The 238,501-nt window shown below is 32.7% G+C and overlaps 6 protein-coding genes across 10 annotated transcripts; 2 read left to right on the top strand and 4 right to left on the bottom strand.

Moving 5' to 3' along the window:
- Positions 1-10,584: 10,584 nt before the first annotated feature.
- On the bottom strand, positions 10,585-25,938 carry LOC144849604 (vesicular inhibitory amino acid transporter-like). Its single transcript, XM_078706568.1, has 4 exons — positions 25,851-25,938; positions 13,962-14,254; positions 13,331-13,482; positions 10,585-13,010 (listed from the first exon to the last, which is right to left on the bottom strand). Exons 2-4 carry the CDS (start codon positions 14,206-14,208, stop codon positions 11,940-11,942), a joined length of 1,470 nt encoding a protein of 489 aa, XP_078562694.1. The 5' UTR covers positions 14,209-14,254; positions 25,851-25,938; the 3' UTR covers positions 10,585-11,939.
- A 691-nt stretch (positions 25,939-26,629) lies between these two features.
- On the bottom strand, positions 26,630-132,279 carry LOC144850797 (uncharacterized). 5 transcript variants are annotated; one of them, XM_078708237.1, is made up of 40 exons: positions 132,076-132,279; positions 125,851-125,951; positions 125,415-125,479; positions 104,515-104,582; positions 103,263-103,368; positions 97,918-98,012; positions 96,388-96,499; positions 95,401-95,492; positions 90,527-90,670; positions 89,556-89,815; positions 88,884-89,053; positions 80,978-81,094; positions 74,495-80,491; positions 74,069-74,113; positions 73,376-73,408; positions 71,571-71,684; positions 69,919-69,996; positions 69,424-69,477; positions 68,926-69,048; positions 67,947-68,042; positions 67,704-67,766; positions 66,937-66,996; positions 63,373-63,432; positions 61,591-61,689; positions 61,061-61,111; positions 59,362-59,430; positions 58,592-58,648; positions 57,603-57,647; positions 56,059-56,256; positions 54,838-55,874; positions 52,816-52,971; positions 50,594-50,776; positions 50,201-50,320; positions 49,796-49,957; positions 49,146-49,261; positions 45,930-46,004; positions 45,612-45,804; positions 43,089-43,203; positions 35,199-35,336; positions 26,630-28,884 (listed from the first exon to the last, which is right to left on the bottom strand). In XM_078708237.1, the coding sequence occupies exons 1-40, from the start codon at positions 132,244-132,246 to the stop codon at positions 28,799-28,801; spliced, it is 11,124 nt and encodes a 3,707-aa protein (XP_078564363.1). In that variant the 5' UTR covers positions 132,247-132,279; the 3' UTR covers positions 26,630-28,798. The 5 variants fall into 5 exon arrangements, with proteins under 5 accessions (XP_078564363.1, XP_078564364.1, XP_078564365.1 ...); XM_078708238.1 differs by lacking the exon at positions 58,592-58,648; XM_078708239.1 differs by lacking the exons at positions 57,603-57,647; positions 58,592-58,648.
- A 5,561-nt stretch (positions 132,280-137,840) lies between these two features.
- LOC144851175 (diacylglycerol O-acyltransferase 1-like) lies at positions 137,841-163,889 on the bottom strand. The gene is made up of 17 exons (XM_078708744.1): positions 163,836-163,889; positions 152,520-152,671; positions 152,208-152,295; positions 151,359-151,399; positions 150,123-150,208; positions 149,850-149,902; positions 148,951-149,053; positions 146,915-147,103; positions 146,518-146,580; positions 146,123-146,226; positions 145,505-145,585; positions 143,695-143,739; positions 143,041-143,153; positions 141,754-141,819; positions 141,270-141,357; positions 140,694-140,756; positions 137,841-140,389 (listed from the first exon to the last, which is right to left on the bottom strand). The coding sequence occupies exons 2-17, from the start codon at positions 152,669-152,671 to the stop codon at positions 140,222-140,224; spliced, it is 1,503 nt and encodes a 500-aa protein (XP_078564870.1). The 5' UTR covers positions 163,836-163,889; the 3' UTR covers positions 137,841-140,221.
- A 17,268-nt stretch (positions 163,890-181,157) lies between these two features.
- Positions 181,158-193,067, top strand: LOC144850872 (programmed cell death protein 5-like). Its single transcript, XM_078708366.1, has 6 exons — positions 181,158-181,308; positions 184,081-184,112; positions 184,377-184,444; positions 190,645-190,736; positions 190,996-191,067; positions 191,332-193,067. The coding sequence occupies exons 1-6, from the start codon at positions 181,240-181,242 to the stop codon at positions 191,380-191,382; spliced, it is 384 nt and encodes a 127-aa protein (XP_078564492.1). The 5' UTR covers positions 181,158-181,239; the 3' UTR covers positions 191,383-193,067.
- A 131-nt stretch (positions 193,068-193,198) lies between these two features.
- Positions 193,199-211,813, bottom strand: LOC144850829 (lipid scramblase CLPTM1L-like). The gene is made up of 15 exons (XM_078708301.1): positions 211,687-211,813; positions 207,242-207,616; positions 206,904-207,001; positions 205,727-205,913; positions 205,388-205,509; positions 202,818-202,890; positions 201,932-202,049; positions 199,713-199,807; positions 199,010-199,094; positions 195,949-196,052; positions 195,342-195,541; positions 194,701-194,791; positions 194,520-194,564; positions 194,188-194,303; positions 193,199-193,583 (listed from the first exon to the last, which is right to left on the bottom strand). The coding sequence occupies exons 2-15, from the start codon at positions 207,398-207,400 to the stop codon at positions 193,484-193,486; spliced, it is 1,593 nt and encodes a 530-aa protein (XP_078564427.1). The 5' UTR covers positions 207,401-207,616; positions 211,687-211,813; the 3' UTR covers positions 193,199-193,483.
- A 14,567-nt stretch (positions 211,814-226,380) lies between these two features.
- Positions 226,381-231,561, top strand: LOC144849551 (uncharacterized). The gene is made up of 2 exons (XM_078706492.1): positions 226,381-227,015; positions 229,008-231,561. Exons 1-2 carry the CDS (start codon positions 226,892-226,894, stop codon positions 229,760-229,762), a joined length of 879 nt encoding a protein of 292 aa, XP_078562618.1. The 5' UTR covers positions 226,381-226,891; the 3' UTR covers positions 229,763-231,561.
- Positions 231,562-238,501: the final 6,940 nt, after the last annotated feature.

Here is a 238,501-nt window from a genome sequence, read left to right as displayed (position 1 = left end):
ATTGTAAAAAGTAAAAAAAAAATTGCCTCATATTTGGCAAAAGTCAAAATGTTTTCAGCTCATGCATGCAGCATGACTTACTGTATTTTGTTTTATTATACTTTAATAGTAAGACAAATAATTGTAATAACAACTTAAAAAACAAAAATGGCCAATATGTTTTTATAGGCCCTACTTTACAAACCTGATTTAATTTACAGATAGATTCTCTATTCTTAGTTAATAATGTTAATTGCTCCCTCTATATTTTACATTAAATGTTATTTTTAGCAACACAAACACAAAACGTGTGCTTTCTTCTAGTTGTACACTTAAAAAAAAGAATGTGTTTAATTTTACGTTAGATGGAAAAAACGCCAACATATTATTAAATTGGAGTGTATCGAAAGCAAAGACCTAAGATATGGAACACACAAAATGATATATATGATACAATTCTATGGCAAGCCTCAGCTGTCTGAAGTATTCAAAATATTATATTATTATATCATTTTTTTATTATATTATATATTGTATTGTAATGAATTATACGTTTTGCATTATATTACTTGGTTTTAGCATTATATTATATCTATTTCTAATATATTATGTGAAAAATGTAACAAATTATTGACTTTTTGTATTATATTATTCGGTTTTGGCATTATATTATGAACATTTACTATTATATTATTAATAAAATACATTATATTATAATATAATTGTATTATATTAAACCCATTTACCTTACTTTATAACATACAACATTATTATATTATACGGATTCGTTAGTTATATTATTATTTTGTATGATGTTTATTATACGTCACGGCTCATTTCAGTTCTTCTAACTCTTTCTCTCCCTCCCCCTGTTCACTAGCAATCAGCGGCAGAATCTGAATTGTGTGACTGTTGAAGAATAACTATACTACGAACTAGGCCTAGCTTAGGCCTACTAGGGGATCTAGCCTAGACGTAGCTAGTTAGACAAGTGACCAAGGACCACCGGACAGCTACAACTAATACTACAATACAATAATACTACTAATGCAATAACTACTACTGCTAATACTTAGGCCTAGCTAGTAGAGTACTAGGTAGGTTAGCTACTACTAGGCTCTAGGGGGGTTAGGGCGTATGTATGATGTTAACTACTAGGCCTAGGCCTACTAGTACTAGCCTAGGCTAGGCCTAGACTTAAGTTGTAGTAGGCTAGGGCCGGGCCTGCTGCCTTAGGCTAGGCTAGGCTACTACTACTACTACTACTACTAGGCAGCCAGCCCATGATGGTTACGAGTAAGCCAAAATTTTGGATATAAGTAAACCAAAATTTGGGTACGAGCGAGTTGGCATGGGTACGGGTTGACCTGTATCCTTCTTTCTAGCTAATCGTACTAGGCCTCAAGTAAGTCTACGCTACCCAGTCCGGCTACAATATGGTCTATTTTGTTTTATAGCTTTATTGATAGCTGGGTTCAAATCTGGGTTGGGACGGCTTTTTCTCATTCTAAAACAGAGTTCCTTATCATAATAAAATAATATATGAATTTATTTGTAATAGTACCTAGGCCCTAATTGCCATTGCATTTATTATTATTAATTATATATTATACGGTTACCCCTTAATTATACTATAGTATAATTTCCTTGTTATATTTTACAATATTTTCTTTATAATTCTACAATTTTGTCTTTCACAGCACAAATTTATCATACTGTATTTGTCCAAGCTACTCCAGCTACATGGTATTGCCTTGAGGCTAAACTACACGGTATACTGGCACCACCATCATTCCTGGCTCGTCAACCTGGACCACATAAGCACAGTTTCAGTTTCAGTTTATTAACCATTTCAATTTCTGAACATAAGAGATGAACAACTTATATGGATGGATAACCATAAGAGCGAAGCTCGTTTACCGGTCACCCGTTAGTGCAGTGACATTACGGACAACATAAATACAGGACAAAGGTGCAATACATAACAAGACATGTGAACACTTGTGTTTGCAACCCCTTGGATAAAATAATATATTTATATAAAGGAGAAAGATAGATATTATAATATTTCTTTTTTATCATACAATACATAGTACCTATTGGTATTATATCTAAAAATACAAAGGCGGCTAACACAGATAGTTCCATATATACAGTACTCTCTTATAAATAGATGTATCTCTCCAATCTACCTAATCTAATAATAGTACTATTAGCATACTACTATACACTTTGTAGACAAGAAGTAAGTTGTATACACCTAGAGGACTTATGGTAGTACAGTCGAACGCCCTCTCACTGGCCCGGTCAACATAATCTATACCTAGATTATTACAGTAATTAAAGTACATTATTACAGAGATTTTTTTTTTTTTTTTGCAGAAATCAAAGTTATGTGTATAGAAAGCAGTACTCGTATTAAAAACTAAGCAGGTTGTACTCTTGAACGCAAACTGGCAGGATATTTTGAATATTTTTTATTGTTGAAATGAATGGAATCCTAACTTCTTTGCAACAACTGGAGACGAAGACATATTATGACCCTTTTATTTAAATTTATTTGAATAGACCTTCATGTAAATTCATTAAAGGCTATATGTTTGTTTTATATTTTAATATGTGATAGTAGAAAATCATTGTGTATAATGAGGACTAAGAATCTGATATTCACTTGCATTCTCATCTTTTAAAAAATTTTATTTATAATGCTGGTAATGAGTTTAAAATTTAATTATATTGACTAGTTTTGATAATCATTATTTCTTTTGTGTAATATAGTTCATATATTATGTATTGAATAAATTGGTAAGGCCCTATACTGTTATTATTTAAGGAAAGTTTATATACACTTATTTTATGCCTACTTAGTATTAATTGTTTATATAAATATTTTGTCTAATTGCCTTGATTTTTTGTATAGGCCAATGGCATCAATGTTTTTCTCAACGCAAATTAGCCTAATAATGCCACATTTAAACACATGATTCATTGATTTCTGATATTCTGTACTTGAGTATGCATTACTAAAATAACCAAGTAGTTAATATATTTCATTTGTAATGTATGTATAAACATTAAGTTTTTTTTCACATTTTTAAATTTAAAAATTATTACAATACCTACCTTTCTGATATTGTTACTATTTTATAATATATTTTGAGGCAGCAATAAAAAAAAATTAAAACAATTAATTTGACTTATACTGTACTATGTTAGTTCAGGATATGAAATGTGTGTTGGAGGTTGGTGGTGTGAGGTGTATATTTGTCACTTTAAGACCTAAATTAGATGTTTTCTGAAGAAAAGAAGTAAGAGGATACGCTTTCAAACAATTCCAAGAAGATTCACACAAAAATAATTACTTTCCAATAAAATAGTATAACAGTGTATATTACAGTACATTGAATAAACTCGAGCGGAAAAATAACGCACATAAAAAAACACTCATATTCTTGTCGAAAAGTGCCCTCTATAGTTTTCTATTAATTTATTAATAATTATTATTAATTAATGAGTAATATGAACATATTTTTAACATTCAATGCTGGAAACTGGTTCTACTCCTAACAAAGTTTCATACCTCCAAATTTCATCAACGTATTCAAAGCACTTCAATATTAAATATCACATTTAACATAAAAAATTCGGGTTTTGGATAGAATTTTGCTTAAAAACATATACAAAAAACATCGATAAAAAATACTTTTCGTATTCAAAAACAGATGATACTTGGTATAAATGTTCACTATAGGTTGCTCTATTCACAGAAACAAAATTGCATTCATGAACGTTTTTTGTTGGTTGTTTTTTCAAAATAGTTATTAGCTTGAAAAAAATGAGTTGGAATTGTATAGTCTTTCATAAGTGTACATTTTGTAAAAACGTAAATTTAAAAAATCAGTGATATGGCTTGATAGTTATTTTTTTTTTGCAATATGGATGGAGCAACCTATATTGAACATTTATACCAAGTATCAAATGTTTTTGAATACGAAAAGTATTTTTTATCGATGTTTTTTGTATATGTTTTTAAGCAAAATTCTATCAAAACCTGGATTTGTAATGTTAAATGATATTTATTTAAGTGCTTTGAATACGTTGATGAAATTTGGAGGTATGAAACTTTGTTAGGAGTAGAACCAGTTTCCAGCATTGAATGTTAAAAATATGTTCATATTACTCATTAATTAATAATAATTATTAATAAATTAATAGAAAACTAGAGAGGGCACCTTTCGACAAGAAAATGAATGTTTTTTTATGTGCGTTATTTTTCCGCTCGAGTTTATTCAATGTACTGTATACACTGTTATACTATTTTATTGGAAAGTAATTATTTTTGTGTGAATCTTCTTGGAGTTATTTGAAAGCATATCCTTTTACTTCTTTTCTTCAGAAAACATCTAATTTAGGTCTTAAAGTGACAAATATACACCTCACACCAGATTCTGCCCACACACACTTCATCTCCTGAACTAACATAGTACAGTATAAGTCAAAATAATTGTTTGTTAAAATTTTTTTTTATTGAAAACAATCTGCCTCAAAAAATATCATACAATAGTAACAATATCAGAAAGGTAGGTATTGTAATAATGTTTAAATTTAAAAATGTGAAAAAAAAATGAATGTTTATACATACATTACAAATGAAATATATTAACTACTAGGTTATTTTAGTAATGCATACACAAGTACAGAATATCAGAAATCAATGAATCATGTGTCTAAATGTGGCATTATTAGGCTAATTTGCTTTGAGAAAAACATTGATGCCATTGGCCTATACAAAAAATCAAGGCAATTAGACAAAATATTTATATAAACGATTATACTAATATTGGTAGGCATAAAATAAGTGTATATAAACTTTCCTTAAATAATAACAGTACAGGGCCTTACCAATTTATTTAATACATATAATATATGAACTATATTACACAAAAGAAATGTAAATGAATTTATAAGGACATAATTATTATCAAAACTAGTCAATATAAAATTAAATTTTAAACTCATTACCAGCATTATAAATAAAATTTTAAAAAGATGAGAATGCAAGTGAATATCAGATTCTTAGTCCTCATTATACACAATAATGTTCTACTATTAGTATCACATATTAAAATATAAAACAATCATGTAGCCTTTAATGAATTTACATGGAGGTCTATTCAAATAAATTTAAATAAAAGGGTCATAATATGTCTTCGTCTCCAGTTCGTAGAAAATGAAGTTAGGATTCCATTCATTTCAACAATAAAAAATATTCAAAATATCCTGCCAGTTTGCGTTCAAGAGTACAACCTGCTTAGTTTTTAATACGAGTACTGCTTTCTATACACATAACTTTGATTTCTGCAAAAAAAAAAAAATCTCTGTAATAATGTACTTTAATTACTGCAATAATCTAGGTATAGATTATGTTGACCGGGCCAGTGAGAGGGCGTTCGACTGTACTACCATAAGTCCTCTAGGTGTATACAACTTACTTCTTGTCTACAAAGTGTATAGTAGTATGCTAATAGTACTATTATTAGATTAGGTAGTTGGGAGTAGATTGGAGAGATACATCTATTTATAAGAGAGTACTGTATATATGGAACTATCTGTGTTAGTTGCCTTTGTATTTTTAGTTATACTGTAATACCAATAGGTACTGTGTATTGGGATGCAATTCAACAGTTATGAATAAAAACAGTCCTATGTACTCTGTATGTTGGAGGAAATAAGCATAAGAGCAAGTCTTGACCACAGGGTGTAAGTCAGTCACTATTTTGAATCAGTAGTATGACTTCTTAGGATTTAATTAATTTTAAAATTATTATTGTATGATCGAAAAGAAATATTATAATATCTAACTTTCTCCTTTATATAAATATATTATTTTATCCAAGGGGTTGCAAACACAAGTGTTCACATGTATTGCACCTTTGTCCTGTCTTTATGTTGTCCGTAATGTTACTGCACTAACGGGTGACCGGTAAACGAGCTTCGCTCTTACGGTTATCCATCCATATAAGTTGTTCATCTCTTATGTTCAGAAATTGAAATGGTAAATAAACTGAAACTGAAACTGTGCTTATGTGGTCCAGGTTGACGAGCCAGGAATAATGGTAGTGCCAGTTTACCGTGTAGTTTAGCCTCAAGGCAATACCATGTAGCTGGAGTAGCTTGGACAAATACAGTAGAAATTTATGAGACTTGGTGTGTGATGATTCAGTATGATAAATTTGTGCTGTGAAAGACAAAATTGTAGAATTATGAAGAAAATATTGTAAAATATAACAAGGAAATTATACTATAGTATAATTAAGGGGTAACCGTATAATATATAATAAATAATAATAAATGCAATGGCAATTACTTATATTATGTATACATTACAATATTACAAATAAATTCATATATTATTTTATTATGATAAGGAAATTTATTTTTGAATGAGAAAAAGCCATCCCAACCCAGATTTGAACCCAGCTATCAATAAAGCTATAAAACAAAATAAACCATATTGTAGCCGGACTGGGTAGCGTAGACTTACTTGAGGCCTAGGCCTAGTACAATTAGCTAGAAGGATACAGGTCAACCCGTACCCATGCCAACTCGCTCGTACCCAAATTTTGGTTTACTTATCCAAAATTTTGGCTTACTCGTACCCATCATGGGCTGACTGCCTAGTAGTAGTAGTAGCCTAGCCTAAGGCAGCAGGCCCGGCCCTAGCCTACTACAACTTAAGTCTAGGCCTAGCCTAGTACTAGTAGGCCTAGGCCTAGGCCTAGTAGTTAACATCATACATACGCCCTAGAGCCTAGTAGTAGCTACCTAGTACTCTACTAGCTAGGCCTAGGTAGTAGCAGTATTAGTTATTGTAGTAGTATTATTGTATTGTAGTATTAGTTGTAGCTGTCCGGTGGTCCTTGGTCACTTGTCTAACTAGCTACGTCTAGGCTAGATCCCCTAGTAGGCCTAGGCCTAGTACGTAGTAAAGATAATTAGTTATTCTTCAACAGTCACACAATTCAATTCAGATTCTGCCGCTGATTGTTAGTGAGCAGGGGGAGGGAGAGAAAGAGTTAGAAGAACTGAAATAAGTCGTGACGTATAATAAACATCATACAAAATAATAATATAACTAACGAATCCGTATAATATAATAATGTTGTATGTTATAAAGTAAGGTAAATGCGTTTAATATAATACAATTATATTATAATATAATGTATTTTATTAATAATATAATAGTAAATGTTCATAATATAATGCCAAAACCGAATAATATAATACAAAAAGTCAATAATTTGTTACATATTTTTCACATAATATATTAGAAATAGATATAATATAATGCTAAAACCAAGTAATATAATGCAAAACGTATAATTCATTACAATACAATATATAATATAATAAAAAAATGATATAATAATATAATATTTTGAATACTTCAGACAGCTGAGGCTTGCCATACAATTCCTTCTCAAACTTAATCTTGTTCATTCCTAATTAGTTTTTATTCTTTCTCAGCTGTTTACTTCAATATTTTATGTTTTTGTTTTTTTCGAAGTTTTATATTTGATTTTTGAAGATCTCAACAAGAACAATGTATTACAATGGAATATCACTTAATGTAGAACACACCCTATTACTAATAATAAAAACCAAGATTCGATAGTAGGTAAATGAGATATAAATATTCGGCAATACCGTACGTAAATTATAATTGCAATACTGTATAAAGATTCGATAGTAGGTAAACGAGATATACATATTCGGCAATACCGTACGTAAATTATAATTGCAATACTGTATAAAGATTCGATAGTAGGTAAACGAGATATACATATTCGGCAATACCGTACGTAAATTATTAATGCAATACTGTATAACGATTCAATAGTATGTAAATGAGATATAAAGATTCGACAATACCGTACGTAAATTATTATTGCAATACTGTATAAAGATTCGATAGTATGTAAATGAGATATAAAGATTCGGCAATACCGTACGTAAATTATTAATGCAATACTGTATAAAGATTCGATAGTATGTAAATGAGATATAAAGATTCGGCAATACCGTACGTAAATTATTAATGGAATACTGTATAAAGATTCGATAGTATGTAAATGAGATATAAAGATTCGGCAATACCGTACGTAAATTGTTAATGCAATACTGTATAACGATTCAATAGTATATAAATGATATATAAAGATTCGACAATACCGTACGTAAATTATTAATGTATAGATTCGATAGGAGAGGGTCGAGAAACGTCGTTATATTTTTCCTTCACTACCAATATAAAGTACGTAAATGAGATATAAAATGTATGTAATATGATGTAAACGTAAATTATTAAATGATTCGATAGTATGTAAATATTAAAAATAGAATATAAGATTCGATAGCATGTAAGTTAATATTAAAATACATATAAAATATACATTGATTTATCGGCCGGCAAACTTAATTATCATATAAATATAAAGAAGAGCTGTAACTCAACTCGCTATAGGCCATGTCGTTGACTACAACAATCCAAGATTAAAGCGCACACGGCGTTCCATACAAATGACGATATTAAACTGGCGGCCGCTTTGGTTGGCGGCCGCTTCGACCATACTCCCTTTAACACGCCATCTGACACTACAACAAGTTTCTATTCATGGTGTGTATATTATGGCACGCCAGGACGGACATAACTATGTCAAGTTGACCTCGCTCGTGTTATGTTAACATCGCTCGTGTCGAGTTTTTACACATCGCTCGTGTCGAGTTTTTACACATCGCATACGTCGAGTTTACACATCTAAATAAAATATAATTTAAATCTGTTCTAAATGTAGACATAACGTCAAGGAGACATCACATCACCCTTTATAGGGATAGGGAACACCTACCAAAAACTGGAATTGTCCCATTTAATAATTAAAACTGGACTTATTAAATTGATAATGGAAACTTTTTCAGCGGCCTACGTTAAAGATTTTGCAGTTGACAAGTACTACAATTCAACAGAAAGGACAACAATATAATATATTTAGTGGTCAAAATAAAGATATTGTTGGAATAGGTAGACAAGGGGGTGGGGTGAATACACTACAAAAGATCATTAGGTTAAGTTCAGCACATCATTTAATAATTTGGATCCACCACTGATTGGTAAATATCCACAGTAATTGGCTTTAGTGTGCAAATGTTTTGGAGGTGGTACACAAACAATAGAAATATGGTGATATTAGGGAAGATATTAGGATGTTGGTTTTGGAGTTATAGACATCTGTTATTTTTGTGACGAGAAAAAGTATCGTCCCCTCAATTAGGGTTAAATCAACCGTTTGGCGCACTCATAAGTATCCCCTTAATTATTAGGACTGTTCACTTTGTAGGGGTTGGCTGGAGTGTTAAACATATTACCCTTCGTTTTACATATTTCTTTAATAGGGGTGTCCCGAAAGAGGGGTTTTACTGTATGCAAAACAGTATATAATTTAAAGTTAACTCCAATAAAGACTTTCTCCAATTAAAGATGACTGTATCACAGCCCTGGATGATCGTCTATCTTTACAATTAGTTGCTGTGTTTCCTATTTTAAAGACCAAAGACCATGGTTTAGGAGGACTGAACTAAACATTTTTCTAAATTATTCTCTCCAACTAAAGACGACATTTTTTTTTTACTTTTAATGCATTGTTTAGGGTAGAACAGCCTCTGAAAATTTGACAATAATACAATATACACACACAAAACGGACAGGACCGACAAATAAAACCAACCTGATTACATTTTATCCTCACCCTTTAGGGAGCAAGATAACCATTCTGATATCTAATTTCCTATGGGGTAATTTAATTGACCACTTGTAGTGCCGGTCTTTAGTTGGAGGAATCTAATTAGAGACAACATCTTTATTTGCTTATTTTCGAGCGTTAATCTTAAGTTACATTTACATTAAGCAATTACAGATAATTATATTGTCCCTCTGAAAAATAATTGTAAAACAATTTTTTGTTGAATAGTTATTCCATTTTAATGTCACATCATATCCACTTTGATCAAAAGTTTGATGAGAAACTGTGATTTAGAAAAAATCGTCAATCCGAAGTTCTTTGTCTTTGGTTAAATTTAACTGTTTATTATTTAGGCCTAAGTGGAATAATTATGTTTGGGAGTTTTTTGTTCTGCGGAAGTGAATAATTTCACTTTCACTACAAAATGTCCTCTTTATACTTTCATAATGTGAACTTTAACATCGTCTAGTTCTGAAGTCATGTCCTTTGTATCATTTTCACATTCAGTCATACATTTATAAAAAAAAAGAAATATACAGTAAATAGTTCAGAAATACATTTACTAGGACAAATAGAATATGCATGTTATTGTTATTTGTTTTTTCTAGGCATAGTAAACATTTATCAAAGCAAAAAGCTGAGTTTTGTGTAGAGACCCTGAGTGGCCTTTGCTTTTTGTGGTTTTTAAGCATTTACAAAATATTGTATTCATTATATGAATAGTTTCGAGATGTTTACTGCAGAATGTTCCATTAGGACAAATAAAATATGAAGTGTATACAGTTAGCGGTTGCCAAGATATTCATTCCAGGCAATGCTGCCTGCCTTTATTTTATCTTTAGGCCATGGGCCCAGATTCACAATATATAACAGTAACGTTGACTCTCTCTTATTTAACTATACAAATAAACGTAAGCATTTACATTTGTTATTAACTTAGATAACTTTGAATAAGAGGAATTACGTTAATAATAAGAACTCAGTAGCCTAAGGTTCCCTTATAAGCCGGACATACAAAACAAACGTGATACTCGTCTTCTATTTGTTGCCGATCGCACATATGACATAGATTCAAGGAATTATCATTTCCTCTAATATTAACATTTAAGTTGTGTGATGAAGTTCTTATCAACGAAATGCATCTTCTGTGCCGAAATACTGTTACCCGTTCTATGTATTTTTCTAACTTGATTGAATGTTTAATATTGAGATTAAAAAAAATCGGCTGGAGGGTCAAAACATATCTTGTCATTTTTCAAAGGGTGAAAAATGTGTTAAAAATGTGGACACCAAGTTGAAAAATGCTATGTGATGGTATCGTTAAACACACGAAAACAAAAATTCAAACTTAAAAAAATGTGACAAATGCTTCCTGACTAGCATGGTTTAGGCTAAGATTAAACTTATTTGTTTACGTTCTATTGCATATTGCAGATTACCAGGCATTCAATATAAAACCTATATAGGCCTAGGTTTTACTCATTTACCGAGAATAAAATATAATTTTTTTTATTTTGAAGTTGTTGAATCTAATTACCGAACTAATGTAGTATACTGCACCATACATTATAATTATTATATAGGTTGATTCAGATTTTTAAAGGTAGGCACCTTTATTATAGGCCTACTCAAGAAAGAATTTTGAGTATTCAAATTAGTTTAAGTGGGTCACCCAATCAGTAATTAGGTTGATACCCAAATAACTCTTCTTAGCGCACATCCGGCCCTACCAAATATTATTGTCCTGAGCGAGTAATGTTCAATTAAACCAAATGATTGATATCTATCTCATTATTAGGTCTACATTGTTGTTGCCCAATTCATTTTAAATTATACCGTTCCTAACTTATTCTATATCTTTATTTCTTGTAGTTTGTATATTTAGGTGTCAGTGGGTTTCATGCTGCTGTAGTGATAATTATCAATGGTATGGTAGTTACTGTAGTCGAATTGTTTTGACATGTTGACCTACATCGACTTTTTTATTGTAATTTTTGTTTACTATATCATTTTTTTTGTTTTGGATGCACCTTCCATTTGGTCGAGTGCCACTGTTGTAAAAGTGTAAACTCCAAATAAATTATTATTAATATTATTGTTATTATTATTATTGTTGTTATTATTATACCTCAAGTACAGTGTCGCCAACTCTGAGCAGGGTTATGTAAAATCTTTAATATATGCTTGAATGAGTGCTTTAGATGAAAATAAAAGCCCAACCATTCCACCAAATAACGCAACAAATATAACGACAATATTCATACAAACCTGCGTTCCCGTTAATCTATTCCATTTTAATTTTAAATGAAAAAGACACGGAAAAATAAAATCCAACCAAGGTGCCGTTAAGCTACCCGTTACACCCATAAGTAACGTATAATGTGGAATGACAATTGCTAAAAATAAGGTAAATAGGACTAAAACAATTCGGAAAATCATTGCCCAGAGAGAAGGACGTTTATCCGGATTTGAAGAGTAACACGGAGGTAGAATACTAAGGTGCATTGCGTCCAACGAACTAACAACAATGAAGATCATTAGTGGATAGGAGAGTAATGATTTGATAACAAATAGCATACTAACAAGTGCTTGCAGAACTCCAAGCGGCATATTGTACGTTATGAATTCCTTAGTGTCGTCACCAAACGTAATATAGGCAAAGAACGCGTAGCTTGTGTTTAGAACGCCCGTGATGAAGTATGTGATATCGACCATTATGTTAAATTTTGATTTATTAGACATACTTTCCTCCACACCCGGCATAATAAATTGCGTTCCAAAGTTGAATAAAATTATCGAAGAACTCACAGCAAATCCTTGTATCTCAAACGGCGGAATTTCTGAAACATCCCACATTAAACTCTTACCAAAGCTATACCAGACTACACTAAAATACATAACAATAAGAGATAGCACAGCAATGAGACTTAACCATGCTATACGAGTCAAGTTCCGAAAAAATATAGTTGGTATTAAAATAACAGTTGATATAACAATCCAGCTAAGCTTAGAGATACCAGCGTATGGAAATGTATCAACTAGTAGTGAACCCGATAATTCCAAGTAAAGTGTGGCAACTGCAGTCACATCGATAATTTGCATAATATTCAAAAGCGTTCCGCCATATTTATGCATTTCATCGGCAAGATCCGAATATGTATTGCGCACTCGGGTTCGTCGAATCTTTCCATTCCCAATATCTTCTTCTTCATACAGACATTGTACTAATATCTATTTATAATAAAAAGAACCTTAATTTTAATACGAAATGTTTATTAAATGCCTGTACATTAAGTGTAGCGACTACAGTAACAGACATACTTTGTCATTTTTGTTTTTTATTATAAAATGCAATTATTTGAATGAAGTTCAATTAAAATATATAAAAACGACTGATTAATTGGTATATTATTTCATTTTAGCGGTGTAAATAACTCCCAGGTTAATACCTTTTGTATATGCATTAACCATCTTTTTAAATAAAACAATAAATGGATAGTTTGTAATTTTATTTATTGTTTTGGAATCAATTTTTTTTCAATTAAACATACCTTGCTTGTATAATTTCCAATAAACAAAACAGCGGCAATGCTAATTAGGGCAGCCAAACCTCCTTGTTTGATGGTGTACGGTAGACTCAGTATACCAATTCCTTGCATACAGTTAGCTACGTTCCACCCAGCCTGCCATGTTGATGAGTTGCCTAAAATATAAAATTTCTTGCTCCAAATAAGATTGTCAATCCCACACATTTATATCCAAATATATTTATTAATGCTTATTTACATAATCGTATAAATTTAAAGATTTGTCAAGGGCCAGTTAACTAAAGTAATAATAATATTGTAAAGCGAATGAAAGAAGACTATTATTGCCAAGCCCACTATTTATAATATAGAGTAACTGTAGTCAGACAAATTGGTTAATCAAACTTGATATGAAAAACGAGTCTCTATTCTGTCCATCTGCATGATCACTTTACTAAAAAAGACTCGCAAACTGCTTTATCAAGAAGGTGCATGCATGAAGGAACTAAACTGGTGGTAAACCGAACTTCTCCAAACACAGAAAAGTTTGGTAAATTCATCTTCATAATATGGCACTGTAGATTGGTAGCCCTACAAATAATTTATGATATACGGCATTTTCCAAGGAACGGAGAATAGATCTAATTTTCCTTACCAGTGCTTTCTGGTGTATGTGATAGCGGTAGTTCATTGGCAGAGCATGTTCCATCCTGATTGTTTGGTATCGGGCCTACGTGACCATTTTTCTCACTGCTTTGGAATTTATGGTGATTTGAGTTTGTGTAACTGACATTCGACTCATCCTTCGGACATAGTTCAATATCTTCTCTATATTCAGAGTTCGATGCTACACTTTGAAAGTTACTCCTGACATGGAGTCCAATAGATCGCAGATGATCCATGATGAGTACGTCACTCGAAGGCGATACTATATCAACTAAGGTCAACCTATAACGTAAGATATCCACTATTTAATTCAGTAGGCCTAGGCCTAATAATTCTTCTTAAAAAATATCGATAATAATAAATATTGTGTAATCGCTATCTACAGTACTGTATATATAAATGTACGTACAAAGGGACAATTTCCAGGATTCTTTAATAGCCATTTTAATGTCACATAATATTTTGTCTTTTTAAAAGTGGAACTATTATGTTTTAACTTTTTTAAATAGTTTGTTTTACCTCTATATTATTGTTACCGCATTTTAAAACATTATACAATGTGTGTGTAGGCTACTCTGCATTTGATTTTTGTTTTATATTTTAATTTCTGTTGTTATTACCTCCGCCAAGGAGGTTATATTTTCACCCATGTGTGTTTGTGCGTTTGTGTTTGTGTGTGTGTGTCCGTGAACAGCCTGGAGGCCACAGTTTTTAGCCGATTCTCACCAAATTTGGTCACAATGATCTAAGCCCAAAAAGCTCGGACGAGTTCGAATTTGAGGGGAAAGGTCATAGGTCAAGGTCACAACTAACAAAAAAATATTTTACTGCCTAGAGACCACAGTTTTTATCCGATTCTCACCAAACTTAGCCACAATGATCAATGACTCATCATATAATTGTGGTTAAATTTTGAAGGGTCAGGGTCAAAGATCAAGGTCCACAAAAAAAAATAAAATAAAAAAATAATTAAAAAAAAACCTCAGCGGGACTTGAACCAGTGATCTCAACTGTGAGAGGCTGGATACATAACCATTACACCAAACGCTCATCCACAACTTTGTAGTGTGCAGTTAGCCTATTTACACTTAAAACTAATATAAAAAAATTGTTTAGATATATAAATTTTCCGGGGACATTTTATGTAGGGGAATGTTACAGTAGGCGGAGGTTTGTACTCTCGGAGTACCCTCTAGTTTTATTATGATATGGATGAATAAAGCTGTTCGGTATTCAGCAATACATAATGTTTTGATTGCTAATCTATGTTTTGTTTTCATTCTTTCAGAGAGTGTATCTGTTTTTCCGACTGTTTACCACAAATATTACAGTTTGAGATGTTAGTTAAAGATGCATTGTTCCCAAAAACATGAAAAATGAAGATTAATTTGAATATGTTATTTTATAGTTATAATAAAGTTAATCACTTCCCTAGAAAAAAATACAAAAAAAATAATGTTTTCACTTATAAAATGAAAAAAATAAATGGTTAAAATCAACCAAAAACCCATTGGCTGGCAGCCAATTTGACAATTTTTTGCTTTAAATTACAGTTTTTTCAGATAAATACATTTTTTTTATAACTAGTATGTTGCACTAAAATGGCATATTCAACAAAAATGTTGTTAAGAATTATTTTTTCAGGGGGACAATACATCTTAAACTATTTATTTATTAATTGTCTTTTCTGAAAAACGCGACCAATTTGTTTACTAAATAGTTGCCGCAAAGCTGACTGTCCATATTTTGGTCTAGTACGAAATGCAATAATGGGCGGTTCCGCGAAAACAATCTGAAGACGTAATTGAGGCGACAGAAGTTGGTAAGTCGTGACCGTAGGGCCGATCAGGTAAGAAAATGTTACTAAATTCAGATTTAATATTTCATAAAATCAATAAAACCTCTTTGCATGGGCAGGCGATTCTGCGAGCCTTGAAATATTTCGAATATAGTGTGGTTATTCATAAAGTAAAAGTTCTATTACCGGTACTCGCTATATTGCATATTTTTCATGTTATAGGCAGACCGAGGACTAAAAAAGTTGACCTTTCAGTAGGGGTGTGGCTAACCCCAGTCATGCCCCTGGCTTCCTTGGTTTCGAGTTATGAACGCCAGACAAGTGATCTGTAGGTCTCCGACCCGATAATTACAAGTATTCTCAAAATATATGGCAGTGTATGGCAAAAATAATATAACAGTTATGCAATGCCACAACTATACAATTTTTCTTACCGTGTTTAACATTAAGTTATTTCGACCAGTTCCTCCGGTACAATTAGCACCAAAACTACCTCCACGTCGAAACGGTATGTTATAATCGTAGGTGACCCGTCAAAATAAACCATGTCTATCACTTAAATAGAAGTTATGTCTATAGCGCAACCATCGATAGCTTAGTCTGATAAATATTCGATTTTAAATTAACGATTTGCGCCCTTACACAGTTAACGAAGATAAACAATAATATAAATAATCGACATGCATTACTTCCTTGTCAATAGTTTTAATGGAATATTCAGTTTTCATGAGCCTAGATAAAAGAAATCCAAATTATTATTTTGCTTTTTAAATATTAATCATCGTTAGTTTCATCCTCAACAAAAAAGGTGAAAATGTTACAACCAGAGTGGATGGATGGGTTCATCGTTGGACCATTGTTACTGGTCATCGAGTTATTAGGTCTATATAGCAGCATCCTGCTTAGAAACGAAAGAATGTATGACACACAATTTTATGAAGAAAATGCTAACGGTTTGTTCCTCCTTAGCGGTCTCTGCTCAGATATACGGTGACATAGCCATAATTGGACTTTCCGAGATGGTATCATTTTCAATTTTGTCTTTTCATAAATTATTTTATACTGTAAATTTAAATTCTTTTCTTGTTGATAATGCACTGCTTTAAGCTTTGTTTATGCTCGACCACTCTGGATAATTGGAGTATAATCCTGTAACATAATCCTAAAGAAATGCATAGTTGTACGGTAATTGATATTAAATATTGTTAAATTAAGAACAGTATTTATTAATTACACTATTTTATATTCTATTGATATTGAAATGTCATTCGATTGATCGAATGGTCCATTAGACGTGAATACACTTCTTTTGTGTCTGTCCCGCCTTGACGACCTTGTAAAATCAATCAAGCTCCTATTTTCATCTACCAAATTATCTGTGATATATAGTGCACATATATCAATATTTGCCCAGTACCATATAGAAAGGATCATCGTGTAATACCGTAATTTCACTTTATTAGAATACAAGAATACCAAAAATATTAATTCAATTTTCACGACACCCGTAACCATGGTAACAGCCAAATGGCCCTATCTCTGTAACCATTTGGTCTATTAACAAAGTGTTTGTGTCAATTTTAAGTCGATGATGTGATCCAACTTGTTTTTTATATTTCAACCAATTTTCTACTTTATTAAAATTGCGTAGATCACGTAAATTACTTTTGTCCGGTAATCAAATTAGTTTAATTACATCAATAACATGCAAAGTAATCATGGTATCAGCATCCTCGCAGGCCATTAAGACAGGAGTGACTGGTGGTTGACTCTTCAATTAAAAATTGTTTTGCGCTTTGCTATAACATTATGAATAGCAAATTCCATTTTATTTCATACGGCTTTTCATAAGTTCTTTAATTTTGTTATGCATGAATCCTTAAATATGTAAAACATTTTCATATAAAAGTTTCTCATACATTGGACTAACTGTCATATATGGTTACAACCGTTAATTTAGAAAACGCCAGCTATTGTCGAAACAACCGTTAATGTAGAACAATCCACCGCTCATCATGTAGAAACACCAACAGCTTATGTAATAAAATAAAAAGCCAGCTAATGTAGAAACGGTCAACAGCTTATGTAGTAACAAAAATTGCCTCCCAGCTTATGTAGTTACTATCGCCAGCTAATGTAGAAAATGTTATATATTTTACAAAAATGTCTAAATCATGTGCAAATGCATCGACCTTTACTTAGCTATCAGTCTTTAACCTCTCGTAAGCAACCAACTTTCTAAAACGACCACACATCTTAAGCAACCATCTCTGTTTAAGGGACCGCTTCTTATAATCGACCGCCTATCGTAAGGGATCACCTCCTCTCATAAAGGACCCCTTCTCATAATCGACCACCTCTCATAGCGACCACCTCCCTTAACGACCACACCTCTCGTAAGTGACCACCTCTTTTTAGGAACCACGACCTCTTTCTCTCTATTAAAGCTTCTCATAATCGATCATCTTCTAACCACTCGATAATGACCACCTCTATTTAACGACCACGTCTCTGTTAAGGGACCACTTCTAATAATCGATTGCCTCTCGGAAATGATCACCTACTCTCTTAAGGGACCACTTTTCATAATCGACCACCTCTCGTAAGCGACCACCTCTTTTAAGGGACCACCGTCAGTACGACCAACTCTTGTAAATGACCCCCTCTATTGAACGACCACCATCTCTTTTAAGGGACCGCTTCTTATAATCGACCACCTCTCGGAAGTGATCACACCTCCTCTCTTTTCATTCATTTTTTATTTCATGTCATAGGACTATAAGAGAGGTGATCGGTTATGAGAAGCGGTCCTTTAATAGAGGTTGTTGTCGTTAAGAGAGGCGGTCGCTTACGAGAGGTGGTCAATGATAAAAGCGGTCCCTTAACAGAGACGGTGTGGTCGTTCAATTGAGGTGATCACTTTCAAGAGGTCGTTCTACATTAGCTGGTGTTGATTTATATTTACTACATAAGATGTTAGTGTTTCTACATTAGTTGGAGGTTTTACTACATGGTGGATTGTTCTACATTAACGGTTGTTTCGACATTAGCTGGCGTTTTCTACATTAGCGCAGAGCCATATATATAAAGAGTTACGACATTGGATTAAAGGCACATGATATGCAGATCAAATTGTGTCAAACTTGTCTCCATTAATGCATGTAAAGTATAGGAGCAACAAAATACTTTCTACGTTTTCTTATATTAGCGTTTGTAACACTGCCCTCTCCAGAGCGCACATGCAATATTGCACATCGGCCACCTATAGTTTTCAGTGAGAAACATGCACATTTTCTGATAATCTAGGGGGACTTTGCACAGTAATTTTCTCCGCGAGACCGTCACTGTGAGAAGTGCACATACTGAATTACATATAATTAATACTCTTTCTGTAAAATATCGTTTTTCTGAGTGTTTTTTTAAATCTCCAATTAACATTCATATCTCTACTGATTTTCTTCCTTGTTTTTCATAAAAAAAGTTTGAGAAAATTGAGTAATTAGTTTATGTCGCATTCACCAACATCGTCCTTAAAACATTTATTATTAATTTGAAAAACATAATGTTTATATTTTTCGTATGCTAAATAACGGTTTCCGTGGCGATTTTTATGTGTGTAGGCCTACTTCCAAAAATGCGTTATTTTACATAATACTGTACATCGTTTTTGTAACCTACAGAAACCAAATGGTTTGCGGTTCAACACACATTGAGATTATCGCGTCATTCCACCAGCATGACGCTATATTGGCAATTAGGGTTAGCATAATTTCGCTATCGTAAACAGATATACTTTGTCTTTTATTTAAATTTGGCTGTTACAATTATTCTTTGAAAGGTTCATACATTTCTCAGTCTTCCTATTATGAAAACATAGCTAACTGTGCCAATTGAGGAAATCATTTTCATTGTCCTAGAAGTTTTTTTTAAAATAAATTTCGCTACAGTTATTACCAAATAGACTACACATCTTAGGTACATACGTCTGTATAAGACCGGTAGAATTTAATAATATCACGTCAAATATTGTAAAATGTATAGTGTGGTACACCGCCCATGTAGTCCACTCCTCACGCACAATTTAATTTACAATACAATACCGAAAGAAGCAGCTTGTTAATTTGGTTATCAAAGTAGTTGTCCTAAGGGGTAGTTTTAGGCCTACATGGGGCAGTTGTCCGAGGGGGTAGTTGTCCTAGTGGGTAGCTACGGGGTAGTTGTCCTAGGGTCTAGTTGTCATATCCGGGGGTAATTGTCCTAGAAGGGTGATTGTCCGGGGGGTAATTGTCCGGGTGGTAGTTGTGCGGGTAGCGTTATTTTTTCCCTATGCACGTCGTCGTACGTATATTCAATATTAAATGTAAATGAATTTGACACTAGTGTTCTAACTCTTGTGAAACAATTACATACATGTTTTTGTCTGTTATTAATTAAAGGGACAGTCACAAATATTTTTAAAAACAGATTTTAATAATCAATTGTTATTGCATCAAGGTGTTAGCCTTGACCTCCTCTACTTCTTCCCGTCAAAGTTCAGTAACATTGTATGCATTTACGGCGAATAAGTAACTAGCTTGACCTACCTAATATTTTCAAAATATTTTGGTATGAATCGATGACCCTTGACCTTCATTTGCCTCCCTAGTTCCGCGAACTTTTTGCATCTACGTCCTCTACGGCGAATAAGTAACTTGCTTTTACGAACGTTATAACACTTGACCTACTTAATTTTTTCAAAATATTTTGGTATGGATTGATGACCCTTGACCTACTTTTATTAAATGCTAATTTAATTGTTCGTTTTATGCAATTTATTTAGTAAAAAACTGCCAAATAGACAGTTCAACTACCGGGCGCTGCCGGTTTTCACGAAGGATAGTATATTAATATTTCTATATTTAACTTGTTTCTGGTAAAAAAAATAAATATTAATTAAATTTAATATTGTATTCTATTAATAACATGTATTTTATTCTAATTGGTATCATAAAAACATTACTTAACTTACCGGGCGTAGAAGTGAATGTAAACTAGTTAAACTAGTTTGTTATTAAATATGTTAAATATGTTCAACAATGTATTACATAAATATATTATCATAATGCTAGTAACATGTATAATATCTATTAAATCATGTCTTCTTTAGTATGTATACACCCGCCCTTATGAGAGACAGAGATTGATTTTCAAATCGTCTAATCAATTGGTGTAGGCTTTTTTAAAATCTAAAGAAAAATTAGGAGGTTCTTTGCTGTAGAATGCGAAGGGTTAGGGAATAAAATAAGTACAAATGTTAGACATAAACACATCATGGGTATAATTATTCTTCAGGTTCTAAAAACATTTATTGTCCTATTTTCTCAGGAGTGGGAAGAAATTTTTTTCTATGAAGTAGTAACAGCCAAAACAATATTCCATATTACTGGACTTGCAGTAAACGTATAATGTCATTAAACAGCATGACATAAGCTCTTACGGTAAAACATTTGTTTTGGAAAAAGATATAAAGGGGCTGATAAAAAATAACTTTTAGAAAAAAAGGCAAAATAAATTAAATTAAATGAAAAGCCTAAGGTGTCATGATATTAACTAGGTGTGGTTGTTCAGAGGGTGTTGTTCTAGAGGGGTAGTTGTCCTAGGGGCATAGCGGTTGTATTAGAGGATAGTTGTCCTAGGGGGTAGTTGTCCTAGAGGGTAGTTGTCCTAGTGGGTAATTGTCCGGGTGGTAGTTGTCCTAGTGGGTGGGGGTGGTAGTTGTCCGGGTGGTAATTGTCCGGGTGGTAATTGTCCAGGGAGTAGTTGTCCGGATACGGGCCCAGAGGCATAATAAGAAGTTAGGTAGGCTTCGAGTCTAGGTAGGCCTGGCTTATTATAGGTATTTACAAATTTATTTCCAATACACTTGTATTTTGTAATTCGCCTCCGCCGAAGACATTTTCTCTGATTGGGTGATTTATTCAAGTGCACCTTTTTTCATAAAAAGACAAGAATACTCGAAATTTACGTTGAATGTTGAACAAATGTTTTCAATCTTCATCTGACTTTACAATCCTTGTTATTTGATTGGTCAAATTGAAGCGAATTTTCAAGCGAAAAAGTTTCCATGGGGAGCAACTCTAGCGAATTCAAGGGGGAGCCTTCGCTAGTTCCGAATTCAACGCGTTGAAGTTGAGAGTCGAACGACGCCTACAAGTTCGATTTGATGTTCATTTTGGAATCTTCCATCGCGACAAAAAAATAAGGATCAGTAGTACAGGTAAATAGCATTTCCGGTTACATTTAATCAAAATGTTCTATTAGGGCCTACAGCGAATATAAATGTAGGCCTATAATATATTCTGAGTATTTTGATACCAATATCTTGTCAATAGACCAAAAGGTTACGGAAATAGGGCCATTTGGGCACCATTTTGAAGTGGCTGTTACGGGCATCGAGAAAATTTGTTACCTGGCATTTTTGCTATCCTAGCACCATAATAAAGTGAAATCTAGTGAAATTTCACTTCGTGCATTAAAATCCCACGGAACACCTATTTCATACATGAGGAACCGGACAAATAGGAATATTTGGTATACTTAGTGGCCTTTATTGAAGCTATTTATGGGTGTTATCTATGTTCCACCTTGTCTATTAGTCGCTGTAAAAACGGGTATTACCAACCATGTTTGTACTTCCATTGATCTTATTCTATCAAAATACCCAGAAGCCAAATGTGTTATAGCTGGGGACGATTTGAAGGCTTATTGTATCCTACGTAAACGTCATGGGTTTGAAGCAGGTAGTAAAGAAAAAACTATGAATTTTACCTTATGTAAGGTTGTATCAAATTTATATATTAGCATTTATAATTGTTAATTGCAAACGGTTTCTAAATTAAAATAATCTTCAGTGGACCTCGCATGTAAATGATATGGTCTCTAAAAAGATAGCTTGCAACGGCGTCTTCACGAAACGTTCCAGGAAAGCATTCACAACACAGTCAAATTGGAGTTATGATTTAATTATGGAAACAAAATCGAAGTAAAATTAAACTTGTTAGTTTTTGGCCTCTTGAGAAATGAAAATTTATTTTCTGCGACATCATGTATAACAATTATATGCCTAATAAAGATTATAACTTCCAAATAATGGAAGCGTATTGTTGGAGTGATGTAGTAAAAATACTATAGCTCCTTCTAAACTTTTCACACTATATACTAGATAAGTACAACACAAAAATAACGTTTCAGTATTATCAAAACGTTAGATTGTTAGCTGGTAGCATGGTAGGCTACGTATGTATGTTTTCAAAACCATGGCATGCATCCAGTGCCGTCTACACATTTTTGCTAACGACATTCATATGACACAACACTCATTTGAAACTGTAATGCCCCTTATTAACAGTACCACAGAAAGGACAACATCGTATATACTGTAGCATTGCCATTTTAATCAAAAACGTAAATTTTCTTGTAAAGATTTATTATATAAATATTATTTATTTATGGTCTCTTTTAATCTGAGTCCCTTTAAAGTGCGTATAACACATCAAATGTTGTTTACCATTTGCTAACGTGCGTTTACAGCATCAGGTATTTTTGCAAATGTGTATTTTTTGACTGTGCATACTACTATTTTCAAATAACTCTGAATATGTCAGATGAAATTGTTTATAATTATAACAATGCATTATTATTGGGTTGGTTACAATACAATAGTAATTTTATTTGTTGTTTTTTTAATAAGGGACAATTTTTGTAGGTCTAAATAGAAGTAAAGCAGTCTTAAAAAGCGACAATTGGCAGAATTGCGTGAAATTGAATCGCAAACAAACATTGAATTTATGTGCTTCGAAGGGCAAGATATTAACACATTAAAAGGATGGTAAGAATAAAATCATTAACAATTAGAATGAATTATTCATCCTAACACAATCCATACAACTAAGTTCTATTTTTGCAATTCAAATATGGATTTAGCTCACTGTTACTACAATTAACGTGTTCTAACCGTGAACGACCCAAGTGTAATAGTTTTCTTTCGTTTTAAGCGCAGTCATACGGATTCATTAGCGTGGAATCTCACACAAAATGCGCACTTCTACGAGAAATCGAAGCAATTAGGCTTGGTGACGGGATACATGCCAATCGGTTCACTTCACGCTTATGCAGTCACCTGACGTCATCAATACGATCCTGGATTTCAAATTACCCGATGCACGACCCTTAACTTGCCAGCGAACTGTACAGCAATTGCTAATAATTAATAAATTAATTTTTATATTTATTGTCATTTTTTAAAAACCAGTTCCAACAAATAAACTTCGGTCAGAGAAAAATAACCAATACACAAAATAAATAATCTAATATTGTAATGTTAAATCAAATCTTGTCTCTAAAAATAATAAACATTTCTCATATGTGTGCATTTTTTTGTGAGACTCTATTTCTGTTCTTTATACCGAGTCGTGTTCAATTCTATTCATTTTAATAAACTTCAAATGCAAAACATACGTGCATGTCAAACTTTTTAAAAATCCTGTGCTTGAAAATGGTACACGTAATGCAAATTTGTGTAAAAATAGGCCTATCCCCATTTTTTCCAGAGATGGAACGATACTAATCAAAAGGGACCAGATAATTACTAGATGGAAAGAATATATTGGTGAAATCTTCAACGAAATATAATTTTGTGGGACATCTGCTCAGAAAGAAAAAACTGGAATATTTAATTTTAACAGGGAAGATTAAAGGGAGGAAAGCAAGAGGAAATCAAAGAGCTATGTTTTTAGAAAGGATTGCAAAAGAACTCAAACTGAATGTTGAAGAAGTTGTCAGAGTCGCTGAGAACCGGACTATGGAAAGCCATAATCGCAAACGTTGTTGAAGGACAAGAAGATCCCTATTTTAAATCTATTATAGCTCCTCGAGATCAATGGTAAATCCCCATTTTAAACTTATTACGAAGCGGGTGAGTTGTATGAATTCATGCTAAATTAAACCGAAAAAAATCTGTTGTTTTTTCCCCCGTTTCCACTTTTTAGTCGTGTGCAAACGCGACTCTATAGCTCACTGTGTCGGTCCGTCGGTCGGTAAATACTAAACACATTCAACACAAGATCTTGCATATCCGTGCCCTCTTTTCCGCATTTAATTTAAAATGTTTGTGGCTGAAAACGTCATCATTGCTAAAACTTCAACAATGTAAGCTGAACAAAAAGCGTATCAACATTATAAAAAAATAATTAATTGCATGATTTTAACAGTTAAAAATATAATATATCACGTACATTACATACTTTTTTAGGGGTATAGATTTAATAAAGCAGTAGAAGTCACTTATTATAAGAATACTCTGGGCCTATTATACTACTAGGTATAATGTAACTTTATTTCTGAAATAAAGTTACATAAAAATTTGACAAAGGAATTTTTGTTTTAAACGGACAAAGTAACACGCAATAATAACTGAATATAATGGAAGGTCACGTGATACTGCGTTGTTGAAGCGTTGTCAACAACAATAGTTATATCGTATCAACTTGTTTCTGGTTTTAAAAAAAATCAAAGCTCAATAAAAATTTAAAAATCTGAAATTTCAGAATATTTTCGATGATTTCTAAAATTAAAATTACAAGTTCAAACATAAGTGCCAAATATTTTGATTAACAATAACCATGTAATTTTTTTTAAAATCACAAATACAGTTTAATTTGACAATTTGATGATCACGTTGGTCGACACGCTGCTATTGATTTATTGACCCAAATACGAAGAAGTAATCGAGCGAGAGTAGACTTGTGATTATGTTATTGGCGAGACGTGCAACAAAAAAACAAAAACAAAACAAAAAAATCCGTACAAAAGCTACAAACAGCTAAATGGAAATACTACTCGAACGAGCTAAACGAAAACAATCCAAAATGTCCAAAGGGGTTAGTTAGGAAACTATTTAAACAGTTTTATTTTCCTTGTCTTATATCACATATATTTGTTACTTATACATTATATAATTGTCGATAAAATAAATAAAATAAAAATTAAACATTTAACCAAATATATCTGGTCTACCTACAATCTTAGATCTAGTCTACTTACCGTTTTAATTCTCAGTGTAAATTTGTCAATGTGTTAGTACAAAGTACTGTACTAAGACACTAATTGTATTTGTTGCCTAAACGCCCTCACCCAGAGCAGTTTACAAAGTGATCGTATTAACTAACCCTCACGAACAGTTAAAGCACAGCTGAAGGAAAGATAATCATTCCAGGCTTTTAATAGGTTAAAATTACATAGACCTTGATAAATTGAGGATAATTCGCGTTTGCGCATGGCATATTAAGTTCAGACGAAGCTCCTCCTGCTGGTATCAAGACGCTTTCATTGTTTTCAATCGTTTCGCGAATCATCCGACAACGAAATATGGCAATTCTTTTGAATATTATCACAGTTGGACTAAACATTCTACGCATGTAATAATACATGTGTATATGACTCCACATAAAATATTTAATGTATGCTGCTGTGTTGTCTGAACAAGAAACGTATCAACATTAAAAAAAATAATAATGAATTTTAACAATTCAAAATATAATATAACGCAAGGGGAAACATTTTTGATATGTTTTTCATATTTTCTAGAGGTATAGATTGTAATAAGGCGCCCGTTGTAGTCGTACGTACACGCGGCAACAACTGTATCGCGCAAATCGGAAAATTTTTGATACGTTTTTCATATTTTCTAGAGGTACCGTATATACAGTATTGTAAAGTCGCCAGTTGTAGTCGTACTTATACGCGGCAACAACTAGCATATAGCCTACACTGTTATTAACATAAAAATGTGACAAAGCTATGGACAAAGGAATACACAAAAATAATTCTTGCACTATTTATTTTGTTCGAACGGCATACATGAAAAAAATAAAGCGAGATCAGAGCTGAGATAAATCGGGTCATAAGCTTATTCGTCCCTTTTAAATGTTGCACTCTTACTTATGCCATCCAGCTTTATATGTTATCTACTCTTTTTTAAATACTTTAAAAATAGTTTAAAATGCGGCATTTTTTGTACAAAGAACACTTTTTATTTATACACAGAATATAAAACTAGTCAACACATAGGTTTATGTGCTATCGGTAATATCGTTTCACTTACTTCATTGATTTTAAAATATATATATTTCACCTGAAATTTAAAATAGACCTAACTAAATTTACGGTTTTCAATATTTTCTATAATTTTTCAATTATACTAAACAATATTTAATAAATTGTTTAATTCGTTCAAGTCGTAATATTCAGCTATACAAAATAATAATAATAATAATAATAACAAATTATACAATTACATTTATTATGCTACTGGATTTTTGTGAATGTAAAAGAATATGTAGTGTAGAATATTTTCATGAGTCGAAAGATGAATCAATTATATCCATTTCACAGCTACTAATCAATGTGAAATACAACGCCCTTAAAAAACGGTGTTCAAAATATTAACGGAGTAGTTATTGGTATTATATAACACATAAATAAATTCCTGTCATTTAATTGGACGACTGTGGATCACATGGCGTGCAATAGTACGTACTCCTAACTATCGTTCGTGTACGAAAAAAATTTCTTCTCGCATACGAAATTAAAAATTGCAAGAGTATACTGTGCTTCTGAATCCAACAACGTCCCGGTTTATATACAACAAAAAACATGAACACTTTTTTGGAGAGATATACGTACTAATTTCGACCAAAATATCATTTAAATTAGCTTTAAAACGTTTGTATGATTTTGATTAATTAATGGAAACAACTATACAAGACGTTAAATCGTTTGAAAAAAAACCAGCCTAAATCACTTTCAGTTGCCTGGCGAAGTTTCGCAAGGTTTTTTTTAGCCTAGGCTGTAGGTAGGCGCTTTGTTTGGTTGTTGACATAATTATTAGGTCTATTATAAATTGTTTTTATAAAATTCAAATAAATGTAATATGTTTAATATACAGTATTATAAAAATATATATATTGTAATTGTTTTGCAATTTAAATATGTTACAAAAACATGTTTAAATGTCAATGTATAAGCCTACATACGTTACCATAGAGATATTAAATATCTCTATATTAAATACCTCTATGCTTTTATTCAATCTGATTCAAATGACAGCAATCTATTTAGATGTTATATTAAACAAATAATGAATGTTTTATATTCATGGAATGGTATAAATAATGTCATTCGGTGAATGATGAAAGGTTATATTTCACCTTATGGCATTATTTGTACCATTCCACTCATAAACCTTCATTATTTGTTTAATAAAACAGGATGGTGCAATGTACTACCATCCATCCAACTGATGCAGGGCACTAATCAAATGGCAAACACCTAGATGTGTCAACTGTTATTAACATATATGGTTATGAATACAATTTACAGTTCAATTTGATTACAACTATATTCTATACATTTATCACAATATTAATATACCGTAGCCAAAATGATATGGGCACAAAATCATTTTGTGTATTCTTTATGCTACAATAAAGTCAATATAATAAATGACAATATAAACATTTGATAACATCACAATTGTATCGGGTATACTCTTGTGTTATAGTGAGAGAGCAAATTTTATTTATATTACCTTTAATCATGGTTGTAGGAAGCCTATAACATTCAATAATTAAAACACACTTTTCTATACCTATTATCCTCTGCACGTTTTAATTTTGTTTAATGAATGCCAATAAAAGATACAAGTGAATTAATATAATAAGACAAATAATTTTGCAATAAAAAGAACCAATGAATCAATAATTAACACTAGTAATAATTTTTATATGCAAGTTATGACAAACAAAGTCATGTACAACGTGAAGATACAACAAATAATGGAGTTTTTAGATAAGCAAATATCAATACTTTGGTATTTGTGCTTTATAATCAATTTTACAAAAAGCTGTTTGTTTCTGAAATTTACAAAGAGCCAACAAAAATTGCCATAATAAGGTATAACCAATATATTTATTAGCACCATCAACACTTTTCTACACTTTTAAAGTTTCCGGTTTAGCCACAAATCCGAGTGCTTTAGCCTCTTCTTCTGATAATCCACCTTTTAGTGTTCTACGTACTATAGAAGAAAACAAAAATGGTGGAAACATGTTACTAAAATATAAATATAAGATAAAACTTTTTTTTCAAGATTGTCTTCTAGAAAATGAGGTTCTTTTTTTGAGACAAGAAAATGAGGTTCTTTTGTGAGACAAGGAAATGGTGTTCTTTTGTGAGAAAAGAGGAGCTTCTTTTGTGAGACAAGAAAATGAGGTTCTTTTGTGAGACAAGACAATGAGGTTCTCTTGTGAGACAAGAAGGTTCTTTTGTGAGACAGAAGAGGAGCTCCTTTTGTGAGACAAGAAGAGGAGCTTCTTTTGTGAGACAGAAGGGGAGCTTCTTTTGTGAGACAGAAGGGGAGTTTCTTTTGTGAGAAAGAAAATTAGGTTCTTTTGTGAGACAAGAAGGTGAGGTACTTTTATGAGATAAGAAAATGACTGAGGTTCTTTTGTGAGTCAAGAATGTGAGGTCCTTTTATGAAATAAGAAAATGAGGTTATTTTGTGAGACTGAAGAGGAGGTTCTTTTGTGAGACAAGGAGATAAGGCTCTTTTGTGAGACAAGAATATGAGGTTGGGGCTTAATCTGCTAATTTATTTCTGTAAATTCAACTTTTTGTAGAAGTAATTAATTCATCAATTGCTTGCTAGTTGGGTTGCTCATTTTGCAACTATAGCAACCTCTGTATAAATTGGTATTACTAAGGAAAAAGAATGTTTTTTTATTCTTTCAAAACAAGAATTCTTCTTGTCTCACAAAAGAACCTCATATTCTTGTCTCACAAAAGAAAACTCACATTCTTGTCTCACAAAAGGACCTCACATTCTTGTCTCACAAAAGGACCTCACATTCTTGTCTCATCTCACAAAAGGACCTTACATTCTTGTTTGACCAAAGGACCTCATATTCTTGTCTCACAAAATAAAAAATAAACAAACCATGAACCATGCAAAATATTGGAAAATGCCATCCATGTATGAATACCATAATGTATGAATAATGTGCATTTGGAGGACTGTTTTGTTAAAATCAATATGTAATCAACATATTCTTACGTCTTTGAAAATTAACAATAGGGTGTTTGTCATTTTAATTATGGAATAGTATAAGCAGTTGATAGCTGATAAGTAATTTATCTTTGGTTATTACAAAACTTATTCTCTATACTTGTCATATGACCTAGATATTAATGAACATTTAATATGTATTAAGTAAAGAAGATGTGGGCAAACATAAAAAACAACTAGTATATACCACCAAATGTAACTGTATTAAAATTTTAAACATTTTGAAAATGGAGAACATTTTCAAAAATACAAATTTAATATAGTTTTTAGCAATTAATTTAATTGCATAAAACATTATTAGAAAATACATTGAAAAACTGTTATGATGGGGTAGTTATACTATTTATTGTCAAAGCTTTAGAGAATGATAAGCATAAACATTTATTTACCATAAGATTAAAACAATTATATTACATAAATGTAAATGATGTAATTATAAATATTTCATGCAAATGTTACTTACTATATAAAAACAAAAATTAGGTTCCAACCAAATAAACAAATTAATTTACGTTAAACTATTATGCCTTTTCTTTTCTTTTCAAAAATAAATGCACACCTACGTGTTTACTAACATATTTATTTTAATAAATTGAAGTTTAATTGAGTTGTCTCTTGGTACACTAAAAATAATGATATTGTCATTACTATTATGAACTTGCAAGGATCATATATTAGGCATCGACTATTGAAATTTAATGATTTTCTTTCAGCAAAGATGTGCCCGCAAGGCTTCTTAGGTTTAATTTCAAATTAGATATTGAGTTGATCTAAATGTGGTTCAGTTTTGGGCAAGACCTATATGCCTGCCAACCAACCACACTTTGAAAATGTTAAGTTGGCCAATCAGGAAGCAAGGACGAGTTGTGTAGGTTTTGATGATGAATTTCTTATTTTGATTATGCTATCATTCAACCAATTCTGTCAATATTTCAAATGAGGTTTCTAGAAATCCCCCTCTGGTTATTAAAGTGTTGCCATAGGGGATATGTAAATTGGATTTCTACTCGCATTGATTCTTGCTCTCTGTGCTCTGCACTCATATGAGTTTTAGTAATTGCTTCATATTGTTGGTCATTTTAATTTTGATATGTAAATGAGTAAAATAAAGTGATAAATGACATTTGAATATACACATTTCACAAACTTTTAACTTGACTTTAACTTAACTTGTAATGCCCTATCTTTTGCATTGTCAATTTGTTGATCTGCCTATTATTGGAAAGGTAATGATTTGAATTGGAGGCTAACCTAAACACACATAACAAGAAGTCTATAATTTTTTTGAGGTAACATTTGCTTATACATAAACAATTATCAGCTAAATCTGCGATGTGACCCATACCAATTTTCAGTATATTGGTTGATTTGACATGAAATAATCCTAGTGTACAGTGTCAAAGGTCAGAAATGGCATTCATGAAAATTATACTGCAAATTTTTTTCAAATCATTAAAGTTGAAAATAAATAATGATAACGATGATCGAGCCAGACTGCTATTATTTACACATTTTTACGCGATCGTTATTTTTACACTTGTTATTTTGAAATATCAGGCCAAAAAATGTGTAAATAATAGCAGTCCGGCTCGATCATTGTTATTTATTTTCAAGCAGCGAGTTCAAAAACTACTATCACTTGGGGTAAAACCAGTGTCGTGTGGATTTCAGATTTCCTCCAAAACAGAATGTCCGCTATAACTCAACTATATCTGATTGGAAGGAACAGTTTGTCGGAGTCCCTCAAAGGGCCAAAATTAGGACAAGTTATGTTTCTAGTCGATACTTTAGAAATACTCCTTAGTTCCCATTCCTAATACTGTACTTTTTTTGATTTCATATTTCATTTTTAGGCATATCAATATCTAACCAATTTCAGTGTAACTAAGTAGCATAGACTATCTAGGCCTACTAGTACTAGAGGCTAGTTAATTTTGCCTAGCGAAATTCTTTTTACTATAAAATATAAGTAATACCAATACTATATCTAACCAGCTTCAGCTTGTACAAAACAAATTTTTTTATTATTAGGACCCAATAGGCCTAATATGTTCAACTTACCAAAGCTAACGTTCTTGCGCTGACGGGCCGGGGTTACGGTAAATTTAATACAAATCAAGGTAAAATCAGAATTTATGGAGTCTGTATGTAGTTTAGTCGTTTTATTTACATCTTCAAATCTTTGCAATACCATCTAGTGTCATCTACAACACTTTATTTAGCACCTGTAATGTTTATGGAGGTTTATAAACACTGATTTCACGGTTGAAAACAATATTTTATTGGACCCTCAGAGAGAGAAATGTGTGTTCCGTAATCGACGCCATGTTGTTATTGTGTACAGGCTTTTCATCAAATCGTAAATATATGTCGCACTAAACTTAGGATAAAACTATTTAAATCAATATTTTGCTTTTTATTAATTAATTTATTTTTTATATTAATTATTTGAAGATTTTATGTAAGTATTTTATTCAACTGAGTAATAATTTGATGAATCAATAACATTTTGAAAAGAAATTTAAACTACGGATGTTTAAATGTAATTTTCTCCTTATATGATACATTTTTTGTCAAACTTTGTGTTATTACTTTTAAAATATTATTAAAATAATTACAATATTAAAGATGTTTGCAAATTTCCAAAAAGGACTTCCTAGTTCTACATAGATTGGCTTTTAATGGCCATAGTCTAATAATGCAAGATCTATTAAAATTGTAACAGTAATGTAACAGATGGGTGGGTCTCTCATAATATTATCAACTTTTCTTAAGATTCACTTCTCGTAAATCTGCTTTACAGGGTTTCTCTCTTTTTTTTATTAAATCTAGTACAACTTGTCTTTCCGTATTTAAACACATTTTGTTTCTAAACTTTATAAACTAAACTATAAAAATGGACATACTTTACTTACACAATGATCTATCATGAGTCATTCAATCACTGCTATCACAAAGTATAATGCCCAAACTCATCTGCTCAAATGTAAATAAAATACTTAATAATTGTTGTGATTTAATTTCAATAAATTATCTACAAACTCATGCTGCTACTGTGAAATTAAAAGTAATTGCCTGTGTATAGTTAAAAAATGCATGCACTATTACAAAGTACATACATACATTATGAATGCATTTATTATTGCCTATTGTTCAAGTGCGATATTAAAAATTTGTAGCCAAAAGTAAATGGTTATAAACAACAGGTCTATTTAAATATTGGGGTATGCCATTAGACATTTACATAGTCCTATAATAATGACATACCTTGTGATACAATTAATAACTACAATAATTGAAAAAACATCTATTTTTCTATATCTGATTGGTGCTCCTATTATACATTATAAAAAATGACAATGCCAATAATCACTCTCTAAAATGGTTTATTAAAATTCTTGACTAATCAATACGGCTTATTAATAAAGAGTCCACACAATATGTATGTTGACATAAGAAACCCAATATAGTGATGGCAGCACTTAACACTTGAGTCTCTTAAAAAATCCAATGGTAATTTAACTACTCAACAAACAAGATTAGAAAATCACAGCAAACAAGAATCAACTTGATTCAACTACTAGTTAAATAAAACTGCAAATACACCTATATCTTGCAATAAAATAAATACTAAACTATATAATTTGTTTTTTAAATAACAGACACTAGCAAAGTCAATACGATTTAATATTAAGTCCATTCAAGCATCATCAAATCAGTTAAAAGTCATTTAACATGAGCATGACAACATATATACCGCTATCTACAGAATAGTTTCTCTATAGCCCTGTTTCTGCTGCCAAGTAAATACCGTATTTAATACGGTATTTTTTTAATACCGTATATATACTACGGTATGTATGCGGAAACAGTGCTCATTTTGTATACTATATTTTCCCCACAAAATTTGTGGATAAAATACGGTATTTATAAATTTAAACCGTACTCGTTTCTGCTGCCAATAAAAAATACTGTATATTTTGATTTCTGTAAGCTTTTTACACAAGGATGGATAATCTATAGTCAAAGAAAGTAAGGAACAACATTTGCAAATAATCTGTTGGTGAAACAAATATTGCGGGAAATTAAAAAGCAAAAAAACAGGACAGCCAGATTTATAAAGATAACTTACCAAAAATTAAAACAAGTATGGGGTGTGCGGACTGTCATTGAAACAAGTCAATAACAAAAGAAACAGTGACTGTGAAAGCAGAGGCTACACCATCGCCAAGATAACAAATTCTAATTCCGGCAAGGAAGGAATAACTTGTCCCCATTTTAGGGGATCGAATGGCATGGTGGGTAAAAAAGATGAATTTTAGCACAACTAACCAAGTTAGTACTTCTAGCAGAAATGGGGTACTAAAAAATATGGTATCAAATATACCATGTTTTATTTTGTATTTTAAGGATATGCAGCAGACACAAAGTGATGTTAAATTCGTATTATGTAAACAAAAGTATCTTTTCGGAGATCCTACCTTGGGAATTAATATACAGTACTGTATTACAACATGATCAATTTGATTTCTGTTGTGGAAGCAAACACTTGGGAACTAGTGTATTTTCAAACAAATGTTACACCAAACCATGAAAGGCACAGTGTTCTAATGGTAGGTATTGTCTGCATATGAAGCATAAGATTCTGGGTTGAATCTTGGTTGTTTATATATGGTAAAGTTATAAAAGAGATTAAGAATAAACCATCACATAGATTTGAGATTCAAACCTGGAATATATGCAGACATTTTTATCATTAGACCACTAATAGCATGTTGGAATCTGATTAGCAACACTCAGCAAACTCGCAAGTCCTTAATTTCACACACACTACAGATATTAAATAGATATATGAATAGAATAAAAATGGAAATCGCATTCTTTCAAACAACATTACTCAAAAGAAATGAGAATGTTTGTAATGTTGACAAAAATGGCACAAATATTTAAAATGACATTGCTTTATAACAGTTCATTGGCTAGTCATCAATTTTCACTTGCGTCATCAAAAGTACATTTCATTTGCCACCAGCAGTTATCAGATTTGTTCATGCTTAAACAGTCAAGCTGCCCAGTCACCCAAGGTTAAGCTTAGACAAATCACTAAATATTAACTATAATTTAATACAGATGTAATTTTGATTTCATGTACAAACTCATGGTTTTAACCAACTTGAATAAAGTGCTAACGATAGAGAACAATTGGTAAGGGTGCAAAATTACCAGAATGTTCTGTTTCCTGATATAGAAAAAAATGTGTAACTTACATGACTTTCGGTTGCCATGCCTGGTTCGTTTGCGGGGAGCACGGTTGCTAGGTGCAGTCGCAGATTTAACTAATATGTCCATCATTTCATCCCCTTGTTCTTCTGTTGATTCCTCATTTCCTGGCATGCTATTTCGACCTGTGTAAATACAATCAACAGTTTTTTCCACTGTCTGTAACTGTTTATATAAAATAATTTGGTAGCAGGAGAGGGGAATAACCACCAGAAAGTGGAAATTGCCATTCAACTTTTCTAGACCATAATTATCCTTATAGTCCAGACAAAATAATATATGGTCTTCACCCATCAAAATAATTTATTTTACCACAGTCCATTTTAGTATAGTCCTCCATTAATCAAACATGTTTTCTTGGTCATTGAAAATCAAATTAATTTGCATATTATGCAAATTAAGAACATGTCTACATTTAAGATATATTCGTCCAATATTTAAAATTGGAAATTTGCTTTTCTTTGGGATTGTCACATTAAAAACACTTAAAATACAGAGATTATAAAAACAGTTACATACATAATACAGTAAAAATAAATATACAATGAGTTATGTAATAAAATTACTGCCGAGACTGTGATATGATGTCGCTGCGACGTACTATGAATGAATCAACTCAATAAGACTTTGTTTATGTAGAGCATCTTGGGTATATGTTTGTCTTGTGAACCTCTGAGGGTCCCTAATGATCAGCAATTGCTGGATGGATCACCCTCATTAAATATGGTTTAAAAAAAATAGATTACAAAACCTAATCCACTCACCTACCAAAAATGCATATAATCTATATTTATGGTTTGAAGGGTTGCATGGCGAAATCAAATGTTGATAAAAAGTTTGAAGTACACCACATTTATTAGTTCTGAAAAGAACTGATGAGTTTCTCGACGTTTCGATCGATATGCTTTAAGTCAATAAATAATTATCGAACTCAACTTAATTAGTAGGCCTAATAGTTTTCAATTGCTAGTACAATTTAGTATTGAAAGTATGAACCCATGTTCAAACCATTGAGAAAAAAGTTACGCGCGATTTACTAATTTGCCTATTATGCAGATTAGACCAATTTCCCATGCTTTTTAGTATGGCGATAAGTGGGTCATACTGAGATGTACTGCAGTGAAATAAATTTGTTTTCAATTAGTAGTGGGTCACCCACTCAAATATTAGATAGTTTGACTGGACTATTAGACTACGAATAATCTAAACATGTACGTTATCTGCGGAGAAAGTACTATATTACAAACATTTGTTACTGGAGACAGGCTGGTATTTTGATGTTATGCGTTAAGTGATGGACAAGTTTTGTTTTGGATTCTGATTTTTTTTACCTGTACGTAACTAAGGACAACATTTTTTAAAATAATCAAATATGGGGCTTTCATAAATATAAATAATTGATTACATTTACACTTTTACTTTTTCCAAAGTTTATTTATAATAATTTAATAATCACAGAAAAAAGTCCTGAAAATCTGATCTTGAGAACATTCATCAAAGCAGGACAGGAAGTATGGAAAAGCTGAATGAAACTGTGCTACAACAATTTTCAATTTTTGACAAAAAAACTCGAAAACTTATTAGGTACATTGCTTTATCATGAGAAGGAAGGGGGGTTGAAGTGAAAGTCCATGTTAATTGATCAATGACACAAAACAGCTTGCAGTGATCACACACTCAACAATTTCATTTTATAATAAAATGGCCTAAAATCATATCTTCTTCACTGGTCTAGATATAGTTGCTTGTCCATGAAAAATCTGCAATATAATATTCACATACATACTGTGTGAATCAATTTGTGTTTTAATGATGTAGTGAATTAGCAGGCAAATTTTCCTTTATCAATAGATTTCTACTGCATTATCACCTTTAGATACAGCCTTGAAGGGCATTTAGTAAATTAACAAGCTGTTAAGTGGTCAGCTCTCACTCATAGCCCCACACCTATGTCCTAAATGGATTGTTCATAATACGAGTTCTATTGATCAGGTTTTGCTCTCTTTACATTTAACAGTCATTCCGCACAACTTCAATTACTACCGCATAATTTGTTTGCTTCTCAGATTGATGCCGCTTCACTTTTTTTTGTTCTGAATTTAGTTCATGGTATTTAGTTTCTGTTTAGCTAAAAATAAACAACACATAGTATTGCCTGGATCATATTACAGGACAAACCAGAGCTTTGTCAATGGGAACAGAAAAGTTGTCATGGTGATAACTTTCATAAATGCATACTTTGATTAAGATGTGAACGGTTCAATTCATTACTTATAAAGCTAATTTCAAATCATAAGTGCAATAACTTTTAATAAGGCCTTCAAATTCACCAATATAATGATGTAAGAGATATTTCATTTCATATGGTAAGTTTCAGGAAATTATTTCACCTAAAATGATATTCCATTAAAATTTATCAAAAAATTTTATAGTACAGTATAGATTTATCATCATCAAACCTACAGTATCTAAAACTGTAATACATTCTAACAATCATAGCTAGTGACTTTCAAGGAGATGTAGATGATAAAACATTTATCATTATCTAAACAAAATTTTCAGTTTCATGTGGATTTAAAACATTAATTCGCTAGTTAAAGCCACTAGACCTACGTTTTTTCCGACCTAATTTAAGGTTTTTTTTAATGTAAAAATAAATACTATATGGACATATTGCGTTAAAAATAAGTTGATTCTTATAATTTCAACGGCCCACTACAAATACCAGAATGCATCGCAAGCGGATTGATATTTTCATATTGTGATGTGATACACCCATTCGATCGATCGCATCAAACGGTAAACAAATTAAATAACCGTAACTTTTCAGCGAAAATACCAGGTAACAGATTTTGCTGAAAAAGGAAAGATAATTCAGCAATGAAAGTATTTCAAACTAATAGTATAAAAAAAACCTGTACATTAAATAAAATTATGTTTTGAATTACAATCACTCTTGCCTCTCTTTTTGGACAAGTATTCTTGAGAAAATGCAATTTCAGTTTACTTTATGTTTAAAGACTGCTCAGTACTAGATTGCTGGCTTTTGATTATATCCTATCTTATAATACTTATAATACTATTTACATGAACTCTAAATGCAAAATAATGACATCAGTAGAAAATTACTTCCATTTATTGTCATTTGCATAAGAGTAGATATACATAGAAATTATGCTCTGAGATCAGATAAATACTCTCGTATGGTATACTGACAAGCATTCAGTGCCTGAATGGCAGCTGGATAAAAGCTGTTACAAAACCTATCTGTACGAGAGATGATGGACCGGTAACGTCTACCGCTTGCGGCTACGTAACACCTAAAATACATTATGCATGGGATGAGTAGAATCTTGCAATATACGGATTCAATAGAACTCTGCTCAATTCCAATGATATCATGATAAAAGGCTCCCCACAATTTTGTAAAATTTATTAGGGAAGCTGATGAGTTAAAAAACAGGATACTTTCTCTTTTATAGATGATCAAACTTGACTATATACTTAATAATTTGAATGATGGTAAGGCTATAGCAGTAATATTATATCCTGGATCTTAAGAAAGCTTTTGATACAGTTGATCATGAACTCTTAAATTAAAATGTTATGGAGTCAATAATAATGACATAGATTGGTTTATATCATATTTAAGAAACAGATCATAAGTTGTAAATTGATTTTATCTGCCGTCTTCGATCCAAAGTTGGCAATCATGACCCTCCAATCGTCCATGTCCTCTGTCATTCGTTTGACGTCAGCGTAGTTTCCCAGTATCAAATAATTAATACACCACAAAAAACACTCATTTTATAGTTTCGTTATATATTAGTGTTTGCGCTCAGCATAGGCCTAATTCACACGGCACAATTTTTCAAGTCTGAACAGTCAAAAGTAAAGTCTAAAGTTCCATATCCAGTATATTGCTTTAATTTTTTAGCTTACATATATTTCAAAGTGAAGGGATAGTGTATAACCAAATCAATGGCTGTAAATACAGTAGTTCCGAATTTTATTCTTGATACAATTTGTTTTTATTTTATAAGTGCGCTTTTATTATACTCGCCCATGCAAAGTACAACCACATATTAATGCAGAAAAAGACCATGCGGAGCACGGGTTACTGCTAGTTTTTGTTAAATGGAGGTCACTATAAAAAATTCGAAATTATTTTGACAATATTTTTTAATTTTGACAACTTTTTCAATTAAAGCGCGTGCAAATCATCATGTAAATGTCATATGTTGACCAAGCTAAGAAATACGCGAGCCACAAAAATGTCAGAAAGAAAGAATAATAATACAGAAAATGATGATTTCATACAATAACAACAGAGTTATCTGCTATATTGTGGATAACTACAATAATACATTTGTCAATAGATGATTTTATATCATTCTGTAGATTTGTAGGTAGGAATTTTGATCTATCTACATTTAGGGTTCTGTTTAAATGTACAGCAAGCAATGAACATAGCGATTATTTTTGGCATTTATAACCTTTTTTAATCAATTGCAAAGTAATCTAAACGTAGCCCAATGTGTGTCTAGAGTTCGTTCTTTCGTTTAATATTATAACTTTTAAAGTTTAAAAGATCCTGGATAATCACCATGGCACCAAAAAAGATTGAAGATTTTTAGTATTACAAAGAAGTAACTAAATGAAATAAAATATACTTGGGTTGCGTATCTTCATTTTAGTCATAGTTATATAAGATGCTGATGTTTTTCAATCAACAGTTATCGTTCAAATGCCTAAATCACTATCTCTAACATTTATTTAACAGCAGCACAGAGAACATTTTGATTGATGTCTGTCATTATGGTGTTGTGATGACATTGATCAAATAATATAACATATTACATTATAGACATATTTACAATTTATTGATCATCATGCTTCATAATAAAGGTATTGTAATTTGAAAAAAGTATTACCAGAAAGAAGGAGTTGCTGTCAACAGCCAAGGGCAAGGGTCAATGTTTTTAATATATATGCAAAAGACATTATTATTATCAAAGCTTCTGCAGCCACCGTTATATCCAAATTCAGACAGTCACTCCACATTGATTAGAATTAATACTGCCGTTTTTGGTTATCCGCACTTGGCGGATAACCCCTTGTTATTGTCTGGATCTTTTTTTAAACTTAGCAAAGTGTAAATTTATGTCATGCGCTAACTATCTATGGAAACAAAATTATCGCATTTAAAATTTTAAAATGCGAAAAATAAATTTCTACGCGTTTCATGTCATTTTGGGCATGTCAAAAATTCTACGAAAGTAGCGTTAAACATATTTTTTTCGCGTGATTTGTTTTTCCAGCCTTTTCTAGTAATTTTACCAACTTTTAAACAATTTCGACTTAAAATTATGACATACGATGACCTCTAATTGGACAATTTGCGCGCATTTTTAGATTCTAAACTATGTGGTGAACTTTTTTTTAATTACATATTCTGGAAGTTGATGAGATGTAGATATCGGATCATGAATCAATATGGCTAACCGGACATTGTGACGTCATCGTATGGCCACTCAAATATAAAATATAGGATTTTTATATCTTTCGTCATAGCTCATTACATTAAATAGAGCTTATCCGTATTCCAGATTCAGATTCAGATTCAGATTCGATTTATTTAGTCATTCATACATAGTATAATGATAATTGTTTTCTCGGCAGAAAAACACAAGCAAAACAATACATACATAATATTTAAATTTGTGATCAACTTGGAACTAACAACAACAACAACAACAACAAATGATCAGCAATATAAAATACAACAGACCTAATGACCTATCTTTGAAAGTCACTGTTGTATAGTCTAATAGCGCTAGGTAAGAATGAAAATTTATGTCTATTTGTTTTTACATTCCATTTTCCCCCATATTTTTTTTATATTGTCTAGGTCAATCAATTATCTTTCGCATGATTTACCATTTTTAAAATTTTTATGACGTCATCAGGTGCAAAAGCATGAATAACTATGGTCACTTATTTTCATCATTCTAATAAATTTAAATATGTTATAGCTCCTCAGAATAAAAAGTGATAATCATGATTAAAACGTTTTCAGGAAGCTGTTGAATTGTAGATACGAATTAATGTACAAATTATGCGCATCGGATGGTGTGACGTCATCATATGGCCAGTTCAATTATAATTAAAAGTTGTATTTGGCACGTGGCGTTTGCGCGGCGGATAACCTAACTCGTCCACAGTGCAAGTTCAAATCTAGTTTAATTTTATAATTACTTTTTTAAAAAAATAAATAAATAATAAATAAATATAAATTAAAAGTGAAAGTTTAAGTTTGGTGGACAGTTTGGGCTGTCTGAATGTAGAGAATGTACCCTACCTTCTCCATTAATAATATTGTTTAAGTCGAGAATACAATCTTGGTAGTTTTCACATAGGCAGCTAAAAAGGAAGTGTAGCTAGGTAATATTTGTGAAAAAAAAAAAAAAAAAAATCCAGATATTCTCAAAATTGTCTTGCTTCAACCAAAACTACAGTAAGGTGGCTCACCACCAAATCTTGCATCTGCTCTGTCCAATTAATTCCAGTAGGCTGGAATTTGATTATCTTTTTACTGTTTTATAAAATTGATTCTAAGTTGGAAATTTCACAAAAAGTTAACTTATGTCTTAATTTTTATCTCTGCCAAACCATGGTGGGGCTAAGGTCGTAGAGACTCTCATTGTCACCACTGATTAATCTTTTAATCTTCAAATATAATTAATTGTGGTTGGTCCCTAAAAGGCTTCATTTTCTCACAAATTTGAATCCCTCCATAAAAATCTTGGCAACATTACTGGTTTATATATAAACACATTTTAGAATCATGTTTTGTTTAAAACAATGGAAAGATCTATCTGTTTTACTTGCAATCAAATTTGCTTAAAAATCAATGTAATCTATATATATTTGTGATCGTTCTTCATCCTTACTATTTTAGAAAATGTTGAAGAGAGGGCACACATCCAAACAGATTTTTGAATTTGTGTAGGACATTGATAAGGGTCGAATATTAAGGTTCACAGAAAAGGCTTGATTGATAATACATACACAAATAAAACCATGTCAAATCACAATGAATGATGATGAATGATGATCAACCAGTGATTATTGCTAATATTCCATAAAGATATTATATTGCTTGCCTAAGTCTATAGTGATCAATTGTACTAACTCACGGTTATTCTTAAATCAATAAACAATAAATGTAAATCATCACTTGCTTATCTTTCTACTATGTACTCTCTCCAAAATATAAAAATATGCATTAAATTGAAAAAGTAGTTTTATTACTTACAATATCTATTTTGCCCGTTCTTTCTATTAATTTTAAAGAAAGACTTGTATAATAATTGTATTACAAATCATTAAAAGCAAAAATGCTTTTTTATTTTATTTATTTCTGTCTTTATTGTGAAGACACCTTTAGTATCGTAGTACTGATATCACTGGTGGATCATATAAATAAAATCAAATGTACAAAAGTAAAAAAAATATAAACTAGAAAGCCACTCCGAGAGTGTATACCTCCACCTACTTTGTGATTTGTAATTTTAAAACATAATTTGATTTAATGTACAGGTTTTTTGATACGAGTAGTTTAAAAAACCTATTTTAGGCCTTATACTATAATGCTGAAAATGAAAGAGTTCCACGAAAAATAACCTGACATTTGGTGAAAAATTTATTTATTTATGAAAACCAGATTAAGAATTACTTAAAAAGTGATTAATATGAAGATAATTACATACCTGTTCATAAAGAGCCCGTTCAATAATTTTACTAATTAGAGGCAATACAGAAATAGGCCTATAATTATGTGTGTGTGTGAGGTCTAACAATGTAGTTTCACTTACTTTGGGGTTTCTTTGCTCTTGCTTTACGTGTTGCATCATCACCAGGAGTTGTTCCAGAACCTTTCAAAAGCTTTTGAAGCTTTGCATCCTCTTCTTTGTCTTTCCCAGTAAATTTCTAATTGAAATATAATGTATAAACTGTAATGTGTAATTGTTGTGTATTGTTCGATTATTGTATGAATCTATATATAAATTTACATAAGGGCAAAATTCGGTAAATCATGCATTACTTCTAGAATTTTTACTCGATGGTACTGATTTTAACCACCTGATGTAACCCTGTTTACTAATTAAATTGAGTTAGATAATTAGTTATTGGCAATTGAAATGAATTTAGGTTCAACGATTTGCTCCAATCGTGGTATACACTGTCTAATGGATGTCCATCTTGAATAATACGAGGATGCTTTGCATTTACCTATCTCCTTCTATAATCGATTTAGCTGAAAACTGGTCAAACAGCTCGAGTACAGCATCATAATAATAAGACAATAATTTCTTAAAAGACACTATTTTAATAAGGAGGTATGTTTTATTTATGGCAAATTTCGTCCTTTTGTCCTAATTTTGTAGGGCTCAGATCTAGGTCTATATACAATGGAAACAATGATGAAAACATGTGGGTAAGAGCACATGAATATGCTCATTTTTGTCTCTGCAGTTGGTAATGTGACCTTGCTAAACGGTCTAACACCATGGGTCTGAACTTATTTGGTATAACACAAGTAGGTAAATGTTCTAGAAAACGTTTTAATCATGAGTATTACTTTTCATTTTGAGGAGCTATAACATATTGACATTTATTGGAATGATGAAAATAAGTGACCCAAGTTTTTCACGCTTTTGCACATGATGACGTCATCAATATTTTAAAAATGGTAAATCATGTGAAAGATAATTGATTGACCTAGACAATATCAAAATATTGGGGGAAATGGAAAACAGGTAAGTGGAGATGCGCTCTATTAAATGTGATGAGCTATCACGAAAGAGACAAAAATCCTATATTTTATATTTGAGTGGCCATACAATGACGTCGCCATGTCTACAGGCGCTAGCTGTTCGCCGAGTCCGACTGCAGTGCGGATAACCAAAAATAACGAAAAATAAAGATGTTGACAGTATGCTTTTTAGTTCTTACATACATGCATCATCTAACCTAATTGTAAATATTAAATGGTATGCTCGTGCCCACAAATGGTTCTCACATACAGTCATTTCAGCGTAAAAAAACCTGGCGATTTCAAATGTACGTACCGCAGGACTATAATACATGTCATTTGCAGGAACGAATAAATAGACACGGTTTATGTAGTCAACTAAAATTAGCGCCCTTGAGTCAAATTTAAACCAATGCAATTTGTGTTTTTTATGTAACATTAGGGTTGAGGTATGGTGAAGAGGATGGGTGCTAAGAGGAATCATTTTTAAATATATTCTTTATCAGTAAAGACATTTGTTTTTATGTTTTATAAATAATATACCACTAAACACAGTAAAACATTTGCGATTTAATACTTTGTTGAAACTATCACTGTCAAAATCGATTGAAATAGTAAAGTAATGATACACCACTACGACATTTATATTTTTTGTAATTATTAATTAATACAATTAACATTGACAAGAAACTGTCAGTAATAAAGTTTATTTGTATAATTGTTTGCTTAAACAGTACCCACACTCACAGTAAGAAATTGTTTATGTATTTATGTATTTATTGTCAAAGGTTTTATTAAAGTTATTACAGTAAATTTCAATATGTTATAGCTCCTCAGAATAAAAAGTGATACTCATGATTAAAACGTTTTCTGGAAGCTGTTGAATTGCAGATACAAATTCATGCACAAATTTTTGTGCATCGGATGTTGTGACGTCATCATATGGCCAGTTGAATTATAAAAGTTGTAGTTTCATATTTTGCATCATAGTTCATGGCATTTAAAAGAGCGCGCATCCATATTCTACGTATCCAAATTTCTTCAACACGTTAATATGTTGTTGCTCAGATAATTTCCTTCCAAAATTGCTATCTACGTGTTTCATTTTGATGACATCATCATGTTAAAATTTGGAATAAAAGGAAGGTCCTGTTATTTTCACCCATTCTGCACTGTATTGTGTATTGTATGTACAGTAGTGTACTGTATATATATATATATATTTAGGCACAAAATAGAGAGGGCACACTAAAATTTTATTTTCTTCAGGTCACAATGGCATAATCGTTTTTCTGTGCACAATATTCTAACGTATAACGTGCCTAGGCGTTTCGCGGCGGATAACATAACTCGATAGTGACGAGTTCAAATCTAGTTATATTTACAATAATGTTGATCATGATTTTAGACACTTACTGAAGAATGACCCATGAACCAACTTTATAAACCATCAAGTAAAAATTCCAGAAGTAACGCGCAATTTATCGAATTTCGCCATTACGTAAATAGATTCCAGTACAATGCTTACAATCTCAAGAAACTTCTATATTAAATTACATTATTTGTACAACATGCAGCATACCTCAACTATCATTTTTCCTCTAGTTTTATTCCTCTTTCTGTGATTCTCTTTTTTCTTTTCTTGTTCTTGGACACGTTCCCTAGCGGTCCGATACTCTAAAGCAAATTCACTTAGCACCTTACAAAACTCATTGACCTTAATGTCACTTGCAGAATTTGGGTTAAACCCACAATAAAGTAATAATTTATTAAACCTGTGGAAAAGAAAACAAATAATTGAATTCCTTTATATAAATGTCATAGATGTTTTAAAGTCTCCTACAATTTGGTAACCAGTGTGAAATTATTGGATAAGCTTGTAGGTTTTTCTATTCCTCACCTATTAAGAACTCTTCTATGTACAATCTTTAGAACAATAATTCTCTGTGCAGAGTCTGCTAAAAACTCTTGTAATCTGAAAATATAAATAGTATATATAACAATTTCAATTAGAATTGTTTGATTGGTCATACCAAAATATTCAATATTTAAGAAAGTTTCTTTTAAGGTACTTAATTTTTTAGTACAATCACAAATAACATAATGATGCTAGAGGGCAGTATTTAAATTAAATTTCAGAGCTATGTATAGTTGCAACATATACTGTACCACTTTTACACTGCCAAGCTATAAACAAACAAGATAAATTTGTATGTGAATTAAATACTCAAAGTAATGCTTACCAAGATTATTTATATCATATATTGCATTATATTGCATATTGCATCTTATTATAGACTCTTTTGATATTTTCTTTAAAGCTCATGTACAGGCATGAATTTAAATTTAATATCTGGTTAATTGTACATAAATCAAATATTTGTGATGAAAAAAATCATGAATTTCCCTTAAAATGGTCAAATACAAAATTTGGCAAAATTCTGCTATAGAAACCAGGAAGATTTTGTTTCAGTAGTTAGGTAGTTTAACCTAATGTAATAACATGTCTGGTGACTCCCTAGAAGGTGAAAAAAGATGGTGGATATACGGTAGATAATTTTTGCTATAGCATGAAAATAAAACTCTGAATAAAAATACCAGAAATGTAAAATTCAAGTTATATTACCTATATTTAGTCATCTGATAACATTTTTTACCACACCGTTTATTTTTCATAGTTTCCAAAAATGCCTCTCTATTTAAAACATTTTGTGTACAAAAGAATAGAAATTTTACTGTGTAATTTGAACTATCACCCCACTGATAATAAAGTGCTTATTTTCAACAAGCTTGTGTAACACAAATAAAAATCCAAAAATGATGAAACATAGGGGAAACTATAGATCGATAATTATTGGAATGTATGATCAATAGAAATGTTTTGCCCACACCTGGCCTTTAATGGTTTTATTTAAATCCAAAATCAAAATATGTTTGTAGTAGATTTAAGTGTGCTTTGTTTTGTCGATGTTGTCTCGTATTTTTAATATATAACTTTATTCACAATCTCAGATTAAAAGTATACATAAATAATAACTATATTTTGAATATTTTTAAATACAAAGTAAATACAAAATTAATTGAAGTTGTGAATGGAGTTAGGCTGTAAGCAAAAGCTTTAGACGCAAATCCCCTTTAAATGAATAAATTTGTAATAAATAAGTAAATAAATAAATATAATCAGTAAAATGTACCATAATAATTGTAATGATAATAATAACAATACTAACAATAGAAATAATGCAGTGATGATAACAAATCAAATGCTGAAAAAAAAACCAGTGCGTTTAAGTTTACGCCTTAACAAAAGGGTATTTTAATTGTTTTATTTCAATGAAACTTCACACCTTCGTTAATTAACTATTGTTCTATTATTATGCAAAATTGTTATTAAAAACAAGCCACTGAAACACTTTCAATTTAAGCATAAAACATGATAGGTTTTATGAAAATCATACATAATTTACACCATCTTTTTAACCAACATACACACAAAATGTTAAAATGTATTTATTTGTCACAAAATAGAAAAACACCAAGGTAATGTAAATAAATACTGCTTCGGCTATCATTTTCTGTAAAAATAAGTATTATTCTGGACAATTATGTAGTCCTTTTTTTTTTTAAAGAAATTGTTATTGTTCAGAAATAATGATTTATTATCAATTATTTTTTACATTTTGTGAAACATAAATATAGTCTGGCCTACTATACAGAACAAAAATATAATCATAAACTAAACTATAGTACTGTACATATTCCATGGTAGGGGCTTTATTTCCTATTTTTGTAGTGACCCAGCTCACATACTAGGTATAACGATGCAAAATTAAAGTTAATATTTTTCAAACAATTTATACATTGCCTGTTAGTATTTTGAATCAATATTATAATAACAAAATTATGAAAATCCAACTTTTCGAATTATAGGGTCTAAAACATCGCCGAAAAAAAAAACAAATTGCGCCCTCAGTCGGCAATTGTACTATGGTCCATTTTTCGCTAAAATAATTACATAAAATTACGGTCTTTAGTAATATATTTTGTATATCAACATTGTAAAATTCAATAAAATATGATATTACATGTTTATTAAATAAAAAAGTGTTTATTTAAGCTCATTCAACGAATTTCAATACATTATTTTCTCATGTAATTGGACAGTCCTTAGAGACAACGTGACACTTCACGACATACGCAAGAATAATTTTAGAGGAAGGAATCGTTTGATCAGCTAGCCTACAGACTACTTTGTGTCATCGAGCATGGACCTATAAATTAGTCGAGTTTACTATTTCCCAGTAAAAATACTGTAGTACTATCTTCACATGTCCTCTGGGAATATAACTGCCTAAAGGCGCGGCGCCAAAGTTTACGGATAAACTCTGCAATTTTGCTGGCAGAGAAATGGGGTATTAGTTTTAAACAAAAATATTCATATCCAACCTATTTCAATATCCCATGGTATTGTATAATCCTAATATAATAATAGTCATAATAAAAGTCATTTTTCTTATACTTTAATTCGGTTTCACTGAAATTAAATCAATACCATGCGCACATGTGACAACAATCATTAGAGGTTATATGTGCTGTGAGAAACGGATCTTAAACATTTTGGGCTGGTTAGTGGTGTAAGCTGAGTGATCACTGGCTAAACACAGGGTCCTGAGCTCAAAAGAGCTCCTGAGGAGGGACACCAAAATTTAAAAAAATTTCTGAATACAGTAAAGTAAAAAATAAAACAATAGTACACGTTAAATATCACAATTTCAGCAATGTTATGGAAACGGGACATATTAATATATGCCCGGTATTCAAAGCCCCCAGCATTGGAGGATCACTTAGCTGTATTGTGCCTCTGGAACTTTGTGCACAATACATATTTTTTAATCCTTTGCTGGAGGTACATCAACAATTTACTCATTATCATTGTCCTTTGCGATTAAAGTTTGAGATTTATAGGAACATTCTATAATATACATGATGAAAATTAAACAACATGCCTACTACCACATGCCTTTGTGATTCATGGAAAGGAATGTTATAACTTTTTATGTGGCTCTGTGATATTGTGCTAGTTTAATTTTTAACACTGCTAATCTAAGTTACTTACTTGTTTTTTAGTTGGGAATGGCTGTCATGTTTGGAGATGACTCTCAAATGTTCCCAGGACTGCTTACATTGAATCTCCATTCTCTCTAGTGTAACAGCAAGCACCTCAAAATCAACCTAAAATGAATAGATTACTTTACTAAAGAAAATTTGTTGAAATTCTCTGATATTCGTGGAATTCAACATTTTGTTTTATGATTTCATGGCTTTCAATCATAAAGCATCAACTAACTGAGAATAATTGAGACAAGGTGATGAAAAAAAGATACCAAAATTTAAAAATTTTTTATTTCAATAAATTTGTCCACTATTCACAAATATAAGGAAATCATCTATTTGTTATTATTATTAAATTATGTTTACTTTAAGCATTAATAAAATAGAATATATTTTGCATCAGAATTCTATGAAGTTTTTTCATTCATCTATGTACAGGACCATGTAGGACACAGTTTTAGATGAAGATGACATTCTCGAGAGAAAGTGATATGTGTGGTTAGTTCTAAAACCATAAGCCAAACCATTAAGACATATTTATTCTTTTGGTTCATACTATTAATGAAGTAATAAAATACCAATTTATTCTTTTGGTTTTTCTTTAACAATATCACATGGAATTATGTTTATCAAAATTATAACTAAACTGCTTACTTTTGAGCAACGACTTATAGATGCTAATTCACTGTACAGATCTGAACTATCTGGAAACTTCTCTATTACCATGCTACAAAGATGATGGAGGAGGGATTGTTTATGCACTGTATCTTTAACTTCTGGTACTCTGGCAAGATATTCTAGATTAAAACCTTTGGCCTAAGAAAAATAAAAGTACAATCTCAATGTTTACTGGTAATAAGTGTCAATTAATTTTGTATAAATAAACGATGAAGCAAAGTAAATTATATTTGCCAAAATGAATTATATTAATTCCTTCTCTCCTAGTATTTCTGTCCTCCACATAGGTCCATATAGTTTGTGCCTTTATTAAAAAAAGATATTGTGGATACTGTGGTCTAATGGTTAGGACTGAGTGTAACTGAGTGATTTATATTTTACCTGTACTCCATTAAGGAAGTTACCAATGGCAAGTAATGTTGCAAGAATGTATTTCAATGTCTTTGACGATTTCAAATCTTCAATGCCTTGTTTCAAATCAGCAAGTGGTTCAGCTACCTCCTGATGTATAAATTAAAATAAAATAGCAGTACAGAATTTGTTTAAAGTGTTTGATCAAATATAAATTAATTTGAAGGATCTAAAGTTATTTATTGAACCGTTATTGGTAGTCATGTTCAAGTGAAAGACAGTCAAATCACCAACCAGTCAAATTAACAATTGATTCATGATTGGTGACAAATTAAAGTCTGAATACTTTTTATGATGTCTTCATCTGCGATACAAAGCCAAAACTCTGTAGGTAAATTGTAGTATAATAATTTGTTGATTTACCTGTTCCAAGGTTTCATAATCCATCTTAAACAACCATAGATTCAGCCTAGCTTTTAATCCACTGATGGAAGACATCGTCATCAGAAACTGCTCAGCTGATCCAAGTGGTACATCAGGATGATTAGCCATAGAATCTTGGATTAGCTTAATCTCTTCATCAGAAGGCACTAATGTCAGTAATTTCTTGAAAAAATGGTAAATATTCAGTTTATCATATAGGGTTGAGGGATGGGGAAGAGGATAGGTACAAAGAGGAACAATTTTAAAATAATTATATTCTTTATTTATTCAGTAACGAAATATTAATTGTTTTCATGTTTTACAAATAATATACCACTAAACATAGTAAAACATTGCAATTTAATTGAAACCTTCCCTGTCATATTGATTGAAATAGTAAGTACACGTAACAATACACCACTACAAAGTTTATATAAGTAAATTAATACAAACATTGAGAATAAATTTTATTTGTATATGTGTTTATATAATTTGAAACAGTTTGTGAAAAACACCTCTTAGAGCAAGTTCATACGGTACGTTACTTACACGGGTAAGTTGGTTCCTACCCACCAAAGTTTCCGATAACTGTGCTCATGAAAGCAACTAACTCGGGTTAATACTATTATTAGAAAGTTATTATGTGGTATACCGCTGTTTTGGTAAAAGCAATGTAGTAGAACAGTTTGTGAAAAACACCAGGGCCAGATCGTTTAACCTAAATTGTAATCGTCAATAAATAATTATCTAACTCAACTTAATTAGTATGCCTAATGGTTTTCAATTGCTGGTACAATTTGGTGCGGAAAGTATAAACCCACTTTCTGAAATTTCCTTAATACGAATACCTAATATGTCCTATAAAAACCTACGAGCGCTTAGTAAATGTGCGCGCTTGTAATTGCCCAGATGGCTCTCGAATACAGGAACTTTGGCGTTAATAACCGGAAATGGTAAAAATGAACACAGAGCGAATGAATAGTCAAACACGATGTAATCTGTAGCCAAATATAATTGCCATCATGAGAATTTTAAAATGAAAAATAAATTTTATATTGAACTGTCTGTATTGCATGGTATCAGCCTGCCACATTCCTGTCTCATAATTTTATGATGGAGTGGTATCATTCATATTTATAAAATTAGTATCAAACATGGATTGTTTTCTTACAACAACGTCTTGCAATATTATATACAATATACATCTACTGGTATTAGCATTTTCAGTGTTACATATAATTATATATTTTAACTGTCTGATCAATTGAAATATTAGAAGTACTGGCTTTACAATGCTACTCATGACATTGAAGGGGAGGGTGGTGGTGTGGCTGGTGGTTGAACTGCAATAATAAAGTTGATTGTACAGATATTCCACCTCTGCAGTCACAGATTGACAAAAATGGATCGAATTTCTGTTATGAGTGTGCTTGCCTTTGTGTTATTAAGACGCCTGAAGGAATAGACACTTGTGGAAGAGAGATTGGAATATTATTATCGCCAAAATCAAAATATTATTTTTTTTAAAGAAAATCGGCTTGTCTTCAACATTATGATGCTGTACTTGAGCTGTTTAACCAATTTTCAGCTATTAAAAACAATTATCGTAGAGGGAGATAAGTAAATGCGAAGCATCCTCGTATCATTGTGTGCGGGTATTTTTCAGCATCGACATCCATTAGACAGTGTATACCCCAATCTATTTGGGGCAATTCGTTTTAATTGTCGCTAACTAATTATCTAACTCAACTTAATTAGTAAACAGGGTTACATTAGGTGGTTGAAATCAGTGCCGAATGTATGAACCAACTTTATATATACCATCGAGTAAAAATTCTAGAAGTAACGCGCAATTTACTACATTTTGCCCTTACGTAAATTTATATATAGATAATGACCAGAAATTACTTTATTAACCAGTATGCAGTTGCCATGTTTACCTCTTAGAAAACAGTAAACTCTACCAGATTTTTCTTGAGGTCCATATCCTGTTTTTAACCATTAAAAAATATTTGAACTTATATTTGAACAAATATTAGGCCAACCTGAGGGTGTCAAAGTTTATTACTTTACTTTTACTTTATTTGCATCTATTTTAGGTTATGCAACGGATATTGCCTTTTATATTGGTTCAATATAACATTTGAGATCCTCCTTGGGAATTTTTCTTCCAGGACTATATTCAACAAAGTATAGTATGCTAATAAAGTATTATATCTTACCTCTACTCCTTCTTTATTAATTGAGATGCTATCCATGTTTAGAATAGCCTGTTTGATTGTACGAGGTTGAGGTAAAACTGTCAATCCAATGTTGATACCATTTGAACGCTTGTGATCAAGTACTGTTAAAACATTTTTCTTCACAGAATCTGATTTCTAAAAAAGTACATTAAAAAGAGTAGTTTATGATTTGTAATTTTACAATGAAAAAACAAATTAAAAATATTTTCAAACTAGGTCAGTCGATTTAGGTATATTATATGAGCTATAAAGGATGAACAAATTTGAAATATAAATATTGAGTAAATCAAAGTGAATAGCAGCTACACATGGGTAAATACTGTAATGTTAATACTCTTCTGTAAAGTATAAACAATATAAGGGATTGAATATAACAACCATTTAATTTAGGAACACTTAGTATTAGTTATATTATTTATTACCACAAAAATGATCAGCAAATGATTTAATAAATATAAAATAAACTATACTGAGATCATTCAGCAGATAATGCTGAAAGCTATGCAATGTTTGTGTTATGGTCTACAGGCATCCACTAATTCATTTTAAGTGAACAAAAATTGTATGTGCTCAGTTTTAAATCTAGCATAGAGAAAGCGCACAATAGTATTTCAAAACAATCAGAGAGGTAGTATTGTTATAACTGTATTAAAAAGGGCATTCAAGCATAGCAAGATGTTTAGATCACAACAATTGCATCATAGCAACAGGAACATAACTAGGATTTTTATGGAAGGATTCAAATTTGTTTAAAGTGGAGCCTTTTATAGACCAACCAATCACTATTAATTGTATTAAAATATAAAGAGGTTGTGTGTGAGACGGTCTCCACCACAGCAGCCCCAACCATGATGGGGCTGGTGTAAAAAAAAGAGAATATGTACATTTAGTTAGTGGGAAATTGACCGCAATTCAGATGGTTCAAAATAGCTTATGTAAATAAAATCATGGGGCTTATGTAAATAAAAATTATGGGGCTTATGAATTGGCAGTCATGCCTAAATGGTTGGTGAAATTGTCAAAGATTGTATACAATCTTTGTAATCATGTAAGAGGACAAGTTGCAGTTCCAACAAATTTTACAAATATTACTGTACAATAACATAAACCATTCTTTTAAACTGATAATGTTTTTCTAAGGAAACTTTATGTTATGGTTAAATACTGTTGATTTGTACTGCATAATTTAAATGATCGTTACAAATTGGCTTCTTAAACATTGGACAGTCAGTAAAAAAGCTAAATGTGTACTAACCTGGTCCTGTATACATGCAAATCAAGCATCAGCCAGTGAGGTATTTGAGCAAAAATTTAAAACAAATCAGAAAAAAATATATAAAAGCAAGTTAGAAAAAGGATTGAAGCTTACTTCATACACTAAAACTAGTGCCAAACTTGAAAACAAAATATGAAATAAAATTATCATTTAGGAATTGAAGAATTGTTTAGGGACTCTTCCTTTTTTTTTTAAATGAAAGTTTTAGTATATAAATTGGCACTTAATGAAGGGACAGGTAAACGAACATTATTATTACTATTATTTTGTTTTCAATTTGAGCATACTACTCTATACAAGGCATATGTGGTTCAGGTCTATAATATAAACATTTCTAAAAATATACATGAATATAGTACAGTATTTAAAAATATTAATATAAGCTACATAGGACTACAGAAAAAACCAGATATAACTGTCTGACTTTTTTCCAGATGGATGGTATTCAACTGGCTTGTAAACTTTTGAAGCAACAATAACATAATCATTGCTCGATAGATCATATATTAAAAGCTGGTCTTGTCTGTATGTAGTGGTGGTTGTTCTTGTAGGCTCATGACCAACTCAAAATGTGAAAATGGTAAAAATGTAATCTAGATGAATATTGCATCCATGCATCAATTGATTATATTCAGAGTGATCTTTTTATGTCTTTGTAGATTAATTATTCGGTTACATAATAATAATAATAATTACATAATAATAATTACATAATAATAATTTACCTTGATCGATAATTCTTTAGTGCGATTCTCAAACAAATGTTCAAGTTTGTCACAATCTAATTTTACTGATGATAGCGTTTCCCAGATTGTACCTGTCTGAGAACCCTCTTTTATGGAAGAGAACACCGGATGCTCCAAGTTAGCTTCCTTCCAATGTAGTCTTACCGTTTTCTTTTTCTTATTTATTTCATCAGGTGTCCTTTTCAATGTACTATTGTGTGAGTTGACAATAGGTGGCGGTGGTGGCATAAACATTGGTGCCCCACTAACTGGAGGTGGTGGTGGTACACCATTCAGAAAGTACATTGGTGTTAAATAATCTAAAATATCATCATCATCTTCTGTATTTAGGTCAGTGAAGTCCCAATTCATAATACGTAGCTCACGTTTGTTCATATGCAAGATCTTTTCCCATTCTTTTTTGCGTTCTTCGTGTGGATTTGGGATTGATTCTTCCTCTGATATTGATCCTGGTGGGTTTGTACGACTTAAATCTTGAATTGCTTGGCTAATAGCACCACTAACATCACCACGACGGCTAGATTCTTCTGCTACTGTTCCTTCAAGTGAAGACTGTAATTGCAGCTTGTCATGAACAGATTGGACTTTTCCAAAATTATTTAAAATGTCTTTCTGTGGTAATAAGAGGGTAGATGGAGAATTCAAACTTTCCATTCTTGTAATAATAGAAGGTGAATTGTGAAGGCAAGTTGATATTTTTCGTGAATGGGATGATGGTGATGCTGTTGGTAAGTCATCTGGTTTATATGTCATATCTAGAATATAACGTTTTGTATCTGACAGGCCAGCGCTACTAGGAGTATGTGGTTTCATATCCGACAGGCCAGCGCTACTAGGAATATGTGGTCCATTAATTGCTTTTAGTGGATCTGATGTGGGATTTGTCTGGATCTGCTCTTGCATAGCATCTTGTGTTTGACTTGTTTTTAATGATTGCACTAGAGGATGAAAAGCAGTCTCTGTAGGACTGCTGGCTACTTTTTGGACCATAGGTAAATGAACTTTTTCATTTGATCCTGAAAATAAGAATAAAAGTTAAATGATTTCAATTTTTAAAATGATCAAATATAAAGTAGGATTAAAATTATCTTTTATATGCATGCACATTCATTCATGCAAATCTGTAAAACATTAATAAAATTTAATTGATGTTTGAATTGTCTTAAAATTGAGAGACAAATAATGTATATGAAAACATACCTGTACTTTCTATTGAAATACTAGAAGCACAGGATGACCGATCTCCAGCCTCTTTGTTGAGACTTGACAGAGAAGAACAGTTTGAAAGGGAACATTCTTCTTTTTCATTGTAATTTTCAGTACGCCTCTCTTTTTCGGATGCTTCATCAATTTCTTGCTTGCTACGTCTTCTACGAGAAGCAATTCCATTTGGTAGTGCTATATATAGAAATTAATAATTATAGGATCGCTATACATTCTGCACAAATTAAAAATAAATAATAAAAAACAATGTTGTTATTATTTCTTAAATCTAGCTGTAATAAAACTAGTATGATTATTACATTCTAAACAAAAAATTATTTATCTCATTTAATGTGATTCTGATAGAAATGGAATGCATTTATTATCAGTGCAGTGCAGGGCTCGATTTACTAGTGCATGCACAGTAGATTTCATTGGCCCATAAACTATTACTAGCTAGCTTGGCCACTTGAGTCAAGTACAACAGCAACACTATTGCCAAAGTATCAAGCCACTACTCAGCCATAGTTGAACTCTCTGTATCTTTCGGAAAGATTAGAGGGTTCCACTGTGTTCTGGTCCATTACCTCAGTCATTCATCACCGCAGTTGAATCAAATTTTTACAGAAACGACATTAGTGGCCTAATGTCCTAATGGGACGAAAAGGAACTAAAATATCATTCATCATCATTGCATATCGCACCGAAATACCAGGGTATCCTAATAAGAATAAAATCATTTGTATACAATAGAGGGTACACTAATTTGCTTACCAATATTGCCATCTCTTAAAAAAAGCATGGTCATTGTTCATATAAAAACTAAATTAACTTTTTAAAATGTTATTAAACTTGGCCAAAGCTGACATGCAAGATAGGCCTAGCCTATGTCAATAAATTATCTTTGTTTTTAATGGAAAATACCAAACTATTCTATTGCAGTTTGGTATTTATGTTCCTCACCTCACCTTCCTGTGATGACAGATTAATAGGTTCTTTAATAATGAAGCTCCGCCTAATTAACAGAATTTAGTGATTTTTTTGCCAATGTAATGCCAAGGCATGTTTATAGGTAAGTTCGTCCCAATATCAAATCCCCAAAACCTACTGTACTAGCCACCCGGGCTTAAATGGAGAATAATTTGGGGTACTAAATCGAGCCCTTGCCAGATATTTAATAGTTTACATGCACTAAATCATAAATTTCATGCAGAAAATCAAGAAAACAGAAAAAAAGATTTCATTAAATAACCACAAGAGTTGAATATTAACAAATCCTGAGCTAATAACACTAGTTCTTTTTCCAATTAAGGTTTGATTTCTTTATAAAATGTCACAGTATTAAGCTCATTATACTAATAGTTAGAATATCAATGATGTAGCAGTCTGGTAGTAACAGCAGTTTGATTTAATTGTAGTACTATACACTGCTTTAAGATTAATAAATTAATCAATTGATTTTTTTAATTAAAAAAATAATGTGACTGAGAATGTGCAACTGTAAAAATATGCAATGATAGATGATATACTGGTGTACTTACTATCAGGTGCAAGAAGTTTACGAGAAGCCAAAAAAGCCTCAACAGCTGGATATATGCAATGACAGAAAGAATATTGGAAAATACAATAACAATAGAAGTACAAACAAAATCATTACACAAATTAAAGTATAGGAATACAGTCAACTATTCTCAAAATCACACAAGCTTGGTCTAGCTAAAAATGTCACAATTTTTTTTTAAATTCTGACATTTTTCATAGTACAAAGAATTTTGAACTTATTAGCATTACAAATAAATTCTAGTTTTATGAGACTCAATGGTAACAAAAATATCAACAAACATTAACTAAAAGCAGCTACCTAGTTTCCCACTGCCAATCAATAGAGATATTAAAAGAAGAACAATGCATGTTAGGATAACTAGAAACAGTGTAATGAAAAGAAGTTGATATTGAACAACTATTTGGTTAGCATACTAATTTTTAAAAGTTGCTATTTTGTGAATTGAGAAAAAAAATTCAAACAGTTAAACTTTTCCCAAATGAAAATCTTCAGGTTTAAAAAAAGTACTAGATTATAGTCCCCATTCAATCAATATTTGTGTTAAAGATATAAAAAATAAATCATATAAAACTATAGAATTAAGAACAACTCGATTATTAACTACAAAAAACCAAATTATGAAAATGAGCAAGAAAAATGTGAATGTGTTTGAGAGGATTGAAATACAAGATGACAGTACAGCTCCAAATTATTGCATTCTGCACGTTTTAGCTTTGTGATCCTTCCCACGCATAGGCTATGAAGGGTTATGGAAACGTAGCATTAATTTATAGCTGTACTGTTACTAGTTGCTAGTAGAGATTATCACAAAGAAAGTTTTCCCAAGAATTCAAATGGAATTGCAAGCCAAATTGTTAACAGCAGAGGATACAAAAGGCGTAATAATAGGGGATTCCAATGAATAAAGAAACATACAATGAAACTGAAATTTATTGTGAAGAAGTTGTTTATAAAAAAAAAACTCACTTTGTGATTGTAAAAGGTGATAACTATGGGATCCACGATAACATGCACGAAATTTAGCTTTGTAAGTAAATATTAAAATATTAATATACAGATTCTAATGTTATTATTAGTGTTTAATTGTTAATAAACTGTGCAATTAATAGTATTGATCAATAATTTATTCTTTATATTATACAACAAAAAGGATTTTTAATTTATTTTTTTGTATTGGAAATGCTGATGACTTATACTAAGAACTTCTTTACACATCATATGTGCATAAAAGTGCAGTGTATTGCTTTCTATAAAGGAAAATGGTGAACAGATGTCTACAATTGATTTGGGTATACAATCATACCAAAGTATTTTGAACACTAATTCACCAAGATGTTTATACACAGTGCCTTGTTAATATAGCTAATAAGAACATTAAAAAATGAGTGTAACATTGCAGTTTACAATGTTGAGGTATAGGAGTACTAAGTACCAGTATGTGAGAAATATTAGCACCTAAAAACAAATCTAGTTAATACAAATTTTAATAAAATACATTCAGATTTATAGGATTGTACGAGGAAGGTAAACATTTCTTACTGCTATTTTGTATATGACTTGTATACATTTTTAAACATACAGTTAATTACTCATCAAGCTTATTGTTTACAATCTATCCTGTTTCCATGTTTTCAGTCCACCATTTCCACCTTGCAATCACTAAACCTACAGAATATTCTTTTCTAAGCATTATTTTAACTACAGTAAAATTTGTTAAATAATGACTCAATACTAACTTTGAACTTCCGGATCTGGTAGTTGCTGAACCACTGGGTCAGGTTGTGATTCTGATCTTGTTGATATATCTGTATTCAATCAACCACAAAATACAATATTAAAAAGTAAAATATATATGAAAGGTTATATTGTAATTATTGCTTAGAGAACAGTCAATTTTAAGCCTTTTTTCCATTGTTTTCAATTGTTTTTCAATTGTAATACTACTATTGTATATAATAAGATAATAATAATAATATATAAGATAATAATATATATATATATATATACAGAATATGATGCTTTTAAAATTAAATACCACCAAGATAAGCAATCACAGAGCAGTAATGCTTATTGATATTTTTCTCTCTTTCAAAAACTTTTTGCTAGACAAAAGCTAATCTAAAACTAATTTTGAAATTTAAATATATATTGCACATACAATTTTATTTTATAATTACATGTAGAAAATAATAATAATGGTGATTTTAAATGCTAAACTGAAATGAAGATACTATAACTCAGTTACATACAAGAAATGAATATCCTAAACCTCTGCTACATGCATGAAATGAAGATCCTAAAATTCAGTTACATACAAGAAATGAAGATCCTAAAACTCTGCTACATACAAGAAATAAAGATCCTAAAACTCTGCTACATGCATGAAATAAATATCTTTAAACTCTGCTACATGCATGAAATGAATATCCTAAAACTCTGCTACATACAAGAAATAAAGATCCTAAAACTCTGCTACATGCATGAAATGAAGATCCTAAAACTCTGCTACATGCAAGAAATAAAGATACTAAAACTCTGCTACATACAAGAAATGAAGATACTAAAACTCAGTTACATACAAGAAATGAATATCCTAAACCTCTGCTACATGCATGAAATGAAGATCCTAAAATTCAGTTACATACAAGAAATGAAGATCCTAAAACTCTGCTACATACAAGAAATAAAGATCCTAAAACTCTGCTACATGCATGAAATGAAGATCCTAAAACACTGCTACATAAAAGAAATAAATATCTTTAAACTCTGCTACATGCATGAAATGAATATCCTAAAACTCTGCTACATACAAGAAATAAAGATCCTAAAACTCTGCTACATGCATGAAATGAAGATCCTAAAACTCTGCTACATGCAAGAAATGAAGATACTAAAACTCTGCTACATACAAGAAATGAAGATACTAAAACTCTGCTACATGCATGAAATGAAGATACTAAAACTCTGCTACATGCAAGAAATGAAGATCCTAAAACTCTCCTACATGCAAGAAATGAAGATACTAAAACTCTGCTACATACAAGAAATGAAGATACTAAAACTCTGCTACATGCATGAAATGAAGATCCTAAAACTCTGCTACATGCAAGAAATGAAGATACTAAAACTCTGCTACATGCATGAAATGAAGATCCTAAAACTCTGCTACATGCAAGAAATGAAGATACTAAAACTCTGCTACATGCATGAAATGAAGATCCTAAAACTCTGCTACATGCATGAAATGAAGATCCTAAAACTCTGCTACATGAATGAAATGAAGATCCTAAAACACTGCTACATGCAAAAAACGAAGATAATAAAACTCGCCTGCTTCATGCAAGAAATGAATATCCTAAAACACTGCTACATGCAAGAAAATAATATCCTAAAACTCTCCTACATGCAAGAAATGAAGATTCTAGAATTCGCTACCTGTTGAATCACCTCCCTCCTGTCGACGTCTACGTCTTCTAACTGGTTTTGCTTTAAGCAACAAAGCATATGAAAAAGGTAATGAAATTTGCATTTCATAGAATATTGTAAAAGTGAACCAAAAGTGTGAGTGAAAAGCTGCATTAGAAAATATGAATTCTAGCATACTTTGAATTAATACTAAACTTAATATTGAACAGGGAATTGTTGAATACTTGCATCCAATCACATGGAAGTTTTGTGAAAACTTGAGAATATTCCTATTCATTAAAAGAGAACATTCTTACAAGTGTTCATGGATGACAAATTTAAAGTCAAATTTCCATTTTTGGATATGTTTAATGATATATTGTCGACTAGGAAAAATCATTTCAAAAGTTGAAATGGTAGTTTAAAAAATTGGACCAAAATTTGGTGGGGGAATTATTCAAAACAGGTGATTTATTTAAATCACAGAGGTTCCTCCATGTTCAAATTAAACAAAGCACTATGAGAGAACAGTAAAAAGTAAATTCAACCCCTTTTTTTACCTTCAGTTGTTGATGTTTCTATTTCTTCCATTCTTCTTGATCGTCTAGGTGATATTGCTGTTAAAGATGTTGTAGATATTGATGATGGCACAGCTAACCCTAGTAATTAAAATAAATATAATTGGAGATTATTGAACTATTAAGTACACGGGACCAATGGATTTACATCCCATTCGAAGGACGAGGCAATGAGAGTAAAGCATCTTGCCTAAGGATATTATCATTACACCATCACTTTCGTAGTTAGAATACAAATAGTATAATTTTCTAAAAATTAAATAAGTAGAACCATGAAAATAGTTAACTTATCAAAAACTATCATTATCAAAAAAATAGCATAATAGCGCAAATGATAAATCACACTTATATAAAAATGAAAACAATCTTAAAATTAAACATTTATTCTAATTTCTTCACTTTAGACAAAGTATTCAAACCGGTATATCTATATTATAAGTGAGAGAGTTGGTACGTTTGTTTGTGTGTTTGTTTGTTTGTTCGTTATACAAATTTTTTTACTGCACATAACCTTACATATTGTAAAAACAAAGTTTTGTTTTCTGTTTTAAAAACTGGAGTTATATGCGATATCTTCTAGGACGATAGTATCTTTCAAGCCTTTAATTTCAATTTGAATATACTATAAAGAGCTTTGCTTATCAGCTGCCATTTTAAGTTAATACAGGTGTACGGTATCAGGACCAGGGAATTAATTAACATCAAGCTTATTTAAGCTGGAGACGGTGATCACTTGCGTTCCCGAACAAAACATGCAAATTCTTTCTGTGTCTTAACACTCGTGAACAAATGGTTCACATACTCAAAATAAGATTTTTGACATGATTATTTTTCATTTAGTCTTATATAGTTAGTTATATAACATTAATTTTGTATTATAATAACACAACTAAAATTGGTTGATTTTGTATCGCATGCCATGCATTATTTTTCCAATTTCAATAATTGAAGCTACTATTACATGGTCAGATTTTAAAAACAAAAGATGACAGACATTGTGACAAGCCGAGTATGAAAAAACAATGCGTTTTTAGGACACCATATTTATATCATTTTAATGTGAAATGGTCTTAAGAGAATATACATTTCATACATGTCAAGTTTTAGACTACTGATTGCTTGGGATTTACCAATTGCTGCCTGCCCCTCAAACCAAAACTTTACTGGTCAGAAAAATTTGTCATTTTTGAAGATGGCTTTTACAAATCGAAAAAGTTCTCAAAGATTAGATTATACCAAAAAATGATTTAGACAAGATACATTTATTATATCTGATTTGTATAAAAGTGTGAAATCTTTTTAAAATTGTCAAAATGGATATGAAAGGGTTCCTATCAATATCATTTTATTGGCTCAACATGTAGATCAATCAGTTTTAAGCTTACTATAGTCATACTAAATGTTTTGCACAACAACCCCACTCAAAACGTCCACGGAGAACGTGTACAAATCTTTTTGTGACGTCACAAAAAGAAACTTTTGTATTACAGAGATACGAATTTTGAAGTTATTTTGCGCATGACTGGGAATCACATCATCATCATCGATGGTAATCAGCCTCTTGCACACAATTTTTTTTTTGCTATTTATTATTGAAAATTTAATAGTTACAAACAGTACTTTATGAGCTTAGCTGTGTATTGAAAGTATGTTACATGTGATTCCAAGAAAGGCAAAATGTTAAAGAAGCAGAAAAATGGCATAGTAAGTGGGTGGAGGGTGGGGGTGTGATGTGGGGAGAGAAACGGTTAAACTACAACTTACTATTTGGTTCAGGTGTAGATATCTCGCCATTAGTTTGCTTAGGTAGGGTATCATAGCCTTCTGCAAAAAAGATGTTAGTTCTAGTCAGCACCAACTACAATAACACCAATTGAAATCAAACTGAGACTTGCCTTTAACAATCAAGTTTGCAAAACAATTACTACAATTTTGTATAATTTATTTTAAAATAAGTATCTAAATTGTCCAGTTTTGATTGTAGATCTAAAAATCAAATTAACGCAAATTTATAAATTTTTACATTTTGTTATGAAAGGTCTCAAATACATTTGAGATGTTGAAAAGCTAAGCATGCTAATCAATTAATAATTAAGAAATTCGTATATTTCAAGATCAAGAACAGTTAGGTCAATGTTACATTATTGTGCAATATGGGTGTCTGTAGAGTAGAGGACTAATGACTACCACCACATACTAGTGGGAATAATGTAATAATATACATATGTATATACATTGATGCAAAACAAAATATGAGTGATTTAGAATGTTGGCTACCAAGCATGCATATTCTGTGTCCTTTATTTAAGTACCAACAAAATATAGGGCACTACAGCTCTAATTCATTCTTAATCATCTATAATAGTAGCCAGCAGGCAACTCATGTTGCCAAGATGTTAAGAAAAATAAAATTATTGTTAGAAATGATAAAATAATAAAATGAAAAGAATGTTTTAAAAATTCATAAATATATATTCATCTCTTCTGATGTGGCTCTATCATTCTTGATGTTAAGACAAGGAATGTAAATGAGTATAATGGGTGAAAACACAAAACCCTTTTGTCTTAGGAATAGACAGGGAATACTGTATGCTATACTTTTAAGTACTAGATGGTACGCTCGCTTCACTCGACGTACCATCTAGGTCGTGCCCACAGATGATTCTCGAATACACAGTAATTTCAGCGTAAAAAAACAAGCGATTTTAAATTACGTATAGGGAGCACTATAATGTTGTTTACAGAAATTAATAGACACAGTGATTTATGTAGTCAACTAAAATTAGCACACTGGGAATTACTTCCGAAAGAGAAACTTCACAAAATGAGTCCAAATTTGTTGAGTCAAATTTTGTCTGGTAAATATGGTTCAAATAAACATCATATCCAAAGTTTACCAAATTCGGACATCAGGGCGTGGCCGCCATTGTTGAGCATTGCTAGTAGATATAAATGTGATATTTAAAAAACCATACAACGTACCTATGATGTCATAAGATTGTTATGACGTCATATTATATGTCACAATAATGCTCAATTGGCATTCTAAGGGAAAAATATAGAAACAGTAGGAAAAGATGTTTTAAATCTCATGAAAATAGTAGAACATTTAACACATCCAGGTTCAAGATCATGGGAATCAGAAGCTATTCGACCACCCTTCACAACATGAACTAGAACATTTCAGTTAATTTTCTGCAACTGCATCTTTTTATAACTGCAATCTCATATATATTTAAAAGAGATTCTTAAGTCTGCAATGGGTCTGGGCTTTAATAATTCGACGGCATCAAATATGGAGTTGGATAACAGTTTCTCATAAATACATGTGTAATGTAATAGTTGGCGCTGTCAAAATACTTCACCATGCATGTAGGCACAGCATGTTAATTTTGGACTGAACAGTTCTTGCTTCGAATACAATTCATCCCTCTGTTTCTTTTCCAAGTTCAGAGCATTACAAAGATGTTGAAAATTTGCTCCTTAAGATGTTTTATCTTTTAATACCGTTTATTCCACTATTGTTTGCTTCTGTCTTAAAACGCAATCATTTTTTTAATGATGGCAAAGTAATAGATTTAATAGATCCCCCATCGGCATTCAAATTTTCTAATCCATTTTCTGTCAAGGAAGTTGATTCCTGCTTGTTGTCGAAATACTGTAATTAGTAGTGGCAAGTTTGAAAATTACTTTATAACCGTAACAACCCCTTTGGAATTCTGTTGATGTGTTAAGCAGTATCTTTAACTGATGGTTCTTTCGTTAGCTCATAAATGATCAACACCAGTCCCAATTTATCGCAATGTTAAATAAGCGAAATTCATAAAATCGTGCGTAACTTATGCTGCGTGACTCTAAAGTCATATAACAAAATTCCTTGCACATCTACAGATAGAGTTCAATCTTGTGACAATCGTATGTATTAATAAAAATACAATGATGATGTAAAAAAAGTTAATTAAAATAGAATAAAATACACCACATTTATTGCTAAAATGGATTCATCAGGAATAGGGTAATTAGGACACATACAAGAATACAAACAAGAATTAGAGATACGCTGCGATCAAAATTTGTGGAAAGAAAGAAGAATAAGATAAGGGAAAAAAAAATCCTAACAATAACAAGGGGTTATCCGCTAAGTTTTTACATTTTCCCTATAGGTCATTTAAGCAGTATTGACATTTTCAAATTTACCATATGATGTCTTGGTACATCATATGATCATTTAAATGCTAATTGAAACTTTTAATATCACATTTATATCTACTCGTAATGCACATAGGTGGTCTAAAACCAAGCGTTAAGGGAATACGGGGCTTCAAAATGGTATAGTAAATAGAAAATGTTTTGTTTTCCTGCAGTTTCTACATTTTTTTGAATAGGTCATTTAAGCAGTTATAACATAATATATGACATCACAACTACTTTATGACGTCATAGTTACGTCATATGGTTAAATGTGCAAATTGGGAAGTTTAATATCACATTTATATCTACTCGCAATGCACTTAGGTGTCCTAAAACCAACTGTTAAGGAGATACGGAACTTCAAAATGGTATAGTAAATAGTGGTCATTTTGAATTTATGCTAATTAACCCAATTCCCGACGTCCGATTTTGGTAAACTTTGCAAATGATGTTCATTTCAACAAGGAGAATGTTTAGAAACTTGTTTGCTTGCAGTTTCTAAATTGTTCGCATAATAATGTAATTATAATAAAAAAATTCCAGAAGTAACGCGCAATTTACCGAATTTTGCCCTTACTTAAATTTATATATAGATAACTAAAAATAGTTCCTGTGATGCAAGACAAGAATACTGAGAGAACAAAATCCTTTATATTATCTTATGCAATCAAGTTTATCAATGTCTTTAATCGCAAATTTTCAAACTACAATAAAATTATGGTTAATCAATGTGCAATGTACTATATTATTGTATAAAGGGTGTCTAAAAAAAATAAAATGTTGTCGTGCATTATTTATTAGCTGGATATACATTGACCCTTCTCACTAAAGTCGGTATATACAGGATTTCCTGCACAATATACCAGCTTACATGTAACGAATGAAAGAACCACTTCATCAACGAATCTTAACCAGAATAATTTGTATAACATGCTGTTGTTTTTGTAAGTTTCAAAAAAAGAAAATAGTTGGATTAGTTGTAACATACACAGTTAAATCACCGTTAATAAACACAATATAGATATTACATTATATATTTTTAGTACAAAATGTAAATATTATCTAACATGCATTGTATATAATGTGCATGTAGGAAGTAAGGTTAATACATTTTGCGTGCAAAGAAAGCACGCTTACCATCCACTTGCTTGCCCTCATCTTTTGGTGTTTCTTCACCATTACCAATTTCAGTATCACCTTAAAAATAAATCATCACCAATATTATTTAAAGAGTAAAAAATTGAAAACAATTTATGATTGACACTGCAACAACACAGCATGACCTAGATATTGAGTGTTATTAATAGCACAAATTAAAAGGTTTGCTGCAAGATAATGTTTCAGTTTCTTTGTAATTAATTGTTCATCATGATCTTTGAATTGGCTGTGCAATGGTTTCTGCCACCTTCTGTGGTATCACAGTAGTAGTAAATCTAAATCTAAACAGCTAGTCTTTTTCAAACTAAGCTAAAAGGAAAACCATGACTTTTTCTTTATTAATATATTAGTTAAAATCTTGAAGTAAGAAAACAAACAAATCAATAATGTTGTGTGTGTGTGTCTCTCTCTGCCCCTATATCAATAGTTAGTAGGCCATGCAATCAATAAATATAATAATACAACACAAATTTATCAAAAACAATTATGAATAAGTAATGAATGATATAAAAGCAAACGCAACAATATTTTAAATATGTATGAAAAACGTCGAATAGTTCTGAATATTGCTGTGGATTCAAAAATAAAGTTTAAAAATAAAAACACCACACACAAACTTATTAAGTAAATGTTATGTATCATTATTGTAAAATTAGAAATGAATATGTGGCAATCAGTTAGAAGAATTATGAGGAATCCTGAGAAAGACAACATGCTAATGCTGCAATCATATAAATTGCACTCACTGACAAGCTGAGTAGATGTTGCAAATCGTGGCTTCCATTTTCGAGAAAAATAAGGAACTAGTTCTTGAAGAAAAACAAATAAATCAACATATATTATTTCACTAAAAAAATTAACGTTTCTTTCTATTAATAAGCATGAACATTAATTCAATTTATGCTAAACAATATATAAAATCTAGAAAGATAAAATTATATTCAATTGATTAGAAAATTGATGCAACAAAACTGTAGTAGATGGCATACCCTCAGTATGAGTAGATATCATAGTCTTGGGAGATGAGTCACCTTTCGTGAGCAATTTCAATATATCTTCTTCATCATCAGTTGTAGTTTTTTTCTCTATTATGGGTAAAGTATCATAAAAATGTATTTAGTTTTTAAATGTAATGAATAAAATTAGTACTACTATAGGTAATAAACTGTTTTACAATTTTTACAATCACAAAATAATCACAATAAAGCTTTGCGTAAAACTCTACTGTACTATCAATTACTTGTATATAGTGGTTAATTAACAAAATAAATAATACCTACTGAATAACATACTTAACAACACATAAGTTATGAGTAAAGATCAAAACTTTTTCTTTAACATTATTATTATTTGTATCATAGATGTAAAAACCAGTTAACTTAATATTTTAAAATAATATTTGTTTAACTTTATACTTTATACTGTTAGAATGAGAAAAGGTCCCCCAAACCGAGATTCGAACCTGGAACCCAAATCCCAAAATTAGACCACTGTGGCTTTCGTGGTATTATTCAAAATTGAATTGGATAAGGACTCATTAACACTTTTGGTGTGGTACAGTTAAACAGCACTATACGCATGTGCACCAGAGACAGAATTGATATGCTTTCAGTATATTAATTCACGAAGCTGGACCTCCGAAAAAATACTTTTATAAAACAGGCATAGAATATAAAACCAGGTCATTCATTGTCCTAAATGTTTTTAATTTAATTATTATTTTATTTTATTATTTATGATTACATGAATACCTATAAAACTATATTTTAGCTTAGAGAATGGATTTATTTGGACAGTCACAAACCACCAAAAAAGTGTCCAACCAGATGAACAAATAGTAATAATATAATTGCATAGTAGAAATGGAAAAATATGTGCATTGATCGTCATATAACATAAGACAGCTAATGTTAGAAACTCTAAAACAAAATTGAATGAAAACACATTTCTACTTGTTCTAACACTTACTGCCCACTACAGATGATCGTGTAGTAGATTTATCCACTGGTCTTGATGGATATTCTGCGAGAGATTTCTTGATGGTATTATCATCTTTTGACATGTCATTGCATGATGTTAAATCTGTATTACCTAATGATTAAATATTGTATAATGAAATGATGTTAATCTAATATTTCTTCCCTTAATTAACTTTTAACTTAATGATGAATACATGCAAGAATGATCAAGAATTCCAAGAGCAATGATTTTTAAATGTATTAATATTCAATTGTATTATATTTAATTGAATATTAATACATTATACACTTTACCTCTTAAACATGATGACCATTTTTCTCCTTTGTATTGCTATCTTACTTTGATTGAAATCTTACTTGAAGTAATGTTATGTTGTGTAAAAAGTAAAAAGTGACAAACATAGTTTATAGATTTAGTAATTTAGTTGTGTGTGAAAAATGGTGATATATTGAAAAAGTAAACTATAAGGGAGGGACATGTACTCACTACAATCTAAAGTTGAATCACCTTCCATTAATAATTTCATAATATCATCAGCATCTATAAAAAGTTGGTTTATATAAAATATGATTACGGTACTAAAACTAAAAAACACTACACAATATTTATTTACATCAATAAATGTTTGTAAATACTGTAATAATAATTGTATGTAGGAAGCACAATTGAAATTGTAGAAATTGTCCTTCACTATTATTGATTGTATGTTATCGCTATGGGTGTATTATGAAATTGTTAAGTAACATTTTTTTTAAATTGTTAGAGTATCGATAATAATTTTTAACATCAAATCATTGGCCACTGTGTAAATGTTTTAAACTAAACCAAAAAGTGTTTTGTTCAGTATGAAACATCAGTGTATGAGACTATATTATTTGATTAGAATGTTAATGTACATTAATACAAAATGTTTACAAAATCTTAAGTATTTCTACAATCGAATTTTCCTTTATCAGTGAACAAATCTAATGAACAACTCACTGTCTTGAATTCTCTGCCTAGACCTGTATCGAGGGACTACAGCTTTAGCCTTTTCAGAAGTAACAGCAATATAAGAGGCTGTATTGGAATATAATTATAAATCCAAGAAAACAAATGAACACATATAAAAAAACAAATAAAAATCAATCATCATTGATACAGAATCTTGCAGAAAATACACGTGCACATCCTATCATGCAAGTTATTGAAATCTGCATATAAAACCAGAAATCATATATTCAACAAAAAGAATAACTTCTACTCAGAATCTTACAGAAAATACACATGCACATCCTCTGTCATGCAAGTCGACATTGATATGCATATAAAACCAGAAATCATATATTTCAACAAAAAGAATAACTTCTTCTCAGAATCTTACAGAAAATATACATGCACATCCTCTGTCATGCAAGTTGACATTGATATGCATATAAAACCAGAAATCATATATTTCAACAAAAAGAATAACTTCTACTCAGAATCTTACAGAAAATATACATGCACATCCTCTGTCATGCAAGTCGACATTGATATGCATATAAAACCAGGAATCATGTATTTCAACAAAAATAACTTCTACTCAGAATCTTACAGAAAATATACATGCAAATACTATGTCATGCAAGTCATCATTGATATGCATATAAAACCAGGAATCATGTATTTCAACAAAACGAATAACTTCTAGTCTAATATTTTGAAACCTAACAATTATTTGCCCAATAAATTAAATCTATGTTTAATGATGTATTGTCCCCCAAAATCATGAAAAATAAAGATTTTTAAAATTGGACTTTGAATAGGCCAATTTGCAGTTTTGATGAAGTTGTTCACTTCCATAAGAAAAAAATCGGGGGAAAAAAATTATTTCACCTATAAAAAGACAAAATAAACAGTTAAATTACCCAAAAACTCATTGTCTTCCAGACAATTTGACCATTTTTTGCTTTAAATTTTTTTTTTTCAGACCCAATTTTTTGTGAAAGTGAATAATTATTATGACATTAAAATAACATATTCAACAAAAAAATTTAAAAAAATATTTTTTTAGGGGGACAATATATCTTTAATGAAAATCTATGACAAAGCCAAAAGCAATGGAAATCCACAAACAATTACTGTGTTGTGTACATTACAGAAAATAGTGTTTAATTATAGACATGAATATTGTTAAAAACAATAATGAAATTATAATACATAGAAAACCTAGAATTGCATTTCAAACCACTGTATTGGGCTGCAAGAAAACTGATAACAAGAAATATTTCTTACAAAAAATGCTGCTTATCTTTTTGACGTAACATTTCTAATTATTGTCCTTTCTTCAGAAATAATGATTTATTATCAATCATTTTGTTTAATGTAAATATAGTCTGGCCTACTGTACAGAACAAAATATAATCATAAACTAAACTATAGTACTGTACTGTAATTTCATGGTTTAAGCGTTTATTTCCAAAGGTCGTATAAAGGCCCAGATACTAGGATAACGATGCAAAATTAAAAATTAATATTTTTCAAACAAATTATACATTGCCTATTAGTATTATAACCTAGAATTCCATTCCAATATTTGGGCTGCAAGAAAACTGTTAAAAATATATGTTAGTGTGTATTGCAATACCAACTAGCATGTTTGATATTCTTACGTGTAGTAGCTTCAGATGCTACATTGATTGCTGTTTTTGTCTCTTTTGAACTCAATTCTGGTTCTTCCTGTATTGTTGCATGTGATTTTGTAGTATGGTGCATACTCCACCAATCTATCAATCAATCAATCAATCACCAAATATAAATATATCATAACAATGATAACTAAATATTATATAGGTTGAAATCATTTGTAAGTCTGCAAACCGTTCACTATCTCATTCTTCTGGCTCTGATTTGAATTGAACCAAAGTACCATAATATAACACAGGGCAACTGGTTACACATATTCTACTATTTCATCTGCATTGTTTCATAGGTTGCTCTAATATTAAATAGTACAAATAATGAATGTTTATGAGTGGAATGGTACAAATAATGGCATGAAGTGAATGATGAAAGGTTATATTTTAACGAGGCAAAGGAAATAACTTTTCATCATTCACCGAATGACATTATTTGTACCATTCCATGAATAAAAACATTCATTATCTGTTTTATATAACATCTAAATAGATTCCTGTCATTTGAATCAGATTGGATAAAAGCATAGAGATATTATAATACACATATAAATATATAATACACATTGACATTGTTTTTGTGTAACAATATTTATATTAGAAAAAAATTATATATATTTTTATAATGGTATTGCTGCCTTTCTAGCCTAAAGCTATTATATAATATATTTTTATAATATAGTATATATTAGCTTAGGATAGAAAGGCAGCAATCATTTCGAAACTTTGCCAGGCAACTGAAATTGATTTAGGCTAATTTTGTATTTTGTTTCTATGATTCCATGTCTTGTAGAGTTGTTGCCATTAATTAATCAAAATCATCAACGATCTAAAGCTAATTTAAATGCTAATTTGGTCTAAATTAGTACGTATATCTCTCAAAAAATTTCCATGGCGATATAATCAAGTGTTCATGTTTGTTATTGTATATAAAAATATGCGACGCTGTTGGATTTCACGTTCAGAATCACAGTATGGTCTCGCAAACATTTTTTCGTATACAAACATAAATTTTTTTCGGACACAAAAAAAGAAGTACTATTTAACGATCACTATGTGACCCACAATAATCCAATCAAATGATAGGAATTTATTTAGGTGTTATATAATACCGGTAATCATTTGTAATTAGTTATATGAGTTAAAGTGGCACACAATATCAAATTGTTTACAATTTTAAAATACTTTTACAAACTTTAATTTAAGGCGATATAAAAAGAAAAATACAAATAATAGAAGAAAAATAAATTAGGCCTAAGCCTACTGATGGGCAAATTTAGAATTACCATCATAACAGGTTTCTCAGTTTAAGAGTGTTGCCATGAAAAGTTAGCATCATTTAGAATTTATATCCATAATCATAATTCCAAAGTAAAAAATAACAAAAATAATGTAATCAAAATGAATTCTTATATTCATTGTTTCTTTCATGTTATTTAACAGCTAAACTCAAGTCAAATTAGAAGAATAGTATTAAATTTATTACTTTTAGTAACCAGTTAAATTGCAGCCTGAAAATAACAGTTAAAAACACCCAATCGATTCGGTGCCATTTAACCGGTTGTTTGACAGCCGCTGACCGTCAGTCAACTATACTGCAGAACGTTTGAATAAACCGCCAGGACCCATTGCATTTTGAGTAATGTTAATGATTTAAACTGTTATTTAGGGGCAAAAATTGAGAAGAAATACAGTCAATATACAAATTATATTTTAAATCTATAAACGGTTTATTCGGCACTATGCGTCTGATTTCTTAAAAAGTGAAAACTAAAACTTACTATTATACAGTTTGTCAGATGGAGGAAAAGTCTCTAAAGAAATCAAAGAAGCATTTAAAAGATAACAATTTAGAATTCAAGAACAGTACAATAATTTTTTTTTATTCTAAATATGAGAAATGAATATTATATTTGAGGATGGCAAAACTAAGTGGGAACCAATATGCTTCATTGAACCATATTATTTTAAAACAAGAATGCTAATATGGTACCAATGTATTATGGTTAGAAATAACAAGTCAATGTCAAATTAAAAGTTAATATTTCTTCCACAAACGATATTTGCACAATCATTATTGGAACAAGAATCTAGGGAAATAAAATTGTTTTCACTACAATCACAACAGTTAATATAGTCTATGGCATTAAGTCACATAAATGACAACAAACAAATAAAAGAAATAATACTCTAATGTTCATAAAGCAGAGGTTATATATAACAAGCTTCTACAGATAACTGTATTTTAAAAAGATATCTAGTTAAAAATAAAGTAAATACCAAACAACTTCATTTAATTTCGTTTTATCAAATTACACTTATCATATTGTATTTGTGATGGAATCATTATGCTATAATATATATAATATATATATAGTACAGTGTGTCATGACAGGTTTTGAAGTGTAAACTAAGCTTTAATGTAACTAAACATTGTTGTTTTATGAGATGTGCTGGTGATGTGTTGTACTCACTGTAAGGACTACACTGAGGACTTTCTGCGCTATCAGGCCACCAGGCTTAAAGGAAGAAAACAAGTATCATAAGCTTTAAATATATTGTGCTTGATGATGTCAATATAAAGATAATAGTACTTGATGATGGCATATAAGGTTATAACATAATATGCTTTTTTTAATATTTTATTTAATACGAATATAAATTATAAGTGCAATAAAATTCATATTAAATATTTATAAACTTGAAAAGGACAATCAATTTAATAATTAAATGGTCTCCCATCTATTTAATCAGCTAATATTAAATTGTTAAAACTTGTGGATAAAAATTACACATGCTAAAGCAATTACACCTAATATTAAATAAACTACTATATACTTTGCCATGCACAAGTTTAAGAACACTGAACTCCAAGCACCCAATGCCATGCAGATACTCACTGTTCTCTGAAGTTATGGAGGAGCCAGTAACCTTTGGTATATCTTGTTTAATCTCATCAATATTTCTCAACATACAATCCTGATCCTGGTGTTCAGTATTTGTTACTGTTGAATGCGCTATTTTCATATTTTCAACTGGTGAGTTATCTGCATGTGTAACACCTGATGAAGCCATTATATTTTTAGTGGGTTCATCACCAGATTTCAAAAGTGAAAACAGTGCTTCAGCATCTTTGTCACTAATTGTTTTGTATGTTTCCACGGGAAAGGAGCTTGATGCTTGTTCACATAGTTTATCTTCACTTTTGGCTTCATCTTCCTTAACCATAGTAGAAGTGCTTAGGATTTTATCTTTACCAATGGTATCTGAATTACTTTGTACCGATTTTTCAATTGGTATCATTCTCAGCTGAGTTGATTTCTTGTTTATTTGGGTGTCTAATTCCAGACTATCTGAATGTAACTGAGTGTTACAATTTGTCTTGGACATTATCACTGTACATGTTTCTTCTATAGGATTCAACATTTCAACATTTGCCTTATTACCTTCATTTGAACAAGTTTCTTTTAATTCTGATGTTGAAACTGTTTTTTGTTGAACAACTGGTGATTGGTTAGAAACTCCTTTTTTATCACTTTCAAATACAAGTTTATTACTACATTTTAATAATGCAAGAATCTCATCTTCATCACTAACTATACTAATGCTTTTTGGAGATGCACCAACATGATTTTCACTTTCATGTGAAATATTATGGTCTGTGACATAAACTACTTCTGAATTTGAATTTTCAGAATCATTATCATTGTATTTGTCACTGGCAATATGTTCTTGCTTTTCGTGGAATGTAGACATATCTAATTCTAAATCTTGTGTTCCATGACTCAAAAGCAAAAGCAAATCATTCTGCTCCTCTTTTTCTCTTTTTTTTGCATAGGCTACTTTTTGTGCTAATTGTTCCTGTTCACTGATTGCACCAGTTGATAACATTAACAAAAGGGATTCCTCATCTGCCAGTAAATGTTTAGATTCTTCATCTGATAGTTCTTCATCAATACTATCTGCATCACTTTCACCCTCTTTTACATCTGTATGTTCCTCTAGGCCTTTATAATAGGACAATTCAGAAACATCACCATGAGTGTCTTGGAAATCGTCAAATAGATCTACATCCTCGATTCCTTCACTTAAAAGCAATAGCAAATTATCATCATCTGTCTTCTTTGTCTTGTCAGAATTAGAACGTACTGATAACATGGCCAACATTTTCTCCTCTTCTGTTTTAGACATTCCTTTAAATACAGTATCAATTGATATTTCTGGAGTGTCTTCATTAATTAAGTGTTCTTTCTTTAGAGCTTTTTTCATATTTGCATCTACAATTATCTCTGAGCATTCTGTGTTATCATTGGATGACTTTTCCTCTTCGATTACAAAGTCTGCAATTCCACCTTTTAATAAATTGAGTGCATCTTCTTCCTCTTTCTGTTCTTTGATTCGTCTTTCCTTTCGTTTTTTACTTTGTTTCTCAGCCAATCTCATCTGGTCAGTTATAGCGCCACCTTTTAACATTTTGAGCAAATCATCATCTGTCCTTTCACACTTTTGTTTGGCTTTCTTTATTTTAATCGCTTTAACAGTAAGCACTTCTTCTTCTATTTGCTCTTTCCAACGTTTTGGTTTTGGCATAACTTTCTTTACTTTAGGCTTTGAGCTAACATCAGGTAGAGAATCATAGGTAATTATTTCATCTACTGATTTTTCACATTCCTTTTTACTTTTTTCCAATTCCTTTTTGTTTTCTTCAATTTTATGATTCCACCTTCTATTCAATGACATACAAGACATTTCCTTTTCAGTATGTTCAGGTTGAGAAATGCCAGAAGTTAATAGTTTAAGTATTTCATCATCTTCATCCCATCTTTTACCTTTTAAATTATCTCTTCTTCTTTTATAATAAATATTTGGATCAGTACAGTCATTACCAAGATAATTTGAAGATGATATATTAGTTTTATCGACAGGAGGAATGATCTTGTTTTCCCCACAATTAGATAGTGCTGTATTTTGTAATTGGTTCATCAATGCGTTATCATTACCTTGTTTTTCTGTAAAACTGACGCATTTTGGTGTACACTCTGGTAAACAAATTTTATTTTCAATAGAGTCCACTAACTTCTTGCATACATTAACCTCTGTAAAATTTACATCCGTATCACTGAAACAAATAGAATCTTCTTCCTCATTTGACTTATCAGATCTGATGTTCTCTTTGTGTTGGTTAGTTTTTAATGTTACAGGCTCATCTATACAAATACTTATATTTGAAATTGTATGAATTGATTCATCAAAATGTACACTACCTGTAGCACTTGTTGACGAATCAGTTACAATAGATGTTTTATTTTCCAATGGGTTTTCATCTACGTAAATTTCACCTGTGTTATCTTCCTTTCTGTCAATATCTATTTCATCTTCTATGTCTGTATCAAACTGATCATACCCAACATCCATTTCTGTACGTTCATCATCATTATCATCATCTTGACTGTTCTCCTTGATAATAGTATCATCAGATGAGTTGATGTATGTTTCTTCATCTTTTTCTTCTGTACTACCAAAGCTAGAATCACCCATACTAAGAAGCAGAAGAATGTCTTGAACATCATCCATGATTGCATTTCTCTGGTCATGGCTAACTTTCTCTGCCACTTGAAACAAAGATGGCTCTGGTGATTTCTTATGAGTTCTCTTTTTAATTTGTCTTTCATGTAATAACAAATTATTGCATTTATCAGATTTACTTTCATCATTTAAAGATGTGCTCACATTTTGCTCAGTTTCCGTTACATAGAAATTATTTAAGTCATGAGTGTCTTCATGCTCAACGACTTTTTCCTTATTGACTTGAACTGGTGTTCCTGGTACATCATATTCTAGCCCTATTCTCTGTTTTTCACTGATTGGCTCTTCTCTTAGATTAGAATCTTGAAGAACTATAGTTTCATCTTCAATTGAAGATGCATAGATGTTGGAAAGCATTTGATCATTATGATAATTACATTCTGATTCTTTCATCTTAATTGCTACTTCTTTAGTTAAACATTGTAAAATGTCATTTTCGATCAACTCAGATTCAGTAGAGATTTGAGAAATTTCTACTGGTTGACCTTCCATACTGCATTCCATTTGAGAGCTTGTACTTGAGAAACAATCATTATGTGCAGCAATTACCACATTTTCAGAATCCAAAGGACCATCATTCTTGTCTTTTAATTCCTGATTAAATGGATGTAAATTATTAGTGTTTTCATCTGTATTAGTATCTATACTTTCATTGACATTGTTCTTAGGCTGTACTTCTATATTACATAATTGTTCACAAACATATTCTCTATCAACATTTTCAGAACTGTCAATCTCATCATCTAAATGCACTTCAATATCCTCTTCTTTGGTGCTGTTGTCTATAGTGTTGTTACATTGTTTCTCATCAATATTACTTCCTCTTTCTAAAGACAAATGAGTAGGAACATCTTTTAAATTAGTGGATTCATTATCTTGTCTGCCTTGTAAATCAAGGTTCTCAGTGTCATTTTCATCGATTTTATTAGGAACTTTAATTTCCAAAATAGAATTATGATTATCAAATGTTTCATCAATTGGTATCAATCTCATATTAATATCATCAGAGTACATTATCTGGTTTTCATCTTTCTTGTTAACAACCTCATCATTTGTCATTAAGGTATGAGGCATACACAATGAAGTACATGTTGGCTTTAATGCATCTTCCACATTAATATGTTTAGCATCTGTTGATAGACATACTAATCCATGTTCAACATTTGTATTTGTTGTCTCATTGCAGGAATTGGTGCCATTTGTCTGAGGTAGAATTCTCTCACTTTTATCTAAAAATGTATTATCCAATACAGAATTCCCAATTAGATTACTGTTTTCAACATGAGGCAAGGCAGGTGACTTACCTTGAAATAACCCTACATAACAACTGCTACCAAGTTCTTGGCAGGGTACCTGTAATTGTTGGCTATTTTCTTTTTGTATCTGATGACTTTTGCCCTTGGATGGTGGTTTCACAACTGTAGTTTTCCCTCCAGTAATACAAGATCCACAGAAATTGTCTACCCCTATTTTATCATTAGTTTTACTTTCACTGTAAGATATATCTTCATCTTTTATAATTTGCATGTATCCATTTGGCCCAGAGCTATATCTGTTTGGATAAGAATCACCTGTATCTACAGACACGTTTCCAACATGATTGTTAATATTCTTTTTATCCACATCAAATGAATGCATAGACTTGTGTATTGCCTCAGGCTTTTCAAGCTCAGACTGGGTTTCAAAAGCCAGCTTGTTTTTATCCATAGAGATATTGTTAACCTCTTGACCCAGCACTTCAACGTTCCTGTTTTCTAGAATGTTACCAGCCCTCCTGCTGTAAACACCATCATAGACACATTCAGAAATATCTTTGTGCACAACAATTAAACCTTGATTATTTTCACTTTCATTTACAGGAACCCCAGAATCCTCATCACCTACACCGGAATCAGAATCACACAAAATCAATTTATCATTCAAATAATTCCTTTTTTCAATACAGCCTTTAATATTTTTACCTTCATTTTGAACATATTTATCTTCAACTAAAACTGTTTTCTTCTGATCATTAAAATCATCTGTGATTCTTATCACATCATTTTCCACTTCATCATGATCTAATGATTTTTTATGTTTAAAAGATGAATTATTATTTAAAATTTGTGATAATTCTTCTTCACTTTCATTATCAGATTGTAAATTGACATCCGGTACAAGGTCTCTTTCTAATGTATTGGCTTCATCATCCTCACATGATAAATACTCATCAGATGTATCACCTACAGAAGGACAATATTCTACATTGGGGATAAGTGTACTGTTAGGCGGTTCTGTTAAGGAAAACACAGGGTATGACAAGCTATCTTCAAAAGAATCCAAGCTAAAATCACCACTACTTCGATTTGATTTCCTTTCGTTACTTTTTCCATTCCAGTCATCCCCATAGCATTTTTCAATACAAATAGCCTGAAGTTGTTGTTCTGTCACTACTTTATCAATATCACTTTTGCTTTCTTGGCTGCTTTGTTTGTCATCTTCAATACATGCTTCAGGACAATTTATACATTTTGCTTCTGTGCTATTTAAACAAGCATTGCTTGTTATTTCATCCTTTACCTTTGATTTCTCAGCTGTGTTGATATCAACATTTGTATTTCTCACAGGTCCAAACTTTACCTTTTCAAAATCTTCTATCTTCACAAAGTTTTTACGATCATCTTCTTTAAGCTGTGCTGACTCATTATCCATGATTTTAATAGTTCCATTACAACACAGTTGTGAATTATTGTTTTCCTTATGCAAGTTAAACTGTGCTCTATCTGCTTCAAACTGAGTAGCTAAACTAGGCTTAGGTTTAATAGTCTCATTCACAGCCACCTCAGTGCGGTTCAATTCAATTATCTCGTCAGCCAATCTAAGCGCAGTGTCATCCTCAATCATATCAGCTTGGAGTCTCTGATCTACATTTGTTATTTTACTTGTTGTTTTTTCCTTATCCTCAATAGAACGACGTTTTTCATTACATTGATCATTTTCCAGGGTATCATCTCTACACTCATTATCTAGCCTCAAATGAGAGGACAGACGGTTTTCATTTGCTTCATTGTGTACTACTAATTCACTTTTTATATTTATATGACCTGTGTTACTGCAATTTCCTTTAACATCGTTTAGATCAGTTTTGCATGTATCTTCATCATTTTCAATGTCACTTTTGTTACATTCCTTAATTTCATTTTCTGGATTATTTATTTGAATTTCTGAACTGTTTTCTGAAGTTAAGTACTGAGACATCTTTTTTGATTGGTCATGATGTTTGTTGTTTACATGCTTGTTGCACGATACATGCAAAGCAGTATTGGTGCAAGCTTTTTTAAAGAGAAAATGAAGAAAAGTGGATGATATAGTGTAGTTATAGCAGTGCAAAAAAGGAAAAATTCCCAATAATGCATTAAATACAAATATTGTTTTTAATCTCTATTCTTTGTTGATGACTAAGATTAAAATTGACCTGGCATTGAGACTTTTTCTTCATTATGTGCAGAGGAAACAAAACTAAATAAATATTTATTCCGTACATTAGAACTTTAATTGTATTGTTAGTTCATTCCATGAAGAAGCATGTGCAACTTCTAAAACTTGAATCATGCATAAGTTTTACAGTATTTTTGTAGTAAAAAAGTAAGCATTGATTCATCTGCATGAAAATTCATTTATAACTCGCTGGCATTTTTGCTTATTTTATTTTTGAATTTCCATTGACATCCACACACTGTTATTACATCCTAAATTTATTCATGTCTTATCAATTAGAAAAACACAACATTAGTTGATGAGAAATGTGAGACACTCACTATTTAGTGCTATAGGACTTGATTTGTCTGAACTTGATGACCACTTGCATTGGTCATGTTTAGATTCAGGAGACATGTCTCCAAGACTCAGAAATTCAAACACATCAATAGAAGAGGCTAATAATAGAAATAGAATATAGATAGAAAGAAATATGTAGGATATTAAGATAGGAAAAGAATAGAAAAAATAGTGATAGAAAAGAGTAACAAACTTCAGGCCCATAGCCAGGATTTTTATGGAGGGGTGCAAATTTGGGAAGAGTGGAGCCTTTGATAGAATGACGATAAATTGTATTAAAAAATTTGAGAGATAAGAAATTTGTAAAAATATATCCAAGTTCCAGCTTGGAATAAATTATATAAAACATCAAAAAGATAATTGAATCCAAAATGTACACTAGGTAGAGCTAATTTTAGTGGTAGGGATGGTGAGTGAGAGTTTCACCCCCTCAGCCTCTATCATGGTCGGAACTGTGGCTAGAAAATTGGAGAATATTGACTATGCGTTTGCCAAAAACCTGAGCAGTATATTCAAATAGATTAAGTAATAAATAAATTTGGCAGTACAGTAGGCCTAATGAGGTTGAGAATGATGTTCACCACCACCTCAGCTTCACCATGGTTGACGGAACAGGATAAGTTAAATAATTATTAATTATTTATTTGTTTTTACACAGGCAGGGTTCGTTTGAACTCCTTAACCTCCCCTGGATATGAGCCTGAACTTTATCAGTGAAGTTTCCTATTGTTTAATGTAAAATATATAGACAGGTTCCATTTCTCAAAAAACGGCCTAGAAAACGAATCAAGAAGCATTTTTGGGTAGAAGCTGGGATCCACTTGATTTAGGATATTTCGACCTCGCTGATTACGAATATGGCGGATCCCAAGCGAAATTCGGCCATCTAAGCCCTTAATTTGCATAATTAAAAATGGCGGCCATTTTTTATAATTACCCTATATCTCGAGAACCACTAGTCACAGATAATTAATTTTGGTGTCAAAATGTTTTAAATATATGTTTTTATATTCACTTTAATGACACATTTTCTCAAAAAATGGATGCAAGTCTTATTTCTGACATTTTGACCTTTGACCTTGATTTATCGTATCTCACTAACCAATAATCGGAGAGACATGAAATAGGGCTCAAATTGTTCAGAAACTATACATTCATATTTATTATAATGAAATGTTTTTACAAAAAATGGCCGATTCTACAACTATTGACTTTTGAACTATTAGTCAAATATAATAATATAACTCTGAAAATTTTGGTCTTATGACATTTTTTTTCGTTTTAAATTGTTTCAAACATGTGTGTTTCTATCCAGTCTAATGGCACATTTTGTACAAGAATGGCCGATAGTATGGTTATTGACCTTTAAACTACAGCATAGGCCTACTGTATACTAAATATAATATAATTGCATAACTATGAAATTATTTATACACAATAATAATTAGTAAAATTATAAAATTCACTGCCATCAAATATGATGTATTATGATTTATATAGATTTAAAAATAAAATTGAACACGCAAGTTACATTTGTTGAAATTTGAAATTTGAAATTATCTGCCATCAATATGATGGAGTATGATTATAGATTTTTAAAAATGTGAACATGTCAGCTACATTTGGAAATTACCTGCCATCAATATGATGGATTATGATTATAGATTTAAAAAAGAATTTGAACACGTCAGCTACATTTGGAAATTACCTGCCATCAATATGATGGATTATGATTGTATAGATTTAAAAGAAAATGTGAACACGTAAGCTACATTTGAAAATTACCTGCCATCAATATGATGGATTATGATTATAGATTTAAAAAAGAATTTGAACACGTCAGCTACATTTGGAAATTTGGAAATTACCTGCCATCAATATGATGGATTATGATAGTATAGGTTTGAAAGAAAATGTGAACACGTAAGCTACATTTGGAATGAACATGTTAAGGGCATCAGTTTTGATCATTCATGCAAAGGTTTCCGTCATCTTTAACGTTGTTACAGCGGCATAAACCTGTACATGGTAGTTTTGACTTCTTGCACCTACATCTATATGGTTATGCATCGTGTCTTGCGTCCACAATAAATCATCTCTAACGAAGGAGTAGGAATAGCTTCATTTTTCAGAAGCACTGGTTGAAGTTTACCATTAGATAGCTCCCAACCAAAATCTGTTAGTGATGGCAAATGCTGGATTGGCGATACAGCTTTTTTCCATACTAGTGCTTGGAAGTGTGCTCTTTTTATATGTTGGTGCACTGCATCGCTTGTTGGAGGTAATGCCTCTGGTTTTGTTTTTTTTTTTAAACATGGCATGCCTAACTTCATTGGTACTTTTAACTTGACCAACACCGTAAACGTAGCAAATGAATCTTTCCGATTTCATAATAACTTGGTCACTGATAGGTTTTCTCCCAGGTCTTTAATTAGTTCATCATTTTTTTTTAATACTTCCCATGCCGATGCCTTTGAGTGACCACTTAGATATGAGCAGGGAAGAATTAAATTACTGTATGTATGTATTAATGTAATTTAACTCTTCCCTGGATATGAGGTAGTATCGCATCCACTAATAGTGTGGAATGGAATCAGTGCTTTTGCAGAACCATCCGGCAAGGCTTGAAAAATGTCTTTTATAGATACTTTCTTTCCCTGTCATCATCCATTTGGATACCATGCTTTGGTAGTGAGACACTAGAATCACTACTGTGTCGTATCGGACATTGGCAGCATGACAATTCGCGTGTCCACTTCTTCATGATCTGCTACCAGAGACAACGTATTCGTGTAGACTTTTGATGATTTAACAACTGATTCTTCCATATATCCACCAGTTATGACAATTTCTTTGTCTATAGGAGCTTGACGAATCAACTCCTCTGATAGAAATCGTGCCAGATCTGCTTTATTTTCTTGTAATGCCAAAAAGTTCGACCAGCAATTTGGCTGGCTGTGTTTTGGTTCATCTTTGTCTGGTGGTGTCCTTTATGAACAGTTTTAAGTTAGGCATGCCATGTTTAAAAAAAAAACAAAACCAGAGGCATACCTCCAACAAGCGATGCAGTGCACCAGCATATAAAAAGAGCACACTTCCAATCACTCATATGGAAAAAAGCTGTATCGCCAATCCAGCATTTGCCATTACCAACAGATTTTGGTTGGGAGCTATCTAATGGTAAACTTCAACCAGTGCTTCTGAAAAATGAAGCTATTCCTACTCCTTCGTTAGAGATGATTTATTGTGGACGCAAGACACGATGCATAACCATATAGATGTAGGTGCAAGAAGTCAAAACTACCATGTACAGGTTTATGCCGCTGTAACAACGTTAAAGATGACGGAAACCTTTGCATGAATGATCAAAACTGATGCCCTTAACATGTTCATTCCAAATGTAGCTTACGTGTTCACATTTTCTTTCAAACCTATACAATCATAATCCATCATATTGATGGCAGGTAATTTTCAAATTTCTAAATGTAGCTGACGTGTTCAAATTCTTTTTTAAATCTATAATCATAATCCATCATATTGATGGCAGGTAATTTCCAAATGTAGCTGACGTGTTCACATTTTTAAAAATCTATAATCATAATCCATCATATTGATGGCAGGTAATTTCCAAATGTAGCTGACATGTTCACATCTTTAAAAATCTATAATCATACTCCATCATATTGGTGGCAGGTAATTTCCAAATGTAACTTGCATGTTCATTTTTTTTAATCTATATAAATCATAATACATCATATCTGATGGCAGTGAATTTTATAATTTTACTAATTATTATTGTGTATAAATAATTTCATAGTTATGCAATTATATTATATTTAGTATACAGTAGGCCTATGCTGTAGTTTAAAGGTCAATAACCATACTATCGGCCATTCTTGTACAAAATGTGCCATTAGACTGGATAGAAACACACATGTTTGAAACAATTTAAAACGAAAAAAAATGTCATAAGACCAAAATTTTCAGAGTTATATTATTATATTTGACTAATAGTTCAAAAGTCAATAGTTGTAGAATCGGCCATTTTTTGTAAAAACATTTCATTATAATAAATATGAATGTATAGTTTCTGAACAATTTGAGCCCTATTTCATGTCTCTCCGATTATTGGTTACTGAGATACGATAAATCAAGGTCAAAGGTCAAAATGTCAGAAATAAGACTTGCATCCATTTTTTGAGAAAATGTGTCATTAAAGTGAATATAAAAACATATATTTAAAACATTTTGACACCAAAATTAATTATCTGTGACTAGTGGTTCTCGAGATATAGGGTAATTATAAAAAATGGCCGCCATTTTTAATTATGCAAATTAAGGGCTTAGATGGCCGAATTTCGCTTGGGATCCGCCATATTCGTAATCAGCGAGGTCGAAATATCCTAAATCAAGTGGATCCCAGCTTCTACCCAAAAATGCTTCTTACACCATATTTCAGAGGAAATAGAACTTGTCTAATATATAATAAGAATATATTTTAAAAATATAATCTGAACATTTGTAAGAACAAAAACATATATTAATGCTACTAAATTTTTCGCGTAATTTTATGTATCTCCTCTGAAACCACTGAACGGTACATGCTCATATTTGGCACACTGATGTTTATTGAGGGACCGCACACGATAGGCTATGTCACTTTCCTGAATTGCAAGGATAAACAATAATAAAAAGGCAAAAAAATAACAGTAATTTGACGTCTCATCGACAAAGTACACAACCTCCTCTGTACCGCTATGGCCGGATCTACAAATACCATACCAGGCTGCCAAATTAAAACAGTGTTTAGTCTCGGCAGCGTTCTGATGCGCACCCTAGATTAATATTCACACAGCACAAAGTCCCATATCCAGTATTGCTTTCATTTGTAGCTTACAGATATTTCAAAATAAAGGAATACTTTGTGTACAAAAAAAATCAATGGCCGTAAATAGTAATTTTATTCTTGACAATTTGTTGTTTTTTTATAAATAATTTGTCAGGGGCGTGCGCTTTTATTATACTTAGTCACCCATGCAAATTATTATTAAGGCTGACAAGAATTCTTTATTTGTATACTTTTATCAGAGTGCGCTTTTATTATACTTTCCCATGCAAAGTATATAACCACATATTAAGGCAGAAAAATACTGTGCAGAGCACAGGTTACTGCTAATTTATTATATTTTGAAATATGTCGAGTTCATAGAGTTAATCATATTCAAAAGAGCGCACATCTTGATGCAATTTATCCAAATTTTTCAGGTCATAATGGCGTAATCTTGTTCTTTGCATATTTTCTAGCATACGTGCAGGTGGCGTTTATTGTGCGGATAACTAACTCGTCAAAGCGACGAGTTCAAATCTAGTTATATTATCTACACACTGCGATGTTTTTATCAACTTTATACTTGGATGGATTTATGCATTATAGCATTCCCCTAATTTTTGGCCAATTCAGTAAATTAGAAACACCAACAACTTATGTAGTAAATAAAAATCAACACCAGCTAATGTAAAACGGTCAACAGCTACGAAAGTTGCCTTCTAGCTAATGTAGTTACTATCACCAGCTAATGTAGAAAATATTATATATTTTATAAACTTATGTCTAAATCATTAGTTATCTCGTAAACGAACGACTTTCAAAACACGTCCATCTCGTAAGCGACCATACATCGTAAGCAACCACCCTCGTTAGCAACCACCTCTATTGAACGACCACCATCTCTGTTAAGGGACCGCTTCTCATAATCGCCCACCTCTCGTAAGCTATCACCTCTCTTAACGACCACACCTCTCTTAAAGACCACCTCTTTTAAAGAACAACCAACTCTCGTAAGGGGCCGCTTTTCTCTCTTAAGGGATCACTTCTCATAATCGACCACCTCTCATAAGTGATCACCTCCTCTCATAAGGGATACAGCTCATAGTCCATACAGCACTACAATAGTCAAACAATGGCATTAGAAGAGAATTTGCCAGATAGTTGTATGAGATGGCAAGTAGTATTTCACACGCCGTATTACCCCTTTTCGTTCAGAAACTTTTGATGATACACTATTATTTGATCCTTCCATGTCAATTTAGGATCAAATATAACACCTAAATACTTAAATGATTCCACTCTTTCAATGTTAGTTCCATTATCTTCAGGTGAAATATCTTGATTGATTGATAAGTAAAGAGAGAGGTGGTGGTCCTTTAAAAGAGGTGGTCACTTACGAGAGGTGTGGTCTTAAAATGGATCTGAAATAGATTTTCAATTTTTTACTACATAATAGCTGTTGACCGTTCTACATTAGCTGGTGTTGATTTTGTATTTATTACATAAGCTGTTGGTGTTTCTATATTAGCTAGAGGTTTTACTACATTAGCGGTTGTAACACAGCCCTCAGGCTAGATACTTTGTTAAACCTTAAGAAGAAAATAGATAAAAGCTAATACACATGCTAGTGTCATTAAAAAATACTATTTAGATGATTCCCTTTTTAACAAGACAAACAGTGATTGAAATAATGAAGACACGATGACAACATTAAACATTTGTAATTAAAACAGAAGCAGATGACAAAAAAGGTACGCTGTAGGCCTAAAGTACAACTTAAAATTGTAATACTTTATATATGTTATGTAAAATGACAACTAGTAGAAATCACATTTCAAATTTGAGCTCAACTGTAGCATTGGCAAAGGAAGGAAAGCATTAAATTAAACTATAATTTATAGTCATATAGAACTTTCAAATATTTATAGCCAGTGATAACTGCCGGAAATTGATTCAGGAAAGGATGACATAGTATGTAAAATTATTTATAAGTGCTTCTGAATGAACTAATGAAGGAATCAGTACCTAAAGAAAATGTAACAATTATTAATATCATTATCTGTTGAATATCAGACATGTTGAATAAAGTAATTTACTTTAAAGATGTATACATCAGTAAGTCTGTATCTAGACACAAAATGTCCTGCCCTTTAATTAGTTCACTGTTGAAGATCTGAAATTTAAAAATGAAATCTAATTTTCTTACTCTATTCTAGAAAATAATAGTTGAATTAATTTAATGTTGCATTTTTTATAAGACCTGGATATTTGAAATACCTTCCTATGTAAATAAATAAATAAATGCATGTTATTTAGATTTTTTTAGAGACGCAAATTGTAAAATAAGCAATGGTGGTACAATTTTGAGTTGATTTTATAATTTGCGGCTTTACAAATATTTTGAAGCATATTTCCTTTAAAATATTTTATGAATTTTAAGGTTTTTTGTATATTGTTATCAATTGCATAGATTTGTAAGGTTTTTTGTCGATTTCTATGTATTGCATTGATTTTACAATTTGCGGCTCTACACTGGTATAAAGGTTTAAAGTTTTCCTGTATGTCAAGTATATTTTTGGAAGTACAGTATTGTTATTCAAAATATAGTTTACATCAAAAGACAAACTCTGACGAAAATGATACATTTATATGATGCTATTTCGTAAAGATTCAACGACAAGAACAATAGTGAGTCGGCTATGAACCTATGTGAATTGGTTTCCTACAAAATATGTTTTAACTGCATCTTTGTGCGGTTTTAGAAGGGTGAAATAACAGGGGACCACTGTGATATCTCTGAAGAAAGACACAACAACTGTTATTTTTGTTGTTACCCTGATGTTTAACTGACCAATCACTGTACATTTGTTTAGATTTACAGTTCCTCTCAGAAGTTTCAAATTGTAATAACTTGTAAACAATGTAACATATCTATGTAGTGTCAAAGGGCTAATGCAACAATTCTTAAATAAAGAACTGATGTCAAAGATAAAAATTCGGAAAAAATGCCTGCCCCCCAAAAAAAAAGGAGGGGAGGAAGAAAATGTGAATAAACTTACTGCTTCTTGCTTCCAACTCCTCCTGCTTCTGTTGTGCTCGCCGTCGTATTCGTTGCCGTCTTTCTGATAAAGACTCTTCATTTGGGCTACAAGTTGATGATGTTCCTATCGGTGATGTTGATGATGTTGCACCAGACTCATTTACAGGAGGTTCTTCTGACCCTTTTCTCCTAGTAAATAATAAAAATAAATACTAAATTTAAAAAAATTCAAAATAACTTGCTGTAAAATGTAGTCAACCTTGGTAATTCAGAAAAAGTACTTTGGTATGTCTACAAATTAGCTATCATATCTGTATAGACCTTTTACTATCCAATGTTTGAGGTTTTGCCATAGAAGTATTTAACTCAATTATTTAGTATTCATTTATTCATGGTCAAACACAGTTAAATATAGTACATGGTTTAAAATTATTTTTCGTTCAGTCAGTTTTGACTGTTCAGTTTTCAGATGGTGATTTTAGAGGTACTGATTGTTAGGAGAGATTCAGTATTCTGGATGTGTTTTATTAAAGAAAGAATAGGGAGAATTTGGATTATCATCCAATTCGGTTTTCTGGGCGGTTAGTATTGAGGATTTCCACTGTAATTTTGTGAGTGAACCTTTCAAATTAGGTTCTTGTAACTTCTGCGGTCCGTGTAATTTCTAATAAGTTTGCAAGCCAGTTTTTACCTTCTTTCCCTTCTTCTACGGTAAGGTGTCATCTTAGTACTATTTTCAGTAGTTTCAGTTTGGATGGTTGGAGACTGCTCAGTGGCTTCGTTTAGGCTGGTGTCAAGACTATACTGTGTTGTAGGCTGTAGCGAACTACGTTTACTTTTGCGTGGCATCTTTCCATTCATCTGTGGATCGGCACTTCTGCGATTTTTACGCATGTTTCGGTGTTGTTCAATCGGAATATCGGAATCACCATCTTCTTGTTTGAGAGACATCTAAAATAAGCAATTAATAAATTCATACTCCATTAAAGTGAATATTAATACAGTAATACTCTTTATGATACCACTTTGAGTGTTCCAAATGTTTGAAAATATACCCTTACTTGTACTACAAGGCCCTGAAAACATACCCTAACTTGTGCTACAAGGCCGGGAAAATATACCATAACTTATGCGATAAGGTCCTGTAAATATACTAATAATATACTATTAAAAAAAAATATATACTATAATAAATAAAACGATTCTATAAACACATATCAAATTGTTGTTGATAAAAAAAATAGTATAAAGTGTGCATATTTTTCAATTATTTAAGCCGTATCCATTGACAATATATTAGGATATTGTATTTTTGTTTACTTTACGGCACTTTTTGTAAACAAACCCTCTAACCCGAATCATGATAGTTTGGTGCCTATCTGTTCGAAAATATATCAACTCTCATAATCTCTAGGGGATTTTTTTAAATCTGGCAAGTGGTTTTATTAAAATGTTAAACTTTCTACAAAAGAGTTTGTGAATCCTTGACATGATTGGCTATAAAGAGAAAATACATTCTCGGATTGGCTGAAAATATATCCTAACTTGTGCTACAAGGCCCTGAAAATATACCCTAACTTGTGCTACAAGGCTCTGAAAATATACCTTAACTTGTGCTACAAGGCCCTGAAAATATATGGTAATACCCTAACAAAAACAAACCTCATATATTCTGAACTGTTCTAATAAATCCAAATCTGCACCTCTTCTCTTCATAAACTTTTGACTAACTGCTTCAATGTTCTGTTCTTCTAAAGCATCAGTTATGTCATAAAATGTATCTTGATTAGGAATTCCATTTAATGTCTGTTGAAATAAATAGTTAGTAGTAAAGTAGTAGTTATATAGCAAACATTTTTTTTTGATTTGCAAAAACAGTGCAATTCCTGACAAAAGACCCATTCCCTACAATTGTTGATTGTAAAAATAATGCATATATAAATAATTTTCATTCCTTGAAACAACACACTACCTAAGTAGCTCGCGGTGAATGTCCTCTTGTGGACGGTGTTTGGGCCTAGCCTAGCTGGGCTTAGTTTTGTAGGCCTAGCTGGTAAAGAGTGGTGAACGTACGAACTTCATACGCTAGCTATAGGACTGGCCTGACGATGCTGCATTAATTGTCTTTTCTGAAAAAGTAGGTGAATTACAGAAGAAAAACGAAAATATTAATCCACGTGCAATGCATGTTGGGATTTATAGCGGGGTGTTTAAATGATTAGAATCGACAAATTTTTAACATCGTTTAAAGACAAAAAAAAAGTTATTGCAATAAAGTTTGTGACTTTAAATTCAGGCCCGTAGCCAGGGGGTGTTTTTATGGTTTGGACGAACCCCCTTTTACAGCGAACCCCTCCCCCCACCATATAAGGTATTAATAATATAGTTATTATTAGCCTCTTTTTTTTTTTACGCAAGAGGCAGAATATTGTATTTTATCATAGAAAAAAAGCATTTTATATATTTAAACACATTATAATAGCCTCTATCTAATATATCATGATGGATTATTTATACTTTATAGTGCATTATATCGGACGCGTAATGATCTCCTAGTTATCTGGTTTTATTCTGGACATTCTTTTTTCCCCACAGGATTACTTGCGTGGATATCACAATGAATTGCATTCGCGATTATAATCTTAATTAGAGTAAGAACTAATCATTTAATGATAATCCATTTCGCGCATATGAAAGATGATACCTGTTATATACCCTCTCCAAAAATTAAGAGCGTATCAAAGGGGCTGGTTTGGGATTCGTCTGAATCTTATCAACATTTTTCATTTCCCCTTTCATCCGCCTCCACCCACCGCTTCTCCCAGTGCCAATCGGGAGGAGCCGGTTTGATCCTCTCTGAATCCGTCTGGCCTCCACATCGTACCAACGTGTGAAGTTTATGAGCCAATAAACGTCATCAGTGACGATTCTTTAAGTTCGAAGCCGTCTTCAAGAATTCAGAGTATTCTAAAGTTATTTTCCCGTTTTTGGTCGGATGGTCGGTCGGTTGGTAAACATAAACTCAAATTTGAGCACGCGACTGCAGCCATTTATGGCTTTGTTCCAATCACATTTCATTAAATAAAACAGTGAGTGAGACGTTGGAGTGTGATTTTTTTAAAGACGTGATGTATTAAATAATTCTAATATAAAGTTTGTTGGTGAAGAGTAGTCCTACAATGATAATTATTTTTGAACATTTTATACACAAAAGCATCTCATAAACGATCGGTTCACCTCCATTGGCCTAAAAGTTCTCATTTGGGACGAGAAAGTAAAGCCCAGAACAAAAGTTTTATAAGCATTTTCAAAAGTTGTATTGTCCCAAAAAGTGAAGATGAATTAAAACAGAATTCGAAAAGGTTATTTTGTAGTTTTAATAAAGTTAATCACTTAAAAAAACGAAAAAAAAGTAATGTTCTCACTTATAAAATGACAACATAAATGGTTAAATTCAACCAAAAACCGATTGACTTGCAGCCAATTTTACTATTTTTTGCTTTAAATTACTTTAAAATGACATATTGTGTAATATGTGATCTAACTGATATTGTGATTTCACAAAATGGTGTATAAATTACTTCACGGATGAGTCACAGATGAGTGATTAAAAACAATAAAGTTACTTTGAACATAGATAAAAATACTGACTGGGAACCTTTCAGGAAAGAAATTAAAAACAAATTTGAAAACTGGGACACCTCAAATTTAAATGCAAATGAAGCATGGAGTATATGGAAAAATAATTAAATTACGGTAGCAGAAACCACATTGGTTGGTATGATGAAGAAATTGACAGTTGTATCAAAAAAAGGAAAGATGCTTGTAGATCTAGAATCTACCAAAAAACTAAAAAATACTAATACATTTAAAAAAGAGGTATGTGATTCTCTATGGGAAGAATCCCAAGAAATAAGAAAGCAATGCAAATCACTGACAAAACAAAAAATATTACAAAAGAAAATACATAGATGTTCCGAAATTATGAATAAAGGGTGGTATCAATGCAGAGTTTTTTGGAGCTGAAAGATAAAACACCCGTATTCACGCCTAATTCTATCTTTATTCCAGGTACAAAAAATGTTACTACTGATAGAAATTGTATTAAAGAAGACTCATTAAAAACTTACTTTAGTAGTATTAATAAACATAAATTAAGTACTAACAATAATTACCTTTATCATGAACCTCTATTACGATATCCCATTGGTGATAACTCACCATTATTAGAATAATTTATTTTCTCTCATGAAGATATTGAATATGCTATATCAAAATGTAAAAATAATAAGAGTCCTGGTGATGACTCAATAACCAATGAGCTATTGAAAAATGGAGGTTCAGAAATTGTAGAAGCATTATATAAGAATTATCTACACTTGAAACTATAGCTGAGGAATGGAACATTGGTAAGATTATACCAATACATAAAAAGGGTGATCGCAAAGATTTAAGTAATTACAGAGGCATAACCTTAAACTCTACTGTATCTAAAAAAAAATATAATAAACTTATTTCTCAAGAACAATAATTAAAGCTGTTAAAAGTTGAGCGGCGTATTTTTGGAAGAAATATTTCTTGTTTTATAATGATTTGAAACTTGCACTGTGACTCAGGGTAAACAGGCATGTAACAATCAACATTTTTAACTTAGACCTATAACCCAAGTTTATATATTTTATTGGCACATAGGTACTATAATACTACTTCTAAATATCAAGTCTACAGATAGGGTTACATTTTCTGTGAAAGGTAAAACATAATACTTTCATATGATACTCAAATCAAAATAAATTTAAAGTTTCGTTTCTTAATTAAAATGTGTATTTTTTCCAATTAGTAATAAAATTAGCCATTAAGGGGATGGATTAAATCTTATAGCAACTATGAACATCTACGATATTTTATTTTTGTTTATTTTGCTTATAACGTACATTATTTAGAGAGTATATAGGCATATTCCAGTTTTTTGTTACTGATATCACAGCAAGGAAATCGAATGACAGGGCACTGAGCTTGGCCAATTCAAAGGGTTTACCTCTAGTTTTGAAACGATGAATCTTTGCCATCTAAACGCTGGATTTTAGGCGATCAAAAAAATTTTTCATATTTTTTAAATCATACATGTAGGCTACTTTAAGAACATTTTACAGTAAAAATGTTGTCCATACAACTGTCCATTAAGGAATTTTTAATTAACTTTTCCTCTGAAAATATGCTTGTTGCACTATGTTACTTCTGTTGGTTACATTTTCTTGCATAGCATTGTTTGTTATTGATCCAAGATGTCTTCCGTTTCATTAAAAAGGCATATTCTATGATGAATTACACCAACTATGAAATAAATTTTCCGACATTTACACTTGTGTCATACAATGACCACCATCGCGTATGTACACGACTCGAGGTGTAAAAACCAATGTTCTGAAAATGGTATGGCCCGCAGAGATAATGGTATACACTGAGATATTTTTGGAGGTAAATTACCTATTGTTTTTGACAAGCCACGCTGTTTGATCAGATTTACCCCAAGAAATCAAAGATATTTCACTTTATTTCCCGGCACCATAGACTTATTTCTGTTCAAATAACTAGCAAATAGTTTCAGGCCTAGAAATAGCTTTCACATGTACTTGTTCCTCAACAAACAATTGTTCCTCAACAAACAAATTCATTTGTAAAATAAGTAAAATACTATATTGTTAATAAATAAAATAAAATACTATATTGTTATTTTATCTATTAATTAAAGTAAGTTAAATTGTAGTATATAACTAAATTATATCTTTCTATGTTTTTTAATCAAATGTTTAGATGTTCATTTAATAATTGTTGAGGACCCCGTCTGAAACAAGCTTCCCAGCTTAAATGGTTATCCTCTGCTATACCTTAACAGTATAATTATTTAGTTTCTGTATGATTTTATTAATTTCAAATTTATATAATGTATTGTATTGTGTATATTATGGATAGCAATAAATATTACAAACAAACAAAGAACTTATTAACTGCTTTAAAACAGCTTGTTCAGGTAATTTGGGGTGTTAAAATTCACCTCTAATAAAGCCACCTGATTTAAATGACAGGAATCTATTTAGATGTTATATAAAACAAATAATTAATGTTTTATATTCCTGGAATGGTACAAAAAAGTCATTCGGTGAATGGTGAAAGGTTATATTTCCACTTGGCTGTCAACTTGTGGAAATATAACCTTCATTATTCACCTCATGCCATAATTATACCATTCCACTAATAAAACATTCATTATTTGTATTCACTCACAGGGAATTGCTATAGATTGTTAAGATTTTTAAATCACATAGACGATCTATTAGATGACATGCAACACATTTTTTAATCATTTCATAAACATTGAACATGTACAATAAAAAAGAGTGCAAGACCAAAAAAAAAAAGGCATGGGATTGTCTTTAATGATCTAATCGCACATGTTAAAACTGTTACATATGTTCACATGGGTCCCAGTATAAAAGACTAATTATATATAGGGAAAAATAAGTACGAATTATTACCTTATTGACAAGTGTCATGGCATAAATAAGAACCTCTGAATCTTGTGAGTCATCTTTGATGAGTGTTGCCAAGTTACACCATGCTAATTGTCCTACCAATTAAAAAGGTTACATTAATATCTAATCAATTTTCTAAGTTTGTAACAATTCTACAGCAAAATTTAAGTGAAAATATAGCGCAAAATATATCATATTTTATATTATCACCGTGACAACTAAATGTCAGTTTAACAGCATGATATAATTTTGTAAGTTGAATATTAGCTAATGGTAGATTGTGAAAAGTTGATATATATCTCTTTTTACAGATACCTGCTGCTCATAAATTCCACCTCATATTAACTCAACTTGTTTTCTTGTCAATAGGGGGTTGATTCGTTGCCAGGTAACACCTCCTACAGTTAACCAGGTATTACAACTCTGACCAATTGAAACTGACTGCCGTTTATCCTCAATGCAGGGTTTCTTTTAGTATATTTACAGCAAATGTTTCTAAAATACTTTTAGTCTGAGTAACAATCACTTCTTTGTGTACAAATGATTTTCTGATTATTTCTTTGTAATTAACACCATTTACTGAAAAATTGGTTTTGTTTTCACATACATTTTGGATTAAACTTTTGAATTTCACAATTAACTTAACATTATGTCTGAAGGTAAATGTATACAATAAAGTCATGTGAACCAATGAAATATAGGCCTAACTGGTGCTCACACTAAGGTCTATTATTGTTTTTCCGATTTTTTTTCTGCAAAATTGTAAATTCGATAGCAAATTTTATGAAATGACCAAATTGTTTGATAAATACAAATGTGTAGGTTGTTGTCTGTGTTGTTTTACTCATTTGTGTTCAAATGTAAATAAAACATAACATAAATATATATTCCTATTGTAGAGGACACTAGTTTGGATCCCAAACGTGTCCTTCAAATAAGGATTTACTGCAAAGTAATAATAAATATTAATAGTAGACCCCACAAACTTACCCTGTTGCTTATCGACTATTTTGATTGCGTGTAGAAGTAGTTGCACATTAGATTCTGTGTATTCAATAAACACAAGCAGCAATTTCAATGATGTTTTCACAACTAGACGAAACTGTAAGAAGAAAAGTAACTTTATTATCATAACAAAACCAATGAAGCAATGCTTTGGTTACAATTTGAAAATGCATCTTGAAGGACAAGCAATTATTAAAACCCTTTCAATATGAACATGAATGTTTCCTCTCTGAGATTTTCGAAATACATAAATTGAGACTCATTATGAATGCTTTAAAAACAAAACCAAGATATTTCAGTGGCAAATGGAACAATTTAGTTTGTTTCCTATTTTAATTTCTAATGCCACTTCTACTTCTTCTACTTAGAATTCCATCACTCTATTAATTTTGACAATTGAGCAAAATACTACACCATTTCTAATTCAATTTGTGTCCTCGATTATTTAACATCATAAATTTTCAGAAGCTTAAAACCCACTATAACCAACAGCAATGGTAGTAAATATTTCAACCATCTTTGAAACAAATTGAAAATCTTCCAAATTTATGATTATAAAGCTATTTTTGTCTCTAACTTACTCTAACTGTGTTTATGACATACATCAGCCATATTCTTCTTTTTTTCCATGTACTACATATTACTGTACTGTACACAAACAGGCATCCATATACAGAACTTACACACACAAACAGACACACACACACATACACGTTAATGTTGAAAACGCAAGCTAATTTCAAAACAACTGTTAATGTAGAACAATCCACCGCTAATGTAGTAAAACCTCCAGCTAATATAGAAACACCAACAGCTTATGTAGTAAATATAAATCAACATACTGTATATATAGTATAGGGTTCTTAGTACGAAAAAAACAGGTCGATCAGGGACAAGATTGAGAGATATGTGTGCAACAAAATCCGTGGAAAAAAAGAACAAAGATGATGAAAACTAGATTTGAACTCGGTCACAGTGTTAGGCTATCGCGCAACGCATCATAACATGCACATTCTATTTATTGGGCTTAGTCTACAGTTGACTGTACCACAACGATTGTACAAACAGCATAGCATCGATCAAAACCGTCAACAATTGGCATTGTAAATGGTTTATTTGACAGTTAGTTTTTATTTTACACCACTCACGTTTATTTAATTGTTTGAATATGATGACCTTTTCAAATTAAAAATAAAGTTCATATGTCTGAAGGAAATTTTACGCAATATGCGCTCTATTGAATGTGACAAACTGTGTCGAAAGAGATAAAAATCAAATTTTCTAAATTCAATCGAAAATAGGCAACAATTTATGTCTATGACAAGTCTTTGTGGAGGTATGTTGTTCTTTTTCAAACATTAGTAATGGTATTTCCAGTTTGGGCTCGCACTGGCCGATAGCCAAGTCATCATAGATGTCAAATCATCATTTTGTTTGACCACCCTAAACCAATTTCTGAAGTCAAATTCTTTGGACCTCAAAGTTCATATAGTTTCTAGTAAAGTAAAAACTTACCTTTGATATGATAAGTGAATAAAGCCACTGGATAGTTTCATTGTGTTCTATAACCCCATTCATGCCATCTACATAGAGCATTACCTGACCAAGTGCTGGAAATTAAATGTTTTAGTTAAAAAGTTGCTCTGTCATACACAAAAACTGAAATTGAACAATTGATTTAAAAATTACATGGGTTTTAAATCAGCATCTTTATTGTGAAATGCAAGTGATATTTGAGCAGAAAATATTTCTTTGACTTTGACTCTTTATGACTTAGAACAGGACAATACTGAAGTTATTTGGGTTAAAGTGAAGTTGATCCAGTGTAAGGCACTATATCTATGCGCTTGCTACAGACCAAATGTTGGTGACACCAACACACTAGATGCATTAGAAATGTCCCTTAGCAAGTTAACAAACAACAACAACAAAGTAGTACTCATCGGAGGTGACTTTAACTTCCCCGGATGGGACTGGAATCACAACACATGCTATAATTCCTGCCCCTTTCCTTCACTGCATAGCAGATTCTATGGTATACTTTGTGATAATGGCCTCACACAAGTTGTAAGAGAAGCCACCAGAGGGAAAAACATCCTTGATCTAATAGCAACTAACCGCCCAACTTTCGTACGTAGGACCCAGGTGTTACCAGGTATCAGCGATCACAGCATTGTGTACACTGAGCTAAACCTTAAACTTCCTAGAAAGAATCAAGTTCCAAGATCCATTATTCTATACAACAAGGCTGACTGGATAGGATTGGCAATGCATATGAGGACCTTGCCACCGTTCCCTTTAACAAGCTCTGTTGATGATGACTGGAATAGGTTTAAAACTCATCTCAATGAAGGTATAAAAAAATACATCCCAAGCAAAATCGTAAAGAAAAAAGAATCTTCCCCATGGATATCTCGGAGCCTAAAAAGAATGATGCGTAGACGGGATAAAGCCTATAAAGCTTGTACAAAACGTGGCCGTACACAGGATGAAGAGAAATTCCGTCTTTTGAAGAGCCAATGTCAAAGAGAAATGAGAAAGCAATATTGGGAATACATAGAGAATATGATAACCCCTAAAGAAGATGAAAACCCCTACCAGCCCATGAAAAAGTTCTGGAAATATATAAAACATAGGAAAAATGACTTCACTGGCGTCAGTGACATTAAAGATGATGGCAGACTAGTAACCGATGATAAAACGAAAGCCGAGCTGCTAAATCAACAGTTTCAGTCAACATTTATACATGAAAGTCCTTTGACTCACACATTTCCCCCTACCGAACACACGCTCATGCCAGAAGTTAACATCACAGAAGAAGGAGTCTGCAAATTGCTGAAAGAGCTCCATCCAGCAAAAGCCTCGGGACCTGACAACATAAGCCCAAGAGTGCTCCGAGAACTTGCAACAGATATATCCCCGATATTCTGTGGCTTGTTCAAGAAATCTTTAAATACTGGGATTGTGCCTAGTGACTGGAAGAATGCAAATATTGTCCCTATCTTCAAGAAAGGCCAGCATAGTGACAAAAGAAATTACCGACCTATTAGCCTGACAAGTATCGCATCTAAAGTCATGGAGCACATTATCACTAGTAGTCTGATGAACCATGCAGAATTAAACACTATTCTACATTCTAAGCAGCATGGATTTCGAGCAAGGCGGAGCTGTGAGACACAGTTGATAGAATTTGTACATGATATCACAGCAAATATGATGGACGGTCTGCAAACTGATGTTTGTATACTTGACTTTGCCAAAGCGTTTGACAAGGTTGGACACCAGCGACTGCTGTCAAAATTGGAATGGTATGGGATCAAGGGAAAAGTGCATAGGTGGATAAAGAGTTTCCTCTATGACCGGCAACAACAAGTCGTCATTAATGGTATCATATCAAGCAGTGTGCCCGTATTATCTGGTGTCCCCCAGGGGTCAGTTATTGGTCCCTGCTTGTTCCTTTTTTATATCAATGACATAAGCTGTGGTCTCAACTCTACTATCCGGTTATTTGCTGATGACACCATGATATATACCACCATTACAAGTAATACTGATAGCGGTCTCCTGCAGTCTGATCTCCACAAACTTGAAGAATGGGGTAGGACATGGCAAATGCAGTTCCACCCAGAAAAGAGTGAGCTTCTCACAATAACAAGAAAGAAGAAGAAGAAAGTAAAGCAGAAATACACCCTATGTGGAAGCGAAATAAAGAGTGTTGATGTTGCTAAATACCTTGGCGTCAACATCTCCCAAGATATGAAGTGGAACTCCCATGTGGATGCCATAACTTCCAAGGCAGATAATGCACTCAACTTTTTGCGAAGAAACGTGTGTGTCAGGAACAAACGGATAAAAGGCCTTGCATATAAATGCTGTGTACGCCCTCTATTAGAGTATTCTAATACCGTCTGGGACCCATATAATTCCAATTTAATTGGTAAACTTGAAATGGTACAGAGAAGAGCGGCTAGATTTGCCTGCAACAACTATAAGCGCACGTCAAGTGTAACCGAAATGATGAAGGTCCTTGGTTGGGAAACCTTGGAAAAGAGGAGGAGGATAGCTCGACTGTTAATGTTCCATAAGATACACTACTGCAATGTAGCAGCCGATATGAAACTGGTCATGAAAAACACCTGTAGACCCAGTCGGAGAGAGAACAGTCAATCATACCATATTCCTCACTCAACAGTTGATTACTTTAGGTATTCATTCTTTCCACGCACTGCCATCGACTGGAATCATCTACCAGATAAGGTTGTAAATTGTACTTCTATTCTGGAATTCAAAACCCATATTGTCCAAACTTAATTAAATAGGGTACCCCTTGTCACAACTTACTCTCTGGGGGTCTCTGTCTTGGTGACAGCTCGCTGGGCACCTGGATGGCTGAGGCGGGGTAAATGGGTATCCAGCTACTTTATTCTGCCTCCTAGGTAGCGGCCCAGGAAAGTGATAGCGGTTGGCACGGACGGTAGATTTCCATAGTGTTTGATGTTGGGTACAGTTTACGCTATTTCCCTATTTACAAGGTGTCTGAATACAATACAATTATATAATAGATGGGATAGATCAAATAATTATATATATTCATACTAACATGTATATATATTTATATAAGTAAAATAAAAAAAAAAAGAGATAAGGGAAAGGGAAGAAAAGAAGATGAAAAGAGAGAAAGAAAAGTGAAAGGAGAAGTAAGGGGGAAAAAAAAAAAAAAGGGGAAGAAGGAGAAGAAAGAGAAAGAGAGAGGAAGAAAGGAAAAAGAAAGGAAGGGGAAAGAAAGGAAAAAGAAGGGGAAAAGGAAAAAAAAAAAAAAAAAAAAAAAATTATAATAATGATAATAATTATAATAATAATAATTATGAATAAATAAGGGAGTCAGTTTGTCTCTGTAAAAGAATAACTAAATAGAAAAGAATAACTAAATAGAAATTCTCTGTAAAAGAATAACTATAAATAGAATAATAATACACAACCAAATACAGTAGAGCTAGCAAAACAGAGTTGGAGGAGCAGAGTCTTCACATATGAAGTTGGCTCCAAATATGAAGAAGATGAAGAAGATTTCAAATTATTAACTGTTATACTTTTCTTTAAATTCTATAGTTATTTTCAGATACATATAATCAATATGGTCCTTCCAATTTACACAGACAAGCAGTATAACGGTAATAGAAATATTATAAAAAATATAATATAAAATAATTTATTCCTTATGACCATTAACACACACTGTGGAGCGGACTGGCAGTTTCTGCTCAGGATAGATAAATATTCTACGTGGAACAATCTACGCGGTTTTCCGCTTAACAATACCACTGTACATTGAGCTCCACGCGCGGAAATAAAAGTTGTTTACATTTTTGTGAGGTTATTTTCATTTTACACACAGCATATCGTAAATTGGAATAAAACATTAAAAACGATTTTAATATTCAAATTAAAGTGTTCTGCAATTGTTTATTCTATAGTAAAATAGACAAGTCAAAAATAAATAACAGCGAAAATAATCTGAATAGGCCTAAGGAGGCTAGGCCTGCTTGGTTCTTCTTCTTCTGTTAATATCATAAACACTTCCGAAACCAGTTAAAATAAGCTTGATGTTATAATGCTGCTTTTCAATTGTGCAAAATAGTTAATTCGAGTGACTAATTAGTTTAAAGCAGCATCTAAAATCAGTCAAACTGACCATCATGTCCACGCTGCTAAATATCGCACACACTTCTTGGTATGACGTCATCCTGCCTTAGACCAAAATACCGTGTTGCTACGGAGTGAGTTTTCAGCGCGTATCAAAAAGATTTTCATTGCAAACTTCAAACGCGATTTTCTGGTAAACTAATTGAATGTAATAACTTTTTAAATATTTAGTCAATTTTTACGAAATAAACACCATTCCAAAGCTTATGATTCAATAATCCAAATATATAAAAAAATATAAATGAAAATTTACGACAAAAGTAGGGTTTTGCCAGATCGGGTCACATATATATATATAGTGTTTTGTGTTGGTTACCGGAGTTTGAAGTTGAAAAAAGCCCAGTTAAGAAAATAATAGAAAATAAAACTTGTGTTGACCATTTTCCGTAAGATACTTTGTGTAACATCAATCGCTATGTAATTATTTTATTTAATGATTTTGAATGAAAGGAAAAACCAAAACAGTATTTGTACACTATCTTTTCGGAATTATATTTTCAGCTAAAATTAGTGCTGCTTCTTTTGTGTTGGTATACCAACGATGTCGCGCTATATTTAGACGTTGACAGGGTCTGCCCACTGTCTGGTCATGGTCTGGGTGAGAGCATGAAGTAATAATTACTCCATGGTGAGAGCATGCAGCTTGTTTTTTAATATCTAAAACAATGGTATAAATAAATAATAGTAACAGAAGAATGTAATAAAGTTATGCAGGATATTTATTGTTTAAATGCTTGTATTAACTCCAATTAACGGAGCGTGTCTCCTGTTTCTGCTGTACTACTGATGAATATTCATTTGCTTACTTATGAATAATCAATTTGCTAACACAATTACTGAAATCCACAAGATTATTTGTTAGGAGCGTTAGTGCTTTAACAGCGGTAAACATTAAGTTAACTGTGTTGCACGGAGTAATATAATTTTGACACAGCCCCTTAGATAACAGCTGAAACCAAGTTTGTATGTGATCAGCACATTATAAAAGAATATCAAATGATCTACAACAAACCACCTAGATCTGATACCCACTCCACAACTAGACTACCTTAGATAATACCAGAAAAACAGACATGTTTATTATAAAATGCTCCCAAAATATACATATTTATTCCATATAAATGAGGAAACTTTCTCACCTCTATAATTATACTCACCTCTAAGTATATAATTCTGATAGTTTTGGTCAGCCTCTGCCCCGACCTTAATGAGACATGCCAAACCATCAGCACTGACAAATTCATGTACAAGGTCCTTGTCATCCTAAATAAAAAGCATCAATGTAATAACTTGTTTTTGAACTGTATTGAAAATATTTAGATCTTATTGATAATTATAATAAAGAAACATTGCATAGTATTAGAGCAAAATAAAAATAACCACAATTCAATATATTCAAAAGCATTTCAATTATGCACATCTTAAAGTTGGGGTGATTCCTCATGTCATGCAGCTGATTCTCTATTAGTCTATGCCTATAGTAGCTAACTAGTATATAGAGATTTAATTAAAAAACCAAAATGAATGAGAAAACTTAATTTAACAGCTTTTCTGATCACTTTTCTAAGATATCATTTCATACTATTGTTCTTTTCAATATACCAAAGTCTCAGGACAGTCCCATCATAAACAAATAGAAATTTAAGTTTTGAGGGTACCAAAATAATATTAATAACAGACAGTTGTTATGTCAGAATAAACCCAATTGTAAAAGTATTCTTGTTTTATAATTTATCATAAGGTACAAATGGATTGGTTATAGGCAGAGAGGAAAGATACATTCTACTAATCAGTAATCTTGGGTACCGTAGAAGAAATATCTTTATAGAAAAAGCATTACATTGTCCCATGCTATAGATTAAGAGCAGGTAAATTATCCAATCATGTTTTAAACATTTATTTTAAAAAAAATTAAATTATTGAGGTGGAAAATCCAAGGTAATAAAAGAAATTTTGAAGAAGACATTGAAAAGGTAAGCCTTCTTTCAAAATCTAAAAAGGAAAGCTAGATAAATGGGAACTGGGAAGGCCGGTGGAACTGGAATAAATTTGCACCTCAAACTATAACTCAATTTGGTATAAAAGCTTTATATTGTTTTCTTAAGAAAGACTACGCATCTGTTATTTCTGTTTTGATTGTTCTGATATTCTTAAAGTAATGCATGGTTTAATAAAATACAATCTTTATAGAAGAACTAATTAGATGACATAAAATATGGTTTTTTTTCACAATTTTATCACTATTTAGACAATTAATACTGTGTATAAATAATAAGCCACCTCTAAATAATCCATCAATATAAAAGAAATCCTCAAATCAAACATTATTCTATAATAAAATGGCTATTATTTAAACAGATATTTATACACGTTTCTAGTTAGGCATTGAAGGTATGACATGATTTTTACCTGAAATATCTGCTTGAGGGAGAAAAGCGCCCTACGCAGTTCACGGCCAGTACAGTTCAATAACTTTTCTGCAAAATGAGTAAAATATCAAGACATAATTCAAGATAAAATTTATGAAAATGGTATAAGTTGTTTTTAAATGAACCCATGTGGGCTGTGAACAAAATTTATATATGTAAATTAACATACAGTATTTATATTAAAAACATTTTCCTTTTAATTTTTGACATTTGTAAACATAGTGCATATATATTACTTAAAAAACATTTCTTGTCTTAAATGTACATTTTATGGTTAATTATAATGACAAAATGAGAAGATAATGGACTACCTAAGTAGCGAACATCGTACACTGCTAAAAGCCTGGTATTGTCTAGTTGCTGCATTGTTTTTTTTGGTAGAAATAATTTGTAAATACAAATTGTGGAAGACGATTCTTCAATTTTTTTTGCCTTCAGGACCGATCGAAAGTAGGTGCATCACAGAAGCAAAGCAAAAATATCAATTTATAAAATAAATGAATAAATGGCAAATCCAATGTAAGAAAAACCTTAGGGATGAACCACTTACCCTTTAATATTGTCCCTTTTGTCATTTGGGAAGTAGATCCCAAATCATTATCCTCTTAAAACATGAGATAACAAATCCAACAAAAAAGTGAATATATAAGATCCTACATGATAATATCTAACTTAAGCTAGTAGAAACCAAAATAGATATGACAACAGCTAAGGCTAGACTGGAGCATGCTCAGTAGTGCCTCACTCAGAGTGCCAGAGATAGTTTGAATTCCTTGACAGGCCATGTGATAAGAAAGTTATCTGATTGGTTGATACTGAAATAATTTGAAGATGAAACTGATAAGAAGGAGGGGGCCTAGTATCATTTGCCAGAAAAAATATAATGCTAACAAAATATAAAAAAAATATCTGTTAGTTATGCTTAATTGATTATTAAATTTTAATTAATATTTTCAACCAATATTATATGTCTATTAGGTTACCTTTTATTATTGGTTATGGGTATTAAGGTTAATCATGATCATTTCTAATCACAATCTTTGTATTGAATGTTAACATCAAGTGGAATTCTAGTTGTCCCATTTTCATTATCCCCATGGTCAAGGATCACTCTTCAACATACATGGTTATTCAATGTTTGTGGGTGATGTAGGATATCTCTAACAAATTTCATGTTAATGACATAGTTGTGCAAACGTAACTAAGCATGATTTAATGAAATTTCATTATACTTTGAAACTGACATGCTTTAATCAACAGCAGTTATGTGCATTGCATGCTTAAAGGGGGATTCTGGGTTTAAAATTGCTTTTAAATATCGTTAAATTTATTAAATAAAAAATATTATAACAATATAGACATGTCAGAATGAAGAAGTAATAACGAGAAATTAAAAAAATTAAATTTCCTATACATTTTAGGGTAAATTCATGGAAAGTCTGTTTTTCAGCAGCTTAGGGAAGCTCAGTAATATTCTTGAGATATTCACAAAATCATGTCATCAGTGGATTCCAAACTCGCGACGTCATGTACGTTGTGTTTGTCAACTAATTTACATCTCTCTCCCCTGTCAAACGACGATCACCCGATCATTGTGAAATACATATTTTGTAGATTTTCTAAGCTAGGCCTAAAGTGTAATAATAACAGTAGTAGCATATATTTATTTGACATTTAATGAAATACAAAATTTAGATTACGGAGTCATGAATTATACTATTTTTATACCTTGAATAGTACAGATCGTATTATCGGCTTCACGTACTAGGCTAGGCCTAGCCTAAATCATTTTTGTTCATGGGTGAGAGCCATTTTGACTAGGGATTCCATGCCACGATGGCTACGTTGAAACATTGGGGCCCATCATGGGCCTAGCTAGCCTACTACTAAACGATTGGCCCATAAATAACAAAACTCAGTGGATTCCAAACCCATCCTATCAACCAAACTCCTAAACAATCTAAACCTAAAAAGTTACAAAATCGGCTGTAAATATTGAGGCAAAACAAGGTCCGATCGCCTTCCGCACGTATGGTGTCCCGATCGTCTAAGTAGGCCTAAAATAGGCCTAGTTTACTCTCCAAAAAAACGGATACTGCATCAAGCAAGTAGACCAGGTAGTAGGAAGGAGACCTAGCCAATCCGGCCCAGTTAAAAATTGAGCTAGCTAGTGTAGTAGACCCTATGCGAATTGATACTACCAGGCCTTTTACTATAGGCTACACTAAAATTAGCAATACTTATGTTTACAAATATTCCAACTCTCTCATTCAAGCTATATTATCTATACCATTCCGGTAGGTCGAGTCGACCTTCAATCAATTACTGTACATCGTTCATGTTGTGATTATAGACGAGGTATACTCGACCCGACCAGTTTGGTATTGTATACTGTATCTGCTTATCACATGACGATGCCAGGCATGGGCAGAGAGAGCATGTGTATCGTCGTCTCGATCTCCTCGCTCTCACTCGGCAGGAATGTATACGTTACGTTTCATTGATTTTGAAGGCTTTCCCTAAGTCAGTGCGAAAATCGGCAAACGTAAAGTGCAAACATATCTAATTTTTCACTGTTTTGATGAATTTTCATAGAAAATTGACTTTATAAATGGGAAGACCGACTAAAATTACATCAGATAAGTATAATTTTACAAAAGTAATTGATATGGTTAATGATAATGAGTCGTCGGAAGATTGACCATTTCACGAATTTCCTATTCTGTAACACAGTGTCATATCGCCGTAGCTGCACTTGTAATCTGGCCTCATTTCACAGCCTTCGTTCTGCTTTACTGGGCGCTTATATAAATTGAAACTTTTACCGTTCAAGAGACAAACAAATATATTTTACATTTTTTACTATTCATTTTAAACCCGGAACCCCCCTTTAAACATGAAAATGCTAAAAATCAATTTGTAATCATGTTAGAGCATATCAAACTGCTTTCAGTTGTGTGCACAACAAACGCACTTCAAACTTTAAAAATCATGTTAACATCAATCAGCAATTTAAATATACTGTACTATATGACACAAAAGAGTGCGTTTGTTGATGAGAAATATTCCTAATGACGATGACAAAATATTATCATTACAAAGCATTATTGTGCGATACCACCATCTGCAGATAATTAAAGAAGATCATATATAGTTGAGACATAATCCGGGGTCAGAATGCTAAAATAAATTGCAAAAAAATGTTTTATTGTTGCTGGCTTTTCTAGCTAGAATTTGCTTTGCTAACTGATTTATATTCAATCTGTCAATAAGCTGTTCAAGGTGTCTGACAGGTGACATAGGAACACAAGGTCTATATTTCCTACACAATAATTACTTGCATCAGTCATCAGCCAAATTACATGTGTATCTTATCAGCCAAATTACATATGTATCTTATAAGCACTTTTATTACTTAAAATTTATAAAATATAGACTTCTCTCATCTAGTTAACTTTCACTGTCAGTATGATTTTGGGTACAAAATTATTTAAGGTTGGCCCTATGGTGAAGATTCTACCAGATACTTTTAAAGTGAGGGTATGTTCACAAATTCAGCAAGTAACTCACTGTAACTCACCGTAATCCATGACCGGTATTAACAGCACAGATCCTGGGGGAGACGAGAGGGACATATCTCCTCCACTTGTGCCACTGACCGGCATTAAACACAGAAGCACAATGTATTCATTATTTTACCAAAAAATCAGTCCAATAAATTTTAGTTCAAAATTTAAAATGTTACTGACTGAGGAAACATAATTATAAGTTGATTTTTAGGACTAGATTACACAGACAATACTTGCATAGCAAAAAAGTAGCCACACTATGCTACTTGTGTAAAAATGTTAAAACTATGATAATAGGGAGGTTTCGCAATCTTTACAAATATGATAACGACAAGTTTTGAGCTGATCCCCATTTCATATTCGTAAAGCGTATTCATGTTGACAAATATCATATTCGTAACTACAAAACGAGCATAGTTTTTGATCTATTTTGCACTTGAAGAAATGATTCATGACTATAATATAATAAATTATAGATTTATTGAAAGTAATTTACAAAAAGTGATTTACTAAAAATGTCAATTTTAAGAATTAGCAGCCAGCCAAGGAACACGTACCTGTGCTTCATTACATTTTACCGTCATACTTTGGACGGCGGCCTCAATATTTGTTGTCATGCGAAACAGATTTTTACTGGCTTATGAAAACGAATACGATATGATTCTGTTATCTTTCATATTAAAATCCAACCAACCTACAATATCCTAAAATATCCTAAACGTCAACTTAAATCTTTTCTTTTTAAATAATGACTAAATATTGTTCTTTGTAGGGCGCCATATAAAAACTTGTATAGAATAGAATAGAAATACCAATTTGCACCAACACTGATATAGGTTGGATTGTGGAAGTATGTTAACTATGGTTTGAATCAGACTATGATAAACCTGGTGTTTTTTTTCTAAAGTGTATAATGTACATTTAACACAAATAACAGGTTCAATATGCAATTGCTTCCTTCTCTCATTCCTAAGGTCTATCATCAAGGTCTACAAAGGTTGGGATCATAATAAATTTAGTTGGCATATATTCATTATATAAACTAAGGTAGTATATTGCATGGCTACAAAATCAAGTAAGAGATGATTTTGTGATGACAATGATTGCTGATGAAAAAATATTTATGTTATTGAAATCATTTCAACCAGTTTCATACATTACAAAAAACATAATATATTCTATTCTATTCTGTACAGGTTTTTATATGGCGCCTAAAAATACTTTGTAATTAATTAAAAAGAAAAGTTTTAAGTTGATGTTTAAATAGAGGTGCCAAATTCGCTCCTCTCAAATCGACAGGTAGCGCGTTCCAGATCCGCGGAGCGGCAACAGAAAAAGCATTGTTACCAGCTTTCCGATTAGATCGTGGAACGAAAAGTTGGGTGGGATCATTAGAGGAGCAAAGTCGGCACCTGTAATTAAATGAAAGCTGTTCACGGTTAAACTTATATTAAGATTTTTCATATCGTTAGGTAGGAAGTGTTGACAAAGTGTGAGGCAGCGAATACTTGTGCGAGGCATTATTTTATTTATTTTATTTCCAAAAGTAGGCATGCAAGGTATATAGTCAAATTATTTTAGTTCACTTTTACAACAGTGCCCAAACTGTTCAAAGGTTGTCTGTGATTAGTTTTTTAAAGTGGAACTGCAAAAACTTGCTGCAGACAGTACTGTTTCAATCTTATTAGATCTTTTCAGTGCAGCTCAGATTTCGAACTGATGTGTACCACAGATCTGGCACAATATATATAAGCTGAGACATGATACACTGATTATCAACACAAATAGTGCAAAAACTCAAGCTATGCAAAATGCTAATTGAGTTCACAAAAAAAATTAATTGTTTCGAATTGAAGAGTATTTATATAAACACATCAGGCACAGAACATTAATTCTAAACTGCCCGGTGATACTACTACATATATTTTCTCTTTCAGGGGCCGGCGGATCCAGGATTTTGTGAAAGGGGGGGGGGGGAGGGGCGCGCAACTGTAGAGAGTCTACACCCCCAACCACGGTGGGGCTGAGCTGAGACAATTTTGAAATATAACACCTCTAGATGGTCGGAAATGGCACTCTCACGTTATTATAAATGTATTAAAAATTGATATTTTAAATATGAAAACTGAGGTACTAGCCTATTAAATGGTGACATTTTTCCCATAAGCCTATTTTGAGTAAAAGCGTCACAATAGGGCGTTTTGCGCAAGTCAGCGTTTGCACATGCCGGAAAAGGGTGCTTGTCCTGGGCCGTCGACAGGACCTGTGGCGAAACAAACTTTGTTAAATGACGTCCCAGATGGCCGGAAATGGTACTCTTGCACATAAAATTCATGATAAATGGCATCTCTAATATGCAGGAAAAGACACTCTCATATGTAGCATGCTACCAATGAGCAAAACGATTATACTTTTTCCCTCCAATAAACACATGTGACTAAATTGAAGGACAATATAACATTTTGTTGCTGAATTCATTCACTCAGCATTTAGTTTTGATTGCGTTGCGTTCAAGTTCAATGCAAACGTACATCTAGGGGAAGCCACGAAAAAAGCGCAACATTTAATGCTTATTATAGATCAATATCTATTTACATCAATTTGTTGAGGAAATTAAATATATAAATAAATATAAATAGCTATTGATATAGTTGGGTAGGTGGCCTAGAAAAAAAATTGGTTGCTGTAATGTATACTACAGTACATAATTACCACAGCTAGTGTACTATATTATTATTAAAATATCCTCTATGATGATGATACACTATACTAGCCACACATACTGTGGGTAAACATGGCATTCCATTTTTGACGTATATACACTTTATGCTTGCTGACTGCCAGCGATCTAAACAATAGGTAGGCCTACGCGGTTGTATGACGGTGTCCTTTGTACGAATCGTTCGTGCCCCACCCAGTATGGGTATGATACACGCGTCAATATCATGTCCCATCCAGGGACCCTTATTTTTCAGGTGAAATTTCAAGTCATTTCGTAATTCTACAGAAATTTACAGGCAGCAACGGCAATGGTGACCACTAATAAAAAGTAAATTAGCACGGCGCTGAAACAATGTGTTTTAATTCAAAGTGAAAGTACTTTTTTTTTCCCAAATTTGTTTTCCTTATGGTAGGATAATTTTTTTTTTCAGATTTATATGGGGGACGTGCGCCCCACTCTGGATCCGCCACTGTCTTTTTGTCCTCCTTTAGTAACTGGAAACTGAGAAGTTGGATTAGGCCCTTTATAGTATACAAAGTTCTTTAACATGCACAGGACAAGCAGCTTCACATCCCATTGGAAGGACGTTGCAATGAGAGTAAAGCATGGTACAAATACTATCAATCATTACATCACTCTGCGGTTTATATGCAGCACCAGCCACGATTCCCCACATGGTTTTAAGAAAGAAACCAGGCTAAACTTTTCTTAAATTTGGTGCAATGCAATATACTAGCCGTGACCATGTATACAATTTTCAATTTATGTTTAAACATTACAATTTAACAAAGAATTTAATAGCATTCCTGTCAGTAAACCAAGACCATACTCCTGACAAGTTTAAAAGCATCCTACACAAACAGTTCACATTCCTTGCTACTTTACTGAACATGCAAAAAGATAATCTGTAACATGAATGGCTTAGGCAAAGTTGAACAGCAAATTAGAGGGGGAGGGCATGCGTTTATTTTTTTTTGGGTGTAATATGGTAACATAATTAAATAAATACCCCCTAGATAGGAAAAAATACAACACAATTTAATATCAGAAGTGAAAAATACAGTTAAAAAATGTAGATAATGTCAATCAATACACTACAATCTACTACAAATAGAAATGTGTAGATAATATAGCTGGCTGGGTGTTTATTCGGGGGAGGCGTTTATTCAAAGCGGGGCATTTATTAAAATATGGTAATCGAAATATCCAGTATTTGTTGCTAGATTTTTCAGGCAATCTTTTGTGCTACATTCCCATTACAATTCTTAAAAGTTAAATTATATAGAACTGTACATTAGTTGTTTGAGGTTCTGCTTGTTCACATAAAGTTTTTATCTTTGTGTATGTTTCAGATGATTAGATTACTATTAAAAGCAACAGTGGTAAACTATAAACCTAATAAATATAGCATTTTTGTCACATTGCTACAGAGTATACAGACTTACTTTGGATGCATTTGAGACAGTTTGCAATCTTGATTACTATGTATGCTCAACATCAATATAATTTATGAAATATCACCAATATTATTACTACAATACCATAACCTTTTTATAACATTATTGCCTCATGGCATGCTTATCAGAAGCTATTGAATCCTTTTTCTGCATAAACTCCTCAGTCTCCTTCAAATTACAACCTCAATCAAATGATCATAGCTTCAAGAAAATACTGTACATAAATTGATATCAATGACATACTTATAATATATAAACATTTTAAATCTTACTTCTAGCCAATCAGGTTAACTGTTTAAATGTGCATAGAAGCTTATTAGTAGTATTATGATCCTGCAACTGTCGATTGACCTTGTAAGTACACCCACTCAAAAATTAAAACAAGGATATTTCATACAAAAAAAATGCTGCTCGACTTTTTGATGGTTTTAATTATTTTTCTTTCTTCATTCAATTATTTTTTTCAAAAATTTTTTTTATTGATATTCTATTTAATAATTTAAGAAATAATGATTTATTATCATTAGACAACATTAGTAAACATATATCTAATCTGAAATGAAGTTTGTGGCCTATTGTACAGAACAAAAATATAATCCTACACTAAACTTATAATTTTGTACATATTCCTGGCTAGGGGCATTACTCCACTGTGGTAGTGACCCACGTTCCAGTAAACACAATTTCGACTTTCCCAGCCGCCAACAAACATACTCACAAATATTCTTCATCTATACATACCATTCGGCAAAAATATTTACCGTAGAGGAAGGATTGTTTTGACAATTATTCAATGATAAATTTACAGCCGAAACAAAAACACATTGTTTATTGAACAAAAAAGGCGAGCATTAAACTTTCGCAAATTTCGCGAGTGATTGAAATTAAATTCTTAATCAAATAATTGTCAGGAAGTATTGAGTATGCAAAATACAGGAGGCCTACAAGCATTTTCCAGTACACGCGCCTATACTGATAGAGATAGCTGTTTTGTTGCTTTCATCGCATACTGTCTGTAAACACAAACAATGTTGCATTCTATTGAAAGAAATGACTGCTTCTATGCGTAACCTTTCGTAGCTGCCTTCGCGTAGGTAAATCATAGGTCATCGTACATACGATGTATTGTTATGATAATTATGATATCAAATGTCAAATTTTAAAATTGCTTTGATCAAGCTGAAACTTGGGTAATCTTGAGGATATAGAGCGATTATGAATCTGGGGTTCCAGCCCGTTGCCACCCCGCCTGTTGCTACTCGGCCTTTTGTCACCTGATCTGAGAGTCATTGATTTTATTAATAATTGAATAAAACATTTGTACTTTTTAATTGTCCCAATTATGTGTGACAAATGTGTGTTCATGCATGTGTCTGTGCAAAATGTCTTTCATTAAAAATCACTTTGAAACAATGGACTGTCTCGCAGGATGTGAGACAGTTGGTAACTATGTAACGTTAACAGAACAAATTTTCAAAATTGAAGGTTGGTTAAGAAAAAAAAACAGACATGACAATCTCAATGATTATCAGCACTAACTTAGTAAAGGTATGGTAATAAGTAGAAATTTCGTCTGCAGAAAATGCAAGATTGCACACATTTGTACAGAAGAAGCAATCTCTACGTACAATTTTAAAAGTTTTAACAGTAAATATTTTGTATTTTTATATTTTTACAAATGTTACAAATTTACTTACCACAAACATCAGCCATCATAGCAATAACTTTAATCCTTAAAAAATAATTGCTATCCAAAAAACAATACTCTATAAATCTCAATATTTCATATTTTTTACTAGAGAAATCTAGAAATAGAAATGGCGATTAATTCAACTGAGACAAATTTAACAGAACAACGATACCTCCAAAGACGAAGAAAAGCTAAATGAAGACAACAACATTTTAAAGAATGTCATACTCATTAATGATCTATAAATGAAATTCTGTTCTTCCATGTTGATTAGATATTGCCTACACAATTATTCACAATATTTATGACTCAGGACACAATCACCTAGCCTAACTATGATAACATTCCACAGGCCAATGCTTGCTAGGACCCCCTTTGACTCATTAACATCAGATGCTATATATATTACTGATAATCATATTACTAGTCAATTATTCAAAAACATATTGGTAATTAGCCCTGTTATTTAGTCAGCTCTATGTAAAATGAACCTTACAATAGTTTATGACACCCATGTTTACTGTTATAACAGGGACTACTTGATAAATGAATAAAGTACTGGCCTAAAAACACACGGAAAAAAAGATGCTAAGCAAAACACAGTGTATAAGCATATAGGCACCGCGATAAAACAGTGGTGACACACATGACAGTGTGCATGCTTATACAAGTATATAATTGAGTTTTGACATGGATAAATTGCTTAAAATGTTTTTACCATTATATTTCTACATCAATTTCATTTCATTTGGCTAAATAAAAAAAATTGGCTATAGATAAACTGAATTGACTAAAAAAATATTTTGACTTTTACCAAATTGTTAAACAAAAATAAATGAATTTTGTCCATTTTAATTGTTTGAATGCATGCGTAATTTAAAGTTTACTTTTGGCGGGATTATTAATAGCAAACAATTTGAGAAAAGGGTGTTATAATGCATTTTCTCCAAATAGATCAAATAGATGGCAGCAGACCTATTTTTCATCATTAGAATATGTTTCTACTGCATAAAAAAAATACATGCCATTCTGATTCACGGTATATTTCCAAGCATTGTCCATTTATAGAGGGCACATGTCAATGATGTTGTGTTATGATGATGTGGGGCATACTTTTTCTGAAGAACTATGTAATTTGCTATGTAACTTACTAATATCCTCTTCATACTTATTTAGTAATAAAGTATGAAGAGAAATGAATTAATTTAAAGAATACAAAACACTAGTTACTTAATAACACACCTACTGTTCTAAAATGAACTTTCATTTATTCATTCTGTCGTGTACCGCCAGGTAAGGTCGAAACAACCGTTAAGGTACTGTAGAACAATCCACTGCTAATGTAAAAACTCCAACAGCTTATGTAGTAAATAAAATTATATTTTTGTCCCCCTGAAAAAATTGGGTTTTTTAAAATATTATTTTGTTGATTATGCCATTTTAATATCATATAATAGTTATCCACATTGACCAAAAATCATTTAACTGAAAAAACTGTAATTTAAAGCTAAAAATAGTCAAATTGGCTGCCAGCCAATGGATTTTTGGTTGAAGTTAACCATTTATTTTGTCATTTTAGTGAAAACATAATTTTTTCTTCGTTTTTTTCTACGCAATTGATTAACTTAATTAAAACTACAAAATAACACATTCAAAGTCTGATGTAATTGATCTTCATTTTTCATGTTTTTTGGGGAAAATAAAAAAACATAACCTTATGTCCTTATGTGACGTCATTAATTATCTAATTACAATCAACTTACAAAATAAAGAGACATTGCTTTATACATTGATACCAAAAATTATGAGCAAGGAAAACTGCACTTACAGATCTGTGTGTTTCCTACCCAAAAATTGTCCAAAACTGTGGAACTGATTGGTATAATTAGAAATGCTTTAAAATCCCACTAACTTCGGTCCTTCGTGTGGAAACTTCCTTGCTATTCTATCATTACTTGCAAAACATGATGACATAATTGCCAAGTATACTCATAACAGTATTCAGAACGCCCTTTTAGAAATAATGAAGGACATGATTCTTGAACAAATAAAGAATGAGCTACACAAAGCCTGCTTGTTCTCCGTCCTCTCTGATGAATCAAAGGATAAATCCAAGAAAGAGCAAGTGGTTGTCGCTGTTCGATATTGTTTCAAAAATGCAATATATGAAGAGTTTGTTGGTGTCGCTGAAGCACAAAGCCTAGATGCTGATGGGTTATCAGACACTATCATTGATAAACTGATATCAGTTGAAGCCAATATGAAAAATTGTATCGGACAGAGCTACGACGGTGACTCTGTTGTTTCTGGACATTTAAATGGAGTTCAGCGTAAACTACCATAGAAAACATGAGCGGATATGGCCTATTATGCCCATTGCTTCTGCCACAGATTGTTGACATCTCAAAATGGGTTAAGTGCATTTCTGACATAGTAGCGTTATTCAAGCAGCTTCACTTATTCCTTAGTTCCATGTTAGGTGGCAAAAGACGCAAGACATTTGCTTGAGTGTCAGAAACATGCTGGTCATGTCAGGCGAAGCAGTTTAACACGCTTTGGAACCGAATGGAAATAGCAATCGAGGTTCTTAATGATGTTATCGATAACAACAGTAATTCCAGTTGTATTACTAAAGTAACCAGTAATTTGCTACAGAGAGATCGTCGATTCTTACGATACCTGTCTGAACTAAGGCACATTTTATCGAAAGCTAAGTTTGCATCTGATGTTCTTCAAACACCATCAAATGACTTGACACATGCTGTTGACCTCATTGGTACGCCTAAATATGAAATAAATAACTGTCGGATAAGAGAAAGCTGTCAGGAATTCTGGGACGCCGCAGAAACAATTGCACCACCGACTGCTCTGCGTGCATACTATGTTGAAAGTAATATTGAACGGAGTGCTACTGATGGATTTGATGTTTTCGTCCACATAATGTGTTCGAAGTCATTGATAAAATAGATAGTGAACTTAACAGAAGGTTTAGTGAAAAAACATCTCATCGTTGTGTTTAACATCTAATACATTTCTTGAACCAGCCCACTTATGGAAATTGCTCAGCTTTTTAGAGCAGATACCGATGTTCTTAAAAGTGAATTAGTTACGTTCAAACATCTATTGGGACGTAAATCAACAACAACAAACTCGATCTCTTCTCCAGCTACACACATATCTAGAAGATTTGATGGAAGCTTTTTTTGAGTTGGAGCGTATCAGTTTACTGGCGTGCGCTTTGCCTGTTTCATCAGCCGAATGCGAACACAATTTTAGTTCAATGAGACTAATAAAAAATTTTATTTATGTTCAACAATGACAAATGCTCATTTGGACAGCCTCATGACACTTGGAATACATCGTGACCAAGGAAGCAAACTTGACGAGCGTGGTTGAAAGATTTAAGGCAAAATTCCCAAAATGTAGACTTTCTCTTTGAGAAAACGGTTTGAAAATAAATTAGTTGGATATTATTTTACACTTTTGTTCTTCTCTTTTCAATGTCCTCTCATCATACGTCATGAGAAAAGAAAATTCCTAAAATGGTACTCACTGCATGGATGTGTATCTATAACACGCTCATCACGTGTACATGGACCAGGGACTGATTTCCCCGACTTTTGTACCCGATTTTACACGATTTTCTCTTAAAACATAAAGTAATATAAATATATGATAATGGTCACAAAAATAAGACTTTTCACTATGTATATGCTTATTACATAACTATGATAAATAGGCATATTTATTTACTTTCCCTTCATTTTTAACATATTTCGGAACAGTTCTTCGAAAAGCGACCTTGGTGGATCACCATCCAAAATCCAAATGAAATAATTGATTATTTACCATAAAAAAATGACAAAACTTGCTTCCCCTAAATCTGATTAAAACGGCCTCGGGTTACGCTAAAACGCTGATGCTTCCAGGGGATTCGCCCCACCAGCTAAGGGGGACATTTCAAGGTACAGATTGCTTATTTTATGGAATATGGAAATATTGTACTAACTAACTAGATTTAATTCGTCACTATGATGAATTATAGGTTATATACATTGATTTAAATAAAGATTTTTAAAATATATGTTGTTTGATTGATTTTGTCAGAATCTTTAATTATTTATAATATATGAAGATAGGATCTTGCTACCGCAAATACAATAGCCATTCCGTTCGAATATCCCTCCGCGTATGTCATAAACCACCCTTGTTACATAATAATAAAGACACAAGTTTTTTTTTTACTGTTTTATTATAAATTATAATCTTATATAATTTTAATAATCTATACACAAAGAAATAAAATTGAACAAACAATACGGATATAAAAGTAAATCTTATTTTGTTTCGTCTCCCAAGGTGAGACTCGATCTCGGTACCTTGAATGCTATATAGACGCGAGCACAGACCACCGAGCCATACACAACTGTTGAAGAAAGATTCCTCTTTCGTGTATTTACTATGCAGTGCAATCTATGCAGTGCAATCTATGCAGCTATAGATTATTACATACCGCAATGAATCATAATTTTTTACTATTATTACATCATTAAAAATTAAAACAAATTATGCACCAGTGTCAAAGTATATACTTTTAACTTCAATATGAACATTGTAAATAAGAAGGTTAATGTTTAAAGTTTGTTATTTCGGTCCAAGAAAATGTCATAGTTTGTTTCATTGTGGAAATTAATTTTTAATTTAATATGCCATTATTGATGACGTAATCAACTTTTTTTCTCTTAATTTCATAATAAATCATACATGATACATACACTTTAAGAAAATTAAATGAATAGGGTTTCCCGAGCATTTCGACGATCTATATTAATTTTAAAATGTAGCATATTTTCACCATTTTGTTAACTTACATGTGTGTAGCCTGTCACTTTTAACATGCTCGTGTAACGTGGTTTCAAGTTGAAAAGTGAATAAAATATGATGAAATTTCTAAAGAAAGGTTGTAAAACAGAAATCAGGCAAAAAGAGTGCGCATTACCTTTTAACGCAAAATTATGCACACTCATGGCAATTTTTAAATGCTTAAAATTGCCTGAAACATGCGTTATGCGCTACGCAATGTATTGTCATATGATGAAATATGACCTGAAATTTGTGAGTACCAAATTGGTTTATAATATATGCTTGTGACGATATGATTACAAACGTGATTTCAATAAGTCGTGAAATTGATCTCAAGATAATTGACAGACAAAATAGACAGAATAAGTAAATAAAGATTCTGACAGAATCAATAAGGTTATATGCATGATAATGCATATAACCTAATAAGTACATTTCACATAGACTGGAATTCTATTGTGACTTTTAAATTATTATCAAGCTGAGATTAAAGTTAACCCAAATAAGAATTTGATTATATCTCCTAGGGAAGTAAAAACACAGCCACTTGTGGTCTCAGTAGACAGATACTAGATATAGACCTACAGAGTTATGGTTTTGTGATCATAAAGTAGTGACTGGTACCCCTTTTTGTAAATACATGCAACCCGTGTCATTCCTGGGTTAATGAATTAAGTGTGAAAGGGAAATCTATCCGTACATGACACAGGTTTGTTCTAAGCTCGGTGGTATAAAAGAGGTATAAGAAACATTATCATCTTTGGTCTGTTTCTGATGCATAACACCAATAATTATGAGTCAATCTCAATCATTTTTAAATTTTCACAAATATCTTTCCAATGATAATAAAAACTGGTCACAAGCTTTTTTCATCATTAAAGGCCATTTTGTGAATTCAGCATATCAATCCTATCTAAAACCAATTGTCAGCTTTCATGTATCAGGAATTAATCAATCAATTTCTAACCAAACCTTTAGTTAGTTACTTTAAATTTCTTTTTACTTGTGTTGACCCATGACCTTTTCAAAATGTTATTGATTCATCAAATTATTACTCAGTTGAACATAAAATCTTCAAATAATCAATATAAAAAATATATTTTTAAAAAAAATTGATTTAAATATAGTTTTATCCAAAGTTTAGTGCGACATATATTTACGATTTGATAAAAAAGCCTGTACACAATAACAACATGGCGTCGATTACGGAACACACGCAAAGTTTTGTATATGTAAAAACACCAAGGAAATAAAAGGAATTTCAAGTAGAAGCCTATATTAATTGTTTTTAATTATCACTAATAATAATGCAACTTGTATTTTCCCATTATATTATAGGCCTACAGAAGAGAATACAATAGTAGGAATGACAACAGACAACATGGATTATGGTTTCATTTTGTAGAAGTATCAACTGGTAAGTGAATCATAAACAAGAAATATTTCTTACAAAAAACGCTGCTCAACATTTTAAAATTAATCATTGTTCTTTCTTCAGATATATTAATAATTTATAGAAAATATGTTTTTGTTACCATGTAACAAAATAAAAATATGTTGGTTAATCGCAAAAATACACAAAATCTAACATTATAGCAATTTAATTATAAATCACATCATGCCCATTTTGGTGGGTGTTCAGGCCTCGAATTTTACCACGGCCACCGCGGCCAGTGCCGCCGGTGCCCTCCCAGTTGGCCTCAATGCCCTCGAAAATGAATAGCACCCACGGCCACTACTGGCCTGCCCTTTTTTGCGTTGGCCGTGAGTGCCCTTCCCGAGTTTTACCACAATAAAAACCACTGAAGTAGATAGAAAATAATGTCAAAAATATTGGACGAGACGCAAAACTATCGCCTGTCTTCGAAAATGAATAGCACCCACGGCCACTACTGGCCTGCCCTTTTTTTTGCGTTGGCCGTGAGTGCCCTTCCCGAGTTTTACCACAATAAAAACCACTGAAGTAGATAGAAAATAATGTCAAAAATATTGGACGAGACGCAAAACTATCGCCTGTCTTCGTTGCAAGGGGATTTCCCTAAACGCATTTAGACAAAACATCAAACATATTTGTGTAACCAAAACAATATCGTCCCGGCCGCCGTGCGTGGTAAATCATGGTATAGATAGTACATTAAAATACAGTATTAAAATAATAATAACGCTAAAAACGTTCCTCAATCGGAGGCCCATCGGAGGTCACTGAAAGTATTAAAGTCGCACCACACCCGCCTCAATAATCGAGCTAGCCGCCTTCGTTGAAAAAAATTACACGCCTCCTAGCCTAGCCTATCCTCCAGCCGCCGATCCGATCAAACACACGCAATTCAATACATTGGGAATACAATTCCATTTGACGCACACGCACCCTCTGATAAGAAATTTCACACGACGTCGTGTAAGTACGAAGGATCGGATCGTTGGAAAAACAATTCCTTTTGACGTACACGCACCCTCTGATAAGAAAATACCATGTGCGTTCCTGCATAGTGTAGCCCATTATACGTGTAAAATTAGGGGTGTCCACTTTTAGTACTAAAGTTAAACCGGTACCTCAATCCGAAGATCGTTATATTATATTTATATTTTATCGGACCCACCTCAATAATCCAGCCACAATCTGATGAATAGGGGAAATTCCCCCAAAAATTTTTGCGGGTACAATTTTTTTTTTTTTTTTAAATTTCCACCCAGGCGCTCAACCGGAAGCAAGCTATTTTTTAATTTTGGCCTAGTTATTAAAATATTTTTTAATTTTGGCCTTGGTGCCCCTTCGATTTAAAACAAATGGCATTGGTGCCCTCCTATTTGGCCTTGGTGCCCCTCAAATCAACCAAACCAAATGGCCTTGCCCCTAAAATCTCCAAATTCGAGGCCTGGGTGTTAGTAATCTGGTTGTATTTCATTGAATAATTGATATTTCTGCTAATTTTCAACAGCATTTGAAAGACATGTGTACCTTTCCAACAATGTATTATTTGCCAATAAAGTCTACTAATTAAAAAATGGCATTTAAAAATGGTCAATTTTGAACTTTAATGTGCTGTGTGTGTATGACCTTAACCTGTAGGCATGCAACTGAATACCCTCTAGAGACAACATGACTTCACGTCCTCTTGGGACATTGCTGGCTAAAGCCGCGGCACGAAAAAAAAACCTACTTACACTGAAATTGGTTAGATATTAGATATTCCTAAAAATGAAATATGAAAATCAAAAAAAGTATAATTGTTTGTAGTTAAACAATGGAACTTGTTTTTTCCAGTACGGTATTAGGAATGGGAATGAGACAACTAACTAAGGAGTATCAGTATGGTTTATCTTTCTAAAGTATCGACTGTCCTCGAAGCGAAAAGTGTAAGATGGTTTCAAGTAAATATGTAAGCAAATAAACTACATTTAACATTCATTAAAATATATATTCTTAATCAAAGTGTACTATTAAAATTATAATCATTTTTGTGGAATCTTTTTACATTTATCTTTACATGCCTAATTTCAAAGACTTCATCATAACCAGTTAACTGTATGGCTTCCATGACCAACCATATAATAATAATTCATAATACCTTATTTATACAGGAGCACATGAATTGATCCATCAATGTCCAATGCTCCAGAGATATTCATGTTCTGTGCACCTCTACTTAAATACAAGACATTGTAGACTTTCTCCAGATACCATTATTTCATTTTCTTTAATATTTTGATTGTAAACAGTAAAGGTTGTTTGAGATTACAGACATCAACTTATAAATAACTATTACTATATATAAATAACTGTTACTATAGTGTACCAAATATGGTACAGTATAACATAAATACTGTAAATGTCAAATGGCTAGTCTTTATTTATACCAAATGGTAACTAATCTGCCTCTGTATGAAGTCGGCCAATGCAAGAAAAAACTAAATGTTTCAAAACATACTATATAAAGATAGTTTATGTTTCATGCTGTTTCGTTTAATTTAACATTATTACCTATTAGTTAGTATTATTTATTTATTAGCATTTATTTCTTTATAAACTGTAATTCAATACATTTTGTTTTTTATTACATTGATTGTGACATTCAAAGAAAAAAAAACATAATGTATCGAGATAAGTAAATAAATAACTATTTAATATTATGTATACTGTACTGTATATTTATATATAAAAATAATAAAGTCTATCCAAACATTTTAGTTGAATTATTATGTAAAATTATTAATTGTGATCTTCGCATGGTTTATACTATTATTCATTTAATCATATAAATAATCCAGATATGTTTATAAATAAAAATATCTGACGTAACTACTGAGTAGTTTTCGTCTAATGGTAAAAAAATGATTAAACGAATAGTAAGTTGACGCAATTTTACTTAAAATGACGTGATTTAACTTGTACTGACGCCATTTGACTTGAATTGACGCGTCACGACTTAAGAACGTACAACTGGCACTGTACTTTGCACATAGAATCTACAACACTGATTACATTTTACATCTACAGTTTTTCCCTTTGTTGACGCGCAGCGAGTTCGTAGCATACACACAATTGGGAATCGACAACGGGGCAATGGATGCTTTTGTCGCATAGTTCATTGTTAATATACAAGTAGGGAATCCCCATTTAGGAGGTGGATTTAATAACCTACCAACTGGTTCTATGACGCTATTTTTCTGTAGTTTGCAAAGGAGTGTGTAACTTGACTGAAAAACATTAGAATAATAGAAAGAACAATATAAACGGGTCCATCCCAAATTACACTCATAGCGTTGTTTGGGCCCTAGCCAGGGGCAATCTTTATGGTTCAGGAGAACCCCTTGACGTTAACATTAATGCAAATGTGTTTACCGGCGGAAAAAGTAGGCTACGATTGTTTTGCCAATTGCGAACGCGCTATTATTAGCGTGTCATTTCTGGCCAACTAGAGGTGCCATTTATCAAGATTTTACGTGCAGGAGTACAATTTCCAGCCATCTAGGGGTGTCATTTACCAAAATCTGATTTGCCACAGGTCCCACCATACCCAATGTTGGGTCGCGAAAATTCCCAAAATAGGATCATGGGGTCATGCTCAAAAAAGGTTGCGGAACGCTGGTCTAGTCAATAACATGTCTTGGTTTACTACTGTACATGTCAAAGTGCAAAACAATATTGTCTATCCCTACAACATATCACAGGGACATGAATTAAAAGTTATACTATTTAATGTCAATTCAATCAATCAATATTTTCTGGTGTCTAAAGTTTAGTGAATGTTTATTGTGAACCAGACCAAAACTTGTTTTATGGTTTTAAATGCTGTCTACTAAAATTACAATAAGGATTATGGAATTATGTTATTATTGTAAACAATGATTGAGGTACAGTAAGAACCTTAAAAAAAACAAGAACTGCAAACAACATGAAAAATACAAAATTACAAATTTTATGTGAAAAAGGAAGACATAAAGAAAGGAAATGAATAATTAATAGGAAGTACTGTAAACTTTGCTATTACTCATTTTGCTATCATAGAATAGGTTTTGTTTATTATGAAAAAGTATTTGTGGTATTAATATCAAATCAAATTATTTTGTTTAAAAACTAATATAATCATAACTAGATTTGACGAGTTAGGTATGCGCACAGCAAACTTCACATGCACGTTATCAAATATTGTGTACAGAACAAGATTATGCCATTATGACCAGAAGAAAATGTTGTTTAAACATGCCATTTTTAATCCACAGAAAGTTTACCCTTAATATGAACTTAAATTTTCACAAAGTGTCAATAAAAAATAACGTTTGCTTTTTAGTCTATGATCAATCATTGGAATTCATAAAATCGCGGTCAAACCATGTTACGCAACTCTGGCGTCATTCAAAAATAGGAGGTGCACAACTTCATGTAAATGCACATACGTTGACAAAGTTATGACATGTTATGTTTACACGTTTTAGAGATACATGAGACAAGGCCAGAAGGAAAGAAGAATACAGAAAACTAGATTTGACCTTGTTACTTTGAAGAGTTTGGGTTATCCGCGCAAACGCAACATGCACATACGTTAAAATATGAATGCAGACAATTATTATGCCATCCTATTACATGAATTAAATATGTTTACACTGCTGAATTGTACTTATTTTTATAAATCATTACAGTATTTACGGAATGTTAACAGTGTAGAATAGATGAAATTACGAGACCCATCTTTTGTTCAAATTTTTAACATGATGGCATCATCAAAATGTAAAATAAATATAGCAATCTTACAAGATAATTATCTAAATAATTACATTAATGAAAATTTGAAGAATTTTGTGCACGAAAAAAAAATCCTGACAATAACAAGGGGTTAGATGAAGATGATTTCATACAATTACAAAGAGTTATCCACTATTAGTGCAGATAACTAGTTACTTTCAGGTCAACAGATCAAAAAGATTATCAATTTGGAGTTCGTTATTTAAACTTAATAAATTAATTAATTTGCCCATTTAATTTTGAATAAACTAATTTTAGTAAATTTGAATTTAAAACTGTCAACTGAAAACACAGTTTTAACAGTTTATAAAATTGGTATCAAAATAAAATCTCACCTATACAAGCATGAACTCTAACAGACAGCTGTGTCCGCAGCAGAATAGAATTCTTCCTTCCTTCACTGCAAAGGAAAATATACATAACTTCTTATTTATTGTTCTAATTAGCCAAAGCATTTATTGGACTGATATTTATCACAGGAATACGAACCTGTTCTTACTCAGTGTAAGCATCTGACTGGGGTTCTCAACCTTTCTCTAGTGGGATTCAAATTGTAATTTACAAATTATCATAAGTGCTTCATTTTAATTGTAATTTTTAAATTGAGGATTTGAAGTTTAATCAATAAATTTAGTACAAAATATAATGTGCAAATTAAGCTACAGTATCAATGTGTATGGGTTTCCTCCAAATTCAAGGAAATTGTTGTAGTGAATGTAATTTGATTTTAATTCAATTAAAAGCTTGTTATAAAGTGAACATATACAGTACCTCTTTTGAAAACCTTCAAAATCATCTCTTTGTTCATCAATAGACGATTCCAAATCTAGGTATAGTCCATTATGAGACAGTTGCAATGTAGAATCTTCAAGCTAAAACAAAACAATATAAAATACAACTAATTAATCATTAATATACTATGTACAATAACAAATATCAAAAATATTGAAAATAACATGTTTTACAGAATGCAGACTTGCCAACCTATAGACTATATTTTAGGGTTGTTTTAGTAGTGAGTTATATACTACATAATTCAATCACTTGATTATGTTGGTTACAATAAGATTGCTATGTATTTTTATCAAATATTTTAAACCAAAAAATGATGTTTTACCCGTTCACTACAATTTTTTATGTTTTGTAAGAATAATACATATATATTACTATATGTTATTATTAAAAATATTTAACCAGGTCATTCCTTGTCATAAATGTTAAATTATGATAAAAAATATAGAAACAATGAACTACCTAAGTAGCTCGTGTTGAATGTGGATGGTCTTTGGCTAATTAGGCCTAGCCGGCTTAGTACGAACATTGTACGTTATCTATAGGCCTAGTCCGACGTTGTCTAGTTGCTGCATTAATTTTCTTTTATTTTTTTGTACATACAAATTGGAGAAAACCTGGTATATTTTTGGTGAAAAGTTACAATTCTTCCATTTCTTTTGCCCCCCAGGTGGGTGAATCACAGAAGAAAAACGAAAACGAGCGCTTTACAACCGCTAATGTAGAAAACACCAGCTAATGTCGAAACAACCGTTATTGTAGAACAATCCACTGCTAATGTAGTAAAACCTTCAGCTAATGTAGAAACAAACCAACAGCTTATGTAGTAAATAAAAATCAACACCAGCTAATGTTGAAAATATTATACATTTTACAAACCTATGTCTAAATCATGTACAAATGCATCTCTCTACCTAGCTCAATCTATCAGTCTATCCACCTCTCGTAAGTGACCGACTATCAAAACGCAGCAACTTCGTAAGCGACCCCACCTCGCTAAAACGACCATACTGTACCTTGTAAGCAAACACCTTCCTTAGCAACCACCTATCTTAAGGGACCACCTATTGAATGACCACCATCTCTGTTAAGGGACCGCTAAGAAAATGAAATGCAAAATAAGGGTTCCCCAGCATTCTGATGATCTACAGTATATTAATTTTAAAATTTAGCATAATTTACCTATTTATTAACATTGTGTTAACTTACATGTGTGTAGCCTGTCACTTTTAACATGCTCGTATAACATGGTTTCAAGTTGAAAAGTGAATAAAATATGATGAAATTACTAAAGAAAGGTTGTAAAACAGAAATCAGTCAAAAAGCGTGCATATTAACGCTTCATGTGCATGCAAAAATCTGCGCACTCATGGCAATTTTTTAAACGCTTAAAATTGCCTGAAACGTACTCTAATTCCATCGAAAATTTTTACAATTTTGAAAATTGTAAGCGCACGTTCGCATGCATTATATAAGTTATGCAGGTAATTGTATTTCCATATGATGAAATATGACCTGAAATTTATGAGTACCAAATTTGATTTAATTATGATTAATTAAGGGTAAAATTGTTAAATCTCTATAATGTTCCGATCTTTGTTTATGTTTTTGTTGCTTATTTGAATGTATTATTATAGTTTATTTTATGTTTAGATTCAACCTGTTGGTGGCGGTTTCATCGCTGTTGGTTGTCAACTAAATAAAATAAATAAAATAATGCTTGTGAAGATATGATTACAAACGTGATTTCGTTAAATCGTGCGTAGACCGCGTAATGTTTGATTGCACACCGTGAAAAGATAATCACATCGATTCCTGACCATAAGGAACATGCTCTGAAAAATTGACATAGCTGGATGAAATTAGTCTCAAGATAATTGACAAACAAAATAATACTAAGGAAAGAATTTAAATAAATAAAGATTCTGACATAATCAATAAGGTTAATATGCATGATAATGAAAGGTCAAAAGGTCAGGGTGAAAGGTTATGTAAAAGACCAAAGAATATAAAATATGAACAGAAATGGCATTTCTGAACTTTGACCCACAACCCAGGGTAGGTATGTAGCTCCATAGGTTGTCGACAATTGAATTTGTTTTGAAATACACATTTTGTTATTTGTGAATAACATTTTGAAAAATGTTACAAAAGGTTAGGGTCAAGGGTTATATAGGCCTATGTACCAATCCCTACGTTTTTTAGATCTAATTTAAGGTCACAAACTACATAAATAAATACTATATGGTCCTATTGAGATAACTGTTTTCGTCTTTAAATTGTTAAAAATTTGAAAAGTAAGGCGATTCTAATAATTTTAGCGGCCCGCTATAAATCCCAACATGCATTGAACGCGGATTGATATTTTTGTTTTTCTTCTGTAATTCACCCACCGATCGATCGTGAGGCCAAAACAAATAGAAGACTCCTAACTTTTCAGCGAAAATATTGGGTTTCCCACAATTTGTATCAACGGAGTCTGTCAAAAACAGAAAGATAATTAATGCAGTAACTATACAACGTCAGGCTAGGCCTATAGCTCGCGTACGCTGCTTGTACGTTACCAGTGTTTACTAGCTAGGTCTACAAAACTAAGCCTAGGTAGACTAGGCATAAAGACGGCCAACGAGAGGACATTCACCGCGAGCTACTCGTTTTATCATAATTTACCATAAAACATACATTTAAGACAAGGAATGACCTGGTTTAATGTTTTTAAAGTAATATATTTATGCATTATTTTAACAAAACGTCACAAATTGTAAGGAATGGGTCTTTAAATAAATTGTTGGGAAAAAAGATTTCAGTTACAATAATCTATGTTAGCACTAAATTTGTATGTTTATTATTAATACTTGAAATAATTTTTTGACTGTAAAAATAACATTTTAACATATTAAAATAATTTCAAGTTACTACAGTACAGCATAAATATTTAATTGAGGGTACTTCCACTATGATAATATATTGTAATAAATATAATCAATTTGCAAATTAACTATTATTATCAATTAATGATTTTAAAAAGTTAGACAAAAAAATATGAAGCAAAACGTTATATAGAATTATTTTGAATTACTGTATAGGTAAATGCTAAATAAGTCAGCAGTTTAAATCACAATTTCCAAAACTAATTTTCATTTATCCACTATCTGTACAATAGTGTTACTTAAACTACACTAAAAAATAAAACAGAAATAAATGAAAAAAGAAAATAATGACAGGAAATTTAAAAGAAAGAAGCAAACTTTGCTCTGCTACCGGTATAACTAACACTGTTATTTCAAAGTTCGGAACGTCCAATACTACGGAAATTCAGCCTAATATTACGGACGTACGGAAATGAAGATTAATAGGGTACTACACGGAAATACAAAACTATACGCAATATCATTACGCACCACAAGCAACGAGTCAACAGTCAGAAACTCATTCTGCGCATGATCAAAAACATATCTAAAAATAAATACGCTGACAGCCGATACATTCTGCGCAGTATTCGTGACTACTGGTTAAATTTTACGATGCAGGCTGCCAATTCACAAATATTCTCTTCCAGCCATGGAGTTCTACAACGTAATGGATATTGATGAAATGGGATCTAAATTTTAATTTAGTGACAGAAAAAAATATTTAGTATGAAATTTGACAGTTAGTAAAAAATGTGTTACATTTTAAGATATCCTGACACCATTGGTAACAGTATTGATTGAAAATGTTGTTTTTTTGCATATTTTGACCGATTTAGCACTTAACATTAACGCTAATCAAATGTTGGCATAATTTGGCAAATTGTAGAATAGTTTTATCATAATTCTAAAACATTTTTTTTCTAATTTCAAAAGCAGATTTAAAAAATCGATAACTGAATCATCCTTTATTAAAATCCTTAATAAACTTATATTAATTCATAATTCATGCAAGTATACAGTACATACAACTTAGGATTATGAACTACGGTATAACATGGTATTACAATTTAATGTATAACTGCAAGGTTTTTGTGGGGTTGCAATACGCTAAAAATTGAAGACATGTTCAAATTTAGGGTGTTGTATAATTTAGGGTGTTGTATAATTTAGGGTGTTGTATAAACACAGCCACGGTTAAGGTAAGCTTAACGATCAACTCAAGATTATCTACTGCAACACAGCTTTGTCTATAACATGGAAACATGCACTTATGTTGAAAATAATGTACGTCAGTCATTAAGTTTATTTTGAATTCTGTAAATTCTGTTTTTTAGTTAATATGCTACTGCAGGATACAAATTTGCACTCTCATGCCCTTCTGATTGGCCCTGGCTACCACAATAGTATTGATCCTACGGTACGTTATCACTTCTTGGGAAATTTACCTTTATAGTAGCATACAGCAGTACAGTAATCCAAAGCAGGATATTACTGTAAACTTGCTAATATCCGACACCCATGTCATTGCATAAAATGTCTTCAACTTGCAAATTTCTCACATTATATTATTATTTATCAATAATATATATCAAAACCAAAATTTCAATTTCTTTTTTCAACCAAATACTTTAGGTTTTAAATGTGTATTAAAAACCTTTAAACCACTTGATATCGATCTTTCAATTTACCGTTCAGTTAAGAACAAAATCAGAAAATTATGACCGCAGATGGTCGTATCCTAATTTTGCTGCTGTGTAAGCCTTTTTGTTATATTTTAATGCACAAATCCACACATATACATCAAAATTCAGTTATCTTTGTAATCTGGGAGAAAATGTGGCGTCTGCCGGCCAAAACGGGAGTGTTGGCATATAGTATAATATATATATAGTCTTGCACTGATGAAGGGCTAGTGTTGCCCGAAAGCTCTGCTAACTTTTCTGGCTGTTTACATTATCGTTTTGATTTAGCTTTTCGCTTTTTTATTTGTATCTCCATTGAGATCCAGCCACTGATACCCACAGCATTGTCATTTTTTTCAGTAATTTGCCTTTGGATTTGTATAATATATATATAGTCATATAGAGTATTTCTTTTTATTTCTTTATTTTGAAAAGCGTTGATAGTCATAACCATAATAATATTACGCCGTGGCTAAAGATACGGTACCATATCCATACTAACTAGGTAGGTAATTATAGAGAGCACTGCTGTTTGCTACGGTAAAATTGCATTCCTAAAACTTGTACGTACCTAATAAAACTTGTGAATATTATAAAACTCGTTCCTAAATATTAAAACTCGTTCCTAAATATTAAAAACCTACAGTAACCCTCTAAATAATCTCTCTTAAATTAAAAACCAAAAAAAAACCCGTTAAATTGAGAATCGAACCTGCAACTCCTTAAGCCATAGCCGCATCACAAGCATACTAAGCCACACAGCTGGCTTGCTGAAAACCATTGCCATAACCTATTTGATTAACATCTACTATCTTACAATACATAGTGCCCTCTATAATTACCGTACCTTTAGTTATTAGAAGTATGGATACAGTACCGTATCTTTAGCCATAATGATAAAAATAACAACAGACATACTTGTTAATAAATACAAAAAATATTGTCTTACATAACACTGTTTTAACTATACGATAGGCCTAAGATCTACATATTATCATCTGTACATTTAATATTATATTATCCTAAAACTATACTAAAGCAAAAATAAGCTGATATCCACTTGTAGCCTTCATAGAAAGATTCGTAATTGTGGTTTAAAAATGCGAAACTCATTTTTTTTTTTTATGATTTATAAAAAGCATATTACTTCATTGAAATGGAGGAATGGAAAGGGGCGACTTTGTTTTGGGGCGACTTGACTGGATCCCACTAGCACTACCTATGGACATAATTTGAAAATATACAAGCCTGCAAAATGAAGAAGGAATTGGAACTGAGAAAACAATAGTTTAGTTTGAGAATAATCAATCATTGGAATTAAATATGATTTAGTAAATGCAACATCTTTGCAAGTGTCTGAAGCAAGATTGGTTAAATAAGAATACCATTCTGGGCTACGAACGAGGCATAACTGATTGGGAAGAGGAAAATTAGCCTATTTTATATATACCCACACCCAATAAGTTTCAAGTCTCACCCAGACACACAGACAGCAGCTTAGTTACGCTTGGTGGTGCTTGGCTTGTTGACAACACCACCAGCGGCAGGGGTTTCTGCAGTGTACAGGTAGCTTAGCAGCTTTAGGCTTACTAGGCTTAGAAGGTACTTACTTTGTGAGGTGCATTTAACAGTCTATGAATTCCTCCAATTTGGTCGATCAAGGGAATGTATTCATTAAAATCATAGAATGGTGGCCGAGTGGGTTCTGGGAATATTGTGCTTGCAAATGGATCGGTATCATCCAAATATTGTACTCGTAGTTCTAATCCATTTGTCGCCATGTTTCACAATGACCAACACAACACAAAAAACTTTCTTGTAAGTTGACAGTCTGCTGCTAGCTGTATGTCAATATTCGTCCGCTCAGTCGCTACACTCAGTTGATGTCATAAGTGAGTCATCATTTCACATAAATTGTCGCGGATTTAAAGACGTATTGTCCCCCTGAAAAAATAATTCTTACAAAATTTTTTGGTTGAATATTCCATATTAATGTAACATAATATTATCCACATTGACCAAAAATTGGATCGAAAAAAAATGTATTTACCTGAAAAAAAACGTGATTTAAAGCAAAAAATCATCAAATTGGCTGCCAGGCAATTGATTTTTGGTTGAATTTAACCATTTATTTTGTCATTTTATAAGTGAAAACATTATTTTTTTTTCTATTGAAGTGATTAACTTTATTAAAACTGCAAAATAATATATTCAAAGTCTGATTTAATTATTTTTCATGTGTTTGGGGGACAATACATCTTTAAGAAAAATATATTGCTCCTATAAATGATCAACTATCTAAAAGTACACATAAATACCAAATCATTGTTGGTTCTAAACATCATAGAGAAAATCTATGTCTAATATTATTTCTTTATTCTTTGTGTCATAGGCCTATAGACTAACTTTGTTATATATGTAATTATACTAGGCTTAATTACTTTTAGATGGAAAACGATGGAATTTTTTAAAGGCTTATATTTCTAAAGAACACATTCATTTGTGATTACGATGGCTAGCAACAATAGGCCTACAGTAAGAGTACACCTTCGAGACCAAAAAATTGTCCCCCTTAATAGCATAGGGCATACCCCTACCCCATTCTTAATAGGGGTTTCCGCGGAGAAACCTCCTTTGTTCATGGACTCAAGAAATGAAAGATAAGCTGGCGTATAAAGATTATTCTTTACGCCATGGTTTTAATGTCCCATTTTAATAGTTATTCACTTTGACAGATAATGAAAAAACTATAATTTAAAGCAAAAAAATGGTCAAATTGGCTGCTAGAGTAATTCAAACGTTTATTTTGTCTATTTATAATAAGTGAAAACATTTTTTCACGCCGTACCTTTAAGGCCAATTTACACAGACCAGGGAGTTGTTATTAGATAACTCCCTGCACAGACGAGCGGTAACGCGGTACGTACTTAAAGAGGTATTGTCCCTTGAAACACAAAAAATGAAGGTCAAAATATTCTAAATTTAAATTGGCCATATCAAAGTAATATTAAAGTTATTCACGTTAAGTCGAATTCGAGCCAAAACAACAAGTTTACGTAATTAACAGGTAAATTAATTTGATTACATTTCGTCTGAAAAATCGTCGCGAGCAAAAGTAAAGATTTCAAACCACGAGTATGCATGATGCTAATTAGGATTGTTTACAACTCGTCACGGTTGAGAAGGTGTTTTCACATAGATCGCGAGGAAGTTGTATGAGTATGCATAGGCCTACGTTGCATTATGAAATATGTTTTTGATCGAAAACTTTGACTGGAAGTTCAAGTTATTTTTTGAATAAAAAAACCTCTGTATTTCAGTTAAATGAATTTTTTTTCGACTAATTTTTGGTGAAAGTTAATAACTATTATGATACTTGAAATCTTTTTTGGGTGGGGGAGGGTAATTAGTCAAAGGGACAATACATCATTAAATAAAGTATGGAATATATGTTTTTCCGGTTTCCGCTCAGATACAGATACCGCTCGTAGCGGTTATAGAGGACGGAATCCGAAGCATTAGGAAACTGTATCACGCGGAAACTTATATATTAGCATGAACCTAGTATACATTTTTATAGGTCCATGCTTATTGCATGGAGGTAAAACTCCATGCTTATAGTAGGCCCTACTAGGACTAAAAAATGGGTACTTGGAAACTCGGCATGGACATGCGCACATCCCCTGAGCAGGTCCGAAGAATTAAGTCATGAGACTATATGCAGACAGTTTGTAAGACCTGTTCAATAAACATTGTTTTCGTCGTTGGCTATAGATTTATCAATGTCAAAACAATCCTTCCTCTATGCATAGAGATATTATAATATCTCTAGGCTCTATGTTAAAAATGATGGCGAATGGTGTGATAGAGATATTTACTTCATTATAATATCTCTATGGTATAGATGAAGAATTGTCTGATTAATGAGTAGGCCTACGTTTGTCGGCGGCTGGAAAATTATAAAATTATATTAATTAATTATACTGGAAGGAATGTTGGGTCGGTATATGGGTCACACGGCCTTAAGTAGTAACGCCTCTAAACTGTACAGTACAGTTTAGTTTTGGACTTTTAGGACTTCATTCCTTTCATGCTATACGTTACACATCTAGTGATTGTTAAATAAAAATCATCATTTAATGAAGAAAGAACGGGAGAAAGAACAATAAATTTAAACATCAAAACAGTTTTTTGTAAGAAATATTTCTTGTTCTCAGTAGTAATAGTTTAATAGTCTTGTCTTGTTAATGTTTTGTTTTTGGTGGACAATACATTTTAATATACCTGTAGGCCTATGTTTTCGGGGGCCCGTGTATTAATATGTGAAGTTTATTTTTTTAGGTCTATAAATAAGAAAATTCTAGATGATGTTATCAAATATTCAACATTCCTGAAGGTGAAATAGGAAATGGCTTGCGTTTGCACACTTTGGAATGAAAAAAACAAAATAATTTGCGTTGCCTGAAAATGCTCTAAAATTAGACATCTCGTGCTGTGTTGTGACGTTATATGATATTATTGTAGGAAACAACCCGCTGTATGCCTACATACTAATGTAACAATAGAAAGCCTGCAAGTGATATGATGTCGTTACTTATATCACTAAATGAGTTTTAATTTAAATCATGGCTCAATATGTCCTTTTATATATTATTTCCCAAGACACAGAAAACTCAAGAGAAAGAAAGGGGTTTCAAATAAGAGAGAGACAAAATAAAGATATACATGTGTGCAGAGCGGGGGGAAAGGGGAGGGGAGGTGTGGCAAGCTATATATTTTATTTTGTGGAAGCTCGATGATTCGGATTAGGAACTCTCGGACTACGTCAGCCAGCAATGGGCCAACGGCTTTACGTACCATCAGCATCTTGCCAAAACTTCATCTACCCTCTCCTGCTAGGAGCTAACGCTAATCCGCGGCCTAGTATTTCAGACACAATATGTACGCCGCTTACATAACGCCACCTTGACGCCGTGAGTCTGAACATACCCTAAGGATATATATTAATATGACAGGCTCAACCCACTTGACCCATCCGATTTGATAAAAACGGTAAAATTGTCTAAAATTTGTGGAATAAATATTTTCTTTAATTGATTTCAAATGAATCGAAAGTGGGTGAACTTGACAAAGGTGGGAGTTCGTTATAAAGAGAATGCAACAAAAGAAAACTACATCTTCACGCTATGATGCAATGCAAGTCATTTTACCAATCACAAACCATAGCTTATCCGAACTGTCGTTTGTGACGTGCGGCGAGTCCGTCCGCGAGTAGCGTACACCATTGGGAATCGACGACGAGGCAATGGGCGCTTTTGACGCTATGTTCGTTGTTAATATACAAGTGGGGAATCACCATTTAGGAGGTGGTTTAATAACCTACCAACTGGTTATACGACGCTATTTGTCTGTAGTTTGCAAAGGAGTGTGTAACTTGACTGAAAAACTGCGAACTTTGAACTTTTACAATGAACATAGACTAATAGAAAGAACAATATAAACAGGTCCATCCCAAATTACACTCATAGCAATGTTGTTCAGGCTCTAGCCAGGGGAAATTGTTATGGTTCGGGAGAACCCCTTGACGTTAGCATTGAACGCAAAATGTGTTTACCGGCGGAAAATGTAGACTACGATAGTTTTGTCAATTGCGAGCGCGCTATTATTAGAGTGTCATTTCCGGCCAACTAGAGGTTCCATTTATCATCATTTCCAGCCAGGGGTGTCATTTAACAACATTCGCTTTGCCGTGTCGCGAAAATTCCCAAAATAGGTTGCGGAACGCTGCTCTACAAAATAACATACTATATATGAATTTATATAACACCTAAATAAATTCCTGTCATTTGATTGGACGATTGTAGGTCACATGGCGTGCAATAGTACGCACTATTAAACGATCGTTTAATAGTACTTTTTAAACATTTTTGTGTACGAAAAAAAAAACTTTCGCGGATGAAAAAAAATCTGGTTTACAAATTACTGTGAAATACAACAGCGACACCTGTTGTCCTGCCTCTCGAAGTTTTGCCTTTCAGCCAATCTAGTACTACTAGGTCTAGCCTAGCTAGGCCTGTTAGTATTAGGCGTTTTAACCTTGCTAGGCCTAGGATTCTTTGGTCGTTTGTTGACATAATTAACACTAAAGTAGGTGTGTTTATAAAATCCATATAAATATAACATTTAATATAATATTAAAAACCAACTGTTACTATTTTAATCAATGTAAATCAAATGTAGGCCTCTTGGCCAACTACCTTTTATTTGATTCAAATGACAGGAATCTATTTAGATGTTATATAAAACAAATAATGAATGTTTTATATTCGTGTAATGGTAAAAATAATGGCATTTGGTGAATGATGAAAGATTAAATATCAACTCGGCGTTGCCTCGTTGATATATAACTTTTTATCATTCACCTCGTGCCATTATTTGTACCATTACACTCATAAACATTCATTATTTGTATAATAGCAGAAAGTAGAGGAGCGTATAATATCCAATCTGCAGACAGTATAGTACTGTTTCGATCTTATTAGATCTCCTCAGTGCAGCTCAGGTTTCGAAATGAAATGTACCGCAGAACTGGCACAATATATAGGCTGAGCCAGTTATGCGGGACATGGTACACTGATTATGAACACAAAGAGTGCACAAGCTCAACGAGCTTATATATATAAATAATGGCAATATTGCATCGTATCAGTATTGTAAAATTAAAACGTCCTTTTCAATAAAAAACATTCATCATATTATTTACGTCCGCCAAGGGATATATGTTAATCGATCGCGTGTGTTTGTTTGTTTGTTTGTTGGCAGGATTACTCAAAAAGTAATTACAAGATATTTACCAAAATTAATAGTAATACAGATAGCTCCATTAAATTTTGGAGGCAATCCGAACCAGTTCCAGTCTGGACCACTGTTTCGTATAATTTTCAGACCTGCTAGTGTTAAAAGATAGGACAGAATTTTCAAAAGCCGGCGAGGCAGTCTTAAAGTAAACTGAACATAATTTGATTTAATTTACAGGTTTTTTGATACGAGTAGTTTTAAAAAACCTATTTCTTTTCAAATTCACCCGTTTGTTTTTGGCGTTGCTGTTCTATTGTTAGTTAATTGTTTGTTGAAACTCCCTGTGGCGACGCTTTTACTAAAAAATATAGGGGGGAAATATCACCATTCAATAGGCTAGTACCTTAGGTTTTCACATTTAAAATATCAATTTGTTAATACATTTATAATAACGCGAAAGTGCCATTTCCGTCATATTTTCAAAATCGTCTCTTTCACAACATCCTGGATCGACCCCTTTTGTTTTTAGTCTAAAACCTTTTGTTTTTAGTCTAAAACGAACAACTACAACCATTCATTCAAAAATCTCTTTATTAAAATAATCATTTTATAAACGGTGTATACATTACACAGTTAAGTTAACATGCATTGCATTGATTGATTCAGTGAGCTCTTAGCATTTAATTACGATTATTCTATACATTCTAATTTGAAATTGGTGCTCTAATTGAATGTAAAAAATGAAACATCATAGTTATAACCTTTTAGTGAAAATCTATTAACACATTATGATGCAGAACAAATAGCTTTTGGAAATTATAAATGTTATGTTCATTGGTTGCAAAATGCAAGTGCATGAAAAGAACACAAAAAAAGGACACCAGAAATAACTACTTAAATTATAAAATAACAATAATGTATTTTATCTTATGGAAAAATTAGGTTGTTTTATTGTTATAATAAATGTACATTGCATCTGATATTTGGATATCATGCTTAGAGGAGTTCACAATTCCATTGATATTATATTAATTCATTTACTGTACTACACATTACAAATAATTAGTAATTTATTGAAATTGTTTTAAAAGAACATCTTTTTATTCAATATTGATATAATTTTATTAAAGCCACTTGAGTTAAGGCAAGTCAATTAGTATATACATTTGTGGTATTATGCATTTAAGATGGTAACTGTCTATTTCTATAGTTACAATTCATCCTTGTTCATTGTCAGCCCCATGGCTTCTAAATTGTAAGTAACTTTCTTACATAATTAACAATTAGCTACCAGTGATTTGTTTTAATTGTGTTTCTGAAATCATGGTGTATACACTAAAAATATTAATCATTTTATAAAAATATACTGTTCAGTACATAATTAACTTCTAAGTATATATTTCATACACAATTTATTAGAGCAAAAATCATTACGACACTACTTTGATAATAATAGAAGTGACAAACATATGAATGAATTATTAAATTTTAAACATACATTGATTGAAATTACTAGGCATATGCTAGAGGTGGAAGAAGAAGCAGCAATATTTCAAATAGTTTCCTTCTATCTAGGTAAAAGCATAAAATGGCCTAAGAAATTGTTATCCAGTCAATTGGTTTTAATTGAATCATTTCTATTTACTACAATATGAGCACAATTTTAAAAATATATGTTTTTAATCAAATGTACATCAAAATATAGTATAAGAAAAATAAAATAAAATTTATTCCTACAACCTTAAAATCAAAGCACCAGTGAAGCAATAAAGCCTATATTCCAGTCGACATTGCATTGAATTAACCAGATTAAGTAATCAATAATTATTTTACAGGAAAATGGGTACAGTAATCAGGCTACACATCAACATAGTCACTGAAACACGATTTGATTTACATTATTTGTTTCAAAATATGAATAAAATGACACAAAAATGGAACAATAAAAAACAAAACTAATTGAACCAGGATAAACTAAAGAAAGCTTAAAATAATATATAATTTATTTCCATTTGAGTCTTTAAAGGCCAGGTGCGGGCAAAAAATTTCTATTGATCATACATTCCAATAATTATCGATCGATAGTTTCCCCTATGTTTCATAATTTTTGGGATTTTATTTGTGTTACACAAGCTTGTTGAAAATAAGCACTTTCTTATCAGTGGGGGGATAGTTCAAATTACACAGTAAAATCTCTATTCTTTTGTACACAAATTTTGTAAATAGAGAGGCATTTTAAAAAGCTATGAAAAATAAACGGTGTGGTAAAAAATGTTATCAGATAACTAAATATAGGTAATATAACTTGAATATTACATTTCTGGTATTTTTATTCAACTTCAGCATTTTATTTTCATGCTATAGCAAAAATTATCCACCGTATATCCACCATCTTTTTTCACCTTCTAGGGAGTCACCAGACATGTTATTACATTAGGTTAACTACCTAACTACTGAAAAAAAGTCTTCCTGGTTTTTATGGAAGAACTTTGCCAAATATTGTATTTGGCCATATTAAGGGGAAATTCATGTTTTTTCGTCTTGATTTCTGTTACAAATATTTGATTTATGTACAATTAACCAAATATTATATTTAAAATTCATGCCTGTACCTGAGCTTTAAATGGTAACGATTAACAGGAAAAAGTGACCAATTAAATGGTTCACAAATTATAACATCGTAGTTTGCGAACATAATACCTACATGCTAATACTTATCACAACGCAATGTTTTTCACAATTTTTGTATACTTTTAGGTCTTTTCTTTTAAATAACAAGTTTATAACTCAATGTCGACTGGAAAATAGATATTTCCCGTTTTCAACAATTCCAACAAAATATCATTAAAAAAAAGTTGTAATATTGTATACTATTTAAGTGTAGCTATAATTAATCAAATTAAAATTATATTATAAATCTATGCCTGAAATATTTTATTCATTTACAAATTAAATAGATCAGGTCACAGATGTAGTACTGTTTGTGGCTGAAATCATGTTAATGACATAATAATCATGGAAGTACATCAATACACAAACAGGCTGACCTATAATAAGAGAGATCCATACAGCTGAGTTGCCATATGCTCCATGAAGGAATCGGGCTGTAAAATATTGAATAGGTACCTGTGAAAAAAACACAAATTTAACAATTTGGTACATGTATATTTAAAAATCCACATTACATACTATACTTTTGATTTTGAAAAACCAACCTTGAGAAAATAAGTAAACTAATAGCAAAGTGAACATTTGAATTTCATGGGGACAGTACCTTAAAAACATAACATTCCTAAACAAATATGAATAAGTAGACTTTGTTTCTACGCATGAAAATATTCACAATACAAAACATTCATTATTTGTATTACATAGCACTAGAAAAACAACCAAACTTATTCATTCTCTCAATTGATTGAACTCATCTTACCTGTGCCATCATACCAGCAAAAGCCCATAGCCTAAATAAGTGCAATGGAACACTCACAAGGTACTGTAAAAAAAATACACAAAAAAACACATTTTAAATTCTCAGAAAATTCTAGGGTTAATTTATAAACATGAATAAACAATAGAGCTCTATAATAATACAATTCATATAGAGGATGCTATACATAAGCTAATAGTAATAGGCGTGCATCGTCGGCATATCAAATACCAAGTAATGTAAACAATAATTATTTTAATAAAGTAGTCATGTTCTATCCATATTTTGGTGACATGTTTGACAAACCTGCTACAGTGCTACTGTAGCAGTTTTGTTTAAAATATATCTTATGATGGTCTATCCATAACAAGTTTATCATTAGGGCCGTCAGAACAATACAGGCTGACAAGATAATTTATATATGATTCTGAAATTAGATGTTGTTTTGGGGAAATGTTTTTTAATTTTCAAAATGTACAGTATCTTAGATTGTGCATCTAACATAGGCCTAAATTCCTGGGAGAATTTTGGGGTAAAATGAGTGATAAAAGCAGAGTTTAAAATAATTTGTGACTTGACCTCATGGAATATTGCCGATAACAGAAAAACAGCAATAGCTGCTTGAATTGATGAGTATCCTTTTCTTCTCATTGGTGCATAGAGATGTCTGAGGGGAAATTCATATTATTCTTATTAATAACAAGTTTATAAAGATAATTAGACTCCAATAGGATTTATACAACAGAGGCATGTCTGGTTTTAAATCTCTTGTTTTAAATGACTTTTTTAAATAATAGTTTAAGCAAACAAAAGAATATAAAGTACTGTGGTAGATGCAAACCTGGATGGAGTCTGGGGCAACTTAAGAAGTCCAGGACAGTAAGAACATTGGTCACTTAAAATGGAGGGTCTTTAAAACAAACTATATAGCATAGAAAATATCAAGAACTAGATTTGAACTCGTCACTTTGATCAAGGATTATTCAAACGGCACTAGTAGGAACAGTTTAGCCTAGGTTGACATTCAACACGGCAGCATGTATGTGTTCTAGCTCCAGCTTACCTTTTAGCCCACCTGTGGACTGGAATGTTCCAATTCTTCCAAAAATAATCAACATTTTCAGAATTCCTGATGAAAAAAGAAGCAGATAAACTTAAGCTTAATAACAATTATTATGTTTGGTTTCAAGCACATAAATGATCACAACTAATAAAAACATCATACAGCATTACTCATTTAAGGGTCTGTTTCTGCTGCATAAAAATAACCAGTTAAAATGGGTGTGAATAAATTAACTCCATTTTCTTGGGAGCAGAAACAGGACAAATTTGTGGGAACCAGTTAATAGGCAGCGCAAACAAACGGTTAAAAACACCCATTAAATTTGGTGTTAGAACACCATTTAACCGGTTATCGCTGGGCACCTTTTAGCTGCAACACAAAATAACGGTTATTTGATTGACAGCTGCTGACTCCGAGTCAACTACAGTGCAGTAATGTTTGAATTAATCGCCAGCACCAATTGCATTTTGGGTAATTCTAACGATTTTTGTCAATGACCACCCACTGATTTAACCGGTTATTTTGGAGCACAAATTGAGCAGAAATCTATTTTAAAATAAACGGTTAATTTGTGTTATGCAGCAGAAACAGACCCTTAGACACAAATTTAAGCTGAATTTCCCAAGTTGTGTAGTGTTCTCTAAGCTTCAGACATTTTTAAAGACATATATCAAAAAACATTTAAGAAAATAAAAAAAAGTATGGGTAGAACACAAGGCGCTCACATCTCAGGATTCTCTTCCATCTTGACAGCATCTTTGACTCGTATATTACATTAGGGACTTTTAGATTGAGTGAATGAGCACAAAGTTCATGTCCACATAGGTCGTAGTCAACTGTTACTCGTACGACAGATATATAAACCTTTCGATTAAGTGGACATTTACGTTGAGGTGCCAGTGAACGCATGATGTAAAATCTGACCCTGTAATCTCTAGAAACTGGCTTGTGTCCTAGGTGATATTAAACTCTATATTTAAAATATCTAATAAAAATCAATACATTTATAAATTTCCTGAGCTACTGTATAAAGTGACTCATATGTTTTCATTAATAATTCTTCATGTAATAAACAAATTTTAATAAATAACGGTTCATTTAAAAAATATACATTACGAATAATATAAAAATCTTAAAAATTATTATTTCCGATACTACGCCGATTTTGTGATGCCATGCCTCATATATTTGTCATAGTGACAAATTAATGCTAGTTTCATATTACGCATCTTAACAGGCAATGTCTTTATAATATAGTTTTAATAGTACAAGTTGTTTCTAACTTACCACCAATCCCTGTAGAATTCTCTATCAGCAAAGCGAATTAATTCTCCAATTAAATTGAGCAATGAGTGAAAGAAACAGTAGAAAAATAGGAGCCATATGAAGTGATTTGGAATCTATCAAATAAGAAAATGAGTCTGTTAACATGTCTATCCAACACAGGATTATATATATATAATGATGGTTTAAGGTTTACCAACTTTTCCAATACCCTTTTCACATCTGCAAAATGTAACAACTTGTAACAAGTTGTTACCAGGTTTGCATAGTGTGAATACAATTTTATGTAAAATCTCCCTAGATTTCACAGGGGTCCCTTGTGAAATTTCGGGAGAAAAACACACTGACGAGAGGCCTGTTTTTGTTCCGAGATGTTATCATAAATAAAATAGCCCAAGATTTCACGACGTTTGCTTATATGTGTTTGTGTGAAAACATGTAATAAGATCAAACCGTGTTACAACTTGTTACAAGTTATATATAGGCCTCTGAAATATTAGATTTATGGCAATTCATGAATTGGATCCATCTATGATTATTATCAACTATATAATATTTTTAGTCGGTTTAATAACTGTTTTCTGTAATAGGTCGACTTTCCATGTTTCCATGAAATACAACAATTAAAAATTTATTAAAATTTATTCAACAACTCACAGCAAGTTTCAGAATTCTTTCAACAATTCGTTTAAGATCCATTTCCTACAAGAACAGAATATATTTATTATACAGATATTGCCTGCTTAGAGATGAAATATAAGATTTGACATCCACGAGGGAATATTTTTCTCTTGGGATTATATACTTTTAGTCCTGAGGGAAAAATATCATTCCCAAGCGGATGTAAAATTATTTTACCAATATATAAAGACGATATCTGTTATATTATAGGGTGCAGGTCAAGTCGGCCCCAAACCGTCTCGGCCAAAGTCAAGTAGGCCCCACGTCAAGTCGGCCCCAAGTCAACTCGGCCTCAAGTCAACTCTGCCACAATATGGAACGCAAAAAGTGCTTAATATTATTATGATTATTACTATCCACTTTTTAAAAAAAATGAAGAAATAAGAAAAATACTCATATAAAAAAATGATCTCATTGCCGATATGCGTGTTACAAAAACATGTGCAGGTACCACATTTTAGTAAATCGAAGACGTAGGCCTACGTTCCACCATGGAGCTATTATAGCTCCATGGTTCCACCATTTGGCCATAGAAAAATGATCGTACATATCATTTTTGTCCATGATTTGCGTTTTTAAAAAAGGGGAAAACACATAGCAGTTGTAGATATCGAAATAGCTGCCAAAGGCGCAGGGAGGCGCAGCTACGAATTGGTTTCAGATGTTGTCGCCTGATCAAATGCATACACTGAAGAAATCTACGCATGATTCAACCATGGAGTTAACATTATTTAATACCTCATTGATTCAAACAAAAAATCTTATTACACCTAATAAATGTCCGCGCATATCGGACATGTTTATTGAATTTTGACGCATGAGCGAACATACGCGCCCACGTACGTGCATCATCATTATTGGGCCTACCATGTTCAATCAATATCTATTTATTATCCAAATGTTCATTGTAATCATTATTAATAGTATGAATGCTAGCTTATTAATCAAGTGTTTGCTATGCGCAATTTGAACAATTTGTTTTTTTGTTGTTATTTTTTATTAAACGTAAATAAAGGAAAGTTGGTGAAATCCTTCTTATTTTTTTTGCTAATTGTATTATTGTCTAAATATTAATATTCATTAAAAGTCAGAATTATTCAAAGGTAAAAAAATGTGAAGAAATATTATTTTATCAATCCCCTTCCTTTGCACTTTTTGCGTTCCATACTTTAACAGGGCCGAGTTGACCGATTATTTTTTGGCCGATAATAATTTCAAGCCCTCATTGTCAGCCTACCACAGTTGTTTTAACTTGTATGTACTCTCACTTTCGAGATCACAATGGATGGTGATGTGAACACTGTTTATCTTGCCATAGGGTAACGTGATGAACTTCACTTTCATCATTTTTTAAACTTAAATTTTAATAGATTTTGTGGAAAATAAGCAGGACACCTTTATTTAGGGCTGAAGTCTGTTGCAAACGACAATGTCAATTAGTCTTTTATAATACACCTGATTGTATTCTTGCAATTTGATTGGTTATACGCATCACATATAATTATTTTTAAAGAATTAGCTGTACCTAATAGAAAATTGATATCTAATGGTGATAATGCGCTCATAATGCACGTTCAACTTTCTGTAAACATTGCGAGAATGTTGCCATGATTGCGTTCGGAAAGCAACTTGGTGTGCATACATAACTGTTCTATTCCACCTCTAAAGTTGGAGCACTGCCTTTTTTAATGGCCTCTAAATGTAACGCCTCAGACTTTTTAAAACATATTATGAAACTAAATACTTTTATTTGAAATTTAATCAAAAACTACATAAAAGTGTTTACATTAAATGGTTTGACGGCATTCATGACAGTTGGAACAATCCACTGTTGAACCAAGCCCAGCATCAACTGTAGCAAAAACACCTAAAAAAAGATATTTGTTGCATATTATTATATTGTATTTACATATATTGAAACAGTATACATTGATTTTTCTTTCCCTTTAATTACCCCAAAAGGGCAAATTTATATTTTGTAACAATATACCTTCTAGCAACACCAAATTTCAGGTCCATTTTGAATAGAGCAACTCATTAAATATTCTCCACCACCATACATTCACTATCATAACATTGCAGGGGGTTTCAAGTAAATTAGTGAGTCCAATAAAATTACTATTTTTCATTTGCAATACATATATTCAACTGAATTCATTTTATGAAAATCAGACTGTGTTACCAGAATCAAAGGGTGTGAATATAAATGCAGTCAAATATTCTAAATTTATTAGATTAAATATTTTAAACCTTGGTACCCTTTAAATCTCTAATAATGATACATATACTACTTATTAGATATTTTAAACCTTTAAATCTCTCATAATGATACATATACTACTTATTAGATATTTTAAACCTTGGGGTACCGTTTAAACCTCCAGTAATGATACATTCTACTTACAATTTCAATGATTCTTCTGAAGAGAAAGCGTTTCCTAATTCTTGCCGAGCGAGGAAAATTCAACTCATAGCAGAGAGTAGGAGCCAACAGAAAATAATACATATCTGACAAAACGTAATAAGTCTTAATTACTTTTATTATATTTATTTATCATAAATTTGGCAAACATCCTAAAGAAGTGGGAACCCTCACATGTTACATGTTACAGAAACATTTTTCATACATTATAATTGAGGGAAAGCTTTTATATAATTGTAAAATTACAGTGCAGCATATACATACTCTAAAAATAATAACTCAACACTTTATTTTAGAAATATTAACAAAATATAAATAGTTTTAAAATTTCAAATAGTAAAAGTTATCCAAATTATATCTGGTGAAGTCCAATTTACCTTTTAAGTTTATATTATCAGGGTACTCCACTAATGTTGAATCAACTTTTGGGATATCACCATCTATTGGAAAAAAAAATCATTGAATTTGTTTGGTTGAATGAGAATGAGAAAAAGTTGCCCTAACTGAACCCGGAACCTTCTGCTTGATATGCAGAACCGTTAGACAACTGGGGCTTTCATGGTATTTCGATTGGATAGTGACTCTTTAACACTCGCAGCATGGTATGGTGGAACAGCACTAGTCCTCAATTGTATGCTGGCGCACCAGAAATCAAATTCATAGGCCCTTCATTTACAAAGTGGGATCTCCAAAGAGATACTTTTACATATATAAAGAGACAACATACTATAAGACACGACATACATGATCCTGAAGAAATGTCAGTGTACATACCATTATCCTCCTTCTCAGTAAAATTCTTTTCTTTCAATTCTTTTCTCATCCTGGGTGATGGGGTACTGGCTCCTCTTTTACGACGTTTGTTTTTACGTGTTGCTTCACGGCACCATCTGTTCACAATATGGTATGAGATGAGTTTTAAGAATGCCTGTGTGTAAATACCAAGTGCAGTAAAAGACCCAACTACAACATAAGGAATGCAAAGTAACAACAAATAAAATACATACAATTTGTACACAATTTTAAACTTCAAAAAAAGTATCTTGACATCAATATTAAACACTTCCTTGTAGTCCAGACAATCTTATATCTGTGGATTGACCCAAAACAAATTGCAATAGTTTCAAAACTTGTTTTTTCTGATTCTGTAGTTATTGGAGTGTTTTATTTTCAAAATCTACTATATAATCGGTTTTTTGGAACATGTATTTTAGAGGTTATTTTAGGTCAAATATGTCTAAAATCGGTAATAATCAATATTTAACGATATAAACTAAGATTGATATACTATCTACTATCATGTTTGGTACCACATTGTAGCTACTTCAATTATCTACCCAATGATGTCAAATATATCAAATTTACATGTACGATACGATACGATAAAACTTTATTGTCACAGCGGCAAAAATATACAGTTAAGAGATATGGGTCCTTAGGTACACTCGAGTTAGTATGAATATAACATAAACTACAAGACTAAAATAAATAATAAACAGGGAACTGTAACAGAAACATGAGTAATAAGCGGACTAGCGTTTGAAATCTCTATTATACAACCTGATAGCTGATGGAATATATGTGTTTCTAAATCTGTTTGTTTTGACTTTTGGGTAGAGCAATGTACCTGATCTGCAGGTAACACTAACAAGGGTATCAAAGACAGGGTGAGTAACATCAGACATAATACAATTAAGTTTTTTAGACATCATTTCATTACATAAGTGTTCTAACAATTTAACATCGGTGCCTATAATCTTACCCGCTTGCTTAATAATCAAATTTAATTTCAGTCCATTTAACCATATAATGATACAAATTGAAAGAGCAGATTGTACAACAGAAACGTAAAACATGTGTAAAATATTGGACTTAACATTAAATTTTCTACGTAGAAAGTACATTCTTTTATTACATTTAATAGCGAGCTTATCTGTGTTAACATTCCAACCAACCACCAACCACTTGTCATAAAGATTTGTTTTTGGTGTTAAATTGTTCAGACTAACATATTTATATTTGATCTAACACAACTTTTAGCCATAAAATGACAGGAAATTTATTCATTCATTAATATTCAATTAAACAATATGATGTCAATACAGAGTATTATATAATAATCTATATATTAATGTTACTAATTGCTAACTATTAGTCGTGTAATTTTACGTATATCCTAGGAAACCGCTGAATGATAAGTGATCACATTTGGCACACTAATGCTTCTTGATATGCCGCACATGGTAGGTTATATCACTTTCCTGAATTTTAAGGATAAACACTAAAAAAGCCTCAGCGGCCATGTTTTGCAAGTTGTTATGTCACATATCACGGCTAGCTCAGTGAGTAAAACGCTGTGGCCATTAAAATCATTGCTTAGTAATTAGTATTTTGCAGGCCTTGTCTTTTAAGGCGAGCGAGTGCGATCACTCACCTAACACACTCCTAAACTGCCCTTGAGGAGTGCGATTTACAACACGCTTAAATTTAGTAAACTTCTACACACCAAAATACCAACAGCATCCCTGAATGTATTGAGGAGTGCAATTTGTAGCACACCTATAATTTGCATAAGGCAAGGCATGATTCTGTATTGCCAAATGGGGATAACAGTGTCCAACATGGCACACAAATAGTAGGCGATACAAGCATGAAAATAGCAATAGCAAACTTAGATAAAATGTTCACTAACTTTGACAAATCCTCTTATCTCACACTATATTATAGTGAAAAAAAAACTATTTGTGTAATAGTACTTCTGTACCAATACCAAACAGTGATATATTCAACAAACAGTGATATATTCTTACCTGGATTTGGTCTAAACATTGTAATTACAACAACTGGACATGTCACAATGGTAAAAATATTTGCGCTCTTGAGAACGAATCCAACACTTTCGTTTATAGTGCCCTAAGATTAACATACCAATTAAAATAAACATTTATTTTAAATGTAATAGTTAAGTAAAATTTGAAAATCAGAGTTGCAAATAAAAAGAACTGAAAAAAAGACATATTGTTCTGAATAATAATAATTGTAAAATTTGACAACAAATCCAATAAGGTGGTATTTTTAAACCTTTTAAAAACGTTATGCGATGATGTGCGTTATATCAATAGGGAAACTCCTGGGCTGCCACAATTCATTAGAAATTGGTCGATGACCAGCTGCATTTTGAAACCGCAAAGAGTGCAATTTCTGGGCCATATTCAAACATTTTTCTCCCTTCATTTCACCACTGTGGAGTAGTAGTATATCATGAATCAAACATTTACCATCTAGCAATTGGTTAAAATAGCATCACATGATAAAATATAGATGTACTATTTTCGAACGTTAGAGAAAAAAGTAAACTAAGACTAAAATAGTCTTTACTATTTGCAGAGAGATGATGTTACAGCTACCACGTTCAACATTCTTTAGAATGTGCAAGCAAGTGCATTACTGTTATTGGCTGTCGCTTTTGGTTTAGAAATAACATCCGATTTAGTAACCTGGGAATAGCAGATTGCACAGGTAAAAGGTGTATAATGTGTTTAAATATTTGATCCATAATATAAAAACAATTATACTTTGCCTATTTTGAGTTTCTACTTAAAACTGCGGGCCTCAGTGTCTCTGAAATAGTAAGCTAATAGAGACATATTCAAAAAATGGTTATTAACTAAAAGCTGGAATTATTAAAATAAAATACAACAGTACATACTTGTGCCAGTAATTGTTCAATGCCAATAGAAAAGAAGACAAATATATTGAGTACTGTAAAATATAAAACAAATATATTACTCTTGGCAACCATTCATATACACACCAATGCATATATATTTTAATTTTACATCAATAAAATTAATTCAAAATAAGATATTAAACATAGTTAAAAACTTAGCATGTCATGCACGTTAAAACTCATTTTACTTGTGGATAGGAAAATCAGAATTAGTCATGTAAAGAAGAATTTCAGTTAATAATACATCCTTACCACATATCAGTGTTAGATTAGGCCAGCTGTATGGATTTTTTAAGAAAACTGAAATCCAAGAGATAGGATCCACCAGAATTCCATACCTGAAAAGATTATGTAATTTTTTAATGAAGTTCCAAAAAAAAAAAGTAAATTTTATGTATTATCAATTTATTTTTATTTTATTTCACCTTATTTATAGAGGGTGACCCTAAAGAGCGTTTATGAGTTATGATAACTGTCTGTCTGTGACAGTGGCTGCGTGTATACTAGTACACCGGTGTAACCTCCTACTCGCCTAGAAAGATGTACTAGGTTCTTTAAAGTGCATATGAGCCAGATGTGTACACTGGACCTATGGTTTATAGTCCTTATCCGAGAAGACTCATTGTATCACCAGAACCATGGAGCGAGTGAGGCTCGAACCATTACCGATGTTAATATGGCAAAGTATTACGGTTCCACTATCTTTACCGCTTGGCCACTCATTCGCTACCAATCAATCATTGAAATTACCTTGTTCGATAATGCATCAAAAATAGTAAAAAAAAAAATCACAAGAACCCTGTTTGAACACCTTAAATTTTTATGTTTTAAAATGGTCTATTTTGAAAATGAAAACCATATACAACATTCAATTCTATGGGCATTTTTCGCAATTTAAGATGGTGCCTAAAATAGTCACCATTTCCTGTTTTCCTCATAACATTGAAAGATATAACACCATTAGATAATTTTAATGTATATATACAGTTAAACTTCCCATAAGTGGCCACCTTTGGGACCTACAAAAGTGGACGCTTACGGGAGGTGAACGCTTACTATCCATATCTATATGGTTTTCTAGACCTATTTTATTTCTTCATTTATTTACTGGATGATCATTGATGGAGGTGAAACTCAGCTGTCTGTGAGCATAGATGGATTTTAACCTGAGGCTATTGTATTAGGCGCGTATTTGTAAATACAGCAGTACCGATAAAATATGATAAGAAAAACACAGCGTAGAGCATAGCATAATATGTAGGTTATTATACTGTACATACTGTACATATGGGAAAGATAGAGGGAGAGTAATTGAGACTGAACATAGCCTTATACAACATTACAGGATCTCATCTTGAGACTAACACAGATTGGCTATTAACACATAGTTGAGGTCTGCCATAAACAAAGATTTAAGCCTAACAACATGTGTGGATGCCAAAAAACATGATTCACCAACTTTTTACAAGCTTAGAATAGAAAACTTACTTTATAAGGTTTTCTAACACAAGACGTGTATTGGACATTGCCTGCAATTGAAATGAAACATTATTATTATTTTTGATTTTATTTGATCTTTTCTAATATATTCTCTCAAATGGGAGCATACCATTACAGAATGTTAGTTCAGAACATTGAAGCCAAAGTCTTCCAGCAGTTAGACGTTAAGGGTTCATCATGCTTCTCAAAATTTAATCGTTATCTTATCTATTATTCAATGGGCGGAAGATGATTTGACATAAGCTATGTTTATAAGATTTCTTAATATGGTATAGTTTAAGTAACGTTATGTTATGTATACTTTGATTGTAATTTAAAGTTGATGGACCAGGTGATGATAAATTTTACAATACAGCAGATTCAGTTTATAAACTTTAATATCAATAATTTTGAGGCATACAATTGTTTAATGTTTTGTCAATATTATAACACTTTGTAATTTCAATAATACAGATAAAACCGGATTAAGCGATTCACAAATCTCTGGATCATCTAGTCTAATCAATATTCATGTCAGTATACAGTACATCCATGTACAAGTCTTTTTAAAGTCTACAACCGTGACAGAGGTCATGCATTATGAAAACGGATGCTTTGGATTTGGACATTAAAATGGTCAAAAAAATGCCAGATTTTGGTAAAATGATGCCAATTTTTATATCATCCAATGCCTGATGGGCCCATATGTCAGAAAGCATAATTATGCTTGAATTTGTCCCATTGTGTTTAATACTGTAGTTATATATTTAAATTACCACAAAACAAACAAAAATGATTTAAGAGGTAAAAATACATTAAAAAAGAATATTTATATATTAAAAACAATAATAAGCATACCAAAAGAATAATGCACAAGTTAAGGAAGCCTCGATAGTTGTTAAATCCACTTCCACTGCTCAACAATGAATCTTGTGGTTTATGTAAACTGTAAAAGAACATGCCATTGAATTAGAAACATAAAGTATTTCACGGTTGATAAATATAAAATTATTTAAAAACAAATTTATATCGTGCATTGTTTTAATATTAGTTATTGATTTAATGTTTTATATTGATACATTATCATATGTCTTTACTCTTTAATATCAGTTATTATTTTCCGCAATTAAAAAATGCACTGCAATGACTATCACTGAAAAATTCACTAACGGAATATCAGGCTGCTTTTTACGTTGTTGTTCATGCTGTCGAACTTCATCATCAATTTTAGTTGCTGATCCAACACGTCTAAGTTTGCCACTGGAATGACGCTGCCTCAACTGACGATCATTGGTGTCTACCTCTGAATCTGAAGCTGCCATCTACAAAATAAAAAAATACTTTACATCGAATGTGAGGAAAAATGTACATAACACAAATGTAACTTAACATGTTCATTTTGCCGCAACAGAAATGCAACTCAATTTTAAATGCTGCAGCACAAATTAAATTTAGGTGAATGAGGAAACTTGACACAAATGCAAGGGATCATGTTTTAATTTTTGTATCTTAGTCTTTAAAAAAAACTGTTGACTTTTAGTAAAAATAATGCATATATATTACTTTTAAACTTTTAAACCAGGTCATTCCTTGTCTTAAATGTACGTTCTATGCACTAGTAGAATCCTCTCATGGACAATCTTAGGTCCTACTTTAGTTAGGCCTTTGTGGTACGTGTAAACAGCTGTAATGTATGAACATCATATGCTAGCTATAGGCTAACCTGATTGCTGCATTTCTTTTTTGGCAGAATCCATCAATACCGGGGAAGACCCAATATTTTCCCTGAAGAGTTACGGTTCTTTCATTTGATTTGCCTTCATGATCGATCAAAAGTGGGTGCATCACAGAAGCAAAACAAAAATATAAATCCATGCACAATGCATGCTGGTATTTATAGAGGGTTGCCTAAATTATTAAAATCATAGTAGTCAACTCTTACTCACGATTCATTGATAATACTTAATAGCAAGATTTTCATCAATAATGTCGCTGGACATAATGGTACATTAAAAAAAAGTCAATGTTTGGTTGACATGGAATACAAGAAATGGTTAATTAGTCCACGATACCCAATGAGTAATGGGGAAGCGTAACGAGCAGTTCAAATCGTGAAACAATTTGTACGCGAAAACGCTGACCTGTGCAAGGCCCTAATGGCATATCGCACCATCCCATTAGCAATGGTTAGTCTGACAGAGCTGTGCTTCGGACATACAGTACAGATAATAAATACTGCAACATTTGAACACATTGACTGACTACCTATTGGACGCGTGGCTAAGCTAACATGCTACGCGTAGTCTGCGAAGCGATAGCTAGGAGGGGAAATCCAGATGTTCAGATTTATTGTGTACTGATGTTCTGCATGCACCGCACACGGAATTAGAATACTAGTTTTCATCAAATTTAAAATGCGAGTTAATTATTGTGAAGTAATAATAAATGTATTAATATTAGTATTAGTTACTGTGTGTTTTGAATTGTTGAATTAGAAAATATCTTGACAAATGTACATCACAGTTATTTTACAACACATTAATTTTACCACACATTGACTACGGTGCTCTTCTGTTGGGCACCGGAAGTAAAACACACATTAACAAGATTCAAAAACTTTGTAGTTCTTCAGGCTCCGCCTCGCACCAGCACTCACATTCTTCTAACATCTCTACACATCATGAATGTGTCACAGAGGGTGCAGTACCAGGTAGGCTGCCTAGCTTTCAAAGCTATGAACAATATTGCCCCTCGATACATCACCCAACGATTTTCCACTGTTCCGATACGCTCTATTAGGACTAGGGCTGCTTCCAGGGGCGACTTACTGGTACCCAAAGTCAAATTGGAATGTTTCCGGCGCTCTTTTATTTATTCTGCTAGTATTTTATATAACTTATTACCTTCTGTTTTAAAAGAATGTACCAATATTAACTCGTTTAAATTTAATTTAAAAAAACACATTTTATCGTAATTGTCTAATTGAATTTTTTTTAGATAATTATTTTTTTAGATAATTGTTTTCAATTTAAATGTATATAGTAGATTCGTATTAGTTAAGTATAGTTGTATATATTTTGTCATTTTTAAGAGGGCCCCTGGATATCAGCTGACCTGCGGGTTCAGCTGGAAGGGTTACCCTCTATAAATAAAGTTGAAATAAAAAATAAAAATAAATGTGTTGTGTTAAAAATGGGACATTTATTTTTATGAAAGAAGAACAAGTGAGCCTAACGGCCAACGTACGTTAAGGATGGCGGTCGTTGTCTACCGACAGTTTAATTTTAAAATAAGTGGTACGCCTAGCTAGTACTTATAGGCCTAGTTAGTAATAGTACTCCATACTGTGTGTTTATCCATGTGTGTATGATCCGCGGATGGATACTCTCTCTGAAATGTACTTTTTTATGTTTTATTTAATCTTTAATTTTGTGAAGTTGAACTTTTAAATAAAGTCTTGCCTATTTCCTTACCCTAAAATGTTAATTATAATTTATTTTTATTTATAACTAAAATAACATTTATTTAAATACTATCTAATTTATTATCGCGCATGACTAAAAAAACAAAACAAGATCAGGCAAGTACATGTTATGTGTCCTCGATCCTCCTCTCTGATGACGATGTTCTAAACGACCTGAGACAACTTAACCCTCCACCAATCCTCTGCTGCAGGTTGTTACAATAGCTAATAATGGAGTTTGATGTACAGTTACAACAGTTTCAAGCCTAGATAATTTTTGTTTTTATGAAACATACTGACGTACTGTATTAATTAATTATAAATTAACTTGTAATTTTAGGCCTACTAATGGTCATAACGGTCCGTCATCAATGAATTTTGTACACAACTGGCCGGCAATGGTGAATGTACAGTCAGCAGTTGTAGGCCTAGTATACGACTTTTCGTGTCTAGCCTAGGCTTTGAGCAGTTTTTAATTGCTATTTTCTTTAGAAAAATTTGAATTTCAAGTATGTTTAATGATGATATTATTGTATTGGCAATCGTATTATTTCTATTTATTTGAACTTTTCGTACTCGTAGCCTGCTTAACCGTCGACGATGTACGTGTACACAGTTCAGTTTGAGGAATTCCCACACACAGTTGATCACAAAGTAGGCTACGAATGCTACACGTAGCCTACGAATTTTGTAAATTACGCCACGCGTAGACCACGTTTTTATCTGTACTGTAAGATCAGAACAACAGTGCCAAGAACAGAAAGAGAACTACGACTTATGCTATCAGACCGAAACGCTCACAAACTAGATCCAGGTGGTCGCGTATGTGCGAGATACAAAGACACACAGAACAGTAATTGAAAATGCATGAATGCCATAATTGTATGTGATCCAAACACAGAGAGGTAACATACTCAGAAATAGAAGTGGCAGAGTTTCTAAACCACCAGAGAGACTTGATTTAATCTATGAACAATCTAGAGAACATTCACAATGAACTCAGTCAGTAATTGTTAATCATAAATATTATGAATGATGTACTAAACATTTGAACACTGTAATTTGAAGTTAATTAATAATGTTGATAAAAGTTCAGTGTACATCTGGTGAATTAAGAATGAATAGAAATGGTCAAGTCTGATGTCGCAAAGTTGCCCCAACACAAAGTTGCCCCAACACAAAGTTGCCCCAACACAAAGTGTTGGAAAGTCGTCCCCTAAACGTTAAAATAGTTTACAAGTTCGTAAAATTACGCAATTGATATTCTTGGACAATGTGAACACAAAATAACACAGAAGGTGTAGGCATACTGTAAAAAGGGGAAGCCCCGCCATGTAGTAGGCCTACTAGCCTAGTAGTCTCAGGTCATTGTCCGTGTATGTATTATTTGGTGCCTCTTCACTGTTGTTTAATTTAAAATTAAACAAACACCCGATATGAGGATATTTATTAGGTTTGATAATTAGGTCGTTTTATAACCAAAAGGGTTGAAAGGAATTTCTTCAGTAAAATGAAGTTGTTGATTAAAAGGCGACTCACGATTTCTGAAACCAATCGGAGCTGCGCCTTCTGGCAGCTGTTTCCTCACAGCTGCTACGTGTTTCTGTTATCGGGAATTCCCCTTTTTTAAAAAACATGAAAACTGTACGATGGTTTTTCCATGGTCAAAATGTAGTGTCTTAATTTATACTAAGATACCTGCATGTAAAACGATCTTATCGGCGATGAGATCCTTTTTTTTTGACTATTTTTTATTTCTTCAATTTGAAAAGTCATAACCATAATAATATTGAACAAGATTTGATTCGTCACTATGACGAATTATAGGTTATATGCATTGATTTTTAAAATAAAGATAATTGATTTTTAAAAGATATATTGACTGATTGATTTTCTCAGAATCTTTAATTATTTATTTATAATATATGATAGGATCTTGCTAATGCAAATACAATAGCCGGTATCACAATCCGATCAAAAGATCCCTCTGCATATAATGTCATAAACCACATTTGTTACATAATAAAGACATTATAATATATATAATATAATATATATAATTTCATTATAAATCATGTGTATTTTAAGGAAGAAAGTTAATGTTAAGTTTGTTATTTCGGCCTAAGAAAATGTCATAATTTTTTGATTGTCGAAATAAATTTTTTAAATTGAATATGCAATTAATGATGACTTTATCAACTTTTGTTCTCTTAATTTCATAATAAGTCATACATATGATATACACTTCAAGAAAATGAAATAAAAAATAGGGTGTTCCTGAGCATTCTGACGATCTATATTATTTTAAAAATTTAGCATATTTTCACCATTTTGTTAACTTACACGTGCGTAGCCTGTCACTTTTGACGTGCTCGTGAGTTGTATAACGCAAATTCGAGTTGAAAAGTGAATAAAATATGATATTATTAAAGAAAGATTGTACAACAGAAATAGGACAAAAAGAGTGTGCATAATTGTTTAACGCGCAGTGCGCATGCAAAAATCTGCGCACTCATGGCAATTTTTTAAATGCTTAAAATTGCCTGACAGTGAAACGTACTCTAATTTCATAAAAAATAAATGTTGACAATTTTGAAAATTTTAAGCACGCGTACGCATGCGTTATATGCGCTACGCACGTAATTGTATTGCCATATGATGAAATATGACCTGAAATTTATGAGTACCAAATTTTGTTTAAAATTAATAACATGCTTGTGAAGATCTGATTACAAACGTGATTTCGTTAAATCGTGCGTAGATCATGTAATTTTTTTATTGCACACTGTGAAAACATAACCACATTGATTCCTGACCATAAGGAATATACAAGTCGACCTTCTCATTTACATACTTCTCAATTACGAACCTTCTATTTTACGAACGCTGTTCGAACGATGACGTCATCACTAATAATAATATAATAAAACTTTTACGTACCTACGAATTTATTATCTTCTTAATTTAATAAACTATCCCAAAACAATTACTTCATAACTAAAGCAAAGCTGATTAAAAACGATCCACGATTTATTTCTAGTTTAAAAGTTGTCTAGGCCGTTTAGCTAGGCCTAGGCCGTTTAGCTAAGCCTAGGCCGTTTAGTCTAGGCCTAAGCTAGTGGTCAGGAGATCATCATCCCCACTGCTGGAGTGCATGGAGAGCACCCTGCACATGTTTTGAAAAAACCGAAGGTTGATCGCGAACTGCAAAAAGGCTAACTACGATGACCATACTATAAATTTAGTTTGGTTTGTGCATGTTTTTACGATATAAAAAAACACTTGACCCTTATTTATTAATATTTTAAAACTTTGTTGCCAGTCGTCGCGTAGCCATTTTTCTGGGAATTCCATTTTACTTGCTGTCTCCACCACACAAGTAAATGATGGAATTTTGGTACAGAGAATGTGTGTAACATAACAAAAAGCAGAAATATCAATCTTTTTGGCAGTTAAGGTGTTAATTTACATTTTAAATTTAATTGTTTTATACTGTATTTTTAATACTGTTTGTTCTTCTACTGTACTATGCACAGTAAGTTTTACATAGTACATTTGTTTGGACATGTTTTTACCACTGATTTTAATAGAGGGCGCTTTTTTCCGAACCTTTCTCATTTACAAACTTTTTCATTTACGAACGCCTCTCAGACCAAGGGGTACGTAAATGAGAAGGTCGACTGTACTCTGAAAAATTGATGAAACTGATATCAAGATAATTGACGGACAAAATAGTGCTAAGGAAAGAATAAATAAATAAATAAATAAACTAGAGGGTACTCCGAGAGTACAAACCTCCGCCTACTGTAAAATTCCCCTACATAAAATGACCCCGGAAAGTATATATATATATATTTTTTTTTTTTTTTAAATTAGTTTTAAGTGTAAATAGGCTAACTGCAAAGTTGTGGTTGAGAGTTTGGTGTAATGGTTATGTATCCATCCTCTCACAGTTGAGATCGCTGGTTCAAGTCCCACTGAGGTTTTTTTTGTTTTTTTTAATTTCTTTTTTTTTTGTGGACCTTCATCTTTGACCATGACCCTTCAAAATTTAACCACAATTGTATGATGAGTCATTGATCATTAAGGCTAAGTTTGGTGAGAATCGGATAAAAACTGTGGTCTCTAGGCAGTAAAATAGTTTCTTAGTTGTGACCTTGAACTATGACCTTTCCCCCTCACAATTGAACTCGTCCAAGCTTTTGGGGCATAGATCATTGTGGCCAGATTTGGCCAGATTCGGATGAAAACTGTGGCCTCCAGGCTGTTCACAGACACACACACACACAAACGCATGCACACACAAACATACAGGGGTGAAAATATAACCTCCTTGGCAGAGGTAATAATAAATAAATATATAAAGATTCTGACAGAATTAAGAGGTTATATGCATGATAATGCATTAACCTAATAACAATAGACATATACTTGTCAATAAATGCAAATGATCAAAAAGTAGCCCATAACACTCATTGTCTTACATAATGCTGTTTGTTTTAACTAATCTATACGATAGGCCTACTATATCACTTTTATACATTATATTACTATATTATCCTAAAAAATGAGCTGTATCCACTTGTAGCTTGAAGATTTGTACAGTAGAACCTTCGTTTTACGTACCCTAATTTTACGTACCCTTGATTTTACGTACGCTTTAATGACCGATGACGTCATCATTTTCTTACATTGAGGGCGCAATTTAACAACAACAAAGCACAAAGCCATGGCTGTGTAAGGAACTCATGTGCATTCCCCTACAGCAGCGACTGTTTTTATTGATAGAAAATACAAGAACATTGATATTTTATTTATTACACTTTATTTAAACTAAATCGCACAGCCTGTATATACTGTACTTTTCTAGGCCTCACATCTTGCTAGGCCTGCTAGCCTGGCCTAGATTAGTCTGGGCCTAGGGAGGGCCTAGCTAAGCTGAATACAGATCACTCCGGCCGCGCTTCACTCCGGCCGCGCTTCAATCCGGCCACGATTCATTCCGGCCGCGATTCATTCCGGCCGCAGCTATGGAGCGCCCAATGAGTCTTTTACAACCGAGACACGTTTTTTGTAGAGAATCAAAATAAACATTCGTAACATACAGTATATTTTTTTCTCTTTCAGGATCACAACAGCATCGCAAGTGTTTTAAATTAGGTCTAATGCTAAAACAAAATAATTTAATTGTAATGTGATTAATTAATGTAATTGATTGCAATGTACCCTATGTCAGTATTATTTTTATCATATATAAATTAAAATATAAAATCATTGTAAATTGGACTGTACAAAAATGATATATTAATTCTTGATACAATTCCAGGTTTTATGCTTTATTAGGAGAGTGTGGGGTTTATGTTATACTTATTCCTTCTGATTAGTAATCACATATCAACCATAGAAAATAAAAAGACTGTGCAGTTATTGTATGGAGTCTTCTGTGACTTCTACGTCTATGGGACCAGTATCGCCAGGGAAACCGCTCAGCAAGATCTCTTTTAAACGCTGGATCGCGCATTATCTCGCACAATGTCAGACAATTTGACTAGACCTACAGTATTACACTAGCATTAAACATAAAATGTACATAGAAAGAAATTAAATATTATTCAAACATTAAATAACACATATTGTTATTAACTATAATTAGTAAGTATGGGTACTGGCAAGATAAAGTGTTATAAAAATAAGGTTTTTAACTAATTTTTAATGTTAATGTAAAGCTATAAAATGTACAAAGAAAGAAATTAAATATTGTTATTGAAGGAAAAAGCAGTTCCAACTTCTTTGAATGTTAATGAAAAAAGTAAAATTTTTGTTAATAAATATTCAACTAGTTCCATTTAAATTCTCTTTTCTTTTAATTCTTTTGACCAAGAATTTGTTATAACACTGAACAGTATAGAAAACGTAGATATGGGCGCTCCATACTAACGGCCCCTTTGCACAGGAAGTCGAATTGAATAGCGGCCGGAGTGCATAACATCGCGCTAAACTGATACGGCGGCCGGAGTAGTGAAGCGCGGCCGGAGTGATCGGCTTCCGCTAAGCTAGTGACCACCTGCATGCTGTAGGCAAACACGGCAGCCTTTTTAGCTACGATCTACGTATTTGGGGGTCAATTTAAGGTCAACCTTGATTTTACGAATCCCTTGTTTTACGTTTCGGTCCCGTACCGTACGTAAAATGGAGGTTCTACTGTACTTGTGTCTTTGGTAACTAATTTTAAAATCATATTAAATTAACATTTTCGAAACTTTAAATCAGTGGTAATCTTTTTAGAAACTTTCAAAACAAGGAACTATTTTTTTAATGATTTTCAAAAAGCACATTATTCCATTAAAACCTGTAAAATAAAAATTAAAACACATAATTATTATGTATATAATAGTAGGGATACAGAGAGCTGACCCCATTTTCATTACCACGATTAAACAGCGCGCACGTTAATACAGTATGCGCGCAATGTCATTGACGTGGTGTTTTTCTACTTTGGTAAACACTTTTTATAAGGTCATTATTCTGAAAATAAAATTATGAAAATATTCTTTTGAGTGAATACTTATTTACCGATTATTCTATAAGATCAAGTATTTTTTATTTCCATTTCATTCAACCAAACATGTGAATATAGTGGTTAAAAGATCGTCATCGTCTAGCGCATATAGCTTTTGTTTACTACGAAACCCTCGGAAGGCTCAATGACCTACAATTATCAACCTTATTTTTCTTATGACCTCAAAATGTTTTTTCTTCCTACACCAAGATAATATAGTTCCACATACCATGTGCTTGTTACTAAGAAAAATATTAATTTTAAAGTGCTAAAAAAACAGTTTTATCCCGATATGAGGCCTTTATGATTCGAATATTTCATTTTAGTAACAACCCATATACCATGAAAAATATCCGTTTTGTCCATATTTAAAATAATTTTTGGAAAATTCCGAGGGGCTCAACTACAAAAACGCCATTTTGTGGTATGATGTCATCGTAAGCCAATCAAACCTCCGCTTTCGACCGCTCTGCAGAGCTCACGGTTGAACGATTTTGGATTCTCGCCCTTTGATTGTTTGATGCGAATCAACACACAGCGGAGGAATTTTCTCGCGAGTGCCGTGAAGTCACATGGGCTCAGGCCTGTCCAATTACACTGGAAAATAGTGCATTCAAATTCTTCGAATGAGGTTAAAGCCCCCTTCCCTACGTTTTTTAGATCTAATTTAAGATCACAAACTATATTTAATGTAAAAATAATACTATATGGTCCTATTGCGATAACTTTTTTCGTCTTTAAACGGTTAAAAATGTGAAAAATAAGTCGATTCTAATAATTATAGCGGCCCGCTATAAATCCCAAAATGCATTGCGCGCGGATTGATATTTTTGTTTTTCACCTGTAATTCGCCCACTTTTCGGTCGATCGTGAGGCCAAAACAAATGGAAGACTCCTAACTTTTCAGCGAAAATACCGGGTTTTCCCCAATTTGTATCAACAGAGTCTGGCAAAAATAGAAAGACAATTAATGCAGCAACTATACAACGTCAGGCTTGGTATATAGCTAGCGTACGATGTTCGTACGTTACCGATGTTTACCAGCTAGGCCTACAAAACTAAGCCTAGCTAGGCTAGGCCTAAGACCGTCCACGAGAGGTCGATCGCCGCGAGCTACTTAGGTAGTGCATTGTTTCTCACTTTTTATCATAATTTACCATAAAACGTACATTTAAGACAAGGAATGACATGGTTTAATGTTTTTAAAGTGATATATATGTATTATTTTCCAAAAAACGTCCAAAATTGCAGGGAAGGGGTCTTTAAATAAACACTCTTTTTATATAATAAACAAGTAATTTTACAATGTTGATATACAAAATATATTACTTAAAACCGTGATTTTATATAATTATTTTTACGAAAAATGACTAGTTCATACAATTGTCGACTGAGGGCGCAATTTGTTTACATCATACGTGGCTAAAAACGATCATTTTCGGCGATATTTTAAACCCTATATTTCGAAAACTACAAACAAGTCATATTTTCATAATTCTTTCTTTATGCACTTGTCAATTGTATGACCCACTATACGACCCCCGGGAGAGGTGCGTCATTTGTCCGACGTGTGTCATACCTTATGAATACCATGACGCACATGTGCGTCAAAAATGTGACTTACCTTTAGGTGACCATGACGCACCCATTTTGACGCACTGTGACCATGTTATTTATGATATGGTGGGTGGTAAAGTGACAGACATTGACCCACCATTGTTCATTGATGTGACGTACCATCTAGGTTTTTTGACGCACCCCTGCGTCAATAATTATTTGTAAATGACGCACCATTGACGCACCTCTCCCGGGGGTCGTATAGTGGGTCATACAATTGACAAGTGCATTATTACAATATTGATACAAAATACTAACAGTACAGGCAATGTATAATTTGTTTGAAAAATATTAACTTTTAATTTTACATCGTTATCCCTAATAATAGAACATTATAATGTATACGACATTAAGCGCGTACAAAGGAACAAGGCGATCGATATCAAACGCAACCGATATGATTAAAACATCGTACTAACGGCGCGCTTCATACCGAAATAAAACCGTGGGCAACTTTGCGATGGGGCGACTTTGCGATGGGGCGACTTTGCGATGTGGCAACTTTGCGATAATAATAAGCAAATTTGCGATGGGGCGACTGTGTCTGGGCGACTGTGTCTGGGCGACTTTGTTTTGGGGCGACTTTGTTTTGGGGCGACTTGACTGGATACCGGCCTAGCTAGCCTACCTAACTAGAACTTAGGCCTAGCCTACTAGCTAGGCCTAGCTAGCCTAATTAAGCCTTATTTTTATTAATTTAGCCTAAATTTTAGGCTAGCCAACAACAACAAAAGAGTGCGCCTTAACTAGAATATAGGCATATGCCTTTTTTATCCTTAATTATGCGTATAATCTATTATCTAACCACTAGAAATGTTATATGCATAAACGTAAACATCAAACTTACAACGATCGTGTCTATCTCCCCCCAAACACGACCGTCTCTCTCCGGCCTCCTCGATCGATCGTGGTCAACAACAACTATGGAACGCCGTTACTGCCTTCTTCGGCTCTCTTTTTCCGGGCGCAACTGCAGTTTCGCACCACACTGTTATATATTCGATTTCTCACCTAAATTTTTTCTCACACCCACATCAATCAATTTTGGGCCATTATATAACATGTTCACATGATTTAGCCACCGCTATCACAATAAAAAATGCCTTTCAAAACATTTTTTTTTCCTCGAATACTTCGATTTAACTGGGGCCATTTTAGAATCAAAAAATTGCCAGAAATCAATGTATGTTTTATTTTCTGTTTTTATTTTTAAACTATAGAGATAAAAGTGGTTTTATAAAGAACCAGCTGTACATATCAAACCGGCGACGATATGAGTCCGTACATACAACATTTTATTTTTTTTAAACAAGGCTGTTCACAGTTTTAAAAATCATAAACCATATTTCAATTTCAATATGTAAAACACATATCTAAAATATTGCTATCTCAATGTATTAAAAAATTGAAAATGACATTTCGCTACCAATGTAGCAACATTGATTAACAAAATCAAAATTCAACAGTGTGGCGTGTTGACCGCGAATTACTAACAATACCATCTTTCCCACTACACCTGCACAAAATCATTTGCATAACAACGAACGGCATACCAAACTACGATGAGACATACATTTTCTTCTAAACACGTAACGAAGATAATTAATTTCTTTTTAACATTAAAATTGAGGGCGCTAAACATAAAATTTACGAGATCAAATACATGTAGCGAAGGCCAAAAAAAAGAGTAAAAAATGTGCTCTCCCTGCCTCAGCACTAAGGCCCTGCCACAGCCTTGGGGTCGTTTCCACCACATCATCACCAGATGCATTGCTAGTGCCTTCTCAAGATGTGTGGTGGAAAGGGGGACGTATAATTCTGTGAACCCCAAACACAGTGGTCGCATACCTTTAACTCTATTCCACCGACCAGCGTGGGAATCGAACCCACGACATTCGTGTTGTCAACACGACGCTCAGTCGCCTGAGCCAACTGGTCATTTTGGTTTTAACAAAGTTAATATGATATTTATGACGTATTGATGAATTACGTAATACACGTATAAATAGACTTTATCAACTGATCGGTGTGTACCACTTTATGGCGTAGCGGGTAATGCTCAGGTTTGAGTGCTCTCAGTATTGGGTTCGAACCTCTACGGATATTTTTATTTTATCTTTTTTTTTTTTTAATTGAAAATAAATATTGTTTTTGAAAGTGAAATATTTTGAGGGTTGTAAATGTCAGGCCTAAACAAGTAGACCTTTTTATAAAATCAGAAACAAAGTTGCATGGCATTACTTTTCATGGATTGATCATTCATTTCATATAAATAGACTATTATCAGCTCTTCAGTCATGTACTGATTTGTGGCGTAACGGGTAGTGCTCAGGTTTGAGTGCTCTCAGCATTGGGTTCGAACCTCTACGGATATTTTATTTTTTCATTTATTTTTTTTTTAATTGAAAATAAATATTGTTTTTGAAAGTGAGATATTTTAAGGGTTGTAATTGTCAGGCCTAAACAAGTGGACCTTTTTTACAATCAGAAACAAAGTTGCATGGCATTATTTTTCCTTAAATAGACTGCCATAAAGCCTCGAAAAGAAGCCCATGTGCTCCTTCATTTTTAGTACTCATGATGGGTGGGCTTCTTTTCCACCTGGAGTTATTTTCGAGAGCTGCTGGGTTCCCGCCCGGAAAATGTTTTATTTACATGATTTGAACAATCTTCTAATGTAAAGATTAACGGCATCAAAATTTAACAGTGTGGCGTGTTGACCGCGAATGACTAACATATTATCTTCCCCATAATACACATGCACAAACTCATTTGCATAACAACCACGACGGCATACCAAACTGTTTAAAATAGAGCTGCAAGGTCCCCGAAAATGACATCTATTATTTTTTCAAACAACATGCATAAGAATCTTCAGTACCCCACCATGTTTGGGGCTGAGCAAAGACAATTTTGAAAACTAGAGCTGCATAGGTTCCCGCCCGGAAAAAAAGGCACTTTACATGATTTGAAATTATATGAAACAAAGTATATAAGACTCACCAGGACAATAGAGCTTGTCCCCGGAAAGTGCACCTATTCATTGAAATATGAAATTAAATATTAAGTCTCCAGTACTAGCCCACCATATTTGGGGCAGAGCTAATAATGAAAAAGAGCCCAGAATTGCACTTATACTTATTACTATACATAATCCCCTATGATAATTATGATTACGTTAAAATTTCAACTATCCAGATGCGACTTCAAAATTTTAGGCGGAGTTTTCTACTTTAAAAACTCGACTTCGTATATGCTTAAGGCCTAGCCCGGCGGCGGAATTATTCTAAGCTTCGAAATTGGTCTGGAAATCGGCATCTTTGCAAATGTTCTATATTTGATCTTATTTCACTCTCCATTAACCCCATACAAAAACCATCGGAGACAAACTATCTGTTTAAAATATGTTTATTCTGGGACGGTGCGGCCATACACACCAACTACCATAAACGTTTATACATATAACCTATTACAATACAATATCTTGCATGAATCGGACATTTCGCTACCAATGTAGCAACATTGATTAACAAAATCAAAATTCAACAGTGTGGCGCGACCGCGAATGACTAACAATACCATCTTTCCCACTACACCTGCACAAAATCATTTGCATAACAACGAACGGCATACCAAACTACGATGAGACATACATTTTCTTCTAAACACGTAACGAAGATAATTAATTTCTTTTTAACATTAAAATTGAGGGCGCTAAACATAAAATTTACGAGATCAAATACATGTAGCGAAGGCCAAAAAAAAGAGTAAAAAATGTGCTCTCCCTGCCTCAGCACTAAGGCCCTGCCACAGCCTTGGGGTCGTTTCCACCACATCATCACCAGATGCATTGCTAGTGCCTTCTCAAGATGTGTGGTGGAAAGGGGGACGTATAATTCTGTGAACCCCAAACACAGTGGTCGCATACCTTTAACTCTATTCCACCGACCAGCGTGGGAATCGAACCCACGACATTCGTGTTGTCAACACGACGCTCAGTCGCCTGAGCCAACTGGTCATTTTGGTTTTAACAAAGTTAATATGATATTTATGACGTAATGATGAATTACGTAATACACGTATAAATAGACTATTATCAACTGATCGGTGTGTACCACTTTATGGCGTAGCGGGTAATGCTCAGGTTTGAGTGCTCTCAGTATTGGGTTCGAACCTCTACGGATATTTTTATTTTATCTTTTTTTTTTTTAAATTGAAAATAAATATTGTTTTTGAAAGTGAAATATTTTGAGGGTTGTAAATGTCAGGCCTAAACAAGTAGACCTTTTTATAAAATCAGAAACAAAGTTGCATGGCATTACTTTTCATGGATTGATCATTCATTTCATATAAATAGACTATTATCAGCTCTTCAGTCATGTACTGATTTGTGGCGTAACGGGTAGTGCTCAGGTTTGAGTGCTCTCAGCATTGGGTTCGAACCTCTACGGATATTTTATTTTTTCATTTATTTTTTTTTTAATTGAAAATAAATATTGTTTTTGAAAGTGAGATATTTTAAGGGTTGTAATTGTCAGGCCTAAACAAGTGGACCTTTTTTACAATCAGAAACAAAGTTGCATGGCATTATTTTTCCTTAAATAGACTGCCATAAAGCCTCGAAAAGAAGCCCATGTGCTCCTTCATTTTTAGTACTCATGATGGGTGGGCTTCTTTTCCACCTGGAGTTATTTTCGAGAGCTGCTGGGTTCCCGCCCGGAAAATGTTTTATTTACATGATTTGAACAACCTTCTAATGTAAAGATTAACGGCATCAAAATTTAACAGTGTGGCGTGTTGACCGCGAATGACTAACATATTATCTTCCCCATAATACACATGCACAAACTCATTTGCATAACAACCACGACGGCATACCAAACTGTTTAAAATAGAGCTGCAAGGTCCCCGAAAATGACATCTATTATTTTTTCAAACAACATGCATAAGAATCTTCAGTACCCCACCATGTTTGGGGCTGAGCAAAGACAATTTTGAAAACTAGAGCTGCATAGGTTCCCGCCCGGAAAAAAAAGGCACTTTACATGATTTGAAATTATATGAAACAAAGTATATAAGACTCACCAGGACAATAGAGCTTGTCCCCGGAAAGTGCACCTATTCATTGAAATATGAAATTAAATATTAAGTCTCCAGTACTAGCCCACCATATTTGGGGCAGAGCTAATAATGAAAAAGAGCCCAGAATTGCACTTATACTTATTACTATACATAATCCCCTATGATAATTATGATTACGTTAAAATTTCAACTATCCAGATGCGACTTCAAAATTTTAGGCGGAGTTTTCTACTTTAAAAACTCGACTTCGTATATGCTTAAGGCCTAGCCCGGCGGCGGAATTATTCTAAGCTTCGAAATTGGTCTGGAAATCGGCATCTTTGCAAATGTTCTATATTTGATCTTATTTCACTCTCCATTAACCCCATACAAAAACCATCGAAGACAAACTATCTGTTTAAAATATGTTTATTCTGGGACGGTGCGGCCATACACACCAACTACCATAAACGTTTATACATATAACCTATTACAATACAATATCTTGCATGAATCGGACATTTCGCTACCAATGTAGCAACATTGATTAACAAAACCAAAATTCAACAGTGTGGCGCGACCGCGAATGACTAACAATACCATCTTTCCCACTACACCTGCACAAAATCATTTGCATAACAACGAACGGCATACTAAACTACGGTGAGACATACATTCTCTTCTAAACACGTAACGAAGATAATTAATTCCTTTTTTAACATTAAAATTGAGGGCGCTAAACATAAAATTTACGAGATCAAATACATGTAGCAAAAGTAAAAAAAAAAGTAAAAAATGTGCTCTCCCTGCCTCAGCACTAAGGCCCTGCCACAGCCTTGGGGTCGTTTCCACCACATCATCACCAGATGCATTGCTAGTGCCTTCTCAAGATGTGTGGTGGAAAGGGGGACGTATAATTCTGTGAACCCCAAACACAGTGGTCGCATACCTTTAACTCTATTCCACCGACCAGCGTGGGAATCGAACCCACGACATTCGTGTTGTCAACACGACGCTCAGTCGCCTGAGCCAACTGGTCATTTTGGTTTTAACAAAGTTAATATGATATTTATGACGTAATGATGAATTACGTAATACACGTATAAATAGACTATTATCAACTGATCGGTGTGTACCACTTTATGGCGTAGCGGGTAATGCTCAGGTTTGAGTGCTCTCAGTATTGGGTTCGAACCTCTACGGATATTTTTATTTTATCTTTTTTTTTTTTAAATTGAAAATAAATATTGTTTTTGAAAGTGAAATATTTTGAGGGTTGTAAATGTCAGGCCTAAACAAGTAGACCTTTTTATAAAATCAGAAACAAAGTTGCATGGCATTACTTTTCATGGATTGATCATTCATTTCATATAAATAGACAATTATCAGCTCTTCAGTCATGTACTGATTTGTGGCGTAACGGGTAGTGCTCAGGTTTGAGTGCTCTCAGCATTGGGTTCGAACCTTTACGGATATTTCATTTTTTCATTTATTTTTTTTTTAATTGAAAATAAATATTGTTTTTGAAAGTGAGATATTTTAAGGGTTGTAATTGTCAGGCCTAAACAAGTGGACCTTTTTTACAATCAGAAACAAAGTTGCATGGCATTATTTTTCCTTAAATAGACTGCCATAAAGCCTCGAAAAGAAGCCCATGTGCTCCTTCATTTTTAGTACTCATGGGTGGGCTTCTTTTCCACCTGGAGTTATTTTCGAGAGCTGCTGGGTTCCCGCCCGGAAAATGTTTTATTTACATGATTTGAACAATCTTCTAATGTAAAGATTAACGGCATCAAAATTTAACAGTGTGGCGTGTTGACCGCGAATGACTAACATATTATCTTCCCCATAATACACATGCACAAACTCATTTGCATAACAACCACGACGGCATACCAAACTGTTTAAAATAGAGCTGCAAGGTCCCCGAAAATGACATCTATTATTTTTTCAAACAACATGCATAAGAATCTTCAGTACCCCACCATGTTTGGGGCTGAGCAAAGACAATTTTGAAAACTAGAGCTGCATAGGTTCCCGCCCGGAAAAAAAAGGCACTTTACATGATTTGAAATTATATGAAACAAAGTATATAAGACTCACCAGGACAATAGAGCTTGTCCCCGGAAAGTGCACCTATTCATTGAAATATGAAATTAAATATTAAGTCTCCAGTACTAGCCCACCATATTTGGGGCAGAGCTAATAATGAAAAAGAGCCCAGAATTGCACTTATACTTATTACTATACATAATCACCTATGATAATTATGATTACGTTAAAATTTCAACTATCCAGATGCGACTTCAAAATTTTAGGCGGAGTTTTCTACTTTAAAAACTCGACTTCGTATATGCTTAAGGCCTAGCCCGGCGGCGGAATTATTCTAAGCTTCGAAATTGGTCTGGAAATCGGCATCTTTGCAAATGTTCTATATTTGATCTTATTTCACTCTCCATTAACCCCATACAAAAACCATCGGAGACAAACTATCTGTTTAAAATATGTTTATTCTGGGACGGTGCGGCCATACACACCAACTACCATAAACGTTTATACATATAACCTATTACAATACAATATCTTGCATGAATCGGACATTTCGCTACCAATGTAGCAACATTGATTAACAAAACCAAAATTCAACAGTGTGGCGCGACCGCGAATGACTAACAATACCATCTTTCCCACTACACCTGCACAAAATCATTTGCATAACAACGAACGGCATACTAAACTACGGTGAGACATACATTCTCTTCTAAACACGTAACGAAGATAATTAATTCCTTTTTTAACATTAAAATTGAGGGCGCTAAACATAAAATTTACGAGATCAAATACATGTAGCAAAAGTAAAAAAAAAAGTAAAAAATGTGCTCTCCCTGCCTCAGCACTAAGGCCCTGCCACAGCCTTGGGGTCGTTTCCACCACATCATCACCAGATGCATTGCTAGTGCCTTCTCAAGATGTGTGGTGGAAAGGGGGACGTATAATTCTGTGAACCCCAAACACAGTGGTCGCATACCTTTAACTCTATTCCACCGACCAGCGTGGGAATCGAACCCACGACATTCGTGTTGTCAACACGACGCTCAGTCGCCTGAGCCAACTGGTCATTTTGGTTTTAACAAAGTTAATATGATATTTATGACGTAATGATGAATTACGTAATACACGTATAAATAGACTATTATCAACTGATCGGTGTGTACCACTTTATGGCGTAGCGGGTAATGCTCAGGTTTGAGTGCTCTCAGTATTGGGTTCGAACCTCTACGGATATTTTTATTTTATCTTTTTTTTTTTTAAATTGAAAATAAATATTGTTTTTGAAAGTGAAATATTTTGAGGGTTGTAAATGTCAGGCCTAAACAAGTAGACCTTTTTATAAAATCAGAAACAAAGTTGCATGGCATTACTTTTCATGGATTGATCATTCATTTCATATAAATAGACTATTATCAGCTCTTCAGTCATGTACTGATTTGTGGCGTAACGGGTAGTGCTCAGGTTTGAGTGCTCTCAGCATTGGGTTCGAACCTCTACGGATATTTTATTTTTTTATTTATTTTTTTTTTAATTGAAAATAAATATTGTTTTTGAAAGTGAGATATTTTGAGGGTTGTAATTGTCAGGCCTAAACAAGTGGACCTTTTTTAAAATCAGAAACAAAGTTGCATGGCATTATTTTTCCTTAAATAGACTGCCATAAAGCCTCGAAAAGAAGTGCTCCTTCATTTTTAGTACTCATGGGTGGGCTTCTTTTCCACCTGGAGTTATTTTCGAGAGCTGCTGGGTTCCCGCCCGGAAAATGTTTTATTTACATGATTTGAACAATCTTCTAATGTAAAGATTAACAGCATCAAAATTTAACAGTGTGGCGTGTTGATCGTGAACATATTATCTTCCCCATATTACACGTGCACAAACTCATTTGCATAACAACCACGACGGCATACCAAACAGTTTAAAATAGAGCTGCAAGGTCCCCGAAAATGACATCTATTACTTTTTCAAACAACATGCATAAGAATCTCCAGTACCCCGCCATACTTGGGGCTGAGCAAAGACAATTTTGAAAAATAGAGCTGCATAGCTTCCCGCCCGAAAAATGGCACTTTACATGATTGGAAATTATATGAAACAAACTATATAAGACTCACCAGGACAATTGAGCTTGTCCCCGGAAATTGCACCTATTCATTGAAATATAAAATTAACTAGATTTAATTCGTCACTATGACGAATTATAGGTTATATGCATTGATTAAAATAAAGATAATTGATTTGTAAAAGATATATTGATTGATTGATTTTCTCAGAATCTTTAATTATTTATAATATATGCTAGGATCTTGCTAACGCAAATACAATAGCCGGTATCGCAATCCGATCAAAGATCCCTCTGCGTATAATGTCATAAACCACATTTGTTACATAATAATAAAGACATAAGTTTCTTTTTATCTAGATTTCATTATAAATCATGTGTATAACCTATACACTAAGAAATAAAATTGAACAAACAATACAAATAATAAAAAAAAATCTTATTTCGTTTCGTTACCCAAGGTGAGGCTCGATCTCGGTACCTCGAATGCTATAGACACGAGCACAGACCACCGACTTCAACTATCCAGATGCGACTTTAACATTTTAGGTGGAGTTTTCTACTTTAAAAACTCGAGGCTGTGAGCTTAATGCTCGTAATAGTTGCCTCCTCTCCTTTTGTTTATGTGAATGTCGAGGTTGTTTTTGAATGAATTTGTGTTTGTGCTGTTAATGACATGTTCTGGTAGTGAGTTCCATTTGTTGATTACTCTGACGTCAAAATAGGTATCTCTCCTGATGGTTTTGTATCTAGGTTTTGATAGTGTAAGTGAGTGTCCTCTGGTTATATAACCTCCGGGGTTCTGCCTTAGAGTGAAAAATGAATTTGCCTCAATGTTTACTATACCACGAATAATTTTGAACATTTCAATGAGATCGCCTCTATCTCGTCTTTCTTCGAGTGTTGGTAGGTGAAGCATTGCAAGACGCTCATCAGCGGGAAGATCCCTAAGTTCAGGTACAAGTTTGGTTGCTCGGTTTTGTGCTCTTTCTAAAATATTCTTGAGTCCAACTTGGCTAGGTGACCACACTTGTACACAGTACTCTAAGAGTGGACGGATTAGCGTTTTATACAATGGGATGAACATCTCTTTATCTAAGTAAGTGAAGGTGCGCCTGATCATTGCAATTCTGCCATTAGCTTTTGCGACAATCTTGTTTATGTGGGTTTTGAATTTGAAATCTGTAGTAACAGTTATTCCCAGATCACTTTGCTCAGTCACAGATGCAAGTTCAGTGTCACCAAGACGATATGTATGATTAGGATTTTGCGACCTCATATGTACAACATTACACTTTGTCTCATTGAACTGGAGAAGCCAGCGTTTACTCCATGTGTTGAGTTTGTCAAAGTCTTTTTGAAGAATTTGGGCATCATTTTCAGAGCGTATGCGGCGATATACTTTTGCATCATCCGCAAATAACTTGCCGTTTGAGTTGATTGAGTCAAGAATGTCGTTTATAAAGATCAGGAAGAGTACTGGACCTAGAACTGAGCCTTGGATGACTCCGCTAGTCACTGGTAGCCAACATGATAGTTGCCCTTTAACAGAGACACGCTGACGTCTATCATGAAGAAAGTTGGATATCCACTTTAGGATTTTGCCTGATATACCAGTTGCTCTCAGTTTAGCTATCAGTCTTTCATGAGGTACCATATCAAATGCTTTACGGCAGTCTAGATATACAACATCGACAGAGTCACCATCGTCAAATGCGTTGTGAATATCTTGAAAAAATTCTAAGAGTTGTGTGCAGCAAGAACGTTTTGGTCTGAAACCATGTTGATGTTTACTCAAGATGTTGTTTCTTTCGAGGTGGGATACCATGGCACTTTTGATGATCCTCTCTAGTAGTTTGCCAACAACGGATGTCAGACTAATAGGCCTGTAGTTTGATGGGTTTATTTTGGAGCCGGCTTTATGGATTGGTGTGACGTTCGCGTCTTTCCATTCCCTTGGTATGCTACCGGAACTAACAGATTTGCAAAAGATAATATGTAAAGGAACAGACAAACTTTTGATGCATTCCTTCAGTACCCGAGGATGAACACCGTCCGGGCCTGGTGATGAGTTCGAGTTTAGTTGGTTGATGGCGGATTCGACTTCATCAATGTTAATTTCTAGGTCATCTAGCAGTGAGCCCTCAAACACATTATCAGGTATCGGTATTTCGTTTGTGTCTTCGGTAACATAAACTGCGTTAAATGTTGAATTTAGAATTTCACTGTTTTCTAGGCTAGATGTTGAGAGAGAGCCATCAGGTCGTTTAAGTTGAGTTGCTTCAGCTTTTATTGATGTGCGGCTCCTAGCATATGCATAAAACGCATTTGGGTTGTTTTTTATGTTGAGTGCCAGATCACGTTCAAATGATGCCTTTGCTCGTCTCACAGCTGTTACTGAAATGTTACGTGCTTGACAGTATTTCTTGTACCTTGCTTTTGTTGGTCTTTTGTGGTAGTGTTTCCAGGCTTTTTCCTTTGCTGCTATCTTGGATAGGGTCTTGGCAGTCATCCATTTTTGTTTGCTAGGAGTGCACGAGTGTGTAGTTTTAGTAAGTGGTACAAAGTTTGATGTTACTTGCTGATACTTGTCATGAAAGAACTCCCACGCTTCAATAGATGATTTGTCATTTAGCAGTTTGTTCCAGTTGTAGGAACTGAAGTGAAAGTTCATTGCAGAGTAGTCGCCCTTGTGGTAATTAAGTTTGGTATTGGTGGTGTCATCCTTTGAAAGCACTGATCCCTTTTCAAGTAGGAAATCAAAGGCCAATGTTGCATGATCACTCTTGCCGATAGGTGGTTATTAATTGATTTGATCTATTTCAAGTTCATTTTCAGTGAAGATTAAGTCAAGTGTAGATGGTCGATCATTGCCCCTTACCCTTGTTATGTCATGGACATGTTGAACAAGAAGGTTGTCACAGCATGTTTCATAGAACAGCTGTTGGTCACTCTCTGGTAAGCCATGCACAATGTGATCTGTCCAGTTAATCTCTTTGTAGTTGAAGTCTCCGGCTATAATAAGTTGGTCATGTTCAATATTACACATCTGATTTATAGACAGATTTATTGATGTGTTATAATTGCGGGTAGAGTTAGGGGGTCTGTAAATACATGCAACAGCTAGTTTCTTGTCGCCAAATCTAAGTGAACAAACGCAAATTTCACTGTCAGTCCAAACAGGTTCTTGGATAATTTCTGAAATAATATCATTTTTAATCAAAATGGCTACTCCGCCGTCCTTAATGTTAGGCCTGTCTCTACGATAAACTGAAAAGTTTTTAGTATCAAAATAAAAGTCGCTTGAATCGTTTTCTTTCAGTTTTGTTTCAACTGTAAAAATAATATGTGGTTTTTCTTCCAAAATTAAAGTTTGTAAGAGGTCGGCTTTATTTGAGATGCCATCTAAGTTAGTGTAGATGCACTTGAGGCAGCTAGGTGGTTGCTGGCTTGTGCTGTACTTTGACTTTGAGGTTTGAGCCTGATGTTGGGGTCTATCAGCACTAGTTTTTCCCGCTTTATGACCCACTTCTGGTTGGTTACGCCTGACAGGCGTAATTGGTCGTTTTTTGTATCTCGAATGGACTCCATAGCATTTCGTTCTGCTCGTTCTTTCTTTGTGTGGTCTGGGTACATAACTACGTGCGGATAGAGGTTTGAAAGCGTTAGTTGGTTTCTCGCTACCCTTGATAATAGTTTGTACTTGGTAGTTTCGTCCGCAAACATGGCTTTAACAAGTCTTGTTCTATTGCTGTTTGGGGGTCGGGTTGTGTCATTAAGCCTGATTGCGGATACCACTTCTACTTGTCCAAGACCTGATGCAGCTGCAATCTTTTTTACTGATTCAATATCGTTTGATGATTCAGGTAGTCCTTGAATAATGATATTGCATTTTCTCCGTGATCTTTCTTCTAGATCTTGTCTAAAATCGATAAGCTTAGTATCTATGGCTTCGTTGAATTCAACGGATTCGCTGTAGTCTGTCTTGGATTCAAGTGTGTTTATTCGATCTTCGGTATCTGCAACACGGCTCTCGAGCACTGTAAACCGCTGTTTGAGTTCTTTGAAAATGTTAGCACCTTTAAATAAATCGAGGAGTGACCCTTCTTCACCTCTACATTGTATGCAGATAAATGGGGGTGAGCCATCTTCAGAGAGAAATTTAAACCCTGCATCACTTAAACATTGGCATTTTGGGTGATACCATTTATCACATCCATCGCAGGCGATGCAATCATCGTATATGCCTAAGGCCTAGCCCGGCGGCGGAATTAGTCTAAGCTTCGAAATCGGTCTGGAAATCGGCATCTTTGCAAATGTTCTATATGTGATCTTAATTCACTCTCCATTAACCCCATACAAAAATCATCGGAGAAAAACTATCTGTTTAAAACATGTTTATTCTGGGACGTTGCGGCCATATGCACCAACTACCATAAACGTTTATTCATAACATATTACAGTACAATATCTTGCATGAATCGGACATTTCGCTACCAATGTAGCAACATTGATTAACAAAATCAAAATTCAACACACCACACCACAGATGCGACTTCAATATTTTAGGTGGAGTTTTCTACTTTAAAAACTCGACTTCGTATATGCCTTAGGCCTAGCCCGGCGGCGGAATTAGTCTAAGCTTCGAAATCACCTGCATATTATCTTCCCCATATTACACCTGCACAAGCTCATTTGCATAACAACGCACCGCATACCAAACTGTTTAGAGCCCCACTCGCTCCATGGTTCTGGTGGTACAATGAGTCTTCGCGGATAAGTACTATAAACTATAGGTCCAGTGTACACATAGCTCATGTGCATTTTAAAGAACCTCATCTTTCGAGACGAGTAGGGGGGCTACTCCGGTGTACTAGTCCACACAAACACAGCCACTGTCGCACACAGCCACTGTGCAATTGGGACTGGACCGTTTTTAGAGGTGTTTACCACCTGTTGGTCCCGATCCTTCACTAACAGTGTTAGTGAGAAGTTAATTCGCGCGCTTGCGTTGCGGCCGGCTTACGTCTTTACGTTGCGTGCTAGTCGGAACCAAAGCCACATTGCGCGCGCTGATTTTGAGAGTTTAATACAGCCACACGTTTTATAGACATTGTATTGCTGTTCATCAAGTAATTCACGGTTGGATTAAAACGCAAACGTCAAGTAGCGGGCCACCAGTAGCAATTTAAACAAGATTAAGAACCACACCTATCAAAGATTTAATCATAACTCCATGGTTTAATCAGATCTTCACTCTGAATCTGATTACACAACAAACAATTAAAAATCTGTATTCAGTTTATTTACTCGAGCAAATAATTTCAATGTCAATTTTCCGATGTTATTTCAACGTTACTTATTTTTACGTTGTTTCAACGTTGATAATTTCTATGTTGAATCAACGTTGACATTTTTGTTGATGCAAACTTTCATTTTCAACACTTTTCCGACGTAAAAAAACGTTTGCAGATAACGTTAAATTAACGTTAATTCAACCAGTTTTTGCCCACTGGGTACGTAATAATTTCAGCATAACACTGTCATTGTCAACTCTATATATAATGTTTTTCATTCGTTGTTAATTGTTACCTTTATTATTTCAAAAAAGTAACTTTATTTCAAACTTTTCTACTAGTAAATATGTTCTTCCTACCAACAAGTTTTGCGACCTTCACAAAGTGGAAGTGTGCAAACTTTTTGGAAAGTAGGCCTATCCCATAATAGTGTAATAGAAGTTACTACGCATGATCAGAACAATTAAGTATGGAACTTTGTTTACCAGCGAACAAACTTACAACCACAAAGAACTATACTACTAACTATATAAAATTGATAAAAAATGTTATCTGAATATTTAAAAACATTCAGATAACATTTTTTTTTAAATGTAAGGAGCTTGAATTTTTTTATCTATTTTTTTTTTCATTAAATTGAAATACGCCATATAGGGTGTGAGAATTGATTATTCTTTGGCTTATACGTTATTCTATTGTTTTGACACTTTTTGTTTTGTTTTGTGTAAAGAGTAACACACGGTCTATTGAACACACTGGCACACATCTGTCGCCTTGGCAGGCCAGGTTGACTCTTTGCCAAAAAAACCCCAACTTTTAATTGTTACTTTATACGCATAAAAATACAAACACTGACTGACCAACATTTAAGTGTTTGCAATCGAAGTTATATCGCAAGCGTACAATTTTATTGCGATTTCTAATTAAATGGGTTTCTTGAAAATATATTAGTTAGAGTTGAGTTTGATACTCAATAAATGGAGGCCAGAGGTGTTGGCTGGTAACCACCCCGCCCTCTCCTCCTAGGTGATTGCACTTATACTTTGAAATATGAAACGAAATATATAAGTCTCCAGTCTATCATGGTGTGAGTGTTGCCAAATTGCGAGCCAATGAGGCATACAATGCCTGTACAGTAATTCATGCGAAACTCGAGGGTATTTCAACAGATCAAAATTATAAAATACAAACAGCGCGAACCACACACAAAAGCCTAATTACTAATTTTAACATTTGTACAATTCATAAAACAATTACAATAATCAGCTACGATAATTATGGTAATGTTAAAATTTCAACTACTGTATACAGATGCGACTTCAAAGTTTTAGGTGGTTTTTTCCCCTATTTAAAAAACTCTTCATATGCCAAAGTCCACCTTTGAAGTTGGTCTGGACATCGGCATCATCTTTACAATGTTTTACATTTGTTCCTAATTTGCTGACATGTATTTGTGTTCTTAAAATTGAGGGCGCTAAGCATAAACTTATCGAATCGAAAAACACTGACTGAACCAAAACTTAAATGACCCAGTACTATTGTCATAGTGTCCTCTCCCTACATCTGGTAATGTCGTGGAATTGGAAACGACCTCAATGCTGTGGCCAGAGACACAGTGTCGTTTCCACGGCATCATCAGATGCATTGACTTGCTTGTGTGGTGGAAAAGGGGACGTATTATTCTGTGAACCCCAAAACACAGTAGCATTATAGCTTTAACTCTATTCCACCACGACCAGCATGGGGTTCGAACACGTGACATCCGTGTTGTTAACACGACTGAGCTGAACTAACCGGTCATCTTGGATATAAACAGGTTAATACCAGCTTTGACGGTCATGAATATATTTATGACGTAACGATGAATTACGTAATATGAAGTAAGTATAAAAATAGACTATTGTCAGCTGCTCAGTCATGTACTTTGTGGCATAACGGGTAACGCTCTGTTCGAATACTCTAAGCGCTAGCTTGGGTTCGAAACTCTGCGGATTTTGTTTTTGATTTTTTTTTTAATGAAATAAATATTGTTTTTATTTTATTTTGAAAGATATTGAGACAGTTAAGTTCATTTAGGAAATAGGTAAGCTATATTTGCGATTTCTACCGTCATTCGGATAGTTATGATGCATACATAATCACTATCGTTATGGTAATCTCTATTAATGGGGCCATAGGCATTTTGCCGCCCGCAGCATGTTGCCAGCACATAAAAAATGCACAAATTACCCATGGTGGGACCTGTGGCGAATTTTGTTAAATGACACCACTGGCTGGAAATGGTACCGGTACTCTCGCACGTAAAAATTATGATAAATAGCACCTCTAGTTGGCCGGAAATGACACCCTAATAATAGCGCGCTCGCAATTGGCAAAACGATCGTAGCCTACTTTTTCCGCCGGTAAACACATTTGCGTTCAATGCAACGTCAAGTGGTTCTCTCGAACCATAAAGGTTTCCCGTGGCTACTAGGGCCTGAACAACATCGCTATGAGTGTAATTTGGGATGGACCTGTTTACATTGTTCTTTCTATTATTCTAATGTAAAAGTTCCCACCGCCGGTACACCAAAATTCGCAGTTTTTCAGTCAAGTTACACACTCCTTTGCAAACTACAGACAATAATAACGTCGTATAACGTCAACATAGGAAAAAACTGTAGATGTAAAATGTAATCAGTGTTGTAGATTCTACAAAACTGAGAACATTTCACTTATAGATCTGTGTATAATTGATAAACAAAATTGGGTCGCGACCCATAAGTTGGCCTATCTTTACCGTTACAACAAATATTGGCACGTTTGGGCGATGAAATCACGCGGCTTATCTGATGTTTTATGTAGAAAGTATCTGTTGCTGTTATGGTATAGGCCTACTTTCCAAAAAGTTTGCACACTTCCACTTTGTGAAGGTCGTGAAACTTGTTGGTAGAAAGAACATATTTACTAGTACTACTAATAATTAATGTTATTTGTTGTATATTGTTAAGTTTATCCTAATCTTTATCACTGTGCTCAAGTATACCAAAATTACTATAGTTGAGAACAGTGTTAAACTGGATCGTACATTAATGTTAGGCCTATTTGTTGTATTTGGTTAAGTTTATTCTATTCTTTATTACTGTGTTCAAGTATACCAAAATGACTATAGTCGAGAAAAGTAGTAACCTGGATCGTACATTAATGTTATTTGTTGTATTTTGTTAAGTTTATTCTATTCTTTATCACTGTGTTCAAGTATACCAAAATGATTATAATCGAGAACAGTGTTAAACTGCATCGTACATTAATGTTAAGAAAGATTCGTAATTGTGGCTCTGGTATCTAATTTTAAAATCATATTAGGCCTAAATTAACATTTTCGAAACTATAAATCAGAGATAATTTTTTTTAGAACTTAGGAATTATTTTTTTAATGATTTTCAAAAGGCACATTACTCCATTAAAACCTGTAAAATAAAATTAAAACACAAATTATGTATATAATAGGATAAACATTATAATGTATACGACATTTAGCGCGACCAAAGTAACAACGTGATCGATATTAAACACAACTTAACCACCGATATGATTAAAACAGCGTACTACTAGCGGTGGCGCTTCATACCGAAATAAAACTGTGGGCGACTTTGCGATGGGGCGACTTTGTGTTGGGGCGACTTTGCGATAGGGCGACTTTGCGTTGGGGCGACTTTGCGATCTTACAATCAAGATACTACTATAGCGTGGCGTTTTGTTTTGCTCACAATATACCTCAGAAAAACTAAAGATTTATCATGGCTGATGATCCAGAACTCGCGGCTATTCGAGCACGTAGAATGGCAGAAATTCAGCAACAAATGGGGGTGTGTATATTAATTAAAGTTCTTCTTTGTTTTCCAAAATTATCTGCTTATTTAATACTAGGCCTAGGCCTAGCCTAGGCTAGGCCTAGCAGTCTATATAGGCCTAGGCCTATTTTTAGCCTAGCTAGACCTGCCTAGGCTAGGCGGTTATCAGACGATCGGGCCCACTTCAAGACGAACGGGCTCAAATCGTGAGACGATCGGGCCCATCAAGGGTGAAAGATGATCGGGCCCATCAAGGGTGAAAGATGATCGGGACCAGACACGATCGGGCCCAGACACGATCGTGCCCAATGAATAAGACGATCGGGCCCAAAACATTCTTTAAAAAAAATAATTATTCGATTTTATTTAAGTCAGAAAAATATGAAAATATGTATTACCGAATCGGGTTTCACGTATGTGCTATTAATTTTGTCGCGAGAGAGAAGTCAAGTTTATATCACACTGTCTGTATAGGCCTAGGCCTAGAGCAAAAATTAAATACGGGAATAGGTTTACACTTTATGGATATTGTTCACCAGAAATAAATTAAAAAGTGTTCTTTTCACGAGTTTGTGATACAAATGTAGCAAACTAGGCCTAGGCATATGTACTTGAGAGGCCTAGCTAGGCTAGACCTGTAAAGATACTGAGCATCAGTACATGGTGAACAGACGATCGAGGCCACAGACGATCGGGGCCACGGACGATCGGGGCCATCAAAGTAAGCATAGCACATACATTTTAAAATTGTATTCAGTGCTTATCAGAACAGAAAAGATTTTTAATATTGTACTACCGGTTGTTGAGTTATGTAAAAAAATGTTACCCAATCAATGCCGATTTTAGCCGATTTTGGTGAAAAATTACAAAATCGCTTTTTTCCAATATTGAAGTCTTAAAAAAATTAAAAGTATAATCTTTATATATTGTGAATTAACTTTTTCTAAGAGTGTACTGGGAAACATTTGGTTTAAAAAAAAAGTAGGAGCTGTAATGTCCTGAAATATTTTTTACGTGCTCATGAAAACTGCTAATAATAATATTTGTTTTAATGTATTGGAAAACCAATAAAATGTTTAAAAATTGACAAAGTCCAGCTAATTAATATGCCTAATTGATATAACTATCAAATGAAGTTATCCGCCCATCACTGAAAACTATTTCTTATATTAAAAAACATTATAGAAACTTCAATTAAGTTTCAAGTAAATATAACACTGCACAGTTGACGTACAGATACATTCAAATCAGTAATGTGATTACATTTAAACAATCTATTCTTAACATTATCATAAACAATATATTTTTACAATTAATGGTAATTTTGACAATGAAAAGCGATACGATTAAGCATAGCTTGGCACGGCATACAACTTTCCAAAAGTTGGTTTTATTGCTCAAACAAAATAAAACGTGATCGATATATCCTCGTAAACCACAATTTGGGCCTGATCGTCTTATTTGTTGGGCCAAAATCGTCTCTCTGGTCCTTATCGTCTTAGAACCTTGTTGCACCAGATCTTCTCCCACTTTGGTTCCGATAGTCTTACAATGGTCCTGATCGTCTATTCCCCGAAAATGTACCCATGCCAAATCCAATCATATCATAATTTTGGCTCACACGTACCAACAATTTTGGCTCATCATGGGCTGGTTCGTCGTACCCAAGTTTATGTCAAATATATTTGTATTACATTTAGGTTAGGCCTTATGCCAGTTTTATTACATTTTTAGATGCCACTCATAATATGCGATATCATAAAGGCAAAAACTACTGACCTAAAAAGTATAATGTACAGTACGTTTCCCTTGGTAACCTTGTTTTGCATGATGTCAATGGCTTAGTCTGTTATATAAAAATATGTTATGTTATATAAAAATGGTATACGGCCAAGACCTAGACAAAAAATAGTCAAATTGACCGGAACTTGATTGGTTTTTGGTTGAATTTAACAGTTTATTTTGTTTTTTTATTAACATTTTTTTTCTACGGAAGTGATAAACTTTATTAAAACTGCGAAATGGCATATTCAAAGTTTTTTTTATTAATCTTCATTTTCGATGTTTTTGGGGGACAAATACTTCTTGAAACCAACTGTGTATATGAGGAAGTCCACCTCAAAATGTGAAAAAATGGCCTACATTAATTTTGAGATTTTGACATGATCCTATAAATACTTATCTTTAACTTAAACACGTGTTGACAACAAAAATAACATAAGTGAGTGTGTATTTTTCAATTATTTAAGCCATATCCATTTAAAATCGCCATTCTTTACGGTACTTTTGTGTAGCTTTTGTGAAAAAACCCTCTAACCCTGTTTGGTACCTATCTGTTCGAAAATACTGTATATCAACTCTCATAATCTCTAGCAACCTAGGTGATTTTTTTAAATCTAGCCACTGGCAATTGGTTTTATTAAAGTCTTTAATGTAGGTTGCTAAAATTTCTACCAAGAGTTTGTGAATCCTTGACTGTGAGTGTGATTGGCTAATAATAGAGGAAATACAGTACGCTCTTTTTGTGAATATTTGGGAATAAAAAAAAATTGCATCTATTTTATCGAGTTGACAAACTGCATTTTATGTAAATATATATGGGGCTATTGCAATAATTTTGTTCATCTTTAAACCGTTGAAAATGTGAAAAATAGCGGCCTGCACAATTTAATTCTATTTTCGTTTTTATTCTATAATGCAACCAATGGGCATAGCTACCGTAAGCCTACATTTAATATTACTATACCTGCAGTAAGTTAAACTGATTTTTTTTTGCTTTCTTTACAGGGGAAGAATAAAAATGATGAAGAGAAAATGAGGTAAAAAAATTGCTTTCTTTCTTTCTTCAAATAATTTGTTAATAATGATTTTTCCTCTATGTTATGAAGTTGGGCCGTCAAAATGTCAATTTTGGATATGAATGCCCGAAATTCATGGAAAAAACAAGGCCAAAAATAATCTGCAGATGGACATGTCGTTGTGGTAGGCGCACACGTTTGTAAATAACAAGAAATTATTTATTGTGCATGGTTTTTGGTTTATCTTTTTGACATTACTGTATTTGTTCCTGTTATTGTATTCAGGCAACAACAAGAAGAACGAACTCATAGTATTTTGTCACAAATTTTAACACAAGGAGCACGTGCAAGATGTGAGTTATTTTTGCTTAATTTTTTAAAAATAATTCAGTACTACTGTACTATAATATTTTGTATATAAATATTTACTGGGCTGAGGGGCATGGTTAAAAATATAACCCAAGGTGTCCTGGAGACTATAGGCCTACTACCTCCCGAGACAAAGTCAAGGGATATTGTATGTCTTGAGATCAAATCAAATCAAATGTTCCATATATAAAGTGTGTACATGGAAAAATTGTTTTGCTGAGTGCTATATTTTTACCATGCCCCAATTAATTGGGTCTTTATTTCCTCAAATAAATGCCCTGCCACATGCATATATTATAAATAATATTGTATTACAACACATTTTTGTTTGTACATGTCCTGTAAGTGGTCGCTTACGGGAGGTGACCACCAAAACATGTATTATAACTATGCACGAAACTTTTCGCTGTTCTCTAATTTACCATACAAAAAATCTAGTTTTTAGTTAAAAAATGTGGCCGCTTATGGGAGGTGCCCGCTTATGGGAGATACAAAATTAAGTTGACTTCACTCATGTTAACTGACATAGCTCGTGTTGAGTCTACACATCGTTTGTGTTATGTTGGCATCGCTCGTGTTGAGTTTACACATCGCTCGTATTATGTTGGCATCGCTCGTGTTATGTTTACACAACGCTAGTGCATGCCAAGTTTTTACACAACGCTAGTGCATGCCAAGTTTTTACACATTGTGCATGCCAAGTTTTTACACATTGTGCATGCCAAGTTTTTACACATCGTGCATGCCAAGTTTTTACACATTGTGCATGCCAAGTTTTTACACATTGTGCATGCCAAGTTTTTACACATCGTGCATGCCAAGTTTTTACACATTGTGCATGCCAAGTTTTTACACATTGTGCATGCCAAGTTTTTACACATTGTGCATGCCAAATTTTTACACATCGTGCATGCCAAGTTTTTACACATTGTGCATGCCAAGTTTTTACACATCGTGCATGCCAAGTTTTTACACATTGTGCATGCCAAGTTTTTACACATTGTGCATGCCAAGTTTTTACACATCGTGCATGCCAAGTTTTTACACATTGTGCATGCCAAGTTTTTACACATTGTGCATGCCAAGTTTTTACACATTGTGCATGCCAAATTTTTACACATCGTGCATGCCAAGTTGTTACACATTGTGCATGCCAAGTTTTTACACATTGTGCATGCCAAGTTTTTACACATTGTGCATGCCAAATTTTTACACATCGTGCATGTCGAGTTTTTGCAAATCGCTCACATCGAGTTTACACATCTAAATCATTTATATGAATAATACTTGTTTTAAAAGTAAGCCTGTTTATTTCCGAGTTGTTGGAATTATTTTTTTTAATAAAAAAAGGTGAAAATGTAGCATGACAAACCTCAGAAAAGTGGGTTAATAGGTACAAAATGAACAAAAGGCCCAGATATATTTAGATTATAAACGGTATTTTACTATATATTAATATGCAGTGGTTGTAATGCCATGAAAGAGAGAGAGAAAAATAGTTAATTTTTATTAATGAAGGATAATCATAAATAGCATGATTTTCAACTTTATTATATATTTATTTTTAGACTACTAAACTGCCCTAGTTGGTTGTATTATGGTCATGTGATCTATGCACCTAAATACACACAATTATTACATTTGTATTGTACCCCTGAACACATTAAAATTATTTACCTAAAAAACAAATATAATTTAAAGCAGAAAAGAGTCTGCCAGCCACTGTTTTTTTGGTTGAATCTAACTGTTTATTTAGTCATTTTAAACACATTATTTTATCGGGGTTTTTTTTTCTATGGAAGTAATTAAACAAACAAACAACAAATGGTCTATTCGAAGTAGGATTATTAATCTTCATTTTTCATGTTTTTGAGTGACAATACATCTTTAAGAAGAGAAAATGGATATTGCATTACATTAAAACAAATGTAAATCAGAATAAAAGATGAAAACACTTACAAATACATTGTGAGTGTGTGACTGAAGATAGATAGTAGAGTAAGCAAAAAGTAAATATAGACATTTATAATCTATAGATTTCATAATTAGTATGAATGAATCGAATAGGCCTACTTATTTGTAACAAAATATGCCTAGAAGTAACAATTATTATTAAAGTAATATTTATACGTGAAAATGTATGAAATTATTGTAAGAAAGGTACAAATGTATGATGTGTAAAAACTTGACACATGCGATGTGAAAACTCAACGTGTGCGATGTTTAATTAAAAACTCAACACGATGTGTTGAAACAGAACATGCACGGTGTGTAAAAACTCAACACGCGCGATGTGAACATCCAACAAGCGCGATATGAACAACTAACACGAGTGATGTGTTAACTCGACACGACCGATGTTAACATAACACGAGCGAGGTAAACTTGACTTAGTTATGTCTGTAGGAAATGTACAGTAACCCCTGAATTTTCCTATATATTGCTTTTGCAAGTTATTCATTCTACAGCTGCTTGGTTGACAGCTCCTTTGAATGCTCAATAAGCATTATATTTATCAAATTCCTGGTTTTAAGTGACAGCAGTTTACAATTTACAATTTACTGATATATTGAGTTTTTGTATAATGTGCATTGTTTATACAAAAGTTTGAAATATGCAATTGTAAATCATAATAATGTATCTCTATAATTATCATGGCTACTGTAACTAATTAAAACTACAATTATTAACCCTTTCACTGCGTATACCCGGTACTACCGGGTATAAACAAACGTCGTTGAAATACGTATACACGGTGATACCGGGTATGGGCAATACATTGATTTAATCGTATTTGCCTATAATATATAGCACCCTCTATGTTTTTTCGATGAACTGGAATATTTTTGCAAGTCATTGAAAATATTTTCCAGCAAAAAAAACGGCCCTCTATAGTTGTATTATGGTCTTGAAAATCATGCGCCCTCTATAAAGTTTTCTTACGCGTGACTAGTTATTTCTATCTTGGAAAGTTGTTTTGAGTAGCGAAATGCGCAACAAAGGTTATATGATGTTAGTGAAGCTTTGAATCAGATATTTGCTGATTCAGACAGTGAAGATGACTTTGATATCAATGATTCAATTCAATCGTTCCCGTCTGCTGACTATAGTTCCGATGATAGTGATTCTATGATGAGTGCTGATTGTTCGTTAGATGTGGATAATGAACCTGACGTAGGCCATGGATCACAGGATGTAGAAATGTCTGTGGACAGTGACGGTGAAGCGAGCGTAGACAGTGACGATGAAGCGGTGAGTTCTGATCGTATATCAGTATCAGATGATGATGAGCCAGTGCCAGTTGTGCGTGGTCGTGGTAGAGTAAGACGTGGTGCACGTGTTCTTGATGGCAATATAGATCTACGTGGTGTACGCGGTGGCAATAGAGGCAGACGTGGGCCACGTGTTTGTGGTGGTATACGTCAAAGAGGAGGTCAGAGGGGCCGGCCTCGTGCTAGAGGACAGGGGCGCAGGCCTGCAAGAGATCAGAACCCAAAGATAAATTGGGACATTGATCCAAATGATAGTTTTCAACCAAAGCAAATTCCATTCTCTGGTGGGGAACGACTCAAAGTTAGAATGGGTGATAATGCTTCAATTGAGGAGTTCGTTTTTCAGTACTTTACTGATGATATATTTTCGCATATTGTAGAGGAGACCAATCGATATGCTCAGCAGTTCATCAATGCAAACCGTGATAAACTGAAAAGTCGAACCAGGGTTCATCAATGGGTTCCCACTACCGTTCCTGAAATGAAGACGTTTTACTTGGACTGATGGGTATTATTCACAAGCCTAGGCTAGAAATGTATTGGAGCACTGATGATTTGATACAAACACCTATATTTGGCCAAATAATGAACAGAGATAGTTTTTCCTGATAATGAAATTTCTACATTTTGCAAACAATGAAGACCCTGCACATGACCCCACGGATGTCAATAGGGACAGGCTCTACCAAATTAGGCCTCTCATCAGAATGGTTCGAGAACGAATGCAGCGTGTTTATTCGCCATCTAAAGAAATCTGCGTAGATGAATCCTTGCTTTTGTTCAAGGGGAGACTGCTGTTCAAGCAATGCATTCGAACAAAACGTGCACGTTTTGGAATCAAGTTTTATGAACTATGTACATCCGATGGCGTATCTCTTGATTTTATTGTATATTCAGCTGAGAATATTTTCAGAGATCATCAAGACCCTCATCCTCAAATGCTTGTTACTGAGCGTATTCCTATAAACATGATGTAGCCTTTTCTCGACCGAGGCCACACACTTTATGTTGATAATTTTTATACATCTCCAGCTCTGGCTACGTACCTTCTTGATCACGATACATACCTTTGCGGCACTGTCAACCCAAAGCGTTCTGGTTACCCCAGTGATCTAGGGACAAAGGCACTTGACAAGGGAACATCATGTTTTATGAAGTCGCAAACGGGAAACATGTTAGCGGTAAAGTTCCGGGCGCTAAAAAACAAATCAAACAATAAACCAAAAGAAGTGTGCATGCTGACCACGGAAGGCAGGGCCGCTATGATCCCAACTACAAAACGTGACAAAGACAACAATCTTATTCACAAGCCATCATGTATAATTGCGTATAATCACAACATGGGAGGAGTTGATATGGTGGACCAACAGCTGCACAGCGTGAGCATTGTAAGAAAAACATACAAGTGGTATAAAAAAATAGCTCTCAGAATGTTCATGCAGTGTGCTCTAAGTGCCCACAAACTCCATCGGAAGTTTACGCCATCTACCAAAGATTTTTTGGCTGATTTCAAAGATCTTTTGACAGTACTTGTGTGTTCAAGCCCTAGATTGAACAAAGATGTAACACGTCATGAAGTTGTACAAAGGCTAACTGGGAAGCACTTTCCCGTGAAAAGAGAAAGTAAAGACGGCAACACAAAAAACAAGAAAGACAAAATGTGCCGGGTGTGCTGGGCTCGTGGTCACCGCACAAGTGCTGGAAGAGAGATCAAGACAGTGTGGATTTGCAAAGATTGCCCAAGTAACCCAGGTTTGCATGCCGATAAAGATTGTTTCAGGGCCTACCACACAAAATTGGACTATTCTAAAGAGGATGATGAGTAAGAGAAAACCAAAAAACCATGACGTCACATAATAACTTTGATTTGTGCATAATTTGAATAAAACAATGAAAAAAATTCAATTTGTTTTTATATTTTTATTTGTTATACGTATCTTCATCAATATCCAGTTGGAAAAACGTATTCCATAAGAATTTCTTATAGAAAATATAGTTTTATATAGATAATAAAAAACACGAAATCAAAAATACCTGTAATGACGTCACATAATAAGGTCATGGCGGCCATTTTGAAAGTAACAAAAATTTACCTGCCCCAATAGGGCAACATCGTGTTTATCACAACACGCAAAAAAAAAAATTGTTGAAACAATAGTTAGTTTTTGTACTATAGTGAATTTTTGGAAAAAGTCATTATTTTCACGATTTTTCCCTAAAACTTTGATTTGTGCATAATTTGAATAAAACAATAAAAATAATTCAATTTTTTTTTAAATTTTTATTTGTTATGCGTATCTTCATCAATATCCAGTTGGAAAAACGTATTCAATAAGAATTTCTTATAGAAAATATAGTTTTTATCATTGATTCGATAAAAAACACGAAATCCAAAATACCTGTAATGACGTCACATGACGTCATCAATATGCAAATTTTTTTTTTTTTTTATACCTAACTGTAGACTAACCCTTTTATTTATCACATACCACAAAAATAATTACACAATTATCTCAATTAGTATTTTTTTGCAATTTATTAAAATATCATATGTTTTTCTTAAATATATACTACGCACAGAGGTGGGAATAATGCACCGCAGTGAAAGGGTTAATGTTCAAAATCTAGAAATTGGTATAAAAAACTTTTAAAAAATTAAATGAAAACAATTTGGGCAATCTAGTAAAATATTGTCAGGGCAACCAAATCTCACACATTGGTTGCTTGAAGGACAACCCAAAATGTTAAAATTCTGCGAGGCCTGCTGGGGATGCACTATCAGATTCGAAGTCACTGCACGCACCAGTAGAGCGATAGGGTATTTACTTTTTATCATGTGACCCACAATCGTCCAATCAAATGACAGGAATATATTTAGATGTTATATAATTTGTGATATTTTTTTTGCATAGTAAATAGTATTGCATTGGTAAAACCAGAAAAAATTAAAATGGTTGAGAGCATGTTGATTAGGATGGCCACATCTGGACAAATTCCAGGGAAGGTAAATTGTTTATTTTGTTTGTATAAACATATATTATTAGTTCAAAAACGAAATGTTTACAAATAATTATTAGTCAGTAAAGGTATCATTTCAAAAGATTCTAAGATTAATAGAAGTGATATTTACATAGTAGCATATTAATGTCATGATTACACAAAATGGCACACAGGGTTCATGTGTTTTTGGAAGTTTTTGATATTTTATAATCTATTTTTTATAATTTAATAATTTTCTCTCTGTATTCTCTCTGTAATTGTAGGTTGATGAAAATCAATTAAAAGATTTACTTTCTCAAGTTAGTTCACAAACAGAAAGGAAAACAACAGTTAAGGTACCAACCATCTCTTGTTGCATGTTGCATTAGTGGCCATAAAACATTATTCCAATTAAGTATCGATGTGGCAAAAATGAAAAAAAAGAGTGAACCCTGCCCCAACACACTTTCTGCCATAGAAAGTGCCTGACACATTGTTTACTATAGACACCTAGCCTAAGATATTTTATTTATGTCTATATTGTATCTGAAATATAAGAGTGAATTTTCATTTTGTAATAATTTGCTTCAAGGATAACCAATATATCATTATTTCTACAGTTTGATAGACGAAGGCTTAATTTGGATGACGATGATGATGATGATTACTGACGAGTACTATAATACCCATCATTTATGTATCCATCCAGTTTGTTGCGTTTTTCAAAAAGGTTGGCTTTCTACCGTTGATTGGACAGCTTGAACATTCTACATTATATAGTGCGCTGGTGGTGGTGTTTGCCTTTTGATAGCTTCAATACACCAAATGTTGCTATAAATACGTATTATTGTATTTTTTATGCAACTTCATCGTAGTATAGAAGGGTATACTTATAGTTGCCTCATGGTAACTTATGTACACAGCAGTACCTGTAATCAATGCAAATACTCAAGCAATGGAATATGCACCAATGTACAAATATTTAATGGAAAATTAAAGAAGTTAAAGAATAAATAATTCACAAACTTTTTAGAGATTCTAAGAACAGACTGTGTAAAGCTTAATTCGAACTGAGTTATCAGTTGGTTTACACAGAGTCTTAAGCGTAACTATATCCCTCCCTCTATTACATTGATGCGTTGTGGGAATCAATGCATGTTGTTTAATTTTGACTGTCCAGCGAGTCCTTCCAAAGTTCATTTTGGAAAGAAAAAAAAAACTGACAGTGGAGCTCGGACTAATAAACTGACCCAGAGGAAGATGCAACAAAAAGCTTATGTATTAATTGCAGGTTTATTTATTATTTCTAGTAGTCTGAGAGATTGTGCGATACATACTTTGGTACACTGAAAACCCAATTCTTACGTGATTCTGGTGATGCACTTTCGGGTCAGAGGTCAATGACCTATTTTTTCACGTAATCATTTGAGTCATTATTTTACAAATTATATGGAAAATAAACTCATTTTTTGTGTATTTCATTTTTCTATTTTAATGAATAACAAATATTTTTGTAACATATGCTTGATTTTTTTTCAAAAAACTTTTAAAAACTGCAGATAGCTTTAACCAGTTACGAATTAAAATCAGTATTTTCTAAAGTTAGAAAAAAAAATTACATTAACAATAATAAATATAAACATCATTGGCTTTCATTAAATGTATGATTTAGCGTTCTACGACAAGTAATTTACAAGGTAGCTTTTCTTACAAAAATGAAGGAAAACCAGTATTTTCTAAATTTATGATAGCTTATGATAGGTTTATGACACAACCTTCCATTACAATGAATATATATATTATCATTGGCTTTTATTTAATGTAAGATTTAGCGTTCTACGACAAATAGTTTACGAGATAGCTTTTTTTTTTGCAATTTGTACCCAAAATGAATAAAATCAGTATATTACATACATATACAAGCTCTATTTGTAATGCAAATTCAAAATTTCTTTTTGATATTCACTCCCATATAGTTAGGGCAGTTGTTACAAAAATATTTGTTATAAAATAATGACTCAAATGACTTTAAATGACAATCAATGTGTAGTATGATTTATCAGCTTTACATTGAGCTTAATTCTAAAATTGATGCATTTCATCAAATACTGTGCCATAAAATAAAGATATTGGTAAAATTACATGGAAAAATAGGTCATGGACCTCTGACCCGAAAGTGCATCACCAGAATAACTTAAGAATTGGGTTTTCAGATGTACGTATGTCTCACACAAAAATCATAGAGATGCTATATCTCTAGGAGTTGATGAACCATGTTAACCACCAAGCTAGTGTTTTATATTATTGTAATGCATTTAAAAAATGTTAGTGAAAAATAAAAAATAATATTGCTGAATTTGTGTTGGTGTAGTGATTAAGTTTATAGATTGTTCCATTCATTATTTTATATTTTGTTGCTTACAATCACATAAATCAATGAAAATTGTTGTTTAATCTACAAGTTACCATAGACAAATGTAAACAATTTTTTTTCTGGAAATGGGCTGTACGAATAAGTAGTTAGTTTGCAAAGGTATTTCTTTTGAAGCATATATAAACACATTTTTTAAACTAATTTTTTTAAATCGCAATATTCACTTTTTATTTTGAAATGAGGGCTCTCTGTCAATAATGTAGTTGAAATAATAACTCATTTTAACTCATTTACTAACTAACCTATTAATCTATTCAAAAATTGTTTTAAAAAATAAAATATCAACAATTTATCCAGTTAAACATGGTAAGTATAAATAATGCATTATTAAAACAGTGCTATTCTTTCTTGGTTTTCTTATTCTTGTGTTTCATTGTGTCCTCATTCTCATATGAAATGCCATATTCATTCTTCCTACTTTTGTCCACTGGATACAACCTGAACAAATATAAATACAATAATAATGATAACAATAATGTGTATTATTTAGCATCATTAGCATGCACACATATCTACTAAACATGCTCAAGTTAGAACATTGGTCTTAACACATTAAAATACAGTAATATGTTGTCTTTTGTAGCCTAATCAGTAAGAACTTGGAACAAAAAACACAGGTCTCTTGTTGGTGTGTTTTTCTTCCAAGATTTCACCAGGGACCTCTGTGAAATCTCGGGAGATTTTTCACAAAATTGTATTCACACTATGCAAACCTTCTTACAACTTGTTACATTTTGCAGATGTGAAAAGGGTATTATTCAAACTAGTACACAATGGTAACCCCATATTGTTTACAAAAATGTGTCAACAAATTGCTTGACAGAGGTGAAAATGAAGTTACTTTGGAACTTTTATAAACTTGTTTTTTATCTTAAAATACTGTACTAATGTAAGATGTGAAAATTATATTATGTATAGTTATGGAGATGGTTTAAAGTTCAGACTTAAGAAATGAATACAAAATTAATAATGGAAAACTGTGTTCAAACATCGAGTTTGAAACACAATGTCTATTTCATCTACTTGGACTATTTATACTTACCATCGTTGGTACAGATAAATTACAAATACCACATCATCTCTAAAACAGGCCACTCTATGAGTTGTAGGCATGGTGATAACAAATGCACACAAATCATCAATAAAAGTATTCAAAGCCTAGAGAATAAAGTTGTTTGTCTTAGGTACACATATTATTTCATGGCATGTACTTTTCAAGATGGCATGCTCCTAGGCTTGTATGGTATAATTACAATTTATAATAGGTAGGGCAGTACTCATTTTTCATGTAATTAAAGGCCTTGGGCATGCACACATTTTACATCAAAATACCCATCTTTTTAAGTTGATTAATTTAATCTATGTACAATTTACCTTATACATAAACACTCTCCATGGTAAATGTGAAACAGATTTGAGCTGTCAAAATAACATTTTAAAAAGGAAAAGGATAATAAAATAGAAACTTAATGTTTAGCGTGAATACAGTTTTAATACCACAACTGTGCTGAGAATACAACATAATGTTTACCTGTACCATAATATCATCACATACCTTGTGGTTTACAAAAAGTTGAGGTAACATAAAGAGAAATCCAAATGCATAGACACCATTAGCTAGACTGTGAATAAGCCATGAATACCAACTGTAAATTCAAAAGACATAACATCATTATGTACTTTTCCAATTTTCATCTCAAATTGCATAACAAATTCGTGGATACATACTACTAGGCATACAACATTATACAAAAAATGAATGTTTATATAACGGTGTAATGGTACAAATAATTTAATGAAAATATAATATTTTATCTTCTCACTGAATTAAATTATTTTCACCATTGCACTAATAGAAAACATGTATTTGTTTTACAACACACATATTTTTAACGAATCAAGAAGGCAGCGCTCCGATTTTGGATGCAGAGTAGAACAATTGTTGATTTTTTAACATGCTCAGTTAAGTTTTGCAAGCAGTTGCTCATTGTGTAACAAGCAAGATTCAACAGCCATATAATAAAATTTAGTGGCCTTTACTGTATACTAAAATGTCAAATAGTTGTATACTGTTGATATTGTTTATTGTGTTAATAAAACTATTATTGACATCTTTACATGCCTAAATTGCTTTAATATTTCTATCATTTCCTGTTTGATGTTTTCAACCGCAAGGAGCATAACAAATATTTGTACCTTTTATACGATACATATAGTAGTGAATAAACAGCAAGTCCTATACATATAGGAGCAAGAAGGTAAGATAGATAGATCATAGCTTGGTTATTGATTTCATTTGTGGCCTTCTCTTCCTTAGTACATTCCCCTTTATTGATGATTGGTCTGTAGCCCGAAAGTGAGAAACTTATTTTAAAAGCTTTCTTTATCTTCCAAACCTGGTAAGATACAAATCAAATTTATGTGAAAAGTAATTTAAAAACCATTTTGAAGACATACAGGTAGTTCCTCAGGAGGGTAAAATCGATGGTGACTTACTGCATGATAGTGGTCCACTTATGAGGCCAGGGCTTATGAAGGTGGTCAGTCAGTTTATATGTACATTAGTTAAGAGGCCTTTGATTTAAGAGGATGCTGCTTTGAATATGACTTAAGAGCAGGATGTGTGGCTTTAATGCTATCATGATTGCACAAGTAGCTTGTGGCTTGTTTTCAAGGATGGTGGCATATGATGACAGTGGACTGGTCGTGACGACATCACTGCACTTTGATTATTGATCAGTTAAACTGAAAGCCCACAAGATTTGTGCAAAATTTACCAGAAAATGAAAAATATATACTATACCTCAATAATTGCACCAATGCCTGCTGGTACAACAACAAGTAAACTAGTGTCCTCATCCATTAGATAGAAAAATATAACAATTTGACTAAATCCGCACCAAAGCACTGTCAAACACAAAATAAATCATAGAAAATTTATAAAGGTAATTAAATATGGTTATTTATTTTTGTGCACAGGTATGCTAATAAATTAACATATGCTTATCAACAAGATGTTAAGCTTTAAAACCATATGATAGCTTACATGAGTGCTTATTGTAACACACATGAGTGTGTCCTTGCAATTTCATTGGTTGATTACGCATCACATGCCGTTCTCCCTAATGGCAAAGTGATATCTAATGGTTCTAAGGCACAGAAAAAAATATTGTCTAATACCATAAAAAATCTCAGACCTCCGGCTGTGTTGAACATGTATTTGTTCACGTCACACACACAGTTTTGTCCACATAGCACATAAGCAACGCAAAAAGTTAATTTTTAAAGTCGATATTTGTTCTTCCATGAACTCTAAATGTCAAAATAACAACACATGTGCACATGAAAGTTAAATAATCGTGCGCTCTCCAATGGAAAATTAAATGCAAATTTGTGTAAAAAGATACCTATTGTGAATCTCTTATAGCTCCTCGGAATGCATGGTGACATCCAATTTTTATGGAAGCCAATGAGTTCTAGATATGAACTCATGTACACATTTGACGTACAAAATGTTATGACATCATATGGCCACCTGAATTTAAAAATTACAATTTTTTTCTCATTTGTCAAAAATAATCACATTCAACAGAGTGCATCTCGCTTATATGTGCCAGATTTTTTTCAAATTGTGCTTGGTCAACTAATTATCTTTCTTAAAATTAAATGTCAGTAAAAATCTATCTATCACAATAATCACTTACAATTCGTCAAAGAGAGAAATTAAATTTTAGAATAATCTTATTTTTGTAAATTGTCATTTTATCAAATGTATGATGAAATTATCATTGTTTTGTTTTTTTATACTATATTTCTGTCGAGGAAAACAATTTTGACATGTTCTCCTTTTATATGGAACAAATAAAGATTTGATTTTAAAATTATTTTTATAATATGAGGCCTGGCATCACAAAAGCGGCGCAGAGTTGCAACCCATAGAGATATTTAGCCTTGAAGTTCAGAATGTGAAAACAGCCTAGCCTACCCATTTTAAAATTTCAATAAAAAACGATATTACAAACACTTATCTTTAACATATCAAACTCTTGTTCATGAAAAAATATCACAAGCTAAGGGATTTGTTTTAATCAAGCCAATGGAAATTGGTTTTATTAAGGTGTTAGGTTGCTAAAATTACTAAAAAGAACTTGTGACTGTGATTGGCTATAGAGATAAATTAGGCTCTCTGATTGGCTGACGCTTTTGTTTACGATGAAACAGCATGGCTTCCACCGTAGTTTTTCGAATTAACGTTTCAACATTTTGTGAATATTTAGGAATTTAATTGTTATTTTTATCCATATATTTTTTTTAAACAACAAAAATATAATATTATGTACCACACAGTGATATATTTTGGACTAGTTAGCCATTATTGAGGAGATAATAGCAAGTTGTCGCGTTGATCGACGGGCTAGGCCCAGCTAATCGGCGTCGCTACTTCATTGCTGATTTTCTCAAAATTAAGGTTTACTGAGCTAGAAAGTGACTCGTATGTTTTCATTAATAACTCTTCATATAATAAACCAATTTTACCTCTCATTTTAAAGCTTATTAATATAGATTATGAATATATAAAAATCTAAAAAATCATTATTTCCGACACTGCGCCGATTTCGTGATGCCATACCTCATATTTTTTGGACCAAATATACAAATGGAATAATAAATAATGTAATGTAAACACATGAACATGATTGGTTGAAACTGCATCACATGACTACTGCTGCGAGGATCGTAAATCGTATATTTCCTCGAGTACAATGATATTGAGTAATTTTTGCAGGATTATCGTGTCCCTATCATTATAACATATAAAATCCAGTAAATTCTCGAGGAGTTTGATATTGACTGTGTAATTTGCGTGTGGCAACACTCGCGTTTGTCGATAAAATAAACAAAAGTCATCTACTGGGACTTGAACTCGCGAAGATTATTCTACATCATCACGAGACATTTTACACGCCGTGCCACGTAACTTGCTTGAAGAAATCAATCAACTAAACTATTTAAACTATGCATACATAGCGCCCTCATTTGTTATTCACCTTCTATAGACGCGACGAAAGACTGTTTGTGATTGGGCAATACTCACGGTGGTAACCTGGTACGCGCGGCGCGATGAACATCCAGTGATTCGGCTCGAAGAATTATTACTTATTCAGCTGATATTATTATTATTAATGTAGGCTTATTGATGGAAATTCTTTCATTCTGTTAATTTAAACGACCTAGGTGAATATTTTATTGCCAAGGAATCATTAATTAGTAATTATCTGGGTTGGCATTTATCAATATTTGCTTACATTTTTGCTTAAGCTGAAATATTTCAGAAGTGCTTAAGCAAATAACTTAAGCTTATTTATCAAACCGTCTTAGCAGAAAAATTGTCTTAGGTAAATTTTACTTTGCACATGCGCAAAATTAATCTTAAGGCAGGGTGTTGTTCGTCTTAGATTTAAGACAAAATTAAGCAATTTCTTTTGCTTAGATATATTGATAAATCTGACTTAGGCAAAATCAAGGATTTAAGGCAAAGTTAAGACGATTTTTTTGCTAAGCAAGTTTGATAAATCCGGCCCCAGTATATTATTCTTCGCAAGGTAAGGTGAATGCAACGCCTAACTAGGCAGGCTTATTACATAAAGGAGGCCTCTACCCGACCCAGTAGATATTCTACTTGTTGTTGGCTATATAATATAACAGATATCGGCTTTTATATCGGTAAAATATAAGATTTGATATCCCCTTGGGGAAAGATATTTTGCTCTCAGGAATATATTTCCCTCAGCGCTACGTGCTTCGGGAAATATATTCCCTCGAGCAAAATATCATTCCCTCAGGTAATATCTGTATAATATTACCTGTGCTTGTTGACATTCCAGTCATACGATCTTGATTTCTCCAATAACTTATATCATTTTTAAATGCTAGAATGTCGAATAGGGCCTAGACAAAAAAATAATTGAATTAAATACCATAGATATAATATAATTCTAAATATCAAAAACATAAAAAGAAAGAAAACTAGATTTGAACTTGAGTTAGGGTTATCTGCACAAACGCAACATGCACCATAAAAATTGTTCGCGAGTGCGGGAATTTGTGAAATGCGCAAAATGTCATGAATCGCGTAGAAAGTTGATTAGATTTTAATTTTGAAATTTTAAATGCGCATGCGCATAACTTCTTGTAAAACATGGCATTTTTAGTGCACAAAAAGTTGATCCTCGATAAGAATTAACCTTTCACCAAGTTTCAATAAAAAATCACTTTTAGTTTTTGTTATGATCAATCATTGAAATTCACAACTTCATATAAATGTCCATATGTTAACAAAGTTATGAAATATTATGTTTACATGTTTTTGAGAAGCGCGATGCACAAAATTGGAGGAGAAAGAAAAAAAAAAAAAAAGAAACAGGACGATTACAAGGAGTTCCGCCGCGTGCGGATAACTAATAAGATAGAAAAAAAATAAGAAGATCCTGACAATAACAAGGGGTTATCCGGCAAGTGCGGATAACCAACAAGTCAATTCCAACAATGGTGAGCAAGTCAACTTACATGCAACATAGCAATGATAGCAGTTATACTTAAAATGAAGAGATTGTTTCCAGTCAGTAACCCTCTCATTTCATCTAAATCCTTCTGCCCAAATCCTGTTAATAAAAAGTCCATTTTGCTAACATATTTAATTGAAACTATGGAGTATATTCCATATATCCAATGCCTATAATGAAAGCAATTTTCCTGATCTTCTCATTCACACTTTACAAGTGAGATATTTCCCTTAAATATTAAGTATTTTACTTAAACCTGTAAAAATTTCACTTTAGTGGTATTATAATAATAATAAAAATAAAAACTTTATTTAATCACGGTAACACTTGTTCACCTCAATGGTGTTTTTCGACAAGGCCGTAAGACATTATACACTATTTAGCAATTAAACAATTAACAACAAGAGTTTAACTTGACAATGACAATGACACTTAATACTAAAGATATTAATTAAATTATTAATAAGGATTTAACCAAAAACTGAAAATCTTAATTTACACATCTAGCACAGATAGGAGAATTTTATGATTTTAAGAATAAGCGTTTTCCTTATCCTAATTCTGAATGATGAATATGACCACAGGTGCAAATTTGATTTGTATTTTGATTTCTTTTCTAGGAATTATGTTTTGGTCTAGCAATCAAGTTTTGGATCATTATTAAGGGCCTGTTTCTGCTGCATACAAAATAACCGGTTAAAATCGGTGTGAATAAATTAAAATTGGTGTGAATAAATTAACTCCATTTTCTTGGCAGCAGAAACAGGACAAATTTGTGGTAACCGGTTAAAAGGCAGCGCAAAATAACCGGTTAAAAACACCAATTTAAATCGGTGTTAGAACGCCGTTTAACCGGTTAACGCTGAGCAATTATTTTCCTCGTGGTTTTGACAGTCGAACGAAGAAGTGAACATGCATGTGGATGAATGAAATCACAAGATATGTTATTCAGTTGTGGGGGGAAGAGAAAGTACGGGGAAGGATGGCAGGCAATAGAAAAGATTCACAGATATATAAGAGCATTTTTGCGAAAGTAAAAGAGGAATTCGGAGTGGAGTTCCAAACTACCCAAGCTAAACAATTTGAGGCGTTAATAATAGGCCTACACGCTCGCGAAGGGTATGGTCCTATAAACAAAAGGGACTCAGAATGTTGCAAATACCTACCAAGCGAGAATAGATAATGGTTAATTAATTATGAAAACCCAAATTTTATAGCAAAAATCGTCCGAATTTATGTTAAAAACGATGAATTTAGCAACAAAAACTGATACCAAACGAGCGTATTTATGGCACGCCCTTAGTGCCTTTAATAGGAGAACAATGAACAATCTTACTTTGATCGTTTTACATAATATAATTTTTTAGAAAAACATCACATCGACCGAAAACAAAGGTTATCAGAGCCTTTGATAATATATTAAATATGATTTTATTAAGCATAGAAATGTGTTATTATTTATGCTAGTACATAAATATACGAACTAATGTTCAATACTCATTATTCTATTAAGGCACTATGTGCGTGCGATATTCTATGACTTGGATACTCTCGTTTGATTTAAGTTTTTGTGGCTAAACTCATCGTTTTTAACATAAATTCGGACGATTTTTGCTATATAAGTTGGGTTTTCATAATTAATTAAGAATTATCTACTTTCGTTTGGTAGGTATTGCAACATTCTGAGTCTCGTTTTTGTTTCCGTTTGGTGTTTAGTAGGACCGCGCTCGCGAAAGACAACAGTCGTTCACGTGGGAAGGGCCGTGTGACATCGCCTTTTTGAGGAATTAGGCTAGATAATAATTATCCTAGGCGATCGGGCGCTGCACAACCCTCCCCATGTTATTGAAGGTTCCATGAGAATTAATTTTATTAGCGATATTAAGTAGGCTTTACAAAAAACAAAACGTGTAGACCTGGTCGGAGACAACATGATATCACACACGTGTGTACTGACGTCGATGTAAACAAACAGCCAACTTACTACTTCCGTCTGAGTGTATTGCATTTTGGGTAATGATGACGTTTTGCTCGACGACCACCCATAGATTTAACCGGTTATTTCGGAGCACAAATTGAGCAGAAACGCGGTCTTGTTATTGTTATCTATTTTTAATCTATTTTAAAATAACCGGTTAAATTGCGTTATGCAGCAGAAACAGACCCTAAAAAACATATTCCTGCAGTTCCATTTTATTAATATGTAAAGAAAATTCAACTTACCCAATTCCTGCATCATTACCATAGATTGCTGAAGGTTTGTGAATAGTCTTAACTTTCCAACTGATATAGGTGTATACTCTATCAATAAAGGCATCTCACATGTAGTAGAATTCATCAACTAAACAATGTAAACACAGTGTGAATAAAGGCTTAAAGGTTTGCATAGCGAAATCAAATGTTGATATAAATTTTGCGGTACACCACATATATTAGTTCTGAAAACAACTGTTGAGTTTCTCGACGTTTCGATCAATATGCTTTGATCGTCCTCAGGAGTGAGAATGCAGAAAGTCCAGGAAAGATTTTGAAAATATAACACCTCTAGATGGTCGGAAATGGCACTCTAAAAATTGACATTTTAAATATGAAAACTGAGGTACTAGCCTATTAAAGGGTGAAATTTACTTTTTTTCTTCATATGTTAATATAAGGAACTTGAAAGTTGAACTTTCACAATACTGCAAGTCACTTTTTTTAATTTTTGAAGATGTTATAATAGTAAAAATTATGATTTGATTCAGTAAGTAATAATCTATATCAAGGGATTCACAACATACCAAATGCAGGAGGGAATCTTTCTTTGGGTTTTTTTTCAAGTGCTCATGTGGCTTGAAGTTTAACAGTACCAGGATCGAATCCAACATGGGGAACACATTTAAAAAAGGATTTATTTGGTTATTAAACTGGATGGTTATTTTGCTGTTGGTTTCGATTGAATAGAATAAAAATAAATAAACCGTATAATTAAAAATTGGTTCTTTTTATGTATACACGTTTCTGCTGGCAAGAAAACACAGTTCATTCAAAATACAGTATTTTAAATCCATGTTCAGCAGAAACTGGCCCTAAATAACAATGGGAAAATGTTTTGAATATTACCACCTACCACTAAATCTGAATATTTAATTCCAAGTTCATTTATAAAGAGGATTGGTAAATACTTTCCACTTCTTGTAAATCTGAAAGAATACAATTGTTTTAAAATATAATATTTAAAGTTTTTACTCATAGTTTATATATCAAATTTGACATTTCGCTATTATTTTGATTTCTCCATGCAGACCTTCAAATAATATATATATTTATAAAGTAAATTGGAACATTAAACAGAAGCTTTGTAAATACATATTATTTTTTATTATATTGCATTTTCTTACTAAAGTATTCATTCACTCATTTCCTTCCGAAATTTGGAATAGTACATCCATACAAAACATACAAAAGAAAAATTAACACTAGCAAAAACAACCTAAAATATGATAAAATATCAATTTGCACCAACACTGTATGTTAACTATGATTAGACTATAACAACTGTCATAAATTCTGTTCATAAAATAAGGGAATGTTATTCGTACCAAACATCATGCTTGCACTACTTACAGTAGGTAACTTCAGTAGCTTAACCCGGTATTAAAGCAAACTCTAAATGAGTTCACAGTAGCTTCACTGAATACAGTATACATTCATTTTTTGTAATATGTTTTCAATTTGACATTTCACTTCAACAGAACATTTGGAAAATGTCCTGCATATTATGTATTAGCTCAGATACACAGAGCTCTATATTGTTTCTTAAAGGAAAGGGACACCCTAATATTTTACTTAACTATTATAAAAGTAACCCTACCAATTTAAATATTCAGAACAATTTATGTTTAAATCGGATTTGTAGTTTTCTAGTAAACAGGATTTTAAATAAATGGTCTTTTGTACAGCGTTTGGCTGCACAAATAAGATGGATTCTACAAAGAATGTCAGCTTTCATAGGCTACCTTTGAACCGACCTGTCCTGTTGAAGAAATGGCTAGTGAACATTAAGCGAGACAATCCGGTTGTAACGAAGCATGTTGCGCGGTATGTTCGGACCATTTTGAGCCTAGCTGTTTCAAACGGGATTTGGTAGGGGAATAAACTGGCAAACCTTCCAAACGGAGGCTGTTGGTTGACGATGCAGTGCCTACTTTATTTTCGTTCAACACGAGTTCTAGGCCTAGTAATTCTTGTAGTAGTAGTAGTAGCAGCAGTACCGCAGCGACATGAAATACTGTACTAAAGATGATGGACGCTTGGATTTGCTTGAATGCGTCTAATCTGACGTCACATAATTGCTCTTAACCTGTCAAAATGGCGCTGTTCAATTTCCGATATGTTGTAGTTTAAAAGTCTATTTTTAAACTAAATTGCTTACTATTGTACCTTGAACCATTGTAATCATGTTTTTATTACATTTACCTATAAGCACAGTGGCACATTTAGCCCAGTGTGTTCTTTTTCTTTAACACTTTGACTGCCAAACACGAAGATCTTCGTTTTTGGAAACACAACGCTTGACTGCCAAACACGAAGATCTTTGTTTTTGCGTTTTTTTTACGAAATCCGGTAGATAGGTTAATTATTGGTATATACTATAAATATGAACACTATATTCGGTCTGGACCGTCAATATTTTACAATTTGAAAGTAACTAATCTGGTTACGAACGACTGTCAAAATGGTACCTGTCGAAATAACAAACACCGCGCATCACAGTAGCGCGTAGAGCGATGGCTTGGCGCATTGTGTATCGGTCGCGCGCTAGCTATGCCGCCGAAGCATTACAAAGGTTTTTGTGGATTGACATGTTTGTTTGTTATCTGAATAAAAAATAATGGAGTCATTTTCAATATGAAGTCTTTAATTTTATTATTGTATGTATACCCTAATTGTTTTGGTGTTTTACTGAAAGTGACCGAGTTTCACGCAACAAACTTGTTTTGAAATGGTATGGATATTATCATCAGTTTACTATCTAGGCTAGTAGTACTAGGCTAGCCTAGGCCTAGTCGTAAAACGGTTCCGGACCAACTTTAGGCCTGGTTGACTAGGCCTGGTGTCTTTACTATGTGGATTTTGGTGAAACATTGATGTAAGATTTATGATTTATAAAATGTAATACATTTTTCGATAGTGATAACTTATTTTTATAGGCCTATCGGTGCCGTGTAAGTAACTTTTTTGTTGTTTGTTGATCTCACCGGGCGATATTTTCATATTGTGATGTCTTGCACAAAATCGCGAATATCTCGACTTTCTTGCGCGAAACTACGAAAAACTCAAAAAGTGGGTTACTTTCATTTTACTATTACGATTTACATATTGCGATTTAAAAATCGTTCTTGGTACTATTGTAAAGCTAAAATCTGTATGATTATTTTAGTCTAAATTACATATAAATCAGATCACATACATGGTTTCAATCAGCTTTAATAAAAACATCGAATTGGGCTAAAAACGCTGGCGGTGGCAGTTTCTAACTGGAAAAACCTCTGGCAGTCAAAGTGTTAATATCATTATTATCATTCATAGAGTTACAAATTATACATTGTGTGCATTGAGTGTGCCATAAAAATGATAAATGCACCAACATGTGTGTGGTAGACATTTTTAAATATTCATAAACTATGAGAAACTTACTCAAAATATTTGTAAATCTCATAAGGAAAGTTTTCTTTATCAAAAATGATATAATCTGGTACAATACTAACATAGAGCGTTGGTTTATAGTGAAGGACTGGACGAGTGCTGTCCATGCTCATCTACAAAAAAAAAGAAAAATACTGTACTAATAAATCTAAATCTGATGAATTCACTTAAATTGAGTTTAATGTTGAAAATGATGAAGTCTGATTGTTGTTTGCTTTTGTGATTCTCAATTTAATAGCATTTGCCCAAAAGAATATTTTAAAGAAAAGCAGACAGCATATTGAAAATTAAACAAGACAAATTGATTCTCAACATAAACAGACAAATTACCTGGTCAGATATGTTTGATAAGAGATTGTATACATCCTCTTTTGGAAGCCTGAGTTGGGTTAAGCTTAATTGACCTTTGCTTGCTTCTTGGTTACTAAATGGAGATGTCCCTACTTTATGTACAAACACATACGCCTTCAATCCCTCCTGTTTACATGCCTTTTGTGGTAGAGATATATTAACTGATCTGCAAATATAAAATGGTTTTAAGAGAAATACATTGATTTTTGTCACATTGTATTTCCGTCCATATTGTCTTCCTAGCTTATGTATGTTCAAACACAATTCTATTATAAAAAACTTAAAATTTCATTTGATTTCAATTTTTTTTTTAATTTCTAAAGCATTTGTTATAAAAGGCATATTTGATTGATTCACTTTATTTAAATTAAAACCGCTGAAAGGTATATTTGTGTATTTTGTAATCTTCTGAATTTGTATAGTATATCTTTTTTTTATATTTCATGCCAGTTTCAAATGTATTTCCATTTATATTACTATGGACAATAAAATAATATCAGTATCAGTAGCTACAAATGACTCTATTACATTTTGAAGGTTACCCGGACCAGGATTCCAATTCTGGATGACTTTTAAGCTGTAGGATGATATGATAGCCAAATTGCGAATGTTTGTGGTCACCAACCGAAAACTGTATAATTTGTATACATATATAAACATAATATATTACATGTTTGGCCTACACTTTAGTTTGGTATTTTAAACAATGTAAATTTAAAAACAGGGCTTAATCATTTTTAATCTTGGAAACCCTTGGCAGAGGTATGTAATCTCTTTCTGCTCTTGTTTGTAATAAGTCTATAAAAAGTATGTAAAATTCTAAGATCAGATATTTTTAAAAAGTCATTCTTCAGAAAAGATAAAATTATCCATCTTATTCCGAAATTGATTTAGCCTGTGAGCCTGTTATTATTAGTGACATCAGACCATCGATGGTATAATTGTTTTAAGGTAGTTTATATTGTAATGTTTAAAGGATTGTATTAAATTGTACCAGCTATGCCTATATTAATAGGTAACAACAGGTAATCATAGTAACAATTTTTACTACTGATGGACCAATAAATATTACATTACTTAAAAATTAATAAACTAATTATTATAACATGTTGACAATATCAGATCTCATCTCATCAAGCAGATTGATTGAACTTACAAAGAAGTTGACAGTGAAGCATTGAAATTGGATACTTTTAGTATGAGCTCCAGATTGTTTTTTGATATTCTACTTTTCATCGACGTGTACACTGACAGCTGTAAGTAAGAAACAATTAAAAGAAGAATTTATTTAACAGGAAAGGATCCAATTAGTTTTTGGTTGGAACAATTACATTACATTTACAGATATTTAGTTAATACACAGAAGTTGAGAAGTTAATAAACATGATCAATTTCAATTGTTAGTATCAATAGTCTTACAAATTTGAGTGACTAATAAAATATAACACTAAAAGTAAAATGAATATAAATTAATTTGCAATTAATGTTACAAACCTGTAAACGGTCGCTTGATGCAAACTGAGGGTGTATACATTTTGACTGATCCTTGGCAGCACATGGCTTAACAGAAAACATATTATACATTGTGTGCATTGAGTGTGCCATAAAAATGATAAATGCACCAACAAAAATGTACGTGAGTGTGGTAGACATTTTTAAATATTCATAAAAGGAACTGATTTCAAAATCAATATGTTATATTAACTGTACAATCTGAAATAGCATTTCTATCAATTCAAATGGATACTACTCGCTACATAGAACTAATGTTTGGGGTTATATGTTTGTGTGTTTTTTTATTAGATGCATACAATGTTCCACACTGTATGTTCTTCTTTTAGTAGAGTACAGTACTTCACCAATTCAATTCTGCAAAGAAACAATAATTAATAAAGTTGTTTAATATTAAATGTGAAAAATGCCGAAAAATGTGGATCACTCACTGAACTGACATTGTCTCAACACTGTCGCCTCCTACACACAGGCGCTGCAGCATCACCACTTACTAGCTTTCAGATAGGCCTAGCCTACCTACTTTAGTAGGGGGTGCTGGTCAACCCGTACCCATGCCAACTCGTACCCAACTTGGCTAACTTGTACCAAAATAATTGGTCAACTCGTACCCACTTTGGCTAACCCGTACCCAAACCAAACTCGTACCATTTGTTGGCTTACTCGTACCCATTGGCTTACTTACTTACGGATTTGATGGCGCAAAACTAGAGGTATGCTTTTGCCGTGTGAATATTTTTTTAATTTAAATTGTTGTTTTTTTATTTTACAAGTCTCGGAGAAATGTATGCCAATAAAAATGACCATTGATTGTAACCATCGTTTAATTAGGCATATTTATTTGTTAAAACATTTAAATGTAATATATTTTTATAGAGAACATATGTTTGTGTCTTTTATTTACGTACGTGTAAGAGAACATTTAATTAAGAAAAATTCATTTTACTGTTAGTATAGTATACAATTCAATTAAGCTCAGGTAAAGTACCAGCAACGTATCATTTTTATACATATCTATTTTTATCCTTATCACCTAATTATCTTCCCTGATTACATATATTCAATCAAGTAAATATTATTTTTATTTAGATTCAATAAAAACGTTATATATATTTTATTGGTATATAAGATTGTTTGAATTAAGAGAACTCCCTGTTTTAAGAAAAAATCCTGCAGGAGGGCTATGGGGTTGAATTACGTGTAGATTTCGTGCTAAGTGTGTGCTACTGTGCTACACTTGGGATTCCCCTTTTATAAAAAAAAAACATGCATTTATAGGGTGTCAAATAGAATACACAGTAATGATGCATTATCGTTTTCCATATATTTTTTTATTAAGTAATTCAGTGAAATGATCATATACACGTTTGTTTAAGGCAATTAATTATTTTTGGCAGATTTTTCCACTATAACAGCTACGTGTTGTTGCTGACCGGGATTTCCCTTTTATAAAAAAACACAAATTTATATATAGGGTGTCAAATAGACAACGCAGTAATGACGTATGATCGTTTTGCATAAATTTTTTTATTAAAATGATGATACACAGTTTGTTTAGGCTAAAAACATTTTGGCAGATGTTTCCTCTATAACAGCTATGTGTTTTTGCTGATCGGGGATTTCCCTTTTATAAATACAAAATTTTTAAAAAACACGCATTTAGGCCTATTTGTCAAATAGACAAGGCAACAATGACGTATGATCGTTTTTCAAGTGAAATGACCATATACACGTTTGTTTAAGGCAATTCAATTTTAATAATAGATTAATAACTTATTCATAACAAAATAGAATGCAGAAATCAAGGCATGGGCCTACTTATAATAATTTAAGTCTTCATCACACAGGACTAAGCAGCCACTGACATCTTCCATGTAAAACAGCGCCCTCAATTATTAACTTGGCTAGTATACCCAAATACAGTTTGAAGTTGTGCTTTTTTCTTACGATTCTGTACATATATTATACTTTTTAGGTCAGTAGTTTTTGCCATTATATAGTATCGATCATTATGATTGGTATCTAAAAATGTAATAAAACTGGGTTTAAATGATGGGTACGAGTGTGAGCCAACATTTTGGGTACGAGTAAGCCAAAATTGCGGTAAGAGTTGATGGGTACGAGTTGGCATGGGTACGGATTGACCTGTAAACTTTAGTAGGGACGGGATGATTCGGCCCCGAGACGATTTGGCCTGGACGTTTCCACCCACTTTAGACCAAATTCATATTCATGTTTTTTGGTATTTTATAAGTTTTTAAGTGTTTTTTAGGTGTTTAACAATCCATATTTTATTGATATTGACAATGTTGATATAATATATATAATAGAGTGCGTTAATATGCACTCTTTTTGCCCGATTTCTGTTTTACAACATTTCTATCATATTTTATTCACTTTTCAATTCGAAATTGCGTTATACGAACATGTCAAAAGTGACAGGCTAACAAAATGGTGAAAATATGCTAAATTTTAAAATTAATATAGATCATCAGAATGCTCGGGAACACCTATTTTTCATTTCATTTTTTTGAAGTGTATGTATCATATGTATGATTTATTATGAAATTAAGAGAACAAAAGTTGATTAAGTCATCATTAATTGCATATTCAATTTTTAAAAATTAATTTCGACAATCAAACAAATTATGACATTTTTTAGGCCAAAATAACAAACTTAACATTTTAATGTTAAAATTTTCTTCCTTCAAATGTTCATAATTTAAAGTTAAAAGTATATAGTTTGACAGCGCATCATTTTTTTTAATTTTTAAAGATGTCATCATAGTAAAAAATTATAATTCATTGCAGTATGTAATAATCTATCTGCACCAAAGTGGTTACTGTATAGTAAATACACGGAGGAATATTTCTACAACTTTTAGTAAGTTGCGTATGGCTCGGTGGTCTGTGCTCGTGTCTATAGCATTCAAGGTACCGAGATCGAGCCTCACTTTGGGAAACGAAATAAGACTTTTTTTATTATCTGCATTGTTTTTTCAATTTTATTTCTTAGTGTATAAATTATACACATGATTTATAATGAAATCTAGATAAAAAGTAACTTATGTCTTTATTATTATGTAACAAATGTGGTTTATGACATTATACGCAGAGGGATCTTTGATGGGATTGTGGTACCGGCTATTGTATTTGTGTTAGCAAGATCCTATCATATAGTATAAATAATTAAAGATTCTGCAAAAAATCAATCTATATATAAAAATCATTTAAATCTTTATTTAAATCAATAAGTATAATTCATCATAGTGACGAATTAATTCTAGTTTTATATTCAATTTATTACTCCGAAATTTTTTTTATTTCGTGCATTCGCCAAGCGGCCAACAGAGGGCGTAACTTTTTTACATTGTTCGCGTGACTAAAAAATGATCATTTTTGAAAAAAAAAAAAGCTTATTTTATGCTTATTATAAAATGCATATCAAAGCTGATAAATTTAAGTCGAATGGTCCCGCTACCGCCTAGGCTACTAGCCATGGCCAAAGAATATATATCACAAGAATGAGTAATCCGCGATTTTCCCTGTAACAGTAATATTGTCCATGTGGTAGGGCGCCGCCATAAGTAAGGATGTATCTGGGATGTATACAATTTTTTGTGACGGTTTCACTAATCAAAGGCTGGACCACCGGTAGTATTTTCATGATAAAAAATGTTATCAACTACATGCCAACATCATGTTAAATGCTGCTTGAATATTTAATTGTTCGTTTCATGCAATTTATTTAGTAAAAACTGCCGAATAAACAGTTCGCTTCTTCAACCGGGCGCTACGATAGCGTGACCGGGCGTGTTGGTATTTACGCGTTTTCACAAAGGATAGTTTAATAATATTCCTATATTTAAATTGTTTCTGGTAAAACAAATAAATGTTAATGAAATTTAACATTTTATCCTATTAATAACATGTATTTTATACTAATTTATATCATAAAAACAATACTTAATTTACCGGGCGTAGATTAGTACGCGGAAATGGTAAAGAATAGGCCGTGCTGAGTAACGATTTGTTGATTTTTGGTGTTGCTGTGTTAGGCCTTTTTTGTGAACTAACTTAGCATGTTAGTAAATAATTGTCTGTAAAAGTGAATGTACACTAGTTTGTTAATAAATATGTATTATAAAATAGTTTACAATTGCAAAAACTATTATCATAATTCTATTTAATGTGACATGTATAATATCTATTAAATCAAGTCTTATTTAGGAGTATGTATACATCCGCCCTTATGAGGGCATCACTCACTGGAGCTCTCTGTTACAAATTTCTCATGCAAAAATCGCGGAATACTCATTCTTGTGATATAATATTCTTTGCCATGGCCTACTAGGCCTACTAGCTAGGCTAAGCCTAGTTCCGTTTCGCACCTTGCTTGTATTTCGACTTCAAATTTGTTAACTAACCTTATCGGCGCTCGTGAGTAGTACCACACATTAGAAGTACTTTATGAAGGGGAAATAGACCTAAATCCTTTAAATTGATTTTACTAGTGTATAGGCTCTTCCTGTACAACAGGCCTAAGCTAGGCCTCCTAGTAGTACCAAAGAATGTTCTTTGCTAGAAAGACTAGAGACGAACAGTGTTGTTTTTGTTCTTCAATATTTTCGTTCTATCATAGTCAATAGACTTTCTATTGACTATGGTTCTATGGAGCGCCAAAAAAGCAATAAAAAATAGAGGGCTAAAAACTAAATAATGGAATAATTAATCAAAATAGACGCATTCCCACCGTGTTTTTAGCCCTCTATATTATGATGGCTGCGCTATATTGTTGTATGACAATTGACAATTCATAAAATGTAATAGTAAGAGTATTTTTAAAAAAATAAAAAATCAATACCAAATATCTTTTTTTTGACGAAAATGGTTGTTTTATACGATTTAAGGCGGGGCTGCTGGCGTGCAATAACCAATTTTGGTTTGAGCCTTAGTAGGCTACCTTTATGATATTTAATAAGTTAGATTCAGTTAGAACAAATACAGTATCTTAGATATCAGAGTAGTATGTATAGATCACATTTTACAATTTGTAATATTGTTGACTTTTACCACCTTTTATTTTTCAACCATTGGTTTTATTTTTACACATGTTAGTGTGCATCCTTTGGAAAATAATAATGACGATAAATGAACACACATCAAATTAAATAAAACATATTGATATGTAAGAAATACGGTATACATTTAACATAATTTTTTAAAAACAGTCTCAAACAATTATGAAAACGATTTGAAAGACATAGGCCTATCGTGTTTTCTAAACCGCTGTTTGGGTCGCTATCAATTGTTTCCGTTGCTGAAACTTTTTATCAATTAAAATGATCTATGTGAAATGTTCTCAGTTTTGTAGAATGTAGCCTATAACACTGATTACATTTTAAATTTACAGTTGTTCCCCTATGTTGAGGTGAGTAGCGTAGTCACATGGGAATCGACGACGGGGCAATGGACGCTTTTGACGAATCGTTGTTAATAATTACTATACAAGTATTACCTACAAACTGGTTCTATCTATCTACAACGACGCTAGTTTTCTGTGTAGTTTGCAGAAGTAGAGAGTTTGTAACTTGACTGAAAAACTGCACCGGCGGTTAGAACTTTAACAATGAACATTCAATATAAACAGGTCCATCCCAAATGATGTTACGCTCATAGTGATGTTATTCAGGCCCTTGACGTTAGCATTGAACGCAAATCATGGGCGGACGCAGGGGTGTTGCCCCAGTTGCCCGGGCAACACCCTTAATTTCATACTAAATGTTTTTTTCTGCCACTAAATTAAAATTTAGATCCCACTTCATCATAGGCATATATTAACCACTAGCAATTATACCCGCCCCAGTGCGGTTTTCAAAATTAGTTTAAAGCCTTCTCAGTACATAACACCCGACTCCAGTATCGCCCTATACTCACCAACCCCCACCCCTCTTCAATAGCACACCACACTCCTTTTTTAAAAACAAATTCTTCCCAGGACAACTTCAGTTTCAAAATAAGAGTGGTATACATAGCTATGATAGGCCTATGGTTTAAGTACGTTGTAAACTGTGTAAATGAATTGGCTGATAATTAAAATATCTAATTTTGGTATTGCGGCACCCCCACAACAACCCAATCTCCTCCAACCATCCCAGGCACAATTAACTAACCTTAACTCTACCCCAGGACAATTCCAATCATATACTTAATTACGCAAGTATTTTCACTTATAATATAGATTAACGTCGTTATAGAAGTCCAGTGGTTGGAAGAGTCTATATGTAAATTGACTGACTGCAGCGTAAAATTAACCGCGCACAATTTAACGGCGGTCAGTGGATTTTTTTTTTCATTTCTCTAATTAGGCCGAATTTCCGTAGTAATTACAAACTACTAATTACAAAATCCGTAGTAATCCGAAAACCCCCTACTTAAGCCACTTTCACATCGCGCCCGGATTCGGTCCGGCGTCCTAAGAAAAATATTTCTACCATTGGGCGTGCTTTTACATCGATCAAGAAATCTGATATCCGATGTCAAGCAAGGTCATTCATACTCAAAGCTGATTGGACGAAAGAAAAAAATCGTACGATTTCAGAAAACAAATGGTTTCTTGATCCATCGATACGAATTTGGAACCCGAATCATGTACGTATTCAAATCGTACGAATTCAGTGTGTGAACGATTCGTATGCTTTACAACTGAACCCATTTTCCATGATATTTTTCTCATGGTACCTTAAGAATCCGAGCGCGGTGTGAAAGCAGCTTAATAAATGAGCTAGATCGTGTACACCAATGCACTATGTGGCATGGTTCATTCATTCATTCTGCTTTTATTCAATATTTTTCTTTGCAGTATATATAAAATAAAACTGAATTGCGAGAGACTTACATATAAAATTGGTATAAGCTTTCAAACATCAAAGTTTACAACATTAAAAAGTTAAAAAATTATTTTAAAAGGAGATATTACACATGGAAAAACTGATAAAAGTACTTAAAGTATTCTAAACTACCAAACAGTATTGTATATTAAATAAGAAGTTCCTTACTCGTTTGATCTATTAGGCATAATAATTATTATTAGGTCAACTCTGTTATTAATGCACTACCCGATACTGAATACTTTAGGCCTACTCTGTTCAATCCGTTACACGTAGACCTAAAGCAACAAATTATGTTGACAACAAAAAATTAAATACTGTACCCATGAAGTGCTCATTAAAACTATTTCATGGTACATGAAAAAAAGGTTCCCGTATTCATGAAAAGAAAAAAAAATACATGATAATACAAAGTTAACAACAAAATAAATATTTTTATGGTTAAAATTAGACTTGTTTTACTGCATGTGATTTGTTGTTTTTACCTAAAATGTTGAGAGCATCATCTTGCATTCATTCATTGGTGATGAGCTGTGGTAGTTCTCGTACATGAAAAGAAAGAAAACAGAATTACATATAAATACAAAGTTATAAACATAACAACATTAATATTTGTATGGTTAAAATTTCGCATATTAGACCTGAAATTTAACTGTCATTTCTTGTTTTTACCTAAAATGTTGAGAACATCATCTTGCATTAATTCCTTGGTGATGAGTTGTGGTAGTTCTCGTACATGAAAAGAAAGTGTATAAAAGTTATAAACAACATACATACATACATATTTGTATGGTTACAATTTCGCAAGTTAGACTCGAAGTTGTTGTTTTTACCTAAAATGTTGAGAACATTATCTTGCATTAATTCCTTGGTTGTCGTAGTTCCCGTCGAACATGAAAAGAAAAAAATATATACATTTATAAACAAATATTTATAAGTAAAACGTTTGGTTTAACAGTTACAAGCTAGACTCGAAATATATGATTGGTTAATTACTTACCTAACATTTCGGGGACATGTTGTTGTGGTGGTTGCCGTAAATCTAGGGAAAAAATACAAAGCTATGAAACAATAATATTTGTGTGTAAACGCTTAATTCAAATAGGTTAAGCCAGACTCAACCTTAAATTAATAACGAATGTGATTGTTTTACATGAAATATATATAACTTTTGCTTGAACATCATCTCCAAGTCGATTTCCTGGTAGGTTGTAGAGTAGTGCCCCCGAAGAGAAGTATAAATCAAAAGAAAATAATTCAGAGTTATAAAAATTAACTTACAAGTGTCAAACTACTAAGTTAATAATTATATTATTTTTATTGAAATTAATTAAAATTGCGATTGAATATTCTTACCGGTATTCATCAGAGATATCAGTCGTGGCAGGGTTTCGTGAAAATGAAAAAAAAACAAATTATAAAGTTATACTAACTGTAGGCCTACAGTACTTTTTAAAGTATGCTAAATCTTAAAAGTAAAAAAAAAATATTATTTTAAATACAATACAGTAAGTAATTTACCTATGACGTGTTAAAGGATTGTCCTGAATAAACATAGTTGCTGTTTCGTTGGCAAACTAAGATAGAAAAAAATACAATAGCATTAACACATTATAATAACTAATATAATAACTAATATAGGAAAAATATTTGCGATACAATGAGTGCGAGGGTGCCTTTATGTTTCTCAATATAGAATCATTAGCGTTATTAATTATATATTAAAAGAATTATTATAGTGACAAATCTAGCTAGTTATTTACATTACATTTTTAATTTATTAACTTTGGAAATTATACACAATAATTAATAAAAAATCGTATAATTTATACTTACTTAGATACAATACTTACCAATAGCAACAGGTTCGTTTTTAATATTGTTATTGTTACATATACTATTATTATATTTATTTTTGAAACTTAAGTATGAACATAAGAAACTTAAAGAGAGAGAAACAAACATTGATGAATATGTTTTTTATATTATTACTGATGTTTATATTATCAATATTACTACTATATTATTCGTTTAATATTTGAACGCCACGAATGTGAATAATAAAAAAGTATGTTTAAATCAAACGCTGGTTAATACCCCGGCATGTTGGAATTATCTTTTCATTTTCTTGGATGGTATTCAAGATGTTGATTACAAGACCTAGAGATAGTCGATCATCCGCATTGAATGCCGTACAAGCCTGTCCAAGGTCAATCATCTCCCTACTTCCAATTGCTAGTGCTATGATCTTCAAAGCATGACCGACGGAATACACGTCACCCTTAACTGAATCGCAAGCACCATTAAGATATTTTTCTGGTGCTAAGTCTGGATAATCTTGTCGGAACTTCAGGCCCTCGTCCATCGATGAAAAGGTTAACTTCTTATGTTCTCTTGGGTATTGCAGTCTACATGCCATCCCGAAATCTGTAATCTTCGCTCTATATGTGGTTCCATCGTGGTGGATTAAGATATTTCTAAGCGCTACGTCATTGTGAAGCAGTCCTCTTTGATGGATGGTATTGAGGGCAGTGACCACTTCTATTGCCATAGACATACATTCAAGCGCACTTAATGAAGGTTGTCCTGTTTGCAATACCTGCAGAAATGTTGTACTGGACATGCTGCGAATGTTGCCAATAAACTCCTGTACCATACAGCATACTTGACCTTGGCGAAAAACGCCAAAGACTTGAGGAACAGAAGGTAGATCGTATAAAAACTTCATAACACGCGCTTCCATAACCATCTGGTACCATGCTTCATCAGGATTGTTATAACTATCCAAAAAGGCCGTTTTGACTGCGACAAGGAGTTGATGACCTGGAAAAAGATTTGATGACATCAAGTCAACACGTCCATAACTTCCCTGCCCAAGACGTACGGGATTATAAAGGTGAGAGACGCATGTGCTATCCAACAACCTCATAGGCGGCAGCATTTCCGAAAGTTTTGCTGTAGCATCTCTACAGTTAAGGACGGATGTTGGTGAGGTGGTGGTGTTACTTGTCGACGCACTATCGAAGCTACTTACAGATGACAATGGCCATTGTGATGAAGAAGATGATGGAACACTACCCAAACGTTTCCTTTGTGAAAGCTCACCAGTTGATAACGCGAATGTTGGTTTTTTTAAAATACACCGGGATGGAGAAGCGGTAGATGCCGAGGATGATGACGCCGCACTACGATCACGTTGCCTTGGGAGACTGATCTTTCCGGGTGATAGACCTGGTATGGCAAGTATTTGGCCAGGAGAAAGCGCGAATGTCGATGACCGTGGCCTCACAGACGATTGTGATGATGATGGTGGTGATGATGATGATGATGATGATGATGATGACGACGACGACGACGACGACGACGACGACGACGACAACGACGACGACGATGACGACAATGACGACGATGACGAACTCAAGTTGTTATCCGCTGATTCATCACTTCTGATACAAAAAAGATGAATTACTGCTGTCCAAATCCTTCTAAATATTGACTTTCTTCTTGCTTTCTGGGGTACATCTTGTTGAGATCTACTTAATTCAAAACAAAACATAATTAATTCATAACAGTTACACTAGATTATTCGATAATAATTTCAATAGTAGACCAAGTTCCAGTAGTACTAAAGAATAGCGATCAGCTTTGTAGGCCTACACTCAGCATGTTATCAGGGCTATGCTATACAAAAACTATCCTAGTATTAGTAAGTTCAGGAGCTAGTCTACAAATTACAATCACGTTTCTGCCTACCTTGACTACAGCAGAGCCAAGAACTAGGCCTAGTCTAGGCCATGGCTGTATTTATTATTATTACATATAGGCAGTAGAAATAGGTCTAGGCTAGTGGCCTACTTAATCTACTAGGTAGGCTAGTTATAGCGCCTAATTACCTAGGCCTAAGAATACGATTTCTATTAATTATGCCTAGGTTAGCTTAGACCTAGTTTAGCTAGGCTACCTATCTAGTATATTACTAATAGGCCTGCTTCAAGGCCCTACCTATGTTGAAATTCTCTCTCTAGTCAAGCTAGCCTACAGTTTGGCCTAGTAGATAGAGGCTAGACCTAGGCTACCTTTTAATTAGTACTAAACAATACTACTACTACTACTACCTAACCTAGCCTAGTACTTTATCCTACTATGCCTACTACTAGCGATAGGCTATATATTTTAGTTTTACGCACAGACCTCTAGGCCTAGCTAGACTAGGATTAGGAAAGAGGGCGTAGGCATCTAGCCTAAGCTAGTAGACTTGACCTCCTAGCTAGTCCTAGCTAGGCATAAGCTAGAATACTATTTATTACGCCTAGGCCTACATGGCATAGCCTAGAGGCTAGTCTGCTAGTTTAGTCTAGGGCCTACGCCTATGCTTAGAGTAGATAGGCCTAGGCCTAGGATTTTGCCTTAAATAACAAATTACCACTTTAATAATTAAGGCTACCTCTACTACGGGTAGGCTAGGCCTGGCCTAGGGCCTACGTAGTAGGCCTACCAACCAGGGCCTAGGCTAGCTAGCTAGGGCCTAGCTAGGCCTACTACAGTAGCCTACTACCTCTACTATGGATGGGTAGGCTTGGCCTGGCCTAGGGCCTACGTAGTAGGCCTACCAACTAGGGCCTAGGCTAGCTAGGCCCTAGTAGGCTTAGGCTTACTACTAAATTATAGGGCCTAGCCTAGGTAGCTAGCCTAGGCCTAAGCCCAGCCTAGCCTAGTTATAGAAAATAGGCTAACTTAGCCTAGCCTAGGCCTAGGCCTACTAGCTAGGCTAGTAGGGTAGGCCTCCTACTAGCCTAGGCTTATGCTAAGAAGGCCTGTCATTTTATAATAGTTGGGTTAGGCCTAGTACTAGTAGTAGGCCTAGGCTAGCCTACCTAGGCTAGGCCGAACAAAACAAACAAAACATTTGTTCAAAGTCCAAAAAAAAGCATGGGCTTACCCTTCTTCATTTGGTTGGTCCATGATGCCTTGTTGAAGCTCAATCGATTTGTTGGTGGCCATTGCTTGGTTAAAACAGAATCTTAGAATAGTTTTCGAATTCGAATTTTGCTTAGTAACACGTTATGTGAAGACTAGGCCTATACACATCACACGTTATAACAACTGATAGAGAGAAATCTCAGGTTGTTGTCGATTTTTAGGTGGCTGATGCGCTGCTTATATAGATAATAAGTAGCGCGTATGCGTGCACGTTCGAAATGCATCTTTTTGTTCTACGCGCGCTGAAAAGAACGGTCGGAATGTTCTATGGTTGCCATGATACGCTTTTCGAAATTCCATCGATCATTTTCGTACAGTTAGGACAAAGATTGTTGGTTAGGAGGCCTGGCCTGGGCCTATTTTAGAAATAGTCATAATAAATAACACTCTCTACCTAAACAAGTTATTAATTAGGAATACGCCAGGCCTAGGCCTAGAGAGTGAATCCATTTTATTAATTTGGTTGTCTAACAAAAGGGACATTTTCTTATTTTTAATGCAGATAGGCCTAGTAGTAGTAGTAGTAGTAGTAGTATAGTAGAGCAGGGGCGGACGCAGGGGTGTTGCCCCAGTTGCCCGGGCAACACCCTTAATTTCATACTAAATGTTTTTTTCTGCCACTAAATTAAAATTTAGATCCCACTTCATCATAGGCATATATTAACCATATTAACGTCGTTATAGAAGTTCAGTGTTGGAAGACGTATCCGGACAACTACCCACTGGACAATTACCACCCGGACAACTACCACCCGGACAATGACCCCCCTAGGACAACTACCACCCGGACAATTACCCCCTAGGACAACTACCCTCTAGGACAACTACCCCCTTAGGACAACTCCCACCCGTCCAACTACCCCCTAGGACAACTACCCCCTTAGAACAACTCCCACCCGGACAACTACCCCCTAGGACAACTACCCACTTAGGACAACTCCCACCCGGACAACTACCCTCCTAGGATAACTACCCCCTTTGAACAACTTCAACTTCAAAACATATAGGGAGAGAGAGAGATTGATCTTAAATGAAAGCTTTTGAATTTTTTAATATGCGTATCGTCAGCAGTTATTTTACATACGAGAATCGACCAAATTATTAAAACGTATTTAATTTCCAATCTTGTAAAATAAAGGGGTGGGCTTATTTTATTCATGTGTGACATGAAGATGCCGTATATAAATCTAGGAACATACAGTTTACCTAGCTGCACCAGTCAATCAAACAGTCTTTCATTTAAGATCAATCTCTCTCCCTATGTTTTGAAGTTCAGTAAGTTTTACAAGATCGTAATTATAACCTAAGGTATAGGTTTGGTTGTTCAGAGAGTGTTGTTGTTCTAGAAGGGAAGTTGTCCTAGGGGCATAGCAGTTGGACTAGAGGGTAGTTGTAAGATAGTTGGACTGGAGCAGCCCCTTAATATCGATAAAATATTCTCTTTTCTTTTTCAAAACAAATGTTTTACCGTAAGAGCTTATGTCGTGCTGTTTAATGACATACTGTTTACTACTACAAGTCCAGTAATAATGGAATATTGGTTTGGCTGTTACTACTTCATAAGAACTTTAATTGATTTTGTTTTTTACATTTTATCCCCACTTCTGAGAAAATAGGACAATAAACGTTTTTAGAACCTAAAGAATAATTATATCCATGATGTGTTTACGACTTAAACATTTCTACTTATTTCATTTTATTCCAATTCGTATTCTACAGCAAAGAATCTCCTAATGTTACTTTAGATTTTAAAAAACCTACACTATTAATCAATTGATTACATTAGAAAATTAATCTCTCTCTCCCCCGTTTGACAGGTTCATACATTTCTTAGTCTTCCTATTATGAAAACTATATATATTATAGCTAACTGCGCCAATTGAGGAAATCGTTTTTATAGTTTGTCGTAGAAATTTTCAAAAAAATAAATACACACTACACTACACTTATTACAAAATAGACTACAAATCTTAGGTACATACGTAGATATTTTAATAATTTCACGTCAAATATTGTTAAATGTATAGTGTGGTACAACGCCCTCGTAGTCCCTTTTTCACATACAATTTGATTTTACAATACAATTGGCAACAAAAGAAGTAGCTTGTTAATTTGGTTACCAATCGTAGTTGTCCAAAGCTGTAGTTGTCCTGGGTCGATTGTAATTTTCCTAGTGGGTAGCTAGAGGGTAGTTTTCCTAGGGGGGGGGGGGGTAGTTGTCCTAGGGGGTAGTTGTCCTAGAGGGTAGTTGTCCTAGAGGGTAATTGTCCTAGGGGGTAGTTGTCCTAAGAGGGTAGTTATCCGGGGGGTAGTTGTCCTAGGAGGGTGATTGTCCAGGGGGTTATTGTCCGGGTGGTAGTTGTCCGGGTGGTAGTTGTCCAGGGGGTAGTTGTCCTAGACCCGTTGAAAGAGTATGTAAATTGACTGACTGCAGCGTAAAATTAACCGCACACAATTTAACGGCGGTCAGTGGATTTTTTTTTCATTTCTCTACGTCCGTAAAATTAGGCCGAATTTCCGTAGTAATTACAAACCTGTGTGGGGGGGGGGGGTAGGGGTGGGGGTTATAGCTCAAATACGCAAAGTTGCGAGAATTCCCAAAATTATGATCATGGGGTCGCGGTCAAAAATGTTTGCGGAACGCTGTGTCCATAACAATATTTTACAAATTGCGTTGATTTTAAGGGATTATTTTTGTGGATTACGTTTTGCGTTGAGTTTACAATTTTCGGCGAAACAACAACAGTACAGAATATTCTTGTAGTACTTTAACTTGCATTATTGGGCCCGGGGTGTAGGTTTTCACTTGAGTGGTCCTGAAAAATAGTGCATTGCCAGTTGAAATACTTCATGACTGGTCGGTCCCAGTGGTAAGAAATAATGATCACACGCAATGAAGTGTCTTATGGTCAGCTTTTAACATGCCGTTTTAGAATTAGAATGGCCAACAATTCAATTCAACTTTTATTTCAGACAATTGTCCATATGGTATAATACGTTACAAAAAAATAGATGAAGGAGAGAGGACCAAAGCTTTTATCTATTGGTATATAATGCCCTCTCCATTTGTAGTACATCAACAAATATTTATATTATATACAAATTGACATTCTGTTTTCGCTTTTCATTATTCTTGTAAGAAATCGGTAAGTCGAAATCCTCAAATATTCATAAAATGATGGAATATTGTTTTCCACAAATTCATCGCACTGACAAATCTGGGTCCCAACAACCTCCGGAAAGCATCATTATAACAAACTTTAAGTCGGTTGATATCTTTTTTAAAATGATTAGACCATAAAGGAGAACAGTACAATATGATCTGAACAAAAAACATTTGATTGATTTGGAGCAGTATGAAAATTTCTTACATAAAACATTACCTATAATACATAGAGATCTATATTGGCGTTTTATATCTGCCTCATCTCTTAGATTCGAAGTTAAAATATGGCCTAAGTACGTAAGTACGTAAAATGGCCAACATACTCCAGCGCCTTATCACCCAATACTGTATTAGAAGCCCTAGATTCTACGAATAGTGGGACAAAACAACATACAGTTAGACTTTTTATTATTACAATGTGGAAGTTTTACAACTTTTAACTTTATTTTAGTATTTCAGCAATTCAAAGCAAGGTACAGTGGTGTTTTATTACCTGTATCTCCGACATTTTAATATAATATACCGAGATAAGTAGGTCTACATACAAATATATCTATTGTGCTCTTTTACGCTTATCCATGCAAATGAATTATTCATTTTAAATTACCCGTAAGCCTATTTTGCTTCATGATATTCTTACATGCATCTGTTCATCTATTTGTTGCATCTAATGGGTGAGCACAGTCAACCATTGTCAACCAATTAAAATGTGCCTTATTTTTGTTTTAATGTTATGAATTATTATTACATAAATTTAGCTATAATGCATAAATGTTTTGTTTCCGTAAATATATGACGATTTTTGGGATCTATATCATTATGATATGTCAATATATATGTGAGGTATATTTTACTGTCTTTATATGTTGTGTTATTTCAATGGGATCTCATTTCAATTTATTTCTTAGGCTGTTGCACTCATGCACAAAAGTAATTGATTCTCTATTGAAGTCTTTGAATAAACTTCTAATTACGTTTCACCTGAACATTAAGATAACCATAGTAACCATACTATTTCGATATCGATCCAGAAATCGAAACGCTCACCTTATGAAATACCAACAGGTGTTTCAGCAACTAGTTGCTTACGCGCAGGATATAATCAAACAGGTACCAACATCAACCATTTTATTGTGAAAGAAAAATATTAAATGCAAAATTATTTTATCTGTTGATATATTTTAGAATATTTGGCGTAGGCCTATTTATTTTCGTACTAAAAATCTGTAACTTTGCTTTTCCTGGGCCTGAAGCTATTTTACCATGACTCCATCTGTTGCTGTTTTTAAGAGATGGTTTATTCATTTCAGCCTCCTTGACTAAAGGTTATTAAAGACCTTTGTGCCATGACTGTGTAATGGAGAATTATACCTTAAAACGCTGATAATTGCTGCCCTCAGAGACTACTTTATCTATGGTATTGGTCTATGTAAATCTCAAGCACTTAACAGTTTCTCACCATTAAGACATGCGTTACATCTTTCACTCGGTAGAGACGCTGTAATCGGTGTTTTTAACATAAAGACGGCTGAATTACACAATGAAGCTGATATCGATACTTACTTTAAAACATTAGCAGCCATATAAAATCACCCTGGAGGTCCAACAGGCATTTAAATTTTCTAAACCCCCGGCAAAGGTATATATTTAAAATCTATAAATATGTATTTCTATTATTTACACGCCCGAGGCAAGGTGGATACAATTTTGTATATCTACGATAGCATTGTCTTGTCAACAGTTTCGTATTGTGATCATACTTCCACTTTATTAAGCAAACATCACGTAAATGACTAATTGTATTCGTCTACTCTACTGCAACTTATGAATACATAAGACACCATCATAATTTATGCTTAAATATTCTTCATTGCAAATCATTATCTTTCGCTCAATATTCAATTGTTGTCAAGCTAATGACTGCGTAGTACAAGAGGGTTTATCAAGCAGCATTATGGGATTTAATGACAGTTGATTAAGTCAAATGAATGCCACTTACACATATCTATGTTATGTATATTTACTTTATGTTAGTAAAAAAACTACTAAAGTGTTCTGTGTGATTGTATCAATTGTTTGTTTAAAAGCTCTTTTAATCGATTGGTTACAGGATTACCACCAATGAATGAAAACCGAATGAACAAACGAATGGCCGAACGAACGAATAACTGAGCAAATGAACTGGGGATAGGCCTAATTGTAATGTGTATTAAAAATCTTAACTTGTGTTTGATCTCATTTTTTATTATTTTTGTGTTATTTTGCAATTAGGGGAATAACTATCTCACTTATGCATTCACTATTTTTTGGTTTCATGTATTTAGTTGTGGAGTGTGTGTCAACTGGAGGTATATAGAAATAGAGCCCAATTATCGTCTTCATCTTTCAATTTGTCATGACAAATTTATTATTTTCTTAATAAATATTATATATGTATAAATCTATTATTACTGTTTCTTTCTATATAATAATGTTGATTCATTAATATCAATGACGTATAGCGTTTATTCTATTTGCCAAACAAATTCCAAAATATAAAGTAATAATAATATGCATATAGGCCTACGTACCCTGATGGAAAGGGCTAGCTACAATCCATTATTTATTGTGAACTGTGTTGTTAATATTATTTAATATTATTCTATTTTATGAACAAATTACTTTAACCGAGTGAATGTAATCGGGGTATGGTCAGAATGATGATATTTGAAGCCTGGCGTGTTTACTTTCAAGAACAAAGACACGTGGATATTTTATGTTGTGTGACTAGTATTAGCTAATAGCTTGACTAATTACAGTAGGTAAATCAAAATGAAAACAAGAATTCATATTTGTCATATATGCTTCTATGACAACCAATTTATGTTTATTGCATGATGGGAAATAGTGCTGTCCATCGGCAATGCCAACAGGTGGTGCGTTAAGTATTGAGAATCATTACCAGCTCCTCCAAATACTCTTGATTGCCTCTTTGTATTTCTTTCTGTCAATAAATAAATTGATTGTTTGCTTAGGTTTGTTTTAAGAATTATTGTCTTGAGAAGTGTCGGTTGAAAGTTATAATACATCACGTTGAGGATCTGATAATTTGTTTGCATTCAACGATAGCCGGCGCCTATAAAACAAATGCTATTTTTATTTTTAAAACTTGCAATTAACAAATAATGGCTTTGTAATACATAGGCCTATACAAAAGAATTATAGAATACAAAAATATGGGTTTTTTCATACGCTTTCAATTGACGAATAAAATTTCGGGGTTCGATTATAATTGTAGGCCTACGGTACTTTTATTTGTAGTTGTATTTCCTCTTTTTCCTTTTTTTTTAATTGTCGCTATATTGCCTATGAAATATATATATACATTTACGTAAGGGCATAGACCAAATTCACATATATACACTTTCAAGCAGACCCACAAAAGATTACGGAACGTATACCGTATTTATTCTAATTCGCTTTGAATAAACGCGTCCCTCGAATAAACTCCCCTCATAGAACATCATTTGGAATAAAGGGGCGTTTATTCGAGTAAAAGCGATAAATAATTAAGGGATTGCCACATTCTGTTAAATAATGATAAATAAGGAAATATCTGTACTGCCATCTCAATAAATCGTAAGAAGTGTATTTGATATTGCAACAAGAACATGGTATATTTTATTTGTAATGCTTTGCAGCCTCCAATGCGCCATCACAATATTTTTTGACGAGTTATGTCTTCGGTCATAATCCCGTTTTTGTAGATTAAAAACATTTTAATGTCATGAAATTTAAATAATTGATATTGGGCAAACCATTTTATCCGTTCGATTTTGTTTTGTTAACTGAAAGAGAATAATCAATATTTACAGCTTGGGTACGATTGACATCCGGCACCTCTCCCCCACCCCACTCTCCCTCCCCCACTGACAGTCCTGTACTGAAGAGGTCACCCAGTATAAAGAAGAAATAAATTAATAGATAAAAAGCATTCAAAAAATTTGTATCTCTCACTACTATGACGAAAAATCACCGCCAAAAAAAAGGATCACATTATCACCAAAACTTATTTCTCCTGTCCAATATTCTCGTCAAAACCGCCTACTAACTTCATAATCCAATCAAACTAGGCTATTATCGCGCATGCGTTGTAATTGTATATTTGCACTTGATTAATCCAATTCAAGTGAATTACAGTGAATGGGCCACAAGTGAGTCGCGTGGCTCAGCTCGGGTAAACAATAGTAGATTATCGCTGATATTGACTCCATTGTTTGTCAAGATCGTGTTTAAAAGACGTCAAACTAGACATCTCAGACAGAAAGTTGGAGAGTGGGGTTACCGACGAACCATCGTAGAACGGACTGGCTTTCCTTTCCATATCAATCTCATCGCGTTATCAGATCTTTCATTTTATTTTTTAGCCAATTTTGATGGACCAAGAAAAATTCATCGCTTAAATTGAATTAATTAATATAACCGGGCTCTCACGAGGCTTATTAGATGGATTACGTATCTTGAGTTAGTTGATTACTGAATCTGTAGAGAGAACACAAGCAGAAGTAGAACGAGACTACAATTCTCGAAACTGTCGAATTCATAAAAACAACTAAAATGCCTCGCTCATTTCTTGTGCGTCGAACAACTGATGATGATGCACGGGTTGTGATCCGTGAAACATCACTTCCAGAATGGACTGTAGTCCCCGAGCTTCCGGTCAACATACATTTAACAGATGGTAAGACTAATTTTTCATCTATTTTTGCCTTTTCATCATAATTTAGCTATCCCCAAAATGCCCGCGTTTTACCAATTTGGAAACGTTGATCATTTGAGTTGATATAAATTAGGTCTTCGGTCAAAACTTGGCAATTTCTTCTAAGAAGTGTACGGTACTTCATCGACTTAACATTATCATATTAAATAATATTACGAACTAATCAATTATAGTTTTATTGTATTGCTTCTTCTATGATGTCATCTACATTGATTTTCAAATTTTGAATATGTGACAAGTAAGCTTATAATTATGATAACCAGAAATAAAGCGAAAGATAAAAAAACGAAGAAAATGCTATTTCTTGTTGACCTACATGGAGCTGTCCATGAGTACGGTAGTACTCAATAATGCCAATTCGCATAGTCACTGAATACATTATAAAATTGGGTTAATTGCATCCCCACTAGGCTACACTATCTTGATTAGGTCCTATTATTGTGTGATCAGTCTTCAATTTAATAAATTGCGTAAGAATGTGTTAATGATAATGAATAAGAATATTATTACGGAAAGTATGCTTACTGAATTACTGAGATTAAATGGTTCATTTGAAATATTATTACGAAACGTTCCTTAAATCTAATCAGAAATAAATCATAATAATTCGATAATAATTATTATGATTCATAAATCCTACTGATTAAAATGTATTTACGTAATCTATGGTAACCGAAGTGATATGCCTACACTTATGATGTCAAAATATATTACTTAAATGTAATATGCAGACATAGTCATACAAACTAGAATTAAAATAATGTACAGGTGAAGAACCTGTTAATGGATGGCAAGTCCATATTGAGACAGTTTATTTATCACGTTAGGATACATAAGGTCATTCATAAACATTTATAATTAATGAGAGTTAGGCTTAGATAGTTTTACAATATTATTATTAAACTTCAATCAAGCTGTTCATTACAATAAAGTACAATAAAGATATTCGTATTTCATGCACAAAAAACACAACATTTACGCGCGTATACAAAAAGGTGTCGATGATTGTCAGCATCTCACTGGCATCAAAACGATATATCGCAATATAATATAACGTTAGCTTGAGATGCAAATACTTGTTTTACTCATAAGCTGAGTAAATATGAGTGGATGTGACCAAACACTATGTCGCCAATTAATATCTTGAATTAATACTTTGTTCTTGTGACATAAGAGACAATGCAAACCCAGATTTGCATGAGGAAGGTATTGAATAATAACTCTGTGTTGTCATTGTGTGTTAATCTAACAATCGTGCTAATGGTTTGAATCATTGCGATTTCAAGTGATAGCTATCAAAATACGTCTACTTCACAAGAATGTAACTTGTCACCGAATTCTCTTCAGATTGATCGAATAATACAAAATACAATTTTATTTCTCCTAAAACTCGCTGGCTGCTGTCAGTTAATGAATATATACAGGTACGGTACATTCACAATGTTATATCATAGCAGCAAACAACGTCAATTTATCTGTACATATTAATGCTTGGTATGAGAATTTGATATTCAGACATTAATATGATATTTATAGACATAATTGACGTATGCATAAAATATCAAATTGATGTATGCGTGTATGCGCATTAAATACAAACATCATTCTTTAAAAAAAATACCCAACATCCCAGCAATTAGACGCTTATTACCAGTTACCATCATCATACTAACGATACTGATGATAATAAAACCCACAACAAACAGTAATCGAAATTCAGTCAATACACCAACATATGGTAACACACAAGTTACACTATTGTAAGTGATTATTATCAATATGCAAGGAGGGAAAGAGTAGGCCTACTTTGTAAAGATTTAAATCAGTGTAAAATACTCAAATAAAGCAAATGTGGCATTGTTGATTGATTTGTTTGAGTATGATACAGTTAAAATTATAATGATGTTAATAATTTTCGATTTGTTACTATTTCAATTGTTTTTGTTATTCTAGGGTACGTGCAAAATATTTTCCCTTCGCCGACGATTTCACCAGTAAGCCGTAATTCATTGAGTGATTGTGAGTACGTCTCTGATTCGGACGTTAGTCGTGATGATACATCGTCTATCACGTCACACAGTGACGTATCTGAAGCCAACAACAATATAAACAAACAAGTCTTCCTATCTTACGATGCATTTGATATAACAGACGGACGATCACGTCGCCGTTCACCAAAGACTGGCGTACAACCACCGGAAAAGCGTCAACGCTATAAATGTAACGAATGCGGTAAACATTACGCAACTTCGTCGAATCTATCGCGACACAAACAAACTCATCGCAGTTTAGAAAGTGACCAAGCCAAACGCTGCCACATCTGCAATAAAGTGTACGTAAGCATGCCAGCTCTCACCATGCATATATTAACGCATGATCTGAAACATAAATGTAATATTTGCAACAAGGCTTTTAGCCGGCCATGGTTGTTGCAAGGTCATATGCGTTCTCACACTGGAGAGAAACCTTTTGGATGTGCACATTGTGGCAAAGCATTCGCAGATCGATCAAATCTCCGTGCACATATGCAAACGCATTCATCTTTCAAGCATTATAGTTGCAAACGATGTGACAAATCATTTGCATTGAAATCATATCTAAACAAACATCACGAATCAGCGTGCATTATCAGTCCAGAGTCCAGTGACAACGAGTGCAATTTCATTATTCCAAAAATGCAAAAATCAGAAACTTCTCGATGTGTTTAATGATATTTAAGAAATCAAAATAGATAAAAGTTGTACGTATTTTAATACGTTTACTTTATTTTCTAAGCAAAATGGTATTTTTTAATTAAAAACCAACACTATTCATAGTGTTTCAGAATAACCGTTTTGCAAATATGACCAATAAGACAGATATTTTGCAAACGTACTAACATTTCAGGCAATATATTTATAAACATTTGTTAACAATGTGCATACTTTTTAAACGTAAAATATTGTATATAGATGCACTGTCAACTTTCCGTAATTTTGATACTGATTTAAAAATTTTAAAAAGTAGGGTCTATGCCCTAAAAGTAATAACCAATATTTTGCAATTTTCCAACCGTGTATATATATATATATATTATTTATTTAAAAAAAAACATTCCTAAGATAAGGGCGGGAAACAGTAAAATGAATATTGACCAATTTAGGTTGTTTCATAAGCCTCTATATTTGCAAAAAAAGATGATATTTTTCAATGAATAGGTGATAACAAAGCAATAGGCCTATTTAAATGTGTTTCTAAAATTCCTATTTGTCTAAATTGTCTATTTGTATAAATAATGTGTAATATTATTATTAAAACCAATAACAGTATTTGGTATAAACAATGGTGTGACTATTCTACTTAAAATGTTATTTTGTCAATTTGATAAATAACATCTTATTGTGCAATTTTAGATAGCTATAGGCCTAAATCCATATTGAGATTCTTCCTAACTCGGTTAAAATAGAAACCAAAGATAAAGGTCAAGCGATAATTAGCGATCAATTTATTCTCAAAAGTATAACGAACTATGTATTAAGTGTATGTTTTACTTGTCTCTTTCAAAATGTGTGTGGCATATGAAATTGTTCAATTCTTCCAATATTTCTTGTCATCCACTCCAAATTTTAATTACATTCATTACGGTATACTACGTTGGACATGTTAAGAAATTACATTTGTGTTACTCTCTATTTAAAAAAAAATGAATTAACAATGTCAATGATTAAATATCTCACTGTTGCTCGTAGGTTATTCTATGCAAATTTGTCAAGAAAATAGATATGCACCGGATTCACATCATCTAACAAATTCAATGTTATCATGCTATTAAATTCCCAATAAATAAAAATTACCAGTATTTTTAGACTGATGTTTATAGCCTGTCCATCTGTAGTTTTATAATGATAAAGAAGATATTTGCAGTTTTAGTGATTAGAAACATAACAATGTCTTTCCATTTTTGGTATACTAATATAATTTGCATATTGTAGATATATGATACTGGTCGTGTTGTTTTATACATTAAGGGATACTATACAAGTAATTTACTAGGCGATCGTGCGTAAATTTCTAATAGGTATTGTGAATTCAGTGTCTCTACGGGTAAAGATTTGAGTAGACTACACCAACAGGTGTGGAATAGACATTTGAGTGTACGTAAAGAAGAGTGTCCCACGGGCATGCTATCGATGCAACAACCGAAACCGTTTCTTTCTCGTCACCATCGAGAATTACTATCCAAGCGGATTATCTTCAATTTAATATGTTGATCAAATTATGTCACATTAATTGAGGATACTACGCGACAAAATCTTTAGCACAAGGCAGTTACACTCTACAGTAGTTTTCCTCTGTATATATCATAATTCGTTTATGTTGTTTAGTGAATTACTGCAGAACGAATGGTACGCCAAAACAGTAGTAAAACATACATTATGTTGATCAAATGGCAGCATAATATATTCATTTTTTAGAAGCGACACTATTATTAGTAATATTATTAATATTAAAATGAAATGGAAATGTATTTGTGTTTTGTCTTCATTGCTTAATAATTAACACTACTTTTACTTTTTAATTTTTTTTATATTTACTTTCTCCTCATTTTCATTAACATAACACAATATACTTTAGGTATTTATGTACGTCTTCTATCACAATCAATATAAACTGATGTATTATGTAATATCACTTTGAATAATATGTTCATAAATGTCATTCTTAAAAATATATAGTTACATGTTTGGCACAAAGATTAATAGACTCAATACTGATAAAGATAAGTTCACAGTTGATAAAATAATTGACTGAACACAATTATACATATTTTATATTTAAAAATTTACTGTACAGATAATTGAAAATCTTATACAAATTAAAAAAATTCTATGAAATAAAATCAAGCTAAATGATCTAAACAGCTAAATTTTCACATTCTTAATAATATACTGATACTGGCACAAGTCATGTTTTCAGTATATCCGAAATACTTCAATTGCATACTATCGAATCTACTAACTGTCAAAAACAGATTTTGACCTAAATTCATATAGTTCTCAATTTTATGCTTCAAATCTTTTTTGATTCTTAAAGTTTTAGTGCAAGTAAAAATTAGAATGATTTGGGTTAGTTAGCCATTTTTTTTATTATAGGCCTAATATTAAGAGGCATTATAATCACCATTTACTGATCTGGTCATCATCATAATCATTTTTGTTTTTCACATCAATTAATAATCATCATTCTCAACAATCGTATGGTAACTAGTTTATTGATAATATTGTTATAGAAATCACCTTACAGAGCACAACATACTATATACACGATCAATTTCTGTTTGAAAGTGTTTTTCTGACATATCTTGAATATGATTATCAACTGCATCTCAAATAATAAATTGTGTGAAATACTACATTTTTAAACAGCTCTACGATCGGTCGACCTACGATGACATCATATATTCCCATCAAATATTACGCTCTCGAAAACTAACCGCTTCAATTCAATTGAATTATTTATCGAAATGAGTGACTAACAAATTATGCTGACGTAATACATACGCTAGCGTTAGCCTTTGGACCGTTGCAGGTGCTAGGTGTCTTGGAATGCTGGCCTACTGTAGCGTTTAGTATTCCACAGGTTGACATACGTTTAACGTGAAGTTATGAAATGTAACAAAATCGATTGAGATTATTAACATAGTATAAATTCCTGTCAACTCATTATTGATTAGGCAGCCATTATAATAATGATTTTGTACATTAATGCTTTTGGTTTTTCTGAATACGGATCATCGACATTTGATTTTTATAACCTGGTGTGCAAGTTTCTGTACAAAATTATAAAACGATAGGCCTAATAATTATTAATATTATTAATAAAACATTACCTACAAAATGTGGATCATTTTCATAAACATTATCTTTAGACATTGCATAATGGAAAATGCTTTCTTTATTGAATTCTATATATTTTGTAGGCCTCATCGGTCTATTGTATAATCTCTGTTCGTTATGTTCTGTAGTAGAATTATTATTCAAAATACTCAGATTTCTATTAGTTAGAAATTGTTTTTGTAGGTTTGTTTTTGTGCATTTATCGCTTGGTATATGCCTAATTTGCTCGCCTCAGACATATGCATTAGTAGAATGGACGAGCTTGACAGTGTGATCCGGCAAAGTGGTTATAGTATTCATGATTTATCCATTGCAGGAGTAATGGATTGATAGAGTAAAACATACATCCAAATATAGATTGTTCTGGCATCACATCAGCCGGCATTCAGTGGAGACACTCAACTTAAATGTATAAATGTTATTTACTCTCCCTGATAATCTTATTCAAAATATCTGTTGTGAAAACAAAGAGAAAGATGTATACGACAGAAAATGTCAATAAAACAAGTCAGTGACTTGCGCATGCCATTAGGCCCAAGATATGAAGCGCCCACTTGATCGTAAATATTCTACTCATCCAAGTTGACATGTAGACTGAAATACGACCATAAACCAATATTGTAGCTTTTAACTTTTAAAACGTTTGCTATAAATGTATTTCTTGTGCAACATACAAAGCATTTACGTTGATCTAAATTGAAAAATAACAATGATACAAGGGTACACAGACAAAAGTCTGTCTAATAACTAATTTGTATTTAACAAAAAGTTGATCAGAACGAAATGACAGAAATCAAGACCAATCTCAACATAAAAGTAACCTCTGAATAGAACAAGATTTGTGTTAATTTGTATCCCAATAAATAAATATAATCCAAAAGAGTAAAATAATTATTTATGAATTGAACTGTAAACTCTTCAAAACTGCCTAATGTTACAATTTGTAGATAAAATTAGCAAATAAAATGAAAGATGTTGCACGGAAATTCCACCCTCAAATGTAATTATGTAGGGCTATGGAATAGACGGAGTTGTAAGTGTATTTGTCGCTGGATATATTCCGTTGTCATACATATTTTACTAATGGTTCTATGTATGTGCAATGCATAATATTATTTAGGCATGGTTAATTATTCCAATAAATTTCAAGTTGTATACAATTTGTGTCAATTGTGTTGATTCGAGCTAATCAGAATGTGGTTGTTTATGCTTTTTTATGATAATATAATGAGCGCGCATAATAATTAAAGTGTTTTAGGCTGATTTGCACCAACAGGTGGTAAAGACATGTTAGCTATTGTTAGATTAACTCACGATCAACATTCTCCCATCGGAGACAGCAAATGACGATAATGATAGGTATATTTACAATGATATGCAACTAAGGTAACATTTGTGGCAAGTTTTAACTTTTTTTAAAATTAATGACATGATAAATCTGAATGATTGTTGGAAATATCTAGAATTATGTTTGAAAATAAAAGGATGACAATGTTTAGAGATTTAATTCATTGATGCATATATCACACACTTAAATTATTTGCAAATTCTGTGCCAAGGGCCCGAACTACTCGAACCAATTTCAATTTTGTAATAAAATGTGAAATTGAAAACCCCACTATACTTGATTGTCGGCAGCGTTTAAAGTTATATGTTATGTAACGATGGTGTTGGCAATGAGATGAATATTTTATTAAAATAGTTACACTGAACAAATCAAGTTGAATTAAAACACTTGGGATGAAGACCGGCTTTCGTTTATCAAGTGATGGTTAGTTTAAACCATTAAAAGAGCCAGTATAATATATGTAAATTAGCCATAGTATTAGTAATAATCTTGAATTAGAGAACCAAATTGTAGGTAACATTTTGATTCTTAATGAAATGTCATTTCATTTTGTAGATGTACTGATTTGTTACCGGCAGCCGATAAACAACACCGACATCGTTCATGAAGTTAATGAACTCATCTACATTAGGCAAAATAATCATGTAAGAGTTATTTACGACGACGAACTTAGAACACAATTTATTGTCAACACGTTCGGGAATTAGAAATCTAAGTTTGGCGATCTTTCGATTAATTCACAATCGAGCAACGAGTGTTGTTTGATGACAAACGGATTTGGAATTAACCAAATGGGACCATGTTTCGTAGTTATTAGAAGCTGTACAAACCTAAAAAACGGATGTGTTTAATGTTTGAATCTACGCATCAAATAATACACTGAGGCAAACAATAATGGCATCTTGTCACTCCAACTCCTAAGTATCAGTTCTTGGCTGGTGGTCAACAAAGATAATTCTCTGTACTCTACAAACATGATCGAACGTATGTATCTTTTCACCTGACAGTTGCGCTAACATCTTATAGCGAATAACTAAGCAAGGTCTATCTGATACATATGAGAAAATCAAATTCATAGAGCTCGTCGCCTTCAGGCTGTGTATTAACTTAATGAAGCTTGCATTGTCGATGTGAATGGACGTTTTTTAAAAAGCATACTTCATATTGTATGCTATTACATGTAACGAAACGTGCGTGAAATACACACACTCAAATATCACATTTCCAGCAAATTAATTTATTTCAACTGCTATTAGAGAGTTAAACATAGACTTAATCTGAAATCTTGAGCTGTGGTGGTCTTTCCTATTAATGTGCCTACAGACGCATTAAATGCGTGAGAAAGCGTGGGGATAAACGCGTCTAAATCCTTTAGTCGCTGGGAAAAAATAAATTCGATTGGATTATTGGTACTTAGTATAAGTTTATTCCACACGAGAAAACTAAGATAAAAAGAAATTTAAATTGTGTTTAGATCTGATTTCTCTTAGTTAATTCTCACGATGTAGTGGAAACTTCATTCACCACTGATTCCTCCTGAATAAATACTTGGCCTATTGATTTTTAAGATATCGAAGAGTTTAATTAATTTCTATTAGTTTTAGTACAGAAACACTCATCTTAATCGCAAATTTTGATTGGTACTTTTAAACTAATATTTATTCACCAGATTAGATATTGATCGGAATGTTTTTGCCATTGTAAAATGTTTCAATAGATCATTTCATCAAATTCTACAAACTTTTGGACAAAAGAAACATTGATAGTGTAAATGTGATGTAAGGAATAATTCACTATGAAATTTATTTATTTATTTATTAATAATACCTACTAATATAACAACATTATATTTCGTTGACATCTTGCAGTTTTAAAATGTATTATTACGCAAATGAAGGTTCTTTACTTGTTGTTATTATCAGATAAGTGTTTTAGGTTTAGTGTTAACTTCTAAAACTTCTATGTATGGAAAAATATAAGGTAAGGTAATATGAAATGTGTTGTTTACTAGTTTTCACGCTTATCCTGATATTTTATTATTCATTATTATTTTTTATTGAGTATTAACTGTTATTAAGACACGATTGATATTATAGGATCATAGATAAAACATGTACAAAAAGATCTATCAATCTAAGATTAAAATAATACGAATATTCTTGTAAATTTCTATAAAAAGCAAATGAATGAATCAGGATGAAAAAATGAGGTTTTAAATGGCTTTTCGTCTTCTACTTCAAGTATTTGTCCTTTTAACAATTAAGTTACTATTGTGTTGTTTATAATGAACTCTATATTAAATAACTTCATATTGTGTGTGCTTATAACGAAATGGCTATGTGTATACTGTAACTTAATTAAAAAAGCTGTTTATTATGTGTACTTTGTCAATAAAAAACATTCTAATATTTTGTTTTCAACTTACACCATGGTGAGAGAGAAATGTGTCCACTTTAAAAGTAAGCACAATTATAGTTGCTTTAACAATTGTATTAGACGAGAGCATTGACATTTTCTTTACCTCAAGTCTGATAAGGTTTTATTACTGTTTACGGTGAATTATTTAAAAGGTATATTATCAATTCGAATGACGTAGTTGCTAATTGAGGCTGGTGTTTATTTCATCTTCATAACCCCTGAATGAACACAACAATCCAATTAGGCTAACAGAACCGTAAACCTTTCGCATAAGCTTAAAGGTACGTGGCCGCTCATATTTACACTAAGCGTCTTTATGTGAGCATTTTTAATCTCATTTTACTAAATTATGAGTGTTAAAAATGTGAGATTGTGGTTCAATTCGTAAACATCATAGAACAAAAGAGTCCTAATGGTTATGTTGCTGTTTAAATACAGTAGGCCCACTACAATGTTTATTACAAGATATTTGTCAGTTGTAAATTTATTGGAATATTATTATTGTATTACTTAGGCTGTGTTCGGACTTTAAACTAAATTACACGTGTAACCTCAATTACTCCTTGGAACTAACAAGACAAACTGTTGGGACCAGGCCTAGGCCTACAACAAATGTACATAATATGTAAACTGAAAAATATGTACCCAGCAAGGACATATTTCATACATCTTTTTAGACTTAGTAAGGTCAAAATCAAGAAACTGGAGTAGGTTTTTTTTTTAAGTGATCTGTTTTATCTCAAATTGTATACCCAAGGGAACCAGCACGCGACCATTATTGTACAGTGCGAACGAAATTGTTAAATATAAATAACGGTAAAATCCGTTCTTCGGTTGATTACTAATATAAATTTCCTCACATTGTACCATTTTCAAGTTTAAGTACAGTAGTAGGCATACGCCGTACACCCACTAAAAGCACATTATAATATCACGAAATTACCATCAATTTGTCCATACTCATTTCAATAATGATGGCAATTTTATTCTGATCGGTTACATAATTTTAAGCCAACAAGTGTAATGTCAAATTACAGATTAGCATAATTGTGGTTGGGTGTTTTAAATAGTAGTTTCCATATAAGGAAATAATAATGTTGCATTTAAATATCCTTTAGGATCAGTGAAGTGTGACGTCATGGTTCGCTCGCTTCCAAGTGTTGACACAGAACGAACATGCGTCCAATATTTCAAAAATGATAAATAATAAAGCTACAGTATTACATACACGAAATAAATAAATATATCCATTCTAACAAAATGTTCCCAAATTGTAGGCCTATTTACATATTATTATGCGGCGTCCGTGCTTCTTTGATAGCAAACTTTATTTTGATAGACTATAAAAATATTATATGCAGAATAGTTTTGTTAATACTTTAAAACATTTGGTCTCTCAAAAATTATTGTCCATGATACCGGTTTTAACGACATTCGGGCTAATCTGGTACAGTAATAAAAATGGTAAGAACATGTTATCCTTTCCTAATAGGGTTTTCATAACACATGCCTTAAACTTGGCACCAACCAACTAATTGGTAATCATTTTGATCGATATTTTTAATCAATACTATACATGTAAATATAATCACTTTTGGATTGAAATGTACGATATTTTGTTTAGTATTAGCCAACGATGGTATAGATAATAAGACGACATGTTGAGATAATTTGCCTTTGTATTCACAGTCTAATTATAATGGTAGTGTCTTAAATATTTAACCATCTGCTATTGTGTTATTATTATTATTACGTCCAATATTACTGGACGATTAATCATCACGTGCAATGAGCTTTCGTTCTGA

Source organism: Antedon bifida, chromosome 8, assembly GCF_963402885.1.
Source record: "Antedon bifida chromosome 8, ecAntBifi1.1, whole genome shotgun sequence".
Taxonomy (NCBI): Eukaryota; Metazoa; Echinodermata; class Crinoidea; order Comatulida; family Antedonidae; genus Antedon; species Antedon bifida.
The sequence above is the reverse complement of the archived record's forward strand: the minus strand, read 5'-3'. Positions and strand labels throughout refer to the sequence as shown.

Excerpts from the sequence above, each read along its gene's own strand:
- LOC144849604 (XM_078706568.1), bottom strand. The coding sequence starts at position 14,208 with ATGGATCATCTGCGATCTATTGGACTCCATGTCAGGAGTAACTTTCAA. Across the intron at positions 13,483-13,961 it reads ACATACACCAGAAAGCACTG|GCAACTCATCAACATGGCAG; the intron begins GTAAGGAAAATT and ends TTTATATTTTAG. Across the intron at positions 13,011-13,330 it reads TTGGAAATTATACAAGCAAG|ATATTAGTACAATGTCTGTA; the intron begins GTATGTTTAATT and ends TATTATAAATAG.
- LOC144849551 (XM_078706492.1), top strand. The coding sequence starts at position 226,892 with ATGCCTCGCTCATTTCTTGTGCGTCGAACAACTGATGATGATGCACGG. Across the intron at positions 227,016-229,007 it reads CAACATACATTTAACAGATG|GGTACGTGCAAAATATTTTC; the intron begins GTAAGACTAATT and ends TTGTTATTCTAG.
- LOC144850829 (XM_078708301.1), bottom strand. The coding sequence starts at position 207,400 with ATGTCTACCACACTCACGTACATTTTTGTTGGTGCATTTATCATTTTT. Across the intron at positions 196,053-199,009 it reads TGGAATGTCAACAAGCACAG|TGCTTTGGTGCGGATTTAGT; the intron begins GTAATATTATAC and ends TGTGTTTGACAG. Across the intron at positions 193,584-194,187 it reads ATTTATCTGTACCAACGATG|GTTGTATCCAGTGGACAAAA; the intron begins GTAAGTATAAAT and ends ATATTTGTTCAG.
- LOC144851175 (XM_078708744.1), bottom strand. The coding sequence starts at position 152,671 with ATGGCAGCTTCAGATTCAGAGGTAGACACCAATGATCGTCAGTTGAGG. Across the intron at positions 151,400-152,207 it reads ACTTGTGCATTATTCTTTTG|GCAATGTCCAATACACGTCT; the intron begins GTATGCTTATTA and ends TTTCAATTGCAG. Across the intron at positions 149,054-149,849 it reads TTGAACAATTACTGGCACAA|GGCACTATAAACGAAAGTGT; the intron begins GTATGTACTGTT and ends TGTTAATCTTAG.
- LOC144850797 (XM_078708237.1), bottom strand. The coding sequence starts at position 132,246 with ATGGCGACAAATGGATTAGAACTACGAGTACAATATTTGGATGATACC. Across the intron at positions 67,767-67,946 it reads GATATCTACTCATACTGAGG|AACTAGTTCCTTATTTTTCT; the intron begins GTATGCCATCTA and ends TTTTTCTTCAAG. Across the intron at positions 50,321-50,593 it reads ATTATGAAACCTTGGAACAG|GAGGTAGCTGAACCACTTGC; the intron begins GTAAATCAACAA and ends TTTATACATCAG.
- LOC144850872 (XM_078708366.1), top strand. The coding sequence starts at position 181,240 with ATGGCTGATGATCCAGAACTCGCGGCTATTCGAGCACGTAGAATGGCA. Across the intron at positions 181,309-184,080 it reads AAATTCAGCAACAAATGGGG|GGGAAGAATAAAAATGATGA; the intron begins GTGTGTATATTA and ends CTTTCTTTACAG. Across the intron at positions 190,737-190,995 it reads CTGGACAAATTCCAGGGAAG|GTTGATGAAAATCAATTAAA; the intron begins GTAAATTGTTTA and ends CTGTAATTGTAG.